Consider the following 286,602-nt stretch of genomic DNA (forward strand, 5'->3'; position numbering starts at 1 on the left):
GGCAACTATTTTGCCAGAATGGGAGTGGGTATGAGTGACAACAGAAAATCCTGGGATGCAGCCCCCCTGTTTGGGAGCTTTATAAATCTGTGATGGAAAAACTGTCAGTGCCAGGCACAATTGGTGTCTGTGTGAATGGGATCATTTCAGTACTTAACACAACCTGTTTAAAGGCAGAGTATTATGCCGTGGGCACCTGATTCACTTTCCTAATGAAGCCGTAGACCTTCACGAAGGCATGGAAATGTTAGACCACATGTGCAACTCAGAAAGGAAACCTCAGTGTCTCAAGCTCTTTCCAAATTTACTGTTTGTACCAGAATAGCTAATAGTGCAGGCACATCACCCATAGCTCTCATATATAAAGGACCCATTACATATGTGTCAGCGTGAGAGCCATGGGGAAGCGCCAGTCTCCACCCATGGAGTCCCTTATATGACTCACACTGTCTCTGCTAAGTATACATATAGGTATAAATGGTATTTTGTAGTGGCATCCTATTCTACAAGCTGTTTACCACACATACTATTTATATCTTTTGTTATCAGAGCTTGAGCATCTGTACCAGAGATGTCTGTATAAACTGTCAAACAGATACAAACAGTACACAATAGATAACCAATCCTTAAGCGTCAAGGAATGTTCCTGCTGTTAAGCTGATTTGTTATGATTTCACTTAGAGACAGATAAAGATGATGGAATATGACTTCTCCCTGACAAAGAATTGGGTTTCTTCCCAGGGGTTCAGAAATGCCCGAGCCTTGAGACTCTCTCTGCTGTCTCCTTTGCCTGCCTGTGTGATACGTGACGAGCGCTCCCTTCCTACGCAATCGGGTTAGTCCTTTCAGGCCGCAACGTCTCACGTGGTAAGGCAATACATTTTGTGCTGAACCATCCCCGACCACCATTTGGGAGCAGATGGATACAAACCAGCCAAATAGCCACTCTGGCTTGCTGCATGTTTTCTTCCCCTACGTTTTGCATGGCACAAAGCAGAAGTGGGGCAGGCAGACCCTCATGAAGTCCTGCTTCTATTTCTTTTCCTGGGTAAACTCCCTTTAAAATAAGAGGAAGAAGAAAACTATAACTTTAAACCGAAGAGAAATAAAATGTGCTGCAGGCAGCAATTTCTCTCCCATGCTACTGTAACAGCATCTCATTCTTCACACCCAATTTCACAGGAAAATTGCAAGCTATCTGTTTATCAAAGCATGCACGGGGATAAATCCCGCTCATCTTCTTTAGGTGAATGAGTAACCCTTATTTGAATGAGCAGCTCGGCCAGGGGCAGAGTTACCATGCAGTTTGTGACCCACCTTCTCCTTTGCTCAGGGCGCAGCTTTTCACATTCCCTCTCCGCTTTGCCGCTCCATCCAGCCCCGCTTGTGAAGTCTCAGGCAAAGGGCAAAAGATCGCAGGATAAGACCTTGCACATACAACCTCCAATCTTTAAGGTAACCCTGTTTGTCTAACAACCAGGGTACAATTCAGAATTGCCTCACCGCTATGATGGGAAAAAAGCCCCATGCTAACTAATTGACTGAAGGGTAACTCCAGTTAGCTGGGGCGCTGTTTCTTTTGTGGCATAAAATCATTGAACAAGCTGTAAACAAATGTTGCTGCCAAGTCAAATTGGAGGTATCAACAAGAGCATTTTAAATGTTCTGGCGAGAGAAAACTTTCTCTAAGCTACTTGGGTGCTTTGTGGGTGTATTTTCAGGTAACAAGCCTTGGCTCAAAGCCCTACATTCAGGCTTCGCTGAATCTCACTCATATTCAAAACCTAATCAGAATCCCTATTCAAGTGCTGTAAGCAGTCCCTATGCTTCTCACAATTCATCCAACCTCCATGAATAAGTTGGAAATAATTAAGCCTTTGACCAAAATTATATGCTGCGTGACTTCAGTCTATGGAAGGCTGGTTTGTTGACACCAAAATATTCCATGGATCATTATTATAGCTGGGCCTAATTCTTTTTATGATCGATAATGTATATATTATGACATGCAGAGCTGTATTTCTTATTTAGCATCATATGTATCCTTGTTTGTCGTGGTTTAGCCCCAGCCAGCAACTAAACACCATGCAGCCGCTCGCTCACTCCCCCTACCCCGATGGGATGGGGGAGAGAATCAGAGGAGTAAGAGTGAGAAACATTCCTGGGTTGAGATAAGAACAGTTTAATAATGGAAATAAAATAAAATTGTAATGATAATAATAACAATACAATAATAATAATAATAAAAAATATATATATACAAAGCAAGTGATGCATAATGCAATTGCTCATCACCCGCCGACCGATACCCAGACAGTTCCCAAGCAGCGATCGCTGCTCCCCAGCCAACCCCCCCCAGTTTATATACAGAGCATGACGTCATATGGTATGGAATAGCCCTTTGGTCAGTTTGGATCAACTATTCTGGCTGTGCCCCCTCCCAGTTTCTTGTGTACCTGGCAGAGCATGGGAAGCTGAAAAGTCCTTGACTAGCATAAGCAGTACTTAGCAACAACTAAAACATCAGCGTGTTATCAGCATTCTTCTCCTACTAAATCCAAAACACAGCACTATGTCTGCTACTAGGAAGAAAATTAACTCTATCCCGGCCGAAACCAGGACAGTATTGAACACTATTATAGAGTAACTCCCAAATACAGTGAGCAGGTGTTTTATAGCTGTAGCACAGATACGCTTCAACTTCATTTCAAGAACAGCCTTAAGCAAGTGCCTAACTTGAAAGCAACGGAATTTAAGTACAAGCAAATAATTGTCTTTTATTGTGCGAAATTCTATTCTGTCCTGCAGACCTGGACTTAATCCCCTGTCCAGAGGGTTGAGTGGACTAGAGACAGTGTCAGTAAAACATTGATCATGCTGATTACAAAATGATCTAAGTACATACCTAGATTTATCAGAAGGGCCCTGACTTTAATGCACCTTGGCATTTACGTTCGCTCCCTCCCCTTGCTCCTCCTGAGCCACTTGCTTCCCCCGAGAAGTGACTCACCAGACCCGGTCAGGGGCACCGGGGCAGACTTACCCTGTGGAATCACTTTAGTAGAAGAATTGCTTTAGTAGAAGAATTACTTTAAGAAGTTATCAAAGGCATGGAAACGCGCTTATATGGCTCGCATTTTCACAAATATACGCAGAAGACTGCATGGGGCTGTACACCTGGCTGGCAATAAAAATCCCATCTCCTTACATATTTGTTGAAGCAGTCATGAGACTCCAACACCTTCTCCAGGCAGCTGCCACAAAACAGCAGAGAGGTGTCGCATCCCTTGTACCATGACGGATGTGTCGTATTACTATAGTTGGATATTTCTGCTAGGATTGAAGGAGAGGGAACAGTGACTTTGGTTCTCTTGAACAGAGACAAGGGAACATAGAAAGTTCTTTGGTCTTTCCTTAGTATTAACCCACTCTGTCTTAGTTAGTCTGCTAGGATGATGCAACTGCTGTACAAGGGAAATAGGTCACTTTCATAAAACACAGTAAGAAAACCAGCTTAAAAAATAAATGTGCTATTAGCTGTTTGCATGCCTACCCCAGTCAGGAGGTAGCACATTCAGTATATTCCAGCAATAAGCTTCAGATAGTGAAAAAAGTATGCCTGGAATTTTCCAGGGTTGAAAAATGTGGTATTTCCTCTGCTCTTGCAAGAGATACAGTACTTCATACCATTCTCCTACCATACTGAACTGAGCTTCCAGCACAGGGAAGCAGATGCTGTGCATCATTGCTATTCTCAGCTGCAGCAGAACTGGAGACCCAGCGCATAGCAATTACCCTGGTACCTCAGATCCCAGTAAAGTGGAGCTGCACTCACCCGTCTGGCGCGTACAGACACCGACAGTCCCAGGTTCTGCTCCCTCTAACGCATCCTCTTCTCTGTTACAGGCTTCTGCCACCTTTTGCTTATGTATTTGCAAGCTCTGTGGAGCAAGGCTTGCTCTCAGTGTTGGCATGGTGCCTAGGGTGAAGCTGTCCCTGTTAGGCATGGACTTTAGGCATCACCACAGTATATAGTCATAAAGCAGCTGCTTGATCTGATCTTTTTTTAATAACAGAGGAGATGAAATACTTGGAAATTCGGCTAGAATACCCAGCAGGTGCCCTCTCACCGGCATGGGGTACTCGCCCGGTGCTCTTTGGGCAGCTTGGATGAGTGTCACACAGCTGGCTGAAAGGTGCTTTGGTTTACACAGCGAAAGCAAATGCTATCTCATACAGCAGCTGTGTTTCAGGCACGATGAACTGCATCTTGATTACTCTCTTTGAGGCTGCATCGGCTCTTCTGCCACCTGCGTTGTGGACAGCTGCACTAAATACACACCCCGTCGTTTCAGGATTCGCTGAGCTTGTTTTGTTATTGGGAGTCAGAGCACAATAGAAACAACCAGCCTAAAAATTACTTGAGTGAACTTTCTCTCATTAGGACAAGAGCACATTTAGGTGTGTCCCTCCTGGTGTGAGGTTATCAGAATATTTTCTCAGCAGATTTTTCCCCAGGCTGACTGTGGGGGTCTGTGCCCATGTGCCTGTATGGTTATTACTTTAATGATTTCATTTTAGGTGAAAAAAAGCAGGGAGTGGAATCTTTTGTTGACAACTATTGGTAGGAACAACACTAGCTCAGTCTTTGATGTGTTCATTTAGCAATGTTACATACGCTGTGGGATAAGGAAGCTGAAGTGGGAGATTTGGTCCTCAAAAATAGTATGGTTTAGAATTCATGTGCTTCCATTTATAGCTTTTCTGTGTTTTCTTGTAACTTGCTCTGTGTAATTAATAGGGCATTTCCAGGCAAAGGATATGATTCCCGTAGACAAAGGAGAAAAATAGTTTTGACTAACCAGCACATGCATGGTTTTTTTGTTTTTTTAATCCCATTTTTATCTCTTCCCTTGCTTCCCTTGCTAAATTCACATTTCCAAGATGATTAATCCTAGCTCTTCCTCAGAGGTGTATCAACATCACTGTAGTCAACCAGTCAGTAAAGTTCACCACTGAAAAACAACACATGGCCCATGTGAAACGGCTGCTCCAAAGCACTTCAAGTCTTGCGGAAGAAGAATGCTATAAAAATTATAAATAATGTTAACGAGAATTAAACCCCCTGATTTCCTACAGCATTTCCAGCTGGACCAGGGCACTGTGCATTAAGCCAATGAGAGGTGAAAGCCAAATTAGCTGGTTTTGATGGAGCTTTCATTGTGCGTGTGTGCACTCCGACTGAAGATGCAATTATTTCTCAGTCCCTGGGAGCTTCAATCCATAGACTTGCATTCCACGTTAAGCTAATCCAGTAAGGCTGGTTCCCACATCTGACCCGGTTGACTCTTGTTCTTTTCTGAGGAAATGACTGTAGAGGAGGGAGGAGGAATGCAAAATGATACGTGCTGCTCTTCCTCGCCTCCAGCCTGAGACAGAGGCGAGAGCTGCCTGCAGGATGGTGGGTCTGCTTACAGACACTTTCACATTTAACCCAATTAGGACCAAATCAGGATCTTTCCCATCACTGTCAATATATAAGCATAACCAAAAAGACTGGAAAACCAGAAATGTGTTAAGCACAAAAAAAAAAAAAAAAAAAAAAAAAGATGGGATCCCGCCCCGGTGGGATGGGGGAGAGGATCTGAAGAGCAAAAGTAAGAAAGCTCATGGGTTGAGTTAAGAACAGTTTAATAACTGAAATAAAATACAATAATAATAATAAATTGTAATGAAAAAGAAAACAACGGAGAGAGAGGAACAAAACCCAGGAAAAACAATTGATGCAACTGGTCACCACCCACTGACCAATGCCTAGCAAGTCCCTGAGCAGCAGTCGCTGCCCCCTGGCCAACTGCCCCCAGTTTATATACTGAGCATGACGTCATATGGCATGGAATATCCCCTTGACCAGTTTGGATCAGCTGTCCTGGCTGTCTTCCCTCCCACATTCTTGCGCATGTCCTTGCTGGCAGAGTATGGAAAAAGTCCTTGACTTAGTATAAACATTGCTTAGCAACAACTAAAACATCAGTGTGTTATCACATTATTCTCATGTTAAATCCACAACACAGCACTATGCCAGCTACTAGGAAGAAAACTAACCCTGTCCCAGCCAAAACCAGGATAGTTCATCAGCTGCATCAGCCAAAATAGACATGTGGACAAATTGGCAGTACCACAAGAGTATTCACCTTCTCAAGAAAATACACTGAGGTGAAAATCGATAGCTATTTCAAAGGAAATTTTGGTAAAAAGATGTGTGAAGGGAGGAGGGTGTCTTACTCTACCTCCTGTTTTCCTTCTTTCTTCATTTTAAAAACAAAGTGGAAGCAGTTAAAGTCATAGCAAAGCGGATTAAGATACTTTTATGCTTAGCATATTGACTCTTGCCACTAGACTGACAGTTCTTCACCTCTGGTCCTCACTGTTTGCAGACGGGGAGAAAAGTCTGATTTTAGCAGGGTACCTGTTTAACAGCATTCCCTTTCAGAGCATGCTTTCTTACCTCCCGGATGCTGAAGCATCATCACGGAGAGTGGTACTCCTCCATTTGCACTGTACTCCAAGGGTCAGGGTGTTTTGGGGTAGACACATGGGACAACTCTTTAACACTGCCGACCCCCCAGGAATCTGCTATAGCATCCTGGCATGTCTAGACAAAAGGTGTTGATGGAGATTGACTCCTTCACTGTAGCTGATACTACAGCAACTAGGCTTGCTACCGCTGTAAGGCAGTGCATTAGCTGTGCAAGCCTTAATGAAGTCAATGGAAAATGCCTTCACTTTGAGTTGGTGGGTTTGTCCCTGTAGAGTATGTTCACAGACAGTCAACATGTTTTGAGTTGAAGTGGTCATTTCTGCATGCTTTCCCATGCCAAGTATTTTAAGCATCTTAATCCAGCTCTCTACACTGTTTATGCAACAGTAGATGTCCAAGTCCACTACGAATTGACTCTCATAACTAGCCAGTCCGTCACTACACAGCCCTCCCAGCCCTAAGGAGAAGCACTCACTCACGTGACATGCTGAGGAAGTCGTAAGGACTGTCTATCTCACGGTCCATCTCACGGTCCATCATCTCCAAATCAGAGGGAACTGAACGTATCTGTCTCACAGAGGTGGTGTTAGACTGGCTAGCTAGTGTTTATAGAGCTCATTTGGAAATGCTGGTGTCCAGAAGGGCGACTGAGGAGAACATAACAGCAGCCAGACCACAGGTGATTTCTGGTTCTGTGTTCCTAAGATAATTCCTACATCAGAATTACAAATGACAGAATAGTGTTAAGAACTATAAGGAACATAAATCCACATGTATTTTAGGAAGTCTACCACACTTTTTCCATGTTTTGATCTGGAAAAAAAGAAAAAAGGAACTGTACGGTAATATAAAGCTGACATAAGAATTACCTTCCGTGGGAAAGTACTGAACTCTATGAAGATGTGAAACTTGATAAGACACAACTAACATAAATTAAAACCTGTGAGTTGCCAAAAGCCTTCCTATTTCTCCAGTAGGAGAAAATAAAAATCCTAGCCCTTCCTTATTTCCTCATGTGAATGAACCAGCATCAGAACTGATCTGAGCCCCTAAGAAGTCATTCTGTTCCTCCTCATATGGCTGTAAAGCTCCTATCTGTTCATTTCTCTCCAGTCATATAACCAGTTAATTACTTTCTTATTAACAGTGTCCATTTCTAAAGGCTGATTATTTTTTGCCATACACATTTTCTTTTAATTGCATATTCTTGATTAAGATGAGTAAAACGCCGTACTATGCTGAAGACCCCTGAGCAATAGATTTATTTACAAAAGAGGTGTAAAAATCTCCCAGGAGAGCTGAGTATCCTTGTTGCCAGCTGAAATCAGCAAGGGCAAAGGGTCTTCAGTCTTCTCTAAAGCTTGGTCTCAAATCTGTAAAAGGTCTTGAACTTCTGACATAATTTTGACTTTTCTCCTTCTTTGAACTTGAATATTCCTGTACACATTTCTGTAATAGCCAGGTGCTGTTGTGGGCTAGTATAAATGGACAGGGTTTTTGCAACGATATTCCCAAATAAACAAATGCTCCAAAGCAATGGCATGGAATTGCTGGAAGATGAGCTGTCTGATGTTAGTAAGGTATTTACTCACTGGGCAAACGTCTACTCCTGACTACGTCACAGTGGTTTCTGCTCAAAGTTTTTCATTGCAAGGTCCCCAAACATTTAACAAGCAGGATACAAACCTCTGTTCACTGGGGGGAATCTGCTTCTGTGTGAAATGTGGCACTTCCAAACACAGAAACATAGAAGCAATCATAGAATGGTTTGGGTTGGAACGGAGTTTTAAAGGTCACCTCGTCCAAATCCCCTGAAATGGGCAGGGACATCTTCAACTAGATCAGGCTGCTCAGAGCCCCGTCCAACCCAACCTTGAATATTTCCGGGGATGGGGCATCTACCACCTCTCTGGGCAACCTGCTCCAGTGTTTCACCACTCTCACGATAACAAATTTCTTCCTTATATCTAGTCTCAGCCTACCCTCTGTTAGTTTAAAACCATTACCCCTTGTCCTATTGCTACAGGCCCTACTAAAACGTGTCACCATCTTTCTTATAAGCCTCCTTTAAGTAGTGAAAGGCCACAACAAGGTCTCCCCACCACCTACGCATGGCTAGATCATAGAATCATAGAATCATAGAATCATAGAATCATCTAGGTTGGAAAAGACCTTTAAGATCATCCAGTCCAACCATTAACCTACACTACCAAGCCCACTCTAGACTAATCAAGGGTAGACCAGACTAAACCATATCCCGAAGTGCCACATCTACCCGTTTTTTAAACGCCTCCAGGGATGGGGACTCCACCACCTCTCTGGGCAGCCTGTTCCAATGCCTGACCACCCTTTCCGTAAAGAAATTTTTCCTAATTTCCAGTCTAAACCTCCCCTGGCGCAGCTTAAGCCCATTTCCTCTTGTCCTATCGCTAGCTACTTGGGAGAAGAGACCAACACCCACCTCACTACAACCTCCTTTCAGGTAGTTGTAGAGAGCGATAAGGTCTCCCCTCAGCCTCCTCTTCTCCAGGCTAAACAACCCCAGTTCCCTCAGCCACTCCTCATAAGACTTGTTCTCCAGACCCTTCACCAGCTTCGTTGCCCGCCTCTGAACACGCTCCAGCACCTCAATGTCTTTCTTGTAGTGAGGGGCCCAAAACTGGACACAGTATTCCAGGTGCGGCCTCACCAGCGCCGAGTACAGGGGCACAATCACCTCCCTGCTCCTGCTGGCCACAGCATTCCTGATACAAGCCAGGATGCTGTTGGCCTTCTTGGCCACCTGGGCACACTGCTGGCTCATGTTCAGCCGGCTATCTACTAACACCCCCAGGTCCTTTTCGGCCAGGCAGCTTTCCAGCCACTCCTCCCCAAGCCTGTAGCGTTGCATGGGGTTGTTGTGACCCAAGTGCAGGACCCGGCACTTGGCCTTGTTGAACCTCATACAGTTGGCCACGGCCCATCGATCCAGCCTGTCCAGGTCCCTCTGCAGGGCCATCCTACCCTCGAGCAGATCGAGCAGATGAGACAGCGCAGCTGCTCAGAGATGCTCGGGCAGGCAAAGGCGCGCTTCACCCGGCACCAGCTAACAGGACCGGGCACTCGGCGAGAGTGCGAGGGGCCCTTGAATTCCAAGCTTTCGGTTAGGAGCGAGGGGGCGGCTTTGCTGGCCGAAAATTCAAAACTCTTTCGGTTAGGAGGTAGTAAGGTGGGAAGTGGGCAGGGGAAGCGTGAAGGGTAAGGTGTAACAGCAGAAATAACACGCTGCAGCGGCTGCAGCTCCTGCAGCTCCCCCGTTGACGAAGACCCGCACCGCCGGTGCCCCCGCCAAGCCGGCTCCACCCCGCCGCGCCGGGGCGGTGGCAGCGCCCGGGGCCGCCCCGAGCCCATCCCATCCCATCCCATCCCATCCCATCCCATTCCCGCCGCCCGGCAGGAAGAGGAGGGCCTTCACCTGCCCCGCCCCGCCCCGCCAGGTGCGAGGTGGATCCGGAAGCGGCGGCGGCGCCGGAGGGGACCCGCGCCCGCCTCGGCGCCGGGCCCATGCGGGGAGATGGCGGCGGGCCGGGCGCTGGCCGCGCTCCTGGCCGCTCTCCTCGTCGCCTCGGCGCAGCTCCTCCAGCGGGAAGGTAGGGACGGGGCGGCGGGGGCTGCGCCGGGGCGGCTCGCCCTCAGCCCCGGGCTCTCCCGGTGGGGCTGCCCGGCAGGGGGGACGCGCCCGGGGTGCGGCCGAGCCCTGCCGTGCTTTCCGTGGCTGCAGCGCAGGCGAGCGAGCGGTGACTGTTTTATCTCCGTGCGCTACCGCTCGTTTGGTAACTTAGTTATTAAAAGGAGGCGGCGGGGAGAAGGGGGGGAGTAAGGTGGAATCGCATCGGTACCGTTCGTGCGGTGCTTTCTGGCAGCCCTGGCCCCCGGGGGAGCGTGTGCCGGCCGCCCTCCTCCTGCCTCGGCCGGCGGGGCTGAGCCCCGGGGTTTGCCTGCGCGGGTGACCGGTCTCCTTCCCGGAGCGAAAGTTCACGCCGGCTCTGCCCGGCGCCTCGTCCCCGGGAGGCGGCTGGGAAGGCGGGCTGCTGCGCCGGGGTGCTCCGACATCTCCTAAAAACGACGCTGAAACAGGGACATCCAGTCTCAGCGCCTCTTATTTGAGCGTTCCTTTGCCTTTCCCTCTAAATAAATGCTAACAAGATAGATAATTTGATCTTTACATCCCCTCTTGCTACAGTATTGATTATGCAACAGCTTCACAAAGTCCTTTTCCCTGGGTGCCGGAGAGGCACCTTACCTGTAAGGAGCCGGAGCTCACAGGATCGCGCTCTGTGTTTGGACCGTGCAGTCGTGTAAGCTTTTAAGCAAAGAGAACGGTATTATTTATATAGAGCAATGGATGCACTGTACGTGCAGGGAAACAGAATGGCTTGTGTGCCCAGCCGGGTCGGATAGTTTAATGGGAGACTGCTGCTCCCTACGAACTCCGTGTCTCTTGAAATTCCTGGATGCTTGATGCAGTCCTGTGTATGTAACCCATGAATAATTTTCTTAAATCCTGTCTGCGACCCCAAAAGAATTCTGGTTATGAATGCAGAGGCAGCGTGTGGGGTTTTCCTCGATTTCCAAAGATGCTTGATTGCAAAAAATGCCCATCCTCAAGTCTAAACAGTCTGTTGTATAGCTGTTAGTCTTGTTAAAGACTCTTAAAGTATGAGTCCTTCTATACAGAAGAACTACTGAGTTATTTGCAGTGACTAGGAATAACCAAAAGAGTCTGATGTGAAATTTGTACCTTTTTAACGTTTCTATTACCTTTAACTGCACCAGATATGCTGAAGTGTGGCTTACAGCTGTTACTATAAACAATACTGTCTAAATGTTGGCCGTGAAATTGGACAGCACTGAGGTTTAAGTTTCAAGCTATGTAGTCTTTTAAATAAAATATTTGCATTTAATGCATTGCCTCTGAGTCAAGTGAACGACAGCTATTTGCCTCTCTAAGCCTCTTCAAAGGAAAAAGAAAGAATATTATACTGTGGTTAACTGTGTGTTGTTTTCAAAGAAAACAAATTTTTAAAACCTTAGATGGTCCGTGCTAGAAGGAGAGGAGCTAGACTTTCCAAAGATCTTGTATTGTTGAACTAGCAAATGAAAAAATCCTCAGTTGCATCTTTTTTTCATAGACCTTCACTGGGAGATGCAGCAGCCCATTCACACCTTATTCCTCACCCTCTGGTCAAACTGTGTTATCAAAATCCTTTGTGCCTTTTATACCTTCCCCCCCGCCCCCAGTCTCAATGTGTCACATTAAACTTCACAGGCTTGCTTATGAGGCACAGTACAGCTCTTTTTGAGCCAATGTCTTTGACTTTTGCTTATTGTCATCATCTGCTCCAGCTTCTTCCCCTCTCTCATGTTTAAAACATCCAAACGAATTATGCATTTGCGTTGGTATTAAAAAGTAAAAAAGTTTATACGTGCTTTATGCAAGGTTGAGCCCACACCATTAGTCTGATTGGGTGTAGTAGTGAGCAGGATACCAGCTGTGTGGTGGCTGTGGGCGCAGGCTGTGTCACGGGAGAGCCAAGCAAGTCTGCTTTGCATGAGACTGTAGTAGCTCTTGTCAGGAAGGTGGCAAAACCAAATCAGATGGGAAGGTGCAGGAAATGGAAGGAAGGTGGCGAGTCCGGCAAAGAATGTCTAGTCTATATTTATTGTGCAAACCTTCTCTACGAACAAGATGTCTGCGTGGTCTGGGGCTTTCTTAGCTTCATCTAGAGGAACCAGGGAGAGAGTTCTCACCAGTCAGTGACCTTTGCCCTCAGGCAAACCATGAAGTTGCTCTGTAAAGCAAAGTTACTAACAGTGAGGTGGCACGAAACACCACTGGTAGACCCAACGGTTTGCTGCCGCTGTTGGTGGTCCCTCTCCCTACCTCCGTCCGTCCCTTCCTTTCCAACTGCACGCTTCTGCCTACCTGTCCCTCTCCCGCACAAGCACCACTGCTCCTGTGTGCCAGGTCCTCTGTCATCCTGTCAAAGTCTTTAACTTGGTACCTTCCTCCTCTTTGTGGACCTGCAGCCTCCCCAAAAAAGAGGTGGCTCAGTCTTGGCTGCGTTAGTAGCGTGGGTTGGCAGGCTGAAGGTTGCGATGGTGTGAGTGGGACCAGAGAGGGGAATGGTGCCTTCCCGGGTTTGTTGGCAGATGTCACGTGCCTGCTGTGTTCTTCGTCCCAGTGAGAATTGCTTTTGTTATTGCCCAGCCAAGACTGTAGCTGGAACATCTCCCTGAGCGAAGGTTTGTCCTGAAGACCCAAGATAGTTCAGGTTAAAATTTCCCCCCACACCCCTATGTAGTTTTAATAAAATAAAAAAACCCCAAGCTGTTAGCAGGGTCTTTCTGGTGTTCTGACAATATAAATAACTGGCCTGTTTGTGCTCCTCTGAAAGTCAGTGGAAGCTGGATTATTTCCATTATGAATCGCTTGCTTGATTGTGACCTCTCGTTTTAAGACCACAGCTAATGTGCATGAGTATTTGGTTGTACCTTTTTTTTTTTTTGCTTGCCTCTTACCATTATCAGTCGGGAGTGCTTAGTTTTCACTCTCTAGAAAATAACGTGTGTGTAGTGAGTTAATTACATATTGTGTGTCTCAATTCTGGTGCTACTACCTTAAATTTTCCACCAGGAAATACACTTAAAATTTTTTCTCGATTCCAGATTTTTGGGGGATAGAGATACTTGTTTTTAACAGGTGAATCTTTTTTGTGAATTTTTTTTCAATTGTTTGTCATCTTAAAATCTGAAAGGGTGCAGAGGTAATGTGAAGACCCAAGTGGGGAAGTGAGGTGGTGGGAGCTTGAAAATATTTGAGTATCGATACACTGAATTGAACTTCTTGTCCACAGCAGCACAAATGACCACCGATTCAAGTGCCCCCACCAGAGTTCCTCAGTTAGGTCGTGGTCTCTGGAGTCATGTGTGAACGAAGTTTCTCCTACAGCCACACATTTGGTCACGGGGTTATTCGTATGCAAAACTGAAAACACCAACAAATAGCAGTCATTTGGCTAAGAAGCGGCCCAGGAGACATGTGATGGGCCAGCTCCTGGGGCTGGCCCCTTAGGTGGCTGGTGAGTCTTTTGTGCCGGGGGTTGTCATTTGATGAGCTGCAGTGGCTCATCAGCCAAAAAATAATTAAGAGGAAGGAGGCTGAAAAGGATTATTTTGGGGGATTGGCTCAAGGCATGGGCTCAGGACTGGCCAGGGGAGAAACATGGGGTGGAGGGGTTGGAGGCTGCTTGAAGCTCATGTCCAGAGTACCACCATGGACCTGTGGCATGGAGGAAATTATTCTTTAGCTAGAAGATTGCCCTCCTCTCATTTTTATTCTGAGTTGTGTGCATTGTCTTGCTACACCGTAACGGGAGTTTCTAGACAGAAATCAGGGATTGGTTTATGAAATAAGGGAAGGACCCTTCCCCTACTTGACATCAGGTATCCTTTGGGTCAGTTGTGTTCAGGCTTGTTAATTACTTAAATGAATTAATCTTATCTATAAATAACACTGGCTAGAAAAGAAAATAGGAGGAAAGCTACTGAAAAAAATAAGTTTTGACTTCTTGAAATATGTAGCAGCAGTATTTTCACAAATGAATATTGCTGGGGCTTGGTTTATTGGTATAGCCCTTATCACCCAGCTTAATTGATATTTATATATGTATGTATGTTAAATAAAAAGCTTTGGAATCCACATCTGCCAAAACCTCAGTCTTAGGTAGAGGCTGAACAAATTTGCACTTGGTTCATTCCAGAAATATTTCATATTAGAAATAGCACAAGGAGCCATCCTTTGCTGAGAATGAAGTCAAGACTCTTTTGGCCTTACCTGTGTTGAATGCTACAGCTATGGATGGCAAGGATATGATGTGTTTGCAAATGAGTGTAGATTATAGGTGAGGAACTCTTTTTCTTCTTCACCGGTTTCTCTGTATTGATTAGATTTTCATTTGCTTTTTATAATTGCTGATGTCTAAACATGACCTTCTTCAGGTCCTGGCCAGTGATAGACGAACGCAACCTGAGAGCAGTGAATGTGCATGGAGTCGTACCCTTTCATGTTGTGGCCGGTGCAGGGCTGCTGGTGGTGCTAGGTTATTGCTGGGACTGCGTGGTGGGAAGCTGGATGTTGCTCACCACTGTCAGGAGTGGGCTGTTCAACTGAACTGACCAGCGATTTTCTTACTGTGCCTGCGGCAGGGTCCTCCTGCTGTCTTCCACGTGCTCCTTTGAGCTCTCCCTTTGGATGCTTTCTGGCCACGGTCTCCATGCAAGAGCTCCTAGAAAGGGTCAGCTGCAGCAAAGCATGTGTTAGACTGGGGGATGTGGGAAAAACGGGTCTTGGACGCCAGGTTTGATCTAAGTGGTCTCTTTTTGGGTAATCCCGTATCCTCTCAGCATTCACTGAGCTCCTTGCTTTTCTTAAGTTTCTGCTAAAATTTTTTACAATTACAAATCTTTTATAATGTTTATAAACCTTTGTCTGAATGAGGGAAAGACTAAAGATGTTACCTTAACAGAGCACTTGAAGCAGTTTCTAGGACATTAGCCATCGCGCTGAGGCTGTTCAGGTACCCCTGTCAAACCTCTGGAGTGGACAACACACCCACTGCAGCATGGGTTGATTCGTTGGAGCCAAACCATTAACCAACTCCCATAGAGCACCTGGTGACTTTTCATGGTCTCTTAGTAGGATTCAGCTGATAGAGCCTGGTCACCATCCCTCAAGTCGGAAACTTCTCTAATCTGATGGAGGTGTGATCATGCAGATTCCTCTTCTTCAACATCTGGTTGCGCCACCAGGGCCTGAAGGAAAGGACGTGGGTTGTGCGCACTTAGTAAACTGTTGACTGCTGGCTGTTAACGTCAGAGCAAAATCTTGGGTTTCTGTATTGGCTGGTGACAGAGGCGAGGATTTTGCTGCCTGTAGCTGAACCTGCCCAGTGTAGATAGTATTGATGGGACCTCCTGGAAGACCTTCAGGAAGAGCCAGCTGAAGAATCCTGCTATAACGTCTGTAAATGTGCATTTTGCATATGTGAGTAAGGTCTCGTCTGCTTCTGAGTGCCCAGGCTGCCGGTACTGTGGGAAACCAGATTTTTTTTTTACCTATCTCATATAATGGGGGGGAAAGTCTCACCTGTGCCTGTTCCACTGGACACCTTTTAACAACCATCCTCAAGGGTGCCATGGGACAACCTGCTTTGAGCTGTGCCTTTTGATTTCTCGGGGAACTAAGTGAGCATGGTTACTCGCTGTCAGAGCAAATGCTTATTTTGAGAGGTACGATCACACCAGCATTTTGGAGTTGGTCCTGACTCTTCTGGGTCCATGGGTGGAGATGAGAGATTAGCGTGCGGAGACAGCAAACTGCAAGGAATGAAAAGGGGTGATCTGAAGTTCCTCAGACGTGAGAGACAAAGAGCTGTTGGCAGGATATTTGGCATGGGAGGGACCACTGATTGTGAAACACACTTTTCTACCTTCGTTAACCAGAGCCAAGACCAAAGAGCTGCTCAGACATGCTCCAAGATACTGTCCTCTCGCTGGCTTAGATCAAGGTAGGGATAAACTGTGCAAGCAAACACCCCTTTGATCAAGGGAGGCTCCTGCAGCGACTTGTGTGGTGTCTTAGCGTTCCTCATGCCAGTGCGACATTTTCTTGTCAAGTCGCGCAGACCCATGTATCGTACATTTTTTACGTTGTACGGGAGCTGGTGGTCAGCTTGCAGACAGCATTCACTGAGCTCTGCATGTCACTTCTGCAGAAGGAACGAAACTTCATATCTGTAAAATAATAACAAAATAAAAAGGCAGCCCAGAGTCAACATTCTCCCTTCTGTAATTACAGCTATTGCCCAGTCCCAAAATGTCTTTTTTCCCCACTTTTGGTGAAAAAAGCTTCTTTTAAAAATCTCTTACATGTGAGTTATGTGAGTGTCTTAATTATCCTTCTAAAAAGGTTCCAGAGAAAGTGGTAGAAGTACTAAAATTTATAATTTTTTTAAGTTATTGTTAAACTGAAGATACTTTATTCCTTTGAGGCATTACAAATTAACTTAATGAATTAACAGCTTTTGGGTGAGCAACCTTGTTGGCCTGGCATACTGACAGACCTTCTGTGGTGAATTGTGCTGGGATGGCTACCACAGAAGCGTCCACCCTTCCTCCCTGATGAGGAGGAGAACGGGATATGTGACATCTCGCCTGCTTTGTATCTCTATCCTGGCTATCAGTTTAAACCATCAGTGAAGATTAGGGGGCTGTACTGTGGTGGCTGAGGAATGGATATTCTCCCCCAGGTACCCTCTCCTGAGATGTGGGTGGTTACCCTGTCGTAATAGCTATTGGTAGCATCTATCTGTAAGTGTTTACAAGCTTTGCAGCTTTTAAGCCTAAATTTTCTGGGTGATTACCTGAAAGCAATCCTTTCACAAAATATGGACCTTGTATCCCAAGCAAGTGTGGTACTGGAACACAGGTCCAAATATAAGGACATCATTAAGCAATGTAGCAAATAGTTAGTTTACTTTTTAAATGTAAACAGAAAACCTGTTTGCTTTATAAAGTCCAACAGGATTTCAGCAGCTTGCAGGAAGCAGAGTTGGCTGTAATTTGTGATTGTGCTTGTGATCTCTGTTTGCTGCTCACAGCACTGTTTAGTAGGCGAGAAGAATATGAATGCTGTATGGGTCCCTGACTAACTTTGCTAAGGGCTTGAAGAGTGTGAAGGTGCTTACCTGGATGGGCATTGCAGGTGGAACTGGAGGAGTGGATGGTGCTTGGGCAATCAGGTGCTGTAGTTAAACTGGAGAGTTGGACTCAAATTGACAAAGAAATATTTGATAATGCAGGTACAAAACATTAGAGTCAGCAAAGCAGGGAGACATTCAGTCTTTAAAATATTCTTTGGCCTGCTGTTGGCAAATTTGAGTCAACTGTGTAATGAATTGTGTTGGAGGTGATGGGGAAATGGATGATCAGGTGTACCGTTGGTGCATCTCTTTTAGATGAGCCATGGGGGTGTTTGCTTGGGATGCGGGAGCTGGAGCCTGCGGTCCCCGTCACACAGGAGACAGCCTTGAGGTCCCCTTGCTAGGCAAAGGGTGTTTTGGATGAGTTGGTCTGAACGTGTCCTACCGATGCTGCTGTCTTCTCCACCAAGGCTGTCAATTAGATCAGCAACAGGAGTTCACACGGCTTGAAACTGAAATCATTCAGCTTATGTTGGGGTCACTGCATTATTGAGTTGTACTCCTTGCTTCCCACCATCTTGCCATGACCTTTGCAGTAGATTATGTGTAGTGGAACAACTTCAGCAGGTTATGAGCGTGCCTGTGGGCCAGCATCCCTGCAAGGGCTCAGAAGAGGCAGTGAGCTTTCCAGGAGAGCCTACCGAGCCGTAGAGGCAAAGAGCGCCGCGGTGCTATCCATGTCCCGAGGCGGTGGCATGAAGCGCTGTGGTGGATGAGCCCGTTCTCTGGAGAGGTGTGTTGGTTGTGTAGGTTCAGATCCCCTTTGGGCAGAACAGGGGTTTGGATCCAGGTACTTCATATCCGGAGCGAGCGTTGCCGCTACTCGTCTTCTGCGGCAGCCCGTCTCCTCCAGCTGCTGCTGGCTCATGAGTGGTGTCTGAGTCAGCCCCATCCAACTGGTTTTTATTAAAAATGGCTGAAGTAGAACAAGCCCACAATTTAACCAGAATGAGCAAACCAATACTTTTTGTATGGTTTTTCGGGATACATTAATATCTGGGATTTTTTTGTTGGGGACTCTTGTGGGCTTTGGTTTCTTGGTCTGTCTGGGGTTTTTTTGATTATTTTAATCCATCCAGTGAAGTCATGAAACAATCTCTATAGATCCTTACGGAAAAATTGCTGCAATAAAATGCAGCCCTCTAACCAAAACTAGTTGGACTCTGTTCTCCTGCTTTGTTTAGCAAGGCACTGTACAAAGCCATAAAAATTGCTGTCCTGCCAAGTCCCTTCCATGTACGTACATACGCATGCTCTGTCCCTCCAACTCTTCTACACTGCACCTCCGTCTTGTACAGGAAAAACGTCCTTTTGACATTTATATATACGTATTAAAAGATACTAGGGGATTAGTGTCAGGTGCAACCACAGTAGATAAATTTATGCTAAACTCTGAGGAATAATCTGACTTGTTTTACACTACGCAGTTTGTTTCCAACTCAAGTTGGAGAGCTCTGAGCAAAAAAATTGGTGAAAGATTTGGAAAAATCATACTGTTGAGAAAAAGCTAGCCAAGGTGCACTTGTGCAGAGAGTAGTGTTAGTGAGTGATAAGGGGACGCTGTGATGAGACAACTGTCATGAAGGGAGCAGTCTTAAACAAGGATGAGCAGTAGCGAATTCTGGTTGTGGCAGGGAGGATGCAGGTTCAGATTGGGGCAGTTGAAGAAATAACCAAGGGAGGCTGCAAAACTGTAATTGCTTAGAGGAAAAAAAATTTGGAGTGACATCAGATGTCTACATCAGCCTGTGAACCAGCTCAGGACTGGAGGCTTCACCTCTGACATCTTCCAAGCCCAATGATTTCATTATTGTATAGACAGAGACTAGATCCAGCTTGGCAATGCTTCCTCTTGTTGGTTTGGATATCCTGTGTGTCATCCCTGCGCAGCATTAACGAGGCGTGGAAGTTCCTTCTTCACAAGAAATGCATACAGTTACTGGTAATACTAATGAAGAGGCATGCAGTGGGAATCATAGACAATGACAGATCAGTGTGAGTCACGGAGACTCACTCATGTTTATAAAAGCTCTGCAATAAAGGTGATTTTAAGTAGTCTCTCTATTGTGCTGCATGTGTGTGGCTATAGTTTGGGGGTTCTAGCCATTTAGTCATTTTTAGTGACTTTGGGATCACTGGATATACTTTCTGCATGATTCTTTTTTTCCATTTTTCCTACGAAAATGAGATTTGATAGCACATCTCTAGCAGCTGGCTGCTGTTGACATTACAGCACTGCGCTCTTACTTCTTTGACCAAAATGATTATCCGTGGAGTTTCATGAGGCTGACTTCATGAAAAGTAGAGACAAGGGTGCTTTATTTTGTCCGTATCTGCATGCCTTTTCCTTGCAGTTGAGAGCAAGGTCAGTCCTTCCTGTGTACTGTGCTGCTGTGTGCATGCACCACCCCAGGCAGGAGCCTTGTCTCACCTGCTGTTGCCCAGTGTTGCCTTTCTTGCAGGGAGATCAAATGAACGACTACATGGGTCTGAAGTCTGGAAAGGGGGTGGGGGGCAAAAACCCAGGCACAGGAGTCTGGTCTTTCGAGGGCTGGGGAAGACGATGCTTTGTTTTGACCCTTGTAGGAAACACTTACTCACTTATTTCAAAATGTCTGTTCCTTGGTTTCAGCTCAGGGTGTGTATTTGTTTTGTTTTAAAGCTAGTCATGCGCTTAAGGTTATGCTTAAACTTAACGCTCATGACTAAATATGGTTTTAGAGCTGTGCCTATGCATTTGGTGCAGAAGTGCTGGCTGTTAGTGGCCCTGGTGTGTTTTCTCCATCCTGCCAGGTTGGCCGTGTGGTTGTGCTGTCCCAGGGATGGGAAAAGGAACAGTAATAACTCTTTGACAAGAAAGTGAGGAACAGACTTTTCCGTTATTACTTATAAACTGTAGACGAGTGTGACAATTACCATATGCAAGAAAGAAGTCTCTTTTGTCCATAGCTATTAATTATTGGTATTATGCTATTACACTTCATATCTGGATGACACAAACATCAGAAAAATTATTACCATCAGGGTCAAAGGATATTTTGTGCACTAAGCATGATAAATAATAATAACAAAACCTCCATAAAACCCAAAAGTGTCCAGTGGTATGGAAAACAAGACTTGGGGCTAGGCTGGAAGTAGTTGTTTCACTTTCTGTTCTGAAAACTGCTTCCTCCTGAAGCATGAGGAGGAGCATCTCTGGTTGCTGGCTTTGCTTTACTCTTTTCTTTTCCCCACCCCGTGAACATTGCCCCTGTGATTGTCCCCTGTGTGCTTGGAAGGTCATTGCACAAGGCAGTTCCCAGCATGTATGGTTGTCGTTTTTGGTTTTTTTTTTTTTTGTTTGGGGTTTGCTCCCACCCCCCACCCCCCTTCAGGAAAAGCCTGATTGAAAACCTCTGCAAAAGCATTTTTAAGACAGAAACACAGGTGTCAAGTAGTGCCACCCATTGGAAGAGGCGAGGGAATTCAGTATGGATGCTCAGGACAGAGGGCTGTCCTGTCACTTAAAGCTGTAGGGAAGTTACTAAGTGACCAGGTTCTTACTAATGGTATCTCTATACCATTGGTTGGTAAACTCTTCGTTACAAGCACGTGCAGAAATTTGGCAAGCCTCGTGGTGTTTTAGTTATTCATTTAAAGCCTTTGATCCTGGTGGCAAATACGTAAGGCAGTTTCAATGGCTTGTTAAGTCTTTTGACTTCAAGATTGTGTAGAAAAGCTGGAAAGTCTGGAAAAAGGCTCAAGACCAACAAAACTAAAATAAAAGCAAGATGGGGTATCTCTGATTACCCTCTTCTGCCCTACTCCCCCTAGCAGTGAGATTTTAATGCCTGGTGTTTGCAAACCTGGAGCTGCAATGCTTCCAGTGGTGGGGGAAGGACAACAGCCCGTGCTGACTGATCGATCCCCAGGGCTTTTGCAAAACATTGCAATGAAAGTCAGGCCCTGCAAAACCATGAGATTGCTGTAAAAATCAGGAGATTTTAAAAGGAAGTTTTAAAAATAGGACAGGTGGGTTCTGTGGGAACTTGAGTCACTAATGCTGTAGGCTTTTCTTTGCAGCTGCAATGGCTGAAGGTTTGAGTTGGGTGGGTAGGTCGGTTGAGGGTCTTTGGTATGTTCATGTGTCACGAGAGGGCTCTGCTGATCAAGGGTTCCCAAGGTCTGCTCAGCCCTGCTCCCCGCAACCCTCACCAGGTGAGCCCCCAGGTCTCTGAGCTTTGGCCAGCCTCTTTAGCACCACCACAGTGATAGCAGCTGGCATCGGCCAGGCTGGATGTTGAGGTGCTCAAGGGATGGTGAGCAGTTGGGTAGAGCCTGGGGTGCCCTGCAGATGTGCATTTCCGAGCCAGCTGTTCTCTCACACCTTCCTGGCACGCTGCCTGGCAATGGGAATGGCTGCAGGGGCTCTCCCAGGGTGCTGCACTACTGGGTTTGCTAGGGTAAATCAATCTTTACTGGAGTTAATGAGCAAGAGGATTCCCAACCTGGCATAAGGGCAGAGCTTTGTCATGCAGCCCCGTGTCATGTCCCACTCAAGAAACAGACCTTTTTGAACAGAACTTGGGGTACCCTTATTGCTAGAGCTCTTATTTTTTTTTATATATATATACACACATGTAAATTATTTTTGCTCCCATAAACATTAAAAGCACAAGTGCTGTAGACACTGTGATTGTATCTTCTGTACAGTGAAATAAGGAAGGGCAGAGTAGTGAAAACAAGTGGCAAAAAACTTGCCGACTGGCCTGTCCGCAGATTTTCACCTGGGGCTGGGATACAGTTGACTTCAATTCAAACTTTACTTGCTTCAGCCAGGGTTGGGCTCAATCTTTGCTAAGCATCAAAATGATGCTGATAACTTTTCTGGTCTTCTTGAATGTCCAGTTGGTGCTCCTTTGTGTCTTATATTGCATGTATGTTTTTAGAAGACAGTCAAGTCTGGTCCATTTGTTGATAAATTGCTACCAATTCAATCTGAGAAGATTATTAGACAACCTGTGAATTCTGTGGCTCCAGTATTTCCTGTGAGATCTGCTGCTGCATTCAGTAGTGCTTGAGGATGGGTTGTGTCCTGGTTTTGGCTGGGATAGAGTTAATTTTCTTCCTAGTAGCTGGCATAGTGCTGTGTTTTGGATTTAGTATGAGAATAATGCTGACAACACACTGATGTTTTTAGTTGTTGCTAAGTACTGCTTATGCTAGTCAAGGACTTTTCAGCTTTTCATGTCCTGCCAGTGAGAAGCTGGGAGGGGGCACAGCCAGGATAGTTGACCCAAACTGGCCAAAGGAGTATTCCATACCATATGATGTCATGCTCAGTATAGAAACTGGGGGGAGTGGGCCGGGGGGGCAGCAATTGCTGCTCAGGGACTGGCTGGGCATCAGTCAGTGGATGGTGAGCAATTGCATTGTGCATCACTTGCTTTGTATATTATTGTTATTATTTCATTATTATATTGTTATTATTATCATTACCATTTTACTTTATTTCAATTATTAAACTGTTCTTATCTCAACCCAGGAGTGTTTCTCACTCTTACTCCTCTGATTCTCTCCCCCATCCCATCGGGGTAGGGGGAGTGAGCGAGCGGCTGCGTGGTGTTTAGTTGCTGGGTAGGGTTAAACCATGACCGTTGAAATCTGTGAAGATTGCTGAGGCTTTTATGTGTTCTCCAAAAGCTGTAAGTCTATGATGGTCGTGTCAGGGATGGAGAGGAGGTATCCAAGCACACACGGTCGGTCCCAGGCCACAGATGCCTGCTGTGCTGCTGAGGGTGTTGATGGATGTCCTTTACCTTCAGGGAATGAGTTGTAAAAGGTGGGGAAAGTGGGAGAAGGCCATGACCACATGTATAAGTGTCTGTTGGTATGTGCTTTTGGTATTGCCGGAGTACCTGGTCTGGTCTGTAGTAATTGTTGGGGCATACCCAGAGATTAACCTGTTACTGTTGTGTACAATTTAAGTTGAGGGTTGCTCCATTGTTTGGCTGCTGAATAAACTTCCTGAATTGAGTCACAACTTCATAGGTGCCTTCAAAAATTAAGCTCTAAAATTAAGGCTTCAAAATAGGCTCTATGATGGGCATGACAGACTGAAAACCAAAGTCTGGACAACAGAAATTTGAAAGGAATAGCTGAGCTACCTTTTATATGTGAAATAAGTAACACTGGTGAAGATAAACTGGAGCAGAACTGGTCATATATAAATTCCATGTATACCTCTCTCTGGGCATATACAGCAAGCGTATCTGTATCGTCTGTGCTGGACTGGAAGAGCTGAGGCATTTTCTGTAGGTCCAAGACCAGAGACTTTTGAGAACGTGGATGCAAATACTCCTTCTGACAATGTGGCATCTGTGGGGATGTGTGGAGAGGCTGGTGATACTTATACATGCTAGTAACAAAACACGTCTATTTATTTTTTTTTCTTAGCTTCCTTTACGATCTCCCTTCGTGTGGTGGACAACATCACAGTTATGATTAAATTGAGACCGGGTGTTTCACCAAGCTGTCGAATTCACGTTAAAAATTTCATCAGGTCTGAACTCAAGATAAAGCCTGGGGAGAACGTGACTTTTGCCTTCACTTGTAGTAATCCAGAGAAGTATTTCATCATGGAAATTCAGAAAAATATCGGTAAGGTACAGTTTTTTAATTTTCCCCCCAATGGTAATTTTCCTCCAGTGAAATCACATACCTTTTTTTCCTCTTACTGTATTAAGGTATCCCCTATAATCTTGGGTAAGAAGAAATCTTTGGACACGGGTAAATAACCTTGAATTACTGAAACTATGCAAGTGAAAGAAGTCTGTATTATGGCTGGCAGAATTAATGTTTCAGAAACAGTTAAATAATAGTTTACTGCATCAAGTCCTTGCTGCCTTCCCTTCTTCCCACAGTTTATAAGCCCATCAAAGAATCTTTCTTTCCTTTCCAAAGCCTCTGAGCACTGATAATGATATATTACCCACATTATTCGTTGAACAGCTTGATTGTGTCTATAAGGGCAACAGAAACATTGAAGACATGCATGTGTTTCCTTATATTTAATGAACATTATTGAAGTCAAGAAACTGAAAATTTGGGAGTGTTGGAACTAAACCTTCATTTGCTTTGTATGTTATCCCTGGGGTATATCTGTTAATGTACTCTTTAATGGCATGAACATGTCCTACTTCTCAACAAGATCCCAAACTTCATTGGGCATTCAAGTCTTTGGTAACATCTTTGCTATTTTTGGGGTGATGTTCAAGGATAGTTCTCTTCATGTTTTGGAGTTTTAGTCATATGGTTCATGCAAATAGTAATGCTCACAATATTTCATGATGTATTTGTAAGATGCACCTGTGATATTTCTTCTAAGTTGGAGCCTAGACATAGATTAAAGTATGCTTATTTTCAGCTTGAAATACCAATAATAGGATTTTTCAGAGAAAAGTTTTCTAGGTTCTCCCCAGAATCCTGCAGTGGCAGTTGTTGTTACTCATCACTTCTGCAAAATCTGGGCCCCAGGTTGTTCATCAGGGCACCAAGGAAAAGAAGATACAGTTCATGGCAAGCAGTAGAAAATTTAAAGATTAATGTTTTGCCAGGAATTCTGAGTGAGATGTGATAAAATTAGTTCTCTTACATACATGATTTCCAGCTCTCCTGATGTTGCATTTCACCCTTCTGCTCGTTCAGCTCTCTACCCTGTTCAGTAAATACCTTCTAAATTCTTCAGCAAACAAAGAGGGAATACTACAATGAATCCCTTCTATTAGTCAGGCTGACTAAAGCAGGTTTATCCTGTCTACATTATGGGCTAGGAGTCCTGTTTAGAGATAGCATGTGACCATGTTATAAGAGGGTCTTTTAATCCATACAGAAGTTAAGTGCAACCTAAAAATTGTGAAAATAGCAATGAAGTGTGAAAGTGTCAAATTCCCTGTTTACTTGAATGCTTTTCATAGGGTATCATGGCTGTTCTCTCTCTGTATTTAGACTGTGTGTCAGGTCCATGTCCCTTTGGAGATGTTCATCTTCACCCACCGGGGCTACCTCGCCTTAACAGGACTTTCATCTGGGATGTGAAGGCGAGTACAAAGGCTGGACTCGAACTGAAATTTTCTACCCCGTGGCTAAGACAGATTGGACCAGGAGAGACGTGCCCAGATTTCGTTAGCTACAACATCAACAGCTGTATCGATAAGGCCACAGTCAACATTGGCACCTTCTGCAGAAACGGCTCGGTGTCTCGCGTCAAGCTGCTGGGAGGAGTTGTCATGTCTCTGCACCTCCCGTGGGACTCACCTGTCACCACCTCGGGCTTCAACATAGCTAACAGGGCTTCCATAAAACGTAAGTACAGAGTAGCGTTTCCTCGCCTGTAATCACCCTGTGCAGATTGCAGCAGAATTCTTTAAACCTTTCTTCTCGGGTAACCTTCTAGTTTTGGTGCTGCTACCCCTAATTCCATTCCACTTCATCTTTTCTAAAAGCTGTTGTGGTGTGGTTTTTAGTTTGGTAGCTGCCGCTCTTCTAGCGTCAAAATATCTTAGTTTGATTGGTTAGCCTAATAATTATGAAAACTGTTGGGAAGCTGCTTTTCGTGTAAATTACTCACTTTCAGTTGCTTTAAATTTCCTAAAACTTAAATGTACCTGGTCTGTTGTTTTTATTTTTTCAGCTAGGTGAGACTAGATAGCATAATTAGAATGAGCCATGAGAGTTATTTGCTGGTTGCGGTGTGTAGTTGGGTTTGTTTATTTTTAAATAAACCTTCCTTAAAACTTGCTGGAGTCTCAAACCAGTGCCTGTGTTCAGGAGAAGAAGGTGGGTAAAGGGGAAGCAGTGCCTGGAAGGCACATGAGGCTGCTTAAATACAGCTATCTGTTTCAACCTGCACAGTAACATAAAACATTGTGTACTAATCTTCTTAAAATACCTGGAATATTATATAGCAATCAGTGGGTTACTTTGTGGTCTCGTGACAAACCCTCTGTGGGAGATGTTCTTGTTCTTTACTTGAATTCTGCAGTTGTTGCCATCAGTTATAGAAGGGACCTGGTCCAGGTTTGAACTTCTAGAACATGAGTTTTTGTAACTCCTGGCACTCCTCACAGTTGCGCATCGTTGCTGGAGTCCTGGAGTGGGACCGTAATCTCTGTGTACTCAACTTCATGCTGCCAAGAGTAATCCAAGCATGAAGTGTCTCACGTGGTCTCCATGGCTCGTGTTCGTGTCTTACCATGTGTATTTGAGGCTCTCTGCTGGCTTGCTTTTGTTATATCTGGGAGGTTTCTGGATGGATTGCTCCATGCTGGTATAAAAGCTCACATCTTTTGTTTCCCGCAACCCAATGAAGCCAGAAGCAGTTGTCAGGTTGCATGTTTGTTCTTGTAAAGCCAGGACCAGAAGTAATAACTAGGATATTTCCTTTGCAAAATATAAAGGCCTCTCTGTCCATGTGTTTGAATGGTAAAAGGTAAACCCCCTAAAATAAAGCATTAATATATCCCTTACCTTTTCTGTAATTGAAGACAAAAGCATCAACCCAAATATATGTTTTAGTTTGTTTTGTAATAACCTAACCTGTAGCTGAAGTGGATGATCTCACTGTCAAAATAAAAATGCTCTGCTGCTGGGGTGCTACATATGCCAGTGCGTTGTCTTTAGTTGCAACTTGGTTTGTATGTTTCTTTCCCCCATGTTTTAGGGTTATGCATTATTGAATCCATTTTGAAGGGGGAGTCTTCAATCACCCTCATGTCCCCAAACTACCCCCTGGGCTTTCCAGAAGATGAGCTCATGACGTGGCAGTTTGTGATTCCTTCCAACATGAGAGCAAGCGTGTTTTTCCACAACTACAGCCTCTCCAACTGCGAAAGAAAAGAGGAGAGGGTGGAGTACTACCTCCCCGGCTCCCTCAGCAACCCAGAGGTGTTCAAGCTGAGCGACAGCCAGCCTGCCAATATCGCTGGCAGTTTCAACCTGTCCTTGCAGGGCTGCGATCAGGATGCCCAGAACCCGGGCATCCTCCGCTTGCTCTTCCAAGTTGTCGTTCAGCACCCGCAGCTTAATGAGAGTAAGTACCTGCCTGCCCCTTCCATTGCTTTTGCTTATGGGTGCCTGGGCTTAGCACCACAAGGAAGGGAAATACCGGGTGGTTTTGTCATTTTTCTTGAACTTTGGACTCTCCTTGAGTTAAAGGAGGTGGGCTGCTAAGCAACGCTGAGGCCTGTTTTACTGCCTGGGGTACCACTGGTCATTGTTACGGCAAGGCGGATGGCGATGCTAAAATTTGCAATTTGTGATGGAGTATAAAGATCCATTGTAGATTTTACACTGTAGCTTGTAAACGGAATTTCCTTTCCTTTTCCAGCACTTGCTTAATGTAATTGAAAAACGCCTTTAACACCTGCGGTATCAGGTCTTGCATGCTGTATAAACACAGCTAACTTTTCCTTGCGACTGTGTTCCCTCTGGGGGCCTGATCCAGCTATTGGGCAAGGACTGTACCTGCTTGATCAGAATTGTCCAGGCTTGTGTGTCACTGCCTGTTCTCCAGTACAGAAGTCAAGTTCAGCCTTATTTGGACAGTTTTATTGTCAGCTGTAAGAATCAACATTTTAAAGATAATTCTTAAATTGTGAGCCCAGGTTTCTTCTCTGTATGCAAGCAGTCACGCTTAGCCGGGTGAAACCTGCAGTCAAGGCTGGTCAGGATCTGGTGAACTGGTGAAGCTGGAGATGTAAAACTGTCTTCATACTACTAGTGGCATCAATATATTCATTTCCTTCCTTCCTCTGAGTTTTATTTTGCTTTCTAGGGAAGCCTGAACATCTTCTAGCATGAAGAAGCCACACTAGACATGGAAGGTGTCAATAAGATACTCCACTGATAATATCCCCTACACATTTGGATGTTCTTTAGGTTTCTTGCCATGTGTTGCTACACTAAGAAAATTATTTTTTTTCTTTTTTCTGGCCCCAAATTCAGACAGGCTTAACACAATGACTTGTAATACCACAGCATCTATCTAAAAACAGAAATAAAAGGCCTGGCTAGGTAGTGAGCTATGAAATAAGTGATTTATCCTCTGGCTTCTTAGCTCTGACCTCAGTTCATGGTGGAGGTTAATAGTCAAGGTGCCCTCACTGCAGAGGAGCAGGTGGAGGGAAGTCCACACTCCAGACTACCACTGCAGCAGGATCTACTTAGAGGCTTTCAAAGTCATTTTAGAGGGAATGAAGTTTGAGTGGCCTGTACCTTGAAGTCACATATCCAGAAAGGGTCTGTAGCATCTCACCACTGTAATCCTCAGCTCTTTGTCTAGTCTGGCTCCATTCCAGAACAGCAAATCCTCATGGAATTGTTGTTAACCAAATCATGTTTGCTTACATTTGTTGTGTGTTGCACCTTGGAAGCCAGACAGAGTGAAAACATTGTATAGAGTTAATCAGCTTTATCTCCCTTCTACTTTGGAAAGCAAAGAGGAATTTTAATATGTTTGTGGCCAGTAGACAAGACAATAATCTAATAAATAAAAATAAAAAACAGGTTGTCATTTATTGAATGAAATGCAAGTAATAAACCACTTGGAGTTTAAGAGACAGCAGTGGTTTCTCTAGGGATTTTATAGGATTTCATGAGTGATTTTGTAGTTAATATAAGTTCTATCAAAGATTCAAATTCAGCCCTCAAGACAGTATTGAAACTTTTATTTAAAAAAAAAAAAAAAAGAAAAAACCACCCATCTGCAGTGCACAAGTTAAACATGGCTCTTATTAAAAATGCATTGGTATCTGCATATTCTCAAAGCTTCCCAAATATTTGGCTATCCCATAGCTGTCTGCAGTGCTTGTCATTAAATAAGAGGAGAATATAGCTCTTTCCAATCAAAGTAATTTCTTGATCTAACCCTCTGTCTGTTTAGCTGCCACAAAAAAACTGAACTACTGAAGAATGAGTAACCTTGCGGTAGAAATTGTAGATTCTGTGCTTCGAGATTTCTGCCTGACCTCTTGCCTTTTTGTGTGCCTGATTTCCCACGCAGGTGAAAGCTATTTTATTCACCTTTTGTTCATGTATTTGAGATCCATAGCTAAAACCAGAAAATTAAGAGTAATAATATATTATTATATATCATGTGTATATATAATTTTTTTTTTTAATCTGTTCTTTATAGAATCATAGAATCAAGGAATGGTTTGGGTTGGAAGGGACCTTAAATATCATCTAGTTCCAACCCCCCTGCCATGGGCACGGATACCTTCTACTAGATCAGGTTGCTTTCTTTGACATCAGAGACGTGTGCCTTGTTAACAGCATATGGATGCTTTATGCATCTTTGCGTATGATAATTAATCTTTGTGAACTAAACGGCAGCCATAATCTTCAATTTTTTCCCTCTTTTCTTTCCTCTCCCCCTTTCAGATGTTCTGAGTATTTGCAACTGCCATTGCAACTGCAGCTTATGTGGGAGGTGTTTGTCATCCCTGCTTACCCCTGTTGTTCTGACTTGCTGTAGCAAGTCATCTAGCATATTACAAACTTGCAGAATAGCTGAGGTTGGCAGGGACCTCTGGAGATTATCTAGTTCCAACCCTCTGCTCAAGCAGGGTGAAACAGAACAGGTTGCCTAGGACAGTGTCCAGTTGGGTTTTGAGTATCTCCAAAGACTCCACAACTTCTCTGGGTAACCTGTTCCAGTGTTTGACCACCCTTGCGTTAATTTTTTTTTTTTTAGTGTTTAAGCATAATTTCCTGTATTTCAATTTGTGCCTCTTGCCCTGTCACTGGGCACCATTGAAAAGAGTCTGGCACCATATCACTTACACACATGCACACACATCCCCTGAGCCACCTTCTTCAGCTAAACAGTCTCTCTCTCGGTCTCTTCTGTGAGAGATGCTCCAGTTCCTTAAGCATCTTTGTGGCTCTTTCGCCTTACTCCAGTACATCCACATCTCTCTTGTACCGGGGAGCCCAGAACTTGACCCAGCACTACAAATATCTCGCCAGTGCTTTAGCAGAGGGGGAGACACACCTTGGTCAACCTGCTGTCGATGCTTTCTAGCATAGCCTAGGAGGCTGTTGGCCACCTTTGCCTCAGCAGCACATCGCTGGCTCATATTGCACTTGGTGTCCACCGGGATGCCCAGGTCTTTCTGCAAAGCTGCTTTCCAGCCCGTCTTGCAAACTTGCTGAGGGTGTGCTCTGTCCCACTAGTGAAAATGTTAAGCGGTTTTGGCCTCAGTACGTGCCTCCTTAAGCTGATATTTGAGCTGAATCTCGCTATTTGAGAGAGGCTGCCAGGGATGATGGTCACTGTGTGCACCTGGGCACCTCAGGTCCAGCAAGCTTGGAGGGTGTTACAAGGCTTCCTGCAGCAGCTGGTGTGTGGTGGGGTACAGGGAAAGGGGTGGACTGCAAGAGAAGTGGTGGCTAGTGTTGAGGAAGAGGAGGGTGCTCTTTACTTTTCAGGGTTAACTCTACCAGCTCTCGGGTTTGCTTTTTACAGCTAGTCAGAAAATATTTCTGGAAGAATGATTTTAAGCAATTAAATGGAAGGGCAGTGTGGAAGTTCAGTCATGCCACTGAAGGAAACCAAGCAGTCTAGCAAGGCTTGGTCCTCAGCCTTCCCGTCGGCATGGTGACAGACTTTGATAATTTGTGGCATCTCTGTATGTTTCTAACTGCCAAACATAAGAGGCTTTTAGGAAGCATCTGTGAAGGCTCCAGTGACCTTCATGATGACTGCCAGCACTTCTGCTGAAGTACAGTACTTGGCAGTTTTTTCCTTTTTGAACCATATTGGTACTTGCATTTAAATTAGCTTAATCTTTAACTGGCTCCAGACAACCAGATGTGCTTAATTACTGACTTTGGACAATTTTCTTCAGCTTGGCTCTGAAAAATCTAAACTAACAAAAAGTTAGCCGAGATGGCGATCTCACAATAAATGCAAAACTTGAGAACGGAGAACCTTTTTCTGATCAACTGTTGTGTGATTGGTAGAACAGACTTTGTAAGAAATACAAGAAACCTCTTAGGGAAAATAGATCTAACATAGTTGGCTGAGCTCCTCACATTATAGCCTAACCTGTTCAAAAGAGGCTAGCATATGTGTTACCTTGTTATAGCTGGAAAGTGGTGGGGAAATGGTTTTTGTGCGTGGAAAGGCTCAAACTTCTAAATTAAGAGTGATACGATACTGCCTGAATTTGTATTACACTGATGGAAAGAAGTAAATAATGTTTTCTTAGCTAACATAAAATAACTATAACAGCTGCTCATCTAATGGGGTGAGAAGAGACAGAGGAAGTTCTGCTTCACACTACACTTCTTGCCAGTAATTGCTCTGGGGTGTTTTCTGTTGCAGATGTCACCCATTTGGTCGACCTGAGCAAGGAATGGAATACGACTGTAACGATACACTTTGAAGGGTGGCCCAGCCGCATCCCGCTCATGTCTGAACCGATATGCCTGATCTGTAAGGATCCTCGCACCTGCGACCGCGTCTTGACTTTAGTGTCTGGCGCTGTCTACAAGATCTCCTTTCTGTGCAAGGACTTGTCCCGTCTGAGGATCACCGCTGAAAAAGGCATAAGTATGATGTGCTTTTCCCCAGTGATCAGCCAAACCTTTTCTCTCGCTTGGGCTTTAAATAGAGTGAGGTTGGAAACCAGGCGTGGGCCAGCTGGGAGATGGGTACAGTGACTCTGGAGATGACCTTGCTGTTTGCTCTGTCATGCTGCCTTTAAAAATAGAAACTGCATAGCTATTCCTAGAAGGGAAAGGACAGAAGGCACCTAAGAATCTTCTTGCTGAAAACTGTAAAATAAGGAAACAGAATAGGAGAGCCATAAATCTGCCCATGAAAATGCAGGACCAAGGTAGCTGCCAGGAATGCATCTTGTGCTGCTTGCATGTCCACTTGGTGTAGGATTTTCCCAAATGCTTTCAACTACCAGTAAAAAAAGAGCTTTAAAGTATATATCTGGACTTTGGCTAGTCTGCAACTGTGGCCCAGTGTCCTGGTTTCGGCTGGGATAGAGTTAATTTTCTTCCTAGCAGCAGGCGTAGTGCTGTGTTTTGGATTTAGGAGGAGAAGAATGTTGATAACACGCTGATGTTTTTAGTTGTTGCTGAGTACTGCTTATGCTAGTCAAGGACTTTTCAGCTTCCCATGCTCTGCCAGGTGCACAAGAAACTGGGAGGGGGCACAGCCAGAATAGTTGATCCAAACTGACCAAAGGGCTATTCCATACCATATGACGTCATGCTCAGTATATAAACTGGGGGGGTTGGCCAGGGAGCAGTGATTGCTGCTCGGGAACTGTCTGGGTATCGGTCGTCGGGTGGTGAGCAATTGCATTGTGCATCACTTGCTTTGTATATTACTATTGTTATTATCATTATTATATTGTTACTATTAGCATTACTATTTTACTTTATTTCAATTATTAAACTGTTCTTATCTCAACCCAGGAGTGTTTCTCACTCTTACTCCTCCGATTCTCTCCCCCATCCTATCAGGGTAGGGGGAGTGAGCGAGTGGCTGCGTGGTGCTTAGTTGCTGGCTGGGGCTAAACCACGACAGCCAGTCAGCCAGTGATATAGCAAAAGTAGTATCTTGAGTGAGGAATTTTGAATATGTTTGTATCTGTTGGTTTATTTGGTGTCCTGCACCCTTTTAAGGAAAGCTCTTTAACTACAAATTATACATGTTTGGATAAAGGTTACTAGGAGAGGATATTTTCTCACGTAAATGCTTATCTGGGTCTGTAACATAAAACTGATGGTGCTCTGGATATGTGTACTCTGGTACACAGGAAAACTTGCTTTTCCTAGATATTTCCACTGCAAGAAAAATACAACCCTTGGGACTTGTTTTTGTGATTGCAGGCTGTGCTGATCTTCAGTGGTGTCAGAGGAAGATCTATTCCCTTTCAGTGCCCAAGACTATTACCCAATTGCCAATTCGACTGCATAAGTTTATTTGGAAGCTCTCGGCTCCTGATCTGATCAACATAGAAATTGCGTCTCCATCCTTGAAACTTCAGCAACATGTCCCAGAGCAGAGGTGTAACACAAGCTACAGTTATAGCATTGTTAGTGCCACCCCAGAGACTGAGTTGAATGTTGGTATATTCTGTCCTGGTGGATCCATTGAAAAGATTCAGATGAGGAACAATATCACTATATCCTTAAAAACTTTTGGTAAAGGATTCCTCAATGAGTCTAACAGTCAGGATCTGAAAATGTCTTTTGTGCCACATATTAAAGGTAAGGGTAGTGGTCTGTTCTACTTTGTTGTACAGTGTTGGATCTCTCAATACGCTTCTTAGAGCACATATGAATAAATAGAAATAAGAGTTCAATTCTTTACAGTCTAGTCCTGGAGCCATTGCTTGGATCAATCTTTATCTGAATCAGTGAGGTGGTTTATTCCTGGAAAAAGGAAGGAACTTTGTACTCCAGGTGGTGGGTATTTGGTTGTGGGAAATTCTGCAGATATATCTGTGCTAATTGCAATAATTACTAATGTAGAAGGGATGCTAGGTGAGTTGTATTGCTGATACTGAGATGCAGGTGACTGTATAAATTTGCTGGTCACAGGTATAAGTGATGCTTTTTTGGTTATGGAGAAGAAAGACCAGATAATTTTATGTGCTAAAAGAGAAAGCTTTAAAAGAAAGAAAGTATCAAAACTAAGTTTTCATCCCTGTATTCCTTTTGTTTACAACAGATGAGTGCACTTTCACTGTGAGTCCAGATCCAAAAGCTAAAGTTTACTTGCAGACTCCCAGCTGGCCGTATGGTCTACCTCCTTATGTCTCCATATCCTGGTATGTTGTCGTGCCCAGCAAGCAAGTTGCCCGCCTAGGGTTCTCCAAGGACCGCATGGGCATCACTTGCGAGACGGGCCGTGCCTATGTCAACGTAAAGGAAGACACATTGGGGGCAGAGGAAACCGTGCGCCGTGAGGATGAGCTTCTGCCTGAGCCCCGAAATATGTATCACAACTTCTGGGTAAACGTTTCCAACTGTAAACCTGTGGATAAGACGCGGCTGGCCTTGCAGTTCCGGGTGACTTTTGCTGACAGGCGGATAGGTGAGTCCTGTAAGGTTGTGGTGGTTTGCTTTCTGCTTGTTTCCTTGCTTTCCCTTGGGGGAACAGTAATGGATGCTGGTCCACCTTGGGTGTGGGTTTTATGAGGTCCCTGCCTTTGGATATACCTGTTCCTCAAAAACCTCCGAGAGTCACAGCTCGGTACTTCTAAAGGCTGGGGAGGAAGGATGGTTTTTAATGTGGTTGGGGTTTTTTTTATGAGACGGGATTGCAGAACTTGGGGGGAGTAAGACGGGATTTTATTTTCTTTATTTGATTTAGCTTTTTAAATTGGAGATCACAGCCAGAAAGTGTAAGAAGATCAAGTGGTGATTTTTCCCTACCCAGGTCACAGACCTGGTGAACAACTTGGGGTTTGATTATGCAAACGTATTCATCCAAGTAGTGTTTACTTCATGTTAGCAATTCAATTAGTCTCGGTGTTCACATGAGCAATAAATCATCCCTGGGGCAGATCTGACCATTTAGTGGAGAGTGCACTGACTACTAACAGTAAAAGCTGCAGTCTCGGTGTCTTTCATCTCCCTGAAACATAAATCATTTAAAAAAAAAAAAAAAAAAGCATTTTTAGGGTAGGCTTTGCTTGTGTAAATTTCCTTCTCATTTGCACTTCCTCTTCATCTGTGGGAGACTGCTGTCTATAGAAGTATTGGCTACAGGCTAGAACTGAAACAGTATCAAATTAATTTCTAACTTTTTCCTCTTTTTTTTTCTTTTTTGTAATGTATACTTCTTTTAAAACATGCAGCATTTTTCTTTGCTTGCATGTGGACTTTCCTGGTCAATTTTGTGACTCTTAGAAAACCCAAGGTCAACGCAATTTGTGTATTTCGGAGGAAAACATTGTATTGAGGGGAAGCTGGTGAAATGTCACTGTTTCCTTTGTTGAATCCCTCTCTGTCTCTCTCTGCACTTTCTTCTTTTCCCTGCCTATTCAGCCAGAGGCACGTGAGAAGTTGCAGGTAAGTTTAGCAACCCATGAGCTGTACTGAATTCTTGGGGGTGGGGTGGTGGGCTGGTTGGGTTTTTTGGCTGTGCTCCAGCGCTAGCAGCAGGAGTTTGTTGTTGCTTGGCCTCCAACCTCTTGGAAATGGCTTGTGTTGCCCTGTGGTGAGCACAGCTTGGAAACTCCTGCTCTGCAGGCAGCTGGTACACTTAGACGCTCTTGAGGAGATTCAAACCCAGCTGGCTTTTAGGAGAAAGATGAATGTTTTTCTCTCTCTCTCACTCAGTGTCCTTCTGCCTTGTATGTTTGCAGACCTAGCAGTGATACTTGCTGTGGTGGCTGGGGTTGGAGTTCTTGCAGCTATTGGACTCACTGTGTGCTGTGTTAAGAAGAAGTAAGTTCATAATTTGGCATGTGTAACAGCAGTAATGCGTTTCAAGAAGGCATTTCAAGAGAGCTGCTGGGGCCTCTGTTTCACGTGTTGATATAGATCCCTTGAACAAGGGTCTGAAGCATGAGGTAGGCAACATGCTAGCGGTCAAAGTAGGGTGCCTCCAAGAATGCTGCCTTACTCTAAACTGATTCACTTTAAGAGTAGAGCACCGTTCCTTGAGTCGCATTACTTCCGCCCCCAGTGCGTCGCCTACCTTGGCCTCAGCACAGGCTTTTGGCTGTACTGGAAGTAAGGTATCGGTTGAACTTGATCAGCAATTCCTCTGAAATGAAGTAGCAATGAATGTGGCTGCTCTGCCTGTCTCTCTAGACAGGGCTTTGTTCAGACAAGCTGTAAACTCACTCAGATATACTAAGAGCTATCTTTCATCTACACAACCTCCAGCAACTTCTTGAGGAGTTTGCACATCAAGTGGGAGTATTTTTCTATGAGATGAGCCCTTGGGGAGAGAACTAGGTTGTGCAAAGCAAACATGCATAGCCTTACTCATGCGAGCAGAGTCTGAAGTCATCAATAGCTTGGGGTTTCTGATACATGTATGCTCAGTGCTGGCAGGGTGATTGGGCCCAAAGCTGTAGAGCTGGAATGAACCTGTGCAATATGATGACTAGAGTGGATATGAGCACACTTCTCTGCCACACGGGAAAGACTTTACAAATACAGGCTTAAAAACTTCAGTTCAGCCTTTGGTCTTCCTACCTCAGGGACAGTCACTCCAGAAAGTGCAATCAAGAAAAGTTCATTCAACTTTCGTAGAAGACCCACTATCTTACTGGTCTTCAGCAATGCTCAGCCTTGTTTTGTGAGGATCTGATAGCCTGTAGGTCCTATTAGTGTCTGTGGATGTTGGGAGACTCAGTACGCTGCACAGCTGGGACCCCCGTACTTGAGAGGCCGTTGGAGTTAATCTTGCAAACTTCAGGGTCAGCAGAACAGCAGTAGGTAACCAAATAGTGTGAAGTTATTTTCTGCTCTGCCAAAAAAACATGTCTAGACTCAAGAGTTATTTTTCCTAAGATTGCAAGTAAAGCCTTCAATCCAGGTAGGCTGCCTGACCCTGGGTAGCTGGGATGGGTAAACAGAAGCTGCCATTATTGAGTTCAAACCCACCAGCCATGTGTTGTTTCTGACCTGTTAACAATTTCAACTCTGCGACAGGAAGAAGAAAAGCCAGAATCCCATGGTGGGAGTGTACAATGCTAATGTGAATACCTCGATGCCTGGAAAACAAGGCTTATTCACAAAAGGGAGGAAAAACAATGAGTCTCATGTCTATGCAGTTATTGATGATGCTATGGTCTATGGGCACTTGCTGAAGGAATCCAATGGCTCAGTCGCTCCAGAAGTTGACGTGTACAGGCCTTTCGATGGACCTGTTGGTAGCTTGCCGCCTTCTCCACCTCCGTTCTCCTTCAGAAAAGAGATTAAACACTCTCCTAACACTGAGGAACCTCCACCTCTGACAGACACAGACCATGACACTTACACATTTGCTCATCAGAAGTCAGGGCAATTGGAGGACAATGGAGATACAAATGAAAAGAGTAATGGAGATACGAGCATGTCCTTGCTGGAAAATAAGGAACAGGATGGTTTAGTGGAGTAATTTTATGCCGGGTATAGCAGTTTCCTGTGGAAATACAGGGGACCTATAAGGACAAGGGCCTAGGGGAAAAAAACTGAAGAGGAGTGTTATTTTTAAATATGTTTTGATATTGTCTTGTTTTGTATGTGTTTTTGGTATGTTTTGTTTTTTTTAAACTTCAGCTGTTGATAGCTTTCAGTTTTTAGAGTGGACATCTAGCAAACTCAAAAACAGTCGAGACACTCCAGGACTGCATGCACTTCTGGTTGTGAAACAGGTGGCAAAGGTACGCTCCTGCTTTTTATTATAAAGACGTCAGGAAAACGAATTCCTAACTGCCAGCTTAAATAGAGTGGGGAGAGTGTTTTGTCCAGAATGCCCTCCCCTCTCACAAGTCATTTGTTTCTGAGTGTTGGTTGGTGACTCCTTGAAGGCGTAGGCTACATCACCTTCTGAAGGCACCCCCAGGTTGCACAGATGTCTAAGCAATCTGCTAATGTCTGGGCAAAGGAGGGGACACTGGGCAAAGGAGGGGACACTGTCAGTTCCACCACTTGCTGCTGGAAAGTTCATCGTATTTAGCATACTGGTGGCTATGTAAGTGTAGTGAAAGACCATGTATGCCACCTGGAAGAGCTCTGTGTGTGTAAATCAGCGTGAACGCTTGAGCTTGGGCTCTTCTAGTTTGGAAGTAAAGTTATGGGTTTTCTCTAATTTCCAACTGATGTTATAATACTTGGATAGCACTGTGTGAGCCTACACCAAAGACTGTATTTTCTTTGCTTTTTTACAAAAACGGTTTCAAAAGTCTAAAACAATTTGCGCTTCTGTTCAGATGCCTGTAGCATTCACACTTTACTAATACCTTACTCAAGTAAGGAGTAAGGATTCAGTGAAGAAATAATGATGTGTTTATCCAGCTGTTTAGTAATGCATTTCATTTCACATGCTAGAGATGCTTGGTTATTTAATAAGGATCAAAAAACCAAGTAAAGAAAACAGATTATTTCCAGCAGGTGGTTTCTCTGAAATGCAAAGCATGAGAGTGAAACCATAAGGAAAGCCTACATATTCTTTTTTTTAATCAATCTGAATTTAACAACCATGTTGAAATCATGGTGGGGATGGCTCTTGATTTCTAGTGGGACTTATACTTCAGTCATCTAGCTGCCTTTGAAAGCCACATCTTGAAATCAGGTAAATAGTAGGTCTCATTTTTAAGTACTGTAGTTAGCATGCCCCTCAGTTTCTGTGCCTTTTAAAACTTGAGGGTCAGATCCTCATGCAGAGGACTACGGGTATATGAATAAAATTGCCTTTTATATACAAACATCTGGCTTGTCCAGGTGCGCAGTTACTGAGGGTGTTTGCAATTTTGCATGCAGCGCTAGACCTGACGACTTGAGAATTTCTCTCCAAATGCCTTATCATGACTGTTTCTTGCCTAAGGATATACAGAGGTGCCATAAAACTTCTAGACAGCGTTGAATGCAAAAATGTTAAACTTATAATAATGTCTAAAATGAAAATGTCTTTACTAGAAACCTTAGTGTTTACATCAAAAAAGAATGTGGATTTCTTCCTGTGTTAACTGTGCTGGCATTGCAGATTGACTATTTATGCGGTCAAGTGTGTGTATTTAACAGTATATACCATTATACTGCTTGGACCACTATAAGATTCAGTATAATATCGAATCTGACTCAGTTTTCTGTAGCATATAGCAAAACATGTGTTGTCTAAAAGTGCCTTTTAATTGTTTCAGGTATTTCCCTGCTGATGTTTATCACTTTTAATATAGAAAAATTGCCACAATACATTTTATCAGAGAAGGCCAGTTATGCATTCATCTGGTCAATGTTTCTCACTTCTCTTTTACTGAAAAGGAATGAGAAGTCTGTAAGAGAAATTCAAGGCTGTCTCATCCCTCTAGCTCTGTTTCTGCACTTGCTTAGATGAAATCTTTTAGTTCATGTTCTTTATAACCAACTGAAGAAAATGTAATGGATGTCGGGCTTTTGTTCACAACCTTTGAAGGAAGAATATGATGCTTGTTGCCTGTTATTTTTATTTTTCTATTTTAACTCAGTTTTTGTGGTATGGCAATAATAAACCTTAGTTTACAGTTGTTTCCAGTCTGAGGTTGACTTTCACTGTGCTTACTTTGGTATGTTTAGAGTAAGAATTCAGGCACAAATTCCAGTTTACTTTTCATTAAGAGAAAGTTGTGACTTAATTTTTTTAAAAAATAAATAAAATATAATGATGCTACCAGCTGGAGTAACTAGTGTATGTCTTTCTCGTGTGTGTAAACTTGGCCTCGAGTATTTTGATGTGTGACTGTCGGTAGCTATCCAATCGCCCTAGATGGCAGAAATGGGTTTCTAGAGAACCTTGTTTGCTGGGATAATATACTGCTGACTCTGCATGTCCTTTTTCTCACATAGCCAGTGATATGCTATTAATTGCTGGTTTTAAAGGCATGTGTTTAGATCGTTGGGGAGAAGGGTTGTAAAATATTTGAAGCTTTCAATATAAAAATAAATGGTTCAGCAGCTTCTCGGTAGGGTCATGATGTTTGCAATTTATTCATGCCCAACTGACACATACAATTGAATTCCAAATTAATTTCTTTTCAGGGATAATAGCATAAAAGTACGTTTTATGACTAGTCCTTCAGCCCAGAAGAGACCTTTATGATGATGTGTGAAGCCCTTTTTTGTTCTAAATTAAAATGTGTGGAATCAGTACATACTGACTGGTTTCTTGGTTTATTTTTTAATTTATTTTGAGGCAAGTTTAATGCACATAGAAAATTATGTTTGAAATCCTCACTATTGAGGATCCCAGTAATTGCTGGGAATGGATCCTAGGCTAAATTAGGCAGATCTACTCTTGGAAGATATAGGTAACTCAGCAAGGATCAGCCAGTCCCTAGGCCCTCTCAAAATTGCCACTTAATATGAATGTAAATTAAAGTACTTATCATATAAAGTACATATCATTGTCCAATCCTGGAGTAGTTCCTGTGCAGCAGTCTTTATCTAAAAATGAAAATTTCTAAGTCTGGGTAACCATTAACTGAAAGGTGGGGGTCCATAGGAGGACAGCAGTTCAGAAACTCGTCGCCACAATGTTGTTTGCTTTTGAAGAGTAGAAAGAAGCAGAGGGTTTTGCTGCCCAAAGCAGCAAAGCTGAAAAGATACTACTTCTTGCTGCTTGGACTTGAATCTGTGAGGTGTGGACAATCTCAATCTATCTAAACACTCAGTAATTGCTTTATTTTTAAGCATGTATGTGAATAGTCTAGTGCCATTTCCAGATAAATCAAGAGCCAAGTTACTACTCTTTGGATTAGAGCAACATTTGGATTAGAGCACCAGTAAGAAATGAGAAAGTTGGTTTTGTTGTTGTTGTTGACACCAGATTAATATTAAGACTTCAACTCCTTGACCCTAGGGGAAAAAAAAAAAGTCATGTTACTCTGAAGAAACTATCCTGGGATACCTGTAAGTGTGAGAGGGAATAAATTTAAGTATGTGAATGTTGTTTGAGGGGGCAGGGAGGAAGCAAAATGCTGAATAACCCTCATCCACGTGCACATCTTCACCAGCCAGCATTTAATTGCAGGCCGCAGTGTACACAAAGATGGGAGCGAATCTGTCTCCCCAAAAACTTTGAAGCTAGAAACTAAAAAAAAAAAAAGATTCATTCCTGTAGTACAAATGGCTTTTTACATCCAACTTAGTGATTGGTTTATTTTTGATAATGTATAGCTTCCCAGCAATTACGTAAGCATGGGTTACCTAATTTTCTTTGAGGAATTCTGGTGTAGAAAACTGATCCAGCCTGGAGGAAGGGACAGTGCTTTTACAGGGACTTAGAAACCTCTGGCATGTTGTTTGAGCAGCGTAAATGAAGCATGGCAAATTGTTTCGATTAGCAACACCCCTCACATATAAAAGGAATTTTTTGTGGTTTGGGCTGCATCCACCTCTTGTATTAAAGAATTGCTACACCGCTGCACACAAGTCAGGCTTTACGCTTCTGGGCAAGATGAATCTTCAAAAAGAGAAGGAACTGCTTTGTTTCTTGCTACGTTTGTGTGTGTGTATTTAATATATAGACATGTGTTTTTTATCCTGGTACAACTGCTGCAGTCACTCATAGCTGTAGAAAGAGTGCCATGATGCATCCTGTCAAAGATGCTCTAACAGAGCAATACTCCGTCAGCACACAGCACCTTTTTCGATGTGAGACTAGAAAAATGGCCTCACTTTCTAAAGATGTTTTCTCAGAAGAAAAGGAAGAGAAAAATTCTGGCGATGTCCTGTCATCTTTGCAGGAAACCTGTTATTTATTTTCTTCTAACTGGAAATTATTTGATTTCAGAAAGTATGATTTAGAAGAAACCAAGTGTTCCATGTAAAGTATGTGCTCCCCCCCCCCCCCCTTTTTTTTTAATTTCATTGTCACCATAAAGCTGAACTTTGATATTGCCCACCTAGGCGAATGTCTGTCCTACACATGGTGGATGCAAATCCGTGCTGAAGGGAACGGTGGTCTTCTGGAGGGGTGGAGGAGAGTGCCACGTGCCTCTCCTCCCATCAGGGGAGAGAAATGGTGAAAGGGAGCGCAGGAGAGACAAAGTTTGTGACTGATTTCAAGGGAGCTGAGCCCTGGCGAGCAAAAGGTATTTACAGACCTCCTGGATGAATTTCATTTCTGCCGGAGGCTTTTTGCTCTGAGGGGTTTTTTTTTCTTTGTTTGTTTTTCAAATGTAGGAACTGAGGGCAAGTTCATGAAAGATGCAAAAAGAGCTTCAGGGTACATCAGGGTCCCTGCAACAACTTCAACCTATGTGCTGTTTTTCCCAGCAGGGGTTAAACATTAGTTTTTACCGCAGTACTTGCACGGCCACAGCCCCTCCACGAAAAAAGCAGCAAGCTGTGCTTGGCTGAATTACACCTAGTTGCTCGACTTTGAAACTGGTTTCTCCCTGAGGCGCGCTGAGCCTGGCATGTCTCCATCAGCCAGCTAGGGCATCACCTCTGCTGTTGCCCGTGACTTTTTCCTTCAGAAATGCAGAAGTCTTGAGTGGCCTTAGGCCTCCTAGTAGCAGGTGGGGTTGGAGCTCTCCCACAGGCTTTTCCCACTCAGATTGACTTTTTGCCCAATATTTATGAATGGCCTTTGGAGCGCTTGGGTGCTCACTTCTGAACATGACTTGAGGCCATCACTGGTGCCTGCTGAGGTCAGAAGGGCTGCGTCCTCCAGTGGGGTGGTTTGGGTAAATACTGGGAGAGGTGAGGGGATGTTTCCATTTCAGGGGGTACCTCCTCAAATTAAACAGGGACAGGTTTGGATGTTCCTCTTTCTCAGGAGCCCTGGGCACGGTTTTGCCTGAAGGTGTTATTAGGATATCCCGAACCTCCGCCACTTGCCACTGCAGTAAAAGCATCACTGTCTTTGATCTTTATTTTAAGGGGTGAAAAATGACAGACAGGTCCCATGCAGACAGCTGCCTCCCTATATGAGATTAGTCTCGGCAAGGTATCTATTAAGTACATGTGTATGAATCTAGTTTTCCGCACAGAAGAGCCTGGCCTTAAGTGAGATTCACCATTTGGTCTCAGGAGTATGAACTGCAGGCTCCTAGCCTAATTATTTTAGCATCTGCTTCAAATTCATCATTGCAAATGCTTTTTATTTAAAAGTTGTTTGGGTTTTTTTTTTTTTTTTTAATTAAGAGAGAAGCAAATTAATGGTGCGTTTCTCCTCTCAAAATGCTGCTTTTATTTAATTGCTGGATTCTGGAAAAACTAACCCAAACCCCAATATGCATAAATGTGGTATTGTAACATATAGTGAACTATGAAGCCAAACAATCATTTTTAATGAGGTAAAAATGACTGGTCTACAGTTTAAGCTGCTAAGTAGAGTTTTGTTCATACTAAACCGCATGTTTGCAATGTGGGGCATGAGTACGTGAGGCTTTCAACTTCGGACACCTGCACATCCACTGGTGTCTTCCCACGCTGTAGAAACTTTCAGAGTTATGCTACTTAGAAAAATAATGCAGCTTCTGATCTCTTCAAAAGTGAGGACTTTAAATGCTGGGATGTTTCTGTATAAGAATAATCTTCATAGTAAGATGCAAACCCAAAAACTCGAATCTTTATAGATTTCACATTCCCACAGTAAATTAAAACTGTTCTACTTTCTACCAAATCAAACCTGTTTAGATACTTGGTAATTATTTCCACAGCTTAATGCTTTACCTATTCAAAAGCTTGAAAAGGTTCACATACTTTCCCTTAACTTGTTTCCTTAAGTTAATTAGAGTATGTTTGGGTTTTTATTTAATAAGGGGTAAACCTAAAAAGTAAGCAAAGGCATAATGAAATCTTCTGGTGTTACTGCTCTGTGAACATTTTGTAGCTTAGTCTTTCAAAGCAATTAAAAAAAAGAAAAAGGCAGCAAGCCCTTACATCTTCCTCTCTAACTTCTTTTCTTTGGGTAACGGAGAACAAGTTTCTAAATATCTTAAACCAGCCAAGCAAAGCATATGGTTTCATACATATGTCTAATATCCTAGAAGACAATTTAGTGGTTTTCCTTGCTGGTCAAACATCCAGGGAAAATAGGCAATTTACTATATACTTGTGTATTCTGACATTTGATTTTTGGCTGATCAGTTCTGCAGGTCAAACTCCTACACACTCTCCTTAGGTTTTTGTGGCCACCCATCTGGGTCAAAGGATGAGATACAGCTTCAGCTGAAAGGAGGTGCTGGATTTCTGTGACAATGCTTCTACTCGTGGGACATGACTCTTAAGGAACCTGTGCCCAGGTTATAGCTGGGAAGGTAGCACTGCTGGAAGTAAGGCAACTCAACCTGGAGATCTTGAACCATGTGTCAATTAAGTTGCTCCAAGCACTGACTGAAAGGTAAAATTTTGTCATCACCCCCCTTTTCTTTTCCTACTGCTGTATTTTCACATCCTTTCTTCCTCCCTCCCCGTGCTCCCAGTCTGCCAAATTCAAGACAGAAGTCTCCAGAAACCACTTTTTTGGTGAATGTCCTCTATGAGATTTACACCAAGCAACCAATGCTGGGGTGAAATACTTTTAACCTCTGTCTACAACATATTTCTTACTCTGGCCACACCTGAACCTGCTTGGTTTACCTGAGTTATAAATGCCTCTGCTGTCTTGGCTTCCCTTCCCTCTGGCTGGAGAGGTTTGCTACGGCAAGGTCCCCAGGTTTTGCTGTCACAAAGCTGCTTCAGAGTTGAATTGAAGTGGCAGTACTTGAAGCAATTGTTTACATCTCAAATAGCTGGAGAAGTACTTGGGAAAACTTAAATAGGGGTAGGAAAAACTCAAATTATTCTGGCAACTATCACTTCTCTTGACATGAATGACCTCTCATATGAGTTAATACCCAATTAGGCACCGAAGTGGGCAGAATGATAAGCCAGGTCCACAAATGGTGCAACAAATCATGTCTCTACCAGTAACGAAGATACACTTCACAAAACCTGTAATTGCTTCAGTAACGTTTACCATAGTAAAAATGTCTCCACTGATTCACACTTCGCTTTAGATGATGCAACAGTGATGACTTTGTGGCTTTCTGTCACCAAGGAACAACACAGAGGAGATGTTCCCCTTCCTGCTACCTCAAAGTATAAAAAGATGATGGGAATAATGTATCCCTTTGCTTTAGAAATAGTACAATTTGAGGCTCAGATACCAATTTTAACTTTAATTGTTAAGGTGAAACTTATCCCTTACTCTGAGGGTGGATATTTTCCTGTATCCTACTGAGCCTTCTCTTGAGGGTCAGTGTGAGGCTCAGCTTTACGCTTGTCCTCACTCTGGTTCCACAAAAGCCAGGGGAAAGAAGACCACCGCCCATAAAGGGAGCCCCTCAGCTTCCTTCCCTAGATACAGAGGCAGTTTTTAGTAGTTCATTTCCTTGATTTATTTCTAATAAACAGAAATAAAATCAGGTGTGAATGCCCATCAGGTGGATGCCACCTGACTAAGGTAGGAGGAGGGAATGGATCTCAAATTTGAAACTCCCCATGGGATGGGGCAGGGGGAAATTTTAAAAATTGCTTCCCTGAAAGCCAAGCTCATGGAGGGGCTGAATGACTGAACAATTTGCACTGTGCCATCAGCAGTTTCTGATCAGGATGCTCGGATTGCTGGGTTTCAAAGCGGTGCTGTGAAAACAAAGGGCATGTGGAGTCGAGTTACTGAATGCGGCAAGCGGTAGCTCCTAGTGAGTTTGGGGGATGCGTTTGTTCTCCTGACACTTGGTAATAACAGCTTAGGTCCAATGCAGACTTTTGGGGTATTTCTTATTGTTGGTAATTAATAAGCTATGCTAAAATTTGCGTTGTCTCACGTGATTGTCGTGAGGGCACAGATGCAAGAGGAAGATCCCGTTTGCTGTGGCAGGAGCTGTGCATGAAGCTTTCTCTGTTCCTGGAAAATCACAGCCACCTTTCTTTCGTGCTAACGTCCTGGAGATGCAGCAGGCAGGCTGTGCCAGGCTTTTGGGGATGATGAGGGCCAAGTGTGCCGCTGCTGGGCGTTCCCAAGCTAACAGTTGCTTTTGACGGTGTCAGCTGAAGATAGTACCCCTCTGACTACTAAGTCTCCGCTCCTAGCCGTGATACTTTAGTTAAATCGCTTTCTGCACTAACCTTTGCCAGCAGAATATCCTTAGAAAATTTTATACAACAGTAGGAACGTTAGATATTGCCTTTGTCAGCATTGATAGCGGACCCTAACTAGGGATTGTAACCCACCCTTTGGGTTTTGGCTAAGAAACTGGTCACATCTAGGTCACGGCTGGGGAAAGCAAGGGAGGGAGGAGGAGCTCTCTGCCACAGCTGGAGGGTGAGTTTCTGTCTGGGTGCTTAAATTTCACCCTTTTCTGCAAAGCTACAGCTGTAATAGCATTTGCTGCAGTTACTGCTGCTGTTACGCTTGCAGTAGATGTACTAAACCTGCTATGAAATTACTGGTACAGCTAATGCATGATGATATAATGGAAGAAGGGTGTTGAATCAAGGTTTCCAGGTGACCTTTATTTTCACATTTTCATGATTTTTTTTAAGGACTGGGGCTTTACAGCTTTATTATCTCTTACTTTGTGTGTGTGTGCGCATTGTCTTCCGTCGTGCAGGATTCAAACCTGAAGTCCCATAACTGCAATGTCCATGATACTCAGGTGCCCTCTGCATCACGATCACAGCCCTAGTGCAGACATCTCTGGGTGCACGTGGTGCCTGGGTAGCGGGTGCCCAGGAGCCCTGCCTTGTCCCAGCCTGCGCCTCTAAACCAGATCCCCACAGCAATGCTCACACAGCCTGGGTGCCTTTCCTGATGAATAAAAAAGCATTGGTGTCTCTGGGACGTGACCATGGCTGGAACATAGATGTTATGACCTGGTAGTCTTTTAAATTTTCCCTCCCCTTTGACAAAGCTGGATTTTCCCTGCAGCTCTGCTAAGAGCAGCTGGGGAGCAAGTCGATGGGAACATGTACGCGAGATGGGCAGGAGGTGGGAGGGGCTGGCTGCTGTGGTCCCTGCCTGTTTTATCTGCCTGGGAAGGCTTGAATTTAACTGAGAACTGGGTTCCTGGACCAAGTATGGCTTAAGACTCCACGTATGTGTAATTCCTTGTTACTCCTGTTAGCTGAAATCCCAGTGCTGCACTTGTGCACCTCAACACTGCACTAAATATCGCAGCTTGCTCCGTGGTGTGGGGATGCAGGTGAAGAAGTAGTGGGATTGCTGGAAAACACAACATTGCAGATGAGCTCTGACATGCTGCAGTTCCCGTGGATGGATAACCGGTACGCAGACTAGGAAACTGTCAGATTAGGTGTGGGGATTTTTTTAATTGACAACTTTTATGCAACTTCAAGTCCCCGTGCCTGGAACAACCAACTTTAATCCCCAAGGAGTGTGGACTCAGGGCATTGGGAAAGGGGAAGGAGAGCAGGAAAGGAGTGGTGTCCTCCGCCCTGCGGCTGGCAGGCAGTGCTTCTCCACAGGGGGAGGTGAGAAGATGGGTAATCGCAGGGTAATATCTTGGTACCTTGAGCTCTGCCTCAGACCTTTATATGAGCTAAAGCAAGATTGCTGCCACCTCTGTGTCCCTCTCCCCCAAGCCTGAGGTAAGGAGGTGCATTGGCTTCTCAGTTTTCCTGTGCCACCCATCTGCTCCAGGGATATCGGCTTGCTCCATCATGTGAGAATGGGTGAAGGAAGAAACCAACTGGTAGATGTCCCAGGAGGGCCTGGCAGCTTATGGACACCTCTCTCATTCATCCCAAAATAGGAAGGGAGCAAGAAAACTATCTTGCCCCTGATACAGCCAGTTCCTGAGACTCAAGACCGTGATTTTTCTATGGACCTCCAGAGTCATCCGGGCCCCTTGATTAGCATGTGAAGCAAAGACTGAATCTTTGCTTTCGGGTGCATGCACTGCTCACTGCAGTTTGGCCTCCAGAGCTATCTGATCTCTTTTTAATAACTTGATAAAAGCCATGAGGTGGTTTTATATCTGGCTGTGGACACTACCTACATCTGCAGTTCCAGCAGGCTTAAAAATAGGCTACTAGTATAGGCTGGCGTAACGATTCCTGTGAATGTTTAAGAGAAGGAAAAATTCTCAGTAATGATTACTTTTGTTTTCAAGCTTTCCACATTTTATATGTAAGGTGTTTTTTTTCCCCAGTACCATGCTTTCAGGTTTGCTTATCTTTCTCCAGCGATGTACTACAATTACTCCCTGTGTTTGCATCCCTTTTTGGTGTACACATTTTAATTTAGGAATAAAAAGTGCTGATTGTTGTTCTGCTTCATTTTTCAAAGCAAGTCGAGTTTCTAGGCTGCATAGAAAACTGTCAGTCATTTGCTCTAGGTACATAGGACCCCACCCACACAGTGCCTTCCAAGTCCTCTCTCTTCAATGGAGCCAATTGTTTAACTGTGTTTATAACCAGTGCTGTTTCTGGAGCATTTCTTAAAAGTTGACTGGTTTAAGGTCTACCTGCTTGAGGGTTTGGCTCTCTGCTCTGGCATACAGAACAAAGTGCAAGAGCCAACTTCCACACACATGTGTTGCAGCACCTCTGTGCTGGGGCACGGGCAGGTGGGACCAGTGGCATCTCCCATCTCCTGGGGTTTGGATCCCCCATGTCAGTGTGGCTCGGCCTTCGGGAGAGGTTGGGTTGGATCCAAGCCTTCCCAGCGATGGAGCAATGTCCAGGTTGCACACGAATCTGGATGAAATTCAAGCCGCTCATGGCACATCCTGCTCTAACAGTAAAGCAAATCTGTCGCTGTGGTGGAGCTGCTTCATAACTGCATCTACTCACTCGTGAATTGTGTGCTGGGACTGATCATTTAATATAAAATATGTCTCACTTGCTTTTTGGTGCTTTGGTGGAGTTTTTTGTTTCCTTTTGGTTGAATTTCTATATGAAGTTTCAGCTCTTGTCTTCTGATCACACTTGGCAGAGCAGCAAGACCTAGTATCTGGAGCTTTGGCAACATTACAGTGCAGAAATCACATCCTACTAGAGATTATTTTATTGGCTTTCTTGATAACCTTTCTCTGTAGGAAGGCTTGTACATGACAGCTCATCCATCAGGTGTCCAAGGTCATCAGTCTCCCCCTGAGATGCCTGTTTTTCTCCTGTGACTGTAGAAGAGGACTGAGTTACTTAGGCAGGACCCCTTGCTCAGTGTCTATGTCTGCACAGACTAGCTGAGGTTGGCAGGGACCTCTGGAGATCGCCTGGTCCCACCTCCTGCTCAGAGCAAGGTCTCATGGAGCAGGTTGTCCAGAGCCATGTCCAGTCAGGTTTGTGATTTTGTTTTCGACTGTATTTGCAACGGTCCCCAGCTGTTACCTGTGGATTCCCTCCAGGTACTTCTAAACTGGAGATACTTTTGGATGTTGTTAGGGAATAAAGCACTATTTTTTTCTTTCTGTACACCATGGTTTGATATTCTCTCATCCCCTGCTTTATCTTCTACTCCAAGGAGGTTATTTTTATGCTCTCCAGTAGTGTAGTGACCCCAGTGGTCGTTTGGCTTACCCCTGTTTGCTGATCCTCACAGATCTGTGTTTCTTCCCTGCCTATGGCAGCTTCTGAGCTGGAGAAATGTAACTTTAATTTATTTTTTTATTTTATTTGCAAAAGGAGAGACTGAGAAGTCAGGTACTGAAGTGAGGCACATAGGAGCAGGACCAAACAGTAAAGCCTATAGGAATAAGAAGGCTCAGTGGTGCAGAGGTGGAGGTGCTCCTTCCCTTTTGAGGTGCATCCTACTGATGGTCTCATCCCACAGCCAGAGGTGGGAAGTGCCTTCCCCTTGGGGTAGGCAGGAGCAGAAGTGTTTGGGAGCTGCTCTTTGCAAAAGATATTGGGGAGAGGCTACATCTGGCAGGGTGAGAGACTCTGGTCTGAATAACCCCCAGGCTGAGCGGACAGGTGCAGGAAGCCAAGGCATGGATGAGGTTGCTTGTTCCGAGTGTGAATTTTCTCCCTCTCTCTGCTTGGGTCCTTCTCCCATGTCACTGAACTCTCTTGATCTGATTTTAGCTGGGACTGCTAAGGATCGAGTCCCACAAAAGTGTTCAAGGTTCAAAACAAACTTTTGGCTTGTGACTCCCAAATTCTTACCCACCTTTGCCTACTTGCCCCTTTTACTGACCGAAGCCAAAAGCAAGCTGGCTGCCAGCTGGGGTGGAGATGTGTGTTAGTAGTGTGCTATTCTGTCCCTTGCTCAGAGGGGTAGTTCAGAAAGGTATTAACCATTTTATGGTTACCCATTTTATTTTAACCATTTGGTCCTTTGCCTGTACTTCAAGACCTTGGTGATTTAGGGTCAGGGCAACCAGTTGGGTGGATTAGCGTAGCTCTACTGAAGTCAGCTGTGGATGGTGTAGTGCTGGGGTAACGCTTTCTGTGGGCTCACCCAGTAACCGTTCTTCTTTTGTTTATATGAATACATGCACATTTCATGTTTCATCTTTCCTCTGCTGTGTTACAGAGCTGCAGACAGCTGAGCGGCGTGATCAGTGGCACGAGATCTTGCACAACATCTCCTGTTTTAATAAGATGAGGTTCATTTGAGATTGCAGGCATTGCAATGCATTGGTTCAGACATGATCACTTCCACATTTCTTTTTCTTGGGGAAGAGCTGAGGTTTCTTTCCATTAGTCTGCATGCCTTTGGTTGAGGCTGCACTTTGTGGACAGCAGATGTTCTTCTCTGGCTTGAATGCCAAAAAGATTTAATAGAAGATCAAAGAAGTGATGCTTGTCCCAGACCCCAGAAGATAGACCCCATCTGCTCTGGACAGTTCCCATTGGGCCATGCTGGAGTGGAGGCAGCCAGTGTCCCCCATTCAACCCCTCTACCCTGGCATTCCCTGTGAGCACAAAATGCGGGGTTGGCCACAAACAAAGAAAAAAAAAGAGTACTGTGGCAAGCAAGGATGAGGACTCTTCCAGAATTTCTTTTTCATTGGCTTTTAAAATAAAATTGGTAGTTCATAATGTACAGTAAGAAGAAACATGTAGAAAAAAATATTAAACTCATAAATGGAAGCCTGAAGCTGCAAGGTCAGTTTTGGCATCCTGGGTCCAACAAATAGGGCAGGAGCAAAGCCACCCCTTCCCCGCACTCCTCCCAGCTTCAGAAGAACAAAACATCTGTGAAGAACGGTGTTGGCAGGAGTGTAGCTATGTGAAAATAGAGCACAAGAGAGATACGAGCAAGAAATCTGCTGAGAGCAACTCGTTATTCTCTAGATTTTGACAGATTGACTCCTTAATGTCCTCTCTGGGAATATCCTTTGGCATTGATCTCCATGGCTGTTTTTCAGATTTGCACTCCATGCAGAGAGATGGTCCAGCTACGGCACCCACATTTTCCCCAAAGCTCAGCATCGCCAGGGTCTGTGGCTTTCGCAGTGCCCCTCGTTAATTCCTGGACACCCATAAAAGCCCCCTGTTTATTTCTCTGACCACACATTTGTTTTTTACGACCTTGTGGTTTATGACCAGTCAGGATCAAAGCCAGCAACGCTGCTGGCGTTGCTGCTTTGCATTCATGTATATCTCAAAACATGGAGGGATCGTCTGCCAAGGGAACTAGAGGATTTCTATTGAGACAAGCTGGCTTGTAGGGTGTAACTGTGACCCACAGCAAAGAGCCTTGGAAACATTCAGGATCAGGGCGCAGAGTCTGCCAAGGGCTGTCCTCTTGTGCAAGAGAGACCTAATTTCACATGCGGTTCTGCAGCAGTTGAAAGCTCCCAGACTGGTGTGGAGCACTGGCTTGTTCATGTATGGTCTTGTCTCCTTTGTGGGATGCTGAAGAGGATGAGGAGGGAGAAGTTGTCACCACCTTGGCGAGGGAAGGAAAGGGATGCTCGGAGCCACTGCAGCTCTGCTTGTTGCAGAGGAAGTGGGAGGCAGCCCGGAAAGTGCTGGCTCCATGTTGGGACCTGAGGTGCCACCTCCCCAGCACTGCTACCACTGCCAAACAGAGTTGAGGGAAGGACCTTTCTTCTGCATTGGCTTGTATTTCAGAGTGACATTTCCCAGCAGCAAGAGACGGGGAGGAAGGAAATCTTATTTGCTTATAAAAGGATTCCCTGCCTGTATCCCGCGTGTGGCATGTGACTGGGATGATAAGGGGAGCGGGGGTGGAAATCCTATAAACCATATCCCAGGGTGGGAAGCTCTCACTTTCTGCTTTTCCCCTCTGCCTTTGATATCGCTGACACACTGACAGGTCCCTGGAGCTGCTCTGAAGAGAAATGCAAGGAGAAGAAAGCACTCCAATCACATTGACGCAACTCCATTCCTTCAGCAAGCTATATATAATTTTATTTTATAGTCATTTGAACAGCGGAGAGTTTGGCAATAGTGACAGCCTCGGAAGTGTGCACTCTGCACTTGTGTGTGTGCTTTGATCCCTCCAGCTTGGCTCTACCACTCAATGTCTTGGAATACCCGCCATCATGCTATTTTCAAACAAAGCAGCAAATTGAAATACTTCTCCCATGGGCATTGTGTCTTGACACCCTCAACCTGGCAGCACAGGGGGACGTGACCCAAACTGGAGGGGTTATTACCAAGCACTGAGCTGCAAAGAACTGCTGATACCTTTCAGCCAACAGCCAGCAAATCAGCACCGGCAAAGCTTCATTAAGCTGTTGGGGTGACCTGCACTTCTTTCCCATCATTGCTGTTTATTTCAATTTATTTTTTTTCTTTAATACTTTTCTCAGCAAAAAATTACTGAGGCCAGACCTTCAGCTTGGCATGACCTTATTGGCACAAACAGTACTCAGCAGATTTACGTTTGCTGAGGACTGTGCCTGGACCAACAAAGACTGGAGTATTTCAGATGGGTTTCCATCACTAAAATAGTCCAGATCATTCCTAAAGCTGCTAAAGTGTGTTGTCCTGGGGTTCATTTTCAATAGACAGTTGTTTTTTATATGGCAACATATTCCCTAATAGCATTACATTTCTGTTATTTACCTAATACTTTCATCTTCTATTTCCAAGAACGTATTTGACTGACTATGCTGTAAGTCATCACTGCTTCCTCCGTGATGCTGGAGAATAAATAAAGCTTCTGATGGGATTTTTTAAAAGATATGGCAGTGGGTCTAGCTCTCCCACTGAAATCAGTGAAACATTGGCTTCTGACTGATGAGAAAAGGACCAACGAAATGGGGAATGCTTCTGGAAAGGACACCCTCCTTCTCACTAAGTCAACCCATGCCTGTTACTTGCTAATTTATCCATGCACATAGTTGGATGAGTTGGACAACCAGTTGAGCAGCTGGTACTCAGCCAATAAGCCCAGTTGTATCTCTCAACGCAAAACAGAGGTAACTCCCTCTGCTCGTGGAGACAGGAACTCGATCCTCAGAAGCCTGAATTGGGGTGCTGTGAGGGACGAGGACCTCAACCCCATGTGCCTCACTGCCAGGGCTTACAGGGAAACAAAACAGAAGAAGGAAGCGGGAACTAGCTTTGCTGGTGCCCCAACAAAGCTCAGCAAGATGGGAAAGGACATTGCAGAGTGACAGCCCGGGGCAGCCGAGGTGGCTGTTTGCAAGGCTGGACTGCTGCGCTGGTTCTTTGCCGAAACAACCGAGCTGTCTTAATAGATTCCCTGTGTAAAAAAATATATCTATAAATTGTGCCTTAGTAAGAACAATGCAGCTGCTAACAGGGCTGGATGTGGCCAAACGAAATGCTCTAACACTCTCTAATCCGATACCAAGCCGTGACGACTTTCTTTGCAAAGAGTGACTCTACTTGAACATGTGCGCGCGTGCGTGCATACATACATGTACACGTACACATACCTATAGCTTTATAATCCTGCTGCCAAAGGGGGAAGACCCGGGTTGCGGGTGGGCAGGGGGGACCCCCCCCTGCTGCTAGACGATCATGAACTGGCAGACGTAGGGCAGCTGGTCTTTGCACCTCTTGTCGAACCACTTGCCGACGGCGGCTCCCGACAAGGCTGCGCAGTTTTCCAGCTTGCCGCCGTCGGGCTGGGTGGTGATTTCAGTCTCCCAGTTTTTATAGCGGACGGGGCCACCTGTCATGTCGACCCACTTGCCCTCCGCCGCCATGTCGTTGAGGCCCAGCCAGATCTCCGCCTCGGAGCCAATGCTCTTGCGCATGTAGTCGTAGAGGGCATCGTTCTCCTCCCCGCTCTGGGGGGTGCTGAGCGTGCCGCCCTGCGAGATGCAGTTTTCGCTGGCCTCATGGTACGTCTTGGTCTCCAAAAATGCAAGAAAGCATTTTAGGTGAATTTTGGTGCCTTTCAGGCAAACTGAGAGGTTACCACATGAACAGAAGAAAAAGACAGAAAGGGAATTGGTTTTAAAAATAGCGCCCAGGAAGAGGCAGCAGCAGCAAATGCAGCGGCCAAACTACAAACTTCATTTCTTAGGCTGCACAGTGGCTCTCGGCCTCACGGGAGTCCCAGGGGCCCTCTCCCTCCTACGCAGGGCACGGTTGCGGGGACATGCCCTCCCTGTCTGCAGACTGTCAGGGAAAAATGGACCTCAGGGTGCCCCTGTCACCCTCACGGTCTCTGCCGCTGCTGGAGCAGAGGCACAGCGTGGTCCTCCTGCCCCTTCCCCTGGCCTTGCTCTTCCCCAGCTGCTGCTACGCTTTCTCTGATGAGTTTGTTGGAGGTAAGGTTTGTGATGGGCACTGCCGGCTGTTGGAGTGTTTTGAAAAAAGTCTGCAATTTCAATTCAATCATCTTAATTATGCAAGCATGAGAAAAATGTCCTTTTTAATAGGCTTTGATCAGAAGTGTTGTGCTTGCATAGCTTGAGGTCTTCAGAGGAAATTTCTACTTGCCTCTGATTTTATTGTTAAGAATAGCAATTTTATTTTTTTTTTAAGCTCTAAACCCTGAGAGTGCAGGGTACTGTAGCCAAACAATAACTAATCAGAGCCACGCATTAATATCCAAAGCAATGAATGTGAGCTTGGAACTAAAGCCTTGATTTTGCTTGTGTTCCTTTTCTTTTAAGGAGAAAATTCTCCTTAACTTGCATTTTCATCTCATTTCTGTTTCTTGTTCTGCAAATCCCTCTCCTATAGATGTTGGTGGAGTTTGCACAGAGTAACTGTGGAGCATGGCTGGAAGATGGACATTTTAGGACTGTCTTCTGTATGTGTTCAATGAAGCATGGTGGGACTGACCTCCATGAGGTTCCCTGGGCAATACCATGGTATGTATAAGAGACCATGTCACCATTTCACTGGCGTTCAGACAAAAGAGTAAGCTACATTTGACTGAAGTACAGAATAATCCATTACCCATCTCTCGGATTCATAAAGGAAAATGAACATCTGGCTTAGTGTCACAGAAATATCCACAGCTTTACAAATGGGAAGCTCTAGCACATAAAGAGGGGGACCATACGCTGCACAACTCATGTCATTAACTGCTTGAGGAGCTTCATCTGCCTGGAGGACTTGCAGCGAGCCCACACTTTGCTTTGATTCCTCAGCCTCTCTCCCTGTGATGGACTCCTTGTCGCAGGGTGCTTGGGCATCTTTTGTTAAAGCATGTGGAGCAATTATAGCCACTTTACAAGCAGCTCCTCTCTTGAAGCAAAAGCCATGCCCTCTTTAGTGAGTCCTTTACCTGTCTGGAGTGCTTGCTTTTCCTTCAGTAGAGCAACCTCCTGAGAGATGTTGTCAATCATGGCCTTCAGGTCTTCAATCATTTTGAGGCTCACACCATCTGCTGGAGAAACCAAGGGAGGAGCATAAACATTGGCTGCATCCCCTGGGGAGGCAGCTGAAGCTGTTCCTATCATCAAAACTTCCCGTTTCTCTGCTCTCAGAGAAAGACAAACAAAAAGAAGCTACAAAGTCAATGCCTACCCCCTTGCACATCCATCAGAGTGAGCGTTCACTTGCTAGCCTGGTTCCACCAGCAACCCAGTTTTCCCAGTTTGGGTTTTGGGGCTTTGCACCCCGTGGGGCTTTGTGGGGCAGCGGTCTTCCCTTGGGCTGCTGCTGCAGTGCTGGGGGTTGCATGTACAAGCATCGCAAGGTGCAGGCTCATTTCTGGAACCCCTATGTAGGGCGCTTGCCTGGGGCAGTGCTGCACAGGGGTCAAGCTCCTGAAATGCAGGAGGGCACCATACAATGCTGCCCTTCGTGAGCAGGAGTCCTGCTGCACATGAGCGTTTTGTGGCTTAAAGCTGCTGCTGAATAGGCTTTATTGTTTTTTTTTAAACTCCTCAAAAACATGCTCTCTCTTCACAGCACACCCTCCTGGCTTTCCTTAAACACCCTAACACACGATTTTCTCTGTATGCACTCCTTGCTGTGCCCCCACGTTAGTCTACTGTCATGGGTGCATTGACAGGAAAGCGCTTTGCTCGCCAGGCTGACGCTCAGGAAGGGGCTGGAAGGGCTGCAGTACCTCCACAAGATCTGCCCCTGCAGATCAGCCACCCTATCCCTCAGCCCACCAACCCTCAGGCCATCACACCTGCTTCTGCCTTACCTCCGCCTTCAGCATCCCTGGTGCAGGTACCCAAAAACTGACCAAAGCTGCTCTCCTGCTATGAGAAGATGCCTCCTTGGCTGGGGAGTTGTTTGCAGCCTGCTACTAAAGCCTGCATCTTGATAGGTGTGTTGCCTCTGCAACAGCTCCAATCAACTATTAATCAGTACTTGGATTTCTCCTGCCCAGGAGCAAAAGGACTGTTGTTCCTTGGAGGTGGTGGGAGATTGGACAGCGAGGTGTTTGTATTCATTACACTATCTCTGCTGCTCCTGTTGCTTTACCTCGCCTGGTGTAAGCATCTGGTAGTCCTCATGGCGTGAAAGGAAAGGGGGCAAATCACCCACAAACGCAGTAGGACAGGCTTCCTTGAGGGTCAAGGGGATAGGGAGCCGAAGCACCGAACCAGGTAAGTGGGGAAGCAGCGTGGATGTGGAGGAAACCCACCAGCCCAAAGATTACACGGTGCCATAAATATGAAAAGCCAGATGCATCAGGAGGAGGGCATTAAGTTGCTTTACTCATGGCTCAATTAACTTTAATGGGCTTACTGAGGCACTAGTTATTATTTTGGTGCCTTTGATAAAAATGCTTTGTGGGAAACAGCTAATTAATGCCTTTTTTTTCATGCAAGCCTTTCTTGCAGCAGAACAAATGTCCCTTAGGTTTAAATAACATCCAAGGGCCATGGCAGGACATTGCCAATGAGTCTTGCTGGGGCAGCTCCTTACATTGTTCCAGCTGGGTTTGCTGGTGGGTTCCCATCTAGAGGGTCCCTGTCACCCAAGGTAGACACATCTCCTTCATAACTATCTAAGCACCCTGTCCCTTTTCACCCCCTCATTTCCAAACCTGGGCCACAAGATGTTCCTGCAACAGCGTGTTCACCAGGATGTCACAGGGAGAACCGGGAGTCATTAATTTGCACTTCAGCTACAAAGCGAGTACTGCGGTTACATCAACAAACGTTGAGTTTTCTATTCTATTGCCAGAGGTTTTTGTCTCTGCGCTATTATTTCCTCAAGGCTCATCTCCTTGATCAAGCCCGTGATCAAGGCTATTACAGCTTGGGTTTGCTGCAGCTGAAGCCAGTGTGGGGGCTTCCAATGCTGCCCATGGGAGCTGGAGCAGGTCCTTGTGCGGCTCACCGTGAGCAGCAAACAGGATTAAGCACAGGCAGAGATGAAAAGGAGACTCACAGAAGGATGTGGGTCACAATAGTCTGTTGGTTTGAAAGCCCAGCCAGTAATGTATTTGATGCTGCAAATGGGAGCTCTTGCCCATTTTTCTTTGTTCTAATTATATGCTGAATAACAACCAAATCCCTCTCTACTTCATTCTTTAACTATCCCTCTGTGAAATTTGGATCTATATCTGGGGTGCTTAGCTTTGGCTGGGCAGGCATCATCCAGCTTGTTCCTATCTGAACAGGTTTTTGTTGCCTGGCAGGACGAGCATCGCCCTGGTTTGCAACGTCTGTCATCAAACCACCCTGGCCATTGGTGTTTCTTCTGACACCAGGCATTTCCCTTAATGTCCCAGCTAGAAAAGTCGGGTCCCATATTGCAGTCTGTCCCTGGATCAGAGGAGGGGACTGAACACGCATGGTGGGTTTGTATCAGTGTAAATGTTCACAGGCATTTTCTGGGAAGAGCACCCACCCTCCAGGATTACATGGGAATTTTGGGGCAGCTTCAGGAGTGGCACCCACATCAGCCCCTACCTGCTGATTTAAGTATCCAGACTCCAACGGCTGGCTCCAGCTACCTTAAAAATACACTTGAGAGCTACGCAAAGATGCTCCCTCCTGTGCCCCCAGCACCCAGGCACGGCTGTGACCAAGGGGAGCCCCCCAAGGGCCATCAGGTCCCCAGCCTGGACCCCTGAGCCGGGGGGTGCCATCGTCCCCTGGGCAGTGGTGCCATTGCCCGCCACGGCTCCCACCTCTCCCGGGCACCCTTCTGGGTGAGATTCCTGCGGCCGCCGGAGAAGGGCAAATCCCACCTGCCCCACAAGACATCAGGGTTCGGGGAGAGTTTGCTGAACCGCTGTGTCTGGGAGAATCACTGGGGAGCAATTTGAGGGGGAAAAAACCCAACAGCATGCAAAGCAAATGTGCTATCTCAGCATTTTCTAAATGCTATGGTTTGGCTTTTTCATGTTGAAAGAGGACCATTTTTGTTCTGAAGCAGATCCAAATGTAAGCAATAATTACAAAAAAGAAGAAGAAAAAACAAAACTAAAAAAAAACAGATAAAAGGGAAAAAAAAAAGAGAAAAAGCTTGGCTTGACTCATCATTTTCTTTTCTAACATTTGTGGTTTGGCTGTGCAGATTAAAAAAAAACCATCCAGCCAAACACCCCAACCCTCCAGTGGCTTCACCCTGCCTGACCCTCCCCGGCAAAGGGCAGGGGGTGAGCCGGGATGGCGGGGCGCTGGGGGCCTGGGATGGGGAGGGGATGGGATGGGATGGGATGGGATGGGATGGGGCCGGCCATCCTGCCCTGGCCCCTGCGGTGGGTGGGCAGGCAGGCTTGGACGTGGCGAGGGGCTGGGGGCAAAGAGGAACCTCACGGGAGATTTTTAGCACTTTCCTCCCTCTTTCCCCACCCCTGGTGTTGGTAAAAATCAGGAAAAAGTTAACCAAGAAATGCTGGAAGTTTCCAGTAAAGGCAGGGCAGTTGACCCACTGTGGGGCTGGATGTGGCCAGCCAAAAAACACCAAATTTGGTTTTGTTTTTTTTTCTTTTCCCCAAAGAAAACTTGACCTCTCCTTTGAAAAGAAACCCTGAAGCTGTTGGGAAAAATTGCCACCAGCTGTTTCAGATGGCTTGATTTTCAGAAAAAATATGTTGCCCTCTCCTGTCTGAAAAATGTGGTTAAATCAGAGCCCAATTTTCCTGTCAAAAAGGTGATTTTTCTCTCACCACCTGACTTTTCTCCCACCACCTGATTTTTCTCTCACCTGCTTGTCACCAATGGGTTACAAACAGCAGTTCCAGTGACACGGAGAGAAAAATAAGATTTCTCTAAGAAACTCATTTCTCTCTCCTAGTACATCCAGTAAATGCAAGGCACATGTGTACCCTCTACCAGCCTGAGGAGGTATTTTTGTTCTAGAAAACAACCACAGACACAGAACAAGCAGCTATGCAGTGATTTCATAGAAGGATCTAATGGGAAAAAAAGGAAAAATTTCTCAAGATTGGGATCAGACCAAAATAGCCACCGGGCAAGCATAGAGAGCAGCCTGGCCAAGCAAATTCCTGGGATGCTTCTTCCTCGCTCCCCGCTTCGTTCCAAGCAGCCAAGCACCCGCCAGAAGCGGTCCAAGCCCACGCGACAGCAGTCGGACACATCAGGCAGGCTCACACACCGCTGGGCTGCAACGCAAGCCGCTTCCTTACCTGCCTTCTCCGATAATTAATGTGCATCAAGTCAGCGGGAGAAAGGATGGGACAGTAGCAAAAAAAAGAGAAGAAATGGGAAAAAAAAAAAAAAAAAACCCACTGAGGAAAAAATACCTTAGGCATCCTTTTGTGTGCATTGCCCTCTTGTATGCCTGAGCAGTTGGAGCTCGTGTACGGCTTGACATACACCCGGGGCAAGTGTTTTAAAATGAAGATCCATGTTGATATTTAATGGATTATATATTATCTGCCTACTCTTGTCTCCAAATCTACAACAGCAGTAAGTCATCTCCATTTTCTGATTCTGAAAAATGAATGAGGAGTGGTAGGGGTCATAGAAACAGAAATTTTAGTAGAGGAAAAGTTTGGGGCAAACCTTAGCGATAACATGGAAAAATATGTTGCCCTCTGAAGTTCAGACCAAGCTGTCCCATCAGATCTAATCAAGGTAGGAATCCATCAAAACCATTTCAGTTTCCTCACTATTTTACAGAAGGGCTATGCAATCATTCCCACAAGGAGGGAAAAAATAGACTTTACTAGGTTTTTAGATGCTTTTAAAAAAGTTGCATTAAAGCACCGTTAAAAGCCCAAATGACCAGGGTGATTGCATCCCCCCGCAAGCCCTGCCAGGTTTCCTCGCCACCGCTCCTTACCTTTCTTGGAAGGCACCGGCTTTTGCCGGGCTTTGGCGTTTTGCTGGCCGGAGACCTGGGCGAGGGAGAGGAGGCAGAGGAGCAGGCAGGCTCCCCGGAGCGCCATGCCGCTGCCGTCCGACGCCGAGCGGAGGTGGAGCAGCTCCGCTCTGCCCTCAGACAGCCGCCTTAACACCGGCTTCAATCAGAAATGGCTGTCCCAGAAAGCCGCCCGCTGAGCCCCGGCCAGAGGCAGCCTCCTGGCCCTGGGGGGGGGCTCAGGCTGCTCCAGCCAAGGCTGAAAACATCCCAGCGGGTTTGCATTTCTTAGCAGGCTGCTTGTTTTTGTTAAAAAAAAAAAAAAAAAAGAAGGGAATGAATCTGCTGAAAGTCTGCTAAACTAAACATGAGGAAAGGCTGTGCACTGATTTCCTATGGATTTTAGCAAAATGCCATGGGTTTGATCTCATGTGTCAGCGATGGCAACGATGATGTGAGGTGTGAAACTCAGTTTGGGTGGCCGAGGGAATAGAGGGGGGCCAGCCTGCCCGGGCGGCCCCTCTGTGGGACTGCCCGTGGGGGACGCTGCCAGCACCGGCAGCGGTGGAGGGAGCATGCGGGGGGGCCTGAGCACCCCGGACCCCGCCAGGGCACGATGCAAGGCCCTGCATGGAGATTTCTGGTTTGTCCCCACTACAAGGGGCTGCTGCAATCCCCCAGCCCAAGTGCAGCCACAGAGGGGGCAGAGGGCTTTTTTTTTTCTAGAGTAGTCCTTGCTCAAAGTGGAGGACAGCTCTTATACCTCAAAAAACCAGCTCCACCGCGGCCTCAGCAGGGTCATCCTGCCGTCATCGCTTCTCCACAACAGATGAGACTGGCGCCTCGTGCCACCTCTTCCCAGCTCTGCATGGGGTCCCCTCTGGAGGGTGACCCTCCCTGTGGGGATGGCAGGCAGAGCCAGCCCATGAGAGCCAGCTGCTTTCTCCCCTCTGCCTTGGCGGTCATTTCTTGTTTGCCCTTAGACAGTCACAATCTGAGTGCAGCTTCCAGCACAATATGTTTGGACCTCTATTTTTGGGACCCCCCCCCCCTCCAAAAGTGGGGTGCTGTGCACAGCAGCCCTCTGGTGTGTGCGGCTGTGGCTTTGCTCTCGCCCAGCTCCCAACTTTACATTGCAAGAAAAGGCTTCAGTCTGTGCCTATGCAGGGTGGCTTGGTGGCACCCCCCTCAGCTGTGGGACCTGCCTGGGGCTGGGGGGCAGCAGGGGCTGACCTGGCATTTGCCCCGCCTTTTCCTTGCACTGATGGCTGGGGGCAGAGGGTGGCTCCCAGCCCTGGGCTCAAATTGCTGGTTCTGGGGCAGTTTCAGCGTAAATCACTCTCCTCATGGTGAGTGCCATCCTTGGGGATGAGGACAGCTGCATCAGCCATAGCGTCCCCTACCATTATGGCAATTTCGCAAGGACAGGGGTGCTCAGTGCCGTGGGGCTGCCTGGCAGCAGCATCGCACCGAGACCTTGGAGGCACCTGGGTGGCACCATCCAGGGGAGCGAGACTCCTTTGGTGGCAAACACATCCCCACCACCAGACCACGCAGTGGCTTCACATGCTTTTCATTTTCCAAAACCACTGTTGGTTCCATAGGATAGGAAACCAAACAACAGCTCCAGAGGTTTTAGCCAAACTGGAGGGCTGTTTATCATTGTGCTCTTTAACCCTTTCCATTACCCTTGCTGGGAGCTGGAGGTGTTTTGGCTCTGCCTCACCCCAGCGGGCAGTGGGAAGGGGAGATCTCAGCCTCTACACCTTTGTCCCAAAAGTGATCTGAAAAGGGACTGTGTTTCGGCAGGCCTGGGCAAAAGCATGGATGAAGAAAGCCGGGAAGATGTTCGACCTGCTACTGCAGACATCCCATTAAGAGGAAGGCTGCTCCATCTCCCTACCAAGTGCATTGCATCTGCCTGGTACTGGACTGCTTCCCTTCCTCCTCTGGCAGTACTCACACACTTGAGAGTCAAAAAGTACAGGTGCTCTTTGCACTTAAGACACCTGGCACGCGCCGGGTTTGATAATCCAAAGTATCTTGTGGCCAGGTCTGCCAAAGCACTGAGATGCTTCATGAGGCACAGCAGCTCTGAAAACTGGTTGATGCTTCACTTCCACCACCATGGAGTCAGGCTGAGTACGTGGGGGGGCTTCCCTGGGGCCACCTGAGTCATTAGGCAACCAAAAATACGTAGAAACTTGGGTCTTCACTCAGTTTTGGGAATATTCAGGCTTCTAAATACCCCAGAGCTGTAACAGACAACCATGATGAGCTGGACTTGGGATGGGGGGAACACGTGCCACAAAGCCACTTTCCCCAAGTCCCCCTTGCAGGGTCCCAGCCTGACTTCAGCACAGCCCAGCTGCTCCAAGAGCAGTCCTGCAGCCAGTCCAAGACCACTGCCTCATTTTTTGGCTGCTGGGGTTGTTGAGCGGCTGCAGCACAAGCAGGTGAGTGTGTCCTGCAGGAGGAACAGGAACCTTGAGCAAATGGAGGAAATTTGTGTAGAGAGAGGAGAGGACGGACAGGCATTTTGAAGAGCAAAGTGCTCCAGGTATCAGCCATTAACCTTAAATCTTTTCTGAAAAATTAAGGCAAGATGCCACCCAGCACAATGTGAACCACTGGAGTTGCAGGAACATAAAAGGTCTGAGAGAAACAGGGGTGTGGCTGGAAAAAGAGCTGCCGCTGATTTAGTTTGGCCATAACCATGCTACCCTGCCTCGCGCTTTGGCTGAATAAGGAAAACCCTGCCCTTATACGCTACCTGAATAGAGCTCCTCTGCAGCCCAAACTTTTGAAGCCAGGGAAGAATGGGTTTGATTTTCACTCCCCTTTACCACACACAGAGGCCCACTCTGATTTAAGCCAGAGAATATATATTTTTGGGATTTACCGTTCTCCTGCCTGGACTATCCCAAAATCGGATGGAGCTCAAGAGATGCCAGACACCTACATACACATATATGTTCCCTTCTCTTGACAATTGAGTAGTAATTACCTATCCAAAGCACTTCTGGTAACTCAGCACCTCCCAGTTTTCCTTGGCTCTAGATTTGCTCGCCTGCCTTTGCTTTGATTTATGTCCTGCCACACTGGGGAAAAAACCAAAATGCTCCCTTTCCTGCTGCGCATGAAACAGATGGCTCTGATGCGGAGTCTGATGGCGATCCCTAACCGCAGGTTTCTAGGTGGCTGGGACCTGCCGGAGCGTTGCATTTCTCCGATTCCCCAGCTGAAATGAGAAGGGCAAGGTGGCTTTTGGTTAGCCCCTCTCTGAGCATGAAGGTCCCCATGCTGAAGGTCTGCAACCAAGGGGGCCTCTCCCAACAGCAGCCAGCAGATCCTGTGCTGGATGTCACCATAATTTTTCTTGGAAAAAGAGAAAAATGAAAAGAAGTAGACTTCAAGAGCCACCTAAAAGCTGGAGGGTCCTTGCCCGTACCGAGCCCACCCCCTGCCTGGGCTCCTGCTGAAGCCTGAGGCTGCGGTTCCAGTTAAATAACGGGGCTATCAATGGTCCTTTGTAAGTTGGCTCTTTGGGCAGATGTGCTTTTGAGATCCCAATGATTCATGCTTCTTATGTAAGGGAGGCGTGGGAGGTAGGTAGAGGTAATCCTTTTTATTAGATTAACTAACAGAACTGGAAGACGGCGGTGAGGTTTTGGCCACATGAACCCTTCCCCTTCAGGGCTGAAAGGGAAGCAGCAAACGCCAGAGCTGAGGAACAACTGCAGGGAGGCTTGTTCGGCACGCATAGCCCATCGGAGAGCAAGGGAGCAGGCACCAGGGGAAAGGAGCGACAGCCGATTCTTGGAAGGATTAATGAGAAGGAGAAAGGCTATAATTATGCCAGGAAACCAGGTTTTTGTCCACAATTTTTTAAATCTGTACAATTACGGATCTTACTTCCCAGTAAAAGCACTTTACTCCCTGGTTGCAAGCCCAGTCTCCTGATCAGACAGACAGTAGCTCCTGTTAGCTCTAAGGAAACTGGTTTGAGATGAAAAAAAGAGGGCAGAGGAATGTATGCTTATGGAAACTGTCCCAGGGCTGCAGGGAAGCAGTCAGAAAAGTTTATGTGGCTTTGGGAAACCCAGTAAGTAGGCTGCGATGCTGAATTTGGAAGGCCTTCACTTAGCAAAACAGTGGCTGGAATAAGCCCATGAAAGGAAGCTGGATGCTCCTGGCAATGATGCAGACCTGTGATTTCGTGCCCAGCTAGGCAAGGAAATGGGCAGCAAGATCAGAGGCTATTTTGATTCAGCTCCTAGGAAATGAGCAAGTATTGCCAAGCTAAGAAACAAGGCAGCGCCGCCACACAATGGCTGGAAAGTGGAAAGGTGGACTAGATAACAGTATTCACACAGTTATTATCAAGATAGGCAATTACCAGCCCTGGCTTTTCAAGGCAGACCTCCACAACGCCAAACGATTCTTCCTCTTTGCCTGCAGCCCCCCCCCTTCTCCGGGAAGGCTCCTACCTCCCCCGCTGGCACTGACAGCAGAAATGCAAAAAGAAGACCCAAAAGCGTCTTTACGCGTGGGGCCGTGCAGCTTGGTGGCTTGACCCACAGCTGGGGCAGCAGGCAGGGTTTCATACCTCTGCTGCCTTCACCAAATTCACTCTGCAGGGGGAGGATTCACATCTCAGCGGCACCGCAGTAACCTCGAAGAGGAACAGGAGAGAAACAGTGGTGGACAGTAAAAAAACACGCTGCGAGGAAGCGGGGCTAACAGAAGAAAATCTCTGATATTAATTAGCCACTGCCCAAACTCGTGCTGGCATTGTTCCTGATTTCCACCAGCATAAATAACATCAGAACAGGTTAAAATGGAAAGAGCTGAATCTATGGATCATTGTTTTTGAGACCAATTGAGAAGAAATGCGATAATAGTTCAGGAAAGGGCGGTTTTCATAAGGACAATGATGAGGAAACCCAAGGAGTCAGCACTTTGCCAAAATGTTATCCCCAGCACCAACTTTAGGAAATTGGCTCTGAGCCTAAGGAGGGAGCCTTCCCATCCCAACCCATGGCAAGCATGGCTCACATCCCTACCCCACGTTCACCGAGGGTCACAGGACAGCAGGATCTGTGCTAAAGGAGATCCTTGGGCCTTAAACTGGACCCAAATGTGGAGAACTTGAGTTCAAGTGCTATCAGCTGCTCAAAATCCTCCTCTTTCCAAAAGGAGCTGCACCAAAGGACTCACCCTCCCTCCTGCTTGGAGCATGCAGGGGTAAATCTGGCTGTCTTCACTGCTTTGCTTTTCTGCCCGTCATCCATGTCCCGAAGTCCAACCAGCCAAAGGAAAATTGTAGTCGAGTGTCTAACACCAGAACTCTGGAGAAATGCCTAATTGTGTAGGATTGCTGAGCAGGATGCACAAAACCGACTGTCTCGGCATCAGCTCAAGTGAAAGCACTGTCAAAATTGAAGTCAGCGTTTTAGGACTGGCAGGCAGCCACCCGTTCTGCCAGCTTATGATCTGGTTGCATGTCGTTCTCACCTTTCAGTGATTGGTTTGCTTTCATATGGCTGTGGATGCTGAATTAGGGATTGTAAGAGAATTTCAGCATCAGTCTTATGAACTCCTTCATTTTTTCAATTTAGAGAAAAGGTTGTGCGGTCAGGCAGCAGGAAGCAAGCAATCCATGCCCTTCCTTGTGTCGTGGTTTAGCCCCAGGCAGCAACTCAGCACCATGCAGCCACTCGCTCACTCCCCCTACCCTGATGTGATTGGGGAGAGAATCGGAGGAGTGAGAGTGAGAAACACTCCTGGGTTGAGATAAGAACAGTTTAATAATTGAAATAAAATAAAGTAAAATAATAATAATAATAATAACAATATAATAATGATAATAACAATAATAATATACAAAGCAAGTGATGCACAATGCAATTGCTCACCACCCGACGACCGATACCCAGACAGTTCCCGAGCAGCGATCGCTGCTCCCCGGCCAACCCCCCCCAGTTTCTATACTGAGCATGACGTCATATGGTATGGAATAGCCCTTTGGTCAGTTTGGATCAACTATTCTGGCTGTGCCACCTCCCAGTTTCTTGTGCACCTGGCAGAGCATGGGAAGCTGAAAAGTCCTTGACTAGCACAAGCAGTACTTAGCAACAACTAAAAAACATAAGCGTGTTATCAACATTCTTCTCCTCCTAAATCCAAAACACAGCACTATGCCTGCTATTAGGAAGAAAATTAACTCTATCCCAGCCGAAACCAGGACAACTTGAAAAGCCTCATCAGATTAAAGCTGGTCTCTCTCTCGGGGGGAAGGAAAGAAGTAGGACTTAAATCATGACTTTTCAACCCATAGGTTTCCAACCCTGGAAATACCAAAACTTACCGTTTGCCAAAACACATCAAAAACACGTGGTGAGAGAGCTCCTGCGGAAGGGAGGGCCTGCAGGCTGGTGGCTCCAACTACCTCCAACGCACAGGCACAACTGGCTCGGCTGCGGTCCCTGCCATGCCAGCTGGGTGGAAGAGGGCCTCTATACGTTGGAAGGCGGCTGAGATTTCATTTCCTTTTTCCCCTCCAAAGGTATTAGCTAAGGGGCTGCAGTAACTATGATTTTCTCGGTCTAAATCAGGCAGATCAATTCTGACCTACAAATGGCGTGAGGTGAAAACTCAGGGGTGCCTGTGCTGCTGATCCCACCCTAATCTTGAGAACAGGATAGCAACAGAGATGTTCACAGAGCTCAAAAGATAACCACGGCCTTTTTAAAAAGTATTCCAGTTGATGAAATTGAAGTTGAAACCATCACCAGGCAGTCATTAACAGCAGCACGTCTGAGATTCTAACGTTGTTTTGCAGGAAGAGCAAAAAGGTCTTTGTTACTGGATAGCTAGAAATGCAGCCGATCCAAGGAAAATTAGGGCATCGCCATCTCTCTGTGGGGAAATGGGTACCAAAGTGCCCTGCTGTGGCCAAGCACTATGACTGGGCGTCCGGGGCTTTACCAAAGGAAAAGGAGCGAGGGACCAGGCATTTTAAAGTGCCAGCCTGAAACCAGCCGCTGGCAGCTGCCTCCCTGACAGGAGGGAGCAGGCAGGTGACAGCTGCCTCTGCGAGGCACAGCTACCAGGAGCACCCATGTTTTGCCTTAGACGGAACAGGTGCCTCGCATCGGCGGGGAGCGCAAACAGGCAGGAGCGTACTAGGAGACGAGGGGCTGGGGAGGAGGGAGGAACAACAGCACGGAGGCTGACGGCGGAAGAGCTTCAGTCCCAGCCGCGGGCCTGCTCCTGCGCCTTGCTTAAGAGCGTTAAAGGAAAGGAGGGAACAAGGCTCTGGGGGTAAGGACTGGAGCGCTCTCCTCTCAGGTCTTACCGAGTCACGCTGACTTCTTCCCCTTGCTCTAGGGCTCCATGGCTGCTTGCTACTGCCAAAGTAAACCAGTGCCAGAGCAGGGCTGGAGAGCATCCCTCTGCTGAGGAGGGCCGTGGCATCTGCTGAAGTTTAAAAGAAAAGTTGGAGACAGTCCTAGGAGGAGGTGGTAAATCCCAGTTAATTCCTTTTTACAGAGAAAATGCAGAAACTCCGTGGGATATTATCTATGTCAAATCAAGGTGCTGAGTCCCTCAAAGAGAGACTTGTGCACTCCAGTCTCACGGGAGCCACGAGCGAGCTCTGGCTCCCACTAACTTGTCTTTACAACAGGCTGTGCTGAAGCAAGTTTGCCCCTCTCCTCCCCAACTGCCTCAACTCCTGCCCCCCGGGCAGAACAAGCTCCCCTCTCCTCCCCAAACTACACAATTACAACGTTGAACCATTACTGTAGCTGCAAAACATTGGCTGATGGGATTCCTGGGCTTGGTAAATCCGCTGTGCATCACCCTGAGCTTAAACACAGATCTGGAGGAACACGAGAAGCAAACCAGCCAAGTCCACTGACCTATACAGCCTTGCCCTCTCCCACTTCAAGGGACTGTCCCTGTCAAGCGTACCTTTAGGCGGGGATACATGGCGGGGGGAGGAAAGGTAAATTGCAGCTGGGTGCATTTTATGCAACACAAGTAGAAGCCTAGCAGGAGTTGCTAGACTCCTCATCTCTAGTACACAGCTTTCAGCCTCTCGACACTCCCAGCAGAAGCAATTAATTTCTGGGACAAACAGAGAGCTATCCCGCTCCGCAGATGTTTCCTCTTAGGTCTACTGGACTCGAGTCAATGAAAACGTGGCAATATCTGCACAGCAACACATGGAACTTTCCACCAGCCCAGATGGGAACAGGAGCAGTCTCAGTTGAAGCCTCTATTAAAAATCTAACTGCTATTTTTGTTTGGGATGGAAGGGAGGGGTTAAAGAGAGCTAAGAAAATAGAAATGGGCAGCACAGCCCTTAGCATGCCTGAGAACCACAGTCTCAAAGATTTCTTGGCAGATGTTGTATCAACTGGGAGAGCTGTAGGCCCTTTTACCCTTGTCAGAGCTTTGTTTATCCATTTGGGATATGAATTGGTAGCAGCAAACCTCCAGGGGCAGCTGAGACCAACTAGCAGCTGTGCAATGCTTTTTGGCCAGGCTCATTATTTGTATCTCAGCGGTAGAAGCAGCCCCAGTCTGAACTGGGGCCACACTCCACCCCGCTGCTTTTCAATGCCAACAGATGGAAGGTAGCGAGCGTGGAAGGAACAGGACCCCTTGAAGACCCCCAATTCATTCTGTGCCTGCTTACACACAGCTACAGAAGCCCTGAGGGGAGGACATGCACGGTTAGAGAAGGCACTGCAGAAACTTGCACCATGTTAATTTACACTTACACACTCAGGAAGTGCTTGGTACCAAATATTTTGTGACTGGGGTAGCCATTTTTGTATACACAGCTGCTCCACAGGTTTCCCTGGGCTAGCAGCAGACACAGATGCCCAGGTAGCAAGAGTTTGCTTTTTAGGTATCTTAGGCATATAGCCTATATCTCAGATGGGCTTTGACCTCTTGCCAAGTATTTGCCATCCTTAGCAAGAAGTGGAGCAGGAATACAAATATATTCATCTCCACAGAGGTGTCAGTTAACATGCTTGAAACACAGTGAGGTTTCTCCCCTCCCCCTTCACCCCAGCCCTCAGAACAATCAATTTAAAGTTAAAAGGATCTGGAAAGGGGACAAGAAGCATCTTAAGTGATGTAACTTGCAAAATGCTTGGAGATCCTTCAGCTGGAAGGCTATGTAGAAATACACTGTTATTACATGTTACAAAATTCACCCTGGAAGTAACTCTGGGCAGCCTTTTGGTATCCAACTACAAATCTGTAATAAAACAAGCAAGAGCTATTCAGAGAATGGCTGTGGTTTAAGACTTGCAATCCTCATTTAGATTAACCATCTTCTGAAACATTAAACAATACATGACCAAACAAAAACTGCCTGTGGTAAGTCTAAGGTACTGTAAATGTTTTTTCTCCCATCAGTTTTATTTCTTTCTACATTCTTACAAGTAGCTTTGCGTGGCGAGGAATGGATCACAGCTACTGTAAAGATGATATCAGGTTAGTCTTTGCTTCACGTAGAATAACCCTACTGGAGTGATTAAAGATGATGTATATATATGTGTGTGTGTGTGTGTGTATATATATATATAAAAAAATAATCATTGTCACTTCTTGCCTGTATTACTACATAGCACTATCATAACATACCTAACCCATCACTTAAGGTACTGAAAAAAATCCCACCTCTTCAAAATGGGTATCTTGGGACAATTTTTTTTTTTAACCTGCCTGCTCATTATAGTAGTGGCTACACGTATCTGAAATACACAGTAGTATTGCAGTCACCTTAAATAATTATGCAAGTGAGCTCTAGGAAAAGGGCTGAAGAGATTGGGGGACCTTAAGTACACCATATATTTTAATGTGATCACAATTATTAATTTGAGCTATAGTATGTTTTGTCCTTTATCTACAGCTCTCCTTCAGCAAAAACCTTCCCCTTCTCCCTACCAAACATGTTCCAAACAAGAGAATGTTCTTAATCTGATATTAGGAAATTAAAACAGGAAATTCAGAAAACACTGCTTGAGTAAGAACTAAATGATTCTTGGATTACTGTAGTAACTCTTGCCATAATGTTTGTTCAAGACGATCCTTCTAACACTTGCAGCTGAAATATCAACGTCTTGAAAATAAACTTTTTCCTTTGACTTCTTCCATCTGTTGTCTCTTCCTATCCTGCCAAATAAACAGCTCTTACTCTTTGCTGGGCCAGCCAATTGATGTAGGGAGGGAATCCACTGCTTTGAAGACCTGGTGGTACAACATGATTGCATACCTTATCTGCCATCTTCCGTCCTTCCCTGTAAAGGACCATTACTGACAGCCACTATGCTTTTCCAGCTGAATTACCCGCCTCCTAAAAAATTAATTTATTTTCCCTCCTACCTTAGCAACACCCCTTCTCCTTAGCCACTGTGAGAGGTTTTGGCTAGGTTACTATCGTACCTGTTTGCAAAAGGGATAGGCAGAGCTCTAGTAAGCAAAGAAAGCTTGGTATAAAATACGAATTAGAAACTTTGGACCATGTTGTATTAATAGCAAAATCTAACCACATTTTATTCAAAGGAAAGTAAGATAATTTGAAGGAAGAATTCCACAAAGTGCTGTTCTCATCTGGCTGGTGAATGGAAAAAAAAAAAGAAATTTTCAAGACGCCCAAAACCTGGCTTGTGCTGCACTGAAGACAGCCTCATATACGCTCCAGAACACAGCAGCTGGTCTGCAGAAGCGGAACACACGCAAACAGAATTCAGTGGGATATACACCAGTCACTCTTGAAAACAGTCTCAAGCACTTCCCAGGCAATTGCATCAATTGCTGCTGGTGCGCTTCCTAGGTGTGGACAGTTACCCATATGGGAAGCATCTCAAATTTGCTTATTTGCATTTAACTCCAGCTAGCTTCATGCTTAGTAACATTTTAAAAGCCTCTTAGCCAGAAGGATAAAGGTATGGGAACAAAAAGTATCCTTTTTCTATATACAAACGGACAAGACTGCACAATCAATTAAAAACAGTTTTGAACATTTAATAAAAACTCATCCTAGAAATCCAACTTTCTGCCGTGAGGTCCCCAAACTCTCTTCTTCATCCAAAATCTTCTGAAGGGCTATGTGCAATGACTTGCCTACTCTTTTTCCCGTCTGCAATGCAAAGAAAGCAAAACAAATATGAGACATATGCTTATTAATAGGAAGAAAACTCTCATGGAACACTTCCTTTTGACAAATATTTTCCCTTTAATGATTAATATACACCAGCTGGTATAATAAAAAACATGCTTTTAATTAAGAAAAATAGTGGTGGTGGAAGTTTCATTTTAATTTGATTAAGTTTTGGAGAATGTACACATAAAGGCAGTGCTCCCATTCATCAGAGAAGCATTCCATGATCATTAACACCAGATCTGTGCACCGCTGGATCGCCCAGGAATACAAATTAAATTGATATCAGGCACAAGCACACATTCAAATTAGCCAGCACACGCAATATGAAGCAATACACTAGCTGCCAGAGGACAAGAGATACCTGACCAGCAAAGCAGCCTACTAATACAAAGTTCCATAAACTCTTCTGAATGTGCTCAGAATCAGCAGACTGAATTTAGACCAGCTCAACACCCTGCCACGTGGCCAGAGAAGCCCCAAATGCACACCTGCTGCACCACCAAATCAGTCTGTGGGCAGATCCTTCATTATGATGTGCAACTCTGTACTGTCCAAGTACCTTAAAGGAGTTAACAGAAGGTTTTCTTTACAGAAATAAACTCCAGCAGCAGAAACCCACCAGGATTAGCTCCAATACCAGCCTCTACTCTTCCCACATACACAACTGCACTGTGGAAGCTGAAGGACAGGGAAATGGTGGGCAATGCTGAAATAAAGGTCTTAAGGCAGTGGTGCCTATTAGAGCTTTGCCACGGTTTCTCTAAATAACCTGAAATACTGACTCCATACGGAGATGAAAAGAGCCTACCTGTCCCTAGAGAGCCAAAGAGAGATTTTTATTAAGCTGAGTTTATTAGCTCCTGATCTATGCAACAAAGCCTATGCCTGCCACACAACTGACCACAAAGCTCTCTTTCACCTGTTGATGACAACTGCCGACACCGTGGGTACACAAACCTTAAAATAAGGTACATTTCTAACTGAAGAACCAGATGACAGAATATGGCCCATAGCACCAAAGTAAATTTGGAAAGAGCTTTGATGCAGCAGGGTAGCTGTCAATCCTAGACACTATGAATCACGATAAATAAAATGGGGCACACACAAGAATTGTTACAGCTCTGCACTGGGACAAAGATCACAGCAGCAGTCTGGAGTCCTGAGGGGTGATATACTTTGTGCATTCTTCTCCTCAAACAGGACAACGTCACTCACACCAGGTCAAAGTGAATGGGAACTGTGCAGAGCTTTGGTATTGACACAACACACAATACTGTTGCCATCTTATCCCTGCTTGCCTCTCTTATGGATCAGATCATAAACTCAGTAAAAAAAGCCTAATGCTGGCAGCTTCCCGAAACTTTCCCCTGAAGCTGCCTTCCTAAGAGGTATGTCCTAGGAACATCTGTTGCCTACCAGGCAGGGAAAGCTGAACACTCTCTGACCTGCAGCCAAATCATTAGGGAACGGAGGTGTCAAGCAAGGGTTATGCAGCTCCTCCACTGGACATTCCCAGGCCTTTTTATTTTTCTTGGTATCCTGATCAGGCTGCTGAGTTTGAGGCAGGGCCAAGCAGATAGTCTCTGACCTCCCAGAAAACATCTTGGTTTCTTCTCAGCAGCTTTATCCCTCACTCCTTCAAACTGCTCACCACCCAGGAGGGAAGACTTCTTCCAAAGCAAGTGAGAGAGAGTGCAACTCACTGGGTGATCAGCTTAAGTTTCTAACTCCTTGCACCAACAAGTAGGGACACCAACAAGTAAAGCTCTTACGCAGAGTAGGATGGTTTGAAGATTTTTCCATGGCTACCTTCCATATGGATCTCTGATTAGTGTTTAGATGAGCATTATATAATCCCAAGCACAACCTTTGGGGGTGGAACTGCAGAAGTTCAGTGTAGGACTCAGTGTAGAGTGAAATCTGTGATCAAAATAGAGGCTCCAATCAAAGCTTTCTGCAGATAATTTGCATATGGGCCAGCTCCTACCATGAACCTGTATGTAACTTAAGCACCCATCTCTTTGTAGCAGCCCGAGATCCAAAATCTCAAGTCTTCTATGATATTTAGTTAGAATTGGACTCTAAATCCATCAAGGAAGACACATCAGATGTCCATAGGAAGTTTGGTTTCTTTAGGATGCCAAGTTAGAGATAATCCCCCTCTGCACATCTACGCAGATGATAAGGGGGATAAGTGACCTCTCTGGAAGCAAATAAAAAGCCCACCAGTACCACCAAGATTAGTACTCTGGATCAACATCATGAAACAGCGAAGTGCCATATATGCTCAGCATGTAATTTCCACTTGAGACCAAATGTTTTCAAACTTGGCTCCAAGTTCTGCATTCCTTGCTACAGCCGTGCTGAAATTAGTTCTGGATCTCTAGGAAACAGAGCCAGTTTGAAGTATTTAGTTTTCATTCTGACTCCAAGTTCAAAACCCAGTTCTGTCTCATGCTCAAGGCCAAACCCAGGCATGAGAATTTATACTGGAAGACAGTTTTAAGAAGAGCCTGAAGAAACGTTTAAAATGAAATTCTAATGTAGATGTGAACAACATCCAGATACTAGTATTTTCATGGAGTAGAGACAGATCAGAAATGCAATAAAGGAGCAAAGAAAAACAACAGGAAAATGAGAACACTAAGCTTATCACAAAACAAATGAGTTGTGCTAAAAGAGAACACCATGCACTACACGAACTCAAAGTACCATCTCTACTTCTATAGGGACTTTACCATGTTAGAAGTTTTGCTCTTCCAGTCTTTGAGGGAAACAATGAGAGAGGGAACATGTCCTCTAAAATACTCTCAAAGTTTATCAACTTAAGCTTTACAGTCTTACAGCTGTGAGGTGCTTGAGTGAAACAACTCTGAGTACCATACATTTCAGGCATCTAAAAGTTTTAGATAACCTCCATTCATATTAGATTCTGTTTCAAAAGAACTGTCTGTGACCTTCAGCAAGTCCCTTGTGCACCTAAAAAAAGCGCCAGGATCTCTGCTCTTCAAGTCCTTACTGCAGCTTTTCATGTACTCAAGTTCCAGTTCATCCAGTATCATTCAGTATCATCAGTAACTGCTCAGAACTCCTTACCTCCATCATTTCAAAAATACTCTCAGGATCAAGGCTACCTTTCCCCACTTTCTTCATAGAAGTGAGGGCACCTTTACTGGTCACAGAAATAAGCAGGCTGGCCAAAGAACAGGCTTCTTCCTGAAGGGTAGCATCCACCACATGCCTATATCCAATCTGTAAGTTAGTGACAAAACAATGTATCAGTTTGCAGTTGTGTAAGCTCTTTATTAAAAAGTTAAAGTGTGAGTAGTAGCTCTGTTGGCTACCTACAGCCTCCCATCCTAGTATCATGCGATCGACTCGACAGCACAGTACTTATACAGCCTCTGACCCCAAATTATGTGTACATACATAACAGGTGAGATAAGCGTGTCACAATTTCACACTGTTTTCCTCTCGGACCATCCTTTCATCTATATGTGACTCCAGATTCCCCTTTCTCCTCAACTCGAAGCATGGACTTTCCTTCCTGACAGGTGAAAATTACACATCCTGTGACACAGGTGAGCCCCCACTTCAGTGGTAGCCTTTCTACTATTTATGAAACTTGCTTAAAAGATATGTCAGACAAACTTTCAGGTAACTAAGCAAACTACTAACTCTTGCATTGCAAAATGCAGCATCCAGCAGATAACTGTGTTAGTTGTGGGCTATATATGGAAAGGGAAAACAAAAACCTGTTTGAAAGGAAAGGACAGTATTGCACCCATGAAAACAGAGTTCTGTCCCCAGCAACAAATACTTGTGTGTAACTCCAAGCAGATCACACAACCTCTGTGCCTCACAATACCCATTTGTTTTAACATACTGAAGTATCTGCTGCTCTGGATGTTGAGCAAGGAGTAGATAAAAAATAATAAAAACTCTTCTGCATGCAAGAAGATGCCTTTTAAGAATGCATCATGTGGAAATCTGCAGGTCAGAGATGGAAAAAAAAGCCTTATTCAGTAAAAGTTCTTCTTAATTAGGAGGCCAAGGATGAACAAATATATACATAGTGGACACTGACCATTTCTGTAACACAAGTTTTATCTCTAGGGAAAAAATAAATGGCAGGCAAAGTTAATAGAAACTGAAGTCTCTAGGTAGAAGGTCAGAAATTTGTCAGGCTTACTTTGCTTAGTGTGACGATGCAGGGCACATCATCCACGTTGAGTCGAATACAATCATAAGGGTCATCAGACAGCTCAATCTCTTTAGTGCCTTCTTCATCCTCCAGAACACGCACTTTGGGTATTCTGTGAAAACAAAATGTGCAAAATCATTGCCAGAACACATCATGAATACAGGTGTCATACAGGCTCAACTCCAAGAAGTGCCCTTTCCTCTAAATGAGGCTAAAAATTTAGGAAAAAATCCAGAAAGTTATCAAAGTATTAACAACTCACTCACTGAGACTAGGAAGAAAGCATCATAAAGTGGGAAGATATTTAGGATGAGACCATCATATTCACATCATTCAAACAGTTAAAATCTGAACTGTTTTTTACACTAATATATGGGGAGAGATTCTTTGGAACTCGCGCAATGCAATTCTGAACAATTCTTTGTACTTCTGTCTGGACGTACATGAGAGAAATTACAAAGACTGAATCCTTTTGTACTGTGGTTCCCAACGTTGCAGACAGCAGTAAAGTTGTCAGAATTACAGCAATAGCATTGCTTGGCAAAACTGTGACATCAGTAGCAAATACAAGTAGTAGAACTGTTCAGGAAAGAATGACACTAAGGAGATTTGGGATAAAGGGAAAAAGATTACTTTAGTAAAATCCTTTTGTCTTTAGCAAGATGGGAAGATTGGCAAGATATTCTCATTCTTTAAGAAGCCAGAAGACTCTACTGTTCTAAGGACAGATATACAAAAGCAACCACCAGGGATAAGAACCCAGGCAGAAATCCAAGAATGCTTTCTTCTCAGTTGTGAGTGACAAGCTCTCTCACAAACGATCAGACAGGCTCCTTATCAATGATACACATATTGTATTTGTTATAGCCATTTAGCGGGAGTTTTACAGGATGATTTAATGCAGCTTTCTTAGCACAATTAATAAAATCATTTAAAACAATTTAGTTGAAGACAGTACCTCAAGAAGCCAAGAACCTCAGTGTCTTATATACCCTCATTTATCCAGGTGCGGGCTGGGATGGAGTAGTGACTGAGAGACTTTGCTTTACCGGCCAGTAAAACCCACGCACAGCTCAACCATACTGCTCTCATTTATACACATTTGCACTTGAAAACATAAAATATTTCAAGACGTCCCTAGAAAGCTAACTTCAGTAACCATGTGGAATGTAACCATAATCTGTTTTTATATTAGTACTTTTACAGTAGTGTTGCGTTTTATAACTAGACTCTCGAGGTTACATTCTTTTACACATTCCGTACCAAATCTCTTAAAAAAGGAGGAGATAGGGACTGATTTAGTAACTTTCCACCAATGCAAACTGATTTTTGTTGTTCCCTGGAAGAGTATTTTAGTTATTTGTGGCTAAAAGTCCTAGAGGTGAGTACTTCACAACAGCTAACCCTGCTTCAGTGAGAACAAATTCCCTACAAGAACACTGGCCCAAGCCAAGCTAAAACTAAAACTTTCAGTAAGCAGAACAACTACGATGTGTACTTTTTCCTGAAATGAAACTCAAAATGCTTTGCAGAGTTATATAACAACTCATTGGAAATGCATCAAAGCCTGTTTTCAAGCTAAAAATATTCCATTAAAAAGTGATGGAATAAAGTCATGAGGTGACTAACCCTCTAGCTACACAGGACAATGGAGAACATTGGACAACAGCCTAGACAAAAAGCGTATGTGCCAGAGCGGTGCTTAAAAAACAATGAAGATTTCAAGAAAATCTGCAAGATTAAGCGATTTTTAACTCCATCCTAAATTAGCTATGAAGCCAGAGCAATGGTCTGCAAGAAAAAGTTGCCAGAATTAATACCTGAAAAATCCCTGCAAAGAACTGTTTTGGCCAAGAACAGATGAGAGAGGTATAAATTAGAACTATTGCAGAGGCAAAAAGATAGTTGGTCAAACACAAGCATCATAGTTGCATAAAAAGGAGGTACACACACAGGAAAACTAGGCAAAGAGAGTGTAGCACAAAGAGCATTTCCAGAAAACTGGAGATTTCCTCTCCCAGCTTATGAAGATTTATCTTACAAACTAGCTGTACATGTTCACTTTGCAACTTCTATTTTTCTGGTTTGATTCCTGCAACTAATCGGGGCAGCAATCTATACAGCAGGACTTAGTCACATAATAAACAATGCTCTTTTCAGTGTGCTGCAGAGCCAGATTTCACAACTACAAAACCAGTTCTACCCTTGCAAGCAGGCATCAGTTCTGCCTCTACCATGCTGCCCGGCAAAACCCCACGACATCTGCAAGGCTATTGTGTTATAAACTCTGTAGCTTTTGTAACTTGTCTAGTTTCTGTTGCCTCGGTTGCAAGTAGGCACATTCCACAGGATCAAGTTTAATGCTAAGTCCTGACACAGTAGCTACTTGCACATTTTGCAATATCTACTTTGATCATGGATAAATCCAGCCTTAAGCACCTTGGAACACAGTTAAGAAGAAAGTTTGATATCTGCTATCTTTTGCACATGATCTTGATGTAGTTTTTAGAACATAATGAACACCACAAAACTCCAAGGAGTAAACATTCCCCCTAAAACAGTCACACTGTCATTGTTTCACGCCTGAAGGGGATACGATGAGTCAGGTCAGACATACAAAAGATTTAAATCCCATAATTCTTGCACAAAATTCCTTAAGTTATGATTTTGCATTTATTTAGCCCTGAAGAAAAATGTGCCCATAGCTATGATAAAAATGGTTAGAGCAAGATTTTAAGGATGAAGCTGATGTTTTCAAATGTCTATCTGAACATCTAAAAATTTGTACTTTCAAAAAAACCCAGCAGCTTGAGCTCCCTGCTCTTGGTTCCAAGGCTGCAGTCAAGACTGACAAAGATCTAAAAACACTTATAACAAAAACCTGGTTGTAAGCAGATTATGAAAGGCAAGTAAGACTCAAGGAGGGACACACATATCAAGCAAAGTTCAGAACACTTAATCTGAAGTGATCTTCAAACTGACATCTTGTCTTGCTGGGACAATAATATTTTACGGAGAGAGAGCAGCTACTCTAAACAACCTTGTGTCAATCCAAAGAAAACTTAGTACGTACCAAAGGAAAGGAAGAGGAATAGTGAGGACAACAGGTTTTCACTTTGAATGCCACCTCTTGACTTTCTGAGCTTGTATGAGATTACATGTACTAGCATTTCCTACTCAAATCAATAGACAGGGTTTTCACAGGTCAAAAATCAGCAGGCTCTGCATTACATCACACTGTACCACATTTTGATTTGATATCTGACTTCCACAAGACTGTGGATGCTTGCCCACAGATTAAAGATTATATGAAAGACAGTTTTCAGAAGAAGAAAAATAAAGCAGAATCATTAAAACAATTACACTCTCCATGTTGCCCATGTTCCCAAAGCAACAGATTTTCTTTTATTTATTTGTTTTAATTACTTTTTATATGATCTTCTCTCTTTATTCAGAACTAGGATTCTAGATGAAATAAGAAAAAAAGACCTAGTTATCTTGCAAATAAAGTATGTGCCTTGGATCTGCGAAACAACTCACATGGGAGCAACTGTTTGAACTGTACAACTTTTGCATCCTGGCAGTTCACACACAGAGACATAGGCATTTCTTCCCTTTAGTGTACTGTCAACTCTTTTGTGAGCCATTACATTTGTGACAATATTTCTTAATGCTATAAAAACAATCTACTGTTAAAAGTTACTGTTGAGAGCTTGATTAACATGGGAAATCTCTCATCAATATATACAAGTTGTAGTCTTAGATGAATTCTTCCCATATGCCCTTTTAAAGTGTTTATATCCTGATATACTGCCTGTCTTCAAAAGTGCATTTTCCTCTTCTTCTTGCACGTACTTTTCCAGCTCTAGTACTGTGCACTGATTCCCTGATGAGTAAGCCAGAACTATGCCAGTGACTTTAGCAGATCTCTAATTTACAGCTGAAGAACAGTTTGAGATCCACTTTCAGAACATTTATGCCTGCAAGAGTCTAACTTTTGCACCTCTTCCAGCTACTTTTGCTACATAAGTTTTTTAGCAAAGCCATTCACTAGTTTCTTTCTCAAGGGTGCTACAAAACTCTGTATTCCCTTTCATCTACAGATCAAGAAGATAAAAACATTAGAAAAAAAAATATTACTGAATGTTATCATTAAAACACACACAGAGCACTTGCATCATTCATTCTACTAGATTTTGTTCTCCCATTCTTTGAATTAAAATGCATGGGGCAAAGTTCTTTTAAAGACACATCATTTCCCGCTCCCCACAATCTCTCAACACCATTTTTTCCTCTTAGTTTTAAAAAGAACTGTAGACTAACAGTTAATGAGAAAGAACATCAGAAGTGGGAAAACAGGGCTAGTTAAAAATCAGTAACTTGACAGAGGGCTTCTTATTCAGGAGCATCACATATCAATAAATACTTCTTATTTTAAACCCACAAGGCATCAACACAAAGGCCTGCAACTACGTGCAACAAAACCATATGGTCAAGACAATTTTTTCTGGATCCGGCTAGAGAACAGAAGTTATACTGTGAGCCTGATTGTGCATATAATGCAGTATGACACTTGATTATCAGAAACTGAATTAAAGTCAGTAGTTCATGTTACTTCCATGCAAATAGACTGCCTTGTATCTGAATGCAAATTGCCTTGGGTATTTCTTATTTAAATAATCAAGCATTAAAAATGCTTAGCTCTTTAGTACTTTTCTTTCACTTCCCATGCCACTTTCACTCATGTGAAATGAGATCTGTGCTTTACCTTGTGTTAAAGAGAGCTGCCTTCACTGCGATAGAGATTGCATCAAAGAGGTTCCCACCACATTCCAATAACTGGGGAGGAAAAAAAAAACAGAATCTCTTTAAAAGAAAATCAGGCTAGTGCCTTTATTTTACTTAAACCTACTTGAAACGGCACAAAATTAAGAACCAGAAGAGGTTTTTAAAAAACAAAGTTGTCTTTAAAGCCTATCTATGAAAATAAACAACAGATAGGAAATTAAGATTTCAGCTAACTGTATTATACGTGCAAAGTATAAGAGTTAAAGCACTTCAAAATAAAATTAATGATAAAATTTAGTAATAGCAGCTGAAATGAAACCACTGCTGTTCTTACTCTTCTTGTGCTAAGGCTCTGAACTAGACTACAACCAGAATACTTTTAATAAACTCACCGCATTCATTCTTAAATGTTCAATCAAGCCAATCCATTTTCTACACTTTATTTCAAAGAGGAGTCTTTTTTAAATATCAGATGGACAAACCCAATTGGTAGAATTGTTTTCAAAGAAACAACGCAAACTGCCACCCAGAATATGGTATGAAAAACTAGTTATACGAGATGTAGTTATGAAGACACATCATGATTTATTCTCTATTCTTTATGGAAACAGAGTCATCAGCAGGTTTGTCTTGTAGCTGAAAAGGATCTAGGGAAATTCTGATATCAAAGTCTACTTGTTGGTAACACTATCATTTGAAGTAAAGTGTGTGGAGGGAGCCTAGCTTAGTTTCTTCCTATGAAGATCAGGAGAACAGCACTGCATACTATATAAAAAGGCAAGGCTCCCATAACCACTGATACTTTCTTATAGGCTGACAGACAACTCAAAGATGTATTTGGCCATGGTCTAGCATTAGTTCTCTGACAAGCTCTGCTCTGAGCTGCCAGTACTATTCTATGAACACACACACATCCCCAGCAAGCATTTGAAACTACTCTGGTGAGAACATACGAATGCTTCTCCATTACATCAATCTATGCTGTATGATGAGAGCAAAACAAGTTTTGCCACACTGACTGCATTGATTGTTCTTCAAAATCTATTTAAGAATGAGATAAACTCCCACACCGGGAGCAAATAGTGAATCATATATTCTGGAAAGATTGTTTATTTTTATGAAGACAGACTGAATTTGTGTAAAAAGAATGACAAAAAGTTGGGATAGAATGCTAAATACAAAGGTGATCAAATTATTTCTTTGCCAACAGCTGCTGGATACAGACAGGTTAACTTACCACTTTCAGTCATTATTCGATTTTACTGGATAACACAATAAGCCCCACAATATCTCTGTTATTAAAACACAGTAATGGGATGCGCCTGTACCATTGCTATGCTTATGTTCAGGCTGCTGTTCTAAAGCCTTATCAGTATTACAGTGGTGCCCGCAGGCTAGGAACACAGCCTGTATCAAGCATGGTGGTACAATTCCTCCAAAAAGAAATGAACACTCTCTTCTCAGCTGAAGCACATTGTACTGAGATTCCCTCCACCACCCCCCCCCCCCCTTTTTTTTTAAGGACTAAGAAAGTCTGCACAACTGTGAGTTGTGGGAAGCAAAGGAGTCTTTAGAAAGGACTGCTTTTAAATTAATGATATACAAATGAAAAATTTATTGTGGGTGGGAAAAAAGAGAAAACGTTGTAGACCTTGCCTTACTCAAAGAAGTTTTTCTTCCAAAAGGACAGATTTCTAAGTGGGTTTGTTTTATTTTCTTTTCTTTTTTCCAAACTAGAGGGGAAGAGAAAAGATGAGGAAATCCTCTGAGGGATGCTCAGTAGTGAATTGCTAAAATTTCAACAGAACCTAACGCACCCCCCCAACACACAATGTACTGTGATTGGGTAGGGAATGAAAAGAGATTGTACACTTTGATTCTCCTTGCTCAGCACTGCAGGCTGCTGGGGCAAATTATGTGGAGAAAGCTATATATGTATCAAAAACACCCTCAAAAAAGCCTGAAAGCTTATTTTTGACATCAGTGAATTAGAAGGGGAGAGAAATTGAGGGAAAGACAGAGAGGGTGAGAACAGGCTTATAGTTTTACAGTACCGTGTGTCTCCACGTTCATGAGCTACTCTTTGGAAGTGGAATGCCTTCTGTTATTAAGAAAGAATGCATATATTTTGAAAGTTCAAGGTATATATTCTTGACCTTTGACACGTATCTGTAACTGTCCATATGTCTGCATCTTTGTAGTGTGTATCGTTGAAGTTATTTTCTTTCCAGTCTGACTGTACACAATTATAGCACCTCCCAAGTACACTGAAAACTAGAAAATATTTGAGAGATGTTTTCAATCAATAAGCTGCATGACTACGCAAAATATACTATTTTCTCATCTGAAATTGCATATCTCAAATTTTGTTTATACACAGGAGCTGAATATAGGTGCTTCCATCCGAGTACACATGCCAAAATTACATAGCAATGGAGTATCTCCAGGTTCGTAACATTCCTTCTGGGTTTTTGTCTTTTGGAATGAGAGACTTGAAACAAGTACCTTCCCACCTGACCACGAGGTACCAGTAGTTTCAGTCTTACAACAGATTTAAGGCTTATCTTCCCCTCCAACTTAACTATGAACTCAAACACCAATGTGAACAATTTCCAGGATTCTGAAAGAAAACATCATCCAAAGGACTCTCAATAAGGACTGTAATTACATTTACAATCTGCCTGCCTCAAATGATGAATAATATGACTTGTAGTACCTTATATTAGCACAAACGTCATACTTCCACTATGTACTATTAAAATAGAATTCTATAGGAATGATTCAGCAAAAGCAGCTTCAGGAAAATCTGTAGGTATCAGGCACCTACCTCAAGTATAAACTACCATATGTGATATACATGTCTTCTATTTAGAAAAGGAAAATGTACAAATACCTCAACAAATGTGAAAATACAGAGGCCCAGGGTGGAAAAAAAAAGAGGGGGGAACAGAGTAAGAGACAAATGCTAACAATGTCTTGTTCTAACTATACCAGCAGCTCTTCAATGGCTCACACACAAAATCCCTGCAAAATATGACATTAAAAAGACTCATCACATTTAGGGTCCTAATTATGAACGTGCAACAGATTCTTTATGGGCACTGTAAACAAAGCCAAATGTAAAACTCATCACATAATAGATCTTGACGTTCACAATCTTGATACAACTAGTAGCCTAAAAATACCAAGGCTGTTTTTCTCTGTAGCTGTGGACAATCAACAAATTTGTCCAGGAAGAATCAAATAATGACCAGTTATACCTCACACAAAAGCTATACAGAACTACCTCTGCAGCAGTCAGCTTTATGAAAGTCTTTGTTCATGCAGTGTTTATGCAATGTTAAGCAGTACATTGCTTAAATAATCACAAGATTTAATATTCTGTACCTCTGCTTGTAATTACGTAGTAACTAAAGGCCCCAGTGTGATTTCTCAGAACTAACACTTCATTCTCTATTAAACTATGCCAAGCTCCAGTTAAGCTGGTGACTAGGACTGTTAAAGCACTCAGCAGTGGTACATATTTGATCATTCTGTATGCGGACTAAGTCACAGTATGTACCATATCAACTATAATCAGGTTAATGCTACTGCTTTTTAAACACCTAATGGACCAATTTTCACATTTATTTAGGTCCTAGTCTGAATGTTCCTGTTTTGTTTAACAAAACCCTGTATTTTTTTTTGGCAATACAGATTAACATTTTGCATTAATGGATTAATTAATTAATGGAGTCATGTGAGTAAGATCCCTCAACATGTTTTCAGTCACAAATTTGACAAACAGAAACTCACCTTTAGACCAATAAAAATTGGAAATAATGCTTAGGAGAGTCTGACTTGCAGACTTATATTAAATTCCCATAACAGAGTGCTTTAAATACAGCGTAGTTTGGAAATTGAGCTGCTGCATGCACAAGGTTTATATGCATAAAATTCAGTTTCCACTTTTTAATGGGAACAAATATTCAGTTTCTCTTCTATATTCAATACATGTATACAACCTTCACCAAAAAGTGCCCAGGCCAAACATAACTTTTGCCAGGAAAGTTTCTATTTTACTTTACTGAATTAGTACTGATAATAGTGCAAAGAGGTAGACAGGATGGACAGTTACGTTAGGGCTAACATACACCCATGCTAACTTACATTCATTAGAATGATACATTTTTCCTGTTATATCTAGCTTGGAAAAAAAGTTTAGCCTTCTTTAGTGGCAATTTCCTTGTCAGTATAAGGTCACTGATTTTTATGAGACAGATTTGGAGTATTCAGTGTTTTATTAACAGCGGAGCAGTGGCATCAAGAAGAGTAGAAAAAGAAAACTGGAAGTAGTGATTAACTATTAGAGGTAGACTCACAAAAAAATGGCCATCCATGCTGTGAAGCATTATATCACATTATGAGAAGCTTTTTTAATATGAAAATACACAGTTACGCTAAGCCAGTCAGCACCCTGAAAAACCTCCTTGAATCTTAGTTTTCAGTTCTTTACTTACCAATACATCAACATAGAGAATCCAGCAGTGCTCTCTGGGATTAATACAAAGTGATTTCAAGTCTACACTGGTCTCGCTGCTAAATACTCTGTAGAGTGTATTTGCTATCTCTGTGCCAAGTTCTTCTCCGCCCCGGCCTTCAAATTCAGGAGTAGCATTTGCAGAACTAGATAAAGAAAGAAAAAATACTTTCATTTCTGAAGCAGCCAATACCCAACGACCATTTCCTAAATATAAAGCATTAGAAATATCTAAGGATTTATCTGTGCAAGAATAAGCATCCTATCTGTAAAGAAATTATTTCCATTTTGCATAAGAAAGTGTCTAGATGCAGATCATATACCTACATTTTGCTACAAACTCTGATACCAATTAAATTCCACTATCTTCAGTCCCAAGTTACAATATTAAAGTCGGTGAATTCTCTCAGCAATTATTTCTTAAGCATTCTCATCTTATATCATCTCAACCTTTTCAAAAATAAAAAAGTGAGAGAAATCTGTACTGAGTTCAGAACAGCTAACAAGACAGCCTGTTAGAGTTGAATGTTAAATTAGTAAGATAAGAGAATGGATAAGAAGAGAAAGATGTGACGATATGACAAGTAGAATACACATTTTTTTGAAGTGACATGACTGCCTGACCTTAATCGGCAATTTCTTTACTGAGTGTACTCTCTGCTATCAAGCCACTTACAGACAGCAGCTCATTCTTTTCAGCAACTGCAGCTTATGGAAAGCAGCAACTAAAGAACATCTTTTTCCAGAAGGGATCTGACAAAAGCATGTGGTCTTCACTTCCCCGATTCCAACATAACAAACTTTGTTTATGAGCAGTCATGCAAGAAAGACCTTGGGTGCTGAGGCCTTGTACACAGCTAAGAACAAAATTCTAACAATAAAAGAAACCAGGCTTACAAAAAAAAAAAAACCCACAAAAAAACAACCAAACAAAAAAAGCCCACCTCCAAGTCACAGTGAAATAGGGCACAAGTGTCCAGATCTGCATATACAGCAAAATAACAAATATTCTGAACCCAGCCTCTGGTTTATAGAAAGGACAAAAGCATTCTCAAGCAGTGGCCCCGTGGCGCACACTGCAGATCTTGTTTTTAAATAAACTAGTCAGACCTCCCCCAAATTAATTTCTCATTACAGAACACAGGAAAAGAGCTGGTTCCACAGAAGTAGCTTGGTATGTTCAAAATCTACTAATAGCAAAGCCTTGTATTCTCCTGGCCAACTTCTCATGTATGTTTTCTGTTTATATGATGATACAAACTCTTAGCTCTTCCAACAGGACCATCCCAGGAATGCAAACATACAGCACAAAACAAAGTCTTAGAATATAATCCCTGCACCTTTAAAAAAAACAACTAAAGATCCACATTATCTAGGTATGACTTAAACCACCACTGCAGCACTTATATGGGAATTTTATAGAAGCTATTTGCTGCTTCTATAACTAGACAACACTATACATGCTTAAAAAAAAATAAATTACTGCCAATCAAGCACTGACCTATGCTTCCAAACTACACTTGCCTCATGAATAAGCGCTGCAGGTGTGACATAATATTACTTGCAGCTGCATTAATATCAGAGAACAATTTTGTAAAACAGGACCATATCTAAGTATAACTTAATTCTGGAAATATGCTGAGTCAGGCCTTTAGGCTGTATTAAACATGCACTTATCCATGGAAGCAGCTTTTACGAAGTTAATGAGATCGTTCTGTTTAAACCATCCTGTTTAAAGTATGGTTATGCAAGCATTATGATTCCTGTGATAAGTTGAAAAGAATTATACAAACCTCAGTCCACACCTCATTATTATTTCTAAACATGAAGATTTATCAAATGTTGTAGTTTTTAGTTATAAATGGCTGCTGTCTTTGACAGTGAGTATGAAGAATGTAAGACACAACTGGAATATTATTGCAAGTTTCACTGCATCTTAATTCCATTATTATTTTAACACTTCAATTCCTTGCAATCAAAGCGAAATGAAAAGTAATGTTAGCGGGGTACTATTATGACAACTATATGGTAAATACTGCCACTCAATACTTGCAGACTATTGCAGTAATTTACACTGGGTAAAATTCGAAAAAGGGTTGTCTAGCACACTAATAAAAGAAAATGCCAAAACACTTGTTGTATAGAGCACAAGAAAGAATTCAGTAGTGGTCAAGTGGAACACAGAATTTCTAGTCCTGAACAGAATGTAATTTTTAAAGACTTTCAAAACCATTTCAGTGTCACACTGCATAACAATCAAGACTGCTGAAGCACAGTGAGGTTTCTAGCGCAGATCTCTTTCAAAACCCTTGCTGTTACCAGTCAAAACCTTTCTCTCACAGTAGTTAAATACTTCCCATCCATTGCTCAGGCCGTTAATGTACTATAATCAACAATGTAAGTAATTATAGCAAAGATAAAACAGTCAATTAAACAAAAGCTTACAGCTATTTTGCTGGTATACAAGAGCTTCATTACCCAGAGGATATTCTTCACTTAAAGCCATATTTACTTCAAGCAACCAATACCAGATTTCTATTCTTGCACCAAAAGAAACATACAATCATTTAAAACAAGAAGGCCGATTCACTGTTTTAGAATCAGCAGTAAGTTAATCACCTCACTGATATTCCACCCGTCCAGAAAGCAGCCAGAAGACATCACATTTATGACATATCTGGACTGCCAAGGCAGTCCCAGAAATAGACAGACCTGAATTCCAGTCCAGAGGCTGTCTAACTGTGTTAATATGATTATGATGATATTCAAGCTTATGACCCTACAAAGAATTTGGCTAACATGGGTTTGGATTTAGTCTAGCCAAACTAGTAACTCTACCAACATGGATTTACTCATTCAGGTCTCTGCCTGGTCAGGCACTGTCACCACACTTCCTATCTGAAAGGAACATCTGCTTTACAGAGTTTGAAACAGTTTTTACTCAAGCATTATATGGTGTTTCTCTCTGAAAACTGAGTTAAATCCACTACAGACCATCTTTAATGGAGGAAGTACTGTAAAAAATGGTAAAGACATTTAATTCTTTCAAAACTCATTAGTTTGTCTCTTGCCCCGGCAAAGGATAGTTTAGTGACTGCACTGAACTTTAACTTAACATTTTCCCCACAAAACCCAATAGAACAGTATCTGAGGATCACCTAAGAGCATGCTGATGTGTGCAATACTGTCATCTTTTATGATCTGGAGAACTGCTTTACATCTATAATATTTAAGATCGTATCTGACCCAGTCTTCCATGCAGGGACCAATGAAACAGGCCCACTCTTCAAGCTGGAACAAAAGCATTCCTGCACTTCAAAGTGGAGGAACAGATTGCCAGACTTGAACAAATATATTCCTTGCTTTTCCCTAATTCCACAAACAAAATCTAATTCATTCAAGGAATTCATATTTGTCTGCTTTTTTTTTTTTATTTCTTACAGTTCGAAAACTATAAATCTTTGCTTCAGTCAAAAAACCAAAACCAAAACCAAAAAAAACCCTAACAAGTCAGTATTAGAACAGCCCCAAAACTCAACTGTGAGAAAAGCAGACACAGCAGTCTTTCAACATCAACGATCAGGACTACTGTCTTCTCTGGTGCTGATGGGCCATAAGGACATCACATAGGACATGAACTTATTCTATGATAATTAATTTCTAGTATCACAAATCAGTGCCCCAAAAATCATGTCTTCCAGAGACTAGCACTAAAGTCTGTCTCAAAATAGGACTAAATGTGCTTCTCAGATTTCAGTACAAGGACTCAGAGCAGAATGAAGAGAAATGGAATTTTGGGGTAGAGAATTATATACATGATCCAGCAAGTGATTATTTTTAGCAGTACAAGAAACCATGAAAGTTTTGGGAAACAAGCATTTTAAGATAGCTAACACTGCAGTCTGAGTTTTTATGATTCGTTTCAACAATATAAAAGCCAAGTAGAACATCCATGAACTTCACTGTGAGATGGAGTGTATCAAACTATGCTCAGTTACTACCACCCAGTGGCAGCCTGCAAAAGCAGAGTACTGACAGCATCTCATTTCCCTTTAGAGAGAACATGCTGCTCTCACTTCTCATTTTGTCTTTTGGATCTTTCTGGAAGGTGGAGGTCATCTTTCCCTGGCGGCACAAGCATGTGAGAAGTGACTACCCTTTTCTAAAATTTAGGCTTTTGGTCCGTGTTGTCACAGAAAGTAAGCATTACCTATTTCTAGAACTGACAAGATCCATCTTGCACAATATTGCTGCACATCTCCCTCCTATCTTCTTATGAAGCAGAGATTAACAGTTAGAAAACACAACCTAACATTAATCTAATGAGTTGAAGTTTTCCTAACATTTATTTACATGTGAAAGAAGTGTCACAGAATTGCAACATCCTTACTTGTTTCAGAAAGGACATGGACCTGCTGTCATTGGACTTTCTTCATATAGAAACCACCAGAACAAGGTGGGTACTATTTAGGATATTTCACACAGAAGTTTTATAAAGTAGTCAAGCTCAGATCCCCTTTAACAGCAGGACCGCATTTGAGAAGACCATCTTCCTGTCTGGTATTTTTTGAACCGTAATCATAGACAAATCACCATTTCATCGGTGAGTCCTTCCCTCTACAAACCATAAGTTTCCACAGTTAATTAGTACATTGTGATGTACAGAGGCGGTCTTAGAAAAGGCTGCATCATGTGAGAGAGATACAAATGCTTAGGCAGATATAGCCAGTTAGGTCAGAGAGATTATCAGATATACACTTAGTAGCTCTCATACGTTAGATTTACTAACGGTATATTGGTTTAATGTCAGAGCAGCAACATTTTTTGGTTTTAATAAAAATTAAAAAAAAGGTCACCTGCAAAACAGCTAACTTGACAGTGCCAAGGCACATTATTTCATAAAAAACAGTTTTAGGAAGTCTGCAAGATATAGATACTGTAGTTTCAGACAGCAGACAGTCTGGAATACCACTGAGATGTCACTATGCTATCTCAGAACAACCTGAAAACAAGCGCTCTCAGTCTTCTTCTAGCTTCCTTCATAATTCAAGCACTATGAAGACTATAAGGATAAGCAATAGTCCATCTGTAGCACAAAGCCAGGAATATGATTAAAAACAAATACCATTTTAGTTAATGAAATACTGATTCATTGATAAACATGATAACTAAATTTTCTAATTAACTTTTGCATCTGAAGTTTACAGTGAGAATTTTTTTTTTAAATGAACAGTTTTGTACAAAACAGACTTCAAACTTTTTCCACTGCTTTCAAAGACAAAGTAAGCAAAATCCTTTAAGTGCAGTTAAAGTACAACCTGTATCAGTCATTTTTTTCTTCTGGAATACTTTGTTTTTGAAAGATTTTTTTTCTGTTCTATCATTGTAAAAAAGACAAATGACATTGTAGTCATGAAGTCATGTTAAATGCATGTGCAATTGAACCATTACTCTTTTCCAGCTGCAGTGATGCTACGCAATTTGGGATTTTTTTTAACCTGATTTCACTCTTTAACTCCTATTGTTTTGCTTATTTTGGGTCTGCAGAACCAGCAGAAAGTTTCTGAACGTTCACCACTATTGAAACAGTAGAATAACTTGTTTCTATTACTCAGACCCTTATGGAAGGTTAGCAGAATGAAGGTATAAACTGCAGAAGAACGGTAAGATCTGATTAGTCATTTATTCCAAACATTAGATCTATTTCCTTCTCTTCTAGTATACCAACCAGTCAACAAAGAATTCCAGGTAACCTTCATCTGGCTTCTCCAACTTTGGTGTCCCCATTTCAGCTTTTACACCTACCAAGATATCAGTGTGTCCCTGTTAAAACAAAAACGTATCACGCAACTAGAATTCTACTCACAAAACTATTTGTTTAATTTAAATGTCTACAGCAAGCTGAAATTTCTACCTTTCGGTTATCTGCACCCATCATTCTATCAGAGAGAACTTAAAAATCACATTAGCTTTTTTTAAAAAAAGGAAAGGCTTTAGAAGAACAATGTTAAGCCTAAGAAGTTTTTTTCAAATAATCACCATACATACTAGCTTTCTCTAGGTTAAAAAGGCACTCTTCGTATCCATGCCTTTTTCTGTAATTTTGGTTCTGGAAACAGCTATTATCTGCAGAACCTTTAAAGTACTGCATAGTATATTTATCTTCTTCACAGTCAACACATGCCAGAAGTAGTTTTGCTTCACTCTAGAGGAACAGAATTATTTTCTCCAGCGAGTAGGCACAACAGCAATTTCATTTTTTCAAGATTAAATGGTAGATTAGTTCAGACTGAAGGCTCTTCAGGTACTTGATTGTAAATCTAGCTCGGTTAAGTCAGCCTGAATGAATTATATATCCCATCATTATTTCCTTAACCCTTGGTTTCAGTTAATGCTATATATACACACGTTTTCTTACACACACACAAACCCATCTACAAATAGCCTCATCTTATCTTAAAAAACTAGTCACATAGACCAGAAGTCTCATCAGCAAGGTACGTGATCCCTAAGAAATTTACCAACCAGCTTTACTCTTGCAGATCCACTTGTGTTTGATACAACATCCGTTTCTACTTCTGCACATCTGTAGTCTTCACAGCCACGACCATCCACACGAAGGTCCTCCTAAGAACAACAATCAATATATTGTGCTTAAGGGAATCAGTAATGAAAGTAAAAAAAAAGAATCTGTGATTTTAAAGTCTCCTTTTCCTATGCCAAAACCAGCAGTAAAATCAATATAAAAGCAACAGCTCCCAGTTTCATCACTAAGGGTCACGTAAGCGTACAACAGAACCAACTGTACTTTTCCATCCACCGATTCATCTAGAGCTGCAGACAGACCTGAACTCCTGCACTACTTCCATCCCATTTCAACACAAAGCTTCAGACTACAGAAGTGTAAAGGTCTGGGCTTTCAAAGGTACTTTACCTAACACAACACGGCTCTTTCTTGGGATACTCAAGTCCTATACTTTTATATATGTAGTTAGGACCCAGTGGACAAAAATAACCTGCCAGCCTTCCAAATGCTTTCATCTGCTTCTATTTCAAAAGCAGATACTATGCACCCTCAGATACTACACAGCTCATCCCCATAAAAGTAGTTTTCTTTGCAGTAAAATAGTGCTTCTGTACTTTGCAGAAAATACAGTCCTGCTATCTTTGACATTTCTCCCCACATGTCCTTCGCTCTTCCTCCTTGGTCCACTCACTGTTCCTTAGCTTAACAACAGACTAAAACTCTAAGCAACGGCAAAAACTTGAGAAAGAGCAAGGGAAGGGGGGAAAGAGGAGGACAAGAAATGAAAAAAACAAATCCATGTCCTGTTCTCAGCCTGCTTTCTCTTCTGATGCTCTGTTCTCAGCGTGCTTGGATAATTACTACCCCCGAGATTTCCCTCCCCTCCCCGACACCAGGTAATGGAAAGCTCCCTCTCTCCTTCCCAGAACAGAATAGAATCATTAAGGTTGGAAAGGATCGCTAAGATCATCAGTCCAAATGTCAAGCCAACACCACCATGCCTACTAAACGACATCCCAAAGTGCCACGTCTACACGGTTTTGGAACACCTGCAGGGATGGTGACCCCACCACCTCTCTGGGCAGCCTGTTCCAATGCTTGACCACTCTTTCAGTAAAGACATTTTCCCTAAGATCCAATCTAAACCTCCCCGACCCAACTTGAGACCATTTTCTCTCGTCCTAGAGAGGAAACTACAGCCTACGCTCTAACTCGTCCCCGCCCCACACCTGCTCACAGGGAGCAAGCCCGGAGGGGCGAGGAAGGGCCCTGCCTCACGCCTCACAGGGCAACGCTACCACCGGCCACAGGCACGGCCGGCCCAAGCTGGCCCGAATGACTTCCGCTCCCCGGGGCGGAAGCTGCCGCCTCCACGCCGCCCCGGGCTGGCGGCAACTTCCCGCAAGCCGCCCGCCGCCGCTACCTGGACGCCATGCACGATGTAAAGCTTCTCCGCCTCGCTCAGCACCACGGACGCCATGCCTCCCCGCGCCCGGCGACACGCCGCTTCCCCCTCTTCCGCTTCCGGCGCCCGCGCGCCGCCGCTCCTGGCAACGGCCGCCGCTGCGCCAGGGAGAGAGGGCGGGAGCGGGGAGGCGCGCGCCGCTCCGGCCCCACGTGACGCCCGGCGCAGGTGGGGGATGTGACGTGCAGGGGGGGCGGACCCTGCGCCTGCGCACTGCCCCGCTCCCGCGCGCCCGAGGCGGGAAAGCCCCCGCGTCGCCATAACGGCCGTTCCGCCCGGCGAGCGGGGACCTCGCCTCGGGGTTTCCCCCCTCCCCCCGCCGTCTCACGGGCGAAGCGGGGTGCGCAGCCGTTAAACTCCCCACGGAAGGCCTTCACGGGGAGGGGGGGGAGAGACGCGGCGCTTGGACGTGGTGCCCGCTGAGCGCCCCGCGTCCCCGAAAAAAACCGCCCCCTCCAAGAAGCAGACGCTGAGGGTAAACCAAAGGGGCAGCGCCCGCTCCCTGCCCGCCCTGCGCCCAGGTAACAGCTCCTGGAGGAGGCTGCGAAAATCCTCCAGCGCTGGGGAAGGGCTGGCGGCGTGATAATCACCCCCCCACCAAGACCAAAAAAAAAAAAAAATAAAAAAAAAATGAGGCGACGCAGCGGGCGGGCTTTACCTCAGAGAAAGGTCCCCGCGAGGTGCGGCGCACCGGGCGGGCTGGTGCGGGAGCGGGGAGGAAACCAAACGCTCTCGTTAGAGGAGAAGCGCTCTTGGTCCCGTGCCAGAGATCCCTGGGAAAGTAGCATGGGAAATGTAATTAAAAACTCATACTATGTATTAAAACAATAATTAAGGGCTTCGGTTTGTTCGGTGGTGGTTTGGGGTTTTTTTTTTTTCGGTCAGCCTTAATCGAAAGTTTCGTAACAATGAGTGGTTAATGTTGCAAGTTTCACACTCTTTTGCACAGCTCTTGCGTACAATCTTCCAATTATTTTTAAGAGTTGCTACCTGACTTCACGCTGATGCTTGCTTGGGTGGGAATGACCCAAGGCTTACAAGGATTACACGCTGCCGGAGTTTATCCAGGCGTTTCTAGCTCTCCTCTCCGAGACTCCTTGCTCAATCAAACATTTCTGGCCGTACCTACTTGAGCAGGCGGCGCGAAGCAACCCTGAAGAGTGAGAGACGTTTTGGAGGTTTTACTTTGGGCTGTTCCCATTAGTGGGCTCCGCATCCATTAGCAGTCAAAGCAGAGCGGATGCATTTCCGGGCTGCATCCCATGGCTTACCTGCATCCAAAAGGAGACAAGTTTCTGCACACCGGGATTGTTGCGTGGGGATTGCTTGCTGCTGCTTCATGGGGAGAGCCAGCGGTGGAGCCTGACTGAGCCAGGAGCCAAAGGCTTGAGTAGCTCGCCCTCCCCGCTGACCCTGAGGTGCTAAGGCAGAGCCAGTGCCCCTGCAGAAAAGGGGGCCTGGTTCGTACCCTCTCCCTAAACAGCATCTGCCAGTGCTGCCGTCCAGCAGAGACGGACCCTTCGTCCGACCCCGTGGTGCGATTCGTGTGTCCTCACATTCCACAGTGTGAGCCAAACTACGGTAAGGAGAAGTTAGAAACCTCCTTGTAAAAGTGAATTCCTGATCTGAAAGAAAGCGTTAACACAAGTGCACTCTGATTCCCAGTGAGAGGACGGGGAGATGATATTTTGGCTCCCAGCCCTGCCTGTCTCACGACTTAGCCCACAGCACCTTAACAGTTCCAATTGCAAGGAAAGAGTGATTTTTTTTTTTTCTTTTTTTTCCCCCCTCCGTCGCCCCAGCCTGCAGTCTACTTAATGCGAGTCAAATTCTTGCATAGTCCCAAGGCTCAGATAGCAAATCTCGTTTACATGCAAACAGTTTTCCAAAGGCTGGAGAAGCCCAGGTCTTGCTCGTTTTATCTCCGGGATGGCAGAAGGCATCGCCTTGCTCTAAAGTGCACTTCCTAGTGCACTCAAATTTCCATCTCCAACGCGAGGCAACAGTGAAGGTTATCAGACAAAAAGAATGCCCATTGTTTCTTTTTAACAAGAGCAAAGCAACGTCTTTTCCTCTAACCTCATTATGCGTTGGCTGAAATAAAGGCAGCCTTGAGGGAACCACCTGGAATGTAAAAATTCGCACCCCGCGATTAACGCCTGGCGAGGCCGTGGGGGCTGGAAGCAGCGCCTCAGAACAGGGAGCGTCCAGCAACCTCGACGGCTGCTCTGTCTGCAGACAAGCAGGTGCCTGGACCCGATTCACCTGCAGCGGTTCGCCCCATCCTCGAGGATGCCGTTGGGTTTTGGATACCTGCGAACCAAAAAATACTCAAACTCGTCTGGGGCGCAGTGAAGCCCATCTGTTCCCAGTGTAAAAAGAAAAAAACAAAAATGTATTTTTCCCTCACAAAACCTGCATTTTCCTTCCCCCTGCAGGCCCGTCTGTTCCCCATGTAAAAACCCAAATCAACCCCCAAAAAAGGTATTTTTCCCCTTACAAAACTGGCATTTTGCCCCCCCCCCCCGCACACCTATCTGTTCCCCATGTAAAAGAAAAAAAAAAAGTTTTTCCCTCACAAAACCTGCATCTTCCTTCCCCCCGCATGCCTGTCTGTTCCCCACGTAAAAACCCCCCAAAACAAAAAAGATATTTTCCCCTCACAAAACCCGCATCTCTCCCCCGCACATCTGTCTGTTCCCCATGTAAATAAAAAAATTTATCCTCACAAAACCCGCATTTTCCTTCCCCCCGCACGCCTGTCTGTTCCCCACGTAAAACCCCCCAAAAAACAACAAAAAGATATTTTTCCCTCACAAAACCCGCATGCCTGTTCCCCATGTAAAAAAAAAAAAAATTTCCCTCACAAACCCCTCGTTTTCCTCCCTGCCGCACACCTATCTGTTCCCCATGTAAAAAAAAGTTTTCCCCTCACAAAATCCGCATCTCCCCCTCCCGCACGCCCGTCTGTTACCCACGTAAAAAAAAAAAAAAATTATCCTCACAAACCCCTCATTTTCCTTCCCCCCGCACGCCCGCCTGTTCCCCATTTAAAAAAAAAAAAAGTAAATAAAACAAATTAAAATCCACTTCCTGCTACAATGAACACTTAAAATACACTGTTTTCCTTCCCCCCGCACGCCCGCCTGTTCCCCATTTACAAAAAAAAAAAAAAAAATAAAAATTTTCCCTCACAACCCCCCAACAGCCAAAGGCCCGCCAGGCACAGGCGCGCCCCGGCCACCCGAGGCCCTGCGGCGCCCTGGCCGTAGCCCCGCCGGGGCGCGGCGGCGGTGCCGGTGGCGGTGCCCGCCCGTGGGCCGGGGAGCCCCCCGCGCCGGGGCGGGGACGGCAGGGCCGGGGCGCGCGCGCTGCCGCCCGCCGCCGCCGCCGCCGCCGCTCACTTCCTGGTTCTTCCTCCCGGCGGCCGCCCCACCCCACCCCGTCGCCGAGCACAGCGTAAGGGGGCGGTGGATTGGGGGGGGGAAGGGGGGGAAGGAAGGGGAGGCGGGGGCCTGTGCCGCTGCCGCGCGCGGGCTCCCCGGTGCGGCGGGGCGGATGGGGCGCGGCGCCCGCGCGGGGCAGCGTTGGCCGGCGGCGCGGGGCGCGCGCGCGCGGCGCGGGGGCGGCGGGGCGCGCGCCCGACCCGCGGCGGCGGCCTGTGGGGTAGGTGGTGCGGCTGACAGCGGCGGGGGGAGGCGGAGGGGGGGGGGGGGGGATATGCGTGGCGGAAAGCGGGGGGCGGGAGCGGGCCGCCGTCGCCCGGCTGAGGGAAGCGGAGCCGGCGGGGCCATCCCGCCGGCGGGGCTGAGGCGGCGACCGCGCCCGCCCGCCTGCGCCGTGTGCCACCGACCGCCTACCCCCTTCGCGGTGCGGGCAGCGGCCGGGTGAGGGCCGCTCGGGGCCCCGCTTCGCTCCGCCGGCGCCCCGGGCAGGGGCTGGGCGTGCGGGGAGGCGGGTCGCGTCCCGCAGCCGTCTCTGCCTGGAGCTGTCGGCATCGTTTGGGAAAGGGGAGGTGGGCTCCCGCTTGCCCCTCGCCTTTTTATCCGCCGGCTTCCAGCGCTGGTCTTTAAACACCGCGAGGCTGAATACGTTAAATAATACCGGGCGAAATACGTGATTTAGGTCTGCTCCGGAGGCCCTTCGGAGCAGCGTAACATCCTCTCAGCAGGAAATTTAAAATCGGAGCCTACAGCAATTTCGTCGGGGTCCTGTGAGCTGTTCCTGAATCGCGGCGATGAAGCGGGCTCCTGCGAGCTGTTAATGAGTTGCGGTGATGAAACGTCGTCAGCGAGCGGCTGGACGCTGGAGCGGACCCTCTCGCTTCAGAGGTGGCCGTGGTCACCCGGCCTTTGACGGCGGCTGGCCGGTGGGACCGTAGGGCAGTCGCGACTTCAGCATCGGGAGCGATCTGTGTTGAAACCATGGCGTTGTACCGTGCCGGGTTTAGTTGACATGGATGGTGAGTTACACGTTAATGGAAAGTAATCTGGACTGGTTTTAAACAGCAGCTTCTGAGTCTTACGGGAGTACTTCTGGAAAGTAATTTTTAGGAAGAAGCGAGCGCTCACGATGTCTCATTAGAAAACAGTCTTCAAGAAAACATAGGCACGGGGGAGGAGGCAGCAGTCTGGTCTCTGATGCGCTCGCTCTCCCACCACCTGCGTGCCAGCGAGGGGTGCCGGGTGGACACCAGAGCTCATTTAGATTTCTTCCATTTGATCCTGAGTCAGAAAAGATAAACTATATTTTTCGGCATGTGAGGGAGAGATTGTGTGCCAGGCTCCTGACGCAGCAAAGGTGTGCCATGTTAGAGCTGTAGGAAATGAGCCCAAATTCAGATGGCTGTTCCGATACAGTGGAATCGCAGAGAAGGGGCTGGCAGGGTGCGGTGAGAGACTGCCTCCGATGCCTGGTGGTGTAGTTAGCAAGGCTTTAGTGAGTACCGTATTTTGTTTCGCGTAGCGAAAGCAACAAATCTTTTGTATAGTGTTACAGGCGTTTCAGTGATAGGAGTCATTATAAGGGGAACCACACATTAGTTCATATGTCTTTGAAAATGCAGCCCCATGTGCAAAAAGGATCCGGTCCTTCAAACACTACGACTCTGTCAGCGTAGCTCTTGGCGCTGTCTCACTGACGCAATAGTATTTGTCATGCCAATGGGAGCTACTTGTGGTAGTAAGTTGTGTTTGACTGAATGCTCATTGAGATTTAGAAGGTGCGACAAGAAGCTCTGTGCGGTTATAGGTTAAAAGGACAAATGTAAGGTCTGCCTAAAAGCTAAAATATTTGTTGCAACATTTAATACCTTCTGGGTATTTTTGCATATGTTGCTGCTTCCTTTTTAGTTTTCATTTTAAGTATTGTACTTACGGACAGGGTGTGTATTTCTATTAGAAATTGCTTGTTTAGCAGTAGACAAAAATGTCAAAATGTAATTTAATGCAGCTGTTGGGAGCAGGTTGCAAGAAGATGAATGTTTGATTCCTCAGCAGAAGCCGGTCTGCTGTGCCCAAGTAGTTATGTCTTTTCTGGGCAGTTTCTTTGTGTCAGCAAAGGGGAACAACTGATAGCCTGACAGTATGCATGTAGCTTGGGCAATGTTAACTTAGCTTTGGTGAATCTCTTTTTTCTTATCGAATATGAATTTACTTTTCTTGATGGATGGGTTGTTGTGCATCTCAAACAGAATAGAAGCTAGCAGCGTCACATAGTCAATGCAGTTTAAACCCATGTGTGGCGTTATTTCAGGGAAACATGCTCATGCAGCCATGAAGCTTGCTTGTGCAGACATTTCCCATACATCTGTAATGGGATATCTCTCCTGTAGAGGAGACTGTGGGGTAGGTAATGGGCACCCACACTGGTGTCAGTCTGAAAATGGCTTGGCTGTAGCTCAGCCAGTCTCTGCAGATGTTAATTGGCTGAGCTTATGGTTTTCTCTGGTCCCTCTGCGGTGTAGACGTGACCTTTTTCTTAGGGCGATATTCTGGAATACAGTTTTTCTGCCTTCCTGAGAGAAGACAGCAGGTAATGTAAAATATGACAAGACAGAAAAGCTTGCTGTCAGTTTTTATTTTCCCTGTCCTGTGCTTAGCTGGTTGAAGCAAACGAGATGTGAACGATGGTACCCGGAACATCATATTTGACTTGTGCATGTAACTAACCTGAAACTTAACGTTGCATTAGAGAAAATGAGAAGTTAAAGCTTTCCAGTTAGAGCTGCGTATTTCCTGGGTTGTGCAGACAATAAGAAAAAAAGATAGCCTGTAACTTGACTAGAACTGCAGTGCAGCAAGTCTGCCAGTGACACTTTACACATCATCCTTTTGAGAGGGAGCCCAAAAGAGCGAGCCAGCTAGCCTCTGCAGGTGCCAAAGGCCTCCTCACACAGCAGTGGTTCCCAGCTAGGGAGGTGCAAGGTGCAGCTAGGTGCTAGCTCTTACTTCAAAGGAGCACTAGCAGGTTAACTCCTTTCGTCTGCTTCTGGCTGTGCCCCCAGGGTGGGGGGTGCTTGGGAGTGCTTCTGGAGACTGGAGAGAGATTTATCGAGGTTTATAGCCCTGTATCTCTTCACCCCACCAGGTTACAAGGTGACCATACGGAACTGGTGCTGTTACAGGAGAAGGAGTAGGAGTGCAAGGAGGGGAAGAAAAAAAAGCAGAGGATAGGGATGGGAAGGTAAGGAAATGAGAAGGAAGGCTACAGCAGCAGGTTTCAGTTAGAAAAACTGAATTGGTTGGGAATTGCTATTCCAGGAGCTGCAATAGCAAGTAAAACAAGGACACAGAAAACTCAGTGTTAATACCCTTGGACAAGAGAGGAATGTTGAATGGGAGGAAATGCAAGGCCCTTGTTGATGTTTTTGCTGCTAGCCCGGTGGTGGATGGCATGTTTGTGAAGTTCAGCTGTGCGTTTTGCAATAGTGCAGAGCTGACAGGGGTGACCAGTCTTAAACGTAGTGCAGCATGCAGAAGTTAAAACAAATGGGCTTAAGTTGAAACAGTAACAGTGAATAAAGGTAGTGTGAAGTACTATACTATTTAAAAAAAAAAAAAAAAAAGACAATGAAACATTTACAGTCCTGGTGGGAGGGCAGTAGTACCATACCATAGATACAGAGATCAGGGGGCTATAGCAGGTGATAAAGGGAGATAGTAATGTGATATACATCTTTGTTCTTTGCAATGACTACTTGAATCACTGATGTCCCATATAGCATAGATAAGCAATATACTATGTATTGCAGTTAGTCTGGTCTGCAACTCTCAGTATTTCAAAGGATAACAAAATTAATGTTTACACACAGAAATTGTTTGGGTTTTTTTTTTTTTTTTATGGAGGCAGGGATCAGTTGTGCTTGCTAGTGCAACAGTGAGCAAAACAAGAAATACTTAGTTTGCCAGCTCCAAAGTTCGTTACTACATTTCAAAAGCTTTAACATACAGCAACTTTGAACCTGCAGGTTTTTCCAGTTCACTGAAGTAGCAGCAGAAGTTTCTTCTAGGCTAGCTCTTAACATCGCAGAGGTGGATCATGACAATAATCATTTTCACTTCAGGCCTTTTCAGGGTAGAGATGATAATTTTTTTGGTCCCTGTTTTATTAATACACTATTTTAATTTATACCAGGTGTCTTTCTATATTTGGTTTAGATACCTGCTTAGGTGTTGTATTTAGATTTAAAATCTAAATCCCTTGCAGCCTTCATACCTGTATCTTCCCTATGCCTATATGGTAGGGAAGAAGTATAGACTACAAGTGGGAGAATAAAATACAGGGAGGCTGAGCGACGTGTTGATGCTTGTGAAGGGAGGGCTGTAGTAGGAGTAGGTGAGAGCCAAATCCTGGGTTAGACCACCTGAGTGAAGAGGTATGTCTGATGGTTAAGGTGCTCTTTCTGCCTTGAAAGGTAATATTCAGAATATTTTTTTAGACTAGGATGGTTCTGCCAGGTTCTTATTATGATCAAAACTTTAAAGCTGCAACTCTTTTCTCCTTCCCTGGAAAATATGTTCCTTATGCCATGAAAGCAGTGTAATTTTTAAAATAGATTAAAGTAGATGCTAAAAATAATACCAATTGTATAGATAAACCTTCCCCCTTTAATTTTTGTCTTTCCCTTTTTTTTAAAAAAAAAAAAAAGTTGATAAAAGCCAAATTGAGAATTTAAATTCCTGTAATCCAGTGGCTTGCTGTGCTAAGTCCCGAGTCAGCATCAAAATTGCAAAGCTGTCTAGAAGACCAGGACAGCTTCTCCCATTTTGTGTCTCCTAAGGCTGTCTGTTCAGGATAACTGCAGTGCTGTGGGAAAGCATGACACCCCCATTTGTTGTTTCCCAGGGGAGTCCCTTCTGCAAGATTGCTCTTCCCTTCCGATACTTACTCCAGATAGGTGGCAATGCCACAAAGCTGGTTTGTATTTATATATTCAGGATTAATACTTCTGTTTTTATATAGGTTAAGTAGCTCGTGTGTATTTAGTCTGTTGGGAAACTGTAAGATTGAAATGACAGAATTTCTGTGTTGCCCTTGCAGCTCTGATAGTTAAAAAGTTACCATTATTTTGTAATGGTTCATACTTAATGAGTTTTATAAAGTACCTTCCATCTCCGATCAAAAGTTTAAGACCACTAACTTTGTGATCAGACCAAGTCAGGTCCAAGTCTGACCTTAGTCTCTACTGCCCTTGTGACTTGTGTCCTGTTCCTGGGTGTTGCCCCAATTTTGTCACTCGTCCATAGAGGCCCAGTGTTTATGTACCTTGGACAGTAACTACATTGTCTTTGTCTCCTCTCCTTTGCTCAGGCTAGCAGCTGAGAGGCTTTGTAGTTGGGGGTGCAATTGCTTGCCAGATAACTCAAACTCTTAGGTCAGTCTTTATTGCATTATAATTTATTTATGCAATACACATCCATTAGTTAAACAGAAATGATATAGACATTAACCAGGAAGCTGTTACCATCTGTCCTGAGAGGTTGCGTACCACGAACATTAGGATAGGAGAAAAACATGTTTTTAATTGAGAAAACATGGCCTTATTTTCCTTACAGTTCTATTAATGGAATTCCTCCGGCACTGTTGAAGTTGCTTGTTGTTTGCACTGATGTAAATGAGAGGAGAACTGTGGGGTTTGTGCCTTATGTGGCTGCATCTCTTTTGAGCCTGTCAGTCTCGGCCCGATCCAGGCCCTCAGGATGGAGTTTCTAGATCTGACAGACGTCTTTGTGGTAATTTCCACGTCCCCCTGCTCCCCTAAGGGAGAAGTTCCCTCTACGTATTCATACTCCTGTTCAAATGTATTCTTCAGAAATGCACGACTTCAGTTAAATCTTCCCCTCCAATAAGATGCTTCTAATAAAAATAATAAAAGTGTGATTTTAGTGTGATCCATTTTTACTAAGGTCTTGTTCACACATGACCTCTTCAAAATAATAAATAAATTAAAAATTAAAAAGAATAAATTCTGATTCATCAAAATAGTTAATGATGTAAACAGTTTTCCAAACTGTGACATAAAGCAACATGGTAATATAGCCACTTAACTCCCTTCATGTATAGAAAAATGTTATAACTGGGTAACATCTGGTTTTGTGTGCTCTCTTCCCCCTTTTCCAAGGCAGGTAATCCAAGCCAGGGCATTTAGCCTCAGAAAACACAATTCTGTTTTAAACTTTGTAATTTTTTTAAGATTATTTTAAATGGATTTAATATAATTCACATTCTGATTTCTTCATGCCATTTTTCTTCAGTATGGGAACTGAAACTGTTGAAATGGCATGACTTCAGTAGCCAAAAGGTTCAGGGGAATCTGAGATGTTTGTGAGCCTCCTGCTAAAAGCAAACATGTAGCTAGTAATGTAGTACTTAGGCTGAGACTGTATTCCTTAATGGAGACTGAATTTCCAGAATTAAAATGAAAAATTATCTGCACTAGGCATAATCCTGTTACCCTGCTCCTGGGGTGGCTGGAGTAGGGCTAGCGGAACTGACTTTGCCCTGTGACATTTTGATCTGGGTCGTCGGATGTCCTGTCAGTGCAGTGTTAAGCCCCATGCCTGTTGCTTTTGCCATTTTAACCTGAGAGGAGTAGTTTTTGACCTGTTTGGGATTTTGGATTGGGGTTGGGTTGGTTGGTTTGTTTTTTAACCATATGTGGAGTCCCAAAAAATGTTCCAGTGGAAGTACAGCTCTCTATAGCAAATTTAAGCCTGCTAATAATAGGTTTGCTTTTTTTAGCTGCCTTTCCCAGACCTGTTAGAAGTGTCCCATTGTCCCTCCAAGGTTTTGTAAACCAGGGGTTGGAAACTGCCATGCCGATGGATATCTGGATGGATCTACAGGAGACTGCCAAAAATTCTCAGCATAGCTGGGCTGTTTTGTTCCACTCCAGCTGATCAGATAAAGCTTTTTAGGCCTTGCAGAAGCCATTAGGAAAAAATATATGAATACTGATATTTCCTTATTATACCTGCTAGAGCTTGCTTTGGCAAGTTTTGACAAGCTTCTTGTTAGATTTGGACTGTATAAAAGTGTGGCAGGAGAAGCATAGGTAAATAGCCTGTTAGTTAGAAAACACACTTTCTCTCATTTCTGTTGCAAAGGAAGATTAAATATGCAGTATATTAATCAGTGCAGTTTTAGGTACTGAAAAAAATGAAATAAACTTCAAAATTAACTCTCTTGCAGTTTCTATCTATCAGTTTATCTGGGGTTTGTTGGTTTTATTTAAACGGATATCCTGTCCTGTGGATCTAGATCACCTAGTTTAGCTGTCATGAATATAACATGACTGGTTATGTATGTTTACTTCCTTTTGATGATGATAAAAAGTTAACTTTAGCGGTGTTTGTCAGCTCTCAAAATATTGTCAATGAACTCTGGTTCTGTGTGCGTTGTAAAAGCTGTTCTGAAGTTTGTCTTTAAGGTATATAAAAACCCAAACTGAAAACCTCATAAAATGCACATGATCTGCCCTGGTCTCATTCTCCCCCCACCCCTGAATTGTCTTTGTGTAATTGGCAGAATTTGAAATTCACTTGGTTCATATGACAAAATGTAACCTCTTCCCAAAGTTTAATGTTAATGGACTTCTAACAGAGGAAATGGTTGCAATGTACATAGTAATACTGTGGTTTTGCAAGTCATACCCATATACTTGAATTCACTAGCATGAGTAATGACATGAAAATTAGCTGGATGATGATGATGATGGCATTAAGCTCGGTGTAAGTTTTATAACATCAGAACCTCGGGTAGCTTTCAGGTACACATTGGGTGAAGGCCCACATCATTCATTAGTTCATTCTTAACGCATTCTTTGGTGGTCACAGGCCACTAAAAAGTAGATTTTTGACATGGCTTGTGGCAGGTCAAAAGACAGTTACTTCATTTATATAGGGTGTAATAGTGTATTTTAAGTGTTCATTGTAGCAGGAAGTGGATTTTAATTTGTTTTATTTACATTTCTAATGTGTACATTACATGAGTTTTTTAATTATTCCTGTAATGAAAAATGCCTTCCAGATAAAAAGCAGAAAAGGTCTTTGCTCTGGCATGTCGTTAAGCTAAATTGATGTGTGTGTTGTCATTGTGTCTCACACTTACTGAGTGGCCTCCCTTGTAGCCTGATACAGTGATTAAGTCCTTAAGCCCTTTGCCTTCATTTTTTACGTGTTGTTTGCTCCAGAGCAGGAGGGACTGACGTATTCCATCTGTGTGTTATAAATTAAGTTCATATGCAGCATGATTCAAGGGCAGGCCAGTTAGGGTAAGTTACTGCTTCCTCCCCCCACAATCTTTTTTTGGGGGGTATTGTTTATATGAAAATACCAGTTTGGACAACATAAACACAAACAGATGTTGTGTATGTAAGAACAAGGAATTAAAAAAAACCCCAAACCCGGTCATGTAGAAGAGAAGCTGAGACTCCAAGCTCCTGTAACTTGACTCTAAGTTAATGTACACTAAAACACATATGTATTTCTCAAATAATGGTGTTTATGTACTGATTACTGATTTTTTCATTTTGTCACCTGGTAATGCCTCTAAAGCAAGCATTAAATAACAAATTTGTCCTCCAGCCAGAAGTCAGAATTGGAGGCCTGAGCTGTATGCTCTTAACCACTTCCTTACTGCACTGCAGAAAGGAGTCCCCAGAATTTCAGACTGAGGTGCCTCAAGGCTCCTTCAAGCTTCTCCGTAGACAGTTCTACAGCAATAGCTTTTCTCCTCCTCCCCCCCCCCCGCCCCCCAGCTCAATAATATTTCTGAGAGCGAGCTGTAGAACTCTTATTGCAGTGAAACCACTTCCCGCATTTGCAAGACAAATGCATTTCCATTTGACTGCTGAAGTGTGCTGTTCAGGGCTAAAACCACAGTTTTAATCACTGTGTATTTGTCTAGTCTCTACTAATAGTGACCTGAAGGTGACTTGTCAAACTAATTGCTCTATTGAATAGGAGTTTGCTTTTCCTGTGACCGTTTAATTCCTTTGCTTTGGGAAACAAAACCTCGGAGGGGGAAAAAAAGTTTCAGAGTCTAGGCAAACACCCTTGAAAGTCTGTGTTCAGGACCATCCCAGCTTGTTATACCACCGATGTGTCTAAGACTTTTGTTTGAAAATCAAACACCTAAATTACTGTTTTCTTTCTTATTTTTTAATGCAATATGATGTTACTGTCAACTAAACATTGTCAGGCATATGTCAGCTTTATTTTGAGCTGGCAAACCAGCATAACAATTTTAATAAGATTATTAAATAATGCAGTGAAGGTTTCCTTGGGGGAGCGGAGGGATTGAGTCTTTAAAATACTTGTTAAGTCTGTGTGAATGTATGAGAATGTCCTTACAGAAACTGTGAAAAACTGGGGGAAAGGTATGGATTTACTAGTAGATATTGATTTATGTGAACTAAGACCACCAGATTGTTTGGGTAATCACTGGTTCTGAAAATTATATAGCTTGTCTCCCTAAGTATCAGGAGTCATGAGGCTAAATTATAGCTGTGGTTAAAATACAAAGTAATTACAGTGTGGTATGTGGATTTTGTGAATGAGGAGGAGAGAGTTTTTTGGGTTTTTTTTCCTCACCAAAGTAAATGAGATCTGCACATGCTCATTTTTATCTTGATTTTTCTGTTCTGTGTGACGTATGTGTAAATATAAGACTGATATGCTCTAACATTAATCCATGCAACTTTCTTCAGATGCATAGAACATCTTAAACTCTCTCACTTGGCAGCATGCTGAATGCTCAAAGCAGAACTATAAGAAAATACCTGATTCTCCTAGTTTATTTTTACCAGTTATGTTAGAAGACAAGTATTGTAAATGGTCTGGTTCATCCATTTCTGTGTACCTAGAAACTTTGTGTTCCTGTCTTTTGTCTCTCACTCTGGCAGTAGCAGTTCCAGTCACCTCTCTTCCATGTCGCTGGCACTAACATGCACGAGCTCATCACTTCTGTGCTTGGATGTAATTAATCATCCTGCTCATTAATAACCTTAATCTTTGGCTGTGAATAGAGCAATAGTGTCTTCATTTAGGTCAGTGTTATGCAAAATAGAGCTTTCCCCTTTTACTTGACAGAACTTAGCCATAAAAGTTTTGAGAGAAGTTTAAGGTCCTAGGTACTTTTGCGATCTTCTCGCTGTTTTTTCTGTAAAACTTAACAATTTTGTCTAGGCAACAGTGTCACTTTTTTAACCATTAAACTCAAAAATAGCATCAGTATGAACTCCTTTGGCAGAAAGCATAATTAATGGTAAATGCACTCTGTTTTTTGCAAAGCAGTGAGAATAATCCTTACATGTTGAAATACGAGGAGGTTGATCCCTTCTGTTCAGGTATATGCAATTCAGTCTATTTGGTAGTAAAATTACTGTATCCATTTTTGTAGAAGGTGGGTCTTTATGTAGAGGCTGGAGTGGTTTTGAGCGTTTACAGCGTTGTGCAAATACTCTGTTAAGAAGTATCTTTGGAAGAAGTGGCTGGGTGTATACAGAGCCGCTTTCAAAGCGTAGCATTCCAGGTGTGCTCTAACACTGAGTGGTGTATGTTCACGGTGCGGGTTGATTGATCCCCTGCCAAAGTCTTATGAGCACCTTTTTTGCTTTCTCAAATGCCTACGTTTGGTGAGAATTACATTGAGACTACAGTAAGTGCCGTGCGTACCTGGAGTAGTACAGTTTCTGGCTCCAAGATGGACCTTACCTTCTGGATGGGCAAGGTGCCTGCAGAGACAGAGAGGACAGGGCAATGGTAGCAAATGTCATGTTAGTGCCCTTATTGCAGTGGAGCGGACTTGGCTAGGAATGCTAAAGGGGAGGTAAAATGAATGCCATCGAGGGATGGAGCAAAGATGGTGGGAGAAGCATGGCAAAGTAGAAGACTTAGGAAGGACGTAAAGCCAAAGGAGGAGGTGAGAGTGGGAGACAGCTGTTGTTCGGAAAGAGCATCCTCCAGGCAAAACTAGAAATTCTTAACAAGAGCTTTCCTTGGTCTGCTCCTTCAGCAGTCCTGCCGCTGTAACTTCGCAGTGGTTTGTTTTTGCAGTTTTACCCCAAAGCTGTGAGTCAATGGATAAGGAGAAAGGAAACCTCTTCCACTTGCTAAGCTTCCCAGTGTCTGTAGGCAGATCCTTCCCTACCCAAGGTCTGATGCAGCAAAAAGGGACCCTGCCAGCTGTGCCAGGTCTTTACTTTATTCCTTGCATGACAGTGTCCAGTTCTTGCTTCAGTTCCTGCTGTGGCAGCTCCTCTTGGCACCTACTTGGTCACTGTTCTCTTCATTAAAACACTTGTTGCCTTTCCTCTGTGGGGAGTGGAGATGGCACACTGGTGGATTTAATGTGTAATTAAGCAAGTCTTAAAAGCACTTAGAGAGTCTTCTGAGTAAGAAGTGTTCTGATAAGCGCAAGAGTCTGGTTTCTAAATCCATTATTTTGTGTTTGATTTATTTACCTTTTTTGCTTTTTCAACTCACTTTCTGCAATTTGGAATTTCCCATGTGATCCCTGTGCCATTATGCGAATGGAGGTCTACATGTCTCGCAAAGCGGTGAACACTGTTTCTGACTCTCTTTCAGATGCAAGTATGGACATAATAGCCTATGATGATTACTCCAGTCCACCGCTTCAGAGATATTGAAAGGAAACCTGAATACCTCCAGCCAGAAAAGTGTGTTCCACCTCCTAGCCGCGCTTCCCTGGGAACAATGTGGTTTATTCGAGATGGCTGTGGTATTGCATGTGCTGTCGTTACCTGGATGCTGGTGTTCTATGCCGACTTTGTAGTCCTTCTTGTCATGCTAGTTCCATCGAGAGATTATGTTTATAGTGTCATCAATGGCACACTGTTCAACACCTTGGCTTTCCTCGCTTTGGCTTCACATTTTCGTGCTATGCTGACAGATCCAGTAAGTATATCTCTCTCTGTATATCTCGGAAAGAAACAGGCGGTGTTTTTCTTGTCTGCTAGATGTTGGCTAACTCAGTTGCCGAGCGAGTGGCAGATTTAAATAACTTTTGTGTGTCAGCCTGCTGAGTGAGGCTGCTGATGTGGTATGCTAATTTCTCATCCCACTCAAGTCAGATGCAAAGTCAAGGACCCAGCTTTAGATTCCCACTGTGTGAGCAGCTCGTCTTTTTGCACTAGGAAGGAGAGTGTTTCTCTCTGACGCTGTTTTCTCCCCAGTGGCAGATCTTGTGTTTGTGGCTTGTTGTGTCTTGACAAACAGGAAAGCTGGAAAAGCTGGTTTTGGTTGTCTGCCTTAGCAAGTATTGCTTCAGCAGAATGGAGTAGAACGTATGTTGTTTTCAAAAGCTGTGTTACCATCTCTCATACTAGTGATTTAGTTGAGTTTATTGAACCATGCTGAAATAAATACTGTGTGAGCATGCTAACAGCTGACAGTTCTTAGGCAGGCGGGAAGCATCAGAGTTGTAAGACCCCTTGTATGTCTCCATAGGACATTGCTTTATGAGAGATGTGGTCTGCTGCTTTCTTGTCTTTCAGCTAAGTGAGAAGATAACAGTTTAGTACCATGCTGCTTATTCTGAGTGGCCTGTGATGGTTTATTTTGCTTAATAACTGCTGGACAGTTTCAGTTCAAAACCCCATCTCCACTAGTCAGTGGAAGGAAAAACAAGCTTAGACTCCTCTTGGCGCCTTCCTGCTGAGTGTTCTTGTTGCTGTTGAGAATGGTGGTGTGCCTCTGACACTCTTAAGTATTCCTTCCAAATGTCATTTCCTACTTGAAACCTTGTTAGGTGCCATTAAAACTTCAGTGTAATCTTTGCTTCTTGGTTTCCAGCTCTCTCAGAAACCACAGCACTGCGCAAGTGGCTTGATTTGGGGTAATTTCACAGTTCATGGTAAAGACTGATGCATTGCATGCTACTGCTGCTGGGTAGAACTGTAAGCAGTAGTTGAGGCACTGAAACTTCTGGTCATTGGCCTCAGAAATAGGAGGTTGCAGCGATTTGTTAGAGTTTATATCCTAGGGGTTCTTGTTGTTAATTATTGTATGTTGTGTGGCTTTAATGCCTAGGGACCTTCAGGTCACTGGAATTACTTTGCAGAGTTAGCAGGAACTCTTCTGAAACAAAAGCTGTATTCTAAAGCAGGCTGGGCAAGCAGCGTTGGAGAAGCAGATACAATCTCTGTGCAGAGTAATTGGGAAAAGATATGTTAATTCCTAGTTGTGTGATGGATTTTTGTGTGTGGATGGTGAGAGCCAGTGGGATTTTTTTTTATCTTTTTTGTAAGGAGATCAGCTAAACAAAATGGAGGAGGGAAGGTAAAGTGAGGGGATGCAGCAACATCTGGCAAACAGTGTGAGTCAGGGATGAAGGAAGTCGCCAGGACATGGAGAACCAGGGGCATGTCTAAGATCAGAATGAAACAGAAAGCCCTGATGAGGCAAACAGATAGAATTCTTATTATAAATAAATGAACACCTGAATTCTTCAGAATTGATAGTGTGTATCATGCTTTTCAGGAACTGCTTCCTGTGGGATCTTGCTAAAAACATTCCTAAGGTTTTGAGCTTTGCTGCATACTGAAGAGAGGGAACGTGAGTTGTAGCATTTTGTGGAAATTGGTCTTGACAACTTTTAAATTGGTCAGGCTGTTGGGAGGTTTCTGTGGAAAAATGCAAAGACTGCTCAAGAAAGCCTTATAGCACTGGTTTAACCTGCAGTTCTCTCATTGATGTGTATTGTTCCTGTTTATTGCTGTTGGGAGGTTGTGTAGATGTGTTAAAAAGAGACTGTTCCATCAGAAATCTGTTAAAATACTACATCCCTGTTTTTATTTCAGTATAAAAGCCTTACATACACAGAGGTGCATTTGTGCCAGCGTACCAACACTGATTTCATACAGCACATTTCATGACTTCTTGGGTTTTTTTGGAGCCCTAGAAGGGCTGGAAACTCTTGAACTCAAGCTCCTGCAGCTCTGTTTAAAGACACATAGTTTAAAGTGGAAATTGCACAGCTAATAATGTTTTGCCTAGTCTTATTCAGGTGGGAGGATTCTTAGTGTTCACTGTTTGAATGTTAAAACCTAATTTAAATAACAAATACATAATGGAAGCATCGCTATAAATACATGAGGTGTTTACCAGCAACTCTTAATGTACACAATGATACTTAAGAAGTAGCTTCTTCTACTGGAGTAAAATATCTGCTGTTTCCAGTTTGTGATATGAAACACTGGCATGATAAATTTATTGATAGATGTGAAGAGAGGGATGAGGATTCTTAAATATTTTAAGGTTACTATAGGATTACAAAAGACTAATTGCTTAAGTGAGGGTTTACTAATGTTTAAAAAACCCCAGACCACCAAAATGATGTTTAAGTATGTAGCTCCATATATTAGGACCTCATTTTAATTTTTTTTTCTGAATCTTCTTGCTGTTCTTGAAACTCTGTTGATCTTAGGGAAGTTTTTATTTCTTTCTCTTCCCTCCCATAGTTTTAAGTCACCCTATTGTTCTTAGCACTTCTAAAGTCCACAGGTTAATCTTCTGGTTTGGGGTTTTTTTTCTGCAGGGTGCTGTGCCCAAAGGTAATGCCACAAAGGAATTCATCGAGAGTTTACAGCTAAAGCCAGGACAAGTGGTTTACAAGTGCCCAAAGTGTTGTAGCATCAAACCTGACAGAGCACATCACTGCAGGTAAAGTTTTTTCTGAGGATTGCTCTTTTATCAAGACCTCAAGAATTACCTGGTGTGCCTTGATCCAAATTGTTACTGGAATCTGAGACTTGAGAGGTTAAATTGAGAGATTGGCATCCAAATTCTGTTGCCAATAGCGCAAGACATGTTCAAGCTTCTCTGAAAAAAATCTCAGGCCTTTTCTGACAAGTTTTCATCTATAGCGGGCTGGGGCCACTTCTTGCAAAGTGAGAAACACTTCAAATGAATGCTGCCTTGACACCAGACCTGTAATTGACATCCATAAATTTTCATGTAAAGGTGACTTTAAAAGAGACATTGTATACCAGAATGCATAGAAATCCATGAAATTCAGTGTCTTGCAAAAGGTCAGTGTCCTTTCTGGTTTTGTTTTTATTCACAAACACATTCATCTAACTGTAGATTCTATTTAGAAGTCATGTTTAAGTAAAAAATAAAATTCAAGTAACTGTATATATTTTTTAAGAGTTCTGACTTCCACATTTTATTTGAGTACTGTGACTTTGTTTTGTGCTTTGTGATAGATCAGTATGCCTACTGATCTGTTACGTCCTTTCTTATGCTGGTGGGATAAACTTCCCTGAAGAAAGTAACTGGTAGTGAGCTTTTTAGTACTGAAGGCAGTGAGTAAAAAAATAACTACTTCCTGAAATTATCTTCTGCTTTTAAAACAAGTGAACCTGCTTTCCAGTAAGTAGTTAATGAGTTTGCGCTGGGTGTCCCTTCCTTACCTACTCAAACCCCAATATACGCTGAGAGAACTTGTATCAGAGTTACTGCTGATTCATGCAGGGGTCTTGTGGGGAGGGGAATACGTGGTACTGAGCTGAACAAACTTGTTCTGCTGTTTGCATTTTTCATATTTATTTTCAGACCTTTAGTTTGCAAATGTTTTTCTTTTTTGTTGGTTTCTTATTTTAATCAAAACCAGATGTTGGTTATTCAGCAGCAGCAATGTGATCGTGCGTATCACTTATTAATGCTACTGTAAAATCCCCTCTGACACTTCTTCAATTATGAATGAAACTTCGCATCTAAAATGCTGTCTTGCTGATGACTCACAGTGTAGGTAAATGAAAAAGACTCTTTGGCTAAACACAAGACCTCATCTCCGCGGTCCTTATTTCTGTGCTAAGATAACTTTATAGACATTAAGATTTGAGAAACTGATCCACTGCACACTGATGCTGTTGAGAATCTTCAGTCAAACATTTTTTTGTGAGGTGGGGGGATTTATTGGACTTGCACACATCAAGGTTGTGCATATTCATCAGCAGGAGGTACTGCTAGCTTTTAGGGACCAGAGTGCTTTTGGATTCATATGCTAATTTGTGGGTCCCCCATGCCCAGCAAACTACTCCTGCCAGCATTTGGAAGCTTGGGTGGTTGAGCAAGGCAAGCATCTCTTGAGTATGGGCAACCCCTGCTGCCTATAGTTTTCAGTCTTAGTTTCTGAGTTTCCTTTTCCACCAGCTCACGTTCTGCCTCTCATCCAACTGCTTTTGGTATGTATGCATGGAATAAAAACTCTCCTCTCAGCCTTTGCTACCTCCTTCACGGAGGTTGTCTTTGGCTTGGCTGCTTCAGGTTGTCCCTCTGGGGGACCAGGACCTAGGAGCAATTGAAGAGGTTGCTTAGCTGCTTACCTGTTTCAGAGCCCAAGAGAAGTGTGTGTGCTTCTGCACAAAGTAAATTGGACCACAGGGAGGCATCCTCCTGCTTTACACCACCTGCCCTGCCTCCCCCTCCTTTTTTTTTAAAACCAGTAATTGATACTTGTCATATGAAATATGATGTTATCCGGCAGATAAATTGTTTTTACTGTGCCAGCTGATTTTAAGTCCCCATGTAGCTCAAAAATAATTTCAAGCTGCTTATTCTAGCAAAACGAGGCTTTTCCTGTTGTCCACTGCACCTGGGGCTGGCAGGTGATAAGGCACCCGTGCCTACCTGAGGAGAAGCAGCTCTTCATCTGGCCCCACGCCGAGAGGCTGGGACCTGCTTGACCAACCTCTCATTTAGGATCAGGGCTATAGCAACTCATTTGTTTTTCAGGCATGGCATGTATCCTTGGGGATTACCCCCTCCCACCATGTAGAATGAGTGCAAGGCTGTTCTGATGGAGAGGTTTTGTATTATTTATTCATACGTGCTCATAAGAACATGTTTATATTTTTGTTTGAGTTTCCCTTAAGCATTTGGGTGTTGAAGTTTATTGTTTATGTTAAGGTCAAAGTATTTTTTTGTTATAAGAAGAAAAATGAAATTAGCAGAGCCCCTGATCCTTTCTGTTTCAGTGCTGCCAGAATTGTTCTGGAATGGCTGTTTCCTTTCTGGGTCTATTGTTTGGTTGTTTTGGGGTTTTGTGTTTTTTCATATTTGATTTCTGTGCTTGTTTGTGCAATGTGGTATCAGGAGACTGCCTTTCGTCTCCTATCATATGAGAAAGCAGCAGAGAAAAAGACTTCCTTTATTATGTGAGTTGAAGCAGTTACTGACTAAGCAAGAGAATGATGTTCAGACAAAGTAATAATCTTTTAATTATTTGACTTTTAGCCACACTGTGCATGCTGGCAAGAATTTTAATTTTGATTTTATTAGTCTGGTTTTGTGAAGTGCTTTAACATGTAATTTTACCTTGAATGTATATTGTGGTACTGCCTGACTGACTGCCACAGCTGTTTTATGCTAGTATGTGGCTTACCTTGATGTCAAAATATTTTCTAATGCTTTATTTAATTCTCTTTTTTGCAAGTTCCTGCTACCAGCTAATGTTAGTAAATAAAACTTAGGCTGTTGTTATCAACTCTGAAAAATACCTTTCTTCCTTGCTGCTTTTCATATCTTTCTGGTTTTTGTTTAGTTTTTAGTTGTGGACATTTTCACAGACCAAATAGGTTAAAACTAAACTAAACCACAGATTTTTTTCCATCTGCCTGAATGTATTGTTCAAACCATATTTTGGCAGGACCGCTGATGTGAATATTATGCTAATGTGTCTTACTTAGCATTAATTTTTTACCATGGTGATTTGGTATTGTATGGTTAATTTTGAACAGATGTAGTCAAGTGAGTGAACCACAAGTATAAATGTGGTGACCAGTAAATTTATTTAGGTTCAAATTTCACTTCTGATTCTTTCCTTTAATCTCTGTCCCCACCATACCCCCGTGAAATTTTGTATTCCTGGAATGAAATGTGCTATAAATAAAGACCTGTATTCTTTCAGTGTTTGCAAGAGGTGTATTCGGAAAATGGACCATCACTGCCCGTGGGTCAATAACTGTGTGGGAGAGAATAACCAGAAGTACTTTGTACTGTTTACAGTAAGTATTTTGCAAGTGGTATTTGAGGTTGTCCAGCGGGCAGCACTGAAATGCTGTGTGTGAAGCAGCTCAGAAGGCTGGCTTGGTTTTTTTTTTCCTTGTTTCAGAAGAACTTTACAGGGAACTGTTGCAGACTTTGTTTTGTTAATTAGGGAACACACACAACACAGCAACAGGGGGAAAAGGCATCATGGGAACTATTTGCCAGGGTTTTGTGAGGTTTGTGTTGACAGTTGTTCAGCATGCTATTTTGTAATGTGAGTAGTTTATTGTGGCGTTGAGCTCTTTGAGGTGTGGGCCATCCTTTTACACCGTACTGTGGCTGGTAGGGTCCCAGGCCATATGCAGGGTTCCTAAGTGTTGTAGTTGTACGAGTACCTGTGTGGGATCATAGAATAAGAGCTGTTGCCACATCTGAAGCGAGGAGTGGGAAGTCTGTGTCCCCTTTGGCAAGAATTATGCACCTTTTACTTGCAAGTGGTTTATTTTCATACTTGAAAACCAAGGAGGTGTTTGACTTTTTGTACTATATTATATCTGTGCCATCATGAGTAAGAAAACGGGAGTGCAAACTTGAATACTACATATTTATGGAAGGGTTGAAATCTGTTTCATCAAAGCGAACTGCACGTATCCCGTGGGAGTAGCATGAACATTACAAGTCTGAGTTTCAGTGATGCTCTGTTTTATTAATAAATCTTCTGAGACATCTGGAGGTTCGAGGAAGAATGTTCTCATATTACCAAGTAAAAAGGGGGAGATTTTGAGTTAAATGGAAGGGTTGACTGTTCTATGGTGTGGTTTGTAAGGACGTGGATTACAGAACGAACCGAACCCTGTTTTTTTTCCCTTGAGCAAGGGTTTTTCACTGTGAGGAGTGAGCTAGGTGTTTTAATCCTATCAAAAGGATTTCTGTTTCTGTTAAAACTGACATCTACTTTCAAACAGGCTCTATTAAACAATGTAGTTGAGAGAAACAAAACAAGGGTTGCTGTTTTTGTTCGTGGTTATTCTTTTTGAGACCTGAGGAAGTGAAAGAATGGCAGCATGCTCAACTTGCAGGGAAAAACACAATACTCCTTTATCACCTTTCACTGCTTCCACAGGGGTTTCTTGTAACAAAATCTCTCTCACTTCTAATATCTGCCGACCTTTGTCAGAATCTGTAGATTCAGGAGAGTTATCTTTTTAGCCCTGTCTTGGTAAATTGTGTATGTGTAGCATTGCATATAGTTTAAAGCTTTTTGTTACAAAGCTAAGACCTAATTTAAAACAAAAAGGATTAAGTACAAAGTACTAAAGCTTGAGAGAAACTTCCCATGCCAGTGACTGCCTCAGGGAAAAATACTTATTAAAAAAAATAGTATCATTTTTCTGAAACTCATACTGGAAAATGGATAAAGTGCTTTTTGTGGTTAAAACAAATTAGCTGTTGTTTCTCTGGGAAACTATAGCGCTCTCAAGAGCAAGGAGGTAAGCTTTGACAAGATGATACCTCAATGTCAGAAAGTTGCTGTTCTCTGAAAGTTGCGCTGTACTCAGCAGAGATAAGGACAGTAAACTGTGTGGAAGGCTGTGCTGGGGCACAGGAGGCTGGGTTTTGTGTCCAGCTGGCTTTGAATTAAACAGCCTCCCTCCTGTGAACTCAGAGCTGTTAGTAAGGCCAGAATGAGTCTGTGTAGTTTTGGCACTTGTCAGCTTCAGGGTGCTTATTTAGGGGGGATGGGAAGGCTTGGTGGTTTGTGGGCTTTTGGGTGGGTTTTTTTCAGTCTTAGCACTTTGCTTTATTTAAAGTGTTTGGAAGATTTAGCATTTTGGTCTTTAAACTTACCTGACACCTGTATTACATCCTTTATTTTTCAGATGTATATAGCACTGATTTCCCTGCATGCTCTAATCATGGTGGGATTTCACTTCTTGTATTGCTTTGAAGAAGACTGGACAAGTGAGTACTAACAAAATATCTCATTAAAATACCAGATGAACCTATGAGTAAGACCTTATAATGTAGTTTGCTTGTAAGGCAACCCCTTTTACGCTGGTTTCAGAAGAATGCTATCAGGGCTCTGCTGTGCCCTATTCCTTTTTTTTTTGTTGTTTTGGTGACCAATCCTGGAACTTCATAATTCTTTCTGACCTGCTGGGATCTCTGTCCTGAAAAGTTGTATTTCAACTTAAGCCTGATACTGCCTAAAGAGAAGCTGAGATGCAAAGACACCTAGATAGTATGTGTGCCAGAACCTACTGTTGACATGAATGCAGCACTAATTTCCTGAATGCCAACACAAGATAAAAAGAATGTGTATGCTTTTTTTTTTAAAAGGGTAATATGAATCATTCTTGCAAGACTGCCAGGAAAACATGCTAACTCAGATCCAAAAATCCACCCTCACAAGAACAAACAATTCCTTTCTACAAAAAAAAAAACAAAAAAACCCCAAACCAAAACACCCCAAACAAACAAACAAAAAGACCCAGCCCTCACTCTGGAGCAGCCAGTGAGTAAATTTTCACAAATTCGGTTGAGATGTATTTTTAAAACCACAAATGGATACAGGATATCCTCTAGGTAATGCTGAGTCAAACAGCGAGCTGTCAAAGAATGTGTGTGCAGATGTATGTGCTGCTTGTGGATTTTTTTCAAAGAGCATTAGCTTTGTTTTTCTTGGAATTTCAGTTGTGTCATTCAATATAATGACCAGTTTTAGTTTATAATGCTGCAGAGGATGTGCACATTTACACATATGAACTGAATTTCACAAGGTGGTTCTGCAGGTCCAAACTTTGTAAAACAGCTGCCAGCTGTCACTGAGAAAGTCTTGATTTGACTACAGTGGCCAGGGCCATAGGGGAAGGATACATCAAAATATAGAGTTTCTTTTGCCAGCTTTCTCAGAGCCTGTATTTGTGGGGGAAGCAGTTTCCCACCTGTCCCAGGTTTCGGTGGCAGAACAGAGCAGTTATGAGAGATGGATCTCTTGTTCCAGCTGCCTTGGATTTGCGTTGATTGTGTTAGCCCCTGATTATGGTGTATATGTTAAAGCTTAACACCTCATGAGAAAAACGTGGTTTTTTTGGTGATACTTGTTCTTGGATTTCAGAAAAATCTGGAGATATTCCAACATTTACAACACTCAACACTATGATTTTTGCCCTATAACGTTTTTCTTCCTCTTCCTTTCTTCTGCTCTTGTATAGTTACCTTCTCAAATTTTTTTCATCTCTTGCCTGAGCTTGCACTATAGAGTGTGAAGAAAAATAAGAATTTGCCTTAATCTGCCCTTCTTTAGGTTATGACTTGGAGCAGTTATGAAAGGAAGTGTACTCTGGTTTTATGTTGGTGCTACAGAAATAATTATCTTTGTGTCCTGACCACCAGCTTGAGATTTCTAATGAGACTTTACCACTGTGGAAAATCTGTTAAAATTAAGGTTTAACAGAGAAGCTACAGGTGAAATGGAGTAGGGCGGAGTCCTAGCCACTGTGCTGGGGAAACAGCTAAGTGGAAAAGAAAGTTGCATTCTTGAAGTGTTGCAGGGGTTTTTTTTGTTTTACTTTTTTTTAAACTTGCAGGAGTGATCATTTCACTCTTGAATATCCTCAAGAATGTCAGAGCTTCCCTGTGCACCTTTTTGAGAATGGTGATCACGTAATTTATTTTGACAGTTTGAGTATGGAAAACTCGTGGCTTAGAAGGTGTTTTGCAGTTGCTGCATTACCCGATATCTCCCCTTCCAACTCCGTTGTTTTGTTTTCACAGAATGCAGTTCCTTCTCTCCGCCGACTACAGTGATTCTTCTCATCCTCTTGTGTTTCGAGGCTCTCCTATTTCTCATCTTCACCTCGGTTATGTTTGGGACCCAAGTACACTCCATCTGCACTGATGAAACGGTGGGTGTCTCACACGCTCTCTCCTTTACCCTGTCTCTCTCACAGTTTGCATTAACAGTGAAGGGCTACAGGGTTTTAGCTCATCGCATGGGGAGTTCATGTATGTGTACCCTTTGAGGAAAGACCCAATGTAATAAACTGAGCTAGCACAGTGCTGGGTTGTGCTCTCTGAAGGTTACTGTGAGAAGTAGTGTACACCTATGTATTGTCTGGGATGCTGTGTTGACAGTACCTCTGATAAGGTAGGCATGGGTAACTGGGATTACTCTGTAGAGAGTGTTTGTCCCTGTGGATTTGAGAACCTTTTCCCCTTAATGAAGTGCTTTTACATTGGTGTTGTCTGAAATTCAGCTGCATGTCCCCTGGTGTTACTATTTACAGCTTTAAGTGCTGTAAAAGCCAAGATGAGTAGGTGGGGGAGGAATATATATATGTGTGTGTGTGTGTGTATATACACACACACGCTCTTTCTAGTCTAGAAGATTTCCAGTTTTAGCTGCTTGTTAAACAGTTCAAAAACTCTTGCCGGAGGGAAAAGGCAAAGGGAGTAGAGTAGGCTCATGGAAACCTGCTGGGTACAGTCTGCTGCAAAGCCACCATGTCGTCCACAATTCAAAGATGGCATAGTAGAGGTTACATGGTAGTGTTGCAGTCCATTGTATATCCCTGCATTTGCCCACTTCTGTAAAGATGGAGTTGGTGACTCCTGGCGATGTTCCCACACTTGTGAATACTGCTGGCCTTCACCAAGCATGCTCAGATATCTGAATTTTCTGGAGTGGTTGAAGAGAAGTGATAGTCTTTTAGAAGAGTGACAACTCTTACTTCCTCCCCTGCCTCCTTTAGCTGTTTCCCCTTCACTTGTTTGCCCATGGCCAGTTGAAGCTAGAATAGGTGTTTTTGCTGTCATTGGAGAGCTATGACTGGCATTATAGACATTAAAAGCCCATTGCTCCTGAGTCTTTTTTGCAGTACCTTTTTTTAATGCTTGGCTTTCTGCAAGAGGCTGATGTTCACACTGTGACTATTCTGTGTTCAGAGGAAGACTTCAGCTGTTCTTTCTGCTGGGGAGAGCCCCAGGAAGAAGTACAGTGTCGTACAGAACAACAAGATCCTGCCGAGGTTGAGCTTATCAATAAGTGTGTAAATTAGCAATGCTGCCTGTGAAATAATCATCTCAATTTCTCAATCTTTGAAACCTGTCAACAATTTTTAGAAGTTGCTTCCTACAGCTGGGCACCCAAATAAGTCTCCTGATTTCCGCTTCCCCTCAAATTCTGGGAACCCATAGATGTTAAAGGAACAATGCCACAGTCTAAAATAAAAAAATGAAATATGGACTCCCCCTGTTGGGTTGTGGTTTTAATTTTTTTGTTTTCTTTTTGAATATGTACCAGTAAGGATTTTGCTCTGTGGAATGTCTCATTGTTGATTTGCTAGCATTGAGCCAGCTGTGTCTGGCAAACAATCTGTTTTGAGCAGAGGAATATTTCCAGGTGAAATTCTTCCTGGTGTGGTCTCTTGCAGTGTTTTCCTTCACATTTTAGAGACAGGGCTGTGTCTTGCCCTTTCTCACCTTCCTCTCCCAGTCACTGGGAGACCTCATTCCCCACCTTGTGTACGCTGTCCCACCTGGATGGTTCTTTCTGCCTGAAGGGACCCAGAACCCTAGTATTTTGCTGTTGTGTCTAGAGGTGATATTTACCAGGGATCAGCACAACTCCTGCAGTTGACCCGTGTTGTGTTCTGCAGGGCTCCCAGAATTGGTCATTTGAGGAACACAGATGTATTACAGTGCATTAATCCGAAGCTCGGGAGAGACATGTAGGTCAGGAGAAGCTTACCTTGCAAAGATCCAAGTTAAAGAGCAGTGATCTGTCTGCTGCTGCTACTTGTGGAGGAGTAATGATCTCCACTGACTGCACTCCTTCATTTTGCTTCTGGCATTTTGCTTCAGGCATAGCTTTCCTGAAAGACCAAATTCACTTTGTGGGTTTTAGACACAATACAGATTTTTTTTTTTTTTTTTCCCAATGATTGACTAGTGAATGTTTCAGCTGATTGCTTGATGGCTTATTTTTGTTCTCCCTCTAACCTTTACTAAACAATGCCAATGATTTCTCTCAAATCAGTATCTTATTTAACCCTTTCTCCCTGCTGTCAGCCCATGCATGTTTTAGCAGTGATTCTAATGGAACACGAGGAGGCACCAGGTAGACTCAGCTAAACTGAGCCATGGGCACTTCCTGATGTTGCTTGGTGAATCTGGGAGCATTATAGAGATTATCTTTGGGCTTGTGGGTTGTTTGGTTTTTTTTTTTTTTTGTCTGCAAGCTTATAATGGTTCCCTCTAAAACTTTTCCATCTGGTTAGCACATAATGTTTTCAGCCATTAAAGCTTTTTGTTTGGTTTTAGGTGGTGGAGTTTTTTTAATTGACATCAGAGGCAATTAGAGGGCAGGTCTTAAAAGGTTTATGAAATATCTAGGCCTGAACAAAATGAAAGTAATTTTATTTCCAAGGAATGCTTTCTAGCCTTAATATTTTTTAGTATAAAAAAATGAGAAGAAAAGGAAAAGCAGTATAGATGCATTTTTATTTTTTTACTCCATCCTTCGGATAAGGGGTAACTGAGAGCAGACTTTTCCCCAAATCCAGAACTACAAAATCTGAGTGTTTGACTGAAAATGTGATATTTCTGTTTTCAGGGAATAGAACAGTTGAAAAAGGAAGAGAGAAGATGGGCTAAAAAAACAAAATGGATGAACATGAAAGCAGTATTTGGCCATCCGTTCTCTATAGCATGGCTTAGCCCATTCGCAACACCAGACCAAGGAAAAGCAGACCCGTACCAGTATGTGGTCTGAGGAATTCTTGACCAGCATTTCCACTAAAATAGAAACATATTACAGCACTACTGTTACAAATTTTCCATGAATGTTTAAAACAAAGAGCAAAACAAACTTTTTTATGTCTATTAAATGGCTGATAATTGCAGAGGAAAAAAAAGCCCTGTATTCCACTATTTCAGATAATTCTATATCTCTGGCTGAAACTGCTGCTGCTTTTCTTTTTGTTTTTTTGGGGGGTTTGTTTTTTTTTTTTAATCTTGTTAACTTTACTGGCCTTTGTTTCTCTCTGCTTTCTGTATGGCATAACTAATGTGAAGGGGATCCTCTTTCTCTGTTGTGACCCACCTCTTCTGAGTAGATTCTCATGCTGTCTCCTGACTGTGATGAGCTCTGTGGAAGACATATGAGTGCCAACAGCCCTACACAGACACCTTTGGACTTCCTGAAGGAGCACATTGCTCTTTCATAAGTGAACTTGAAAGGGGAAGCAGACACTTCACTTACCAAAAGGTGCAAGACAAGAACGCGACACAGCAAGAAAGCCAGTTGACCTGGTGATCACTTACAGTTAAAGTACTTAAAACAAATGTTGCCAACACCGATTCCCACCCCACTCTCCTTTTTCCTTCCAGCCACAGAACTGTTTCCATCTTTCTGGCATTATTTTGTCTGTTCCCTCCCTTGTGCGCAGGAAATTGTTGCCCTCGTAGGGTAACTGTGGCAGATTTAGAAGACTCTTCGGATTATTAAATGCCTTACACTTGCAGGAAAGAAAGACATCTAATTTTCAAGTGTTTAGAATAGCAGAATCATCTTGTTTGTGTGTGTTTGTCTTGGTAAATAAGTTGTTAGAGCGATGCCTGCTAAACAGTGTTAATGTGAAAAACTGACATGAATGCCCACACTACTATAAAGACTAATATTGACGGGATGTGTAGGTGTACCAGGGTGATTGATTCTATATTCTTAGCATTGCCCTGTTTTAGAGCTTTGTAAATCTTTTCTCATATTTATGCGTACATGTGTATGTGTGTAAACACACACGTATATGTGTAAGTGTTTTAAAGTGGGAAATGTTGATGGTAAGGCACATGCATGCTGTTAGAACTGTGTGGTGATGAAAGTGGGAGGGACAGAAGGCATTCCAAAAACGGGTAGAGCTAAACCATTCATAACTACAGCTGACATCTCGTGTTCAGGCAGGAATTTTATTATATTTTTGGATCATTACTCCCATGGGTTCATCAAATGAATTGCAAACAAAGGAAAAATACAAATCAGCTGTGTCCATGACTTCCAAGGAATCTTTTCTTTCCTTGGTTTAAAATAAAATGGTATTTTTTTTTTGAAAATGACCTGTTTAGACTGCTTCAAAGCCATGGGGGAAGGGAGGGAGATCAGGGAAGAAGAAATTTAATGGCTGTCTCATTTTGGAAGTAATGTGAATGCTGCATCTTTTCAATCTGTCAATGCTTCCATATGGAAAACAAATGCAATAAAACTTTTCCAAAAACTTGTTGCTGTTCTTATTTTCTTTCTTCACTTCAGACTCTGGGAAAAATCTGTAATGGTTTTCTCAACTTTCACTTCTGTACACAAGCAGGCAGAAGCATATGAAGGTTCATTAACTGAATGTTCAACTTCTAAGTTTAAAAATTAGTTAATCGGTAATATACTGATTTGTTAATCAGTGGTTTTATTTCACCGCTTCGAAGTGCTGTCAGTAGCTGCTCTGCCATGTAAACAGGCTGTTTTTGCAATCCTCCTTCCTCAGGGTTAGAGCGTCAGGAGTATGTTGTGACCTCTGCTGCAGGACTGCACGGAGGGAGCCACCAGCTGCACTTGTGCCTCGGTGGGAAGATTCTGTGAAGGAAACACGGCCTTTGCATACACATTTCCTTAATGAAGGAAAGTTCAGGAAAAGTTTAGGGTTTGTTTTTACAGTGCTGATACTGCTGATAGTGGAAAGCTGTTGTAAATAAATAACGTAGCTCTGATTTTAGTATGCAATGGTGTTTTTCAGAGAATGCTCCCAGCTTAATAGTTAAGGACTGGATCTTTGGCCAGGATCAGTTCAGCCGGTGAGGCACGTGCAGGTGGTAACTTGAACTGCTAGAGAATCCGGCCCTAAAACTGTCTGGATGCAAAGTCAAATGTATTGGTGGGGGGACAGTCCCCTAGGTAATTAACAAATGAATGCATCTGTCTTTACAGTTCATTGCTTTAAAAATTGTTTTGATTATATGTATATATTGTGGACATTCCAGGTTTGGTTTATTTTAATTACCCTTACTCACTATGCATTTTGGAGGAAGATTGGTTATGTTGTTCTGGCATTTTGACCATTGTGAAAAAAAGGTGTAATTGCTTAGTTTTTCTTGTTTCAAACAAACGCAAATTGTTAAACATCATTATATAGTATTGATATTTTCAGTCAAACTGTTTTTGCTTTAAATGAGGCGTCATCACAGCTTGCAGAAATGTCCACTGGTACCTCTCGTGTGTGTGTCTCAGTAACCGGGGCTGCTCCTCGGTTTTACTTGCACTGTGCGACTTGGTGGTGCAATTTGAATGATACTAAATGTGGGTCGATATTAATATGAGAAAGGCAGACTTACTGATTTGCTCATGGAAAGTATTTTCTCAGACAGGACTGCCTGATTTCAGGTGCTAGTTCTGTTTTAGCATGGCCAAGAGAAATTGAAGGACAAACTTGAGCAAAGGCAGGGTACTTTTTTGAAAAGCTAAGTGTTGCTCCAAGCAGGAATGAGTGCAAGGAACTGCTGTAGGGAAAGTCTGCCTTAATCATGATTTCTGCTAGCAACGCTTCTCGTGTCTTCCCCTTAATGGACAAATTGTTACAGTGCTTGCCTGTTCTGTTTGCTCTTTCCTTCTGGATTTCAAAAGTGTATTAAAAGAAATTAATGCATTTCTTCTAACATGCGAGAACTGTCCTGCAGATTGCTTCTGGGTCAGGCCACGCAGCCCAGCATCCTCCTCTGGCACTGCGCGGGAGCAGATACTGAGGGCAATAGTGGGAGAAACGGGGTATATCCTACAGCATCGCAGTGGTAACAGGTCAACCTTGTCTTACTGTCCCCGTGTTTGCAACGTTGTACCTCTTACTGAAATGGGAGTGTCCAGTATTTTATATTTCTCTATGTATGTCTTCTCTTTTCAGTATTTGTTCAAAATTATGTAATTTGGAATAGTGGAAGATGATGCTTTCTGAGCCTTTTTTTTTTTTTTTATTTAAGTGAAATAGCTGCATGACGGGAAAGAGAAACGGGTGTTGGTTTAATTTGAAATACAAAATTGTCACTTCCTAAAATAATGATGAGAGGTTTGGGGTAAATATATTTTTTTAAAAAAAGTTTCATTAAACCGTAATGAAACATCTTCAACAGTTGTGCATTCCTTCCATCCCCCTTAAATTTTGGTGGTTCTTTTTTTTTTTTTTAAGCCAAAACCTCATGCCCTACTGACTGCGGGGCAGGCAGCCAAAGTTAGACCAGGATACAATTTTTAAAACTTCTGCTCATTTTCAATACGTGCCCTGAAGGGATTAGTGAGGTCAGGCTGAGAGAGAGAAAGTATGCCCCTGCCTGCTCCGATTAACTGCTCCCTAATCTGGCATTAGTACAACCTCAGCCTGACCTTGCTTATTGCCTTGGTTAGCAGATACTGTTTAGAGCAGGTGAACGATGTTTTCTGGGGGAGGGAAGATGGGGGTTGCTGCCCAGAAGTGTTCAAGATCCTTATTCCCAGTTTAGATGGCAGCATGGATCGAACTGGATTACACACGTGCTCGAGGGCAGGGTTAAAGCTTGTGCTGCCGAGGGAGGCTTTCAGTGCTTGGTGTCTCTTTCTCCTCCTGCCCCATGCAACTTGTTTTCCTTCTCTCTAGATGCTCACGCAATAAATGCTGCAGCCGCGGTGGCGGTTTGTTACTAACGCATTAGAAACCTCTGCGGCTTGCCAAGGAGCAGCTGACGACCAAAGGTCTTCCTCTGCTTTAAGCTGCAAAAGCATCTGCCTCCCGGCTGCACGGCCACAGGGCGCTGGAACGGGAGTATCCCAGAGGAAAAGCGCGTTGGTAGCGCCCAAACGCTTTGCCGAGGCTCTGCTCTGCCGTGCACAAGCGCTGCTCCTCTCCCGGCTCACCCGGCAGGGAGGTCAGGACTGGCACTGGCCGCAGCAGCGCCGAGTGCCTCGTCCCAATGGGCTGGGGGCTGCAAGGGATTTTCCCTGGAACAGCTGAAGCCCTGCATTTGGAAGCTTGGGAGCAGCGCAAAGGGATGCGTGCCTGTGCTTAGCGTTGCAAGATGCACGTTTATGCTTCAGGGCTTGAGTTTTCCCCAAAATTGTAACCCTGAAGACTTCAGCTTCGGTATTGTGTCATTTCTTTCTGCATGTTCACTGCTGGATTTCTCCGAAGTCAGCACAAGAAATGGGGCACGAATGAAGCTCACAAAAGCTTTGCATGTAATTCTTCCATTTATGGTGTGTTTTCTCCTGGGCCTGCTCAAGCTGACTCACTGTTATTGCAAAACCAACCTGCTGCTGTATTAAAATGTCGTGTTATTTATAAAGCTTACTGCGAGTGCGGCTGTGGCGCTGCTGAGCTGTTGCATGTATTCATTTCCCCCCCTGCAAAGCTTCGAAATGATTTGTGGGTTGTTAGGGAAAACCTGCAGAAGTAGAATGTGACAAGTGTATTCTTCACCCAGCTTTTCTAAAACTGCTCTTTTAAATGGTTTTAACTGAATTTGCTTGTTTTTTCCTTTCCTTGAGTGTCTCAAGTCTTGGATCTGGTGTCCTTGCTTCTCTAAGAACAGTTTTTACGTGGTGTCTTATATATCATCGTGAGCATATCATACGCAGCTGTAGATATGACTCCTCTCTTACATGATGCAGAAGATGGGCATAAAAAATTACGCCCTATTTCACATAGCGGTAGCCTTAAATAATAATAAAAAAATCTTAGTTCCTTCTTTCTACATGGGGAAGACTACCAGGAAAAAAATGTCACTGCCCAAATTGATGGACCTGTTATTTAAATACAATCAAAATGTTTGCTTTACTAAAAGTGATGTTCTTGGAGGGAGAATGAATTAGAATATTGACTGACCAAGGCTCCACTTCTGCTTTGAGACCTCCTCTTCCACCTATACAGATGTCCTCGCCTCCCAGCGGGTATCCGGCTTGCATTGTGATTTATCTTTGAAAATTTGTTAAATGGAACTTGTGTACTTAAATATTTGCTCTTAATGGGCACCAAGTAAGCGTGTTCTTACGTCAGCCTCTAGTGACAAGCCTAGATGTGGCTGTGGTAAGTTCCTGGTCGCTAGAAAAAGCTGCAGTATTTTGCTTATGTCTGAACTAGTGTAAAAGTGCCCAAATAAGGTGAAATTTTAAGTTGTATTTTGTTACTCCTTGAAGGGATTCAAAAAGCATTGGGATGAGAGCGCCATGTTTCCAAAAGGGTTGGCTTTTTAGAAGCCATCTCTTTGCCATAAAAATCAATAGCAACTCATACCGAAATAAGTCACTGAGATTCAGATTGTCCGTGAATTTGGTCTTGGTTTAGGGTTTTGTTGTTAAATTCAGGGATGAAACTCTCAGTAACACAGGATGCCTGTCTTCGTTGTTAACCAAAGCTTGAATAACATCCTGGTTGTAGATAGGCACTTTTGCACTCACTACAGCAGTTGGTGCACAAATACCCGCTATAAATGTGAGATGACCCAAAACTCTTCTCTTCTTGCAGGGTATTGAGCGTCTTAAAAATCAGAAGCCAACCTGGGAGAAGATCAGCGGCTGGGAAGGAATGAAGCTGGCGTTCGGTGGTACTTTCTCCTTGGGTTGGTTCAGTCCCTTTTCGAACCTGAACTGCAAGAGCCCAGCGCCGGCCGAAGCGATGGCAGCAGCTCCTGCGTCTGCAATAATGACTCAAGAAGAAATTGAGCAGTTTCTCACTCGAGATGTTGCTGTCCAAGTGTTACATGAATAAGCAAAGCATCGTCCAAGATGTCAAGAGCAGCTTTCAGGTTTTTTTAATAACTAGCTGTGCTGGAGATTTAAGGGTTGTTTTTTAACGTACTTTTCGCACATTAAAAAATTTGGGAGTATTTATGTGGAAGCCAGGTACAGCACTAGCAGAAGCAATGCAAATCTCCAGAGAAAGCTTTATAAGTGATGAGATTCATAAGCTCCTTTTCGGACCTGCAACAACTACTTTATTGAGCTTTTCTTACTTGGCCTTTAAGGAAAGTTTATAATTGCCGGATAGATTGGTCCCAGCTCCCAGAAACGTGCAGTCCTAAGGAGTCTGGTTAATCTGTTGTTCTTACAGCCTTTTGGAGGGCTAAATGATAGTGCTGTGCAATGGCCAGATTAGCCCAGTTCTAAGGGTTTTCTTGAAAAATGCATCCTTTTTAGCTCATCCCATGGATGCTGCCTCTGGATCATGAAAGCTGCTGGTGCTCAGATCTTAGTAGAGGTGGGATACTGGGCTATGGACGCAGCACATGGGCGAGCTCCAAAACATCTCCAGGGATAAATTTTAACCCTCTGTGCTCATGGGGCTGCCCAAGACTGGTGGTGCTTGGCCGAGCGGTGTTGGAGCCGGCGGCTTGGTGGGGGTGCTGGGCCAGTGGGAGCATTTGCCTGCAGCCAGCACAGTTGAGAGCAGGCAAATAGTGGCCGGGTTGTCGAGCTGCTGGTGGGGGGAAGCTTTTGCCCGGGGGCTGTGGTTCATTAGCACGTAGGACGTGTGGAGCAGGAGCTGCCTGGCCAAACTCTGCCAGCCAGAAAGCAGGCAGCAGGTCTAGGCCAGGCACCGGGGCTGTTTCTGCGGTCAAAGAGGAGGGAGATGTGAGCACCCTGCTGATGGAGGTACTGGCTCTCTCCATTTGACTTGTCTAATTTAAATGTCTCTCTTTTTCTCCCCCGCACCCCCACAGCCAGAGTTAGTTGAGAATGAATATTGCCTCTTAATCTTGCTAGTGTTTAATATTGTCCTATTAGTCCTTGCCATTGTGCAGGGTTTCATTACACTAATTCTGCAGCTAGCTCCTGGTGAATGTTGGTTGAACACGTAGAAGGAACACGCTTCGCTCAAGGAAGGTGTCACTGCAGGTGGGAATAGCTGCAGCAAAGTCATGCGGAGCTGACATTACCCACAGCATTCAAACACGCTACAAACACTTGGCATGCTCCAGATGTCAGTTAGTGTAGTTTTAATTTAGACTGTTTTTTGATTGTTTTTTTCCTTCTTGTCATCTCCCTTAGCTTAATTGTCACTAAATTTTGCAGGATATTAGAGATGTGCTCCTGGTTTTCCCCCACAGGACGCGCTTGACTTCGTCTCCTCCTCCCCTGTAACGTGGACCAAAGAGAATTGCTTCCTCTTGAAAGTGAGAGAAAGGAGCTTTGGGGATGAAAGCACGGTATTGTGAAAGACCTAGATGAAGTTTTTATTCTTTATAGAAGCAATACCAATTGGAATTCGTGCAAGATTTTTTTTTTCTCCCCCCCCCCCCCCCCAAACAAAAGCATCGTAATAATGTATTAGCGATGTGACGTTCAGGGCTACTGTGGAGGGATGAGGTTCTTTCCTGGACTTGTCCTCTGCTACAGCAATCCCTTTGTCTGGCAAAGGGTCTGGGAACAAACTGAGTGCCATGACTGTTAGGAGCACAGCTTGGCTAAAACCCAGGGGATGTTCCCAAACAGTTGTCCCACCCCCTATTCCCTCTGGATGTCTCCTCTTTTTCAATGCAAAGTAGATTTAGAAAAAGTCATTAGGACCTGAGTATTTATAAAAACCTTTTTGTAAAGGGAAACACCCTGATTTGGGGGAAATTGAGGTGTCCTCTCATGTCATTTAGATGTGAGGTCTTGAACACCATTGTTCTGTACATCAGTGTGATAGTGTGGGAAGAAGATCTCCTGCTCCTGCACCAGCCTACATTCCTCTCTGTCAGCATCCCACAGGAAAGGGGCATCAGCGACATATGCAGATCTATAGGGGATTTCCTATAGGGAGCAATAGGGATGTTGAAGGAGGAAAAGTAAGAGTGCCCTTTTCAGCTCGTATTTTCTAATTTGGCTTGCTGCCCAGCCTCTGCATCCAGTTAACATCCCTGCCTCCAGTGCTGTGTCTGCAGAGTGGGAATGGTGCTACAGGGTCCTGGAGGGAGAAACTAGTTGATGGTTGAAAATTGCCTTGAGGCAAGCGCGTGGGGACATCAGCTTGGGCAAGACCCCCTCGCCCTGCATTTTGGTGATACTTCTCGGGACACGGACCCCACTCATGTGGCTTCGGGTAGGCATGAATGGAGGCAGCATATTTCCTCCTCCGCTCTCAAACCTGGTTCACCTCATCACGAGGACAGGTGTCCTTCGCTTCTGTTTCCCACCTCTTGTGTTGTTCCTCAGGTACTGGCATTTTTAGGCTTTTTTTTTTAATAGCTGAAATGGAAAAGCAGTGTGAAGAGGTGGGTGGGAGCCAGAAGAGCCATCTCCCCTCCTCCCACAGTGCAGTTATAGTCTGAGTAAGAGACTGGGACGTGTCCCTGTGCCCTACGCAGAGCCATGGGCAGCCAGCCCAGCCCTGGCTCTGGTGCCCGCCAAGACCTGGTGGGGTGATTTCCTATGCCCAGTGAATTGGTTGTTCTGGTGTCTCTTGGCTGTCGGTCTCCCTCATCCTCCTCTTCTTCCTCCCCCCCAAAGTTCTAGTGTATCTCCTCTCTGTCTTGGTATAGCGTGGCAACTGTCAGAAATTGCAAAAGTCTTCACAAGTTGGAAAAATCTGTTTTATCCATGGCTCTGGCATAAACCTTCTTTAATGACTACCTGGTAGCTTGAGACCAAATGTGATTTTCATGAAATTGAAACCAAACCCACCATTTTCCTTCCCTTCCCTCCATGCACTCCTTGCCCCTTGTTAAATTGTGCCTTCATCTTCAGATCATGCTGCTATGGTCCTGGCCAGCTCGCCGGGCCCTGGGGAAGGTGCTCCTTGAGAGCACTCGGTGTGCAGCAGTTGCTGGAGATCCCATTGCTGCTCTAGTGCGAGGTGTTAGTACATGATGGGCAAGGTCGTGGCAGAGGTGAAAAGTGTTCTTGTACTTCTTATCTGGTGTCTTCTACAGCAGGTTTTCTATGCAAGTAAAGAATTTACATCTCTTGAAAATATGTATATTTTGCTGTTTGTAACTCCTTTTTATGCCTCTGGGTCACTATTGTACTTATTAAAGAACTAATACTTCATCCGCCAAGGACCGCCTGCTGCTCTCTTTCCTGCAGTCGCCATGCGTGGACCCTGCGCCCACTCTGCCTGGGGAGAGGGGCTCCTGCTCCTGGCCCTGCCACCGCTGGAGGTGGCCTTGTGGGGACCCAGTGCTGCCGCAGGGCACCGGGACACCTGGGCGGAGGGGTGGCAGGGGCTGGGGGAGCCTGACCACCTTTTGTGGCCCAACCACCACCTGGGTGCTCCTCCGGGTGTTCCCTAAATGTTTGAAACGCAAGGGAGTGGTCAGAACCTTTTTCCTCCCTCCCTTTTTTCCTCCCTCCCTTTTCATGGGCTGGTACATAACCAGGTGTAGTCACCATTTCTTTTTTCCACTCTGCAGCCCTAATGCTTGAGCATTTGCCTTTTAAATAAACCCCTATACTACTGTGTGGCTCAATTTCCTCTTTCCTTGCGGAAATGCTGGAAACCCCAGTGCCTGACTGCTGCTGGCGATGTTGCAGAGCGGAGCCGTCCCTTGCCGGCAGTGGGCTCGGGAGGCGCTGGGGTGTGCAGCTCATATGGGCTCCAGCTGTGCACAGATGTTGTCTCCTTCGATGTGACTATGTCTGGAAGAGCTCCAGACATACATCACCATCAAGCTCCAACATGTAATCCAGCAGCATTCAGGGTGGAAGGGGAAGGACAAAGGTTATACATTTCCCGGGAAGCACTGGTAATGGTGCTGGAGATGGTACTTCTTTCAAAAATGCCTGAAAACCCCCAAAAGAAATTGGGTGGGAGGAAAGGAAGATGTATGAAAAATGGTGTTTGGGGAGAGTGTGCCAGGTTTGCTCTCTTTGTTGTCTAAACACAAAAAAAGGTGTATGCCAGTATACATTAGGTTAATGGTTGGACTGGATGATCTTAAAGGTCTTTTCCAACCTAAACGATTCTATGGTTCCCCAGCTGGCTAGCTGGGAGGGAGAGGGAATTGCCCAGGATGGATTTGTTTAAAATGTTTCTTGAGCTGCACAGCAGCCTGTGGTGTGGTGAGGTCCTTGGGTGGCCTCCCATGTGGGACCACAGTCCTGCCAGCCCGGGCAACCAAGCAGCTGCAAAACACCCCCAGGGCTCATACCCACTGCTGGCTGAAGCCAGCACCTTCATGAGCTCTGATCCCTGACCTGAGGTGGCAATGTCCCCCCATGGGCTCAGAGCCATCCCAGCCCGGTGACACCATATAACACAATCACACAATTGATTTTAACAGCCTTTACTGAATCACATTTAACTACAATCAACAAAACTGTGTCCTATAAGTCAGTTCAATTCCATCAGCTTAATGGGATTTTTTCTGTTTACTTCAAGATTATTATCCAGCAATCAAAGAGGCAAGAAGCACCCGAGACATGCAGCAGTGCTATGCATTTAGCAAGGCCACCGTTTACATCCCACTGAGGCACCGATCCTACTCGGTGATGGTGATGGCCTTCTCTGCACAGATCCCTTTGATCTGGGTTGAGATCAGCTTGGCTACCATTTTCTTCTCTCCTACTCTTGTCGGAGTGCATATTATTTCAGACTTAATGATTCTACCAGGCTTTACATCCCTAAGGAGAAAGAAAAAACAAATAGTCCCAGCATGAGTTATGGCTCTTATTTACTGCTTTCGAATTGTTTTGCATAAAGAAATAGCTGCTGCATGTGTTTAGGGTGGGTGTTTCCCTTTTCCTGTGACGAATATGCAGCAAGCGGGGCTTGGCTGGTGCTGGCTGGTGGTCCCAGTGATCCTGGGGACCTTCCCCAGACTTCCCCGTACTGCTGAAATGCTAAATTTGGCTCTGCAAGAAGCAGCTGTGTTCACACTGGCCGGGCAGCACCTGGCATCACAGCAGGAGCACAAGGAGAGCCCCTGTCATGCCCGAATGCCCTGAGCGCACCAACCTCTGCTGTGTCTTTCTGCTGTGTGACCTGTGCCCAAACATGGTGTGGTTTTGAACATAGCTTGCAAAGGGCCCTGTTACTCCAAATCCCCTAACCACTTCTTCAAGGGAAATTAAAAAAAAAGAAACAAAGCAGCACCCTCCCATGCTCCATTTCATACTGGGCTCATCTCCTTACCCCTCATCAAACTCTGTCGTGTTAAATATGCCCAAGCCCTCCACCAGCAGCTTGCAGTTGTCCAGGGGCACATTCAGGTCGTTCTTGAAGATTAAGGCACAGGCAAACTCCTTGTTCAGTTTGGCCATTTCTGGCATCTGGCAGAGGAAGAAAGAGAGAAACAAACCCAAATACCGGGGATCAGAGGGGTAATAAAGATGCTAGAGCTGCTACAGGTTTGCTCCTCACCACCAGCATGGTGGGAGACAACCCCCTCATATCCTTTCCACCGTCCCATGGCACCGTGTGCTCTGCCCCACTGGCTGTTTTCCCAGCTCTTCTCTGGTTTCTCAACAGGTTTTTCATTCAGGAGGTAGAGCTGTGGGGCCGGAGATGGGCCCCATACAAACTGTCCTCTTCCATCCTCTTCCCTCCAGTGGCCCCTGCCTGCCCATTTTAGATGGGGCTATTAGATCTTAATTTCCTGCCCGCTTTCAGCCTTCAAATAAAGGTTGAATAGCCAAATAAAACACTGAGGACTGAGCATCCCTGGAGGCAGCTGTTTGGGAGATCCCTCTGGGAATGCTAACCCCCACCTTGGTGTTACAGTGAGCAGGGCTTTAACCCTCGTCCGCGAGGAGCAGGGCTGGAGGCTGCCTCACCTGGATGGTGATGGGGGGGTACTCAAAGTTCATCGTCATCTCCTTGGTGAGTTTGTCATCCGTCCCCTGGACCTCAGCAATGGTGGTGATGTGGATGAGCACTTCATCTTCCACCAAGGCCAGTGTCTTCATGTATGCATCAGCCGCGATTTTCAGAGCAACCTGTGTTTCTGCAGCAGAGAAAACACAACTCGGTGCGTCACCACATGCCCAGGAACTGGGTGGCAAAGTTGGCTCTGGTGGCCGGTGCCCCAGGGCATGGCATGAGGGGTATTTGCTGAGACCATCCTGCTTTTGACCTGACCCAGGGGCCCCTCGGGGGAAAGCCCTGGCTGGGCAACTGATACCCAGCACATGCAGCCCATGGGAAGGGCGGCTGAGACCACACCATCTCCTCACCAAGCCGAGTGCTGGCTCAGGCTCACATCCAGTGTCTCGGCAGCTCTTGTCCCTGGCTGCCCCAGCACTCAGAAGGAGGCAGAGGAGCATGAGGTCGCATGCATTTAAGCCCGAGTCCCCTGGGGTTTCTCTGAGGCACTGCTCACTATAAAATTAGCGTCTTTCCTTTCACTTCAGATTTTATCTTTAATTGCCTGGACAAACTTCCAGTGGCTCAGAAAAGCCCCAGAGTCAGCAGCGCTGGAGTCTGAACATTGCTTTAGCCGCAAGGCTTCCTGGCCTCTGGGAATCAAAAAAAAAAGAGAAAAGCCTGTCCTTATCTCTAAAGGTATGTAGCTACCTTTGTGGGCTACCCTGTCGCATTTTGACAGTCACAATGTATGTGTGAAAACACTCAGCAATCACCAGCAGCAAAGATTTTTTTTTTGCAAGAGTGACTCACGCTTGGAATGAGCAAGTGCTGTTAAATATTCATCACTCGTTAGTCTCTTGTTTAGCAAATTTCAGTCACATTGCTGGGGATCAGAAACGCAACCCAGGTCACTCAAAGATATGCAATGAACAGCAAACAGCTCTTGGGATCAGCCAGGCAGGCAGCTGCGAGGTTGAAATTTGCCTGGGCCAAGAATTCAGAAAATAACACTCGCCAGCATCACCACCAGCAGATCAACATTAGAGTTGGAACAAAAAAAGGCTGAAATTTCCAGCCATCTAAATCCTGTGAGGGATCTCCCCCATATGGACACACCCGAAGCCTGTGGTGGCATCTTTGATGCTTCACGGTGAGGACAGGAGGGAGACACTTCAGCACACCTTGCTTGCACCGTGAAAGCATCTCTCTGCCCACACAGATGTATTTCTCACCATCTTGTTGAGGCTGCAGCAGGGACAGGGCCTTCACATTTTGGTCCCCACTACAGTGGGATCCCAGTCTGTAACTGAGACTCCCAAATACAGTAATAAGAGAGGTAGGTAGCAGGCAGGCAATTTCTCCTCTTCGTGCCGTACAGAGCCATGCACTGACCTATAGCGGAGCTATTATGAACCAGCTCGAGTGGAACCCCAGACTGCCACAGTAAATAGCCCATAGAACACAGCAAGCTTTCTGTGCCTACCAGATTTGCCTTCAAGCTTGACAGTCTCCTTGACATATCCAAGGCTAGCCTCAACTTTCCCAGTATAGGACTGCAGCTGGCAGGAGCTGGCAAGATCGATGGTCCAGGTTCCTGGAGTACAGGTCTTCACTGTGATGGCCAGTTCAAGGGGATTGCCAGGATACAAAGCTGCTTTATTGGTTATCTCAAGCTGGAGCCCAGTCTTGGAGACCGCCTCAGGCAGGACCCCAGGACCGGCACCCTCTTCAACCGTGCGCACAGACGGAGTGAATAATGCACGAGGTGTTATTCCTGAAGTGTATATGAAGGAGGAAGCTTTCTCCATGGCCTCCCTTTCCTCTCTGGAGCCTGGATGAAGAAAAAAGATGGGTGATAGCTGTATCTCAGTCTCCTCACCCAGAGCCACCATCCCTTTATTTATGCTTCTGCTGCTGAGAGGATGTCGGGGCACTTCCAGCCTCTACTCAGGAGACCCTCTTGGTTTGCACTACCACTGGATCTAACTGAGAACAAGTCTTATGAGGAGCGGCTGAGGGAAGTGGGGTTGTTTGCCTGGAGAAAAGGAGGCTGAGGGGAGACCTTATCGCTCTCTACAACTACCAGGAAGGGTGTTGTAGTGAGGTGGGTGTGGGTCTCTTCTCCCAAGTAACAAGCGCTAGGACTAGAGGAAATGGCCTAAAGTTGTGCCAGGGGAGGTATAGATTGGATCTTAGGAAAAATGTCTTCACCAAAACGGTTATCAAACATTGGAACAGGCTTCCCAGGGAAGTGGTTGGAGTCGCCATCCCTGGAGGCATTTAAAAGACCTGTAGATGTGGTGCTTGGGGACATGCTTTAGCGGTGGACTTGGCAGTGTTAAGTTAAAGGTCAGACTTGAAGTTCTTCAAGGTCTTTTCCAACCTAAATGATTCTATGATTCTAACTGTAGCATTATGGACTGGAAGAATTTCCTGAAGGAAACACTTTTAGAAGATGAATGCTCTCAAATTTTTCAGCCTAAGATTTTTCTGCTCCTCACTGGGAAGGGCTTAATAGTCTAGCACAACATGGCTGGATCTGAGAACTGTGGAGAGGGAATGTGGGGGTTTTTTTGTTTCCAATATGGTCTGGGGAATGGAAAGACAAAAAGAAGAATGAAGAAATGAAGCAACGGTGAGTCCAGCCACTAGGTTGGTCACTTAGCCCGTTTCTTTCACTGCCTGCAAGTTTGCTCATAGCCGTCCCTAAAGAGCAGCCTATAGGTGTCACTGTGGGTATGAAGATGCCCAGGAGCTGCCTTCCCCAGGTCTCCAGGTCTTACACGGGGTTTGCCACTGCAGCTACCCCAGCGGTTTTCTCCTGGAGAAAACACACGTTGTGGGGTGACCTACACAGCCAGGGGTCTCCTCTTAGGCACTACGTTAGAGGATGGGGGCAGTCACCTTCAGGGAACTTGTACTGTGCAGTGATGTCTTCCCGCTTGTTCTGCCCCACGGCTTTTGTGCTTATGTTCATGCCGATGCCTTGGGTGTCCGTTCTAATCCTGATGTACCTATCCTTGCCATTCACCTTCTTGACAAGCCAGTAGACTTCATCAGCATTCACTTCTGCATACAGAAACTTGCTGTCGTAGGGCAAATATACATCCCCTTCTCGGATAGCCTTCAGCGGGCATGGACCACACTGGTAAACACCTAGAAAGTGCATTCAACACCATTTGCTTTTCCAAATATGAGCAGAGCCTCCAATTATTTTTCCACCCTCAGACCCTCCCAAGTAGGAATCTGTGGCCGTGGTAGTTGACTCTTAGTAGTAAATATTCCTCCAACTCAGTGACGAACTCTGAAAGCCCCATTTATCCCATAGCTGTTTGGGCTTTTTTACAGATGACCAAGGTCTGGTAAGAGCTTTTTTATGTTTCCCCTCACTTAAATAATTTTAAGGTTTGAAAGTCATGGCTCGGTGATGGAGTCAACTGAGTCCAGCCACCTGTGTTTGATCTCCTGGCAATACCTCACTTTCTGCACAGCCTTGAGGACTAATGTTTTCTTTCCTGCCTCCAGATTCCCTGCATCTGTGCAGGGAGGGCAGTCACAAATTTTGGCAGTCATTCCTCTCATTTACCAATGAACAGGCTCATGACTTCCTCAGGAAAGCTCTACAGAAAGCATCTTTACTGGGGAAAGCTGTGGCACTTCTTACTACAGACTGCTTTGAGTCCTCAACTTCACCAAAGAAATCAGAGGATGGTGGAAAGAGAAATTAGCTCTGATTTCCAGCTGTGAGCTCTAATCTCTGAAATTACATTCAATCCCCACAGTGTCCTACAAGGTTGGTTTTCTGCCTGCCAAGAGGCGCCGTTCCTCCTGTCCTGGGCTGAGGTGACAGGAGTGAGACCTACGGCTTTAGGATGTCAGTGCCCAAGTGTGTGAAGATGTGCATGGGGAGTACGCGCTTTGCTGACTGGGTACCATGGGTTTCATTTGAAATGTCTCTGCCTCCCTTGGGAGTTGCAGAAGAACCTTTCTAGGCAAATCCTACCTTGACTTTTCTCCTGAGGGGTTGAATCGATTGCCTGCCAGCCATCAAACCCTGTCGGCAGGTCCACCCGCTTCATCCAGACATCATTCCACACATGGAAGTTCCTGTGTGCATTTGGGTTAGAAAGGAGTGAGCTGTTACAGCCAGAAGAGTCACGATCTCCTCTCTTAATCCTTAAGTAAGGGCAGGTTTAATGGGGATTTGTGTGTAACCCTGTGAAACCCCAGGCTTTCTCTCTCTCCCGGGCAGCAAACCCAAAGCAGTAGGGAAATTCTCAAAGGAAAGGCTATTGGGGCTGGGAAATGCGACACTGTGGGGCAGTAGCGGCAGGGGGTAGGAGGCGTTAGCCTCCCCTTGGCAGTACCAGACAGAGTCATGGGACATCCAGTTCAGCTTTTCTCCACGTTCGTTCAGGTAGACATCAACTCTCAGGTTCTCCTCTGTATCGTGTGCCGAGTTGAAGTTACTGACACAGCGGGACGGGATCCCCAAACAGCGCATGACTGCAGCACAGACAGACAAAACACAGGGTCACAAAATCACTCAGGTTGGTGGGTGCCTCTGGGGATTGTCTTGGACGACCCTTCTGCCCACCCAGGGTCCTCTAGAGCAGGTGCACAGAACCATGTCCAGACAGATTTTTATTATCTCCAAGGATGGAGACCACAACCTCTCTGGGCAACCTGTGCCAGTGCTCCGTTGCCCTCACAGTGAAAAAAGCTTTTTTCCCCCTGTTCAGACAGAACCTCCCATGTTTCAGGTTGTGCCCATCACCTCTGGTCCTGTCACTGGGCACCACTGAGAACAGCCTCACTCTGTTTGCCCCACTCCCTCCTGTCGGATATTTATACACACGGATAAGACCTCCTGAGCCTTCTCTTCTCCAGGCTGAGCAGTCCCAGCTCCCTCAGCCTGACCTTACATGACAGACCCTGCCACCTCCAGCGCTCAGAGGCACGGTAATTTGGCTTACTAGCACAGTAATTAGGATATCAGAGAAGGGACACAGTTCACTGTTGACCTGTAGTGAGGACTCCTGAGAAGACCCAACATTGACCATAAAGGACTGGCTTCTTCGTTTCATAAAACTTCTGCAAAATTGCAACACTCCCAATCCAATCCATAGGGGAGGTCCCATTTCCATAATTCCCTGACCAGTTTCCCAACAGGACACCGTTGTCATCGTTGGCATTAACCTGTGGCCACACACACATGCAAAGGAGAAAAATACAGCAATGAGACTTAGACCCTGGAGTCTCTGCCCACCCTGTGGCTCCCCAGGTGCTCTGTAGCCCCGTGGCACCCAGCAAGGCTGCTGGTGCTGGCTGGGGCGGGCTCCCCTGGTTGGAAACCCTCCACCTGGATATCTAGAGGGAAGTGGCACCGCTGCTCGGGGCAGACAAAATGCACTCTTCATTTTGTATCTTAAACCACAGAGCTCCAAGAAAGGTCCCACCACAGAGAGCAGTTGCTCCCCAAAACATAACCCTTGTGCTGGCCTTGCCAACACAGCTGCTGAGGAAGGACAACCACTGGGGCAGCTGCAAGCTTTGGAGATGGGGAGGTGCTGTATTTCGCTCATCTCTTGCCTCCATCCAAAATGCCTCTCGCTCTTTTCTTGTGGTTTCCCAAAGGAACCCGTTTCAGATGCATCCTGAAATGGTGTTCAAGGCCCCGGGGAAGGAGGAGCAGTAAGAAGGAGGAGGGAAAGCTGGAGGAGCAAAGCAATTCTCTGAGAGAGACATACCAAAGCAGACATGGCTCTGGACACAAGCACAGGATCCCTTCTATCGTTTATCTTGAGTTTACTTTTGTCCAGCAGATACATGCAGGCATCCAAGATTAATTCCTCAAACTGTTTTGGAGAGAAAGTGGAGACATTTTTATACACTGCTCTAAAACAGAATTTGCTCAATCACTACAAAGTCTGTCTAAGTACTTGGAGGAAACTGTCTGACTGTCCTAACTTCTAAACTTCCTTATGATATGAATTCTCGAGGCTACAGGGCTTCCTAAAGCTGTTCTCTCCAAAGAAGGGCTTAAACAAAAACCCACCTTGGAAGACAAAAGCCTATCTCACATGTCTTGCAAACACACTTGGAACCTGACCCAGCAATCTTTACTCCTGTAGGCAGTCCTAAGTCACCTACATCATCTCCCTGCAGCCCTTCAAATTACTCACAAGAATAATGAAAATTTAAGAGTGCTACTCTTAGGATACTCAGTCTATTGATGTAAGTACAAAATGAACCCTGGGAAAAAAAATATATAAATGCTGATCATTACAGCAAAAGATTCCTAATTAGCAATTGCTGCTAAAGCTCCCTGAGGTCCAATTCACAGAGATGTCAAACATCCAATCCAACAAAGCTTGGCAGAATATCAATATCAATTTTCATTGCTTAATGGCAGAATAAATATTAGGATAGGAACAGTCCTATCAACAATGCCTTTTTGCCCCTTCGCAGAAAAGGCATCAGCATGAGCACTTTTGCTGGGCTGTCTATAACTGTAGCTTGAAATTGCAGACTTATAAAACAAGCTAAAACCAAAAAAGAAAACAAAAAAAAAAAAGAAAAAAACCAAACAGATTCAAACATATTTTGGTGGGGAAGTCTGTCTGGATAGGGTGCAGGATGCTCTGTTTGGGTGCCTGTTGTGCTTTCTCAAAGGTGCAAATAAACCTGCTCTGGCATCCACCTCTTATCTCTAAGCCAAGCAAGTTTGTCATTCCACTCCACTGGAGTTATGTCAGAGGCAGCATGGAGGAACACCCTTCCTGAAAGGGTGGACTGATTTTGTCCTGCACCCACCAGTTCACGTCACAGTTGGTGAAGGCACCACTTGAAAGATAACGACCTCTGCCAGTGCTTTTCCTCTATTTTTCCCCGATCATGATGCAATAGGTAAATACTCAGACGTTTTTTTTCCCCCATCAGCCCTCTCCGCAGCTCATGAGCCAGTTACCGACAGCTGCTGTGTTGCAAGAGAGCAGGGAAGACTCCTTATGGGAATCTTTTCAACCAGAAATGCTCCATCCCCAGTTTCCATGTCCTTTACCAGGGGTCTTGTGATCTGGTTATAAACATGCCATTAAACCTCATTCTAAAGCTGTGGCTGGGGAAAACACTCAGGTACACAGATTACTCCAAGAAGGTGAGCCCTGCCAGTGAAGCTGGCAGGATTATTCAAGCACTTTGTGCTACTCACAGGCTTACACTGGTTTTAGGTCTGATTCATTGAAATGAACACCTAAGGGAGAAATAAGCGAATAACGGTAATAATGCCAACATGACAGCTGTGTTTTACCTGCCCAAAATTCCAGGGTCTACCATATATACTGTGTGCAGACCCAACATAGACGTAGCCTGTATCGTTGAGCACGTACTCCTTTCTCTGTGCCTCATTGGCCAGGAAGACGGCATCAGCTGGAACAAAAAAACCCTCAGAAGTTAGGTGGTTTGCACACACGCTATGTGAAATTTTCCTTGGAAAGCTAAACTGGGGGAGCTGGTGGTCTGTAACATTCACACCAAATGATGGCCATGCAGCACTCACATTTCCTATAGTGGAAAAATTTCCTGTAAGACTACCTTTATTTTGCCTCTGAAGGTGTGTTGCTATATGACCACTGTTTTATTTCAGTGAAATGCTTCTTTCTGAAAAAACACTTCCATAGACTAGGTAGACAGCAGAGAGAACTGGGGGACTGATGCCAACCAACAACACACGTTTTTTTGTCCGGTTATTTTTTTTTTATCTGGATTTTAAGCCAACCCAGTGATCTCAGTTAACCTTTGCAGTGGCCTGGGGAAACAGCAAGGGGTGACACAGAGGTGCAAACAGAGGTGACAGAAAGATGTCCCTTAACCCCCGCACCGGGACCTCCCCAGCAGGGAGCTGGCTCATTGCTATTGCCCAGCTTCCCACTGGCTCCATGAGGATGCTGCTTGTGGTGTTTTAGGGAGAAAAAGCAAGGTATGTGGGAAAGAGGAGGAAAAATGTGAAGAAAAGCTCCCCCAGGGACAATCCCTGGGAGCAGTAATTATCACCCTCGGTTGCAGGACCACTCACCTTCACACCAAGGATTGAACAAAAGGTAGATATCATTGTTTTCGGGCTTGTAATTGTTAGTCCCAGTCTTCACGTTCAGGGTGTATTTTCCCACCAGGGCTCTGGGTGAGCTGGTGACAGACAGCAGGCACTGGGAAGGCGACAAGGAGAGACGGCATGACGGACCCTCCGCCATGGCCAGAGGCATGGCACAAGTATGGCACAAGCACTGAAGGTGGTGGCCACGGGGATGCGCATGGGGGGAGAGGAATGGGGCGCATCCTGCGTGTGCAGTGGGGGAGCAATGAATTATGCAGGGCAAGGCTGCTGCCCACCTAAAATTACAGGGTTAAGGAAAAGCAGGATGGGGGTATGAGGATTTGTTCTATCGCTCCCAGCGGGCTTCATGTTGCTGCCCTCCACCATTGCACCATGTGGGAGCACGGCCTATGGGTCCTACCTCCTTGCCGCTGTTTTTGACGAAGGAGATTTGCCACCCGCTGAAGACCTCCTTTTCCTGCCTCGGGTTCAGTGATATCAGGGTCCCCCTGTTTTTCACTGGCTTTTCACCTGGAAACAAACCCAACACGAGATGCGGGAGGGTTGCACGGGTCTACAACCACCGTGCAGCGCTGGGCGACAGGAACAGGCAGCCGGAGGCTGCCGGGGCTCTCCCGCTTTGCCTAATGGCCGTGGAGGGGGGGACCTGCTTACCGATGCCAAAATGCAGTACCAGCTTGTCGGCAGCCTTCAACTCCCTGCTGAAGCTGAGCTGGAGCTGAAAGGCCTGCCCGCGCCGCACCACCAGGTTCTTGATGTTGTACGCATCCGTGTGGTGCAGGCGGGAGTTCTGGCTCTTGAGAAACTCAAGCCCAGTGACCTTCAGAGCGGTCCCTGGAAAGCCGTTAGCAGAGAGGGAGAAAGAAAAAAGAAAAGGGGGGTGATGGTAAATTGCTGAGTAAAGAGAGTTTTCTTCTTCTTTAATGGAGCCCTGTGGGTCATTAAAACATCTAAGCGTTCAGTGTTCTAGCACAAGGGATCACACGAAGAATCAGCAAAGCTAATGGATGGTACAACAAGGTTTTTATATATATGTGTGTGTGTGTGTAAAAAAATATACTATGGTATCATATTGTATCATATAATACAATATAATATATAAAATATATTATTAATATAATATAATATAATATAACATAATATAAATACTTAGTATATGTCTATAGAGGTATACAGAGAGTCATATTGCTGGGATGGAGGCTGGTGGTGGTGACCATGCTGCAGCAATCTGCTCGGAGCAGGGACAAGCGCCTGCCTTGCCCTCCAACTGTTTGGCCCTGGGTTGCTGCCACGTGCCTCTGCCTCCCTGCCTTGCCACCCAGGGAGTCTGAGGGATGCTTGACCTCTGAGGTGGCCCTGGGTGGGTGGGCAATGAGCAGCTTGAGGGAGGTAGCAGCAGTAGGAAACGTAGCATGAGGATTTCTGCCCCCGCCAGCAGCCAGGCATCCAGCCGGCATCCCAGCACCTCCAAGCATGGGTAGCTACCCACCGTGAGCCCTTGGGGCTGCGAATGGAATCTCACTGGTTTGGAAATCCATATCTGCTGGCCCACTGCCTGCCCTTGCATGCTACCAGCTGGCTGGGGGGCCAGCAGCCATGAGCCAGCTCCACAGCCTGCCACGGGCCAGGAATATGGCATGACTGCAAGTTTTGTTGCAATACTGAAAGTCTTGCTTCTGTGAAAGTCTTGCTTCCCCCTCAAAAGTGGAGTGGGGACAGCACACTCCCCTGAGCATCTCACAGGGGAGCCCACCAAAGGTCCTGACCACTGCAGCATCCCCGTGGGCAGCGCCCATGGGTCTGCCACATCTCTGAGCCATCTCCGCCTTGCTCTCATCTGCTCAGCTGCTTTGCTGGTGGCACCAAAAAAGCCAAGGCTGTGACAGCAACTCCTGTTTGCTGCATGCCTCTGCCTTGTCGAGCGCATGGTGTGTCAGCCGCTTGAGTATTACAAACGTTTCCTTGTTATTGCAGGTATTAAACAACTGTAGCAGTAGTAATAGCAGCAGTAGCAGTAGTAGAAGTAATATGGACAGGTGAAGAAAGTGCTGCTTGCCAAGGCACATTCAGAGGTGATGCTCCCAGGCTGTCGCCAGCTAGCACAGGGCAGCTTAAAACTTAAACCTCACTGTCGGGATTTTATCTCAGAATATTTCTCTCTGGTCAAAGACTAGCCTTATATTAGCATTGAAAACATCCTTCATGCTATCAAATAATAATTAACAATAGCTTTAATTGCTCCTTACAAAATGTGGCTTTCACACTTAAGCTGGAAGTGAACCACGTGCTGAAATTTGGCTCCCCTCAATTGCTGAGATCCCCAGCGACTCTGGGATGCCATGAGCCTGGGAAATGGGACTCTTCAGGACTCTGAAGCTGATTCTTTGTATTTCCCTGCAAAAATTAGTCCCAAATAATATCAAAGTGCCATTAATCAGCCTCTTACGGAAGTCTGTGTTTGTGAATCTTTCCAACATTTTTTTTCCCCCCAAGGACTTGATTTCTCCTACGGCCCAAGTAGGAAGGTCTGGGGCCAGGAGCCAGCTGTGCTGCAGAGATGCTGCCCATCTAGGGGGATGCTAAATGTGGAGGGCAGCGCTCTGCCCCCCTTCACACCAACTGGTGCTTTTGCCGTTTGACTTCAGCACAGCTTTGGACTCCAGTGAGAGTCCCTGCCAGGTGCCCCGCTCCCATTCATTCCCAACACAGCAGCTGATTTTCGTAGGACACAGCATTTAAAATCACCATCTCCCAGGCTGCTCTCCCCTCCTGCAACTCCAGACGGGAGTGAGGCTGGGAAAAAGGCTTGGGGCTGCAGTGTAGGAGCAGGGCTCCAAGAGCCATAACCCAGCACTACACTTGAGCAAAGTGAAGCCTTTGAGCAAAGCTTGAGCAAAGAGAAAGCCCTCGGCTTTCAATAAAGATGGGGATTTTAGAGTCGCTGCGTCAGGCTTTGGCAGGCTGCCCAAGTGTGGCAGGGAAAGCCCAGAGCATGCCAGAACATGGCCCAGCTATATTTCTTTAGAAGTGTCTAACCTGTCTTGTACTTGTCCATTAAATATTCTTAAAGGATAAAGTCTGTAAACAGTAGGGAGTAACGATACCTCAAAAGCACTTGGCTCATGAGTGATTTAGATGAAGATATGGGAGAGTCAGCAAATTTAAAACCCCTTATAGTATCTTCAAAATTAGCAAGTCAAAGGCATAATAGTTGAAGGGATTAGTTCACCAAATGTTTTGACAGATTCGCATAGTACCGGGCAACTGTGTTAATGTGAGTATCAACAAGAGCCATCCCTAACATTGAAGAGGCTGAAATCTGCTGGTAGCTGCTATGGCATGAGAGATGCCACAGGCAGGGCTGGATCCAGGGCAGGCTGAAATCAGTGGCATGCTTCCCACTGTGACGTGTGCTGGGCAGTGACTGCAGCCTTGAGTAAACAGAACAGACTGCCCATGGATCCCCACCAGATTACTACCTCCATGCATTTCTTCTTACTAACTATGTAAACCATATTTATCTTAATTACATAAGTTATCAGCAAATAGGCTTAAAATTGACCATCACCTTTCATTACTGATTTCATTTTTGAGTGCTTTTTATTTGCTTGCTGCCTGCCAGATGCCAACCTCGGGCTGATGTTTTGCACAACAGGGGGGTGTGTGTATATGTCAAAAAATTGTAGCTGAAATTGCTTAGCCTTCTCAAAAAGAACGAATGGGAAGTGAGCCTTCCTCAGCATTAACCAATCTCCAGCCACCAAAGCTGCTCAACCTTGTTCCTTACAGAAACCCCTGGTGCTGGGCTGAGAAGCTACTGGAAAACAGCCCTGGTGATGGGGGAGGGCTTTGGAGGGATGTGGGAGCCAAATGCATAGGATGGCTGTGGGAAAGGGTCCTGGGGAATCTGTCCTTCCAGCATTTCCTAACTTAGGGACCGCATTGCCATCCCCTGTTTCTGGACATCACCAATGTTGAGGATGCACAGAGGAAAACCACAGAGAACAGCTGCCTTGGAATATGCCCTGACAGTTGTTGTGGTTTAACCTCAGCCAGCAACTGGGGCAGCCAGCACCATGCAGCTGCTCACTCACTCCCCCTGCTCCGGTGGGATGCGGGGAGAGAATTGGAAGAGTAGGAGTGAGAAAAACTCCTGGGCTGAGATAAGAACAGTTGAAATAAAATAAAGTAAAATAGTAATGATAATAATAACAATATAATAATGATTATGATGATGATGATAATAATTATAATACACAAAGCAAGTGATGCACAATACAATTGCTCACCACCCGACGACCGATACCCAGACAGTTCCCGAGCAGCAATCGCTGCTCCCTGGCCAACCCCCCCAGTTTATATACTGAGCATGATGCCATATGATATGGAATAGCCCTTTGGCCCGTTTGGATCAACTATTCTGGCTGTGCCCCCTCCCAGTTTCTTGTGCACCTGGCAGAGCATGGGAAGCTGAAAAGTCCTTGACTAGCATAAGCAGTACTTAGCAACAACTAAACCATCAGTGTGTTATCAGCATTATTCTCCTCCTAAATCCAAAACATAGCACTATGCCAGCTACTAGGAAGAAAATTAACTCTATCCCAGCTGAAACCAGGACACAGTGCAGAGCATGGTGCCAAAGACCTGTCCTTGAGAGCACTGCCCGTCAATCGTGCTGCCCTTACTTCTGTGCAAACACACCCGTGATACCCTGTGATCCAGCTGGCGTGGTTTTCGCCGCTAAGAAATGCTGCAGAGTGAGCCGCTGGCACAGCCATCGCTGCATCTGAGGGGGCTTGGCTGCATCCCGCCCTCCCCGGGCAACCGCCACGTGCCACTTCCAGCATCCCGCTCTGCCTCCTGCCCAGGGCACGGGTCTGGGAACTCGCACGCCCTGTGCCCGGCTGCCTGCAGGTACTGCTGTTTGTGAACACAGGAATTAATGATTTATAGCAAAGCCAAGAACACACCCACCCATGGGACGGAGGCTCGAGCTGCAAGAGGTAGCCCTGACTGCGCTCACTCCTGGGGCAGGCCAGAAGCCTGCCAAATCCTGCCAGATAGCTTTTTCCTTTTTTAAGAAGAAATTTCAAGACAGTATTTTTATCTCCTAGTTCCATGATTTATCCCTTCTAGAGCTCCTTCCTACACTAATCTGCTGGCCCCATTGCATGCTACCTTCCCAGGAAGATGTTCAGAGCTTTGAGAGCACAGCGATCACCCAGAACAAAAGTGGGGGCATGAAGGCTTTGTACAGGTAAGGATTTGGGGCCTTTTTTCCATGAAGATGAGGTCATGGGGCTTAAAAAAAAATATTAATGTGGAGCAGAGCATTTATAGCATGGCTGGCTTCAGTGGGAATAAGGGCTGCTTAGAAGGACAGGAGGGAAGTGGGATGAGAACTGTAGTTTTGCAAGAGAGAGCAAAACCTGGATACCTGCATATACTCCTCACCCTTGCCCAGCCTCCAGCAAACACCTTCTCACATGCCAGAGACATGAGATCACATCCCAAAGTTGCTGCTGTCCGAGACTGCCTGGAAAATTTCAGCTGATACATACCCAGAGTACAGACCTGTGAAATGGAGGGGCTCGGAGTGGTGTCAGGACACTCTTGCTCTCATGATGGCTGTGGAGACCTGCTCCTGGCTCTGCTGCAGGCACCACCCAGCCCACACAGAGAGCTGCTCAGCTACGCCCCAAACCCCAGGGGTTTTGGTCATTGTGGTGTTGGGCTGGCCCCAGGAGCTCAGCCAGCGGTGGTGGTTCAGCAGCTGCTTGCAGGAGTGACTCAGGCACCTTTCTAGGTAGGTGCAGGATCTTCTGACAATAAGGGAGGCCAGATGGCCATAGGGTGGAACTCAAATCCACGTTTCAGTTATTCTGAAACTTCTGTCAGATGGTATCAGTGATCACTAAAGAGCAATGATCTACACGATTAAGTAGTCTGAAAGAAATTCCTTTCACCTTGACACAGAACAAGTTTAGAAAAGCTGCATTTCCCTCCTAGTTATCACCAATAGAGCCAGATATCTGCAGGTTGATGAAAAGTGATGAAAACTGGGTTGCATTTTTCAGCTGGTTTACCAATACATCAAAACCAGAATTTGCACAGTCAGAGCGAACCTATCCCCTGTGAGCAGCAGTGGCACCGAAACATCTTTCCCCAAAGTGTCACCCACAGCAGTCAGAGGGGTCAGAAACCCTCCACCTCCACTGGAGCTGCTGTCCTCCCCACAGGAGACCTGCCAAACTGCACATCTAACATAGGCTATCATATCAAGCATTAAAAACTCACCAGTGTTATTGCTCATGGCTCTTGTCGGTGTTTTGACGAAAGGTGCCTGCAATGCCAGCAGCCTCTGAGCTCCTGAGTAGCCTCTGCCACTTGCTTCTGAGCATGGATGAGGAAGACAGGCTGCCCTTTTTATCAGTGTCTTGCTCTGAGGTGTCAGCAGATCCACTGCCAAGGGGTGGTGTTTAAAGAAAGGAAGTTCCCATGAAAAAAACTTCTGCACATAGTCAGACCCTGAAAACCAGTGAAACTTAAGCCCCAACTCACATGGAAGGTGGATTTGCACAATCAGATGACAAGCGGACAGACCCTTCACTGACAAACACTGACAAACATGGGCTAGATGAGTAACAAGAATGCACCTATGCCCTAATATCCAGGTTACCAGGACTGCAGCTCAAGGGCTAACTTTACAAGGCAGCCCACAAACATTTAATCCTTAGGAAAACAGAGTTCCCCATTAGGACCAGTGTGACTTTCTTTGGAGTTAATGAGATTTTTATAATCAAGTTTGGGACAGAAACACTTGAAGCTGTGGGCTAAAATCCAGTGTTTACATGCGTGGGTTGGAAAACTTAAGGATCAATAGTGCTGGCCCCCTCCTGGCAGAGTCACGCAGATGCCAGGGGAGATAGCCCAGTGGGAGCACCGGGTGGGAAAGAGGAGAAACAGGCCATGTCCAGGAGGAGCAAGAAACATGGTGGATCAGGAGTTATTTGCTGGCTACTCTTTGCTGACAGCCATCCTAAAGGTCTCTGCCCAGGAGGTGGCTGGACCCCATGTGCCCCACTGCCACCCTGGTCATCAGGGTGATGAGAGATGGAAAGATGAGTCTAGCTCATGGAGGGGAAAGCTGGTGGCACAGACCAACAGTGACATGGGCATAGTGGCCAGAAAGAGATATAAACATGTCCCCAAATACGCAAAAGTGAAGAGGCGGCTCAGCCACGGGAGCAGCTTCAGCCCCCCTGATGCCTCCCTTCATGGCAGCAGCCCAGGATCCGGCAAGGTAGGATTCAGTCTGCAAGGCTGGCACATCTAAATGTAGGATCTCCCTAAACAAGACCTCCCTCTGGAAGTCTTCAAAGGCGCCAACTTTTCTCCATCTTTAGGTAGCTAGGTATTTACTTTAGGAGGACTGTTTCATTTGGTGCTGAGTTAGCAGATCCCACCCTTCGGGCATGTTGCTGCTTGCTGGCAGGTGTACATTGGGAGTCCTTACTTGAGAGCATGACTAGCGCATTCCAGGGTACCGAGGGTTCAACACACATCTATAATCTCGCAGGACATCTGTATGAACATCCGATCCACCAATGTTCTTAGTAGATGGAGCATCACTCACCATTCAGCACCAGACAATGTGCTGGCAAGTACATATTTCACTATTGAAAAAAACACTACAACCTCAATTTACCTTCCAGTGTTGCTTTTACTTTGCATTTCTTTCCTCCTGGAAGGTGAAAGACATTTTTGTTTAGAACCAGCATGGGATGAAGTAAAGTGTATGTGGAATGTCAGTACAATAACATAACAAAAAATACATGTAATCTGAACATTTACAATGTATATTACTGGTTTCTACTTAATTACAGCAACAGAGTAATCCACTTTACCTGAAGGCACTGAGAGTAGCTTTCTAATCCAGTCTCAACCTGTTACATAGGGTAGCATTCCATGCTTGGTTGGAGGCAGCTAATTGTGTTGACACAGTGGTCCTACAGCAAAAACTACAGATTTTTCGCAAACAGGAACAGGTTGATGTTGGTAACGCTTTGCTCCTGAAAAAAATGTATGTAGGTGCGTGCTGGAGAGTCAGTGGTGGAGGCAGGGCATGTATTCAGAGACAGTCACATATCCAGTCCTATAGGGTTTTGCAAAAGGCTGATTTCAACAGCATGCATTTCTGACGTTCACTTTGAACCTCAAGAGTTCAAGGAAGGAGTGTAGAAGTTAGATGGGTGGCTGTTCTGCCCTGCCATGAACCTACTTTATCTTGGAAGGTGGTTGACCTTTTCACTGTCTGCAGGAATTTTTGGATTATGCCAGTAGACAGCATCTAGCTTTCAGCTCTTCTTCCGCTTTGTGCAGCTGCTGATCTTGACGGTTCCCATTACCTTTTTCTATGGACTGGTAGTATCTCAATTCAAGGGCACTAAACTTGGCATATGGTACAACGCGCCTACATGAGCTTCCTCTTCTGGCTTCTTCTTGTGATTTAGCCCGTCAGCAGCCAAGCACCACACAGCCACTTGCTCACCACCCTCCCCACCCCCGGTGGGATGGGGGAGAGAATTGAAAGGGCAAAAGTAAGAAAACTCGTGGGTTGAGAAAAGAACAGTTTAATAATTGAAATAAAATAATAATAATAATAGTAATAAAAATTGTAATGAAAAGGAGAACAATGAGAGAGAGAAAAAAAACCCAGGGGAAAAACCGCAAGTGATGCAGCCGCTCACCATCTGCTGACCGATGCCCAGCCAGTCCCTGAGCAGCGATCACTGCCCCCCCCGGCCAACTCCCCACAGTTTATATACTGAGCATGACATCATATGGTATAGAATACCCCTTTGCACAGTTTGCATCAACCGTCTTGGCTGTGCCCCCTGCCATTTTCTTGTGCACCTGGCAGGGTGTGGGAAGCTGAAAAGTCCTTGACTGGTAGAAGCACTACTTAACAACAACTCAGTTGTTATCAGTGTGTTATCAGCATTATTCTCATACTAAATCCGAAATACAGCTACTGGGAAGAAAATTAACTCTATCCCAGCTGAAACCAGAACACTTGTACAAGCTTGCCCTGACAGCAAAGACCATTGAATTGTAATACCCACTGAGACAGTTGTTGGCAGGGTCTGAGAAAAGGGATTTCAACTTAAACTGCAGAAATGTTTTTCAAAGACATGGTTTCAGCTTGTCTTATGTTGTCAGCAGGTGATCTCCGTCCTTCCTTCCTCCTTTTGTCTTTGCTGACCAGAGCGGCTGGCTGTGTTTCAGCAGCATGCCTTTTTTTCCTCCTCCTTGGTGAAGCTGTGAAAAATACCAGCCTTTTCAATTTTTTTTTTTCCAAACAGTTACAATAGTTAATCACTTCAATCCGTCTCATAAAAGTATACTTTTCTAATTAACACAAGCAGATGATATCTTTTTCACAGGCAATCTCCAGGCTATTACCAGTAATTTCACCAACTCACTTCTCAGCTTGCAAAATCAGACACCAGAGGCTATCAGCCTTATCTGCATTTATGTGCTGCAAAGTAAGGCACCTTATTAGCTGGCATAAGAAGGTGATAAAACACAAACAAAAAAAATTAGAATTCCCCAGTGGCTGCTCCCCTACTTACAAGCTTGCCCTTTGTCTCAGGTTTTGTTTATTTTGTGTATCAAAAATGACAAGACCAAATAAAAATTCCAGAGCATGACCACAGATATCAATGCCAAGTAGGAATGACATGAAATGCAACCCATTCCTTAGCTTTACAGTTTTATTCACTTGCAACTCCATGTCTAGTTATGGAGAAGTTGCCTTTTATAATACTAATGTACTGACCTACATTTTTTATAACCATCTAAGGCTTCGCATTGCTTCTTTTTTGTCTTTTTTTCAGTATGTCCAGTCAGAGTAACACTCAAAATAAAACACAGATCAAAAGCACCACAGGTTTCCTTTTTGGCACTCTGGAAAGGTGAACTAATCCTTCCAGGTGCCCTGCAAAGTTGCTCCAAGGTGCCAAGGGGTGAGTGGTGCATCCGCCGAAGTACACACACATACAGCGCATGCCTGGGTCCTGAGGGGCACCACGGCGAGAAGGTGCCTTTTACTGACCACAGCGGGACTGCTTCCACGTGTACCATCTAGTACGTGTTGAGTCCTTCCTGAATCACAGCCTAGAGTGATAAGCAATGAGAAGTCTTGGGGGATAAAAAGAAAAAAAAAAAAACGCACAGAAGGAGAACAGCTGAGGGTCTGGTCCATCTCTTTTGAGCTGGATCTTATTTGAGGTGCTACGTTGGTCCTTTCCTCACCATTTCATTATGCTTGTATCTTGGTCATTAAGAATTTCCTAGTAGTGAGATGCATCTCATCCACGTAATGACCCTGACATGTTGTGCTGCTGTTACTCTGAAAGGAGCGTTGATCTGATCACTTCTCACTCATGTACACCAGCCATGGGTGGTGACAGTGACCTGTCAGCTACGCCCCGAGGGCATCCCATGTTCCCAGCAGGCAGATTCTCTTCTAACCTTACATGAGCCAACTTGTGGCAGGCAATTGGATGTCAGGGGTTGATGCAAGATGACCAAGCCCAGATCTGAACTGATTCCAAGCTGTCTGGCCCCAGCTACCCGGTAATGAGTTTCTCACAGGCAAATACCAGAGAAGTGATGGATACCAATAAAATTATTATAGATATTCCATTATTTCCTTCTAACTGCACCTTGAACGAAGGTTTGGGGACCTAAAGTTAAAGATGTAGGTGACCAGCTTTGGACATTTACCTCCAGAAGGAATGAAAACCATTATTGCTCAGTGCCCAACCCAGCACCACCCAGGATGTCTGCTCCTGAAGAAGGCAAAGACAAAGATAAAACAGAGGCTACAACTACACATATACCAAATGTAGGCTTATGGCCTTGTGATCCCTACTCAGGCAAAATGCTCTTGTGTAGCACTTTCCCTGCCCTGAAAGAGAAGTCCTGTGGTCATCACAGGACATTGGAGTTTTAGGCCAGGCCACCTTGAAAAATACAGAGCTGCTTTAATAGCAAGCCAAATGCTATAATGTTAAAATATCTTTTCTGGTTATTTTTCAAGATCCCTTTCTCCTTCCCTGGCTGAGGTGCAAGAGGCAAAATTGCAAAATCAGTCTAGATATAAGGAGCAGCTATGGGTAAAGTCTGAACTTGGGATTTCAGTACCATGACTGCTTGACCCCAACTCTGGTACAACTGTTGCACTGGAAACACTGAAATAAGCATGCTCCAGTGCTGAGAAGATTTCTTTATGTATTGGACTAAATGACTTAGGATAAGGTACTTCCACTTCCCAGTAAAACACTTTAGAATTGGAGAAGGAAGCTCCTCTGGCTTTGAAGCTGCTGCTTCCTAGCTTCTCTTGCGGCCCCCGTCCTTGTGGTAGAGGAGACATGAAAGCTGTGCCAGCTTACTTTCTCCATGCAACTCACAGTCTTCTCAGCCCCCGTTACAAACCACCACCATCTCTTTTCCACACTGAACGGTCCTAGCCTGCTAACCCCTTCCTCACACCTCCATCCCACCCCCAAGATGGGGAGAAGGATACCCCCCCTGGCCACCGCATGATCCTGCAGCCCACAGTGTGTCAGTGTGTGCTTGGAAAGGGTCCAACAAGGTGTGTGCAGTTACTCCAGGGCTATATCCACCCTGCTGCCACTGACTTATGAACTAACTTCAAAAGTGCATGTATGACCACACTGACTGATTGCAGTGTGGACACATATCCACAGACTACACCTAAAGCAAACAATATGAAAAAGTATGAGGAAAAATAAAGCAAAAGAGGGCTGCAAAAAAATAAATGGTAATGGCAAGGAAATCAATAGCGCAAATATTGAATCAAGGATAAAATAGTTTATCCATATATTAAAAACAGCTCTAGAGAACAAGGACAATACTGACAGAATACCTTCCCACCTACAGGATATGTGTTTGGTTGCACATGTCTAAGTGAGAAAACAAACTTGCATGCCAGTGTCTTCAAGTAACATGTCTTTCTGCAGGGGTGGTATGACAGCTTCTCTTATCTGTCTGTGTGGGTGTGTGTGTCTATATACATATAGATGTACACAGTCTACAGAATACAGGTCAGATTACCCATGCCGCATCCCCACCAGCCAGCAGTGTGACTGAAATCGCTACGTGGAGGGAAGAGAGAACCTTCCTACACCAGTAGGATTTGCAGGAAGGAGCTGGCCCTGCCCGGCACTGGAGACCCGGCTCATGTGCTGCACGGGACCGGACCCAAAGCATGGCGGGTGCAAAGGCTTTGGCCCACCCCTGGACCCGTGGATGTCACATGTGGTAGCTTCCTCAGTATGGTGGGATTGACTGAGGGCAGGGATCTGTGGTTATTTGTCCTGAAAAGCAACCAAGCCAGCATACTCCTGCTCAGCCCTCTTCACAGCATCCAGGACATTGCCCTTCACAGCAGCATGAGATGCTCTCGCCTTGGTGGACAGCTGGAGTAGCTCCATGCCCGCCAGTGTTAAAGGACAAGCCGCTGCCCGAGCTTTCACACACCATTCAGGGAGTCATACACACACCACCCAAGACTTTAACTGCTAGGACCAGAGTCCCTTCTCAGCGGGCAGCTCCATTGAGCCGATGGGTGCCCCTTTTCGACTCCTCGCTTACACACACACTCATTCTTGGGCACTTTCTCTCCCCTCAGGCTCGACCCTAGGTTTCCTTGAAGCAGAGTGTCTGATATGACATATGCCAGGCAAATCTATTGAGAGGTACAGTGGTAAAAACCAGCTCTAGCTGGGACCCTCTGGACCCAAAGGAATCCCTGGGCAATTATACCATTACAATTTAAGTTCCCCTCCCGCCACGTGACTGTTTGGTCCAATAGCAATATTTGGGTCTGGGGTCTTCTTGTTCCTCATTGGATCCTTTCTCTGTCTCCAGGCAGGCCATTCCTTTTCTAATCGCAACAGTTGCAGCTTCTGCTGATGGCTGTGGCTACCTTATCTTTCTGGTTTGCACCGGTTTTGGGGTCTTCCTTCATGTAGCTACTTAAAAGTTCAGTATACAGTCAGAGTACCTAGGTCAAAGTCCACAGCTTGCAGCCTAAGGCTTTAGCAAGCCTTGCTACTAATGCTATGTATTGGATTCCGTTTGAGCCAGAAAGCGATTTCTGTAACACCAGGGTTTCTTAGGAAGAATGTGGTTTTGTGCAGCGCTGGTTCCTAGCAGAGATATGCCAGAGTGTCCTGAAAGGAACGAGTCATTCAAAATACCTCCTCTCTGCATGAGGAAACAGTCACTTGGCAGTGGGCAATGTGTCATTTGTAATGCTTCATCCTTCCCTGGGGCACTGCCCATTTTTCCCTAAGTGTTGCCTTATCTCACTGAAAGCTATTAGGTTTGAAGCCCTGGCTGATGTTCAGACCATGCACATGCACCGAGAGCAGGTCATGGTTCCAAGCAGAGTTGTTTGACTCTTGCTGCAAAAATGAAGAGGCTCTGCTTTTGTTAGGGGAGAAGGTGAGCTGCTCAGGTGGCCAAGCCCCAGCCCCAACTCCCACAGGTGGGATGAACCCCCAGTCTGCAGTGGCCTGTGAGCCAAGTGGGATTGAGCAATGGGTTCAAAATGTACGTGCCTCTAAAAAGCGGTGGTACCACCTGCCACACCCCACTTACTTGCCACACCCCACTTGTGCATCATCTCTCCCCAGCAAAACTGGAGCTGGAGGCCCAACCCAGCACCTCCCCAGGCATTAACCCAGCACCAGCAATCCCTCCAGACTTCAAGGGCATGCAGTAGCCCCGGGAGCTGCTTAGGAAGTCTTGGCAATTAGTAGAGCCATTCACAGCCACATTTCCTTAAACCCCGAGGAAAAATCAAAACAACTAGGAGGGTTATTAAACAGTCAAAACCCAAAAAGTTTCCTCGAAGAGTGAACAGAGTGGCTTGTTGGTTGCTCAGCAGGGCAAACCGTGTTCTGTGTATGTCTACTGGACATGGGTTACTGCGGTGCTGCATGCAGTTATGGAATGCAGCACTGCAAGGTCCAGGCTTCCCGGTGCTTTGGTCACCCCATGCTGGGCTGCTGCAGCTGGTCAGCATTACCCTGCCCTGGAGCCACTGCTAGCTTTGCAGCAGGCTGCCTCCTCAACCAGCAAAGGTTCAAATGCACAAAGCACTTCATTATCAGCAGCTGAGTACGGTGCAGTCCTCCTTTTCTAACACCGCGTTTGTTTTCAGGCTACGAATGCATATGCGAAATGTCTATTACAGTTTCTGTGGTTAGCCACAAGCCTCTGGTGGCCTAGGTCTGTATGGCGTCTCAAGGAGGAACCTCCTTTCTGTGGCACAGCAGCATTTAATGGGAGCTGTCAAACTTGGAGGCAAAAGGGCAGATCAGTTTCACTTATATATGGTGTTGCCCATGAAATCCATCCATCGGTCACAGAAGTCCAGCCTCCTGCCCAGATGTGGTGGTCGCCAACACTAGATTGGATCACTTGAGGTCTTTTCTAGCTGGGCCTCAAAAACCTCCATGGGTGGAGACTCTGCCACGTCTCTGGGCAATTCACCTCCTGGTGACATTTTTTTCCCTGATGGCCAGCTTGAAACTCACAAGAAACAACCTATGCCTGTTGGCTTCTTCTTGTTCTGGCTAATTCTACGGAGCGGAGCTTGGCTCCATTGCCTCTGTAACTCCTCTCCAAGCACATGTCAGCTGCTATCAGGTCAGCCTGAGCCTATCTCCAACGAGCCCACATGCCTCAGCCTCTCCTCGTAGGCTCCTGCCATCTTGGTATCCTTCTGCCAGACCTGTTTCCCAACACCTTTCTTGAACTGGGGGGTGCAGCGCTGGAAACAACACTCCAGGTACAGCTATTGACTATGTCAGGGCCCTGAGGGCACCAGCAGAACTGACTGCCCCTGCCTGACCCGTGGGGCTTCCCCTCCCCACACCTTACAGGCAAGTCGCTGACCTTTTTTTGGGTGTTAAAGTATCTAGAAACAGACTTGAGTTAGAAAGGTCACTGAAACACCTAGCCCAACAACCATCTTACACCTGAAGGTAGAAGGTGTTGCTTTACAGTCTAAAATACTTAGTTTCTTCCTCAGGACTGCATTTTCAGAAATGCCATCTTCTTGCAATCCTTTCCTTTAAAAAGTGATGCGGTGCAACACCCCACACACTTGATTTTTAGTGGCAAACTCCTGGCTCTCCTCGGAAGGCTTTGAGCTCCACTGACTTGAGCTCACCCCAGATTTTTGTCCGAGACCAAGACAGCTGCAGGCACTGCACGGTTTGCTGTGGACAAGTGCCTACCCTGCGCAAGTCCCCTCCGCAGCTCTTGAACCCCCAAAATGATGGCTTCCTGCTGCTCTTCTGCAGAAGGCAAGCAGAGCACCTAGTACCACAAACACATCAGGATTAGTATCCATTTATTCATTCTCCGAAAATACCCCATTGCTTGCAGTATTTTAGTGGAATTAAGTGTGTGTGTGACACCGTTGCAATGACATCAATATTTAAGTTGTCTGAAGGGTCAACATTCAAATTCCTGGAAATTTTAAATGTACCAAATGTCACAGAACAATCTACCTATCTTATTTATTGCAGCTACTTCTACTACTTAGCACCTGGGCAAACATACCATCCTTCAAGTTATTCCAATATATGTTGTAACCAAGATATTGTACAAACCTTCCAAGTCTCAGTGGCTCCTTGTCAATGACAACAGTGACGTTTTTCAGGTTTTATGTATAGTTCCTTATCTAATCAATCAAACTATGCTTCAAGGTTCAACTACAATTTCATTTGGCTTTGTTCCTGGTAAAGGTATACAAGGTATTATTTACCTTTCCTGGTAAAGGTATACAAACTATTATTTACCTTAGAATATAATACTCTTGGACCTTGTTTATACAACAGATTTTTCAAAATGCTTCCCACCATTAATTCAAGACTACTTACTTCAGTCTTCATGAGTGACATTGTGAGTCTTGCTATTAATCATGCACTTGCTGCTTCTACTGTTTAAAGCATGACAAGGTACGGCCCTGCTTGAGGAAAATCTGATAAACAAGATGATGAAAAATTAGGGTTGCATTTGAGAATGAGAGGAAGGTGCAGGAAAGACTCATTACAGCCAACACCTGGGAGATGTGCAAACAAAAGTGTATTTTCCTGGAATTTGAGTAGAGTGTGTGCCTGAGACTCTTCTCTAAAAATACCTCGACTCAAGTGTGCAAAGACTCCACGCAAGCACACTACTGTAGTCCCCTGTTGTAGTTTAACCCAAGCCAGCAACTAAGCACCACACAGCCACTCAATCACTCCCCCCATGGTGGGATGGGGGAGAGAATTGGAAAGGTAAAAGTGAGAAAACTCATGGGCTCGGATAAAGACAGGTTAATAGGTAAAGCAAAAGCCACACACGCAAGCAAAGCAAAACAAGGAATTCATTTGCTACTTCCCATCAGCAGGCAGGTGTTCAGCCATCTCCAGGAAAGCAGGGCTCCATCACGCGTAATGGTTACTTGGGAAGACAAGCGCCATCAGTCTGCGCGTCCCCTCCCCCCCCCTTCCTTCTTCCCCCAGCTTTACATGCTGAGCATGACACCATATGGTGTGGGATATCCCTTTGGTCAGCTGGGGTCAGCTGTCCCAGCTGTGTCCCCTCCCAACTCTTGTGCACCCCCAGATGACTCGCTGGTGGGGTGGGGTGAGAAGCAGCAAAGACCTTGACTCTGTGTAAGCACTGCTCAGCAGTAACAAAAATACCCGTGTATTATCAACACCATTTTCAGCACAAATCTAAAACATAGCCCCATACTAGCTTCTATGAAGAAAATTAACTCTATCCCAGCCCAAACCAGCATATTCCTGCATAAGGATAACCCACTTTCTGCCCTCATAAACCAAGGTCTTATGGTTGGTCATGATCTTCAGCCACCTTACAAGGTCTACTACATTTGAACCACTCACTCTTCAAACATAGCTTGCTCATTAGTCTCACATCACTTTTTTTTGTGTGTGTGTGTGGTGTAAAATATCTGTAAATATTTCAGCCACTGAGCTTTGTATAGTGTTTTAATTTGGAAATGCCAGCACACCTTTTTGAGATCACCTCCAGCTGCATTTTGGATGACCACACATTAACCATTTACCAGAAGTGCACTGCTTTGCTGTGTGGCGACTGCAGCCTTTGTTGCAGCCCTGGCCCAACCCTGTGTACACAGAGGAAAGGGATTCTGCCAAAAAACATACCCTGCTTGGCAAATCTCTTCCTCCCGGAGGAACCGGATGGAAACTTATTTCCATTCCCACCTCTATTTATGACATTTATGACAGCAAATTTACAAACCTAATTTATATTCTTCTGCCTTAGAAGTGAGTGTCACTAAGTAAAACACTGCCCGCACTTTCTGCATGTGTGCAAACATCTCCTAGACCTTGACATCCAACAATGACTGTAATAAAGAAATGCCAGTTTTGAGCCAGTCCACATTAAAAAACTTTCCAAAAGGTTTGTTAGGAGGGGCAACAGCCAAATTAACTAGAGAGTCTGATCCTTCTGCTGTTTGCACAAAGGTGGCCACAGCTTACAACTCGCTGAGAGTTAATAACAAGGGCAAACAAATCAGGCTTGCAGCCTTCATTATTTCTCCGTCACGTACGAAGGTCTAAGGAGACTTGATGTATTTAGAAATACATAGTTCCTGGTTTTCATCTCCACAGACCTATGAGGGATGCTGGGTCACCATGAAGTCCCAGCTTCCCAGGTGGCTGGATATGTCTCACTCCTTCCACCTGTGCTGCTACCTAAAGAGGTCCCCAGGTGCACAGACCCATGTTGGTAAGGAGGAAAGGCAGTCGGAGCACTCTGCCCTCTTCCCTGCCACATCGGCAGCTCCTCTGTTTGGAGGGGAAGACTTATGAACCCACTGAGGGGAGAGGCAAAGGCCTTGTCCCTCCTGGGACATGCCTGCCTGACGTGATGACGTAGACTCTTCTGAAGCAGGGGACTTGGAGCAAACAGCTCCTGGCCTCTTGTGGGGGACACTGACTTTCCGTCTTTCCAATAAGAACAAGGAAAAGGCACAAGCCCAACTCTAGTGGCATTTCCACCTGCAAGTCTATTTACACTCCTGCTGGACATGGTGCAGATCTGCCAGTCATGACAAACCTTACATGTTCTGATACGGAGGCTCACAGAAACATGTCCTTAGGTTTGCTGAACATGCCACAACCATGACTCAGTCTGTGGTTACGAGAAGACAGAGACAACCTGGCAAGCCCAGAGCAAACAAGTGGTATCACCAGCATGATGCATACATTTATAGGCATTGTGTTTTTCGATTAGGATTGCAACTAAAAAATTTCCAAGTAAAACAGGATGTGGGGGATGGAAAAGAAGTTGATACCTTAGACATGATTCCTGACACGCACCGTGTCGACAGTCATCTCATTCTGACCACTGAGTAATCACTGACCCAAAAGTTAGCATGTGTGGGTACCAGTGATTTGGTTGATTACATTGCGTGAATGGGAATCAGCATCATCCAGGTGTTAAAAAAAATGTTGCTTGAGAAATTCCATTCTACCAAATGTTAAAGCAATTGCCAAGTTAAGCAGGGGGATGGGGATGTGTTGAACATGGACACTCTCAGTGAAAGCGGCTGCCTGTTCACATGCAGCCTGTTGTATTCTCCCAAAATTACAGTTTGACCTGCACACAGCAGGAATGGTGATCAAAACCCCATCCTGGTTAAGAGTTTAAAGGAAAGAGCAGCAATCCTACAGTGAGTAACATGTAGGAATGGGTAGATGGGAATTACAGATGTCAGATATAAATGGCAAGTTAAAAGGTGTATGTGACTGACAGGGGAAGCTGAAGGAATTAATCAGGCTCCACAGCCTTACAGGCAGCGGGAGTTTAGGGCAGCCATGGGGCCATTTCAAGAGGCAGAGGGGAAAGTAAGGGACGGCAGAGCAGAAATATCAGCTGCCTTCAGCATCTACTTCTGATTGCTTTTCTATTTCAGAGCGGGTCCTCTTATGGAAAAGTACTGATGCACAGGCACCTTCCACAGCCACCATGTTTATTTTCAGCCTTCCCCGAACTGAGAAAGCTCCACAGCCGCAGGGTATGAAGAGGAGCTGCAGCTGATAAGCCTCTGGCCCTGATTTCCACAATACTGACTCAGAGCGGACGAGCTCCCTCCGAGGCTGTGACCGCCACCACACGACCGCCGGCCTGCCGGGAAAGATGTGACCAGCATGACTTTGCAGGCTGGCAGAGCAGCAGGCAAGCAGGGCTTAGCAGGTCCGTGGCTGGAGGCAGGCTGGCGAGGGGCGGCACAGTGCCGTGCCCCCTCCAGCAGCCATCACGCCTCCTTCTTCTCCGCTGGGAGCCATGCCGGCTGGGGTGCAGCTGTGTGCAGCAGCATGAGGCCACAGAGCGTCACGGCGAGGCCCACCCACCACAGAGGCGTCCACGTCTCCCCGAAGAGAAGCTTGCCCAGGATGGCCTGAAGGAAAAGAGAGAGACAAAGCTTTGCTGGGCCAAGCCACCCCAAAGCCTCCTGCACTGCCAGAGCTGCGGGGACTTCAGCCGGGAGAGATGGTCCTGGAAAAAAACTGCTTGAGGAAACTCCTGCTGGGACCACCAAGAGAAACGGCTGCTGCGGGTGATGCTGGTGATGACCTACGCTACCATCCAGCCTGAAAGCACAGCCAGACTGCGGTCCCAAAATGGGATTTTGGCAGATGCGTGTGTGCTTTGCCGGCTTTCCAGCACTCTTGGGAGCCAAATGTCTAGTGGACTGGGTGACTCCAGTTGATAAAAAAAGGGGCCCCACTGACTTGAGTTTTGGACACCACCATGAGCTGGCTGCGAGTTGCTGGAGCACAGAAACAAGGTGGGCAGCTGTTGAGGAAAGCGAGCAGAAAAAATGCTCTTGCTGTCACTAGAAGCAGTGCGACTTCACACCCAGCTAGGGAGGCTTTGCCTTCTCACGGGTGAGGTGTTGGAAAAGAAAAGCAAAACAAAGCAAACTCCCAGCTCTGGCTCTCACTGGTGATATGAAAAGTTCTGTAAACTGTACAGCTGCTGCAAGGCACTGCACTGGGCAGCAGCACTCTTCTTCCTGCACCACCCAGAGAAACCCTACAGCCTCTGGCATGAACAACAGGCAGAGCAGCTGAGGCCTGATACAACCATTTCTCATCTGCCTGTAACTCCCCTGTTGCAGCCAGCGATGCCGGTTGCACTGGGAGGTGAGCTACAACCAGTGATGTCCAGTGCGACAGCTCCCGCATCGCTGTGCTCCTCCAGGCTTCAGCGCCTGGGGAAGGGATCTACTCACCGAAGAGATGAAGTTGGAGGCCGTCGTTGTCACAGAGGCAGTGGCCGAGGAGGAGGAGAGTCGCAGGGCTTTTGCAAAGACCGTCCACATAACTGCATTGCATGCAAACACCAAGCCAACACAGCCGATGCGAAGCAACACAGACAGCTGTAGGACGAATGGGAAAAAAACCCATGTATTTTCACTGACTGCTCATTCACCCTCACTATTTCACAGGCACTTTGGAGCAAAATCTAACAGCGTGGGCTGGTATTACATGAAGATGAATATATTAAATCGCAGAAGGAAACAGAAGCAAGGAAACAGCCCTGGCTGAAGCCTGGTCTCAGGCTGTGCCAGGGGAGGTTTAGGTTGGAAATTAGGAAAAATTTCTTTACGGAAAGGGTGGTCAAGCATTGGAACAGGCTGCCCAGAGAGGTGGTGGAGTCACCATCCCTGGAGGTGTTCAAAAAACAGGTAGATGTGGCACTTCGGGACATGGTTTAGTCTAGTCTACCCTTGATTGGTTTAGTGTGGACTTGGTAGTGTGGGTTAATGGTTGGACTGGATGATCTTGGAGGTCTTTTCCAACCTAGACAATTCTATGATTCTATGATTCTATGATTCTGACCCTGGCTTGTCCTGCTGTGAGTCCAGGCTCAGACCACAAGCTGGGAAGTGCCAGGACAGTGTACAGCAGCTGCCATGCCAGAAGCCAAACTCCAGAAAACTCTCAAGCTCCTGACATGGTGCACATGAAATCCAGTGAAATGCCATTCATTCATTGCTAGATGTATGGAAAAGGGTAGAATTCAGCCCTGCAGAGAGGAATGTTTTCAAAAAACGTGTAGACGTGGCACTCTGGGACATGGTTGAGTGGGCATGGTGGTGTTGGGTTGATGGTTGGACTGATGATCTTAGAGGTCCTTCCCAACCTTAATGATTCCTAGTTTTTACTTTCATTAGAAATAATCCAGCCACCAAGCCAGGAAACATGAAATTGCTACTCTCCCCTTAATTGGTTTAGTGGTGGACTTGGTAGTGTTAGGTTAATGGTTGGACTGGATGATCTTAAAGATCTTTTCCAACCTAAATGATTCTATGATTCTATGATCTGATACAAGGAAAAACAAAGGTGATCAAACACTGGAACAGTCATGGGCTCTCCAACCTTGGAGATATTAAAAATGACTGGAGAAGGTCATGAGCGACCTGTTGTAGAGCAGAGGTTGGGCTAGAGACCTCCGGAGGTCCTGCCTGACTGGAATTAGTCTGTGAGTCTTATCAGTGGTGGAGCAAAGCTGGTTCCCACTGTCACAGCAGCTATGCTGTCTTCAAAAATTACTCTGAACCCATGGGTTCTTACTCTGATCTCTTCTGTTGCAGAGCCAGGGAAATCAGCTGCAGTGTGCTCGGGAGGTGGCATATGCCCAGCAGGAAGGTCTTCCAGAGAGAGGTCGAGTCCCTCTGCATCCTGGGCAGAGGAGTGGTCCTTGCAATGGCACGCAGGCAGAGAGACAGGAACATCCCCAGGTGTTTTCCACAAGGAAGGAGGGAGGTATAAATTCCTCCGCTGTCACGGGCTCACCTGAGCCAGCCCAGTGAGTCAAGGACTACTGTTCTGATTGCTTTTCTAAGAGGAGATTAATTTCAGTGTACACTTCAGATAATCTACAATCACTCCTGAAGTGGCAGAAGTTTAGATGAAGTAGAAAGGGGAAAGTAAAGGAAGGTTTTTGTTCCAAGTGAAATGACCCCTTCTGCTCAGGCTGCTCTCAGGCTGGGCCATTACAACACATCCTTTTTGCCAGGAAATCCACCTTTGTGCTGCTATCCTATATCATAACCTCTTAGAAGCATCAATATACTTTTAACATTTGCTGCCACCTTCCATGCTGCACAAGTGATGGCTGCTCTCTTAGATTTCTTTTCAGATTTCTGTAGTTCCTCCTCAAACACAAACCTCCTTGAATTTCTGTCACCTTGCAGCTGCTCTACAGAAATGCCTTTGTAGCAAGTGTGCAGGATTCAAACAACGAGCCCTCTGAAACACTTCAGTGTCTACGGTCCTGCGCAATTTAAGCTACTACGAAGATTATGGCATTTACTTAAAATTTGGTTAGTGTTACAGCTGAACTTAATTTACTTCATAATTATCACCTAGAACGGACCTGAAAGAAGCAACTGAAGGAACCAATATGTCCAGAAAAAAGAAACACAATCACAGAATCACAGCGTGGTTGAGATTGGAAGGGACCTCTGGAGATCACCTGGTCCAACCAGCAGGTTGCCCAGAGCCATGTCCAGACGGTTCTGAGTATCTCCAAGGATGGAGACTCCACCACCTCCCTGGGCAACCCCTGCCAGTGCTTGGCCACCCTCACAGGGAAAAAGTGTTTCCTGATGTTCAGGGGGAACCTCCTGTGTTTCAGTGGTGCCCATCGCCTCTGGTCCTGTCACTGGGCACCGCTGGAAAGAGCCTGGCTCCCTCCTCTGTGCGCCCTCCCTTCAGGCATTTATACACATTGAGGAGGTCCCCCCGAGCCGCCTCTTCTCTGGCCGAACCACCCCAGCTCTCTCAGCCTCTCCTCATAGGAGAGATGCTCCGGTCCCTTCATCATCTTCATGGCCCTTTGCTGGACTTTCTCCCGTAGCTCCATTTCTTTTTTGTCCTGGGGATCCCAGCACTGGACACGGCGCTCCAGGTGTGGCTTCACCAGTGCTGAGTAGAGGGGAGGGATCACCTCCCCTGACCTGCTGGCAACACTCTACCTCAATGACATGACACTTTGTCATAGCACCTTAAAAAAACCCCCACCAACAACAAATGGGCAATATGTCTATACATTCCAAAGGAGAAAAATACTCAGAAAAGATACTGTCAATGTTTGCAGCAATTCCACACTCTGCTTTTCTGTCAGTGCAGAGCACAATCTTTTCTGGGGGGACTGGGAACAGTATCAGGATTTAAAATTTTTGATTCTCCTTCCTGCCACCCTTTCTGATATATTGGAAAGGATCAACAGGATTGTTGAATACAGGGTTTTTGCTTTTTTAACCATCTCTAATAATCACACACAAGTTGATTTTCTTTTGTCCTGATGCAAGGCTGGGTATTTTTTAGACCTCGTTTCTCTTGTGAGTTCTCCTTTGGATTTGAAATCGAAATGTACCTAACAACCCCTACTCTATGCCTTAATGGGTCTCGTAAAGGTGTTTTTATGATAGGTGTATGCCGTCTACCTCAGCATCTCCCCATTCATACTGCCTGTGCAAGAGTTCACCTCTGCAGGTAAGGACACCACGCTTGAGGCGAAAGCCCAGCAGTCCCAAGTAACCTGAAGCACAACAAGGTTTGAGAAACACAACTGAGATAAAGATCACCCCCAACAAACACTCAAGGAGAGGTCACCAGATGAGCACATCGGCTGAGCAGCACAATGAAAATCAACCGCTCCACCTCTCTGCTCTTGTCACAAGTGAACAGAAACAGAACAAGAGAGGGAGAAGGGCAACATTATTAGCAAAGCAGAGAGCTGAAAAGAAGGGGTTGATACTCAAGCATACTAACATCCTGCTTTTAAAGTAAAACTGACACACAAGCACTGCAAATGAGCTTTCAGAGTTGGGTTTGGTTTCAGGCATTCCCATACAGATAACATTAATCGGGCAGGAGTGTCGATCTGCTGGAGGGTAGGGTGGCCCTGCAGAGCGACCTGGACAGGCTGGATCAATGGGCCGAGGCCAACTGTATGAGGTTTAACAAGGCCAAGTGCCGGGTCCTGCACTTGGGTCACAACAACCCCATGCAATGCTACAGGCTTGGGGAGGAGTGGCTGGAAAGCTGCCTGGCTGAAAAGGACCTGGGGGTGTTGGTTGACAGCCGGCTGAACATGAGCCAGCAGTGTGCCCAGGTGGCCAAAGCGGCCAACAGCATCCTGGCTTGTATCAGGAATAGTGTGGCCAGCAGGAGCAGGGAGGTGATTGTGCCCCTGTACTTGGCGCTGGTGAGGCCGCACCTGGAATACTGTGTCCAGTTTTGGGCCCCTCAATACAAGAAAGACATTGAGGTGCTGGAGCGTGTTCAGAGAAGGGCAACGAAGCTGGTGAAGGGTCTGGAGCACAGGCCTTATGAGGAGCGGCTGAGGGAACTGGGGTTGTTTGGTCTGAGAAAGAGCAAACTGAGGAAAGACCTGTCTGAAAGGAGGCTGTAGTGAGGTGGGTGTTGGTCTCTTCTCCCAAGTAGCAAGCAATAGGATGAGAAGAAATGGCCTCAAGTTGTGCCAAGGGAGGTTTAGATTGGATCTTAGGAAAAAATTCTTCACAGAAAGAGTAGTGAAGCATTGGAACAGGCTGCCCAGAGAGGTGGTGGAGTCACCATCCCTGGAGGTGTTAAAAAAAGGGGTAGACGGGGCACTCTGGGACAAGGTTTAGTGGGCATGGTGGTGTTGGGTTGATGGTTGGACTGATCTCAGACGTCCTTCCCAACCTTAATGATTCCTAGTTTTTACTTTCATTAAAAAATAATCCAGCCACCAAGCCAGGAAACATGAAATTAATTACTACTTTCCCCTTAATTGGTTTAGTGGTGGACTTGGTAGTGTGGGTTAATGGTTGGACTGGATGATTTTAAAAGTGTTTTCCAACCTAAACGATTCTATGATTCTATACCATAGATATATGGTAGATATTCTATATTCTTCTCTTTTCCATACTAGCAGACTGGCTTCAGTCTGCTTGCTGTCTACTTACATGGCCACAATGCATTAGTCAGCCCTCCGGCAGCTGCAAGGCCCGGCTCTCCGGGGCGAGCCAGGGCTCAGCTCTCCGGGACCACCCCAGTTTCCCAGCAAGCCCCTCCGAAGGCAAGCGCGGGGCATCCCCTGGCAGAGCGGGAGGAAGAACACGCGTGTTCCTTCCCCGTGACAGATGCAATAAGCAGCGAAGCCCTAGCGCCCGAGTAACGCCTCTCGGGGGAGCCCAACACGCAAAACGCACGGAAGCCGCTTCCCAGCACTGACTTCCTCCTTCCTTACCCAGCCTCCGGCCGCCTCCCCGACCGGCCCCAGCGCCAGCTTCGCCGCGGCGGCCGCTGCCGCCCCCAGCAGCCCCGCGGCCACGGCGGTGGCCGCCGCTGCTCCGCCGCCCGCCGGCATGGCAACCCGGGCCTTCCGGGGCGCGGCCAGGTTGCTGGAGGGGGAAGGAGGGGAAAGGAAAATGCACGTGTGCGACGCTCATTGGTATACAAAGGCTTTATTTCTTAAAAAAAAAAAAAAGGATGGCGTATGAGTGCGATGTAAGTCCTAGCGTAGACGTACAACACGGAGAAAGGCAGCCGAGTTAGCGGAAACGGCCCAGAACCACTCACACAAGACAGGCAGGTGCTCGGAGGAACATTTGTAAGCCTAGAACACAGCAGTGACAAATAAAACCCAACAGGGACAAGAGCTTTGTGGTCCATGACAAACCCCTCTAGATTGCTAGTAATCGTTGTTAGTTACTTCTGATCTCCATTTGTCCACAGAAAACAAACCTCCCCAGTTTAAGGTCAAGTCTTTTACTTCTATACAGCTCAAGTGGAAACAAATCTGCAGGATTAGGTAGCTTTAAAATTCATAGACAAACTGGGGGAAAGTCTTCTTCCCCTCAGCCAAATACTGAAGAAACTCACTAGGCATCACGCCCTTTACTTGACACACATCTTTCTCTTCATTCCCTTTTTGCCCCATGGCTTGTGGGCAAAGGTAGTATTGTACAAAGTAGCCAAAAATAGATTGATGGTATTACTGGCAGTAAAAAAAAAAAAGCTAAACATAATGTTTGATATTGATATATAAATCAATGTTTTGTGTTCCACTAATAAAAGTTTCAGTTATTTGCAATAAATCTTAAGTGCAATTAAATGAACTTATGCTATACTCCTAAAATGTTCTGCATATTTTCAGATCTTGTTTCTTGACATCTCTTAGCCACAAGAAAATGGTTGCAAAAGACTTCAAAAGAATTTCCTACAAGGCTAATATAGAAGTCTGCTCTAAGTTTATACTGGGGAAAAAATGTTTAAAATGTTTAAAAAGCATTTTGCTTTCAAATAGAGAAAGAAAAGAATACGCAACCAAAAGATATTTATAGTACTATTTACAAGTCTATTACTAAATTCACATTCATGCTTTACTGAACAAACTTCAATATGAAAATTATTTTTAAGCAACCCCTAAGTTTTAATAGTTAATAAATTTGACTAGTTTTGACACAGTAAAAAAACCCTGCGTTTAGCTAAAAAAAAAAGATCACAAAGAAATTGTGCTTTTAAAAATTCAGCTCTGGTGGAAAATGTAGCATTTCAGAAGAGGTAGGAGCCTGAATACAAGCACAAATGGCAACAAAAATCCAGGTGTGTTCCCAGTGAGAAAGCTTTTCCTTGGCAAGGTACAGAAGTTCCAAGGCAGTATCTTCCAGCACCTATACAAAATCAATTTTTGAAAAATTACAGGAAGGTGTTAATATGTCATTGAAAGCTGCCCTCTTAGCTGGAGTAAAATTCTTCACTAAAAGTTATTATCAGCAAAAAATCCAGGAACTAAAACACTTGATTATTCCGGGACCACAGCAAAAGTCAAGTTTGACAGCTGGCTTTTGCTTATTCTGTATGCCTTAAAAATATGGCTCTGCAGTTTCATCTGTGTCTGTCTATAGCTGATCATGATGTCTACACATGTCACATTTTTTTGATTCTTTCAAAAAAGCATTTTCAACTCGTAGTTTTTCATTCTCCTGTAAAACAGAAGAAACATAGGTGTATTAAGGAAATTATACTCACTTCTTTCATATTTCTAGATAAGTGGTATCTACACTATGTACTTGAGGAAATAAAATGGGGTGATTCTTGTCTGCGGCCTGTGAGGAGACAGACCAGCCATGACCTACACAACATCATAAGATCAGATGTATCTATTACTCTCCAACAGAAGAGTAATAATTTTAATTTTCATGCTTAAAGCTTAGCTCTCTTCTATGTCAGGCCATGATTACACATCTGTATTCTACTCTGCAACTTACCTCGGTAAGTTTAGTGTAATCTTTTTTCAGTTTCACAAGATACTGAATCTTCTGGTTTAGGTTTTGATGACCAAGTAATTTCCCATTCTCCGCAGCAAGAGAGTCAACTTGCTTCCTCAGCATGTCCATTTCCTGTATTCAATAAATACATTGTGTACCTCTTAACTGTAGCCCCTCCTCCTCTTTTCAGAAGTAGCAGCTTCTTTAGAACTATTAACATACTAACATTTAAGTTTTTTTAACATATGATGCAAGAGTTGGTTCATTCAGAAAGTACATATTTGTCTTATGTCTCCCTTAAGTACAACATTAGATCCTCCTAAAGGGCAGAAGCACCATTTGATTTGTATTACAAATTGCAACAGTAATTTCTGTACCCGGAGTTCCACTAGTGCAGGAAACAGCATTACAAATATAACTGAACTGCAAGACAAAGCATTTTTAGAGGCAGTCTTTGATTGCTAATGAATTCAGAATATTGTCCAACTGGCAACAGCTCTACCTCTGCTGAATAAGATTCTACTGTAAAGACAACAAAAAAATTATACATATAGAACCTTTCCAATTCTGTCTCTCTCTTCATACGTTTCCTCCAGTTTTGATCTGATTTCTTCTTTTTCATGAAATGCTTTCAGCTCCAAAGCTCTTGTTCGTTCCATCTCCAGAGTCATTTCAAGACAAGTATTCTGTTTGATTTTGAGGGTATTTTTGGTCTCTTCTAATCTGCCAATGTAAAAGCATCATGTAATATTAAAAACCAACATAAATGGCATACCACTGAATTAGTAAGTCATCCTTGGACACGTAGGCAGAATCTTCTAAAAATATCCTTTTAAGACAATTTATTTTCCTTACAACTCAGTGCTAACAGAAGGAAAAAATACATTCTGCTTCACAGCTCTCGAGTTTGATACAATCTCTTAGCTAGTTGGTGTTTTGGAGTTGCTCTTCTTTTTGGGAAGTCCACTCATGAAAGAAGACAGAAGCTTCACCTACAAGAACGCTAAGAGTTCATCTAAGGCATGTGAATTTGCCAGATGAATGCTGCTGCTCTTCAAGTTTCCCCTAAATTACTCATTTGTATATGGCTCTTCCCCAATAGCCTTGTTGCTCAGAAACATCTCTGAACAGCTCAGAGATGGTCTGAGCTTGTTTGGCCTGATAACAGAAGGACCACCACTTTGGACAGATGTTTGTCTGCTGAAAATGTTTTAATTCTATCAGGCCCACAGAATATTAAACCATGCCAGCAAACTTAGCAGCCTGCCTACCGATTATATGAACTTGAGTAATTTTGCATGTCTGTTCAACTATTGCATAAATAAAAATATTCTTGTCATCAGTTTTGTTTCACTGAAGCCTGGTGTAGGTCACTAAGAGCTACTATACAAAAGCAGTATTCATTTACTGCATTTGTCAAGACATTTTCTTGATGACAAAAGAATCTTTTTCCTCTTTGTACATTATTTGTATAAGACATTGGTCTCTGAAATACACTTTATAACAGTGCTACAGGTATGAAAAACCAATGCACTGAATAACAAAATAAATCCTAATCAAGACTAAGGTTTCTGGAAAACTTAGTATAAATTACTTTTGAAATGACCATGTTCATAAAAACTATGTTCAGCCTTAAAAGAAGTTACCTACATAGAAAGCATTCCATTAAATGTAAATAATTGGAACACTAGGAAATTCAGCCACTATGAATCCCTGAAGCAATACAGATTAGGAAAAGAATAACAGAAGCAACATTTTCAAACTAATTTTCATCTACTAACGTTTTTTTCTTGACTCCTATTATCCAAGGTGCAAACACTTGAATTTCAAGGACTACTTGCACACTAGTGCAAACGCAATCTAGGAATCCTCAAACAATAAACAATTTTCATTATTCAAGCTGAAGTGCAAAAAATAGCATAAAAAAGCAAAGAATTAGATTAAGTTTAAAATATTTACAGTATTACTAAAGAAACAAACACTATTTCAATTTAATTTGAAAAGGAATGTACTTAGAATTCACCGCATATAAAAATTCAAAACAGATAATTTTAAACAATTCCAATTTAAGTCCCTTCCAATTTAAGTTTTTTTTCTATGGTTCCACCTATGTCAGAGTATTTTCCTGATATAATGCCACCCTTTCAGAAAATATAGTAATAGGTGCTGCTACCACCTACTGATGAGAAAGAGTAAGAACTCAATGTGTCTTGTAGAACTGTAAACAACATTTCCAAACTACACCTTTTACAGTTTCAGATCTTGGACTTCTATTGCTTAAATATACCTTTTTGGTATTAATGAGTTTAATACAAGTCTCCAGTTCAATGAACAATATTAAACTTACTCTGCTTTGATTTTCAGCATCTCCTCCATTGCTTTATTCTGTAAGAGTTCAAAATATTAGTTACATTGATAATGTTTAATATACATACGCAAAATTATTTGTCACTTAACTGATGCCAAGTATCTTATTCAAGATCCTACCAAAATCGTCCTACTGCCCAGTAAGTCACATCTCTAACATTCACTATGTTAATCTCTTTGCTATATGCACGTATTTCCAATTTCATGCCAGCACAAATGATCCAGAGCAATATCTCTGCCCATTCATACACAGCAGAGCTCTGACAGGGGGTTGTTCTGTCTGGCAGATCCGTGGCAACCTCTGCTGCAACATTAACCCTTTGGCAGAGCCTTGACATAGCAAGTGACACAATCTTCACTTTCCAACTCTGTGGAGATGAGTCAGATTTAGTGATCTGAATCTGGTTTTGCTTATTGTGCAACCTGACACAGAAAACTTAAAGAGATAAGTATCAGGCTCTGTATCTGTTAGAATTCACTAGAAATCCGTGTTTGTTTCACTGCCATGAAATAGAAGAAAATAGCTTAATACTTCATAGCAGGGAAACAGCAACTGACTGCTACATGAAAAGGGTAAAATACCTTGGCCAGTCGTTCTTCAGCAATCTCTTCCTCTTTCTCTTTGAGGTACTGAACATCAGGATGTTTCTGATCACTAGGAAATCCAAGTATGAGGAAAGTTTCTCACAAACAGAGTAAACCAGTCGTAAAAACATAATCTTATCCAGATTAAAACAGTAAATGCATGTAGTTGTCTTGACAGATGTTCATATCCAGAATACTGAACATAATGAACCAACTCTGAAAGGGTTTAAACTTTGTTTACTTATTCTCAGTGGATACTTAGATGAACTTTAAAAGCTCCAAGTTTAGAATCATTGATTACGCTTGAGCCTTTCAAATTAGAGTACTGGTCAGCCTGTACCAGCTCCGAAGTAGTGAACTGAGCCTGCTCCAGCTTAGCATTACAGAGGTGGAGGTTGACCTTTCCTGTACAGCTTGCTCTTCCCTACCCTAACACTAAATACCAAAAGAAAGCAGGCACTTGGTCTCATGTTGTATTCTCAAACATCCTCCAATGCAGTCCAAGATCCTCACTTTGTCACGTGTGACACCAGTGATCAAATCATCTTGCTCTCTAACACTGGGCCACACAAATGATAACTACTACCTGCTGCTGCTATCAGCTGCTCCCATAGTGTACAAGTGTACAATGTCTGTTTTGAATATCCTGACCTGAGATACCTAAACCTGATTTTTCAGGAGAGTGTGCAATATACTATTAGCCTTCGGTCTATTCAAACCACAACTTCTATCAACTAACAGCAGCTGGGAATTGTTAATGCTTATCCAAATTATATCCCAAGGTCCCAAGTTGGGAATCCAGCAAATGAGGAACATAAAAGTAATGCTTTTCTGTGAAAAATTGGGTCCAAGTAACCTACTCCATAAACTGTGAAAAACAAAGCCACAGAATCCAGCTTTCCATGGCAAGGTAACCCCTTCTTGTTTTTCTGTGATTCCCATTTCAATTCATAACACATTTTCAAATGTCTGTTGCAAACAAAGCAGAAGGCCTTAGAGACAACATCACCATTCAGTATCCCACCTGATCTGTCCCACCAAGCAGGCCTTGTGCACAGAATATTTTCCACAAATAATACCTTCATAATTGAAGATTACTGTGTAATACATATAATGCAACGACAAACTGGAGTTGCACACACACCTGCAATTACAGCATCTTCTAATCTGAACACTTAATTTTGCAAATTTAATAACATTCTTTTACATTAAATACTTACCCTGCCAAAGTCAGTTCTAAAACTGACAACACTGACACTTCATTGAATGGAGATAAAAGTTCTAGAAAATATTTTTTGATACATTTAATAGGCAAAAAAAAGATTAAACTCCTACCTAGCATGAAGTTACTGTTTACTAAATTGCCCCTTAAAAATGAATTGTCATTAAATAAATATCAACAGAATTATTTGCTGCCAGTTAAGATTTCTTTTCACAAGATGTAAAACCAGCAGATTACTTGATTCTTTACAAAATTGAAAACAAAGAAAAAACAAAAAAGGTAAGCCATGAAACAAAGTATTTTCTCTCCAAAACTAAGCTGTACAGATTACAGTTGGAAGCAAACTTCAGGATATCTCCAATCTGATGCATACAGCAGAGGAAGTTCATCCCTTACCCTCAAAAACATGAGGTGGAGAACTGGTTCCATTTATGTCTATGTTAAAACTTGTGTTGAATTCATTTGGACATTTCCTATCTACTGAATCCATAACTGCACAAGTTATATGGCAACATATAATACATAGCAATGGCTATGCATGTAATTATTTTACATTCTATTCTCATTTCCTTTATAAAACTTCACTGTATTTAAGAATTGGTGATTTAAAGGCAATAAAGTTTACAAGCCAGTAAACAATTTTCATAGAAGAGGCCGAGTGAATCCCTAATTATACAAACAATAATAAAAACTCTAAATTTATCTTACTTAATTGCTTCAAGTTAAGACTTTTTTTTGTTTTACTTTACCTGTTCTTGCTTAGTCTCTGAGTTTCTACAAGGCTCTGTAAATTCCTGTTGTTCTCCACCAATATCTGCATTTCCAGACGCAAGTTCTCCAACTCATTTAATTGTTCCTAAGCAAGTGAAATTGGAAACCTTTTATTTGAAGACCAAATTGCAATTCCTGTTTTTCATTTCCGTTTGAACATATTTTGAGTAAAATAGAAGACGAAACTATTTCTCAGAGAACAAGCACAGTTCTCTGGCAAAGATCTGCATCACCCTTCCATTTACAGTTTCATTAGACACTTGATTTAGAATAAGTCAGAACAGTTTCATCAGCAAAAATGTTACCATTTGATATTCATGAACAGGAAACAACTCAGTCCTCGGGAAAATGAGATATATGGACATCTCAAGCAAGCTGTCATGATTTGTTACCAGCCTAGGTAAAGGGAAGACCAAGAACTGCCTTCCTGCTTTAATGGACAGACTACTAAGCAGAGCTCAATACAAATCGGAACTCTGCGTTCTGTCTTATTTTAACTTTACAAGTTGCCTGTAAAGATTAACTCATAGTACCTTCAGCCTTAGAATTTCATCATTTTTAGCTCTTCGTTCTTCATTCAGTTCATGTACAAGGTGCTCCAGATTTATCGCAGAAGCCCTCCGATCAGCTATTTCTTGCTCATGAGTTTCCAAGAGCTTTGCCAAATTCACATCAAAATTAGGTGGGGTTTTTGGACACTGGCAAGATAAAAGAAACAAAACCCACGAACTATTAGTAAAGAATTGTTTCCCCTATGTATTGCTTACATGTTTTAATACTTAATTGGAGACATATATTAATAAATTCTGGGCAGACAAATCATCAATAAAACATTTAAGTTACAAAAAAGGTGAATGGGATTTGACCATTCTCAATATGTTATCATTTGTGGTCCCAGCCTGAAGCCATGCTGTAAAGTTTACTGATCCTTCTCAATGAGTTTTAACAGTCATTACAATGAAAATGTTTCTCTCACAAATGCCATACCTGGGGAAACGTTACTGAAGATGAGTCCACAAAGCAATCTATTTGCTTCATTTTTAGTTCATATTTATTCTTCCTCTTCTCCAGTTCTTCTGTTGTTCTGTCCAACTATTAGAAACCCCAATTAAATTAGCTCATAATACACACAAAATTAAAGAAAACAGCAGCCAGATCTCTATTTTGAGCAAGCTTGAGTACACTGCAAGTTATTTTAGATTACCTTTGACTTCACTTCCGTAATTGTTTCCTGTATTTACCTAATAACTGTTAATCATTCAATAGTTGCATGTAACAAGCATTTTTTGAAAGCATGTATACACTACATACTGTACACTGTGTAGTTAATCTGAATTTTGTTCTTCTTGTTGGTGTTTGATTTTTTTTGCTTTGTTAACACAATCTACTTTTCAAAGGGCTTACTAGCACAGAAAACCTATTATGAACTTTGTTGGCAAACATTACTGGTCAAAACATGATTTGATACAAAGATTTTACTGGTATAGATTTAATCAGTTTCTTCAAAGAGGATGTGCTAACATGACAAAAGGAGGCTTCATTCCAGAGAAACTTATCCTTATTAGAGTTTTTGCCAACACAAATATACTACTTAGCACTATGACAGTTGTGACAGCTAGAGCTAAAATTTGGACAAAGGGTTAACATAGCTGTTTGGTCTGCAAAAGCTCCAAATCACTCTGAGTAATTTATAGAGGTCAACAATTATCTCCACTACGTAATGATATAGTTTGTGGATAAGCGTTAAGCAGAGGAAAAAGTAATCCTCTAGGGTTACACTGCTTATAACCTCAGGTTGCTCTGTTACTATAGGTACTGATAATTTTACTCTGCTTTCAGAGTAAACATCTTTGTGATCTCTAGACACCATTTCCAAAGTATTTAAAAGTTATCTAGCCTTTGTTCAGAAGCTTTTGAACTACTGCTTTGCTTTTACAGGAAGGAGCATTGCTCTTCACCAAGAGTACTGTGTACAAGGTGCACTAAAATTACAAGTAAAACCTTTTCCAGAAGCTACAATTAACCACAGTTCCCTCCCAAGAAGCTAACAATCAGAAGAATTTCCTTGTTTTACCTGTTCCCTGAGTTCCTGGATTAGAGCTTCTTTCTTTGTTATGTCTTCCTGTGCACACTGAAGCAATGAATCATGTTTCTTAGAGGCCTCTGTCAGTCTTATCAGCTGATCAGTGGTATGGTGCAAGTCTTCACACAGAAGGTCTCTCTAAGTCATTGGATGAGTAAACAAATGTTAAAGTTATTACTCTAAAGCAGTTGTTTCAAAATGTTTTGTCATTGTTGCTAAGATTGCTAACAACTACAAGCATCTCCGTTTTCCCTCCACTTTTTCATCATGAATTGTAGCAAGCATTCATCTATAGATTTCTTATTTTAGGACTGTTTCCATAGCCATTGTCTTGGTTGCAGAACAAAACCAAGAACTTTCCTAGTCTAGTTAGTTAGATACTTGTGGGAGATATTTGGAATCAACCACTGTTTTAAACTATAATGTATACTTAAAAAGAGATACAATTCTTTAAATAAGAAACCAGAAAAGAACGTATAGATTTTAATCCATGCTGAATTAGTGATTACAGCTTTTTTAGTGGACCGCTATTCTGTAGATACCTCTGGATTTATTCTAGGATCTAGACTCCCACCCTATCTGATAGGGCATCATACCTACACAGGGTGTTAACCTAGGAGGAGAAACAGTATTTTACATGCCACCTTGGATTAGTAGTTCTTGTCCAGTCAAGAAAGCACAGAGGCAGTTAGTAACTGATTTACAAAGTCGAAGAAGGACAAACACTCTGATTTTATCAGGAGCCAGTTACACCCAAGGATAACAATGTAGTAAGAATTGTTACTTCAGTTTAAAAACAAACAAACAAAAAACCCAAAAGCAGAAAGTGATCTATTTGGCAGGCAACTCAGTTTAGGATTCCAGAATGTCAAATTTAGATATGATTGTTAATGAAGATAGTCTGTTTATTAAACATAGTGGAAATATAGTTAAGAATAGTTTTTGAGAAGCAAACGCTACTCTGGAAGACTTTTTTAGTGGTATATGATTGGACAAAGCTTATGTAACATGACAGATGTTCTTGTAGAAATTATTTGTAAGGAGAGGCTGGTAGTTTTGACTGATGGACGTGTTCACCAAAATAATGGTGAGAACAGTAACAGGAAAGACATCATTAAAGAAAGATAAAATTTTAAAAAGCAAAACTGCAGTTGAATCAACCATGCATCCTAGATCTGTTTCCAGCAGGTGGAGCTTTTAGTTAAAATTATGAGTAAAGAAAAGATGTTACTGAATATAGTAGCAGTGGGGGAAGAGATAATATTAAACATAATATATTCTTCTACCTATTTTAATTTCTCAGTTGCATCATCTAATGTTGCCATTAAATTCAGCTGATGACTCCTTAGTGGCCTTAACAAAATTAAGCCAGGCTTTTAGCATAGGTTTTTATGAAGTAGCTTATAAAATATTTATGTCAAGTAATGTGATAATTTAACAGAATTTGTCAGTATCTCATAAAAAACTCCTTTAAGAACAGCTTAACTAGCTTTAGTTTGAACTAAAATGAGGTTAAGTTTTACACAAGTATTGTAAGCAAAACCACATCCAATTGGTCTGTTGAGCAAATAATCATAATATACCAACATTAATGTTTTTACCTCAATGTTATCAGCTATTTGTCTTCTCTCCAAGGCTTCCCTCAGTTCTTCAATCTTCTTTTCCTGATCCTCTATGATTCCTTTGCTTTCTTCTTTTGCAGCCAGAGCAAGATTATACTTACACTATGAAAAGGATTAAATTTTAGAATATTTTAGGAAAACATGTTACCGAAGAAAGTTGGCAAACATAATACAAATAAATGTATATCACAAATCTTACGATGACAACTACAAACATTTAAAATCTCAGTGTCAATGACTGAAATCAGAACGATGTATCATACTTGCTAAATTGTACAAACTACGTTGTTAGAAATGAGTTGTCCGAACAATGGAAAAAGAGTATTAATTTAATACGGATTAGCCACCACAATACCTATTAACCACTAAAACCATTATTGAAAAAAAAAAAAAAAGATAACCATATGTAGAAATCTGTCTCATCAACATTTTGTCTGTAGGACCTTTTGAATGCATAGTTCATACATATACAGTATCTAAAGCATTCTGTGGGCTGCTCTATCAGTTTGCAAACCAGACCTATTTTAGTAAAAAGAATGCATCATATTTATTCATAGTTATTCAGATACACAGTTTTAGTTCTTTACACTTAGGTTTTCAGATGTAGAACATAGTAGTATCATCAACATAAAAATTCACTCAAAAATGAATTTACAATTCAGCTTCAATTGTTGAGGTCTTAAATTGCCAATTTCTGAGAAAATTTAAATGTGACCATTAGCTGAGTGTAGTTTACAGGATGTGAATAAGTCCCTTGAGAGACACTGCTCTTTACCCACCATGTGGAAAGAGTTCAGTTTTCAAAACAGCCTTAGGCATAAAATGTTCAGAAGATTTCAACACGTCAAAACAAAGAAGTTCCTTCTAACACGCTACAGCAAGTTACACTGTTCAAGACCCATGATAAGACATGTCATTGTCTTCCATTTCTGAAAATCTATACCATGTCCTTCAAATGACGGAACATACATTAATATCCTCGAGCTCTCTTGTCAGCCCATCTATGGACTCAGTTTTATGATTAACTGAAGACCTCAGCTCCTGGATCTGTCTCATCAAGTCAGTTACAACTTCCTGCAACATAAGAAAAAGTTAATCCCGATACATTATGTGTATGTATTAGATATATTTTATTACTGTACTTTCTTTGGTGTATAATTTGTCAATCCCAAATTTCAAACAGCCATTTGAAAATGAGGCTTCAATACGCACATGTAAAGGAGTAACAGGAAATGTGTTGCTAAATCGTTGGCTTTTGTTCTAAGCACTTACATAGAGAATTAAATAGCCTGCTGTGTTCATTAGAAGACTAGCCCTCTGATTTAGTCTCAGGCTGTAATGGGTTTCTAATAGGAGAATAGAAGTACTATAGCTTAAGGTTACATTTGTTTGTAATGGAAGAAGGCACATTCAAGAAGCACCACTGCACTGACAATATCAGATTCTTCTGACCTTATACATGTCAAATTTTTGGTTTTAGCACCAAAAAAGCAAGACTTATCAACACATCGTGTTGGATAGTAAACACACTATGGGATTTCTTATGCCTGTTTTACATGCAGCATAAATGGTTTTACTATGGGAACTTTTGCTATTTAAGCTTTCAGAACACTGGAGCAGTCTTTTCATGTAATGATGCTCTGATTTTATTAATAAATATACCCATAGTCATGTTTTTACATCACCTTTCTTACCTTTTCTATTAGTCCATTACAACATGACACTTACTAGAAGGTACTATTAATCATCAGGGGAATTATGCATTGTTTATGCATTGAATGTTTTGTTCAGTAGACAGCTTTACCTTGATTTTTTTTTTTGTTTAACCTTCAGTTGCCTTGTGTTTTCTCTGAACACATACCAGTTTCCTACTATCCGGCCAACTCCGTGCCAGTAAAAGGTAGGATTTATTTTACATAGATACACAGCTAGGATTGTCTAGAATCACAGAATTACTAAGTATTATAGAAAGGCTCCAGGCTTTCAACTCCACTGCAGAACATAGTTACTAGCAAAACTGGGTATCGGTAACAGAAATAAGCCCAAACCTTATCCGCATCATTTGTCTTCTTCAAAGAAACAATAAACTCTTCAGCAGCAGCCAGCTCCTGTTCCAATTTCTGCAGTTTTGCTTCCTAGAAGAAATGATAATTGCAGAGGAGACACTTAATTACTCTTGAAGTATGTTTTGTAAAGCACAAAGCCATGAAAAAAATGGAAGGAACCAGGTTGTTTACCTTACCAGAAAAATTAAGCAGTAGCTTAACAAAACAATCTGAAACTTGAGAACTCCACATTTATTTTACTGGTGATCTACAGAACAGTCAGTTCACCAATAAAATTGCTGTTAATGCACAAGAAATCCATGAACACACAATTTAGTCATTCAGCTTCTGCTGTTGTACCTGCTGCTCACACCGTGTCACCATTTCAGAGGATGGTTTCTCCACCTGTGCTTTTTCCAGTACTTTCAGGAGCTCCCTGGAGAAGAACACATATTTGTAATGAGAAATATAACCAGAACATAAGAGAGCTTTAACAACAATCAAGTCATATAAGTTTATTCTTATTTGCACTTCATTTTTTTTAAGAGTTCTTTAACTATCACCTTCTCAGTGCTATACAAAAGACTAAGTTTAGTTACTAGCCATACACTACTACCAGTAGTGGAACTTCATCTTTGACATGAAAAACTCTACTTGTAATGAAATTACATTTGTCATGTTAATTGAATACATTAAAATGAAGTGTTGTTCTAAGCTGGATAAAATAAAAAAACCTGTTATGTAGTTATCTCCACCCAGCTGGGGAAAAACACATCAACAAATACGATCCCCATGTGAATAAAAAACCTAGCATAGGACAAAACCAATGAAGTCAGATGAAAATAAACCCCACCACTAATTAAAACTTACTTTGAATTGTTTTCTTTGTCTTCTTGTAATTTTAATGTTAGTTTTTCATTATGTTCTTTTTCTTTTTTCAGGAGTTTCAAAAGGTTCTAGAATATCAAAATATATGTTGTTATAACAGGTTACAATATAAGGTCTTTAGAATAATTTAAACCAAAATAAAAATGTACACAAAGCCCCCACAAAAGCTTAGATGGAAACAAAGGTCTTTAGCTTTGTCCTGGACAAGTTCAAAAGTAAACTCTGATTTATATTAAGCTATCAGCTCTTTTCACCTGCCATTGATAATGATTTCATATAGCTATAATGTTCCTTGATATCCAACGCTTTAAAGGGAGAAATTACAATTTTCAACTGTAGATTAATTTGGGGGGGATTTTTCAAATTCAAACCAGCAGTTCAAGATATTAGACTATAAAGAATTTAAAATAATAATTTTCAATCTGTCAGTATTCCTTTAAACACTAAAAAGGAAAACTTACAGCAAACTTGCTGAGCAGGCACAGTGTACACTGCAGAAAAGCAGGCAAAATCATTTGCAAAAGCCCTTGAGCAACCTTACTGCTGTTTTGCAGTCGCTGCAGTCTGACAGGCTTTGAAGGACAGCAACAACTAAATTGCAGGACAGTGATCCACCACAAAAAGGCATAGATCATTTTAAGTTAGCACTGAGATGAAAGGTCACCAGCATTTCGATGTCAGGATACTTTTCCAAAGCATTTTCTTATTCCTTTGCTAATTAACCCATCTCCCTCAACATTTCCAGAGCAATTTCTTCAGCCGAAAACCTACTGTTTAATCATGCTATTGGATATTTCTTGTAGCCTGCGATTGCAAAAATCTTGCGCTAAGGTTTAAAAAAGATTCTGGGTACATCTTCCAAATGAGATCACCAGGAAACCTATTATTACTGTGGAATCTATTACCAGTGATACAGTAACAGGAATTAAACAATCTGGCTACATAAGTAACCGTGTAATAACATCCTTTAAAAGTCTTGGCTGTCTTACACAAAGCTCAGTTTTCATTGCTTCTGCTTCTTGTTTTCTGTCCTCAAGTTGTTGCTTCAGCTGATCTGTCTCAAACTTCGCTACTTCCTGCAAATTGTCATAGTCATCCTGCAGGCTTGCTTTTTCTTCAAGAATCTTTTCATGTTCTAGCCTTTATAAAAAAACAAAAAACAGAACAAAAAACCCACCCCCACCCCCCCAATATTAAGATAAGGGTTTGTTTCATTATAAAATTAGTCCATTCAGTTGTATTTTATAATCTTCAGATAATATACAGAGTACAGTTATTTTAGAAAGAAGTGACTGACATAAATAGTAACGTTTTTTTTTTAAAACTCAGAAATGCCAAATTTATGAAGGGCACAGAAAATTTAAGTGGCATTGGCAGAGAAGGCAGAGTACTCTTTCTGGTCCCTAGAAATAATTTCCTTCTTACAAAATTCAATAGAAATTTCAGTCACTGTGTCTTGATAATGGCATTCACCTTTTTTTTTTTTTTTCCTTTTTAATCTCTTTTTTAACCAGGTGTTGGACAAGACTCTGCTAGAATGATCCTGAGTACCTACATCTGCTTAGCTGATATCTGGGTTATTTATCCCATATAAAATCTTTATATATTCTGGGCAAGTCTGGGTTATTTTGCTGCCCCAAAAACTTACTTCATTTGATCTTTCACAACAGTGAAAAGCAAAGAGGGGTAAAAGAGCTTCTAGACAGGTGTTACAAATCATATCATTAATGGAGAGTCTATAAAAAGAATACCCTCCAAAAAGTCAGTACTTCTGCTAACACAGAATGCATCAGTGAAACCACAACACTTAATTTGAATTCCAGATTCCCAGTCTCACAATGCATCACTCAAAAAATGACTTCAGCTAAGACGTGACCTGCTATAATGCAATAACATAGTTAAGCTTTCCAGGAAAAAAAAAAAACAAACCAAAACCCCACACATAAACACAAAACCAAAACCCAAGAAAAGGAACAAAAACCACCACCAAAACCCAACATAGCTAAGTCACACTAATGGTTAAAAAAAACCTCATTGATTTTCATCTCCCAATAATAATGTCACTTATTGCATACAACACAGTGAGCTTTTCACTAGTCAAGCTTCAGTTTATTTTTATCATTTCTTTCTGCTTGTATTTTTAGAGCAGCATCATTATGTCACCTGTTTCACATGACCAGACTGAGAAGTAACAGTTAATTTTTAAGACTAAATTGGAAAAAAAAAAGAAACCCAAACAAACGATGCCTCTTCAGACACTTAACTTTTGGAGATCAATAAGCTTATAGGTACATCCTACTTAATGGGAAAATGCTATAGCAAACAAAAATTAAGGAAGCCTAATTTTATTTTCTTTCTGCTCATTTCACCATGTTCCCCCTCATGGCTCTGAGACAGGCATGGAAAGAATTGAGAAAAAAGTAAACAAAGAACACAGACACAAAGTAACAACTTTAAGAGATGTGAAGTGCAAGTTCACATGCCGAGTAGAACAACAAAATCACTGGATGCATCCAGAATGGAGGTTAAGGCATTTTACCAAACTGTCAACATACCTGACACTGTCCAGCTGGAACTGTACATCCATATGTCTACCAGAAAGCTGACTCATTTCTTTCTCTTGCTTTTCCCTAAAGGCACTATATTCCAATTTTACAGCAGACAGCTCCTTGTCTGCAGACTGCAGGACAATGCGCAAGTCATAGACTTCACTTTCTAATACTGTCAAAAACCAAATATTTTACATGTTATTTGGAAAACTGTGCTAGATACAGGACATGTAGCACTACAGAACGTCCTGGGAAAGTCTCACAAAACTTTACACATTTTCAGTAGAATTAAGCTTGACAGTCACACGCAAAAAGGATTTGTAAATGGAAAAGGTCAATTAAACATTGAGTTTAAGAACTAAAGAGTATGGGCTAAAGTACTAAAAGAATCAAAAACATTCCAGACGATATCACTGCATTTCCATAGACAAATAGAGGATTTTCCCTTTCTTTTTAGTTAATATTTTCTTTATAAAATGCTGTATCTTGTATTCCCTTCGCATTCAGAGTGAACAGAGAACAATTTTCAATATTGTATACTGTGCAAGACTGGACAGAGAAAAGCTATTCTGCAAGTATTAGAGATTTTTTTCTTTTAAAAATAAGATTAAAAAAATCAAACCAGTATGACTTTAACATCTTAAACCCAAATAGTTACTCAGCATGTGCTATTGTTGATTCAAAACGTTAAGACACCTCAAAACTTCTTATGAAATTCTAGTGTTACATAGACTTACTATCAGTCTTGCTTTGACTGTCTTGAAATTGCTTTTCAAGCGATTTTATCTGTTCAAGGAGCTCCTGGCGCTGTTTACTCCAGTCATTCCTTTCGGATGAAAGAAGCTTGAGAAGAGAAGTAAAATTTTTAAATGGAAGGAAATATAGGAGTGGCTAAGTCACAGAGCTGTAACAATAATAATGTAGTAGAGCATTTCATCAGCTGATTATGAGTACAAGATGCATTTTTCCTTAAATTTGATATTTGGTGAATCTGAAATCCATAGAAGTCCAAGGAAAAAAAAAAACCAAACAATTTCAATGTAACTGAAGATGTTACCTTATCTAAAAAGTTCATTTAAAAGCAAACCACAGCTTAGAAGCTGAGATCTACTTCAGAACAGAGCTATCAGAAATACGACTGATCTGGGAAGAAAATAGGCCTTACTTCCTTTTCTATGTTAAATCAAACCTAGCTATTAAGGAAGCCTTGTAAATATTTTATAGAGTAAGGATGTTTCAGTTCTGTTTCAACTGAGGCAAGTAGTATTTTCAGCATTCCAAAGTTTAAAATTTCCTCGAGACTACTGTGATTTTCCAGAAATCATGAAGTTGGACAAAATCAAGCACAAACATCTTGAGTGTCTATTCACTTATATTTAAGAACAAGCAGGCTGAGAATCACAGCATTTAAAACAACAAAACAAAAAAAGCCCCCAAACCTGCAGTGTTATGTTAAATGAAGTCCTTCACTTCCTGCACAGCCCTGAGCTATGATGCTATGTAAATTTTTCAAAAGTCAAAATACAAGTTACATTGCAGACTTCACTAGACAACACAGCAGTATGAGTGTGGTAGATACCACCTTGTCATATATACACACTCATGTATAGCCCTGTATTATATTGTTCTCTCACCTCCTGTATTTGTGCAGAATGATGCTCCAGTTTATTAATATGCTGCTGGAGTTTTATATTCTTGCTTTCCTCTTCATCCAGCTTTGTCTGCATTGTGCTCAGTTGCTCCTGTGACACAACAGACACTCAAAATTAGAACACCCATCTCCCAGTTATTCTTACATGCCATATGGCAGTCTGTGCATATTAAATATAAAAATGTCAACTACTTTCTTTTTTTATGACCTGAACCAACAGAAAACAGAACATTCAAAAATAACCTGGTATCTTAAGTAGCTGATGTCTCCTATTTGCTAACTAAACTGGCAGAACACAAGAAAATCCGTCAGTGAATACAAGGACTGAATCTAATACAAACTTAGTTTTCAGACACATGCTTATCGTGGAGAAATAAGGCTTTAAAAAGAAGTTATTCAAAATATACATTAGTTAATTCCTTACAAGGTCTCTGCACTATGCTAAGCATCAAAGAGGGGGTTTGGCTGTTGTGCCAGGGTTTTACATGCACTGAACTTAGTTTCAGCTTCTAGAGAGTAGTTCAGATAGAAGAGTGCCACAGTTATGTGATTAAAGACTTTCCTTGCCCTTTAGGAAAGATACAAGACAATTAAAGTATAACGGTGGACAATCAATATTTGGCAGATTTCTTCAAATAATGCAAATAATGTATTATATATTAAGCTTGGGTATTGTTCCAAAGGTAGCTATCACCAGAGACTTATAAAGAAGTTTCCTCAGAAACAAGTTATCAGGTAAAAATAGTAAAAGTTTAAATGCCCTATATACCTTAAACTACTTAGGATATTCAACTCTCAAATCCTTTTCATTATTGTCATTGTAAATCCTCTTAAGTACAATGTATCATGAACTGTTTAGTGAAGCATTAAGTATTCATCAAGAGCTTCAGTTTCCCATGCAAATTAAAATATATTTGGTGGTGGTGGGGAAGTATTTCATGCCAAAACCAGCTTTATAATAAAGTTACACATACACTTCAGTTTTTACTCAGGACATTCACCTGTGCCACCTTGAGCTCCTCAGCAATGGCGTCATATGCTTGTTCATTCATCTCTGCAGGAACTGGCTCTTTCAAAATGTCATCCATCATCTCTTTACAACACTGAAAATCTTCAGAATGATAATCTAAGACTTCTGGGCTTATTCGCGGCACTAGGCGAGATCTTAGCTGGTAAGCTTTTGTTGGAGTGGTTATGTTCTGTTATAAAGATTACAAAGCAGTCTTGATTTTAACTATAAAATGGAATTAAGACTTTGTCTGGTATTGTATTTCCTAGTTCTATAAGCAACATAATGAAATAAAATGCTCAGAGTGGTTAGTTCTAAACCACTACACTTTTTCAGATTTGTCATCTGATTACAGTAGTAGTCATTCAGTAAGCATTTCAGAACAAAAAAGCAGCATAACTGCTTCATCACATATGGATTACACACCAGAACAGTAGTGAGGTTTAGGGATCATACAAATGAAAGTATGTTCTCATACAACTCGGGAGTAAGTAATGCGTGGTTTTAAATAAACTTCTTCTCATACCTTAAGAGTTTCTCTATGTAGCTTATGTAACTGAGAGACTTCTCGGCGCTTGTGTGCTTTGGTTGCCTCCAGAATGTTTTCAAGATGATGGTTTGCTTTCCGAAGGGATTGAAGCTCTGATTCCAGTTCCATATGCTTTTTCCTGTTTAGGAAGTATTTTACTACCGTCAAAACCACTCCATCAGTATGCCCTCCCATCAGTAAGAATAAGCTGTAGTATTGCCAGTGAGCAAACTGAAGCTGAACTCTTACCGAAACACTGAAATAAGTTATTTTGAGAAGAAAGCCACCACTGCTGTATTCAATAGTAAAAAAAAAAAAAAAAAAAATATATATATATATATTAAAAAGCTAAGAAGCTTATTTGTGCTTGCATAATGAAGCAAGCAGATGGATAACTAAACGTGTCAGAAAAAATCCATTACACGGTAAGAAATAAGCCAAGAGCTCTGCAATTCCTTTTATGAGAAAGTTATATCACCCATACCAATATGGTTTTAAGCTTTAAAAATGTTATCCAGTTATATGAGAAGTCTGAACTGGTGCTTGCCAGGATTAAAGAAAATCCTTTAAAGTTTTTTTTCTTTTTTGGGTGGGAAGTGCTGCTCTGTTAAGATTATTTTGCCCTCTAAGAGTACTTTAACTGAAATCCAACAGTTGAACAGAAATTTGGGAATAATTTCCATTAGATATTTTGCAGAGCTACATGCTGTTACTGTGATAGTTGGCCTTAGTGACATAATTGTAGGGTCAAAGTCTACAGACGAAAGGAAATATACTATTTCATCTTTTGGCAGTTTAATGCTATCACTTTCCCTCATGTTTTTAGCGTCTGCAACAAAACTTATGGAACAGAATAGAGCTTCAGTTTTGACTGCTGTCGGACAACAGAAAAATTGGCATACATTGATTTTGTGCAATTTTTAAGTTTTACCCTACTTATTCAGTTACAGCAAATAGTTACACTTGCACGTAAAATTAAGGATCTAATTACTCTGAAACTGGAAACAAGTTTAAAATTTAGTGAAATCCAGAGGCGAATCCAGAGGCTCAAAAGCACACTTCTGTTTGACTGCACTCCACTAAGAAAATGTTAGTAGTTGATAATAAAAATGCATATATACTATCAAGAAAGCAAGACATGCACAAAACATGGAATACATAAAATAGGAATACATCAAATGGGCAGGAAAATAAAGTAATTAATATATGAAGACATAAATAAACCATTGTAACTAATGATACAGAACAATAGATGGATTGCTGAACTGATAAACTCAGTAGATCATAACATTGTGTTTATAAAGCTCATAGGATTTGCTACACAGAAGTCTAAGAATAAAAACACAGATTTGCACAGTTGCCTGAATGAGCAAAAAGGACATTACAAAGCTACTTTGCAAAAAAAAAAAAAAAAAAAAAAAGTGGGGAGGCAAAAATGGAAATACCTTGTGCCCAATGCTTCTAGAATTATACTCTAGATCCACTGAAATCATTAAAAACCAACAACATTAGGTACTAACTAAAAATAAATATAATCAAAAAAAGCAGGTCCCTTTTGCCTTCCAGGTTTACATTATGTTTGCTGGAAATGCAGTTATTTTTCTTGTATCTCCAGTAACAGGACCTGAATTTTTCAGAAATGAAGTTGGTCAAGTTAAGCCATGTATTATTCACTTGCATATGAATATATGTATTTACACACATGTACACACTGAAGGTATTTACTCAGGCCTTTTGCATTACCTTGTGCTGCCCTCAAGGAGAAAAACGAGGGTAAATTATTACATTAGTAAGGACAAAGTAGGCCCTCATCTCATGTTTAGATGCCAAAGCAAATGGACATGAATGAACTACTGACACCATGTCTTTGCTCTAATTTGAATTAAATCTCTTCCAATAACAAGTCTCAAGATAGTGATACTATTGCCTTCTAAAAATCTTTGAAGTGGAGACAAAAAATTAACCAACAGGTTAGCCAAAATTTCTGATGTGCTTGGATTCTACATTTATGGTGACTCAAACTTGCAATCTTGAAGACATTATATTAGAAACTATTGTTGCATTAGAACAAACAAACCCCCCCAAATACCGCCCCCCAGACCCATCAACTCTTAGTTCCCATCACCGCTTCCATCTGTAATATTTCAGTTACTGAAAAATACTTGCTCAACACAGAAACTAAGCCAAACTCTCCCTATCCCATTAAGCAGGTGACTATCAGAATTCCAGGGTATGTGCATCTCCTGCATCTTATGAAGCACTGTTTTGCATCTTAGCATAAAGAAGAGCTTTTGGAAAGACAAAGAAATCCGCAAGAGCAGACATGCCTTCAGATTGCATCATGGTTGTTTCCTAGTTTGGGAGTAACTGAGTTCAACAGGAACATATTCTGTGTGCATGCCATTTTTCTTAACCTGGCCCTCTCTTACATGCAAAGAACGTACTTAGACTGTATAGTCGGGATCTGAGACTAACTTTTAAAATTCAATATAAGTAATTATTTAAAGACATTTAATTAAAGACATTTCTATACTGTTTTGTCTCACTTGGTTAGCTCTTTAAATTCTTCATATTCTTGTTTTGAACTTGCCAGTTCACTCTGAGTCTGTAGCAGGCGAGCTTTCAGCCTTTCAACAGATGCCAGTGAGCTGCCTTCCACTGATACGGTGGTGGAATATAAATGATGACCTAAAGAACAAACATGTACACTCTGAAATCACAGAGTAGCTCAAATATCCTAAGTTTTACTAAAATAAAACCATTTGTAGGCTCTTGAATAGCATAGCACCAATTGAGACTGAAGAAAATGGGTATTAGCAACAGTCCACATGAAAACCAGTACAATAATTACTACTGCAGTGTTCATGACAACTAAGGACAACAAAGTGAGATTATAGAGAGTGTTCACAAGATGTACAAGAACCAAAATCCCCTATTGCTTGAAGGCCAACGTGAATAAAACAAAGTAAACCCTTTTTATCTGTCTTCAGGTATCACTTTGAAAAAGGCAAAAATACATCCAGACAGACAACATTTTCAACACTATGCTGCACACAACAGAAATACAGTAAGCTTATTTAGCTGAAAAACATTAGCATATTTTTACCTCCAGTATTTTTCTCTGTGGCTGAAGCTTCCAAAAAAGCTTTTTCTAGTTCTGCAATGGTCTGAGCATCAATTTCTTGGGCCTTTTTAACTGACTGTAAAGAACGAAGTCTTTTATTCTCCTCTCTGAGGTTATGGTTCTCCATGGCATACTTTGCAATTCGTGGGTGTTGTTCCATCTGTGATAAGCAATATTTTATTCAACAGTTTTTATTTTCCAGACAAAGCTATACATACCTAGCTGTTGCTCTACTACCTTTAATAAGCATTAAACTGTAACAGAAGAAAAAAAGGTATTCCCTGCAGTGGTTGAAACTGCCCCATTTTTAGTTTGTTAGTTTTCTTACTCTGGAATCTGCTCTCAAAAAAGACAGTGGGTTTACATTTTAGGTATTTATTGTTTTAATGATAATAAAGCAGTAGAAGTTTTTCTTGCTGTTCGACACCCCTTTTCGTTTCAACTTTAAGGTTTGGCTTTCTTAATGCTGTCCCTGCATGCCATAGTAACGTTTCTATAGTCTTTTAAGGACTGTCCTGACTTCTGTACTTTTTTTCCCCCTTCACTTTAAGGCTCAGTTATGAGCTACAGGTTCAAGCTGGTCTTCTCATACGTCTAAAACTGTCTGGATGGCCGAACCCAGAGAGTTGTGGTGAGTGGAGTTAAATCCAGTTGGCAACCAGTCACAAGCGGTGTTCCCCAGGGCTCTGTTTTGGGGCCAGTCTTGTTTAATATCTTTTATCAACAATCTGGATGGGGGGATTGAATGCGCCCTCCAGTAAGTTTGCAGATAACACCAAGTTGGGCAGAAGTGTCGATCTGCTTGAGGGTAGGATGGCCCTGCAGAGCGACCTGGACAGGCTGGATCAATGGGCCGAGGCCAATTGTATAAGGTTTAACAAGGCCAAGTGTCGGGTCCTGCACTTGGGTCACAACAACCCCATGCAACGCTACAGGCTTGGGGAAGAGTGCCTGGAAAGCTGCCTGGCTGAAAAGGACCTGGGGGTGTTGGTTGACAGCTGGCTGAACATGAGCCAGCAGTGTGCCCAGGTGGCCAAGAAGGCCAACAGCATCCTGGCTTGTATCAGGAATAGTGTGGCCAGCAGGAGCAGGGAGGTGATTGTGCCCCTGTACTCAGCACTGGTGAGGCTGCACCTGGAATACTGTGTCCAGTTTTGGGCCCCTCAATACAAGAAGGACATTGAGGTGCTGGAGCACGTCCAGAGAAAGGCAACGAAGCTGGTGAAGGGTGGAGAGCACAAGTCTTATAAGGAGCAGCTGAGGGAACTGGGATTGTTTGGTCTGGAGAAGAGGAGGCTGAGGAAAGACCTGTCTGAAAGGAGGTTGTAGCGAGGTGGGTGTTGGTCTCTTCTCCCAAGTAGCTAGCGATAGGACAAGAAGAAATGGGCTCAAGTTGTGCCAGGGGAGGTTTACATAGGATCTTCGGAAAAACTTCACAGAAAGAGCGGTCAAGCACAGGAACAGGCTGCCCAGAGAGGTGGTGGAGTCCCCATCCCTGGAGGTGTTAAAAACGGGTAGACATGGCACTCTGGGACATGGTTTAGTAAGTATGCTGGTGTTGGGCTGATGGTTGGACTGATGATCTTACAGGTCCTTCCCAACCTTAATGATTCCTAGTTTTTACTTTCATTAAAAAATAATCCAGCCACCAAGCCAGGAAACATGAAATTAATTACTACTCTCCCCTTAACTGGTTTAGTGGTGGACTTGGTAGTGTTAGGTTAATGGTCGGTCTTTTCCAATCTAAACAATTCTATTATTCTATGATCTACTCCTTTTTCCTACTTGTGCTTGGAGGAAATTGTCTTTAAAGATCTGCCTTCTCTCTTGAGCTTCTTTGTTCTTCAAAACTGCCTCACAAGTGATACCACACCTACCAAAAGCCAGAATAACCCAAAGCCTCCTCTCCTGAAGCTTTAGGTATGTACTTTGCTACTTGACACCATCACCCCGATTGGCCCATCTAGCATCTGTGCTATTATCCTTCAGAAACCTGCTGTATTACTTGCATCCTGCTGCGTTTCCCTTTCAGCAGATGTCATGGTGGTTATAAAGTCTCCCATAAGAATGAGGAGTTGTGATTTGGAGACTTCCTTGAGTTGCTTAAAGGAGACTTAGTCCTCTACCTAACCCAGATCAGGTGGTCTGTAGCAAGCTCCCACCATGACATCACACCTCTCCTCTTATGCAACCTCACAGGCTCTAAACCCACCCATTTCCCCTTCCATAGGGAAACTCCATGCATTTGAGATGCCTCTGTAAAGGAACCCACCACCCATTCTCTTTTTTCCTGCTTGCCTTTCCTAAAAAGCTTGTATCCACCCATCACAGAACTGCATCACATGAGCTATTCTCACAAAAGAAAATTGTTCTAGAAAGGAAAAAACAAAGACTTACCTGTTCTCTGAGTGTCTGCAATTCCTCCCTCAATTCACTGAGGAGATCATCTTGCTCTTTTGGCAATAAACTTCCACCAGCCTCTTTATGTAATCTCTCCAAGCGAACAATATGGTCTTCACGGAATTTAACTATCATTTTATTGGACTGAATAAATTTCTCCTTCTTGGCACACAGATCTTCTAGTTGAGCAATTTTTTCTAATAAATTCTTAGAAAGTACATATACAGATCAGTGGAAAAGCGACAGTTACACTAGATGAATTTTTAAGGTGTGCATATCACATACACACAAATCATGCAAAACCCAGTTAATAATTTTGTGAATAAACAGACTATCATTCATTTGGAACACACCTGTAGAGAGCAACAGCTCGTACCAAGAAGCCAAATTACACACTATATTGCAAAAACTTTATTTAGAAGCTCCAATACGATCCTGTAGACTAAGTATGCAGTTAAGCACAGATGCACCCCTAGAGTGCCTGTTTCAGTTAATATTTTTTTTTTTTTTTTCCAAAAAACCCCCATTTTGGATGATTCAGCACTGTGCCATGACATGAACCAAAGCACAATAAAATGGGGATGACAGGGAGGCTTGCTTCAAAAAACACAATGTTGATCTAAACACTCAAAGATGCTCTCAAAATTAAGTAAAACAGAAATTTGTTGTTCTTTTCAAATTTTTTATTGGAAAATCCAAATAAACAACCCACCCCTAAAACTAAACATACTATGGAAGCTATCCTATGGCTTGTCTGAATTTGAAAGGTTTTATCTTAAATATTATTTGACTAGTTCCCTTATTACCAAACGTTATCATCTTTGGCCAGTGTATTTTTATTTGAAGACAAAGAAAAAAATCACAAAGAGAGTCAGTTTCAATATGCTCACTGGTCTCTCATCAGAGAGTACACAGAATGCACGTAGAAATATTAGTGCCTTCTTACCTTCTTTTCACCTTCTGATTTCTCCCAGAACAACATTGCTTCAAGAAAGTTGTTCATGTAATTTACGTTGTTCTTCCCTTTTTCAACAGCACCTGTAGGGTAAATCAAAGAAACAAAAGCCATATTTATTAAAATACCAGTTAACCAGGTTTTCCTACACACATAACATGACAGTTGTGTAAACAAAATTTAAATAAATTCTTTGAACAATATAATTCCTCTAAGATCATGTGCCATACCCAGAGCAAAGAAGTTTAGACTAATTCTTAGTCACCTGCAAGGGCTGATAAAGAACAGAGTCAATATACGTAATTGTTTAATTAACAAAATTGTTCAAGCATTAAACGGCTTTATGATGAACTTTTATTAGAACAAAAGAATCAAGTTTGTTCAGCTGAGTGTATCTATAAAACGCAAAACCTCCCTGAAATTAATTTGATAACACTAAGCCATTATTGGCATTATTATTACAGTTTGTACATATTGCATTATTACAGTTTGTACATATTAAAAGGGGTCTAACTGGTTTATGAGAAGGAAATTCAGGAAAATAAGCACGAATTAAGTGGACAATTAGCGATTTAATCCGGAAGGAAAGTGTCCACACAAGGGATTAAAAGGACGTAACTAATCCACTTCAGAAATTAATTCAAAATAGCTTCCCCGAATATCCCTCATGCAGGCAAGACTACTTATTTATGGAATACTAATCACCATAGTAGCTAGGTGCATAATAACTACCCTATTGTAATTTAATATTAAATTAATATTAAAAAATGCCATCATGTTTTTAAAGTAGCTAGTAAGCAGATTTCATATTTGTGTGATCGAACATTACAAACATGATTTAACTGCATAGACTAAATACAGCTCTAATACATTAGGTTCTGCATAAAACCTCTTTTCAGTGTTTAAGCATCATCACTTCCTTTCCCTCAGAACTCTATCACAAGCCTAACAACATTTTCGAGCACTCTGTCAATATTCATGTATTCACAGACAGTGATTGAGTGTCCCACATAATCACTGACTTGTTCTTACTGGTTAAATGTGTATGCTCACAGAGAAGTAATTTTGACTTAGGAAAACTCAACCACAGATGACAAGTCTTTCTAGCTTCTGTAGTAACTTCTATTGCTGTATCTTCTATTTCTTGGCAATGTCAGGAAAGAGTTGACTCAGGATGACAGTAAGAGTTACAAGACCAAGTTTACTACCTTGTAATCAAACATTAGAAGGTAGCGTATTTCAGTGAGAGGTATACACAGTAGAAAGCTATGCTGGGGTCTATATTGCAGATACAGCGATCTAGTGAAAAGCTACTGGAAGAAAAAAATTACATATTGATAAAAACCCCATTACCATCTTACGTTGAAAGCAATCTTTTATTGAAAGGTAAACGTCCTTCTTAGGATCTTCCTGAAGAGGCAAAAAGGAAAGAGGGGGAAAAAAATCCAGTCCTGAGCTTAAAAAGAATGTGGATTCAATGGGCATTAACAACACCTTAGTGTCCTCCCTCCAACCTAAATGTGCAAGCAATCACATGTAAACTTTTGGTTACTTAAAGGAATAGGCAGCATATCTCTTAGAAACTGGAAGAGTATTCTAGGTATTCTAAAACAGAAACATAGCCCTGTTATGAGAGGAGAAAATAAAATCACATTAACAATTTCTGCAAAAAATTAGATACACATACAGGCAATGGGATCCAGAAGACAAATGTAACCTCTGTAGGTCAGTCCCTACAAAAATATTAATTGTTCAGAAAGTTAATGAATTACATAAGGCTCCAACACTCTAGGCTAGAAAAGCAGCAAGTTATCTCTCCCTCAATCCCAATTCTTACCTTGTGATACAGAAATATCACGCGTAGATGGCACTGAAGTAAGTTGAGCAAGCTGTTCTTTCAACTTCTTGACCTCAGCTTGCAGCTGGCTCACATTTCCTTGTGTGTCTTCATTTACCACAGCCTTTCACAAATACGTTAAGAGAAAATTAGGAAGAGGTACAAATAAAAAAATCTTACATTTTATAGGATAAAAGCAACAAAACTACTGAGAAGTTTTCCATCTTAGGAAAGGAAGAACTCATGGGAAAAGCGATGTTCAATTACAGAGAAATCGGTAAGCTGCACTTTAGCTAAAAATATTGGTTAAAAATACAGTTTTCTGCAGAATTTTCTCTGGAGCTTTTTGACCAAAGCTAAGCAGTATACATTGAAGGCAGTAGTTTCCAGCCAGATGCCAACATACTTTCAAAACCCAGTCTTGAGAAATTACGTTTCGGGAATTAACATAAATAAAAACTAGATGCACTGAAATGGTATTGAATCTATTTTTTTTAATGACAATTTTAATTTTTAGTACAGATTTACTTACTTTTTCCAATGAAGTGCTCAGAGAACAAGCAATGAACACACACTATTATCAGCCATTACCTAGTCCCCAGCTGTTGCACTCTATTCATAATTAAAAGCAAACAAGTCCTTTCAAAAATTATGTCATAAACATTTAGAAAAGCAGATTTAGGATTTTAAAATAAGTGATATTCATTTAAATTAGTGAAAGCACAAGAGTATTTCAGTGAAACTGTCCTGTTTGCAGATAGGTAGTTTAAATGACAAGAAATTGTTTGTTGCAACAATAAAGACATTGAGAAACTCTCTTACCTTGTTTTTAATCAACTTTGCTCGCTGAGCAAAATTAAGGGTGGACAGTGTTTCACCAAAACACCTGGATCCCGGATGAACATTTGCAATTATACTTGTTTTTGCATTACCACCAAGGGAATCCTATTTAAAAACATAGAAGTTAGCTTTATTTGCGTGTTTCTGGCTACAGCAGGAAGCCATCCGCTAAGAGCTACTGTGTATCACTTTGAACAAACTGCAGAAGGGATTTAACAAGCCTCCATGCTACTTAAGTTTCTGAAATTTTATTTCAAATGTAGGTGTAAATAAAGACTTTATTTGGGTTTTCAAAACCATGATTCTATATTATTAATCAACAATTTGCTATATTTGTTACACCTGAACAACAGGGAGAGGAAAAAAAACAGAGGAAAAAAAAATCAGGGAATAAAGTAGATATGTCTTAATACAAGAAAGACATTGAGGTGCTGGAGCGTGTTCAGAGAAAGGCAACGAAGCTGGTGAAGGGTCTGGAGCACAGGTCTTATGAGGAGCGGCTGAGGGAACTGGGGTTGTTTAGCCTGCAGAAAAGGAGGCTCAGGGGAGACCTTATCACTCTCTACAACTACCAAGAAGGAGGTTGTAGCGAGGTGGGTGTTGGTCTCTTCTTCTAAGTAGTTAGCAATAGGATGAGAGGAAATGGGCTCAAGCTGCGCCAGGGGAGGTTTAGGTTGGAAATTAGGAAAAATTTCTTTATGGAAAGGGTGGTCAAGAATTGGAACAGGCTGCCCAGAGAGGTGGTGGAGTCACCATCCCTGGAGGTGTTCAAAAAACAGGTAGATGTGGCACTTCGGGACATGGTTTAGTCTAGTCTACCCTTAATTGGTTTAGTGTGGACTTGGTAATATTAGGTTAATGGTTGGACGGGATGATCTTAAAGGTCTTTTCCAACCTAAACAATTCTATGATTCTATATTTCACTTCAATCTTGGTCATTAGCAGATTGGTATTCGCACTATTTGAACATTATCTAGTCTGTTGATTGTTCCAACCCATCTTATAATTCTTCATAGGTTCATGATTCTAAGATATATGCAGAACAGGGGTGGAATGATTGGGAAATTTTGCTGTGATCACACCAATACTGTGTTGTAACACAAATACTATATTATGTACAAGTACTATATTATAATACAAAAATATATTACAGATATGATTCATTACTGCTCACAGAATTTCAGCGAGTACATACAACAAATCTTTGACTGCTTCCATCTTTGTTTTCGCTTCATCTTGAAAAACCCCATAAGCTCTCAGTTAGGAAACTGTAAATTTAGCTAATTCTTAACACATATCAACACATAGGCTAATTCTGGAAATCCTGTCAAACGTTTCAACACATCTCTAAATATTACATTGTGATACACAGTATTTCCCAAATTACAGGGATGAAAACATATGCTTCTTTTACTTTAAAACTTGCAAATACGTAAAAGGAGATTATGAGCATAAGTAAATTTCTTGTCTTCGGTTAGCAGCAATAAATCCACTATAAGTCTGTTTAGGTAAAACGATATTTTTCAAGCTTTCTTCCAGCTGCCCAATATCGAAACAAATTTTTAATGTACACAAGTTCAGCTTTTTAGAGTAAAAAAAAAAAAAACCAAACCAAAAAACCCACCCCAACCCACACAAATATTTCTTCTACACACCAAGTAGCATATGAAATCCAGAGGATATATATTACCCGTAACAGAAAAGTGAGCTTGGAATCCCGGTAACAAATGTGTCTCTGTTTTCCATTACCCACATCAACAAGTGCTGTGATTACTTGGCCCAGGCAACTTAATGATCGATTTATGTTACCTGCTTCCTAAAAAAAAAACAAACAAAAAAATCAAAGGTGAACAGATTCTGTTGATAGAACAGGGCAGTACATCTGAAAGGAGAAAGATAGCACAGATATTGCAGAACTAACCTTCAACCTCAGTCCTTCTGTATGGGTGTCTTTCTGTCTCTCAGATCCTGCCAAGTCTACCAGGTTGAGCAGGGAAGACCGAATGTTAACAATCTCATTGTTTTTCTCCATGGATTCCACTGTGATAGTGAAAACTGCATGTGATCTTGAGGATTCTCTGTTCATCGAGGTTGATGCTACACGACGGTTTCTCCAGCCCATAGTTAATACCTAAGCATGAAAAAGTAATCAAATAATATCAAGTATCTCAGACTGTATCCAGTATTTATGTACAGGCGGTATAAATAGTAGTAAGCATATTTCAGTTTAACAGCTTTCAAAAATCCCAAGGACAAGGACTTTTTTTACTTTTTTCCAGTAGAAGTATTTTAGAAGTGAAAAAACATAGCTACAGTCCAGCTTAATAAAAATACTAATTATAATATTCAGTTCTTTCTTCCAAAAGTGCCATTGCCATTTGAAAGCATAACATATCCAATACCAGTGTATGTTAGCAGTACACAAGGAAAAAAATACTTGAAGTCAGAGTAGTACTATGTGCATGTGTCTTATTCATGGCGAAATAAACCTGACAATTTCTGGAATACATGCTCTGCCTAATTAGCAGGAGATGTAGTTTTCTGTTGCTATTTCAGAGATGTGTAGGGCAGGCATCAGGGAAAGATTATTGTAACTGCAATTCATACATTCCAAACTCCACAACAATATGATTTCTTACATGTGTGGGATATACTATACATATAGTCAGGAAGCATTGCCTAGAAACAGCTTTTTACACTGGTTTTTGAAGGATGAAGATAGGGGAAGAGGGTGTCACAGACACTGTGCAAAAAATATGTGCTTTAATCAAAGAGGAATATTTATCAAATAAGCATCAAGATAAATAGTCCAAACATTAAAAAGTGACAAAAAATACCTGGTATGCTTCAGCAGCAGATGACAACACCTGTTCAACAGCACCATCAACAAAGACTCCCTTCTTGATGTGTTCTCTGAGAAAGAGTCCAGCTGAAGCAGAATCTAGCAAGTCAAATATCTGTTCATTGTAGATTTCAATAAATGAGCATTTGCAGAGAAAACTCTTTCCACTGCCAGCCTGAAAAACACAGTAATTTACACTATAAATAGATTGGTTTTATTAAGTCCAGTATTGTATGGCAGCAAGTATCTTTTTCTACATATCTAAAGCTACTAGTTTGCATATATATTCTGCATACTCTACATTTCTGATGCCCAGATGACAACTGACACCCAGAAACCTAGATGCATTTTTTAGACTCAAAATATAAGCACACTTATGTCTGAAGAAAGCATACTATAATTTGATAGAGTACTACACACAAGTGTTTCTCATTAATAAATTTGGTGCAAGACAGCAATAATCCTGGAAACTTAACTGCTACATACTGGGCTTACCAAACAGCCTTAGCTAATCTTTAATGTGAGACATTACTTTCACTGCAATAAGTATAAAATAAATGTACCTTTTCTTTTTCACGTTCAATTAGAAAAAATAAGTATTCAAAGCTCCGTGGAATTACACCTCTCAGACTGTGAGTGAAATTATCAGAATCAGATGGCCCTAAGGAGATTTTTAATTAAAAAAAAAATTAATTAGTACTTCTCAAGAATAATGGTTATCTTTTCAAGATGTCATTATAGAAGACTTCAGCAACCAGGTTTTAGTCAGTTTATGGCAAAACCACAGAAGACATGCAACAAAAAAACTTTCAAGATCTAAGATACTATTCCATGATCAGATTTATATGTAGTCTAAATGATGCTTGTGAAAGTTTATTTCACCTGTCCATAGGCTACCTAAGTCTAAAATAGTATAAATTACTTGGACTTCCATAGAAAACATGTACAGATGCGCAGGTATGTCAATACAGCTACCCTGATTTGAAGAACCAGAAAGATGGGGTAGATTTGTCCCCATGTTTAGTTAATTTCTATTTGAAATTTGGCCTCAATTTCTACTTGAAAACATGTCGGCCAAACTGGTTTTGGTTACTTCAGTAACTTTCTAACGTCAAGTACAATATTAATGCATTTAAAATCACTACTGTATGAAGAACAAGATTACAAGGGAATCCCTTCATACACAGAGAGGCCTTAAATTCCTAGTTGGATAGGAAACAGTTATTTTGAAAACTTCCCTATATTTTAATATGGAAGACCCTTGCTGTCGTGGTTAAACCCCAGTCAGCAACTAAGCACCATGCATCCCCCAATGGGATGGGGGAGAGAATTGGAAGACTAAAAGTGAGAAAACCTGTGGGTTGAGACAAGAACAGTTTAATAATTGAAATAAAGTAAAATAGTAATGATAATAATAACAATATAATAATGATAAAAACAATAATAATATACAAAGCAAGTGATGCACAATGCAATTGCTCACCACCTGCCGACCGATACCCAGACAGTTCCCAAGCAGCGATCGCTGCTCCCCAGCCAACCCCCCCCAGTTTCTATACTGAGCATGACGTCATATGGTATGGAATAGCCCTTTGGTCAGTTTGGATCAACTATTCTGGCTGTGCCCCCTCCCAGTTTCTTGTGCACCTGGCAGAGCATGGGAAGCTGAAAAGTCCTTGACTAGCATAAGCAGTACTTAGCAACAACTAAAAACATCAGTGTGTTATCAGCATTCTTCTCCTACTAAATCCAAAATACAGCACTATGCCTGCTACTAGGAAGAAAATTAACTCTATCCCAGCTGAAACCAGGACACTTGCATACTAGAATATTTTTATACACGTGCAAGGGATATCAGCCAAACAGGGAAACCAGTAGAATACTCATTTTTGAGAAAATTTACTAGAAGTGTTTGATTTAATTGAAAAGCTTCTCTCCTGTTAAAAAACAGGAAAAAAAATCATCTACATATTCAAAAAGACAGAGGAGAGCACCTATACTTCACTCTTTTGATATAAAGCAAGAACAACTGCACTGAGCACTACACCACCTCTTAAACCTTAAAGTTATCTGAAGGAAGACAAAAATCTGAGTCATCCCTGGTGTTTAAGCAAGACAACATCTCAACTCAAGACAAAAAAAATTAAGAAACCACTGAAAGATTAAACACTTTCATCCACTTACCCATCATAGTAAATGTTTTTCCTGACCCAGTTTGGCCACTAACAAAACAAAACAAAAGGTCAGAAGGTCAGACAAAGCTTTATTCTGGCTCTGAATTTTTCATTAATCTGCATCTTCTAAGGAGAACTCACAGCTTAAAATGAAAAAAAAATTCTTCTAAACTGAAGATAAAAAGAGACAGAGGCAAGCTGAGAAATCAGTCAGCTAAAAAGGCATAAAAACAGAACAGCGAATTTGACCGTGAAATTCTGTTAGACAAATCACCTTTTCTCTCCCCCACCATCTTCCTTATTTCTGTTGGAAAGGGAAATACTGGAGCTTAGCATTAAAATGAAGGCTTTCAAATATATACACTAAACTAATTTTTGGGTCAATCTTTTGGGTTTTGTGTCACTTAGTAGTGCACATAAACCCAAAACAAGAGAAATACTTACAAGTTGAATATATCCTTTTTTTTTTTACCTATAGTTATTAATCATGCTAGAGAACCTTCAGGGCAATTTCACTTCATTTTTCCACATTTGTATATTGTAACAAACTAGACTTCACTTCACAGTTTTACAAATGCTATGCTAGGCTCAAAAACCCAGTAAAGTTTTGATGAGATCAGTGCTTCAAGTTAGCATTTTTGACCAAAGTGCTTATTCAGTTTTCAAAATGAAAAAATATAGAGTTAATATAAAGATATTCATGCTACTAGTCATGGATATATTTCTATCTTGAAAACATCTTGAAAGTTAAAATTATCATTCACGAGTTTTCCCACAGGCAGCTAAGACTCACTAAATAGTTAAACTGGCCAAATACCAAGTTAAAGCGATTTTCATTCCATTTTACTATGGACATACTGAAAACAGCTAGCTTTCTCTTTAACAGTAAAATAAAACGTCCAGTTTTTAGACAAACAATAGTAAAATTGAAATGAGTTTACAATCTACATTATTGGCCTTAAGTATTAGAAGCATAACACCTACAAATAGATTGCTCCAAAAGAGGAATAAGTAGTACTCTTCAATATTGCAGCAACATTCCCTATGTTGTGCTACACTAAGGAAGCACTTTCAAAGTTTACTCTAACATTAAGCAGGCTCTGGCACTTAAAACCACAACTACTCATTAACACAATCTCCTCAAACGTTTCAATTGCTATGAAATACCATTAAATGACTTACTATGCAAAGATGGTTCCATTGTAGCCATTCATGCAAGATTCAACAATATTTTTGGCCACGCTTGAGAACACTGACTCCTGGGGACAAGGAAAAGAGAAGGCACTTGGCACCAGTCATTTAAGTATCTCTTCCATCAGTGTTTCCTATGCCATAACTTTATAATGTATAAAATAGACACATTCCTTAAAGTTAGACATGTATCATCACCCCTGGAATTCTCACAGCAAAACAATACATCCCAAGTCTTTGTGACATAAATCACTCCCTCTGAAAAAAAATTTATTCCTTGTTGATAACTGAAAGAAAAATAATAAAACTCAGCACCATAGTAATGGCATTCAAATATAATATATATTAATTTTGGTCCAGTGTTTTTGATTACGTTATGTGGTTTATACCATCAGGAGGTCAACCTTCAGCCTATGACACTCATCAACTCTCATTAACTTTCAACATTTGCCACCGCACAATGGTATATTCAACAAATCTGCACAACTGTTAGCCCCATCTATTGTCATGTATTTCTTGCAGACCTGCAAGAAGAGCCTAGCTACAAATAACAGCCTACAATGGGTGCGTTATTTTGGGGGTTTTATTTTTTTAAACAGAATTTAAATGGAATTGAAGCCTTAGAGGAAATAAAATTATGTTCAGAATTTCAAACACAATATTATAAAAATTAAATTGAAGTATTTTCCTTCCAGTACTACCTGTCCCAGATGAACAATGCATCTGTTTAAAAGGCAAATGTATAAGAAGGAAATATAACTAGTAGAATATAAACTCATAAGTTCCTAATATACATATCACATCTTTTATATCAGCTACTGACTGCCAGATATTTTTATGTTTGTCTCAACAAGGGGGTTTATTTTCCGTCTATGGTGTTAGTGTAACATTTAGAAATAGAACTTTAATTAAATAAATTGTTAAAAAATACATTAAAACTATTAGACAGCAAAATTTAGTGCAACATTTCTGTACTATAACTATACATTGCCAATCTGACCACTGCAAAAAATAAGACCTAAGGCATTACTTCTTTAGAAAGGTTTAGTGTAGCAGTTGCCAAAATTTGGGGAAAAACTGCAATATCGTTATGAGATTCTAGAAGTCATTACCTGTGTTGTTTCCATATTTGCAACATAATCAAAAGTGAAGATCTTCGGCTCAGGCTTCGAATGCAGACGGATGGTATTTGATGAAAGAACAGATAAACACAAGCCTTGATCTCCATCAGTTAACACAGTTCCCTCTGAAGGGGGACGTACCCTTACATAAACTTTGATAGCATCGCCTTCAACACTAAATGAATATTTATGCATTAGATTATTTTGAAATAGATGTACCAGCTGTTTGATAAAATGAAATCACAAAAATCAGATTAAGCATGTGAAGTCATACAAAGGTCTTCATACTACTTCTAGCTGTACACATCAATTCATTACAAGTCAAAGATTTATTAAAGGTAACAATGTGGCATATTTAAAAACAAAGAACACGAAGTTAGTGGAATTATAGCTGTTGCATGTAACTTCAGCTCTAAAAGAACACATTTGACAGCAAACTAGAGATACATAAAGCCAGTGTTATAATAAAGGTTTCGGTAGCTTCTAAGACTATGGGCTTCAACTATCCTTCTTACTACCAGAAGCAGACTTTACAAATGGAGCAGATGATGCTACCTTCCGGGAAGGAAGTTACCAGCATTTTTCTTTGCTGCTCACAAGAAAGGAAAGAACAGTCAATTCTTTGGATCCACGAGTCCAATAAAGTATAGCACCGCCTACATCTAAAAGCTCCCTAACCTATTTCATCACATTTATCAGTGGATGCACCAGTAAATTTAGCTTGAATAAGTAACTGTGCATGACTATTATATTAAAGCTTTGAGGAATTCTGGCATAAATACCAATATACCAATATAATATTAAAGAATTAAATTCTTACATGAAGTAGCAGCAAACTTGGATTTACTTTACTTCATTCTTTCCCAAAAGGCAGTTATAGCATGAGGGTGTTGTAACTGTTATTGATTTTTACTTTTGGTAAACAAGAGAAAGGAACAGAATAGTTTTAAAAGTGGGTTAAAAGTGGGGGAAGGACTTCATGACTGAAATGTGGGGTTGGGGAGTGGCAGAGGAAAGGGCTAAAGAAGAACAGGAAGCAGCTGAGAAAGGGAAGATGTTATACTGGCTTTAAGACACACCACGCTAACTTGCCAAATATTTTTTCATTAGATAATATTATTCTGAGTTGTGGCAGAAACTGTTTATATTTGGAAGAGGGGTTTTTGTTTTAGGTTAGGACTTCCTCACAGAATTGAAGTTCCTTGTGGAGTATCTCTTCAGATAAATTCTAGAGTCCAGCTGCAGAGTTAGTGGACAAATGAGAATTTACTGCATGGGAGCATTCCAAGAGGAATCTGATGCCTCAGAAGAACACTTTTATTAAAAGGACTTTTTTTTTTAACCTGTAAGGAAGTTAGGAGAGAAAGGCAACAATCTTGTGCAGAAAAACATTGACAGAAAAAACTTTAAATTATTCTACAAAGTTATACTAGGCTTTGTTTGCACTTTTTGTACAGTGTGGTTATTCATATACGGGAACTGGCCAATACTACTTTACCTAGGTGAGTTCAACAAAGGTAATGCAGAGTCATGCAAATCTCCTATAAAATAAAATTGAAACACACACAAATTAAACAAGATTAAGTTATTGCTCAAAACCCCACATTTAAATAGAAAATACTGCAAGCAGTACTGAGGGAGATAAATGGAGAGGCTTATAAATATCCATTTCATGCATGAATCAGAACTGCGCAAAAATATTTAGTAACTATCTTCCTTTGACAGAAAGTTTGCAGTTTCTTGCAAAGGTAGAGAAAGCTCCAGTCCCAGTCCTGCAATGTGAGCATGCACACATTTGTAAATGTATGTGCAATCAATAGTTTCTTAATGTATATAAGGTTCCTAATTCTCCAAAATACTTGCAAAACATAAATGTTAACAGTATTATGTATTCCCATTGTATTTGAAAAATTGCTAACTCACTGCAGATAAAACAATACAGCATGAAATAGTTTTACTGATGTGACTGCAAAAACCCAGTTTCCTAAACCCACACAACTGAGTAGCTACATTACTTTCACTTTTATGAAGTAATATTGATCACTCTGTAATACATAAAGCTCTCCTATACGTATGAGCATCATTTGGCATAGCTTCACATTTCAAGGGGATGGCACATACTACCCCATAGGTAAATAGGGTGACTTATTTTTTACTTAAGGGTGAATCTGACATGAAATTATTTCACATAGGTTAGTCAAAACATTAACTAAGTAACATAATCAAATTTTAAGAATAAGTAAAATGATAATGAAAGATGATTTACCAAAACATTCCATCAATAAAGACCTTACAAAGTCTCTAGAAGTGCACAGATAGTACTGTAGGAGCATCCCTTTAAAAGTAGGATTAATAATGATGTGCAAAGGCAGTAACCTTCTCATTAACACTCAGAGTACATAAATCTCCTGCTGCTGCTATGCAAGCCTACCTGCTTTGATTCACACAATAACATTTGAGAGATGTGCTAACTTCTAGTTCAGTTATTTATTCTCCAAACGCGCAAGCTATCAAAACGAGCTGGGACAAGGAAAGCAGTGCTTTTTAAAACTGAAATTAGACTGATAGATACTTGCACAACCTGAACCTTGTGAAATGACCGACTGTCAGCTAACCGTTCTTAGCTCGCATTTTAAAGCGCTGCTCTCACTCGAACGTTTGTAAGAGACTAGTTGCAAACATCACAGGTAATTAAAACTCGATAAAATTACAGAAGACGAACTGGTAAACGCGGGACGGCTGAGACCAACAGGACTTGCCGCTTGGGAGGGCTGCTTACACGTATCAACCAGGAGAAGCCGCTGGGGATATCGGTGCCAGAAGTGCTTCTAGGAAGCTCTGGGAGTCACCGCTCCGCGGGGCACCGAGCCCAGCCAACACGGCCATACCTATGGCTCACCCTGTTTGCTCTTACACCTGGGTGATACTCTCCCCGGAGGCGGTCGGCCTCAGAGATCAGAGCAGCCCCTCAGCCGGCCGCGGGCACTGCCTGCAGAGCGGCCTCCCTCACCGAGCCGCCCTGGTCCCCGCCTGCTCCCCAGACAGGGGAGAAACATCCCTCAGCCCCTTCACGGCCGCACAGCCCCACAGCCGCCCCCGTCCCCCCTCACCTCGCACGCCGGGAGCCATGACCCTCGCCGGTCCTGCCGAGCCCAGCGCCTCCCCGCCTACCGGCCACCTCTCCAAAATGGCCGAACGTTTGAATTTGGCGCTAAGAGCAGCAGGCGGCGTGGCCCCGCCCCCCTCCGCGAAGCCGGCATAGGCGCGGCCATTTCGTTCTAGAGCGCCCTCCCCCGCTCCGGCTTCTCTCCTGCCATTGGCTGCAAGGGCCTTCGCCCCCTTCACGTGACGGGGAGAGGTACGGGAGGGAGGCGGTGGGTTAGTTCTGTCCCACTAGGGCCGCCGTCCTCTCGCGCCTGCTCAGCCCGGAAGTGTGCGGTGGGAGGCGGCAGCGCGGCTTGGTTGGGGGCGGCGGCCATGAGCAAAAAGAACCAGGTCTCCTACGTGCGGCCGGCCGAGCCCGCCTTTCTCAGCCGCTTCAAGCGGCAGGTCGGGTATCGGGAGGGGCCCACGGTGGAAACCAAGGTAACGGCCTGGCCCCGTGCTGGGGCGGCGCGGCCCTTCCCTCCCCGCCCCGGGCGGCTGACGGACCCTTCCCGTGGGCTTGTGTCGGGGCCTGGCTTCCCTCCCTACCGCCGCGGCCAGTCCCTCGCCGGGGGTGGGAAGGGGCAGCGCCCGCTTCACGGGACTTCCCCGGCCACGATGCCTCCCCCCCCGCCCCCGGGGCCTAAAATGAAGGCGTGGGAGAGGCCCTGTCGCAGCGGTGGGGAAGCAGCGCTTCCAGGCTTTGCCCGCGTATGGCGAAGGGGAGCAGTAGTTGCCCGCTTAAAATTAACTGAAACCGTAACTTGTTTTGGCTTCTGTGTTGGAGCTTCAAAACAACAATAACAACAAAATTAGTTCTCCTCCCCATTGTTGTTTTTCACTTTTTAATAATTGCAGCCGTGGTGATCGTGGTGCCCTTCACAGAGCAGCCAGTGCCGACCTCTCAGCGCCCAAGTGGTCTGTGGGAGTAAAGGGGGAACAGCAATGATGTCCCAAGTTTAACTGGCCTTACAAAGCCGAGGCAGGAATTAAAAAAAAAAAAAAAAAAGTGTTCTAAGAGTCTAGTAAAAAGTGTACGGGAAAGGGGTGGGGTTGCTGTCATCTTAACATCAGGTCAGTAGATGCAAACTGCGTGATGGCCAGGAAGGCAGAGCAGGGGCAGTAGGGTTTGAGCCAGCCTGTTAAATACAGCCTTTTCTGAGGGCATTCTTTTTTTCTATGTTTCCATTGTGCTTTTGTGTGTGTTTCCCACTAACTGTAAGGTTTTACAGGATGCCTTAAGAAAGAGGCCCATTATTATCTGTGATGAGCTGGAATTTGAGATAAAAGTATGCCTTTAGTAAATTTAGTATGAACTGTTACGCTTCCTGAGGAAGATTGCATTTTGTCTATCTCTTGGTAACTTCAGTAGATAATGGTAATATTATCTATACTTTATCTTATAAAATGAAGTTGTCAGTTCCTATAATATTGCCAAACTTTACATTGTTGCACTGAGGTTTCCATGCCAGCAAGTTTGTTTATATAAAGTTTTATTCCAAATGATTCTTCTGTCTCAGAGCACAAGTTTGAGAGAGTGGGAACAGGGACATGGTCTTCCTTGTGTCAGTAATGCTTACAATGATTTGCTTAGGCAGCTTTAATAACAAAGCCACCATGGACTCCCTTTCCCTTTGCACTGTTCTGAGTACAGCATAAAAGATTCAAATTTGGACCCAAGCATTTAAGATTTTCTTAGTGTTGCATGGCAGGCAGTGCTTGTACAGTGAAAAAACCAAAAGGAATTAATTTCTTACCTTCCAAGTTCCTACTGTTTTGGCCTTCAATTGAAAGAGCCCGTACTGTTTTCTTCTAGGAGACGCTATGTCTCAGTGCTAGAACTGGAGTGCCATTTGGGCAAAGCGTGTTGGGAGGGCCTGGCACTGACAGCTGTGCCTGGTCTTCTTACTAACCTTACTGCAAAAGTGAAACCAAAGAGTTCTAGCCCACCCTTAGCTGTTGTGATTTGTGGTGGTCAGAATGGCTTTTCTTTCTCTCCTGTCAGAGAGAGCAGCTTCCACTTGCAGATGATGACAGTGAGAACGAAGATGAGCAGCCTCAAGTGGTAACACTGAAAAAAGGGGACTTAACTGCCGAAGAAGCAATGAAAATTAAGCAGCAAATCAAAGAGGCCTTAAAGACAAGTGAATCAGGTGAATTTCAAACTATTAATTTCTTTGTATAGCCAAAGAGAGGTAGCCCATAAAAGGGAGCTTGATATTTGCTCAGTTTTCTGCTGTTTAATACTACCTTTGATTAATTGCTTTGAATTTTTCAGCTAAATAATTTGGACTTGTGATTCCTAATTTGAAGTCACTGAGTATATATGCAAGCTGTCTGGCTTTTTATAGTGTTGCCGTTCTCTGCTTCTTGATTGTGCATCATCCTACCTCCAGATACCACCTTTTTTTTTTTTTTTTTTTTTTTTTTTTGTTATGGTGTGTCATTGTCCTGGTACACAGACTTTTGACATCACCTGTGATAATTTTTGAACTTATTAATTAGTTCAGTCAAATATGATGGTGGAGTAGATGTCTTAAAGGTAATTGTAATTGTAGAAGTTCATGAAAGAGAGTGTCTGGGCAGAAGGAGGAAACTCGGGTTAGTGCTTCAGTAGAAAGAATGGCAGGTGTGTAAACTCAGTAACATGTTCACTTAACTGACTGATCCATGTTATCACTTGCTTAAAATCATCCCCAGTATGTGTTGTGACTTGCAAATACATTAAAACTAAATGGATTAGTTGAAAATAACAGATGATACAATAGTGCCAACAAACAGCAAGGTACAGAAAAAAATGTTTCTTTGCTACAAAGAATTAGAAAGCTTTATCTAAGTTATTTAACAGGCTTTTCAAGACTGGAAAGATGGAAGTGGTGTGGGAGAGGTTGCTGCAGTTAGACAATAAAGACATGAAACTATAGCTGATGAATACAGTTATGTTAAAAATTTCTGTTAGTGTTCAAAATTCAGATATGGTTGACATAAATGCTTTGAGAGTCCAAAAACTTCCATCATCACACAGGGTGTGATGAAATGTAGCTTTTTTTTTTTTTTTCCTTCTGACAGAAGATGTGACAGATTAAAGGTAGATATTACTGTGTGTAGTGGAAATGTCTTGACAATTAAGAATATAGAACTGGAACCTCACAAGTATAAAATAGAAAGGTGATTCATAGAAGCTGTGGACCTTTTCTTCAGTTAGCCATTGTGGCTATTTACAAAGGCTGTAAATTGAGTTTAGAGCAGATTGAGAGGCTAGCACATGGCTATCAGTGTGACATCCTTAGCTTCTGTCTTTTTCTGCCATTTGGATTCAAAAATTCAGGTTTGTGCTGTCCCTATGTAGAAGTATGTGTTAAAATTTAAATGGTAGAAATGGTATAAACAGAGAAATCAAATAATGGTAGTGGGAGAAAGTATGTTGAGAATCTTACATTTTTGTGAAGCAGATTGATGAAAAAATTCTTAATTTTTATAACGTAGGTTAGCTTGAAACTAAATAAAACTACATCTGATTTGTTTCTGGAGGTAAATACGTATATGTAAGGTGTAACCAGGTAGTGGACTGAGGGCTGTGTTTATATAATTTGAACTCCTCTGAGAAAATGTGTTCAGCTTCCAGCTTACTTCCTGGTCTCTTATTGAAGTGTAATGCATGTGCTTGGTGTTTCAGTTTGTAAAGTTGTCATATGATTTCTTTTCAAAAGTGGGATTACCCTCCTAGTATTGGGAGAAGTTTCAACCTATTGGAAAGAAATGGTATGATTCTTTGTAAGCATTGGTTTCCTTTTATAAGCAACTTGAATTTTGAATGATCACAGTAGGAGGAAAAATGATTTTGTAAGGCTGGACAAAAAGAAGTAGTTGTCCATGAGAATCTATTGAGGTGGAGTCCATGCTGTGAAAAAAGTCCAAAAGAGCTACCAAGTTGAATACACAGTATGAAATGGAAGTGTATTTGAATAGAGTAACTGAACTTCTTTGGTGGAAAAAGACATTCCTAAGACATAATTGTACATAGTGTGGATGGTAGTATTGAGTTCCTGTAGGACTTTGGCACCTCTGCTTATTACCCCTTCAGCCCTTCAGTGATAACTTGCATTTGGAGGAAAAAAACCCACAGTAGTAGGTAGCAGGAGTGTTGAATCATTGTGCTCTGGGGACTGCTGCCTTCTTCTACGTTAATGTGTTACTATTCATTCGTCTGCCTTTGCACTTGTTATGAGGTCTTGGCCTCCTTTTCTTTTTTTTGGCTTATGGGAATAAACAGGGTAACTGCTACTACGTTCCTCTGCTATGGAGAGGACCTGGTGTGAAATTTTTAATGAAGATGTGGGTGAGTACTACAGCTTGCTGAAGGCTTTTTTGAGTCTTTGTCCATCTTTGCACTGTCAGTCTGACCTCTAGATTTAAATTCTGATTTCTAGTCAGAGGCAGGTTACTTCCAGTTTAATAAAGAGAGTTTCAAATAACATGTTAGTTTCTTTTCTTTTTTTGGATAATTGTCAATCCTGAAAATGGGAAGTATAAAGAAAGTTTGATGTGGCATGATTTGATAACATTTCTTGTTGCTTTGATTCTTATCCCAGAGTTGAAAGTGAAATTAATTTAACGGGTACTAGACCATAATATATAGCCCTAAATCAGATCCTTAGTGAAATTACGTGAAGCTGAAAAGGTAGCAGGGAAGTAAATTTTCCAACTGATAATCTTCTTTTCCATCATGCATCAATGCCGAGGGACTTTGATAGATCACAAGTAATGTGCTGCTAACTATCTGTTGCAAATAGAAACTGTTAGTTTTTCAAAACATGGAAAGTACTCAGTTTTGAGGTTCCACCCTTTCCTCTTTAATATCTGTAGTGGTTGTCTTCATTTGAAGGTCCTTGTCTTTAGGCTTTGGTTTGGGATGTTGTTCTAGGATTTTCCGTATCTCATTTACATCCTTTCTCCTTCATTTTCTTCTATAACCAGTTTGACACAGCTACACTTTTTTTTTTATTTCAGGCACCAGAAGTTCCTGTGACTTGCATTTTCTTTTACAGATGAGTAACTCTTTTGCATTAATTTGGCAAAACCAGCTGATTAATGTCCTAGCTGCACTTAGTTGCCTCCTAAGGCAGAACAAAAATTTAGTGAAGCTTGTACATTGGCTTTTGCAAGTATAGTCCCAGGGAACTTTTTTATTTAGGACTGAACCATTCCTATATGAGAAAACACCCTTCCATATTTAAATATTTTTCTCCATGTAAGACTGACTTAGAGGCTTTTCAGAAAGAAGTCATTTGTTTAATCAACAGGCATTTTGCTTAATATTTTTATGCAGCATTTTATAAATCGTTACTGTTGGTTCAGAGACAAAGAAAAACGGTCTTATGAGAAATTAAATTTGCACAAAAGAAAGGATGGCAATTACTGCAAGATATTTTATCCCAGCATTCATTATAGTCTGTGGAATTGATTTTTCTACTGCTTTTCTAGTTCATCTGGCCTCTGGGACACTCTGATACATGCAGATGACCAAATTTGGCAGAAGGTGTCTTTACTCATTCAAAGTCTTTTAATATTATTCTTGTAGCATTCTATATGCTGGGGTTGGGGGAGGACAAGAGAGGGGAGAGGCAAGGAAAATACAGTCTATGCTGTCTTGGGCATTGGAGCTCTTCCCTTAGCTTAAGCAGCTGTTTTATCAGATACATATTGCAGAGTTCATGCTGCTCTTCGTCATGTGAACAGCAGGAATCTAAATCAAAGCTGGTTTTACAGTATTTAAGTAACAAAAACTTTCCCAAGTGTCCTCATAAATGATTGAGGCTGAATATCTGAGCAAGACTGGTCTTTTTATCTTCATACTGGTGTGCGAAATTCCTGTAGTAATGCTTCCAAAGGCACACATAGAGATGGGTGGCCAGAAAGCGCTAGAAGGAGCACCTGAAATGGCTGACCTGAACTTCTAACCTTAGAACCATTAAGAAATTTGCCAGGTTATCATAATTTTTTTCTAACCTTTATCATTGAGTAGACATCTGTCTTGAAATATCGTTTGCGCTGCTCCTCCTGTCATTCCTGCCAATGTAGTGGTGTTTGAGTTTCCTGTTGTTGCCTTGTTGACCCATGTGGACAGAAACTGCTGAAAAATGGTGCTGCCAACTATGCAAATGACTACTAAGTAAAAAATACAGTAAACTGAAGAGCAGCGTTTCTTTTTCAGACCCTCATTTCTACTTCTCTTGCGATACATAACTTGCAATTAAAAGAGAAGAAAAATATTTCTGCATTTGTGGCTTCTTAAATTGATGTCTCTTGTGAAGTGAGTTTTCAGCTCAACGTCTGATTGTGCCCTTCTTAGTCAACCAGTGTAAAGGTTTGTGATCCAGGTAAAAGTAGCAATGACTAAGAACAGTCAAAATTTGAACTGCTAGTGTAGTTTTTTGACTCTTTTTATCAGAAGTGGACTTGTATTATTTCTGCTGTAATGCTTCTATGTTGTTTTATGTGCTTTACTTTGTGTGTTTCAGTGTGTTTATCAGAAATCCTGCTTTCCATAATTTGTAATACTGATACAGTCTTTTATCAGGGCTCTGTTTTAAAAACTACCAACACTGAGATTGTTTCCTCAATCTCTTCTTTGCATTGCTTAATACAAGTCAGTTTTTGGAGGTCATTGATAAAAACGAAAGAGACAGCTGACACATAAGAGTCTGGTAAAATTAGAAAGGACGAGGTGAAGCTTTTACCAGCTGGAAAAGACAGTCTTAACAAATCAACACAAATTTCTTGAGCTGCTACATCAAATTCTTTCAAAAAGCATAGTCTGTCTGTTCTCCCTCTTTCCACAAGTTGCTTAGGTAAGGCTGGGCCTGCTGTGTTTCCTGATCTGCTTCAGTCTTTGTCAAGCACTGCCAACACATCATAGCTCTCTGAAGTTGGCCTGGGCTTCCTGCTGAAAGGAATGTCCTTGAGCATATAATGAAATTTTGACAGTGTTTAACCAGGCCAAGAGCAAAAATCTTTTCCTTTGATGCAGAATGATCCACAAATAGTATTGAGGCCCTGGAGGTCAGAGCTAAGCTAGTTGCCATTTTGGTGGAGTTTTTGAGCTTTGCTCTGTTTATGCACTTTGTTTATTAAGAGTTTAAATTCATATTGCAAAGATACCTATCACTTTCTCCATCTGGTAGACAAGATGAAATTTTTTTTGCAGTTCACAATGTGGGTAGCAGGAGACTTGGGGGTAAAATTGAAATTTCTGACTTCCATTTTTACATGGAGTAGGAGTACATAGTTGTTTATCCAATTTATTTTGTGGATATGCTTTCGTTAAGTTTTTAGGGGGTTGGTTTTTCAATTTACCATTCTAAGAAAATGCAGTAATTGCTCTGTCCAGTGAGATTTTTTTGATGCTCCTCATGCTTATGCAGTAGCTGGTTGCTTTGAAGTCCTATTTCTACAGCTCTACTGGTACTGTATACAGTGTACAACCCTTAAAGACACCAGACTTAATAGTTGTATTGTTTGGAGTATGCACTGAAGAGTGTTTTCAGCCAGTGCTGTGCATGATAACACTGAAATGTTAACTCTTCTGCCATAATGCTTATGAATTGAGGAAAGAATCATGCTAAAGACAAAAGATATTTATTGGTTGTAATTAAATAGCACATAATCTTGTCAAACACATGCATATTGTTAGGAAATTTCTGATGAATAATGAAATACAAAAGTACTTTAGGAAAAATACCTTGCACAGAACCTATGGTTCTTTAACATCCTGTCGTATATACATTATAAAAATTGCAAACTACTGCAGCATGAGCCTTTGTGTCTGATTCATGACTTTACAATTACACTTTTTTTCCAGAAATACTGCCTTGATGCTGTTACTTGTGCAGTAGCTTTCCTCCTCTGCCTGATAATCCTGGAAGGGATTTTCTTGTTTTTAAAATGGTTATTTGCTCTAGTACATGCAGAGGAGCAGAATGAGTCAGTTGGAATAGTTTGGTGATTTTGAAAGTACAAAGAAATCCTAAAACTTTCATCCTGTATGATAACAAAAGGCAGGTTTATGACCATGTAATCTTTTTAGCTGTCTGAGCAGGACAGGGTATGTCAGAAGAAAAAAGAAAAGCTTTGTCTTGTATATGTGCCATTTTGTTCTTTAAAAGAGATACCATAATTCTGAAATAAGTGCATTTGTTGTTATGGATTTTACAAATAGTGAAATGGAATTAAATTAGAGGATCCTATAAAGTTGTCTTCTCCATTTTGATAAGTGGATGTGGCTGGATTGTGTGGGAAAAGCTCTACTGCTCACAGTCTCTTCTAAGTTAAAGCTCTGGTTAGTGAGAAACTATTTCTAATAGGAACTGCGGGAGAACTGTCTTCAAGGGCTGGTTTCCATGGAGCAGATGTGTGTGCACGAAGGACATTCATCGATACATACTTTGTGGCCAAAAAAATACATTTTCATGATTGTTGTATTCTATCAGAGGTCTCGCTGATCTTGGTCCTGGGGAAAAAGATAAGATAATAATGAAGGTCTGTATGTGTGTGTGAACGTGTGCAGATGAGTTCTGCTTTTACTCTCTTTGTTATAGATGGTGAACCAGAACCTGCTGATGGAAAAATTATGTTCAGGAAACCAGCCAAACGTTCATCAGAGAAGTTTTTGGACTTCAATGTAAGTTCAAGTAAGAAGATGAAGGAGGCAAAGAAAACTAAGGAAGCAACTACTCCTCAGAGTACAGCTAAGCAAATAAAAAATAGCAGCCTTCTCTCATTTAATGATGAAGAAAATGATGATTAGGAGTTCTGGGGTTTTTTTATATTTTACTTGCTTTACTTCTAGGGATCTGAGTAAGATTCAGTGCTTTCCTAGAAATTGAAGCATGGTATCTGAGTCTTCTGTTACTTTGTTATAGTCCAACTAGAGAAACATAGTGTAAAACTAGGAAGAGCTAAGTCTTTGCAGTTCAGATGGAACTGTATGAACAGTATGTCATGTCTTTATTTTAAAAGAGAATTTAACCATGTATTTAAAAGCTATTTGAGGTCACAAATTAATAGCAAAACATACCTGTACATATCCAGCTTATATAAATTTTCAATCAATACATTTCAAAACGTCCTCCATTACTAAAAATGTATTTCCTCTCTATTTACTGGCCTTAGCTGACAGTTGTGTGGTGTTTATCTGTTATTGTTGATTTGACATTCAAAAAAGAGAGAGAATTCATTGCTGTGGAACAGACTGAAGTTTTCTGTCTCATAGCTTAACAAAAGTTTGCACTAACTTTTGCATGTGTGGTTTGGCAGATTAGCTCTTTGCACAGCCCTTGCAGTAAGTGAGCCTGCAGTTGCAAAAATCAGGCAGTCTTAATCCTGTCTTTGGTGAATGCAGTCTAAGAAGCATCAAATTCATTTGAATTGATTGTGCTAGCAAGATATAAAAATTTTGATCGTAGTTGATGGTATCAACTAATGCAAAGAAAGATGCCTAAACCCTTGGAGATTGTGCACTTTGGTTATCACACTGGTGGGCTCAGTGGTTTGGTGGTGGTTGGTTTTCTTTTTTTTTTTGGAAGTATATTTGTTCCAGTTGGCTACATATGTGTTCATAATTATTTGGGATCTCAAACAGCTTATATAAAAAAATGTATTTCATCTTTAAGCTGTGGAAAAGCATTGTTTTGGTTTTCTTCAAGTAGGAAATTGTAAACAGGAAATTTAAGTCAAGAAATGTTATAGCTGTGATACAAAGTTTTACAATTTTTCAGTTGCCCATGTACAGTACACTGAAAGTGACAATTTCTGTACCATTTATGTAACAGGATGTGCTGAAATTGAAAATAACACTGAGAGCTGATAGAATTGGGGAGAACAAGGTGGTGGAAATGGGACTAGTGACTTTGAAATTATTTGGAAATACGGTGTGTTCTGTAACAATGTTTAAGCAAGACCTGAGACTGCTGCAGAATTACAGGGTACAAGGCAATGAAACCAGTTCTTCTGCTGCATGACAGGACATTCAAAATTATTTCGGCTTTAAAGCTTCGTTGAGGAGCAAATTTGAAGTTGCTGTGTGAAACAGCTGGTTTTAGTTTGTTAATCTGGTATTAAACAATAAATTATGTTTTCTGTAAGTGGTCCAAAGATATTTTAATGAAAATTTCAGTGCATAAAATGGGATTTTTTTGTCACCTGATACTGAAGCCTCTTATGACTGCTACCTGTCTCTGCACATACCAACTTCCTGCAGCATAAGATCAGATGCAAGTCTGCATACTATTTCACACTAATTGTGAGTGCATGTTACCCTGATTTTGAAAATGAATAGATCTGTTGTCCTTTCAGGAAATTAAAACCAGACCTATAAATGGATATTAAAGTCATGTTGTAGCGCTGGTCTGATATTAGAACTGCCAGAGAGGTGCAGTGTGACAACCTGATTATTCCCATGAGGACATGTTACATTTGTAAATACATAATTTGTCTGTATTCTGCATATATAAAAAAGAAAATCAAACGTAGGAAGAAGAAACACAGAATTGAAGCTTCCCAGGGATTAATCGTTCCATTTATTTTGTATACTTAAAACTTATTTGAACCCATTAAAAACATATATATACACCCATGAGAAATCTTGTAGCATTACCATATACTGAAGGAATATTTGGGCATATTTCAACAGCTGAGTAAATACTCTGACTTGCTGAGACTCATCTGAAAGAATGAAGTAACCATTGACTGCTTACTTAAACTTTCTGGTTCTGTTCATCAGCACAAATATATACTTGCTTACATTTTTCTTGCACAGCCTGAAAGCTCTCCACTTTAGCTGTGAGGCAGTTTAGGAGACATGGCTATCAAGAGATAAATGCTTGCCAAGGATCAGAGGGAATTTAGATTTACCTTAAAATTAGAGAGGGCCTCCCAAATATGCAGCTGATTTGGCATGTTCAAAATAAGATTGAGGTCTTGTTTGAATCTGGTTAGTAATTGCATTTAAACAAAAATTACTATTTCTAGTGAAAGACTTGAGACTGAAGTCCAGTAAAAAGAGGGTTAGCTCAAAATATTGGGTGCAGTACTTTTGCTTAATCATGCTCCTTGCCCTACAACTTCATGGCAGAAGTCTGGAATGCAAATAAATTAATTGGGTTTACTTGGAAATAGGATAATGAAAGGCATGTTGTTCTTCAGGCAACACAGCAGGGGAAAGAAAGGTGGATATGGAAACGCAGTTTCTTTCCTTTATTCTGACTGTGATTTGTAGTCCTCTGACCAGGAGGAGACCTTTGTATTCATTGTATTTCACTCCCAGTTCACCTAACAATAACTAATTGGATATATTTATTAAGAGGTGTGGGTGATGCACAGAAGCATTTTAGTCAAGTACTCATGTGAAAATTCAGTGTTCTTAATGTGACACACCAAGCAAATTACACACGCCATCAACTCCCTGTGAAACCTGTGACTAAAGAGACCAATTTCTTGTTCATTTAGGAAGGAAATGTGGAACTGTCTTAAGCAATCACCTGCCATAAGCAATGGGTCATGGAAAAATAATAATTGCGAGAACTTCCTAATAAAGGGGAAGCCAAAGTGAGCACATGGAACATGGGACTAGGGCTGGAATGGACAATTTTCCTGTTTTTTTCTTTCTTTTTCTTCCCTGCCCCCATCCCCAGTCCTTTTCCCCTCTTGTAGTGGGGAATGTATATGTATTTTTTTTTTTCTTGTGGAGTTTGCTCAGCTAAGTGCGAGAGAACTGCTGTGGAGGAGCAAGGTGGAAGTAGCTGTGGCCTGTTACTTAATATAGGAATCTTGTGCAGTTTTTATTAATACAATCTTTGAAATTTCCCAGTTCATTAAGACTCAAAAGCATTTATTGATGGTGGTGGTAGTTCTTGCTCTTCTTAGCTGAGCAGTAAGCTGGAACAAACCTGGTCACCTGTAGTAGCATTGCAGCAATGGATGCTTATAGTGGCGGCTTTTTATGTTGCAAAGGTGCTTGGATGTCATCAGGAAAGGCGAGATGCTCTATCACCTTTCTTTCCTTTGAAGAAACAGGATCTTCCTCTAAATGATAGGAATCGAGGTGAAGCATCAAGAATGCTGCATTACTGAGATAGAAATTGCAAAGACATGGGACAGAATGAGCAAGAAAATGTGCGTGTGGGCAGGTGGTCCAGGAGTTCCTACACCTAGTTATATTTCTAGTCTGTCTGATAAGGTTAATTTTTCTCAAATAAAGCCAAATTTGTTGGACTGCAAATGGTCATTTCATTGGCCTAAACAGGAAGGGATGAATCAGAATTCTATCCTGATATTTTTTGTGTCCGGCACTTTCCCAGGAAATATCATCGGAGGATCCAAGGCTGTGTTTTGCGGACACTGAACACAAGAAGCCTATATTTAGCTGTTTTAATTACACATTTTTTTAAGTTTCATCACAGGACTTCATGTCTTTTTTTACAGTGCTGCAGTATATAATCCTGTTAGGAAGCTGCAGATTTATAATGAAGCAGGAAGTAGCAATGTCATCATTTCAGCTGATTGTTTCCCTTGTGCTGTAGTGTATTAACTAAATAATGCTTCAGTTGGCTGTGTAGAGCCACTTGCATTCTCAAGGACATCAGGCATGCCTGAAGATGAGTCATTACCTTTGGTACAGCACAAGAGGTATGATATGCAGTCTCAGCAAATGTTTGTCCATTGAAGTTGGTTAATAACCTATAGCCCTCTCCCATGGCAAGATGCCATAAATCAATCCTTTGTGCACTCAGCAAACAGAACGGCTGGTGTATCAACTGCCTCTTCAGTATCATCCCTTTATTCCCATTCCTGGAGCGAGGTGTTAATCTGCAAAGAGATTTTTCATGTTGTAGACCTCCACTTCCGCCCTGCTTCCTTGAGAGCATTCCAGAGGCAGCAGTCACCAGGGCAGCCACTAAAACCAGGGCAGAAACACCACAGGGTTTTGCATGAGTGACTGCAACCTCCTGTAGACTTCCTCAAGATCTTGAGAACCTACAAAATCTCAGAGCCAGCCCCTGGGAAGTAACTTCCTCCTGGGGAAAATGAATAGGACCAGTCAGGAAAATTACACAAGATTGAATTCTACAGTGTTTATCCCACTATTGCTTCTTACTTTTTGTTGGAGGTAAAGCAACAGCTGGCAAAAGCAGTTTTTCCTCTGTCAGGAGACGTAAAGTGGCTTTGGTGCCATTCCAATCCATATGGCAAAGGATTCCTTTTCCTTGACTCCCGTGGCAGTCCTCAGTGCAATGCCTGATTAATTAAGGCCATGGGCAAGAGGGAACTACCCTGTAATATAGGCAGAAGTTATTAGAGGAAGGTGTTGTCAAGCCTCCATGGGGTAACGGTGATCACTGCACACTTTTAGTTTTGATATCATAAAAGAGTTGTTCCCTTAGGGACAACATAGTAACAACAAACTTTAAAAGGGCAGATTATAAAACTATGAGGAAAATGGTTAACAGCAGGCTGAAGGGCAAAGAGAAGTACTTAAAAACCACAGAGATCTGCCTGGAGGCTATTTAAGAACATTGTATTAGAGGCACAGATGGTTTGTACACCTCTGAGCAAAAACATAGCGTACGAGGAAGAATGAAACTCGCAGGGTTATGTGGGAGAAAAGCGTGAGTATAGAAAGGATGAAAATGCATCCCTTAAAAATGACAACTGTCTGAATGACAGACTAGGAAACATTATCAGGAGAGTGGAAAGAGCTGGAAAGTGTCAGTGCTAAGAAAAAGACTATAGCAGCTGCTGACTTTGGATCCCCAGGGTGAAACACCAAAAAGAGTGATTCTAATAATTTTCTGAGCACTTTGCCTTTGAAAACTGGGCTACTCCAGATGAGACTTCACCAGAAAAAGCAGGATGCTCTTAATCCGAGTTAGTTAGCACAAACCAAAATCTAAATAAAGCCAAAGCAGTCTGCAGTCTTAATGTGTGACTAGGCCAAATTTAAGAGTAAAGTAGCCCCTTCAAACATAGTTTCTCTATACTAGGACTTTAATTTCACCTTGTTAGATTCAGTGCCAAAAATGATGTTTTTAATCCTTGCCAGAGAAGGTAGATATAAACAAATCAAACATTCCTAAAACCTCTCATTTTAGTGAAAACAAAAAGCCTACATTTGTTCTGGTACAGCTCTGGGCTGAGAGGGAGACTTATCTGATAAGGACGTAGTAAGGTTTGCAGAGCTTTTTTGCACCAGTGTGTAATTGGGCAGATGCAGCATTTTGTTGTCATGTATTGGAGAACAGGAACACACTGATTATAAATTAGAAGGGGAACATCTCAAGTATCACAAATCTGATGATGTGTGCAAAAAAAATGTCCTTGTGAAATCAGTGGAAGTTATTTTCTGGTTTAAGACCAAGGAAAAGCAGGGGAAGGTTAGAACAACTATTTTGGCAATAAAAATCTGATGCACACGGTCTCAGTGGGACTAGAGCCCTGGCATCTGGGCTATTTTATTCTGCCCTGTTAAATTGAAACAAACAATTCAGCTGCCTGAGTCTCTTCTTTTCTCCTCTGACATGCCAACTATCTCGAGAGAAGAGATTAAGCATTGTTCTGATCAGTGCCGCAGCAGCAGCAGCGGTTTTATAATTTAAGGGCTGCATAAAATTTATGGAGCACTGAGAAGAGCTTAAATCAATTTTATGATTTTCATAAATTATTGCAGGCAGATGATGTTTGTGTAGAAAGCCAGTGATGTTTAAACTGTTTATCCAATGTACAATAATATTCAAAATAGGGATTTTCAAAGGCACCTGTGGGAATTCTGCATTCAAATTTGATGGGACTTAGAAGGTTTGTTCCTTTGAGCTACTTGAGCTACTACTATTAATTTTTAATCATGCCAAATTGTTTCAAATACTTGGTAAAAATCAAAATTAGAGGAAGGTCAAATTCAGAGCAACTTTTAAATTTCATTGCTATTGTGCTTAACGAGCTTATGAACAGTGGGAGGTAACTTGTAATTCTATTTCAGGTGAAAAACCACTTTGGCACTTGAAGAGTTAACCCTTTTCTTACCACAGTATAATTTTGGGTTGCTGGTTAGGCCCCATTACTGTGAGGAACCTTGTTCTCTCTTGCTTAAGGCTGTTCCTGCAAATTACTCCAGCTGCTACAGAAAAGGACCTGTCTGTAGAGCAGAAAGAGAAACAATACCCGGTTCCTCATCACACATTTCAAGATTATATAAGACAAATATAATTCCTTACATTACAGATATGAATAGAGATTGAACTTCCGTTCCAGACAACTAGCCAAGGTGGAGCTGATAAGATATAGTACCCGTTTCATCCTATTTTGGGTATAATTGGTGCTTGAAAGAGCCCTCCCCTCACTGGGCGTTACGCCCATCAGGATACAGATAGGTTGGAGACCTTTCATCATGTCGGGATACCTCTGAGCTATAATATTTGGTGCTTAATTTTCTGTATTTAAAACTTCTCCAACTCCTCTAAAAAGAAATTGTGTTTCAGATTATTGCAGACTGAATATGCTAAACATGGTATTAATGGGAGGAACTGTTGCTGAATTCCTCTATGCTGGATGGGCAGCTTAGGCTAAATTATGTTCTGATGTTACTCCATTGCTGTCAATAAAATGATACTGATAGATACATGAGCTCCTTACTAAACCTGAACAAGGTACTCTGAGGCAAATAGGTTTAAATTCAAGGAAGTGAAACGTTGCACACTCCAGGATCTTGCCACTGAATTCCTATAGCCAACAACATACATAAATTATGGGAGCTACTGACTCAGTGGTCATTCTGCAGGAAGGGATCTGTGACTGCCGTGAATTAAAAACTGAACACAGGCCACAGTGTGAGGAAAGCTAATGCAATTTCAGCTCTGTAAATAATGTGTCATGGAGAAGAAATGTGAAGGACCCTACCCTACTTACTCTCTTCTTCAGACCTTAGCTGGAGTAATGCGTCTACTTTTGTGCACTATACTTCAAAAAAGAAAAATGTAGACCAATTGGAAAGTCCAGCAGAAAGTAGTGCTATTGATCAGAAGTCTAGAAAATGTGACCTGTGAGGACAGTTTGAAAGAAGTGGGTTTATACATCTAGAGAAAGGAGATGCAGGGGAGGGAATAAGAATGTGATACCAGTCTTCAGATATGTAAAGCTTGCTGCAAAGAGGAAAGTAATAAATTGTTCTCTGTGTCCACTGGGAATACAAAAAGAACTAATGGATTTAAATTGCAGCAAAGGAGATTTAAAGAAGACATTAGGACAGGCTTTCTAGCTGTAACAGTAGTGAAGTACTGAAACAGATTGCCTGGGGAGGAATCTTCATTGTCAGACATTTTTAAGAACAGGTTAGACAAACATCTGTCAGGAATGATTTGGGCATAATTGATCCTGCCTTAGGGCAGAGGCCTGGACTAGATGACCTCGCAAGGCCCCTTCCAGCCCTATTTTCTATGGTTCTCTCATTAGGAAGGCTGACGTGATATTCCTAGGACCTCATCGTTCCTTTTAAAAGCGAAAACATGCTATAGCGATGCCAAGAGTTAGATTTAAACTAACAATATCTAGGAAAATTCAAAGCTTCAGGTTGATATCCCACCCTTAATTATTAGCACTTGAATGCACGTTACACTTGTTCAAAGGCTAAATACTTGGAGGTTACACAACTGAGTCTTCTATGACCAGACCATGATCTTTTTAATAGCGTAAGAATCTCTTTCTTCTAACATGTATTAATCTTACATATTGCAACTTCCATTTCAGCATTTGACTAAGTAGCAGGCATTGGTCTTTAGCATCTAACATATTCCAGGTGGGGTCTCTCCCATTTTGCATGCCATCGCACATTTGACCACATGCTATGCTTCCACTTGCTCACTCCAAAGCTCATTCTGCCACTCCAGTTTATCATGACGCTAGTGCTCAGCTTCATTATGTGGCTGTGTTTAAATCACTAATACTGCTGTTAATGCTGTTAATACTGCTTGGTACACTTCTCTCCATTCTCAGACACTGGATATTCCTCCTGCTGCTTTCTGCTTACATGTTCTTTTATTCCTGTTGATAAATTTCATTTTAATCTGTCTTTTGCTGCTCTCCCTTCAAGCTGTGCTTGCGTTACAAACTGTGGTTCAGCAGTTTAGCAATTGGATTGCATCCAAATATTACCAAATGCCACATCTTTTAATATCAGGCAGAGCAGCTTGAATTTTCTTCCTCGGAGTGCTGTAAAAGACACACTGGCATGTTTTCTGTGCAAATGCCAAAAAAAAAAAGTTTTAACAAAAGATGGGGGGTGTGAAGCAAGCTGAAATATCTTTATTCCCAGAATTTTGTATTTTCCCCAATTTCAGGTTTTAGTTCATGATTCAGCTGCTGATTTATGTAATTTGGTGGAACTATGCCAGTTTCAAGCAGCCAAGAAATTGGCACTGTCACATTGGTGACTGATGGTACCTTAGTGTTCAGCGAGGTGACCGCATATGTTTTTCTCCACAAAGGCCATGCCTGACCATTGATGATCACAGTATTGCCAAGTCCTCAGGTTCTAAAAAATCCTATGTCAAACCGTGAAGTGGGGTTATAATACATATGTACACACACGCATGTGTGTGTATATATATATATGTATGTGTATATATATTATATATTTGATTTGAGTTTGGCCCTTCAGCATTCATGGCTTTTGAGCTTTTCTCTACAGCTACATGGAGAATAGAAACTAAAGTAAAAATAAAAACAAATCCACAATAAAACTGGGCTTTTCACGTAATCACAGAATGCTTCCCGAAGCTGAAACGTGAAAAAACATATACCATGAAGGCTGGTAACATTATGACTGGACATTTGGCCATTAAATTGTTTTACTGCATCCAGCAGAGAAAAGGATGCTATCAGTTTTTCATAGTGATGAAATGCTTGTCAGGGTGCTGTTAAGCCACCCTTTCCTCTATGTATCTTTGATATTCCCTTGTTATAGACTGAGCATATTCACTGAAGCTGTAGGTAGTGCATGAGGTTTACCATAGAGGAGGACTTCCCTTGATTGCTGTGGGCTTTGGATCAGAGTCAAGAGTAGCTTTTGCCATGGTTGCCCATCTGTTTCCCTCGAGACTTGCCCTTCACATCTTTTGGAGATAGATGGACAAACAATGCAGATATCCTGGTGCATCCAGATCATGGCTACCTTCCTTGTGTTTTTTGTGCGTTCTTTGTCTGTACTCCCCAGCTTCTGCTGTGGTTGAGTATGTGGGGGATAAAGTGCACCTCCAGCTTGGTGCTCCAGAACCCATGTGCCCCCTAAGTCTCAACTTAAGATGCACTGGCTCAGCACAGGCCTTTGTCTGAGGACAGATTTCCCCCATGTCATTTGTTTCTACTTTGTGCTTTGCATTGCTCAAAACACACATTTGCTCTGCCCTGTGGGTACAGTCCATGGCAAAGCATCACTTGATCTTGAAATGCGGTTTCATTCATTTTGCCAGATTAAGACAAAGGTAAACCTTGTTATTCAGACACTGCAACGGGGATCATTTCCTGCTTGTCACATGTTTCCTGGGTAATGCTGGTTCTTAATGTCTTGTTCTCCCATATTGGCAGTTCACCATATACCATAGCATGAAGAGAATAATACTTTTTCCCTACCCCTTTGTGGTGGTTTAGCCCTGGCTGGATGCCAGGTGCCCACCAAAGCCGTTCTATCATTCCTCTTCTCAACTGGACAGGGGAGAGAAAATGTAACAAAAAAGCTCGTGGGTTGAGACAAGGACAGGGAGATCACTCAGCAATTACCGTCATGGGCAAAACAGACTCGACTTGGGGAAAATCAGTTTAATTTATTACCAGTCAAATCAGAGTAGGATAATGAGAAATAAAAATTAAATCCTAAAACACCTTCCCTCACCCCTCCCTTCTTCCTGGGCTCAACTTCACTCCCCATTTCTCTACTTCCTCCCCCTGAGCAGTGCAGGGGGACGGGGAATGGGGGTTGCAGTCAGTTCAAGGGAGGACTCCTCACACTCTTCCCCTGCTCCAGCACGGGGTCCCTCCCATGGGAGACAGGCCTCCACAAACTGCTCCAGCGTGGGTCCCTTCCACGGGGTGCAGTCCTTCAGGAGCAGACTGCTCCAGTGTGGGTCCCCTGCAGGGTCACAAGTCCTGCCAGCAAACCTGCTCCAGCGTGGGCTCCTCTCTCTCCATGGGTCCACAGGTCCTGCCAGGAGCCTGCTCCAGCGTGGGCTTCCCATGGGGTCACAGCCTCCTTTGGGCACATCCACCTGCTCCAGCATGGGGTCCTCCCCAGGCTGCAGGTGGATATCTGCTCCACTGTGGACCTCCATGGGCTGCAGGGGCACAGCCTGCCTCACCATGGTCTTCACCACGGGCTCCAGGGGAATCTCTGCTCAGGTGCCTGGAGCACCTCCTCCCCCTCCTTCTCCACTGACCTTGGTGTCTGCAGAGTCGTTCCTCTCACATATTCTCACTCCTCACTCCAGCTGCAGTTTTGTGTCCCGTTGGTTTTTTTCCCCTTCTTAAATATGTTATGCCAGAGGCACTACCACTGTTGCTGATGGGCTTGGCCTTGGTCAGGGGCTGGTCCGTCTTGGAGCCGGCTGGCATTGGCTCTATTGGACATAGGGGAAGCTTCTAGCAGCTTCTCACAGAAGCCACCCCTGTAGCCCCCCTGCTACCAAAATCTTGCCACGCAAACCCAATACACCCTTTTGCGTCTAACTTGCCTATTTACATATGGTGGCAATTGTTTTGGATTGCAAGTGCCCCAATGCGTTTTTCCTTGTACCTCTTGGGCCATTTGCTCTTTAGCTCTTCCCCCGCCCCTACAGCCCCAGCACTGAGGCTGACATGTCACCCAGCAAACCTTCCCTGCAGAGAGGGAAGGGGCCTCTTCACTGCACCTCCTGAGCAGAACTGGAGCGAGCATTTGCCATGCAAGCCTGTTTCTCAAATTCAGTGAGGTAAGGTGTTTGCATCCTATCGCACCTCTGCAAACCTTCTGTGTTGTCCTCTTTGTCCGCAGCTTTGTGTTGGCACAGGCAGAGGCCGAAAGTGCCTGTGAATGGTGCTCCACCATTCCCCCAGCTCCTCGGCACCTCTGAGGAGTTCACAGTCCACAGTGGCTGCAACACCAGCTGGATTTGGGGTTTGAGTGAGTTAAGAGACTTTTATGTGTGGATGGTAGCTTTTTTAAGGCACCTTTCAGTGCTTGAGAGCCTGCATGGACTCTAATAAATAAATGCTTTTATCTCAGGTGTCGGTTTTAGTGCAGTCATTCAATCCCGCATGCACAAATACATACCGATGGATTTTGTTGAGCTGTGTGGTTTAGAAAGCCAGTTCCTGGGTGACCGTTTGAAGGGACAACACTCCTGTATTATGAGGTTACACAGCACCTACCCCAGAGGAGCCCTAATCTGTGCTACAGACTCTGGAGTGCTACTTTAGTACAAAAAATAATAGTAATTTGTAAATGAAACAGGGATATTTCAAGATCAATTTTCTTCAGCAAACAGCAATTATTGAAATGGTTGCAGTTATCGCTGAGGACTGAGCGTATAAAATGCTTCAAGATACAGAATTGGATTCTATAAACATATAATTCTTTTATCAATAATTCTTATAAGCAGGCTTCTTTCTACACTCTCCCTTTTGCCAAAACTCTCCCCTCTATTATATACCGAGCTCATTTCCCTCTTGGATAACTGCGGATTTGTTGGTATACAAATTAATTTTGTTATTGACTAGAACAAACATTTGGAGGGTAAGAATGCCATTGCTATTCATACCTAAAGGTAATCAATACAGGTACAGAGGAATAAATATTTTCTAACTGAGTAAGCATCCTCTCTAGCCTTATTTCCTTTCTCTAAAACCCACAGGACTGTATCCTGGCTGCTGTACGTGTGAACAAAGCAGTGAGAGGCAATAGCATTTACATCTTGTTACCAAAGAAGGATCACGAGAGAGAGAAACTTCTCCTCTCATCTTGCCTCTGACCATGCTCCAGCTCAGCAGTTACTCACTCATAACCTATGCCTACCCTTGGATTGCAGTGGCAGTAATTATTTGTCCATCATCAATTTGTTACCCCCAAAACAGTGGAGAAGAAACAAATCCCTACTTGGAGTGGCCTGACATCTGCTTGGGAATGGCAGACAGCAGGCTGCAGCTACAGCATTTAAGAGAGAGGGTGTGAGGGGCCACGACGACGATGTGCTGTAATTTTACATCAGCCTGGGACCTGTCTGCAAAACGAGTGTTACTAGCACATAAAAAGCACAGGAAAGGGGAAAGAACAGCAAAAAGTGGTAGGGTTTGCCCTGTTCCCGGCCTATTCCACTGACCAGCTCCAGCGACTCCCAGCCGATCGCGGGTGCCATCTGTGGTGTTTCAGGCTCTTCTTGCTCAAAGGCACCCAGGAGATTTGCACTCGCTTGTAGCCAGATTCTGCCTTAATTTATGCCTGAAACCAGTCGGGGGCTGACAGAACGTCAGAGCTAAATTTTGCTTTGCTTCAACCGGCTGACCCTTCCACAGGATTTGCAAAGGAAATGCTGGAGCGAGAGGGAGGAGGCCGCTGGTGCCCACCAGCCTCAGGCAGCACCCTGAGCCATCGTGCTCCCCGCACCCCAGCGGCACCTCCTGCAGTGCCGAAGCGATTTTGGGGGGCCTGCGTGTGGGCCTTGTCCCCTCGGCTCTGTCGGACCCATCGGAGGGCCGATGCCAGGCGCGGCGGAAAGGCAGCGGCGGCCGCGGCCCTCCAGCTGCTCCAGCGAGCCCGGCTTCCCTTCCCAGAAGGGCTTCCTTCAGCGCATTTCCTTCGGCTAACAACCCACCCGAGCCCGCTGCCTCTGCCCCCCTTCCCCGCCGGGGCGTCGCGGCTGCAGCGCGGCGGCGGGACGGCAGATGGCGGCCGCGCCTCAGGCAGCGGGGCGGGGAGGCCGCCGCCGCGGCGGCGGGGCGGGCCGGCGAGGCCGGGCCTGATTTCCCGGGGGTTATCCCCGGCTCTGCCGCTACTCACAGCCCCCGGCATCTGGCGCTGGAAGAGAGCGGCTCGGCGGCGCTGCCGGCCCGCAGGAACCGCGCCGGAGCCCGCGCCCCGCCGCCCTTCCTCGCCCGACCCTTCGTCGCGGCGGGGCCGCGGCTGGGAGGCAGCGCGGTGTTCTTTGGGGCTGCCAGCCCAAGAGTTGCATGGCGCAGGGCTGGCGTTTTGGTGTTTTTTTTTGTTTATTTTTCCCCTTATTTCCCTTTCTTTCTCTTTCCCCCTTCCCTCTCCTACATATCTAGGGTAACGCCTGCTGCTCGGGTTTATATTTAGTTGGGGATGAACGAGGAAGAAAGTGCTGCGAGGGGCAAGATAACACCGGTGCCGGCCTCTGGTGAAAGCTGCGTTTCTTGGGTTGCCAGCACTGGCTGCCCATGGGGGGCTGCACCGTGGGGCTCCGTGGGGCAGCCGCCGCACCCCCGCTGCCCGCTGGTCCCCTTACGGTGCTCCCAGCCGCCGCCTTGGCCCCAGCCGCACGCTGTGCCACCATGGGCAAGCGGGAACTGGGGCCCGGGGTGCCTCGCTGAGGGTGTGGGGGCCTCAGGGCTTGCTGGCCCTGGGGTGAGGATGGGGACCAGGCATGTCGGGGTTTGCACGCTGCTCTGGCCGCTGACCTCCACGACCCAGGATTAGCGGCCTCAATTGATGGGCAGCGCTCAGTCAGGCCCCTTGTGTTGGTCAGGGGCAGGTGGGGAGATTTAACTGCGGGGAGGACAGGGGACTGCCTGTGGAACACACGAAAAAAAGAAAAAAGACCAAAAATAGGGCTTAGCAAGACAGCCTTAAATATTCAATGAAGACAAAACATAGTGGAAAAGATTCCCCTTTGTGTCATAGGGTACTGGTTATGGGCTGTATCTTGCAATTGTTACACACAGAGGTGGAAGCTTAGTCGTGTGGAAAGTCTCCGCTGGCTCCAGCGGCAGCCTCTGTAATCAGCCCCACAGGGTATGAGGAAGGCATAGCCCAATTCTGTGTGCCACCATCAAACCTTCAGTATCATCAATGTCTAAATCTTTCAAGTTCTCTTTGATTTGGCTGGCTCGATTTGCAGTGCCTGACCTGCCATCTATTCACATTATTTATGACTTCTTTCCCAGCAGGGATGTGCCCAGAACTTTACTAAGCAAAACAAACTGGAGTTGAATATTTAAGCTGAAGTGCAATCTGTAATGCAAAAAGAGAGGCCGTAGTAAGGTAGTAAGGTGTTATTTCTAATATGCCATAAAGTGCAGAAGAGTTCAGGTCAAGTAATCGATGAAATTGCAGGGTAAAAATTCCAACTACCTGGATGTTTGATACGGGGATATTTAATCATTAGACCTTGTATACTTACAGTGAGCCTCTATGCATAAGCGATGTCTTAGAAAGGCACTATGTGCTGGATACATAAGAGTCATTCTGGAGGTGAGTTAGGTTTTCTGATATCTCTGAATCTGACCTATTGTGGGAATAGGATCCATGCACACATCAGGTAATGAAACTTGCACAATATGATATGGGACAGGAGCGCCTTTAAATGGATCTGCCATTTGGTGGCTGCCTCACTACTCACAGCTTCTCTGAGTGCCAGTCCCCTCCTTTCTGAAATGAGGACAGTAAGATAGCTGTCCTTTTAAAAACATCATGCTGGTGAGCATTTTCACATGGTGTTTTCTCTTTGTTTTATAATTGTATTTTTAAAAACATCATGCTGGTGAGCATTTTCACATGGTGTTTTCTCTTTGTTTTATAATTGTATTTTTAAAAAGAAGTGGGCAGCAACTGAGATTTTGAGCCAAACACTTACATTCGACATAGGTGGAAAGCCAGTCCTATGTCTACCTTTCCTTCTTAAACTACCAATTCCATAACCTTGAATGCTTTTCAGAGACCTCTGTAGACTTAACTGAATAAAACCAAGGATAAGTAATTTTTTCTTAAGCAAATACATATGTCTATATTATTAAACATAAACATCTGAAGTTAAGCATCAAAATCCTTATTTGGCATCTGAATATCTGTACTCATCTTTTCTTAGGTGGTACCTTAGCTTTCTGAGGCAGAGGCCAGTCCTTTCTCCATGACAACTTCCAATTTCTCAGCAGCATACGCAGCGCAGGGTGCAAGGAAGGTAAAGGAGACCATCTTACCTGTGCTGGGGTTCCTTTGCTGCAGCAGAGCAATTTCTTTAAGCACTATCTCTCTTGAGCATTTTGAGGCATTGAACAAAGGTTCCCCAGCCCCACAGTTGGCTGCTGTGGTCCTGCTGAGGGAGTTCCACCAAGACAACGTTGAGACACATGCCAGAGAGCCGGGAGAGGGGAGGAAGAAACATGGTCTGTCTCTAGACACCTTTATTCTATCCTGTCTTCATTTCTCTGCTGCTGGGAAGCATAATTTCTGTGTAGGCTGTCTGTCTTCATCTGTGAGGGAGAGAGACAGCGGTAAGCCAGACACCAAGGCAGCAGAGCCATCACTGCTCGTTATTCCTTGAGAAGGATAGGACCTGTGGGAATAGCTATGCCGATGCCACTGAAGCAGTGCAGGCCAGGGATGATGCCATGGCCACTGCGGTGAGATCTCACTTAAAGCTGCAATTTTACCTTCTCTCCTTTCTCTGCCAGCCTGGGCAACTGCTCACCTTGCTTATGCCTCCAGTTGGCCCTCTTTATACCCCCAGTGATGCCAAAGGAACTCCTAAGTGAAAATTATTACAAATAAATGCGTGTAAATAGCTATTAAGGATTACAGAAAGTAATGCTGCTGATAATTAAATTGGCAACCCCATCTGCAGTGCAGCTGACCAGGGTTGGCTTCACTTTACTTCGGCAGCTGTATCCACACTGTCTTGAGGTGAAACTTAAGTTCCCCTTTGCCTGTCAGGCAGGCAGTGAGCCTGTAAGTGTAACTCTTTGAAGCCAGGCCTCTTTACATGGCTAAGCACGTCTAACGTGCTCCAGTGCCACCAGGCACACATGGGGAGCTGGGCCACAAACTATCTGTGGGGGCAGCGGAGCTCACTGTAACTAAAGCCCCTCCAGAAGCTGCTCTTTCAGAGAGGTCCAAATGAAACCAGAGAGGCTGTTTACACCATGCAAAATAAAGGTTTAAAAGCTCAGGCATCCTTTCTAATCTATAGCGAGGAGGGCTCTGATGCTCGTACCATGGGTATTGCTCTATTTCAGGAAGTCTGAATGTGGGGCAGTTGTCCCCGCTCCCAGTGGGGGATCACAAACAGGTGCCAGGGTTTTATGACCATCCGGGCCTTCTCAGGTTGCTAAACGGGTGGGGGAATCCCTTCCAGATCCTGCCCAGCTGAGAAGGGGATTCCAGGGGGTTCCTGCTGTGGAAAAGGCTGACAGCCCAGCTCTGCTCTAATTATAGCATCAGAAGGAGGCAATATTAGAGGTACAGATGATGGAGGGTATTTACTGCCCCCCTCCTTTCTCCAGGAAGCACTTTCTGTTCTTTGCCCCCAGTTTTAGCAGCTCAGGAGTACTGAAAGCTCAAGAGCTCCTGGTGCTTAAACCAAAAATGAAACAAAGAGTGAGAGAAGGTGGATTCAGTTTCTTGTATAACAATCTCCACCCTTCAAACTCCCGGATAAGCGTTTGCAGAATGAGACCCTTCAGTGAAACACACACTTTGAATTTCAAGCCCAAACTTCTCCCACCATATGCAAAGACTTTGTCATCACACTGAGCCTTGTCATCACATCTGCTTGATCAAAGCGTTCCTGAACAGAAAGTGGGGGTTGCGATTGCCAAGCAGAAAAAAAGTAGTAGCTGTATGCCTTATCCAAGCCTGTCGTTGCTCTTATGGCTGCACTCACAATAGGTGCCGCCTTTGCCTGCAGAGCCAGTATTTAACACCTTTGTTTACAAAAGCTCCAGATAACCTCCTCTGCAGGAGGTGCTACAGAAAAGCAAGAGTCTCTCCTAGCTTATTCAAACAGAGCCCCAGGGTTTCTGAAGAACGTAGAGGAAGCCTTGTCCAGGAATTAATATTCCCACCATTCCTTGCCTATTTGTCAAAACTTAATTTTGTTTAATGGGGTTTTTAAATCCGCACAGTCTTTTCCACATCCCTTCTCCTCCACCCTCCGGTAGTTCATTCCTGGACTATAAGCATTTGCACTGGCCAAACGTATCAGTGGATTTAAAAAAATGAAACAGGTACTTTACATGTAATTAATTTAGTGATTTGCTCAGCTGCTGATTCACGTGCATAACCTCAATTAACATTAATGGGAGTTATGTAGGCATGTCAAGGGCAGAATAGACCCCTAATAATCTAACACGGAATGTTATTATATTACTGCTGTAATTATATCCTGCACACACATCACTTCTACTTTGCTTCGTGAACTGCTCTTCACATGCGGTGGCTACTCATCTGTTATGCTGTATGCATTAATGCTGAGGTTACGCTAAGCATTATCCGTCCTTCTTCATTGTTCTGCTGCCTGCCCACAAAAGAGACACGGAGCTAAATAAGTAACCAGCCAGTTGGTGTTTTGCAAAGCTACAAGCTTTGTTTTTTGGAGGTGATATTGGAAGCCAGAAACAATCATAAAAACAACTAACCTCAGCAGAACAGCATGTCATCTCTCCTTCAGCATTTTATTTTTATTTATTTTTAATTGGAATCCCAGCAAGCATGGCTGAGACACCTTTAGCCTCATGGTCAAAGAAAGTCGGGCATACATGAATCATACCTCTCAAGGAGGTGTTGAAAGAATTCTGCTGTTCTGGAGGTTTTTTGGTCTTTGTTAAATGCTTCCTCTTTCAGGGGGGAGAAAAAGGAGGAGTGGTCCTATCCTGGTGCACCAGTTGGATATTACTGGAAACTGAAGAGATTGAGAAAAATGAACCTTATCTAACTGGTATAAATAGCGATATTCAGGTGATCTAGCTTAACACAGCTGGCTCAGTCTGTTCTGCATCTTGTTCTGTCCAGTGAAGTTGTTGTATATGGACAACCGCTTTCAAATTTCAGCTGTGGCATATATTCTGCCTCTGTGTTTGCACCACTGCTCTCTGAACTGTCACATACATTTCAGTACTTTTGTCTCAAGGCTCTCTCCTGGACTTCTGCAGAAGGTAAGGCCTAATACATTTCTGAGTATGTGGGTTACTGTTCAAACCTGCGTATTTGTAGCAGCATAGTATATCCCTGCAGCTAATCGTCAGCTCCCTGTGGCCATCTTGCCGTGACAATTGTGCCTAGTACCTTGGATATGATACTGCTGTGGAATCAGAGGTACACACAGTACGCCTGCACCTTTACAGGATCACACAGCTAAGCCAAGTAGTTCAGATTAGCTTGGCAATTAAGGGATAGTGAAAAGCAGTGAATCCTTAATGCTGACTGACAACAAGGCACTACTCGATGAAAAGGGAAAAAAGAAGCACTTGCAAAAACTTGAACATCGTGAAACAGCCAAAGCCCCCAAGTTAACACACTTTTTGTACGATTGCCATCGGGCAGGCAGCGTGTTCTGGGCTAAAGGTACTGGCTGATACCAGCAACCACCAATCTCTTATCAAGGAATTTGGTTTTACTACTTCTGTTTGTGTAGGCCCTAATGTTTGTTAAAGTGTTTGCCAAAACAGAGCTCTGTTTCCAAGGTAACAGCTACCTAACTTTATTACTAAAACTGCACTAATTCAAACAGGGATCTGAACAAACAGATTCATGTTAATTTCAAGCTCCATTAAAAACACAAGGAAAAAAAAAATCAATGTTCGCCAAATGGAAAAAGAAAAGAAATCAATAGAGAAATTTTATTTTCAGCCCTTTAAGTGGGGTTTTGTAAACAATAGAGGTTAAAAAAGTAAAACTACGTGAGAGCAGTACACAGCATCCTTGTAAGCTGTACTGTGAACAGGAGAACAAAAAGATTCAATGATAATGTAGGAATAATTATTAGGGCTGTAAAACCTTGAGAAATAGAGGCACAGAAGTGGAATGACCTGTCTCGAGCCATGTGCAGTCAGGTCTCCTAACATCTTGTCCAGTGCCCCTGGGCTGTGACTCAAGAGCGATGACCAAAAGCCTCAGAGAAGAGCAAAGGTGTGATTGTATCATGTCCTATATTACTCTAACTAGCGTGGGCGACAGCAGCTGTGCCTCTGTTACTGCCGGGGCTCTAACACTTGCTAGCAACCAACACACAAACACTCCAGGGATCCTGGTTATGTGGTTTGATTCCTAGCATATGCCAAAGCCCCCGCTGCCCCCGTTTTCCCCGCCATCGTTACCCTTGCCGGCAGAAAGGCAGGTACGCTGGCACATGCTACGGGCACAGTTGCACTCTGCTGTGTGGGCACAGCCAGCGGCATGCTGGCACGGTGACAGCTGGGACTATCGGGTGACATGTGCCGCTCAAGGGGGCTTTTGGGGATGGGGTATTGTTTGCGGTCGAAACACTGGCTAAGCACTTGGGAGATCTGCATCCTTCTCCTCCCTGCTCTGACCCTCTGTGCTATGCCCCCACTTGTAAAATTGGAGTCAGAGATCTCAGTTTCCTGATGTCATTTTGAAGCTAAATCCATTATTATGGGCAGCTACGTGGAAGGCAGCAAGGCTTGGAGGATGCCGAGTGAGCTGTTTTGAAATCAAGCCTTTGCATGGTAACTCAGCCATTGGCTCTTCATGCTTTACATGACATTTATCTGACACCAGAAGCCCCCATTCCTTTCCTTTCAAATGAAGGCTGTCTTGGCAGGTCCATGAGTTTTGAAGCTGTTAGAAAAAGATTTTCGCAAGGAGTAACAATCACTTTTCCCCTTCACTGGGCCATATCTTTTCCAGTTTGCCACTGTTAATAAATATTCTCGTTTCCAAAATGTAGATGGAGAGAAGTATAGAGAGATAATTTTTCTGAATTCTCCACACTAGCGTGTTCCCTAGACAAAATACTGTTTTGTTGTTTAAAAGACTGAAAATAAGTGACCCTAACCTTGAAGTGCCTTAAGTGCAGGTAGTGAGAGTTCCTGACAAAAGTCAGCTGTTCAAGATCCAAATTATTTCATTATTTGCAAGGACAGGATGTTTCATTCATTTCTCTAAAACATTAACTACTGACTGCTGTCAGTCTCCTTGACAAGTGAAATTTTAGATAGGTGTGTGATAGTAGACTCTACCTTCCTGACTAGAAAACAGTGAAGGTAACATCACATGCTTGCCCCTTGGGCAGAGGTCTACCGTGTGAATAACACGTGATCTAACTCAATAGGGCTCTCCAAAAAAGGGAGGTACGGCACAGAGTATGTAACCAGTGCTTATACCCCAAGTGTCTGGTTTTCAGTCTTTACCTTCTTGGTACCCGTAAAAAAAAAATCTGAGAATGAGAAGATGAAAGGCAAAATTTGTTTGGCGTACACTGATAAGGCCTATCTGGTAAAGAAACAGTGCAAATGGGACAAAACCAGTCTATGGCACAATGCAGTAGTTTATTTGCAGTTATCCTCCTAAGGATAACTAATGATTGGAACACCTTTCAGAACACAGTAAAAGACATGGCGAAGTAAAACCTGAGTGCAGCAGTCCTTTGAAAGAAGGGACTGATGACAACCCAAGTCTCTGGCAACATTTGGGATGATTTTTGTCAGGACAGCTGGTTTTTCCTCTCATTAGTCTTTTGGAGAGGCACCCTCTATTAAGACAGCACATGATACCCCTTTTCCTCCTCTCCTCTCCCCCTTCTCTAGCCACCTCACTAGTATTACATTGTTTGCCCCGTATTCTAAATGGTATTTACGTTAAATCTTCTTTGATTCAGTTACTTCACCTTGGCATCCCATCAGCTGGCAAACACAAGTAATGAAGTGAAGGGAACATAGTTAAGTTGATATCTTAAATGCACACAAATCCCACATGCTGTGGCAACAACAAAATGCATAACAAACACACTGCATGAAAATCCTCTTAAGTTCTTTTTTTCAATTCCAGCCTTGCATACAACAGGAGGAACATCTTAAAAAATCATCCCGTAATATTCCTGAACTAACAGCATTGGCATGAGGCACAGGATGGTCGTCTTATGCTTCTCTGCATATCTCAGACAATCACAGCTGCTGCTAGTAAATTAATGGTGGCAAGGGGGTTGGGAGAGGGAGAATGAGGAGAAAAAAAGGAAGTGGAAAGCCTTGTAGGTGGCCTTGTCTCCGCCAAAACCAAATATTTTCATTGGAGCTTTTTCCATTCAACAATTGGCAGCTTTATCCAGAGGCCTTAAACAGACAGAGAAATTCTTACTGTTGTAAAAGTGACTGCTAATGGGATGCAGCACTATCTGCTAATGTACGTGGATGAATATCTATTTAATAACAGAATTGTTTTCTCCAAAGATGCCTTTCTTCTTTCTTTTCTTTTAAATTCTTGCCTGCTGGGTCTGCCTGCTTCCCTTTGCCCTAAATATTAAACCTTGCTACTTTCTTTTTGCAAGATTTATGCTAGAAATGTTGGCTGGTATTTCATTGTCAGTCAGGGTGTGATTCTGCTGTGACATTTCCAGCTAGATTTTTATGGCAGCTGCAGTTAAACTAACATCAAGCATAAAAACAAGCATTTTTTTTTTCCCCAGCAGAGTTCATTTACATCAGTGAACCAGACTAAAAGGTGCACTACCCAAAGCACTTTTGGCTGGTATTACTTACATCTGCCCTAGAGGGCTTTGCTAGGATGGATGTAGCTGGGCTGCCAGTAGCTCAAATGGTATGTATGTGTGCATGGAGGGTAGTTGAAGTGCAGAGTGAATAGTGAAAGAAAAAAAAGAGTTCTAACAAGCAATCTGTTGTTCTGGTGCTTGGGTAAAAAAAACCCCAAAGTGTTGAAATTTGGAGAAAAATTAGCAGGGCTTCCTGACACGCTGAAGACCAGCTGACTCACACTATCCGGTGGATTCAGTGGAGGTGGCTGGAGAGGTTGTTGACTTCTTCCTGCCTACCTCACCTCAGCTAGAGCTTATTGCTGTCAGAAGCAGGCCATGATAGAACAACTGACCTGGTTGTTCCTCAGCTGAGCCAGGTAACAACCTACCATATTAATTTGATTCAAAGCAATTGTTCCCAACAAAGGCTTTATTCATAACAGTCCTGTAAAAGAACTGATTTTCATTGTCAAAGCTTCCAGCCTGTTCTGGACTTTTCCAGTCAGATTGGAAGGGTGCATAGAGTGTGCAGGAAGAGTACTATTAAGCTAGAAAGTGATTTGATAGCCACAGTCAGTACTTTAATCAGCAAGGAAAGGTATACTTGGGGCTGAAGTCCTTAGTGCTAATAATCCATGGCCAATAGCTCTTTTCTTCACCTACCTCTTGCCTTAATGAAGACAGAGCCCACAAAATCAGTGGTGAAGGGACATAGGAGAAAAGGAGGAAAAAGCCATAAGGAGATGCCCCACAGATGTCCCTGGTGGGAGGGAGGGATCCTGGTGAAGTAGGGGGGAACAGTCAGAATGGAGGCATGCAGAGCCCCAGCATGCAGGAGACTAGGAAGACTCTGAGCAAGGAGGGCATGGGAACCTGCAATCAGTGGGCTCCCTTAATTATGAACCTGTGATCTCAGCCTGTAGAGTGGAAGCCCCTCGTTTACTCACTTCTTAAACTTCCATTTCCCCCTTCTCAGAAGGGGTCAGAACTGGTGCTAGCAGTTCAGGACTGTCCAGCTGTAATGCCTTTTCCACTGGAAACTTTTCCCCGTTTCCTGGGAATGTCCTCTGTCTCCCTTTTCCCTCTCTGGCACATAGTCTTTGCATTGTTAAATATTGATGTATTCTCATTCCGCAAGGTTCTCTGCCACTTGAATTTCTTTGGCCTTATATGTTGTTTTCTCTTCAGTGCTTGCTTTCAACCTCTCCGGACCCAGGGGAGAGAGGGGGTGGGGGGGATACTGATGTAAATTAACCACCTAGCGTAAATCAGAATAACTCCACTGACTACAGTGAAGCTGCACTGAATTACTGTAGCCGAGAACCTGCTTTGTCGTGTCTCCCTCTTCTGTGTGTTTTATATTGCCTGTTGTGAAAAAAAAAAAAAACAACCCAACCCAGAAAAACACTCTGCCAAAACTCCAGTTCTTTCTGTTTTGCTCTCCTAAGAGGTGCAGCTGTATGCTAATAGTCTACTTCTCTAGCGGGAAATAGAAAGGGCTATAGCATGCTTTGATAAGCCAGGAAGCAGACTCTGACGCTAGTGTGCAAGGAGAGAAACATACGGAGCTTTTTTCCCCCTCTTCTCTCCCTTGCATCAATTTCACAGTCTTTTAGTTCTGTTGACCTCCATGGAGTCCCTCCTAATTTACAGTGCTATAAACAAAATTGGAATGATGCCCTCTGAAATGTGCAGAATTGTTTTCAGCTTACGCTGAAGAACACGGCGTATTCCAGGGATTTGCAAAGGCATCTCTCTGCTTGGTGAGTTTCTTGCATTATACACCTTCTCCCGTGCTTCTGCTGCTCTTACTGGCGTGTTTTATTTGGATGCATAAAAGAGATGCAAACAACAATGCAACCATGTGGCCTGCTGCTTTGGAAGAATCTGAGGGACTCTGTTTCTGCCATATTTTCTTCTAAAAAAACAGTTGGAAGTTGCATAGTCATGGCTGGAGCAAGAGTCATGCCCTCAACTATGCTGATACGCTGAGGGTGGGTTTGGAGTTACCATTCTGCTGATTAATTTCATGCCATGGGTGGACTGGAAGCACTTTACTTTGCCCTGTGCCTCCGTACATGTCCAAGGTGTGCCATTAATCAGCCCGACTATATGGGCTGTTCCATCTTATTGCTTAATTAAGACTCGTCAGTGATTTACTTGAGATTAATACCTATTTAGATGGAGTTGAAGTTTCATCTATTTGGGGGATGAGTTATTGAACTGCATTATGTGAAGTAAATCAATAAAATATTACTGGAAATGAGAATGACTCTCCCTTGCACTTCAGTCCTTTCACCAAGCTCACGGACAAAACTCGCTTAAGGGAGGCATTCACGTTTACAGTCAGCTTCCCATCTTCCAGCTAGATGTGATGTCTATTAATATCTCTGATCACCTTGCTCTCATTACCTGAATTGTATTGTAAAGTCGAGACCTGAGGGAGTGCTGCTAAGAATAAGAGGTGCTTTTAATCAGTTACAGGGTAGTGGCCCTGTTACAATATGACACAGAGCCCAGTCTTGCCAGGGGTTACTACCAAACCAACACCCTCAAACAGGTCTCAAGTTGCTATTAAAGGAGTGCTTTGTATCACCCACCATATATATGCATTATTGATGAGGAACAGAAGAGAGGACATCTGTAGGTGATGTCCAGAATACGTAGCATAATTGCAGGGTTTTGTTAAGCTAATGCAACTTGTTTACCAAATGCAAACAGCTTCCACATAATATCATGTCTTAACTCTGTTCCAGTGCTGAGGAAGATTTTTCCCGGCCACATTGCCTGCCTGTGGTGACTTCCCTTGAATTGGACTCTCTGAGCAGGACACCTCTCTCACCAGAGGCACCCTGCCAGGAAAGTTCCAGGTAGTTTTGAAAAACAGAGCTAGCTGTTCTGCCTTTTCTTCCATACTTTCTTTTCCTCTCTTAAGCTTGACCTTCTGGGACAGATCTGACATATGCCCTCTCGCTACAAAGACGTATAGTTTTACCTTGGCAGATGGCTGGTTACTTTCCGCTCCCAGTTTTCCTGCTTTTCATGCAGCCCCTATCCCAAATGAGAACTGGGGAAGCTTTGTCCTTTTCTCCATCTCTGTGAAAAAATGTTTACTTCTGATACCATTTGATTAACAACCTGCCACAGAAGAGGGCTTCCAAGAAACTGGAAATTTATTTTCTTTGTAATAATTGTTCCTATCTTTGTAATAATCTTTTCTAACACGTGACGAGAAGCTGCAGAGACGTGAAAGAATCTGACATTCACTGACTCAAGTGGCTGCTGTAGCAAGTGCTAGGAGAGGGGGAAATGCTAATGTTGAGTGAGGGATGGACTTCAGTTCAGAGGTGTTCCCTGAGATGGCAGAGTTCATCTCTGCCCTGGAGCTTCTGTTGGTTTGAAAAAAAGCCATCCCCTTCTAAAGTTTTGGCGAAAGAAGAGGGCTTTTCTCTTACTTGTGTACAATTCAGAAGAGTCTTTTGCCTAGACACTAAAGCAAGGACAACCTTCACCTCTTACCAGCTTCTCACCCTGTCCCTCTTTCTGTTTATTGCTTCTTTTAGCTTCACTGCTGTCGTCACTGAAAAGCCTCCTGAATGCTTGTACCGTAGGAAACAGTTCACACAGCTAAGAAATTAGATGCTCTCTCAGCAGCAGGTGCTGTTTAAAGCAGGGGTTAATGTGCTCTTCTGGCCTCAGATGAACCCAGTTTCAGAGCACCCCCCATGCCCCAGCTGTCCTTTTCCACCCTGCTAAACATTATCCCCACTTCGTATCTCCCAGCATAACTGCAGGTTGGAGGTGCTCCCTAACCCAATTCTGTCACAGTAATCTGGGTCAGCCTCAACACTTCCAGTACTACGTTTATTTTTGTAGCTCTCATCACTTCAACAGTTGGGTTAGAGAGCCCTTTCATGTGCAATTATGCTGACAAAAATGAGGGGGAAGTGATCTCCAGAGGGGGCTGAGCAGAGCAGCACAGGGCGCCAGCGGCCAGGACAGCAGGCTGACCATTCCATGAAGAACACAATAAACAACCTGGGGAGGGACAGCCCACATCAGTTTTTTGGCATCTTAAGACTTTTGTCCTTTCCTGGTAACAAGAGTAGGTGGGATGTTTACAGATTTAGAATTTCATTCCCAAGTTCATGATGTGCTTGCATGTTAACAACGGATAGGTTCCTTAGCTAAACCCTTTCCACCTTAGCACAGCCCTTCTTCTCTAGCTGAAGTTACTGATCTGGGACCCAGCCTTGCAATGAGCCCTGTAGGTTGCAGGTATCAAGCTACAAAAGATTTCCTGAAGAAAGGGGCCTTATGGTTTCTCAGGTATGCCTTCAAGTTGGCTGAAAACATGCATGGGCATCAAAACAGTGCAAAAGCTGATGAGCTCACCCTCCATGGAAACAGCACAGTGGCAGATGGATTTGCTGAAGAATGTAATCATTGGCAAATGCTAGGATTTTTTATTTAATATCAAACAGGAGAAAGCTACAAAGTTTGGCGCTGAACTTCCCTGAAGTTTAGTAGAGGAGCAGGGACGAAGTCTTCATATCATGGGTTTTGTCTCCTCTTTTGTTAGTTAGCTGTTGGCAAAAGGCACCAGTGAAAGAAAGGAAAGAAATCATCTGGACATTTTGTTTTATTATTAGCTAAGTTTGATATTTTGCTAGCTGCTCTTCTTCTAACTCTTCCCGCCTCTATTTCCATCCTTCATTTCACTGAGATTATTCTATATGCTAGAGCTGTTTCTCTACAAAAGCCAACTACAAAATCTTTAGACATTTGCCCCTGGAAAAGAAGTACACTGTAAATAATAAACAGGAGTAAGAGCCTCATGAGGATCTGAGTCCAAGCAGATGTCACTAACTTGGAACTGAATATAATACCTCTAATACCTCTGAAAACAAACCAGCCCTGCCAGTCCCAGCCCCTGTCACCTCTTCAGTAATATCTGATCATTGGAGCAGGCTTGGCAATTCAACGAAAGCTGTCCTTTGCCCCATGAGAAACCGGCATACAGGAGAGCATATGCTGGTAACTCAGTGTCAAACTGTTATGACACCGGAGTCGCTAAACATTTTACACACAGTTGGAAGCAGCTTTTACATGACTTCCACCTCCTCAGGCTTTTCGACCTCTCTCTTCAGCCTCTCCCTTTATTAAACATAATGAAAATGTCAAGACTGTTCTTAGACCCACTCGCCTGGGCATGTTCACCTCCTGAGTGAAAATGGGTTTGTGGCTGTGGGTGCAATATACATTTACTGAACTATCTCTGTAGATACCGGTGGTAGCTTTTTCAATTCAGCCTTAACTAACTCCATGTAGTGGTGGAAATGAAGCAGCCAGTGCAAATAAATAGATGTTTTGTGCCTGTGGTTTAGATCACTTAAGCTGTCTTTTACAGCTCATGTGGAGAGTTAGGAACTGACTGCGGCAGAAAGTCTTACCAGCTGCTCGCACCGCAGTACACGGCCGATTCCAGACTAAGCATATCCACAGAGTAGTGCCCGAGTAGTTATATGAATGCAGATTCACACTTCAGTTTATAGCAGTGTAGTTTTGCTGTAGAGCCAAGCTTTTAAATATTAAAGTGAATTAATTCCCAGATTTATATCTGTATTTAATAGGCACACATGCATGTATTTATACCCTATGAGGTGATCATATACCCATGTGGTAAGCTGCCAAAGCAGGTGCTAAATTGTACTTAATCCAGCTTTCACCTTTGATCACCTCAGTCTTTGGCCTTGGTTGCTTAAGAAGACTTCTCCCTGAGAACAACGTCTTGGTTGTGAATTCCCCTGGGATTACGTAGCTGGAAATCTCCAATTAGAACAAATTTATCTATTTGTAAATGAGAACGTATATCTGAGATTTCATACCTCAGCCAATTTACTTTAAGCTTCTCCACATTGACCAACAGCAAAAATTTCCTTTTCAAATGCAAAATCCTGCTTCCACTCAAAAATCAACCAACCAATCAATCAAATAGTCTGCCGGCTGGTTTTGCTATTTGTATGATATTCAGTCCCTCAAACAGTGGCAGTTGTAAGAAACAAATATCAATATATATCATTATGAGTGCTTGAAAGGAAGGCTTTCTGTTACCGGATGGCTGAGAAATCCTCCTTTCCAGAGGAATACAACAAGTGTTTCCAACCGTGGCAGGTTGGAAATACAACATTTTAAAATCGTGACACTGACTGACAGGACTGCTGTTTTAGGGAGTTGCTTAGACATTTTAAAATGCACCATTTATATTTATTTTCCCTCCTAGGTCTCTGCTAAGGCAAATTAGCAGTATAGGTAGAGAGATTAAGAAAGCAGACTTTATTAAAGTCTCAGAGTTAGGGTTTCTGTCTGTAAATCCTTTGGCATAAATAAGAGGCAGTGGTGTGGCACACTAAAAATCGCAAGTGTCAGTCATGCCAGGGTGACTAATATAACTCACTTGTGGCCTCATTAATCATGAGTGGAGCAGGCATCACAAATTCATGTCAATAAGAGCTTTATGCCACCCCAGCAAATAAGGAATCCTCTATAGATATCCTCAGGTAGAGTGAGAAACCCTGGTCCTTCACTGGTGTAAACCACCTGAGCTCTGCCAAAGACTGATGAGCAATGCCCATTTTTCTTAGCTGAGCATCTGACCCACATTTGCTATTCATTATTACCATGTTATTTTTTGGGAGTCAGCAGAGTTGTTCTTGCGGCTCTGAAAAAAGTGTTTGCCTTGTAATCTCACCAGGCTGGGGATGTCTTCAAATACTCTTTGGGAACTTTATAAAAAATGCAGCCTCTGCCCCAGTGATAGAAAATAAATTGAAGATTTTTTTTTTCCCCCACAGGTGAAACTGATACCATCTTTGGACACTGGTGATCCCGGAGTAAGGGGCTCACAAAAAGTAATCCTAACAAGCACATTTGGTTAGATTGCGAAAAGGTGGTAATTAAAAAAGAAAATTAGGTAAATAGACTTCTAGACTTCTTTAAAAGGTCTTTGCTTCCCCTTCTTCCAAGTTATGCGTGTGGAAGATTTTGCCGCCCTCTCCCTGTCTCTGCACCTCTATAGCAATATTCATTTGGGATGAGGAAGAAGCGTTGCTGTCAAACTGCTCACTCTAACTTCATTTCCCAGCATGTGGAGTTTTCCTTCGTGAGAGCAACATCAAGATTGCTGCTGATATTATGGTGTGCTTTGCTCCGCTGGCTGAGAAATGGGCTGTGTGCACTTTCACGGCCAGTTGAAAGCAGCGTAAGGGTGGCTGTCCTCTCTGCCCAAGGAGAGGACTGATCTGGTTGAAAAGTCATCACTGTTATTTTGGTAGTAGTATCCAGGTGGATTACCTCCTCGCTCCAGGTGACCTTGCGGCCACATGTGCTAGCAGAAGGGAGACAACACAGACACTGGGCTAAGGGCAGGACCCTCCACCTCTTTTGGTGGTTGTCTGCATGTAGGTCAGCTTAGTCTAAGAGCCAACACACTGTGAGGAGAAAGCAGTCATAAAGATTCGACAAAATTTGGTCAATGCTTTGGCTGAAGGCTGAAGAACCTGACAGCACCGTACTTCTTAGACCTCCGAAAGTCCTGCTGGCATGGCAGCAGGTTGGACTGTCCTACATTTGGGCAAAAAAAAACCCAACCCACAAGCAGAGGAAAGGCTCTTTCATGTCTCACTACCCTGCAGCAAAAATGGGCAAGAAAATCCGTTTCTCTCCCGCATCTTGTGCAAGTATCTCTATATATTTGCTTCAAAATTCAGATTTTCATCAAAAAGCTCATCACAGGGTGGTTCTGGTCAGGAATCCTCCTGCCTGCTGCCCAAGACCTCCATGTTGTGCTTGGAAAGCAGTCTGCCTTTCCAACTCATCTGTGCTCAGCCTGCTCCCTGGCCCCAGACGGTGAGCCGCAGTTCAGGTCTGCCGGGCTGGAGCCAGGCGGGATGCCTGTGGGGTCACGTCAGTCTCCTGGGGTTGCGTCTGACACTCTTGCCGCAGCAGCAGCAGCTGCAGTGTTGCATCTGGATGAAACATGAGTTTCGGATTTCGTGGAGTGTTCTCGGGCCCAAGATAAAACAGCACGGCTGAATTTCCTTTCAACGCAAGCCGCTGTGCAGGGTGACAAAAGTGCAGCTGACGGGCCACATGCAGATCCTGAGCACGTCTGGTGCCACTCCATGTGGTGCTTGGTGAAAACCCCCAGTGAGGTTGAAGCGTGGCAGCCAGATGTGCCCTTACGTCCTCCCCTCTGCTCTGCACTGCACCAAGGGGCAAGAGGGAGAGCCGAAAGCAGCAAGCACCCCGATTCTCCTCCCCACTGGAAGAAAGAGGCTTCCTAAAGGTAGCAAACCGGTATTGCAATATTCCTTCTAAATCCCAGCATGCTTAAGATGCTCTCGGGATGGTTGAGTATCCGGTTGATCATATTTGAATGCCTGTGGTTGGAAAGGTCAGGTGTTTTCAGCTGATGTTCATAGGCTGATCATATGGATGAGTGGAGACTGAGCAAAGAAAGACCTGGACCAAAAGAGTTTTCTAGGTGTTTAGTGAGGAGGTAAAAGTCGTTCCCTCTTCCTAGGGCAGAGGAGCTCATGGATGCGATTACCAGTGGTGGGTGCATGGCAGTGTGTAAGCCCAGTTTGGGCAGGCTGACATGCTGCAATATGGAAGAGGATCAGCCTGCTAGCAAGCCTGCAGGTTGCATCCCAGGATGTGCAATCAACCAGCAAGCTGCCTGGTGGAGCAGTCACCCATGCACCTACATGACATGAAAGAGGTATCGCTTCTGCTTTGTGTGTGCATGCTTCCATCTGAAAGTAGAAGCCAAGAGAAAAAGAATAGAAAGAAAAAAGGTAAACCAGAAAGTGTTATGAGGTTTCTGGTTAGTGTGGCCCTGTGCTGAATTTAAAACCATGGGGAAATACTCATTATTAGTGGGTAGTAATAGTTATATCATGCATTAGCTGGGAAAAGAGGAAAAAATGTAGTAGTCTTGAACACCATCGAAACAGACTGACATCCCTACTGGTGTTGTCTGTGGGTCCTGCATCCCTCAGACACTGTTGGTCCACAGAAGGTGCAATGATTCCCATGGAGCTGTATTAAGTCCTTTGGAGCCAGGCCAATTCACACCAAGTTTTTCATACCACTCATGTAACTTGCAGATCTAAGGCTTCATTTCTAATGAACCCACCTCATGAAAGGCAGTGTATCAACGGTGGTGGTCGTTCTTTCAGCTCCGATGGCGAAGACTGCTTTGCTACCGGGGAAATTCATGGGGAGTTGCTCACGCTCACTTGTACACCCTGGACTGACCTAGGGCAGACCCACTTCAACATCGCTGAAGCTACAGCAGATGCTCCTTGCTCTGGAGTTCATTCATGCTTTGCAAAAAAGCCATGTCCAGGCTCTTGATAATAGACTTTTGGTGCAATGATTGCGATTCCACAGTATAACTCCATCTTGGTGGTTGATGTTGTTCTTCCCCATGCCTCATAGGTGGGGAGAGATGGGGAGAAAGAGGAGAAACACATGACAGGCTCCTCTATTTCGGGCCATACCATGAATTAACATTGAGGCAGGTTCCTAGTGATGGACCGCCAGCTGTCGGGGGCTGAGTTAAATGACTGCCCCTCCAAAATGACATCAGCCCTCTGCCCCAACAGTGCGCTGAACATCCTCTATTAAAGTCAGTGTGTGGTCACAAGCACTCCCAAGGTTGAGTGCTGAGATGGTGGTAATTGGCAGATCTCATCAGGCTGGTCAAAAGGGAGTTTTTCTTTACAGCAATTACCACCTGGGGGGTGGGGAAGGGAAAAAAAAACCCCAAACTTGGAGGCAGGGAATTAGAGTAAGCGCTGATAGTTGGGAGATGCTGCCAGATCAATGGCTGTATCGTGGCAGGGAAAGCAGCGACAGCCCTCTCGGAGCCGTCAGTCACTGTTGTTTTGGGTAAATGCCAGCAAACTGAGCGAGAGGAGAGATGGGGGGAGGGAGGCACCAGCCTGCTGGGCCACTTTTAATTACTTCAGGTCACATCAGACAGAGAACTGCCCACCGTGACAGATCAGTCCCGCTCAGAGGGCTTGCACGCAACCCGGGGTAGCAATCAGGACTTATGTTCATGCAGCCCCTTTTATCCAGAAAAAAAAAACCCGCAACTCAAAGTGCCGCCACAGCCAAGCGACAGGCAGAAGCATATTGTGCACATCTACACATCCCCGTGCCACGCGGGGCTCCCCTGGGCTGGAGCGGCGAGGGGCATCTGTCTAACAGCGCGCGCAGTGGCACTACACAACTTTCCGGGCAAGAGGGAGGGTAGGGGAGGCTCGGTGGTGCAATGGCTTCCCTGGACGGGAGCCAGAGCATTAGCACTTCTGAGGTAGGGCTCATGTGTCTCCACACGGCTCGAGTTGTTTGCCACAGCCTCCGGAAGGGGATCACGCCATTGCCTTGCTACTTTTCTCTTTAGCTATCACCCTCTTCGAAGTCTTGAGTGGGGCTTGTGGCAGCAAGATCCTCTCCCACAAGTGCTCTTGAAAGCTTAATTTACATGGGTTTTTGGCACCAGCAGCAAGGTGGTGTCACAGGAATGGTTTGTACTTCGCTGCCACCACAAATTCCTTAGAAGTTCTGTAAAAACAAAAAAGGAAAGAAATATCACCACCGTATAAACATTTTTATGGCTGAATTCATCACTGCCATATATGAAGCTCATATATGAGCCTTGCTTTCTTCACACGCAGCAATCTCCTGTTAACGTCACTGGGAGCTGCATTTGCATTCGGGTTGCAGGGTCAGGTGGTTAATTATGCAAACTCACCTGGTCCTCCTGAGCTCAGCACAAATTCAGATGGACATGCCTTGATGCAGATATGTCCTGCATTGCCCTGCTATAGATTTCAAAATACTAGTTTCCCTGGTGGAAACAGCATTTGGTGTTTCTAGAAGACTCTGATGGGGTGTGGCTCCTCTTACTTTCTTCTCAGTGATGATCCTGTGTAAGGGCTTCTGTCCCTGCCTCTGTGCTTTTCCTTCAGCAGAGGTGATCCAACTGCTTGTGGTGCTGGGCTTTTGACTGTTATCAGTGAGCTGATCCAGGTTTAAATAATAAATCAGGCAGGATTGGTTTTACAGTGCAAACAATTTTACCCAGAGATGATGCAGGGATGCAAAAAAGCGGAGAGAAGAGGGGTAAAAATGATTTAAACTGAAATTTGCCACCATGGTGTTAAATTGGACACCCTGGGAGTGTTAAATTGCAGTGGGAGTCAAAATTAAACTGCTCATCAGCCAAACCAATGCAGACTAGGAGAATTAGGCGTTGTTTCTGTTTCAAATCAAATGCGTGTATAGTCCAGGGGTGCCAGTGTAGCTTATATAAAGGAGTAGCCTTCATTATAAATCTGAGAGGCCACTTTAATGAGCTGGTTTAATCTGACGTAGTGCAACCAATTGTGGTGAATTTGGCACAGGCACTGCCGCGCTGCTGGGGGGACCAGATCTGGCAGCGTGCTGTACCCCCCTGCGGCACCCGCACGACCCTGGGTGCCAGTGTCTTGTGTGGGTGCATGCCCCACAGTTGCTGCAAGGGTGCCTGGATGGGGGTGGTTCTCACTTGCCCCATTTGTCTTGGTGTTTTTCTCTGCTCCCTCCATTCTCCACATTTTCTCCAGCTGGCTGGCTCCAGCTAACAGCTTTGGATAGAAGGGTTTCAGAGGTAGGCAGCTTATTCTGAAACATAGCAGCTCTAAATTACTACAAACAAGATACTCTTTTACCTGAGTCGTGGGTTTTTCCTGCTATGATATTCATAACAGCGTCTTCTTGTGCTACTCTATCATTTAGGGGGACAGCCTTTCTGCTATAAACATACTGCTTCCCCCTTCCCCCAAACACCTTTTAACTCCAACAAGGTTAAAGCAGGGCATTCATATTCTTAGTCTGTCAGGCTGGTGCAAACAGAGCGATAGAAAAAGAAGAAATTTTAGTGCCAGCCACCCTAGACTTTCTGTGTAACTTCAGGAAGGTTATTGTATTGGTAGAGCTGATCAAATACTAAATAATACTTTCTCCTAAGGGTTGTTTTCAAATATTCATTGCTGTTCCAAATGATGACTTTACTCAACAACAACTCATACTTTGTTTACTTACTTGTTTGCTATTTGAACATCTACCTAAAGGGACTTTTCTTGCACAAATACTAGGGGAAGGGCTGTTCTTTGTACAAAGGGCCCTGTTCACCTGCAAGCAAAAGTATTTGAGGGGAGGCAAGACACACATGATCCTCATTGTTTGCCATCTGCTCTTCTTCATCTGTTATTGCTATTACTGCTATTGCTATGGAGTCAGAAGGTTTCGGGTAGGGTATGATCACTGCATGTGTGACCTGGGTCAGAGCCGATTTGACCTGCCGAGTTAGGTGATGCTCTGAATTGGGATCTATAAGGCATTATACAACCATATGGGAAGAAGGGTCTGCTGTGAAGATCTCGCAGGTGAGAACTCACCTGCTTTTACAGGTTCCAGCATCAGACCAGGGAAGACACTTGATATCATTTGGTGGGAAGAATACTCAGTAGGGGAAGAAGACCGTGTACAAGCAATCACAGATACAAAGGTTAAAATCAAATTGATAAGTCAAATTGATAAGTCACAATCATGAAAAAAAATCCCTTATAAATCAGCGATTAGTGTCAGTAGCGCTGGGGGCAAAAGAGGCTTGGAGGAGCGGGGGAGATGGTTTATTGAGGGAGAAGGTTGGTGGATGGGAGAACACCCAGAAGGTGATTGGAAACTTCCTAGTGGGATACAAATATTTTTCACCTGTGGGCTGAAGATTCGCATAAGTACTGAAATCTGCAGGGTGGTCATTGGTTGTTGTTCCAGTTTCTGGTGGTAAATTTATGCCACCAAAAACCCCAAAACAATTGTCCTCCTTCTTTCACTCAGTCTCTGCCACATTCAGATAGGGAGGCAGGACAGACTTCATATTTTTCTCCTCTGCCACCTCTCCTGTTCACTGTCTGTCCAGGTTAGGGCAAAGCTGCTTTTCCAAGATGCGCATCTTTTTCCCTGCCAGGTGTGAGCCAGGCATTTCCAGTCTTTGTGCTCTGGGCTGCCAGAGCAGTAATATTTTTTCCAGGAGTGCTAAATTCTTTCCAAAACTATTTCAAACAAACAAGCAAACAATTTCTTTTTGCTAAGCACTTACTGTATTACACAGGCCCAGCGGCAACTTTTTAACGACAAGTATTTCCTAAGGTTTCTGTTCACGCTTGGACACAGCAATTGCATACAGAAGCTGCATTATGCATACATTGGACCAAGCATAACAGCACCTGCTGCTGCTCCTGCTGCTACTAAAGAGAGAGCAACTAATCTCTTTAATTATTGGAGGAGAATTAAGGCTTTGATTTGTCTTATTGCAGAAACATAGGTATTTCCCCCCTGCAGGTTGGGGAGGAGATACTCCTTGCCTTCCTGTTTTGCTGCAAGAGGGGCTTAAACTGTCGGGTGGGTGGCCCCCGCTGGCAGCACCTGGAGGAAGAGCGGGGTTGTACGGACACCCACCCTACATTATCTATACGGCAGTTGGCACACGTGGGTTTTATCCCATACTGTCAGTGCTACGTGCAAGGCAGAGGGGCCGGTTTGCTCCCTGGAGCTGTAGTAGAAGCGATTCCCTCCTGTCCCATGGGCGGCAGAGGGGGGCAGGCTGAGGGCAGGGTTAGGCTCTCTCTGGGAGCAAGGCAAATGCAAATGGCAGCGGGATTGTCCGGGCGCTGCTGGAGCCCACTTGTCTGCAGGCGTGCTGCACGTCTGGGCGCGCCGGGGAACCACAGGACCGCCGGCGCATCAGCTGTCTCCCGCGAAGAGATGGGCTTGTCATCAAGCCAGCACATCTGCTTCTTTCGCCTGGGAGGAAGAGGTGGTGAATCCAGAGTAGAAAATAATCACGGGGTAATTGTCTTCTTGATGAGGATTTTGTTGCATGTTATTAGGAGGACCTTGCTGGCCACATGCTGCAAAGGGCAAAGGGAGTCGGAGGAGCTCTTGCAGGAGAAGGGAGGGTCCGTTGCCAGTCCCCCCCAGTTAAAGCTGGGGCGGGCTGGGCCATAGTGGTCTTTTCTCAAACGCTACCAACATTTGGTGAGCCTCCTTTTCTAAACTCCCCTCCCGGTCCCCCTTTTTATCCCCCTTCCAGACCCTTGCCTCCTTGTCAATGTTAAAGCAAGAGGAGCGCAGCCATGGAAAAGAGCAAAAAAGATCCTTTCCATCCTTTCAGCTCCCTGCTGCCCTCTCCTCCCTCCCTCCCTCCCCACAAAGGAGCCATAAGTATTCCTCTGTACCACAAAAAGGACCTGCCAAAGGGTCTAGGACAGAAAGGGTTAAACTCAGACGAGCACTAGCTCCAACACAGTTAATCCATATAAAGCTCATGGATTTCTCTGCAGTGATCTTTGTGGTTGTCATTTGCATTTTTTTCCTTTTGTGAAATCTTTTCTTCTTTCCTTTTACACTCGTATGCATGCAGAAATTAGCATATTGTACCGAGAGTGGGAGATGTAAGAAGCCGACCCCCTGCTGTTCAGCGGATTGTGCAATCTGCAGGCGGCATCAATTTTTCAGCAGTTTTCTCATTTCTCATTACAGTCAGGGCACCGCACAGCTCCTGATTCAACACAATCCCTAGTGGTCCTACAGACAAGCATATGGGCTGTCGAATATCCGTACTGCTACTTTCATAGCATTAATATCCTTGTTTATGCTTCCACTGTAATTAATCCTGGTATTAATATAGTTTGGGCTTAGCTTTACTAATTATGTATGGGCTAGCAGGATAATTATGTCAGCAGACTCTGGCACTGATACTTGACAGCAGTTTGCTAACCTTAGGAGCGGCACATAAACACTTTGGCCGATCCTGCCTTGGAAACAAGGAAGGCGAAGAGACGAGGAGGAGGGTGGATATGGCGAATCGATGTCTGATAACTATAAATAGTATTTTTAAAATAAGGAAATTTCACAAGCACAATAAAGTTGTCCTCGGGTATCAAACTCTGTGGTTGTCATAGTGATGTGTGCATTATTAAGAGGGTGTTGTTCACTCTGGCATCTAATCTTATAATGAGAACAGCTCATTATCAGCCCGACAAGAGTCCCTTTCCCCACTGACCGCATCGTGGCTTGGCGGGTGCTTGGGGCTGAGGGGAACTTTTCCCCGTGCTCCTTCCCTGCCCTCCATCCCACCCCACCCCACCCCGAATAACCTCAGCAAGCTCTCGGTGCGGCGTACCGCCATGCAGAGCTAACGGACGGCCAGCTCTAGGCAAGCCATTTCCCGATTTCCCTCTGGTTTTGAGCACGCCTGTGACTTTAATGGGTACAAAAAATTACACTCTGGCCACTTTAGTCTTTTTGGCTGTCCCTGGCCCTTGTGTTCATTAACATTGCAGATTGGAGAGTTTAAAACAAGCTGTTGGTTTGCTTTTATTTCTGCACCTGTTTCTGCTGCCTGACCATTCCCAGCAAATATCCTTCGTGGGGTCAATGATGCCCCTTCGCGCCAGGCACATGGCTTAATGGAACTTCCTTTGCTTATCATTAGCCACTTTGCATTTTTATAGAGCGCTATTAACTGGGATGCAGGCTCGCTTTTAATTCCCTTCTGAGGCTTGTACACAGCAGTCGCATCCCTCCCCCACTCCCCAAACAATCCAATTATCACAGTTTGTCACACAGGCGCGGGTGACCCACATGCCACCTGCTCCGCTGGTGGGCTCGATCCTTTGGGATGGCAGCCAGGCATGGGAGTTTGAGTTTTGCCTCAGCAGGACCCTTTAAATGGCTTTAACAAACATATATCTGCTTTTGTCGGCAAAACCAAAACCAGAACCCGAAATCGGCTGTGAAATTGCTTTGTTTGAAGGTCTGGGATTTGAAAATGGCTTAAAAGAATTTCATTCTTCCCTCTCCCCTTCTTTTTTTTTTTTTTTTTCCAAAATAGATTTATGTCTAGACAGGCAACCTGTGTATTGTTCCAGCCAAGTTAGGATTAAAATGACCCTGGCAACGTAAGGATCTGATCAGCCGGAAAGTCTGAAAAGTGGAAGTTAATGGGAGTTCTGCTGTCAGCCTCCTATACAGGTATGTGTGTAAGCATGAGCTCAGAATTGAGGATGTGGTTAAATGTCCTCATCTTCAGTTGGATTTATCATGTGCTGACGCATTTTCCTGAAATGGCTCCCAAATCTTACCCAAAGACATGGGTGGAAATATTGCCCATGTCTTCAGTTAATTTTGGAGCAGCCCCTTTGAGCTGTGCCATCAAATCCCCCCCCAGGTCGGACTTACCTCGGCTCAGCCCTTCCTGTGTGATTTCAGCCCCTTCCCAGCAGCTTCTGGCTCTTGGCCAACAGCAGCCCCAGGGTGCCTGGCTCCTGCCCGCCAGTGGCTGCGCCACCATCGTACAGCATGGTACCACAGGTCCTGCCTCTGGAGCTATTTTTGTAAGTTAAAGGGTCACTTGCTAAAACACAGAACCAGTCCTAACGCCAGGAACTTCATCCCAGGTCTCCTTCCTCCCAGGCAGAGATTGTAATTAGAGATGACAGAGCCGTGCGCTCTCTTTGACTCTGAACCCTGAGGTTTTCTTTGCCCAGCAGCAGGCTTTTGGGAAGGGTAGAGCCCAGTCTGAGTGGCGAGCACATGGCATTGTGTCTAGCATGGCACTGAGCTCATGTACCCTAAGAGATGCTGAATCCATGGCTTGGGTGATCCACCTACAGATTGCCAAGGGTGAGCTGTGATTTGCCCAAAGAAGAGGTAGTCCCTCTAAGTTCTCCACTAAGCGTTAATGAGAGATCTCTTCTTATAGAGACTTCTGTATGTTTACAATATGCACCAACACTCCACAGCTTCCTTCCAGTTTTTTTTTTTTTCTGGTCCTTGTAATTCAACTGAAAGTAGTGGGGTCCCTCCAATAAGGGTTTCATGCTGTATGTCCTCTTTGTCACACAAAATCAAAGGGAATTTTGATCATGACTAAAATGAGAGGCTGGAAGAGGCCCCCAAGGTATAGCTAGAAGGTTTTGGATTCTTCCACTGGTCCACAGGAGAAATCCTCCTACCCCAAAGCAGTCGTCTCCAAGGAAAATCTATGTGTTTGGTTTTCTAGACTCTGGAGGGAATTTGGATAGACTGTACGAAACTTTTACCTTTCCACCAAATCCCAAATTTCCAAATCCTGAGATCCAGATCAGCTGAAAGTTATGTGGTATTTTAACATTGGACATTCCTCTCAGTTCTGTGTCATTTGAAGGCTGAGAGTTGGTAACAGGGAGCAAAACAAGAGAAATGTTTTAAATATGTGTACTAGTAAATGGATTGACATTTTGTCTTGTATTTCAAAAGGGTTTTTCTACTGGGAAATTAGTCTCTACTCATAGCGTTGTGATAATCCGCTTATAGTCCAGTTCATCAATATCTTAAGTACCCACACGCTTTTCCTCTACAACAAAGTAATTTACGTGCTGGTTGTCAACGATCTCAAGAAAATTGCCTAGCAGAATATGGGTGAGTTTTAGCCAGCTGTGTATACTTTAATAGCATAGACTAAGTAGTGCTATCAGTAATTATATTTTCCAGTTACCAGGAGCTTGTTAGACCCCCCTCAGAGTACAACTGCATTGCTCTCTACCCTCAGGACCTTGCAAGCTGACAACAGATGCTGTAGGGAAAGGGAAGGGCATGGAGGAACATGGGCATCAGCATGAGAACGTGGCTGCTTGGCAAAGGTCCATTGGCAGAGTAGAGAGGTAACAAATCAACAGGATAAGTAACAAGCATCTTTCCTTGGCTCATTCTTCATCAGCTACATCGGTCTTGTAAACTTGGTCCTTTTAGATTCCCTGAAACGGCAGAGCAAGTCCTCAGTTTTGCATGCCGGTAACTCACGACAGAAATGGCTTATGGAGCTACAGCCACAGATTGCTTTGGCAGCCCTAAGTGTAAATGGTTTTAGCAAAGTTTTGGGTAGAAATGGGGAGGATGGATCTACTGGTAGCTAAAATACAACCTGAGAGCCAGAGAGTGCCTAAACTGCTGACGGGCAGAAGCTGAGAGGGCATATCAGGGAAAGATCTTTGTATACAAACACTATTTCTGTTCTTTCTAAACATCTGCTTCTGACCACTGTCAGAGAGAGGCCTCTGGGCTAGAAAAACCCTTGTTTTGATGCAGTGTGGCCTTTCTTAATCCATTTTAGGGTGTACTGTTGGATACCCAGTGCTTCTGGCTTTGCGGCATTCCCTCTGCTGCAGGTAGCATTGCAGATGCCTGGACAGAAATCAAGGCCCTTGCTCTCCATCTCTGTGAGTCAAGACGATGAAAATTCATTTCATCCCCTGTGGGGGTGGAATTACTAACGCAGAATGCCACTAAGAGCTTGCCCTGTTTCTCTGGGGTCTTGAAAAGGGAATCCTAGCAAACTGGGGTGGGTGTTAGTTTGCTTTCCATCACTGCCCTGGGTTACTACAAGGGAGACACAGGGGAGCAGAAACATAAATGGAGCATAGGATTTTTTATTAGTGCATGAGCTCTGAAACTATTACTCATGGTGTATGGTTTGAGTGAATGCAGTTTTAGGTTATCTGTTGCATATATATTCACCATACATAAACATCTGACAGCAATTACACTTAGTGATGCCATTGGAAATCAGATTCATATCTCTGCCCTGAGTTTCTAAAAGGACCTTTTCAACTTTAAGACCCCAAATTAGCAAACCACTTATTCATATGTGTTATTTTAAGCATGTGCTTTAATCCAGGCCCATTCCTCTAAGTGCACCTCAAGCTGAGCAAGTAGAGGAGTGCTTTGCTCAACTAGACCTGGGTGAATTTTCTAAGCAGTGTTAGAAATTAAACAGCTGGAGTTATTTTAATGTTTCTAAGACTGTCATGTCTTTGTAAGGAATCCAGACTCTGATAAAGTGCTGGTTAATGAAGTCAGTTGGAGGAGGATAATTCCAATTTTGGAGCAGCTTCTGAGTTTTGCCATTTGTTTTCATTCTTCCCATCCAACATGGTGATGGCAGTGGATGAAGAGGTGCCCAGCTGTGGCACAGAAGGACAGCTGGGTTATTGGGTTGCTGACTCCTGTCCAGAGCTGTGGATGACCCTGGGTTTTCCTTCCCAGAGGCATAGCTGAAGGCAAGCAATGCTGCTCCACACCCCATTTAGGCAATATAGAATTTGCCCTCTTTTTGTGTACACTGTATAGGTGAGCTCACCCACTTTTTTGATTCACTGCTCCTTGATGATCTTTGTTGCACACCAGGAGTTATTCTAGTCTGTGACAGCACCGCAGTATTTTCTCCCTCATGACACTTTTCTCATAGAAGGTAATTTGCCTTAAAGCATTTGGACTTCAGCAAAGCAGAGAAGTCACCAAAAATGTCCCTTCGGCAATTGCTGCTCTCGGCGTCTGCCCTCTTTCCCACTGATGTCAGTAAGGGCAACGAGGGCCCGAGTACCGCTTTGTCCTATGGTCCATGTGGCACAGAAAACTCTCGGTGACAAGGTCACACTCCTGCACAAGCCCCAGGTATGCCGCAGCTGAGCAGAGAGATCTGGTCTTTCACTGCAAATAAAAGAGGTCAGGACAGAAGGAGCAAGTCTCTGATGAATTGCATGCTAAAGGAGATCCACATTCTGCCAGTTGCATGATTATACTCTGGGACATGTTTTTTAATGGAGATGGAAAACAGGCATTTTGACAGGACCAAGTTTTGCTCAGGGCTATCTGTATGCTACTCCCACTGAAGCTTCTTGGCCAAATTTGTCCCGTGTTTGAGAAGATACAACTCTGCTGAGGCATGATGGAGCTGAGTTCGATACTGAGGTGCGGCTGAAGAAAAATATTCCACACTGTCTCCTGTCAGGGCAGTGTGAGGAGCCCTGTAAGAATCTAGCTATGAAATCCTACTGCTGCCCTGTCCTTGTTTTGCTGGCAAGCATGCAGATTTAACAAAAAATGTTTTAATTTTCCAATTGATCTTTAATTCCATCTCTCTTCTTTTAAGCTTGTCTTGTTGAACACACTCCCTGTGAATAAACTGTTATTGGGGCTTTACCTGTTCTGAGCATCAGAAAAGTTCAAAGAATGTCTAACTTCCATGGGCATAGAGTATTACTGAAATATAAATAAATAAGTAAATGGAGAAAGAGAGGAAAATATACTGAAAGGAGTAATCTGTGATAGCATTGCAGCTCCTGCAGTACAAGAAGAGAAAAACCTTACAAAGTCCTTGGATGTGGATCTTGCCAGAAGGGACCATGTCAGTGCAAGGTGACATTTTCTTCCCTTTGGTGATGGCACTAGTGGGGCTATGGAAAGCACTGGTGCTCTAAGTACTGCAGCATTACGATTATATAGTTATGCGTGAATTTTCTTTCCCCTTTTTCAAAGGTACTTTTGGTTGAAATGTCCACACTGGTGTTGAATCGTCTCTCTGGAAGACTTCAGGTCAAGGCTAAGCCTGCAGAAAGGGCCACTGTAGTCAGATGCAGGTGAGCATGGCTGAACTGCAGGAGGGTAAATATCTCACCTGTATTAGCCCTTGACTCATATTAGATGGAAAGTCAGATTAGGTGATTTGATAATCAAACCTAAACCAGCTACTACTGTATCAATAGGAGATATCAGGCTTGTAAGTTAATGCCAAAATGTCAACAATGACATCTTCCTCAGAAGACCTCAAGAAATACTGGAAAGAGGTTTTAGCTCAGCAAACTAGACTTCACATATGCTATGCACAATGAGGCAGTTCCACTGATGTTGTAGGATTTATTCTTGTCTTTTGGCCCAGACATATTTAGCTACCTTGCTGGACTATAAGTTTAACATTTTTACGAAGTGGGGTTTTTCATGCTGTTTCAAGGAAGAAAAAGTGGCCAAGTACCTTGTGACCTGGGGGAAGGGAAAGGGAATGGTTTGGGAATGTGATTAGGCTCTTCCCCATGCAAGGGCTACTGTATAATGGTGCTAGCAATGGCTCTTACCATCTCTTTGTGGCAGTCATGGTACTGTATAGGTAGTCCCACCTAATTGTTTCATTTAACTGACCTGTGCTAAAGAAGCCTGCAATAATGGTACTGGAGAATAACACCCTTCATTTGTCCATTAATGTTGCCATGATTAATGGCACTGAATGATGATTAATGTCCACTGAATGTTGCCAGCTTCACCTTGCCCAGCATGGCTTTGGTACCCTGTAGAGCCATACGGGAAGCTCGTATTTCGAATGATAGCTCATATGAGCTCATATCAAGTTCATTTGAGCTGTCCTCTGAGAGGTTCAAAAGGCCACCGGGCAGTGGCTAATGGTTAGCTGCCAGCTGTGGTAGTTAAAAGCTAACTGAAGTCACTCTGTCTCTTGCAACAAAACCGACTCTGCCACCTAATCCCCTCCTTTCAGCCAACCACTGAAAACTAATTTAAGCCTTGTCTGTCTCTTCATGGCCCAAAGTGAAGGTGTAGAAGACAAAGCTCTCCTCTACCATTGCATGTAGCAGCCTGTTTCCTCCTTGTTTGTGAAAGAGTGTTTCTTTGGGGTTTTTTAGGAAAAGTCAAATATGACAACAGGGTGTGAAAACCAAAATGAAATCAAGCTGCCTGCAATGAACAGGGAAATAATTCTGAAAAACACAGCAATTTAGATATTAAAATCTTCTTTCTCCATGAGAGAAAACCCCATCCATTAAAACAGTCATAAAAGCCTTTAAATCAGGCTCAGGTACCTTTTTGGAAGATGATTGCCAGTTCAGGATCTGTTCAATGTGGAGAAGTACAAATGTACTGGTTTTAATCATGATAAATAACTTCTCTTTTATCAAATCATCTCTGCTGGAAATAGTTTCGCTCCATGCGGTAACGATAATTTGCACACTTATCATTCGGTACCTTCCCAAGACAAGCAGCTAGCCATGGGATGTAATTTAACAACTTATCAACCACAGGTTCATCCAGCCCTTTCCAGCCAAAAGGGCATTTCACATTATTTAAGAGACTTCACCATATATTGCCATCAATTTAAGATTTCACCAGCCCCTAGTCATTAAAATTTTCCACTCAGCACTTTATAACCACTTTATAACCTGGGGATGTGGCTGCTGAATGGCACCGGCAGACCCACTGAATTATCTGCTCTGTGCAGGTGATGGGATAATTACGAAAAGGATGCAAATCGCTAACTGACTATCAAAGGGAGCTATCATGATTAGCTGCAGATGTCACATACAGAGGTTGGAAAGGCACGTGGAGAAAAAAAAAGGGGTATCTGTGGCATGCTTATCCCCCTCCTTGTGTGTTTTCAGCTGGAGGTCTCTCGGGGGTTATGTCTCTTAGCACTCAGAGCAATGGGGTCTGGCGTCTGACTCGGTGCGTTGCACACCGTCTCCGTTGAGTCAGCAGCAGAGAGGCAGGGAAGGTTGGCAGGATCCCATGGTTCACTCCCCTGCAAACCTGCATGGCAAGTCCAGGTTGGAAGAGCCCTGGCTTCAAGGTCAGAGCACATCTTCATGACCACTGCAAAGGTGTGTGCTGTTATCAAAGCCGGACATGTAGGAGTTGTGTTCAGGAAGAGCAGGCAGTTGTTTTGGTACTAGTGCATGAGACCATTAGTGTACAGGCTTCCCTTCATCTTGTGCATCTCCCCAAATCCCTCTGGGGCCTGCAGCAGACCAGAAACTGGCTCAGCAGCTCCTTTGCTGCTTTCTCTGGTTGTGTCCTAACAGACGCACCTGGAAACCTCGTCTGCTACTTGGCAAAGGAGAGGGGAAAAGACTGTGTGGAATGACAGACTCTTCCCAGCTAAAGAAATCCATCCTGCCAAGTAACACGGGATGGTGTCTCATGGCAAAGGCAGGCAGCTGTTGGTGGAGGAGGATGGCAAATGAAGTCTGGGGATGACAACAGGAGTGAAGTCTGGTTGATCTGTTGATGGATGTTAAGATCTGCTTGTGCTGTGCAGGAGCTGCAGACAGAGGCAGCTCAGGAAAAGCCTGGAGGGGATTTACCGTCATGGGGGAGAAGTGGGAGAAGAGAGGTGGCAGTTCTGCCACACTGCAGCTGTTGCAAGGGGATGCCTGGGCAATGAAACTGGCTCTTACCTTTACCCCGTGGTCGAAGACCTGAAATAGGATGCCTGCGGAAACCCTTTTGAAAAGAGAAGTTTTTAATAGGATTCTTGTTTTTTTCTTTGAGGTATTCTTCATTATTTGCAGCCTCTGCAAATTAGGTCTCTGGGGGTGCAGTGCTACTGGCTAGACATGCCGCTGCATGGCTCAGTACGGCTGGCAGGCGGCTAGCGTGTAGCTGGGAACTCCCTTTGTAGAGAGCGCTGTTTGGTCTCTCCCTTGCACTTATGATTGCAGCCTGGTTGTGCACTCGCTCTCCCGCTCTCAAGTCTTCTCCCTGGCTGAAGGATGGGGAATTAGATGGTACTGTGGAGAGGGTTTGTAAAAGGAGCACTAGCCACGGGGGAGCGCTTCCCTGTATTTAGAGTACAGTGCTTTGAGTGAGTTGACTTGGGGTTTGTGATCCTCTCTCTGCTGAAAATACCTGCTTGTGGGAGTGTAATTTCTTTTTAGACAGCAGGCTCAACCAAAAGAGGTTGGGGGACCACTGGATGGGACTTATCCACCTGAAGAAGGATTTCCCTGTCCCAGATTTCTACAGCAGTGACCCTAGGCTTCCATTACAGTCAGCATACACATAGCTAACGTAGTCTTGGGTCTTCCCCTTCTTGTCCTAAACTAGGTCATGGCATCCTAAAGCTGTGTTGTTCTTCCCCTTTTTCTATAAATAGATATGGGGGTGACCCGCTTAGTGGCAGACTTCTGTGTTGCAATGTAAATAGTGAGATGAGTCCTACTTGCTCCCATTGAAATAGATTTTATGAGACTGGGGACCACCTCTGGCCTTCGCAGCAGCTTTCTTCTGACAGCCCTACCAGCTCTTACTGGCTCTGTAGTTGTTATCTGAAAAAAAAGCATCAATGCAGTGCTTTCTGACCTCCTGGCAGACACAGTTGGGCCCGGTGGTCTCCAGCTGACTATTGGAGCTGTAGCCGATTCCCCAAAAGCCTGCTAGAGTCTCACGGCAGCATCCTCAGGTTCCTAACTGTGCCCCTCCCAGGAGTCATGCTGCTCATGGCTGCTTCCTTCCTCTTCCTCTATATTCACATCCCCACTTGGATGGGGAAGCTGGAGAAGTAGTGACAGCATTCATAGTTATCAGCATGGTGGATGACCTAATATGAGGCTTTTCTTCTCTGCAGGCTGCCTCGAAGCTCACAGGAACCTGAGGTGTCTGCCTGTTTGGCAAACCTGGCTGAGTTCAACCAGCCAGCCTGAAAGATGTCTGGGGAGGTGGTCTGCAAGTCTCATTTCCTTGGGAAACCATCATTTATTTAAACCTTTGCTTTATTTAAATAGAAGAAGTCTTTCCCCTCCTTTGCCTACTTCTTGCTTTTAAAAGGTCCTTTGGACTGGAAGAAAAAGCATATAATCCCTTCCATGGTTCAACATCCATTTTAAAACCCTAAAAAATTTGAAGAGGTCATCTGCCTCCACTCCACCTGCTGCTACCACTTGGGGATTTGAACATAAGACCTACAGCACAGGTACCAGAAGTCAGAGACCTGGACCAGACTTTTAACAAGGCTGCACTGAAATAAAAGGAGAGATCAGGGATAGGAAAAAATAGGGGAAGTAAAATAGGACAGAGAGAAAAATATGCACATTAAAATGAATTCTAGACATATTTTTTCCGATAATTTTTAATGTTGAGGTGGCTTTTGAGCAGATCGTTGTGCATGGTATTTCAGCCAGACCTGCTATAGCAAAAGCTCACAGTGCAGCACAATTTAATTAAAAAAAAAGTTGCAGGATTCCCAAGAGCTCATTAAGCCTCCCACCACCACTGCGGTGCAGGAGGGCATGCAGAATCGGGGGCTGAACTGCCTGGTGTCACGCAGCACCCACGTCCCTGGAGTCCCTGGTGCCTGTTTTAGTCATCACATCATTTTTTTCCTCTGTGCACCTCACCCCTCTTGAGGCTTTGCTGCCTCAAACGTAGGCAGTGCCTGGTGTTTTTACAGTTGGGTACAAGCTGTAGCAATCAAAGAGGGGGTGATGCTCCAGCTGTTTGCCACTGGCACTGCACTAACGTGCTGATTCAGGGACCGTCTGACCATTCTGTGCTGTTGCCCTCTATGGTGACATTTAGTGCTGGGTGCTGGAAGATGCGTGGACCAAAGCACAGTCTCACAAAGTTCAGCGAGTACCTTTTATTTTTTTGCTAGCTAACAAAGTGATGCCATTGATCAGGTAAAATGCCACTCTACTGCTTGAGAAAGGAGGAAAATACCCACTACCAGCTGTAATGAATATATTCCTGGCTTTACACCTTGGCAAACATGAGGCTAGGCTTGGCATGACAGGGCTGGGAGAAGAGTTATGGCTGAGAGAAGGCTTTAAAAAGATGTTATTGAGAATAGTGCTCTGCTTCTGCCTTTGCAGCCAGGATCATTATCTCTCATTGCCATAACTTTGGGGTAGGCTGCTTGTGTCTGTGTAGCTGTTCATCTTCCAGATGGCTTACAGGTGCTGTACAGGATCGGCATTAAAGTCTGCTTGCATAAGGTATTAGGCAGGCAGCACCTACTTGAAAAAAAAAGTCACACAACTCAAAATGCAGGACAAATCTCCTACACCACATTATTAAAATGCAGAGATCAATCAGTGGATTTTTTGAGCAAGAATCCAGATTTTTCAAACGCTCTTTGCTTGAGAAGGGGGCCAAGCTTTGAGGAGATGTCCCTTCTCACCTGGGTAGGTAACCACAGGGCAGGGTCTTCACCAGCACCAGGCACTTGACACCATGCGGGGAGCTGCTCGCAGCAAGAGTTTCTGTTTTACAGAGGATGATGGGGTATTTTTGAAGTCTGATCTCAACTGTATCTCTTCTGAAAATACATCTGGGTCGTTCTTCAGCGAGGTATGGAGACCTGGGGACATCTCTGGAGAGCCTGGGGGAAGGCTCTTCCCTGAGCACAGCTTCCCCTCCCCAGGCTGCAACCTTGGAGACTCCCCCTGTGCTTCTTCTCCACCCATGTAAGTGAGGACATTGTTGCACAAGCTCTCAGTCCTGGGCTGTATTTTGGATTTGTGGAGGGGATTCCTGCTGACTACACTGCAGTGTTTATATTCAGTGTTAAAGACTTTACTAGGGCGTGTGTATTTTTTTCCAGCAGTCCTGCAAGAAACCTGACGAGTGTATTTTCTTTTCCGTCATCCTCCTGGGAACTGTGTTAGGATGCATGTACCTGCTCGGCTCCTGAGGGATGCTCCCTCCCACCTGCTCTGCGTTTAGTGTCCACTGAACACCTTTGTACGTTCAGTCGATGTGAGACGCCCCTGTGCAGCCAGCAGCACTCATCCGCACAGGCCGGGGTAACTTGGCAGAGCAAATCAGTGCTTCCCCCTCCTGCATGAGACCCAGGGCTGTACCAGCACACTGCCTTTTGTGGGTGGTAGCTGCGTAAGGAACAACTGCAACGACAGGGCATATAGAGACATCTTCGTTCCATAAAACCTAGCAGTTGCTGGCAATCAGTGAATTAGGGAACTTCACAAGCCAGAGGCTGCAGCCAGATCCTCATGTTTAATAGCTGCCACTGGACCCAGTCTCCATGAATTTGTCTAATCCCTTTTTTAACCCATTTGTAATTCCAGCCTTTGCAACATGTGGTGATGGTTGGGTCTTTATTTGTTTTAAACCTGATGTCTGGACATATTGTTGGATGGCCGTTTCCCTTCCTGCCAAAGCCACTTGGCTTCACCTCGTTTCTTCAAAGAGGGCTCTGATGTAGCACCACAAATCATTATGGCCAGAAAATATCTTTTTGAATCCCACAGTATCATTTCAAAGCTCCAGACTGTGTGTGGTCTTTTAAACACAAAATGTATGCTTAAAAAATTGAAGGGTATTTTTTTCCCCCCATGCGGTCTGGAAAGGAGCAGATTGTCCTTGGACCATTTGCAGAAGCCGGATTTCAGCAGCTGTCATTTGTTTGGCTTCTCCCCACCTCCAGGACTGCTGATATCCTGGAAGGCAGGAGGGGGACGGCGTTCGGGAGGTCTGGGCAAGTGGAGTGGGGTTTTGAAATTGCTAGTAGTGATGTTTCCACATCCCATACAAAGGATCTCTCTTCTCCCATATCTTAAATTTATTGTGCTCGTTTGTTATTTCCTTTGACCAGAGACCAACAAAGAACAAGCAATACATATACATTTTGCAGAACAGAACTAAGGAGTGGTTTCCAGTACAGGGCAGACACAGTCTTAGAGCATTATTAAAGTATCTAGATTCATCCTACACAATAGAAGGGGAGGAATCAATGCTGCAAACAGCTATTCAGAAACAATTCATTTCCAAAGCTAAAAAAAAAAAACCAAAACCAAAAGCAAAACTTCCACCCTTTAAAAAAGCAAGTGAGAAGGAATCTGAGAAAGTTTAAATTTGGTGAACATTTCTGGAGATCTGAAGAAGAGTGCTACAGGGAGCTCAGGATGGAGCAAACTGTGGTTCACTGGCCAGAGATTTCAGTAAAAGAGAGCAATTCACTGAACTCTGTGTTCCTGAATGTCTTGAAGGATTAAGAGCCTGATCCTATGCTACTTGGAGGTAGTGGGACTTTTGACTTGGTCAAACAAGGGTCAGCCCTAAATAAAGGGCTTAGGTCCCCCAAAAAAGCAGATGTGCTGTCCTGTAGGGTATGGGCAAAACAACTCCATCAAATGAAGCAGATCCTGTTGTCCTGGCAAGAAGTCAGAGCTCATTTCTGCAGGGAATACCTCTTTCCTGCTTCAGGAGAGCAGTTTCCCAGGATCTGCAGCCGTGCAGAATATTGCTTTGCAGCAGGCATGAAAGTCTCATGCTCTTGCAGTGTCACAGAGGAGTTCTGTATCTTCTACAACCATCCTAGTACAGAGAATCTGCATTTTATTTCTGCCTAACTCATCTGCTGCACACCCTTTTAAATCAGTGAAGAGGGCCATGAAATTTGCCCTTGCATGGGTAGAGTACAGCATAGTGAGCAGCTCAGAGAAGCCAGGCAGGGAACACCATAGCTGTCTGCCTTTTCCAGAAAGAAGCAAATTCTTTTGCTCTAATATGTCACGCTGGATCCTGATGGTAGCAGGCTATTAATAGCAGCAGGTCACTCTAGGAGAATGCATGCAGAGGGTGAAGCATATAGCATATGGTTTTGCACGTTGAGGGACGCAGCAGTTAGTTAGCCAGAAGCAGTCTTCATCTGGGTCTCTCTTTCTGATCTCACAAGCTTTGTCCTCATAAATATGTGTGCTTGGAGCAGTCTGTACCAGCGGTTTCGGTCACTTTGGGACTTCAAACTCAAGTTGTGCAAAACTGCAGACATGTACTGTGGAAAACTGCCTTTCATGATTTGTTAAACCAAGAAAGCAAAAAGAGAGAAATGTCGCCATCCCGATGTCTAGCCTGGTGTGTGAGTTAGTCCTGAAGACGGCCATATGTACCCTTGCCTCTAAATCAGAGAATCTAAGCTAATTTAGTTGTTGAGCTATTCCTTATGCTAAGGATAACACACCAAAGGGCTGCCCACCCAGCACCAATTTTGTTTAGTGTTGTCATGAATGCGGACTGAGTTTACAGAACCAGATCTTTATTGTGTTTATCCCTTCCCTGGTAATATCTAGATTAACATTTGAGGTGACAGGCCATATAATCCATAAAAAGCAAATTATACAGCATCATAGTCTCACCAAAATGGACTCCCCTGTATAATGGTAGAGTAGCACAGACGAGCATTAGAAGTGAATATGGCTCTCTGATAGTTAAAAAACAAAGCCCCCCTCACTCCCTTTTTAATAGCAGTGGCTCTGAAAATGACGTTAGTTTTACTGCTGTCCTTAAGGCAGCTAAAAGGAGAGGCACATGTGACTCTTTGGTCTTTCAATTAAAATGAACTTTATTGCAAAACGTTTGTTCTTTTGTTGTCTTGCCAGCTGGGTGGCTTCAGGAGCTTGAATAATACATGTGCAGCGTTGTACAGTAATTGTTCCCCGTCCTCAAAAATTCACAGATTATGAATTCATAGATTGTTTGTGCAGCTGACGGCGGCTTTGAGCTTCTCCATAGTTAGAAAAGGACTGAACCCAGTGCAGACTGCATGTATACAGCTTCAGTGAATCCAGACTGAATATTTATCCTTAGCCTGAGTTGGCAAAAGGATATATCAACCCCAAACCTACCGCAAAGGGTACATCAGGCACCCAGGCTATGAAGCCCAGATTCATCCTGGCTACCCTGAGGTAAAGGGAAATCTAATTGAGGTGCCTGATTCAAGAGCATCACCTAAGCATATAACCTAAGCCAGTACAAGTGAGACCACTCCAGAAGGCAATGAGAATGGGATGAATCACCCTGCAGGACCTCTTTATCTGTCTTGGGAGAAGAAAACTAGAGCTCTTAGGGTGACCAGTCAGTAATGCAAAGTTCAGGTAATGCATTGAGTTGACATGCAGCAAGGCCTGTATGCCTGAAAGCGTTCAGGTCCTGCCAGAGAGCACTACAGAGATAGTGAAATGTCAGAGTAGCTGCTGTTGTATTGCTAGGACTGCTCAGACCTGGGAGGAAGAGTGGCCTTGCAGCTAGAGGTGGGAAGGAAAGAGAGAAAACAACGAGGTAAAGGCAGAAGAGCAATTGGGAATAATGAAGGTGAGGAAAGGAAGGAGAAAACACAAGAAAAGCTAGAAAAAAGAAGCTGAAAAGTACATAACACTGTGGTAAGAACACTTTATAATGGTGCACATATCTGGAAAGCTGCTCTGAGCAGTGTGTTTGTTCCTCTCTCAGCAGAATGCATTGGTCCTCCAGTTCCTCACCGCTGAGCGGCTCTAATGAACGCTCCTCTGTAATCTCCTAAACACCTCCCATGGCTTATGCGGGGTGCACTAACGTATTTGTGAAGGTTTGCTTAGCAATGAATAGATCTGCCCTAACTTCAAAATACATCAGTGGCATGTAGCCTCAGGACCCCCTGTATCTTAAACAAATCCCTGGTGGCAAGCCAGATTTAACTGTACACAAAAGCAATGTTGTTTTCTTTTTTTAGGGCACAGCCTTTACATTCAGCTCCAGGAGCTGCAGCCATCTACAACACATTGCCCTGATGTGAGCCGGAAAGGAACAAAGGCGTTTTCTTCACAAGTGCATTCGTCCCTGCGCATGGTGGGTGCAGGCGTCAGCTTCAGCGCTGAAAAGTATTTATATTTGATTACTCTTCTTTTAAAAGAATGTCACTCTCAGAGAGAATTTCAGTGCCTCAGGGCACAAGGAGAGGATTGTTTTGGTTGTTTTGAATTGAGTGTTGGCTCTTTGTGTGTCAAGATACTCCTCTTCAGTTTCCCATTTGTGGGCTCTTTGCCCTCATGCTGGTGTCTTTCAGCAGACCTCACTGGTAGCAGTGTAATAGTGGAGTGGATTAGTGCCATCTTTCAGAGGGTTTCAAACTTGAGTATTTCTCTCTCTAAAACAATGAAGTTATGCCTGCAGTGAGGTCCTGAAGACCTGGCAGGTATTCATGGTACAAAAATTGGACATCGAAATCTAAATCCTAAATCTCATTCTGGCCATATGAACACAACTGCTCCACAAAGGATTCCTTTAGGATGGACGTTGCACGCAAAGGAGTATATTTTGCATGGAGAGATGGATCCCTGCTGCCTCCAAGCCAGGCATGAGAGGGAACGGCACTGGCGGACCCACAGCCCATCTGCTCTTGGCTGCTTGTCAGCCCTCAAGGGTTGCTGCATCTGGAGTGTGGTTTGGAGCAACCCCAGGTCACATCTCAAGCAAGGGGCTACGGGAATCTCCTCTGCAGTTCCCTCACTTCTCTGCTGCTCAGATCTGAATCCCAGAGGTTTGAGGCTTTGAAGAAACCATTGCCCATGTCTAACCACATAAATCCACAAGGTTACTGAACTTAGGAAAGCTGCTGATGAGTATCTGTGATGGGAGGTGGTTGCTTCAGAGTGAGGATTTGCTTATGCAGAGTTGCTGAGGAAAACTTAATCTCAATTAACTAAATGTGTGAATTGAAAGTGGATTAGCAATGCCACATAAATGGATGGATTCCTTAGATTTTTCTTTTCAGAATTAAAATGGTCCTAATTTGTTTCAGCATAATTATGAGAGAGAATGTCATATAGGCCTTTAATGAGATATAACTTACTGACTGTAAAAGTTAGTCTGGGTTAATTTTTTTGTGTCTCCCAGCAGGAGTGTAATTGGAATACAGTCCTGAAATTTTTTTAATAGGAGACTTGTATTGTCTTTACTGAGGATTTTAGTAACTGATTCTGATAATGCAGTAATCTGTTTTTATTATGATCATACTATTTTTAATCTTAGGATATAAAAGCTCTGAATAAGCAATTAATTGATCCTCACCATGTCCCTGTGAGGTTGGTACAGGCCCTGTAACAATCACTTCATTCGTTGCAGTGTTATGTCTGCTTTTAGCAAGGCAAAGCAGTGCTACAAGATATGGGAGGGAAGATGAATATCAAATCTTATTGAATGCATGGGAGGAATTAAGCAGGAAAAAAAATGTTGCTACACAGCTTAGAGTTTGGTCAAGCCACCATGATGCACTTGCAAGAAAACATCAGGGGAGCTTTAGTGATCAGGGTGTCTGCTTTATATCTAACCAAATCCACAGCACATATAATGGTGCCACACACAGTGCACTGTGGTGGGGAATGGCTTAATAGCAGGGTGTAAATAACAAGGATTAAAAATAATTTATCTGATTTCCTGTTATTTGGAAATAGGATTTATCTATTTAAATTGCATTTCTTAAAAAAAAAAAAAAAAAAAAAAAAAGAGAGAGAGAGAAAACCCAAACCTCTGAGATCATGACTGCTCCCTGAAGGCTGACTCTCCATTTTCGTAGCCTGCTCCATTGGTGTTGCAGTGCAAAGTGGTACTCCTGACAGTCCCTTCTCTGTACGGGCAGCTTCTTTCTTTTCCTCAGTGGACAGTTTATTTTCTCCTCAATGCTAAGTCTCATGTTTCTCTTATTTCTTTAAATGAGAGCAAGCACTGTGCTTTTGTTCTGCTTCTTTTCCAGTGCCTTTTTGCTGATCTTCTCTGCATGTATCTGAAAGGTCAGGAAAACAAATCAATACGGAAAAGGACCTCCTGCCCCTTTTAACCTAACCTGTAGGAAGGAGGGAAGGGAAATCGCCAATTACATGAAAGGGAATTTTAAATATGCTTGAAAAAAGCACAGTGGGAGTGAGGGTTTGGAGGGACAGGTGTCGACAAGACCAGCCTCTGCAGTTCACAGGGTGCCTTTATGAACTCATGGTCTTCTCCTCCATCACAGCATATATGGGCAGATCCATAGAGCTGAAAGGCATCCCATGAAAGAGGCACTGTAACAGGGAATGGCCCTCTCATTTCAGCATCACTGACTATGAAGGTCTCTGCAAGGGAGATCTTGGTGCACTGGGAGCTGGACATGATTTGAGGGCTAGCAAATGCTGACTGCTCTCTTGTACTGGCTGGGTTTGCTTCAGTACTTTCTGGTTACCACTATCTGATTTCCACTCCTCCAGGTGACCGGCTCCTGCTTCTGCAGGTAACCACTGTGCATGATGCAGAGCATCGGGAAGCAGGAGAGAGTCACCATACCTGCACAGCAACTGCACTCCTGCCGCACCATCACTGGACCAGTGAGGCCTATAATTGAGTCTTTGTCTAAACTCAAGCCTGAATACTATAGCCAAGTTTACTAATCATGGCCTCTGTTCCCAACACGTAGCCTCAGGCATTCAGCTGAGAGTCCTCCATTAGAAGAGCACTCCTGGGAGCTTCCTCAGTGGTCGATGGAGAGGAGATAGCTCTCCCTTTCCTTTCCAATGATGACGACTTCTAGGTTGCTCAGATAGGGTCTTCATGCAAGTGTCTTATGTTAGATGCTAAAAATGCAGGCCTTAATCTCTTAAATTATTTTAGTTTTTAATCATCTGCCTTTGAATTTAGCCTTGATTGCACCTATCAGGTGCAGGACTCTTGAACTCTTTGTTAATGCACCTTCCTTTCCCCCCAGCCCCACCCTGGCTGCCTTTTTAAGAACTGCTTTTGACTTACTACTTATGTGGCAAACACCACAGTGTGGGAAAGTGGCTAGTTGCTCTGCCCTCCTTCACCAAGATCAGCAAACAGAGAAACACAGAAAGCAAAGTGAGCCACCGCTTTAAAACCCATAAGTTTCAAACAGTGGCCATCCATCCTGGGTAAACAACACCACTTTGCACAAGTATCAGCGGATGGCTTCTGCACTCCCCCGCTAGCTGTCTGCTTAATTTCTGGTCTCTTCTTTCTGTTACATTTTTCTTACTGAATCAGCAGTAAAGATCAAACCCACTCTTCTTACATATATCTATGCATATCACCCTCTTGCAGAGGAAAACAACAATGACTGTATTTCTCAGAAAGCTCAGCATTTGTGCTGCTGAGCATAGGATGGTGGTGCTCCTCAGCGTAGGATGGTGGTGCTCCTCCTGCACACTGGTAGAGCGTCAGTCACCAGAGCAAAGAGATAGAAGCAGGGGACAGAACCAATAAAGTAAATGTTTTCCCTTCCTGAGGTGGTCTGTTGTACTACTGAAACTGCTTCATCGAAGCTTTTTAAGAATAAAATTGGTACCTTGTTTGCAGTAAGAGCCTTTTGCAAAAAGCAGCTGTTAGAAAAACAATGTTCTTTTGCAGATGCTAAAGACAGAAGCTCACGTGATGGATGTTTTTCAGTCTTCACTTTTCTTCCTCCTTTGTGCCCTGCACCAAGCCATTACACTTTTGGCCCGTTACTGCTCTTCGGCTGACTGCGCAATGCCAACAGGAGAGCCAGGCTGAAGGCAGACGGCGCTGGTGTGTTGCACCCTTCCTTTTGAAATGTGTCCTGGAAGGTCTGCTTGGATAAGCTGCTGACATCTGCAGTAAGGTTGCTGTGCCTCTTGGTACACTGTTTTCAGACAAAGAAAAAAATGTAGGACTCTGAAAAAAGCCCCAAGTTAGGAAACCATTCAGGGTTTTGAGGTTGTTGGGTGAAATTTCTTACACTGAAACACCCTGTGTTGTCAGAAAAGTGAGCCTAAGATTTATATGCCCAGAAATGAAAACAGAAATTGGTCTGTTAGACTGGGCAGAGAGTAATTTAACTGCAGATGCCTTTACTCTTAAGTGAGAACATGGACACATTACTCGGGAGAAGCAATAGACTTTGAGACAAGATGGGACCATGTGTTTGGCTCCCTGTGCGGCTCCAGGCAGCTCTGGTCTTCCTTCAGGTCTTTGGAAGGCTTCAAAGTGCTACTAATAAGGAATTATTAACATTACCTTAATACCCCTTACATTGCTGGATCACAGACATCTTAATGGGCCCTCCTTAAGGAGGGGACCAGATTTTAATCCTAGTGGTGTAAATCTGGAGTAGTGGATTTTAGTGGATTTCAATGGAATTCCTCTAGAAAAATCCACTTAAAATGGAAATGAAACATTTTAAAAGCAATAGATTTTTATGCTGGTTAGCTGCCCCTGTCCTCAGCCTAAAAGTTGTTTGGGATTCTCATGTTGGTTTGAAATGGCCAGTCAGAAAGATATCTAATCAATAACTGTTCACATTGTTACAGGAATTTCCCTCTTGCAGTCCGATGTACCTCAGAAAATGACATTGAACAGCTCAGCATCTCTCTGAGGTGACAGTATGGTCACCCATCCGTAACTCGCTTGGGAGCATATTGCAGACCTTTTGAGGTTTAGTTGCTCAAAACATCATGCAGTGATGTTTTGCATGAACTTCTGCTCATCTTTCTCTCTCAGTGGAGACAGCAGTGCCAAAGCAGTAATGCCTCCTGGGACTCCTTGCCTAATGTGTGCTCTAAGTGGTCAAGACATACTGCTTACCTTCTCCTCAACCATAAAAAAAAGGAGTATGTGGCTTACTAAGACTTGAGCAATGACAATCAGAGCGATGGTGTGTAATGAAGTAGATAGATTGATGACAGAAAAGCCAGGTAATTAATATGTAAAAGTTAATTGTTGCAGGCATTGCACGTGGACTGAGCTGTTTTATGCAGAGACAAAGTTGGCTGTTTGCTGGGATATGGCAGGGTACACTGAGTGCTGTGGCCTTACGCAGTGTGTTTCACACCACAGCTAGGCCTTTACTCTGCTGATTAGATAACTCCGGGGGAAGTTACCCCATCACCCCGCGCTGTTTAACTTGTACCTTGTGCTGAAGTGCTTGTGCTGTGACACAGCCTTGAATGTCCCACCACTAAGTCGTAACAGCAAGCATGATGAAAAATCGTCTTCATCTTTCCTCTCCTGCTATTTTGACTCAGACTCTGCTGAAAATTTGGCACCAGATTCCAGAAGCTGATCAAGCCCTTGCCTACTGTACTTTACTCACAATTTCTCTTTAGAAAAATCATATCAAGAAGAACCTGCAAGGCAAGACGTTGTAAAACTATGCTGAAATAGCATGTGAGGTGAGCCTGCAGAAGTGTGTTTTGTTCCTGATACCTCTGGCTTTAGCTTAAGCCACCAACAGGATATTCTGTGTGTATGTGTGTGTGCATAGCACAATTATATTTTTACTGCCCACAAACTCACACACACAATTAAACAAAGCAAGCTGTCACTGCTTGTTGGTTTGCATTCAGTAAACAGATGTATCTTGCAATGTCCTCAGATCTCTAGAAGAGATGAACTGCAAAGATCCAGAACAGAAATTACTTAAAATGTGAATCTCCAAGTCCCCTAAAAAAGCATGAATGAATGGTAGACATTTACTCCAGAATCCTTCTATGTGGTAGTTTTTAATGTGCAGTGTAAGAATTGCACTTGCTTATATAATAACAGAGAATTCTGAAATTTTTATGGGTGTCCAACAGAGCTAATAAATGAACCTCAGCCATTTTCTTCTGTGAAGTCCTTGAAATGGTGAGACCCATGCAGCACCACAGTGCCTTTGGGTTAGATGGCTCCTTCATGGAACAGAATTGACAAAGCTCTGGGTAGCTTACTGGAGGGTATGGTAAAGGCCTTTCATGGGTGAGTGGTCTTTTAAATTCCTAAAAACACCGAAGGTTTCCGAAACACACCTAGTCATCACTGAGACATTTATTCATACATAGCTGTGTATTTGCTTACATAGGAGAGGTAAACTAAGACCTCTTTTTGGAGCCCTCTTTCCCTGGCAGGCTATCGCGGTACACATATGATAGGACCTAGATTTGAGTCATCCACAGTTTGGGGTTTAATTTTGCAAAACACAAATCTTCCACTTGAACTTTCCAAAGAGGATCGTCCAACATTACCTCATGGCAAATTTTCTCCTGTGCTGGCAGGGGTGAGAACAGCCAAGATGCCCAAAGGGGACCTTTATGACCATACGACTGCCATCATGCTGGGTGATCTAGGTGCTTCAGACCTGTATCAAGCAGTGCGTGGGGGAAAAGGGAAGGGTGCAGGCTGGAGCAACCATAGCTCCATCAGCTTTGCTGCTAAATTTTCACTTGTGGCTATGCTAGTGTCCTTGGAAAACACTGAAATCCCAAAAGGTAGTGCAGGACAGCACTTCTCTAATATGTGAGCAATGTTGGGTACCACCTGCATTTTCACTCTGCAGTGGTAGTAGTAGCAGTAGTAGTAGTAGTAGTAGTAGATGTAGTAGTAGTAATAATAATAATAACAAAAAATAATGCACTGCATACCCAACTGGTGCCCTTCATTCTGGGTTAGAACTGCAATAAGCGACATCTAGTTTTTGTGGTTTTCCCATCCTGGGTTTCTGAGGGCTGTTTTTAAGTCTTCCTGAGGCAGTAGCTTGACTCTCTGAGAGGAGAAATTGCCTTTCCTTGCTGTGATGCAACTTCTCTGACTAATCCAAGACCTCCCCTAAAATAGCCCTTGGCGTGTCTTCTGGATGGTGGAGAGTTGGTAAAATGCAGTGAGGAATGGAGGAGCCTCTGCTGAAGACAAGTGCTTCAGAAAACAAGTGCTTCTGTCCCAGTGCTGTGAGTCACTTCGTGTGATCGTAGGGGTTTATCTCTCTGGAAGGGCCAGAGCCTGACAGTGGAGAGGCTGTCACTCCGAATTACACCATGGATACCTCTGCTATCATTACTCCCTGTAATCGGTGTCACAGCATGGCCTTCTTGCTAATTTTTCCTCCTTATTTTATTATATAGGCCCCTTTCTGTCTGCAGGCAAGGCAGGCAGTGAGCTTTCCAGCGATGACAGCAGGCGACAGTGTTTACTGCAGGGAGCAGAGCTGTCAGTTTGGGAACACATAGGGAGACTGCAGGAAAAAGGAGGCCAGTCTCAGTATCTGCCTCAGCTTCACTCAGGCTGAGCTGAGCCTACCAAAGTCTTAGAGGTCTGAGTGGGTCACAGGGACTCTGAAGAAAGCAGCCATAAAGAAATCTGGGAGGGATTAAAAGAGGAAGTCTGTGCATGATCATCCAGCAGTGCTAAGGACTGGCTAGCTCCAGAAATTGGGGCCAAATGCATGGGAATCAAGTGCTAGTGTGATTGAATTCGGGTTTACAAACTCCAGCCAGCATCAAAAGGAGCAGCCATGGAAACAACCAGCAAGGTCCTGCTGCACAGGGTGTCTAAGGTAGGGAAGCCTAGTCCTCTTGCTAGCAGGAGACGATGGAGCCAGAGCGTGTCACTGCCAGAGGTGTTGACCCAGCACAGCCCGGTCCCCAGAGGCGAGTCCACTTCCATCAGCAGCCCAGGAGTGCTCACTCACTGGCTGGCTGTCAGAAGCTGTGAAGGATCAGGAGCTGGATATATGTGGAACAATTTGAAGTACCTGGGATGCTGCTCTGGGCTCTTGAGCAGGGGAAACACACCGCTGCTAAAGCCAGTGTTGGGTCCATAACCATTGCAAGAAAGCCCAGGAGTGTTGCTGGTCGATGATTCCTTTAGAGCTGGGAGAAAAGCTTGAGTTAGGCTTAGAGATTTTGTTTTCTGACTATAACTTTGATCTGCTCTGACTTCATATGAACAACAAAATTTGTGAAGTGTCACTGCTTATAGCCTACTTTCTTGGTAGAAGATGGTCTTACACTCAGACAAATGGTGCCACACAACCTTTAAGGGAGAAAAAAAAAAGTGGTTTGTAAATTAAACTGCTTTGGAGTTTTGTTTTTCTTTTGGTTATTAATCATTTCACTTGATTTTGGTATCCCCATTCTTGAAAACCGAACACATGCTTTGGAATAATGATGGTGATTCTGGCTTTTAAAACACCTGCTAGCAATTTTATTTGACAATGCAAATTCCCTGATCTCAGTCAAGTTCAGATTTTGGCAGTTGCTTTTCATTCACACTGGCGAATGCAGGAGCAGAATGGGATCCTGATAATTAAAATCCCTAGAAGGTATTCCTTGCCCTCTATGACTTTAGAGAAGGCTGTAAACACTGCATCCAATACCCCTTGTTATGCTGGCTCAGAAACAAATTTGACAGTGTGGGGTGTGAAACATTAATTTTCAGCTGAGGCACTGAGGACTAAATTTTACTCTGACACTGGAAAAATGATGCAACTCTGGATTTACATGGGTGAGGTTATGTTCTGTCTGAGACCTTTGTAGTTCAATATATTGGTGAAGATGTTGGAAGAATAAATTTTGAGGGGAATGGGATCACCTCACCTTAATCCTGAAACTTGGGCTGAGACTAAAAAATTACAGTGATCGATTCCTAATACTGCAGACTAACCTAAGCAGATGAAACATCCTCCTCATTTCTGTGCTACATAGTAAAGAAACAAATAAAGGCAGCTCCCAAGAACACTACTTTTTGCCTAAACTTTACCAATCCCTTGAAAAAAGAGGTATAATGAATTGATAAATACAAAGCAAAATCCTTTGGGAAAGAGGAAAGAACTGGAGTTAATGACACGATTTTCCAGCCCCTGGGTGTACTCAGACTGGTGTTCCTGGAACACTCTGGTTGTGGCATTTCAGCTATCAAGTAGTATCATTGCACAGACGTGGCATGACAGGCCTGTTATCACACACAAGCTATGTATGTTGTCTGCATAAACACACTTATCACGTGTCTCACAATAGATGCTGGCACAGGGGTGCCAGTTTTTCTCTCCTTAACAGTAAAGCAATATTAATCCCACAAAAGACCTCGCATGAACCTTGCAAGTCAGTCAAAACTGGTTTTGTGTGGTGTAGCTGCCACTTGTTTTGTTTGACTTGTTTGGGTTTTGTTTTTAATTTTAATTTGTATTCCTGTTCCAACATGGCTTGCAGAAGTTGCCTAGAAACCATCTCATGTCAGCTCACTCATCCAGGACACACAGCTCCCCATATGCAGGCAGAGAGATAAGCTTAACTTCCTAATTTTTTAAAGGAATGCAATTAACCCCCCTTCCTCCTCCCATGGATGTGATATCTGAGAACTCAGGGTAAAAAAAAAGTACATCACTGAGTCAGAAAAGTCTGGCACGCGTATTGCATGGGGGTGTGCGGATGGAGAAGGCGCTCTCAAGGCAGTGGCAGAATCAGACACATTTGTCCCCACTAGAAGGTCCAGCAGGCTTCTGGTGGACCCTCCACTGCTTCTGGTGACACAAAGCAGCCTTACATTTAGTTTGACTGGGCTTTAGCATTTTGCCTCCCTGCTTGTGAAAATACTTGTTATTCCTTTGCTGTGCATCCTGTCCAAAATCTCCTCTTGGCTCTCCCTGTCTCCCATAGTAATTGTGACCAGCTGCTCCTCTGCAGCCAATATGAGGAGTACATGTTGGGCAGTCAGAAAATTGATGAGGTGTCTTGTGTTCTTTCAGGATAAAATCACCTTGCGTATGGTAAATTCAGAGAAGCTGGGAGCACTGAACACAGGTCTGATGGTGGAAAGATCCAGGCAAGTAGAACTTGGAAAATAAAGGGTTTGTCTGGGCAGTGGCTGGACTAGAGGAATTTGGGTTTTGAATCAAAACCCAAAGGTTTTATTAGGCTCTCTGGGAAAATACAAAACCAGAAAAATAATTTTGGGTTGACCTGTTGGCCTTTATTTGGAAAATATTTATTTTGGGGTGCCTAGCCTTTTTGCTTGTAACTTGGGATGCTTTTTAAATGAAAAAATGCCATCTCAGAAAGAAGTGTTGAAAGGAATTAAATACTTCTTAAGTTGAAAATGAATGTTTCAACACTGGAAAAAAAAAAATTGCTCCCTTTGTGGGACTTGAAACAATTAAATTTGGACTGACTTGCCCAATGCTTCTGATCTTCCCAAAACTCCACTTTCTGGCAAGGTTTACTATGCTTCAGCCATTTTTATGTGATTGCAGGTAATAAGTAAAGGTTTTAAAGACAAACAGGAACACCTGCACAATAGGAGGACCTGGATTTCAGCTTCCAAATGTAATTCACTACCAATTTTAACCTGTCCCTACTCACTCTTTCCTCTCTTTCTTAATGCTTCTCTCACGCTGCTGTTGGCTTTTCTGACAGGGTGCCTTAACCTGTTCCCCATGAAATGGACTTTCCACTGCATAAAGTGGCTTGCATAAAGGAGTGTATTAAAAAAAGTAACAAAAGCCGCACTGCACTGCACTGCACTGCTGGTGGGGTGGAGGTGGGCAGGGGTGGAGGGTTGAGTGCCTCGGGGCCAGAGCTTGCCGTGCCTTGGGAAGGAACGGGGAGAGCCCCTTGCTCACTACTTGGGCAGTGGAGGCAGGAGCCTCCAAGTTGACATCTGGACAGCCTGGTCCAACACTGTTCGAAGTAGCAGCCTTCTGGTGTAAATGGCTATTGACCAACCGACTGACCTTCACTTTTTAAGCCAGCTTCTCTGCTTGCCAAGCAGGAGTCCGAATCTGTTAGCAGTGTGATGATAGCAAAGCTTTAATTTGGAGATGCTGGCTGAGGTGGTATGGCTGAGGATTTCTGAAAGCCTTGGGAGCTTGGGTGGTTTGGAGTGGAAAGGGTGAGTGGGCATGGTATGGATGGTTTATATGAGCTCTGATCCTATTTTTCTGAGCATTTTAACACGTGCTAGGGTCAGAACAAAGGAGGACTAAGACAACTTCATGCATTAGGACTCATTGTTTATCTGTGACTCTCAGAAACCATGGATAGATTTTGATCACTGCCAAGTAATAATGTCCACTCAGTTCTCCACGTGCACACAAAACACAAAGGGCTGGCTCCCACCGACTCCGAAGTTCATAGGCAGCCATTCATGAGGATGGCAGAGAAGGCCTTTCTCTGGGGGACATGCTCTGGGGGGATGCTGAGGGGGACGTGCCATATTGGACTATCTGGGTGCATCTGAAGAAACATAAGGGATCCTTTGTTTATACTTTCCTCTCCTCTGAGAGTGAAAAGAGCTATATGAGTATGTGGCTGAGGCCTCTGAATCTATATGTGCACCTACTGATTGCTCCCACCTTTCACAGGGTGACACATGAGCTCTGAGAGACACATGGGATTTACTGGCATGGTAGGGGTCAGGCAGCGAGATATTGCTGTTTGGAAGAGGGATGCTAAATCTGCTCACAGATTTAAATGCACACATTGATCTTGGCAATGCAAGCCATCCTGTAAGTCTTGAACACTGACTTAAGGAAATATTTCTAATAAAGATAACTAATTTCCTGGAAATCAGAGCACATCACAGGCTTTTATCTGAAATCATGCAGAATATTGCTGTTCTGATGATCTAACAGACTGAAGAAGACTTCAAAGTGCAGGGGCAATGGTGCCATTATCACTGAATAAATGTTCAGTTCCTCTGGCCCCAAGTAATTCAAAGACAAAGTCCTTTAAGGAGGAGTGTTTATTTCAGCAATTCAAGGCTAAAAAGCTCAGGGGGGACATTTGACAGAAATCTTTATATATTACTGCAAGAAAGATGCAGGTTCGATCTGCCAAACAATCCTAACTTTGCCCTGCAAAGGAAATGTAAGTCTGTAAGCAAAAAATTTGATCTGGAGCAGTAAAAGGTCAAGTGCCTTCTTGTATGGTGGTGTGGCTCTACTGTAAGTGTACAGTAGCCTCTCTGCAAGTTACAGCCAGCAGAAGGAGGGTCTCTCTTGTCTAGGGGTTGGGCAAATTTGAAAGGGATGTAATGTGTTATTGAGCACCAACAGAGCAACACGTTAGGGATCTCTTAGCCCTCACGTTAATGCAATGAGTTGCAAATCCTTTTTATTTCATCTGCATAGCCAGTTATTTCTGACGGTCTGGAATGCTTGCTTCAGACAGTGAATTTGGCAGCAAAGCAAAGCAATGTGAAGGAGGGTACACTTGACTTAAAAGTGTTTTGAGTTACCTGAGTGCAAAACAGCTGAGACCCATGGTGATACAGGACTGTAATTTTTGGTTGACTTGCAGGGGTGACTACAGCAGCTGGCACCCTGAAAGTTCCTGTTGTATTGGTGGCAATCCCAAGCACGCCTTGTCTGTCTCGAGCTACATAAAAGCAAGACATTCAGTTTAGTTGTCTTAAGTAACTCTCTAGTTAGTGCAGATCTATAAGGTGAGTTGCCTCTGGAGAGACCTGTCCTAAGGTAAGTCAGAGGGGATGAACTGCCTCTTGGATGTGTCATGTTCTCCCTCTGTTGCTCCTAGAGAAAACCTAGGCAGAAAACCTAACCCTAATTTAGACTGGGTGCAGGTGGAGCTAATATGCCAGAAGGGATGGAGTGCCCTTTGGTTGCCATCAGTGCTCTGACCATAGGCGATGGCATGTTATCATGCAGTGATGCAGAGAGAGATGGTAGTTTTTCAAACATTGGTGTGCAAACTACCAGGCATCTGTGGAAATGACTGATCTGTTGAGCGGACCCTGGCAGTAGTCTATATAATCATCTCACTTACATAATGATTACCAGATTGGCTTAGTTACAAGGTAATGTCTTCAAATATAGCCTGGGCATACGAGAGTTTCATTTTTAACCATACAGGAACATTGAACAGAGAACTGACAGGAGCGCTAAGTATCATAGAGATCTGATCTTTATTTTTAATTGTATTAAAAATGCATTTAATAGATATTGTTGTAAATCTGAAAACTCTCTTCATACTCCAAGTGCTGCACAAGTTTTTAAAAGCGTGACTACATTAATCATAGGCGAAGAAGTTGAGTTCCCTTTGTGCAGCTGAAGGAGGGAGCTGGTATCTGAACACCAAGATGTGGTTGGTACTTCCCTAGTACAAATAGCTGGCCTTTATGGGTGTTTTCTCTGCATTATTCGGTTTCCTTCCAGTTATGCCCTATCTGTCCTTGGTTATCCAGGCTACATTAGTGTCTCCTGTAGAAGTTAATCAAGTTTTCAAGGCAGAGTTGAGCCCTCACTGGACAGTGTTTTCTTGAGAAGAACCAATAAACAGAAAAGCCACAAAACTAAGATGGGAGGCTAATTGCAGTCATTGAAATTTGGCACTCTCCGCTTTTTCAGAAGTGGAGGGAAAGGCTTTATGTTCCAGAAATGTAGTAAAACAAGTGCCATTTTGGTTTTATAGTGCTCTAGTATATTTGCATACCCAAGCCAGTCCTCTGCTGCTGAATCTTTGGATGCCAGGGCTGTTAGGTCGCACTGCTATAGTTTCTAAATAAGCAGTCAGCTGATCAAGTTCTTTGGTATAACTTCACATGTGCCTTTTGCTGTGTGTTGCAGCTTCTCCTACAGCGGTAGTTAAAAGTTGTAGTCGCTTTATTCTCTTGCTTTGTTCACATGGAGCACTCTGGTTACTATCAAAGCAGTAAAGTTCACAGAGACCACAGTGCAAAATTCAAGTGCTAGAAATAAGTAACAGGCCAAATGCTCAAGACATTGGGCGCTATTTCCACTGAAGTCAACTGCAGCTCAGCCTCAGTTCTTGCGCATGTCATTCTGCAGGAACACTTGTATCCAGCTTAGTGGTCATAAATTGTGAACTCAAGTTTGAATTTAATAAACATTCAGGAATGTGCTTCACAAAGCTCTGACTAAACACATCCTCCCACACCATGCTGTTTCGGCAGCTGTCTCCTATGTCTCCCAATCCCACAAAAGCACCTGAGTAAGGTGTCTGTCTGCTTGGACTTGGCAACTTATCCATAAATCCCTAGCTGTCATTCCTGCACTGAAAGCTGTCAAGGGGCTGCTGGAGGAAAAATTATCCCTAGCTTCAGCCTTGCCTTCTGTCTAGACATATTCTCCTTACATGGCAGGCTGTGGAAGCAAGGAGGTATGCTGAGGTGTTCACTGATGCTGCATCTGGGAAACACGATAAATAGAAAATGTCTGAGAGCTGAAACTCAGCTTACAGCCCCTAAGTTCATGAGAGCAGCAGAGCACCTGCAGCCTTGGAAGCTGGGCTGAAAGATATGTGAATTTTTACATACGCTGTTTAAGGTTGTTACCAGCCTCCTCATTACTGGAGATAGTTTAGGTAGTGAAATAAAATGCAGGCACCCAGGCTCTAACAAACAGGGGGTTAGATACATGGTTGGGGTAAGATGGGATTGATAGATTGTAGCTGCAGCACCTGGGAGCAGAGGAGGACATAGCAAATGTACAGCCGTGGACTGAAGCCTGCACCGAGTGATGTCTGCACTTAGATGAAACATATTCCTTAGCGATATCAGGGCTGCTGTTGTGGACTCTAAATGGGATTCTGTGATGAACCCGATCTTTGATGCTATTGGATTAACATCACTGCTCAATCCAGCTTATTATGTGTCCTGCAGTACCTGTCATGTGTCTCTGCCATCTATGGCAAATAATGACTCCAGCAATTATGAAGGCTTTGTGCTCCTGCAGATCAGAAATGCTATCTCGCAAAGGGCAGACTTTCCCCATCTGAGCACTGCAAATTCTTCCTTCATGTAGTGATTTTCCCCTTTTTGTCTCCCCTTCCCTCTGCACCCGCTGGTTTGTGAAACAGCAGAAGCTTTACAGAAGAGAAAAAAATGAGAGGCAGTTTCACCTCCTATCTTTCCCATTTTTCTACCTGACCTTCCTCCTTCTCTCTGGAGCTGGGACAGGATTTGGTATCAAACACGCAAGTTCTGCTTCGCTCAGGGTCTGATCAAAAGTCCACTAAAATCAGTGGAAAAATTCCCATGGGCTTTGCTGTTCTCTAGATTATTTCCAGCTCCTATCCGGCTGCGTTCCTTTGGCTGTACGGGCATGCAGGGCGGCTGTGGGAGCTCAGAGGGGGGGATTTTTGATGAAGCTGCTCACAAAGGGGAGTCTTGTCTCCCTGTGCAAAGCGTGAGGCTCTTGAGTTTTCCACTCGGTCCAAATCTGTGATTCATCTGCTTTCCCATGCTTGCGCTCACATCGTAACATGCCACCAGCCAGGCGCGGGACGGAGTGCGAGGCAGTTGAAAGTATGTTTTTTCTTGCTCTCCCTTTTTTCCCTCATCTTTGGTTGCTCCCTGGTCCCCTCCACCCTCCTCACCTCCAGCCTGCCATCCCAGAGCAGCAGTGATCCGCTGCCCCATCTTCAGCGCATCCTCCATCTCTGCTGACACCCAATTTGGCTGTTAGGTTACTGCTCCCTAACATGGTTGTACAATCCAAATCAGAGCTTGCTTTGCCATCCTGTCCAGATGTGCCTTCCACCGTCCCTGCAGTACTGCCACGTTGTTGACTGCGTCTTCACAAAATGGTCTTGAAACCACAGATGGAGGCAGAAGAACAGGGGTATGTAGGGAGGGTTTCCTCGGAAAGAAAGCGTCGGAGGTAATGCTTTAGATTTGACACACATGGCTTCGGCATGGGAGCTTTGGTTTGGCAAAAATATGGAAATAATAATAACACTTCTGATCTTCAAAGTGCTCATCATTCGCTAACTAATGAGTGTAATGTTAGGCTTTACAAATTGGTCATACTCTGAAAATACATTTGGTAGCAAAGACCAAGGGTCAAGCTTTCAGCTACTGTAATGCCTTTGAAATGTCGGCACCAATTTCATGGTGTGAAAATTAAGGACCAAAGTCTGTTCTAAGGGTACAACATCTTGTTTAGTCACTGGGAATTGCATGCCCATTAATGAGAGCAGAATCAGACCCTAATTAATTTCATGCTTGCCACATATATTCTTCCATTTTAACACACAGAATTACTGGCAACATCCGCCCTTACATGTGAACAGACCTGAGCTTTGCATTATATGTATTGGATATTGGTCCTAATATGAGACTTAATATACCAACATTTCTCATATTGGTTTCTGTGTTATCCTTTGCCAGGGGAGGGAGAATGACCCAAAAGTACCCTGCCAGTTTCAGTTGTACAATATCACGTGCACACACCCCAGCACACACACAGGGTCAGCTGTAGCTTTGCGGATGCCCTGGGATACCCAGGAGCGAGCCTGGGATGTTGAGTCCTTGCCCCCCCCCCCCCCATGCAGTCAGGGGTCTAACAACAGCAAGCTGCATGAGCTTTGCTGTTGATGCATGGATGATGTGGCTGTGGCTCCACTCATTCCACCCAGGTTTATGGGAGGAAGGATCCCAGCCTGAGCATGGCGTGGGAGGGGTGGGGGCTTTCTCCAGGGCCAAGACCAGAGTCACAGCCTTGCAAGGTAAATATGAGGCAAGCTAATTTTAAAGGTATCAAATTATTCAGGATTGAATAATTCAGCTCTGCAAAGTGCAAGGTCCCTGCCCAGTATCAGTGACAGATAGGTAAAGCTGACCCATGGCAAGCAGGGCCTAGATCTGCTGCATTAAAGAGCTACAGGCTGATTCCCAATTCTCTTGGGTGAGAGACAGATCAGTGTTGTGTTTGTGTTTTCATGATTAAGTATCTCAAATCATAAATGTCAATAGAATTATGAAGTACATTGAAAGCTTCCAAGTTATTTAAAATTAAATAACAACCCTGTAATGCAGCCAAGCCAAGTATTGCTCAGATCCATTCGACCCTTGCAGGAGGCAAAGGAGGCTTTCAATTTCTTTGTTCAATCACTTCATTAAATTCCAATTCCTCTTAAAAGCTTGGCAGTCCTTATCCTCTTCCACTTACCTCTGATACAAATCCCCTTTGTCTGTGCTCAGATTTCTCATGCTTCCTATGCTTACCCACCTTCCTATATCCCAGAGCCTCGCTGAGCCTCAAGGCAGTGCCCCTAGTAAGGACAGCTAATGGTATTTTTGCTAGAAATTTACTTGTCCTGTGGAGCCATTGCATTAGGCTGGGATGTGGCTGTGTGTGAGCAGGAGAAACACTGCTCTGACGTTTTGGGGGATTAGTGATGGGAATCGGGCTGCATGCTGTTAGCCAGTGATGCCTTTGTGGGAGATGAAAGTGTCTTGGCCAGCCCTTGTCCTCAGCAAGGTGCCCCACTCGGTGTGGAAATAACCTGAAGTGAGAGGCAGGCCAGTCATGTTGGTGGAGTTACATGGTGGAAGTGAAACTCCAGACCTCAGGAGTGTCACTGTTGCACAAGAGAAAAAGCAGGGCTGAGTCAAGAAACAGCCCATAAAATCCTGGTGAAAGTTGCTGCCACCCTGGTCAGGCACCTGTAACATGGTTTTAGGCTGTGAGAAACAGCGCTACAAGGGTCCCTGGGCTCTCCAACTTCAGGATATACCTCTATACCATGGTAGCGTACATTTTTTCCTGTACTTTGCCCTCTGAGGACAGGTGTGGTGTTAGTGTATTCTGTGGTAGGAGGGAACTACATCTGATAGGCTGCAGCTCAACGTGAGTGTGCACTTTTATGCATGGGATTCATTAGCTTTCCTTTCCCATTCTCTCACAAGCACTCAGGGAAAGACAACAGCAGAATATGCTGTAGGACAGAGCCATAAAAATAAAACATAGGACCTGAATGATGCATTTTTTCTCTTTCTAAAGAAGTTCTGGTCACAGCTGAGGTTGCCTTATACTTTGACTTGTGCTTGTAACAGCCTTTATGGGCAGCGGGCTTTACAGCCTCTAATGCGTTCTCATTTCTGCTGGGCCGTCCCACCAGCATGACTGTGGTGCCTGGGCTTATTTTCTTTTATAATCTCTTTCTAGGCTCTCATTGAGATTTTCTGTCTTGGGGGATCTTGCTCAGGCTGGACGGATTACTCAAATGTTCTTGGTCCAACTCCAATTCCGGCTTAATTTATCTCTAGCTGTTAGGGTTTCCGACTGGAAAAGCTACCCTATAGATTAATGAATTCTTACTGACTGAGGTACAGGAGTTGATGTGCAGCAAACGGGTCAGGATCCCCATGTGCAAGGCTCACCATTAGTACTGCTGCAGAAGGATCTTGCTCATAGCGTCTGCCTGAAGGGCTCTTGCCACCAGCAGGTCTGGTCCTCCTAGGAACAAAGAGCATGGTTTTGCCCATTCCCTGAAACAGGCAAGGGGTGTAGGCTATGTAGTTCTTTGCCCATGGGTTCCACAACGCCATACCCGTGGGGGAGAAAGGGTCAGTATTACACCTTGCTTCAGATACTGTTAGTGAAGAGAAATCAGATCTGGAGAGAGGAAATTTTCAAATCCTCAGCATGCAATGTGACGGAAAATCTCATGTCTGCAGTACAGGGGAGCTTTCTGTACTGGTGCTGGGTACACGCCTCCTTTGCTGTGCCAGTCCTCGTTAATTCAACTCTGGGTACAACTCCTAGGCAAACACCCTCAGGAAGGGCCTGCAGCAATTGACATGGGAGGATACCTGCAGTTCTCCTATCAAAATCACAACACAAATTGTGGGGCTTACCACTCTCTCCGTTAAGACAGGCATTCCTAATGGCAGCAGTTTTGCAATGGCCAGTGAACTCAGGTACCTTGGAAAGGCTGGACACGAGGCTGACTTGGCAAACTGCTCCCAGGGCCAGTGCCCGAGGCATGAGTTTTGTCCAGCTCATGTCTTGACGTGGTACCTGGCTTTCAGTAGTTCAGTGCAAGTTGCAGAACCCTCAAGGTTTGTCTGTGCAAGTCCCAAATGTCTTTCAAAAACTAAAGCTCTATGAATTGAACACATACTGAGATTAATCCAAGGTTTCTACCAAACCTTTCGTGTCTTCTCCGTGTCCTCACATCTGAGCAAAACATGTTTAAAGGTTTGCCGGTGCCAGACAGAAGTTCAATGTGACATCAAGGACTGAATATACTCCTGATACTCCAGAAACTCAATTCCACCATGCCATAGGAGAACACATTTTGTTGGCTTATGATGTGTGGCCCACAACATGCATTTCACTTGCCTCAAATTTGCCTGACAGGGGCCAATAGTATAAATGCAAACTACCCAGGTGACTGCAGTATTTCTGAGAAGTGATGCTTTAGTTCTCTTAGCATGTCTAGAAAAAGACCTTGTGATTCCCTGCAGGGAGATTGTGTATGAGCCATACTAACTGCTGAAAGAACTGGTTCCAGGACTGTTCCAACTGGCTGATCTAGTGACATGAAAGTGTTGTCGTTTACATGCTCTGCAGAGCTTCAGGATGCAAGGAAGATGGATGGTTATTCTTCTTGTGCCCGCTTAAACAATATATTTGATCCTGTCACCTGCCCTGTGTGAACTGCCTTCTTTAGAAATCAGTATTAATGATGCAGATCAAATCTAGATG

At 43.5% G+C, this 286,602-nt stretch overlaps 7 protein-coding genes across 10 annotated transcripts; 3 read left to right on the forward strand and 4 right to left on the reverse strand.

Annotated features, from left to right (window-relative positions):
- The first annotated feature begins 10,094 nt into the window (after nt 1-10,094).
- CDCP1 (CUB domain containing protein 1) lies at nt 10,095-37,471 on the forward strand. The gene is made up of 10 exons (XM_075705008.1): nt 10,095-10,170; nt 16,087-16,149; nt 23,779-23,982; nt 25,330-25,686; nt 27,044-27,412; nt 31,712-31,939; nt 33,238-33,618; nt 34,082-34,447; nt 35,724-35,805; nt 37,024-37,471. The coding sequence occupies exons 1-10, from the start codon at nt 10,095-10,097 to the stop codon at nt 37,469-37,471; spliced, it is 2,574 nt and encodes an 857-aa protein (XP_075561123.1).
- A 16,492-nt stretch (nt 37,472-53,963) lies between these two features.
- Nucleotides 53,964-60,745, reverse strand: CLEC3B (C-type lectin domain family 3 member B). Its single transcript, XM_009488870.2, has 3 exons — nt 60,640-60,745; nt 55,700-55,798; nt 53,964-54,364 (listed from the first exon to the last, which is right to left on the reverse strand). The coding sequence occupies exons 1-3, from the start codon at nt 60,743-60,745 to the stop codon at nt 53,964-53,966; spliced, it is 606 nt and encodes a 201-aa protein (XP_009487145.2).
- Nucleotides 60,746-71,688: 10,943 nt separating this feature from the next.
- EXOSC7 (exosome component 7) lies at nt 71,689-93,365 on the reverse strand. The gene is made up of 8 exons (XM_075705686.1): nt 93,309-93,365; nt 91,885-91,986; nt 91,088-91,182; nt 85,340-85,505; nt 80,821-80,891; nt 76,041-76,164; nt 74,945-75,100; nt 71,689-71,824 (listed from the first exon to the last, which is right to left on the reverse strand). Exons 1-8 carry the CDS (start codon nt 93,363-93,365, stop codon nt 71,720-71,722), a joined length of 876 nt encoding a protein of 291 aa, XP_075561801.1. The 3' UTR covers nt 71,689-71,719.
- A 3,390-nt stretch (nt 93,366-96,755) lies between these two features.
- Nucleotides 96,756-128,406, forward strand: ZDHHC3 (zDHHC palmitoyltransferase 3). 3 transcript variants are annotated; one of them, XM_075705517.1, is made up of 7 exons: nt 96,756-96,809; nt 108,440-108,769; nt 111,411-111,535; nt 114,786-114,882; nt 116,746-116,827; nt 118,643-118,773; nt 127,396-128,406. In XM_075705517.1, exons 2-7 carry the CDS (start codon nt 108,464-108,466, stop codon nt 127,636-127,638), a joined length of 984 nt encoding a protein of 327 aa, XP_075561632.1. In that variant the 5' UTR covers nt 96,756-96,809; nt 108,440-108,463; the 3' UTR covers nt 127,639-128,406. The 3 variants fall into 3 exon arrangements, with proteins under 3 accessions (XP_075561632.1, XP_075561631.1, XP_075561633.1); XM_075705516.1 differs by lacking the exon at nt 96,756-96,809 and adding an exon at nt 97,490-97,812; XM_075705518.1 differs by lacking the exons at nt 96,756-96,809; nt 127,396-128,406 and adding exons at nt 97,490-97,812; nt 121,482-123,109.
- A 3,925-nt stretch (nt 128,407-132,331) lies between these two features.
- LOC104038860 (protein-glutamine gamma-glutamyltransferase 4) lies at nt 132,332-167,293 on the reverse strand. Its single transcript, XM_075705009.1, has 18 exons — nt 167,174-167,293; nt 162,159-162,305; nt 161,184-161,321; nt 157,114-157,195; nt 148,070-148,300; nt 142,427-142,606; nt 142,173-142,282; nt 141,734-141,863; nt 140,969-141,087; nt 139,407-139,514; nt 138,681-138,855; nt 138,024-138,162; nt 137,660-137,763; nt 136,561-136,812; nt 135,140-135,487; nt 133,626-133,795; nt 132,985-133,121; nt 132,332-132,473 (listed from the first exon to the last, which is right to left on the reverse strand). Exons 1-18 carry the CDS (start codon nt 167,291-167,293, stop codon nt 132,332-132,334), a joined length of 2,832 nt encoding a protein of 943 aa, XP_075561124.1.
- A 1,534-nt stretch (nt 167,294-168,827) lies between these two features.
- Nucleotides 168,828-206,130, reverse strand: KIF15 (kinesin family member 15). The gene is made up of 35 exons (XM_075705381.1): nt 206,112-206,130; nt 204,500-204,542; nt 202,993-203,176; nt 201,872-201,948; nt 200,700-200,737; nt 199,079-199,176; nt 198,511-198,690; nt 197,595-197,804; nt 197,364-197,489; nt 195,656-195,778; nt 194,834-194,957; nt 192,988-193,079; nt 192,039-192,248; nt 189,624-189,801; nt 189,064-189,205; nt 186,515-186,656; nt 185,981-186,178; nt 184,963-185,070; nt 184,066-184,171; nt 183,335-183,500; nt 181,769-181,919; nt 180,762-180,847; nt 180,252-180,327; nt 179,895-179,981; nt 178,816-178,920; nt 177,826-177,948; nt 176,216-176,362; nt 175,129-175,233; nt 174,675-174,839; nt 174,120-174,226; nt 172,146-172,218; nt 171,544-171,581; nt 169,754-169,919; nt 169,197-169,328; nt 168,828-168,911 (listed from the first exon to the last, which is right to left on the reverse strand). The coding sequence occupies exons 1-35, from the start codon at nt 206,128-206,130 to the stop codon at nt 168,828-168,830; spliced, it is 4,209 nt and encodes a 1,402-aa protein (XP_075561496.1).
- Nucleotides 206,131-206,460: 330 nt separating this feature from the next.
- Nucleotides 206,461-215,600, forward strand: KIAA1143 (KIAA1143 ortholog). Of its 2 annotated transcripts, none has more exons than XM_075705565.1 (3): nt 206,461-206,586; nt 208,151-208,298; nt 214,743-215,600. In XM_075705565.1, the coding sequence occupies exons 1-3, from the start codon at nt 206,479-206,481 to the stop codon at nt 214,949-214,951; spliced, it is 465 nt and encodes a 154-aa protein (XP_075561680.1). In that variant the 5' UTR covers nt 206,461-206,478; the 3' UTR covers nt 214,952-215,600. The 2 variants fall into 2 exon arrangements, with proteins under 2 accessions (XP_075561680.1, XP_075561681.1); XM_075705566.1 differs by having other exon boundaries at nt 208,151-208,289.
- The last annotated feature ends 71,002 nt before the right edge of the window (nt 215,601-286,602 follow it).

Source organism: Pelecanus crispus, chromosome 2 (genome assembly GCF_030463565.1).
Source record: "Pelecanus crispus isolate bPelCri1 chromosome 2, bPelCri1.pri, whole genome shotgun sequence".
Taxonomy (NCBI): Eukaryota; Metazoa; Chordata; class Aves; order Pelecaniformes; family Pelecanidae; genus Pelecanus; species Pelecanus crispus.

What these genes read in the sequence shown, in the direction of transcription:
- KIAA1143 (XM_075705565.1), top strand. Translation starts at nt 206,479, where the DNA reads ATGAGCAAAAAGAACCAGGTCTCCTACGTGCGGCCGGCCGAGCCCGCC. An exon ending in GGCCCACGGTGGAAACCAAG is followed by an intron (nt 206,587 to 208,150) that starts GTAACGGCCTGG and finishes CTCTCCTGTCAG; the next exon opens with AGAGAGCAGCTTCCACTTGC. An exon ending in CTTAAAGACAAGTGAATCAG is followed by an intron (nt 208,299 to 214,742) that starts GTGAATTTCAAA and finishes TCTTTGTTATAG; the next exon opens with ATGGTGAACCAGAACCTGCT.
- KIF15 (XM_075705381.1), bottom strand. An exon ending in TGATATTTCTGTATCACAAG is followed by an intron (nt 193,080 to 194,833) that starts GTAAGAATTGGG and finishes TTTACCCTACAG; the next exon opens with GTGCTGTTGAAAAAGGGAAG. An exon ending in CAGTCAAAGCAAGACTGATA is followed by an intron (nt 183,501 to 184,065) that starts GTAAGTCTATGT and finishes GGTTTTTGACAG; the next exon opens with TATTAGAAAGTGAAGTCTAT.
- EXOSC7 (XM_075705686.1), bottom strand. Translation starts at nt 93,365, where the DNA reads ATGGCGTCCGTGGTGCTGAGCGAGGCGGAGAAGCTTTACATCGTGCAT. An exon ending in TTCTCTATGTTGATGTATTG is followed by an intron (nt 80,892 to 85,339) that starts GTAAGTAAAGAA and finishes TTTCCTCCCCAG; the next exon opens with TTATTGGAATGTGGTGGGAA. An exon ending in GTATTTTTGAAATGATGGAG is followed by an intron (nt 71,825 to 74,944) that starts GTAAGGAGTTCT and finishes TTTGCATTGCAG; the next exon opens with ACGGGAAAAAGAGTAGGCAA.
- LOC104038860 (XM_075705009.1), bottom strand. Translation starts at nt 167,293, where the DNA reads ATGCCGGCGGGCGGCGGAGCAGCGGCGGCCACCGCCGTGGCCGCGGGG. An exon ending in CCTCCAACTTCATCTCTTCG is followed by an intron (nt 161,322 to 162,158) that starts GTGAGTAGATCC and finishes CTTTTCCTTCAG; the next exon opens with GCCATCCTGGGCAAGCTTCT. An exon ending in AGCCATGAGCAATAACACTG is followed by an intron (nt 142,607 to 148,069) that starts GTGAGTTTTTAA and finishes ACGGCTTTCCAG; the next exon opens with GGACCGCTCTGAAGGTCACT.
- CLEC3B (XM_009488870.2), bottom strand. Translation starts at nt 60,745, where the DNA reads ATGGCGCTCCGGGGAGCCTGCCTGCTCCTCTGCCTCCTCTCCCTCGCC. An exon ending in GCCGGTGCCTTCCAAGAAAG is followed by an intron (nt 55,799 to 60,639) that starts GTAAGGAGCGGT and finishes TTTCTCCAGCAG; the next exon opens with ATGGTGTGAGCCTCAAAATG. An exon ending in AAAGCAAGCACTCCAGACAG is followed by an intron (nt 54,365 to 55,699) that starts GTAAAGGACTCA and finishes GTAACCTCTCAG; the next exon opens with TTTGCCTGAAAGGCACCAAA.
- ZDHHC3 (XM_075705517.1), top strand. Translation starts at nt 108,464, where the DNA reads ATGATGATTACTCCAGTCCACCGCTTCAGAGATATTGAAAGGAAACCT. An exon ending in GACAGAGCACATCACTGCAG is followed by an intron (nt 111,536 to 114,785) that starts GTAAAGTTTTTT and finishes GTATTCTTTCAG; the next exon opens with TGTTTGCAAGAGGTGTATTC. An exon ending in CCATCTGCACTGATGAAACG is followed by an intron (nt 118,774 to 127,395) that starts GTGGGTGTCTCA and finishes CTCTTCTTGCAG; the next exon opens with GGTATTGAGCGTCTTAAAAA.
- CDCP1 (XM_075705008.1), top strand. Translation starts at nt 10,095, where the DNA reads ATGGCGGCGGGCCGGGCGCTGGCCGCGCTCCTGGCCGCTCTCCTCGTC. An exon ending in GCAGCTCCTCCAGCGGGAAG is followed by an intron (nt 10,171 to 16,086) that starts GTAGGGACGGGG and finishes CGTTAACCAGAG; the next exon opens with CCAAGACCAAAGAGCTGCTC. An exon ending in CACCGCTGAAAAAGGCATAA is followed by an intron (nt 31,940 to 33,237) that starts GTATGATGTGCT and finishes TTGTGATTGCAG; the next exon opens with GCTGTGCTGATCTTCAGTGG.